The 250,116-nt window shown below is 51.8% G+C and overlaps 2 protein-coding genes across 3 annotated transcripts; both read right to left on the bottom strand.

Moving 5' to 3' along the window:
• Positions 1-67,251: 67,251 nt before the first annotated feature.
• Positions 67,252-72,866, bottom strand: EDN2 (endothelin 2). 2 transcript variants are annotated; one of them, XM_006215840.4, is made up of 5 exons: positions 72,721-72,866; positions 72,213-72,375; positions 70,557-70,679; positions 69,517-69,615; positions 67,252-67,982 (listed from the first exon to the last, which is right to left on the bottom strand). In XM_006215840.4, the coding sequence occupies exons 1-5, from the start codon at positions 72,782-72,784 to the stop codon at positions 67,889-67,891; spliced, it is 543 nt and encodes a 180-aa protein (XP_006215902.1). In that variant the 5' UTR covers positions 72,785-72,866; the 3' UTR covers positions 67,252-67,888. The 2 variants fall into 2 exon arrangements, with proteins under 2 accessions (XP_006215902.1, XP_072831910.1); XM_072975809.1 differs by lacking the exon at positions 69,517-69,615.
• A 22,091-nt stretch (positions 72,867-94,957) lies between these two features.
• On the bottom strand, positions 94,958-220,789 carry HIVEP3 (HIVEP zinc finger 3). The gene is made up of 8 exons (XM_072974653.1): positions 220,659-220,789; positions 191,272-191,469; positions 151,114-156,716; positions 147,012-147,157; positions 112,133-112,308; positions 106,043-106,129; positions 100,750-101,642; positions 94,958-99,784 (listed from the first exon to the last, which is right to left on the bottom strand). The coding sequence occupies exons 3-8, from the start codon at positions 156,184-156,186 to the stop codon at positions 98,981-98,983; spliced, it is 7,179 nt and encodes a 2,392-aa protein (XP_072830754.1). The 5' UTR covers positions 156,187-156,716; positions 191,272-191,469; positions 220,659-220,789; the 3' UTR covers positions 94,958-98,980.
• Between the last annotated feature and the right edge of the window lie 29,327 nt (positions 220,790-250,116).

Below are 250,116 nucleotides of genomic sequence, written 5' to 3'. Positions count from 1 at the left end.
TGCAGGGCTTCTGGCTTCCTCCTGGTTCCTTTCAGCCCAGCCCCTTGGAAGCTAGAACACACAGCCCCTCCTCTGCGGGCTCTGGGACTTCCCTTGTCTGTCTCTTCCCCCTGCCCACTATAGAGCCCATTCTGGCTTCTTGGAACTCAGTTCACCATTGGAGCTGAGTCCAGTATTCTCAAAAGGACCCATATATCCCCTGGTCCCATATTCTCTGTTACAGATAGAGAAACTGAGGTCCAAGAAAGCAAGGGAATTTGCCAAGGCCATATGGCAACCCTGGCAGAGCCAGGTTGGAATCTAGCCCTTCAGCTTCTTGGTCCTGGGCACAGTGGAGCCCCTGAGGCTCCCAGGGAGAGATGGCTGTGCCAGGCCTGTGACAGATCCCACTTGCCACCCCTCTCTGTCCTGTAAAAGCACATCTAGAGGGATCAGAGAGGATGGAGGGCTAGAAAGATCCCTTCCCAGAGGACCCTAGGTCCCATTCAGATTGGCAGAGATGTTACCACCTGGCAGCTACCCATCCCCCCACACCCAGCCCTGAGATTCAGTGGGCCACTGAGACCCTCTGGGAGTTAGTGGTCAGAGCTGCTTCTTCCAAGGGCATCTGCAGTGGTGACTACTGTAGCCTCCAGCAGGTGGGGTTGCAAAAGCACAGGTTCTGGAGTTAGACCCAAGTTCAAGTCCTGTCTCTATTAATTAGTCTTTGTGCATCTTTGGACAAGTCACATGACCTCTCGGGGGCTCATTCTCTTCTATGTAAAACGGGAACAAGACACCGGGATTCAGCGTGAGGATAATGAGCTAATGCACTCAAGGCACGTATCCCAGTGTCTGGCCTGCCAGGCTGTCCCCCCGCGGAGAGCACTGTCACCTCAGCCTTCCCTCTTCAACAGTGTGGTCAAGGCCAGGGCGGTGGCCCCATCCGTCCCCCCTGCTCGCCCTGCATGAGCCCCAGGGTCACTCCATCTATTTTTACACTTCTTTTCTTTCCTCCGGCCCACCGTCTCCATCCTTTTTATCCCCTACCCCCTTTTTCAGAAATCACATAATTAGAGGGATTTAATGTTCTGCTGCTGAAATCTTCATTTTCTTGGGTAATTTCCACTATTTCATCAAGGAATAATTAATTGCATTGTCTTTAATCAATTGTTTTACAAATCCAGCAGCGGGAGGAATTCTCCCACCATCTCTGCAGCTGCTCTCCCCTCCTGGGTGAGGTGCCAGCTTCTGCCTGTGAGAGAGCTTGGCTGCCAGAGCTGGGGTGGGGGGTGGAGTGACTAGGAGAAGGACCCCAGGGGTGGGGGAGGAGAGTGCAGGCAGCTAGGAATCCATCCAGCAGCCACGCGGGAGCACCCACCTGCTGCGGGGTGGAGGGAGAGGCTGTGCTCACCTGGGGGCTGGGGCTCCATCACCTAGACAGCTGGGAAGAATTGGTTCTGCCCAGGGGATATGGAGGAGAGCATCACCAGGATGGAGAGGTGGGGAGGGACTTGGGACTCAGGAGAGAAGAGAAAATCTAGAACCTACCTCTGAGAGACTGGTGCTGGGGATGACCAGAGGAGGGGGAGAACAGAAGGGAGAGACTTATCCAGGCTGAGGCGGAAAGTGATCGCAGTGGTCGCCAATGCTGCTACAGCACTCACAGTGCACTGGGCCCTGCTTTAAGCACTTTATCGTCATCATAACCCTGGGAGGTAGGCCCCTTTATTGCCCTCAGCTATTACAGAGAGGAAGCTGAGGCTCAGGGAGGTCAAGTCACTTACCCAGGGTCTTGTGGCTAGCAGGGGGTGGAGCTGGGCCTTGGCCTTGGGCATTCTGGCTGGAGGGACTGTTTGTTGTTTATCCACTAAGGGTACCGCTTGCTCCCAACTGCCTGTAACAACATCCTTTCTCACTCAGGAAAGGCCAAGGCACAGCAGAGGCAGGAAGACATCACAAAGCCCCAGCACTAGGGCTCCCACCATGCTCCCCAGGGGAGAGGGGCTCCCAGGTCTCAGGCCAGGACTGTAACTCTTCCTTTCCACATGGCTCCATCAAGCTTGGTTACCTGGTTTTCCTGCCGCCAATGGATCGAAATAAATTAGAAGGATAAGGTGGGGAACAGGTACACTGGCTCGGTAATGTGCTGAAATGGGAGGATTCTAAACACCATGCAAAAAACTCAAAGAACACTGACTTGGGAGCCATTTAGTGCAGGGGCAAGGCAAGGGCCCTAAATCTTTCAGCAAAGCAGGGAGGTCGCCGTCTTACAGCCCAGACATTCAGTAACGTATGTCACACTTGGTGCTTGGGCAAGTCACTTGATCTTTCCAGACCTGAAGTCTCTCCTCTACTGGATGATCTGCAAGCCTCCTTCTGAAAAACCCTGCATCATACAATCAACCAAGGTTCCATCATGTCCCATAAACCATTTTAAAAAGGCAGAGGAGTCTATAATACCTTTTAGAGATATTGCCATCCCAAGTGGGTTCTAAAGGCATTGACCTTAAAGGTCAACCTAAAGGTCTTCCATTTTAAGAACTTTTATAGATGCTGTATGCTGAGCACCAAGGAAGGCCCTGGGAATATAGAGATGAAAAAGACGTCCTACTTTTGAGGTTGTCACCTCATGGGAGACAAGACATGTAAATGGATTGTTGCAATCCAACAAGATGCACTGGGGCTGAGAGAGAGACCAGCTCTTCATGGAGGATCAGATGGCTGGGGCTTGACAGATTAGTAGGCGTTTTCCAGGTAAAGAAGCGGAGGGGAATCCAGGTGGAGAGAACAGAGTGAGCAAAGGCTCTCCCTCTCCACAACCCAGCTCTTCAGTCAGGCAGGCATGTAGGAGGTATACATCTTACCCATTCATTTCTCCACCCTTCATTTTTCTTTAAATTTTGGGGGGAAGTAGATTTATTTATTTATTGTTTTAATGGAGGTACTGGGGTTGAACCCAGGACCTTGTGCATGCTAAGCATGTATGCTACATCTGAGCTATATTCCACCTTTCATTTTTTCACCAAAAAAAGATTTACCCAAACTCTACTATGTGCCCGCCATCTCTACAACCTGTGTTGGACATACAGGGACATATGTGTCCCCTTGGCCTCAGGCAAGAAGCTTATGCTGTAGAAGGGGAGACTGATATGAAGCTGATAGACAGAAAGGGGTATATTCACGCAAACTATGAAATGTGCCTTGGAGGCAAATAACAGGGACATTGGCTTTAGACTGGGCAGTCAGGGAAGATTCTCTGAGGCGGAGACACTGATGTCCAGAACTGAGGGGTCAGGCAGGCAAAGAGCTTAGGGAGGGGCCATTCCAGGCTTAGGGAACTTCACACCGAGGGTGCAGATCTGCAAGCAGAGGAAAACCGTGGGAGTGATAAGAATTCAGAAAGAAACCAGGTGGTCTGAGTGGCATGAGTGAGGAGAAGGGAGAGGATGATGATGGGGATGACAGGGTGGGGACTGAGCAGGCCGGGTTGGGGTGCAGGCTCTCCCGTGCAAGACCAGACTCACGTTGGTCTGACTGCTGTGAACCAATGAGCCACTGTGGCTCTGGAAAGGCAACACAGGGGGACTGCATGCAGGCTGGACATATATGCGTGCACACACGCACATGTGCACAAAGCACATGCAAGGTGTGCATGTGACACACAAGCACATGTGCACACACACCTGTATATACACATGCACAGGTGCATACGTGTGTATACATGTGCACACGTGTGTGCACGCATGAGCAATGCACATGGCAGAAGCACACGGCACACATGTGCAAAGAGACACACATGTATGCACACATGCACAGTGTGCACACTCACATCCCCCCACCTCCGGGTGGTTCTGAGCAGGACCCATGGCCCCAAGGGATGGAATGGAGGCAAGGAGGGTCTGCCAGGAGGTGGCTGCCAGAACACTTGGGATGGTGGGTAGAGGCAGGAGTCAAGGAGAGGGGACCACCGGGGGAATTGGAGCCCCAGGAGCTGAGCAGAGCTCTGGTAGGAGAAGACCCCCAGGATGTCAGAGCCCTAGAATTTTGAGTGTCCACCAGGGAGCACACCAACGCACTTCCCTGAGACCTCAGGTGTGGGAGCAGCCTGAGCTGAGATAATTCTGCTACGACCTGCTATGTGACCTCGAGAGAGGCTCCCTCCCTCTCCAAGGCCTCAACACCCTTCACTGTGAAATGTGCAATTAAAATCTCCACCTCACAAGAGATTGTCAGGATCAAAAGGGATCATGGGTAGGAAAGGGACTTACTGATGGAGAAGTGTGCCTCTCAACTCCCAGTGAGGATCTGGGGTTCATTGTGACTAATGAACCCGCTGAGGGCTGGTTTGGGAGCCCATGAGCCTCTGCCAGGGTGCCCCCAGGCCAGTGTGGGCAGGGGCTGCTTCCACCAGGGGGCCTTGGGGTTAAGTGGGAGCTAAGAGGATTAGAGGGTCCTCGTGAGCGCACAGCGTGATCAGTGCTGCCGGGCCGCTCTCTGGATACCGGGTAGCTGGGCCTCAGGGTAGGAAGGAAGCAGGGAGCGGCGGAGGCTGATGAAGAGAGATGGAGGGAGGAGGTGAGGAATCAAAGAGGGGAGGGATTTCAGGGAGCCAGGAAGACCCGCCTGCGCACCCCCCACACGTTCGTGCACGCACACACCTATATGCATGTGCACACCCACTTGTATACAAAGCACACACATGGTGTACGCATGTGCCATGTACACAAGCACAAGGGCGCACACACTACTGTATATAAGCACGCACACACACATGCACAACATGCATATGTGTATACATGTGCTCATGTGTGTGCACAATGCACATGGCACAAGCACTTGGTGTGAGCACATGCCCACATGTGCAAGAGACACATGTGAGCACACATGCACAAGCGTGCATTCTCACCACACCCCCTTCCCCCCTACTGGCCTGGCCACACTCTCCTGCGCTTTCTTGCCATCATGCACAGTCAGACCCAAAGCCATTACCGCGTCTCAGATGCTCCTTGGTCTGACATCAGTCCCATGCATGACCCTGTGACTGGCACCACAGTGCACAGCTGGAAAGGGCCTGAGCCAGGATTTGAACTCATTTTGGAGAGTATGCCTGTAGAAGGGGATAGGGAGACAAAGAAGTGGAAGGTAAATCCAGGCGCCCCCAGAGGCTCACAATGCAGGGATGCTGGGAGAAATTTCACCGAGGGGACTGCACAGATATGTGGCTGTCATGTGTATCCCTCAGTCCTCATCCCACCCAATGCCCCCTCTGGTTCTCCTGCTTTTCAGCTCCCTGGACCCATCTCCTGAGGCCCAGGCAAGGCGCTTCTGGCCAAGGGCCTGGCATCCCTGGAAAAGTATCCAGAAGTCTCCTGACCAGCCTCAGTGCCTAGTACCTACTGGGGGGAAAGACGAGGGATGGAAGGGAGCTGGCATCTGTAGAGGGACTACTGCTGGGTGCCTGGCACCATGCTGGCCTGTTTCATCTCATTACATTTTTAAGTGAAAGGTTAAGGAGTTTGCAGGGTTCACGAGGCCAGAGTGGGAGAAGGCTGGACTTGGCCTTGGGCATTTGTCTCCACAAATCCATGGGCCTGGCTTGGAAGTCAGAGAGACTGGAGAGACAGCCCCCGCCACTCCACAACCCACACTACCTTGGGCTGACCCTGCAGAGGCCAGAGGCAATGAGGTGACCCAGACAGGGAACAGGCTTGGGCTGGATTCCTCTTGCGTGGCCAGAGGTCCTCAAACCCCAGAGTGCGCTGGCGAAGCCGGCCTTAGCCGGGGGAGGGGAATGCAGTTCTTAGCTCTCCCCCAAGAGCAGCTCCAGGGTAGGCTGGGGAAGGGACTCCTCTGGGTGGCATGCTCTAAAGCTTCCAGGAGCTGCCCCCTGCAGCCTGCCAGGGGCCTGGCCAGCGCTGCAGCCACAAATTTATGGCTGAGGTGAGCAGCTGCCTGAAGGCAGATGGTAAATCAAAGCCGGAAGGCCCGAGCTGCAGCCTGGCCTCGGGCAGGCCCTCCCCTGCCACTTTCAAGGCTTCCTCCCTGGCCTTGTCCAAGCCAGACCCCAGCACTGGGGTGGAGGACCAGGGAGGAGCCCTAGCCCTCTGCCCTCACTCTCCCTCCCTGTGGCGAGTCTCTAGTTTTACCTGATCCTGGGGCTGGAGGTTAAGAGCTGGGCTCCGGAAGGCGCCTGCCTGGTGCCAGCTCTCCCATACCTGGTTGTGGGAGTTTGTGCAAAGGCACACCTCTGTACCTCTGTTTCTTCACCTGTAAAATGGCTCAGGGCAGACCCTTCCCTGGAGGCTGCTGTGAATCAGACTTAACAGGGCACAAAATGAAGCCAGGGCCAGGCTAACTGGGGTGCTCCCACCTGCCCAGCCAGCTCAGGGATAGAGCTGGAAACCAGCCACCCATCCATTGCTCTGTGACCCCATTACAGCTCTTCCTCCTCAGGAGGACCCTATGAAATGAATACTATTATTATCCTTGTTTAAAGATGAGAGGCTGAGACTCAGCAGGGAGAGTGACTTGCCCAAGGGCACATCACTGTTAAAAGGCAGCTTGAGAGCTGAACAAGCCTCCCAGTAACTGGAGCCCAGCCCCACAAGTCCGTGTTTCTCCAGGGGCACAGCAGGCCCTACGGCAGGGGGAAGGCGTGGCAGGAGCCAGTGAGGCCTGGCAAACTGCGGGGTCACCGAGCGTGCATGCTCTCTGCCAATAGAATGCCCGGCAGAGGCCTGCCAGGGCTGGGCGGGGTGGGAGCTGGAGGGCCCCTGGCCCCAGGTGAGCCCCCAGGTGAGTGCCGAGCCTTGGGAGAGGCTCAGGAGACAGGCTGGGGCCTGGGGCTGTGTCTCCTAGCAACTCTGCCCCAGGGACCCTGCCTGTCTGCCTCAGGTACCCTAGGGAACCCGCCTCAACCACCACCCCCAAGAGGGGGTGTCTGGCTGACGAACCCTGCTGGGGTGGGACAGAAAGACGAGGGCAAAAGCTCAGGCTGAGAGCCCAGGAGGAGGGAAAAGGGGCTCCCCTTGCTCCAGCCCAGGGTGAAGCTGCTTTGGGTGGCCTTGGAGGACGATGAGCCGTCTGATTCCCTGCCCCCAGCTCTTTCTTTCTGGGTCTGTCTCTCATCTCTGTTTCCCTCCCTTGTCGCCATCTCTCTCTGCCTGCATCATTCTCTCTGCCCTTCTCGCCATCCTCTGCCTCTGCATCTCGCCTCCTTCTCCCTCAGGATTCTCTTCCTCTGTTTCTGTCCCTCTCCTTCCCATGTCTGTCTCTCACTTTCCATCCCATGCACCTTCTCTTAGGTCTCCTTCAAATGTCTCTCCCACATCTCTCTGTCATCCATGCCCGCCCTCCCATCCCCGCCTATAATTCTTTGTCTCTCTGTTCTCGTCCATCACTTTCTCCAACCACCATCCTTGAGATCTCCCCACCATTAGATACGCTTCTTCCCCTGGTGTCTCTCCCCTGGCCAGGGAGAGTCAGCGCTGGGCATGGGTCTGGCTCCACGCTTTGGCTGGGGGTGGGGGAGTGTCACACCCATGGTGTTTAGGAGGAAGTATAGAGAGGTCAGCCTGAGCACGGAGGCCAGAGTTCACCTGGAGATGTTTTCTCTCTCTGCCCTCGGTTTCCCTATCTGTTCAGTGGGTCAAACAGCCCTGGCGAGGTTTAAGTGGTCACAGACTGCTAGAAATGGACAGAATATCAAGCCAAGGTGGTGTGGGGCATCTTGTGGAGAAAGGACTGCACAGGTATTTGGGTCTCTGCCTTTGCCCTCCCAGCTGGCAGGCCTCTGGCTGGCACTGCCCTCTCTTGAGTGATCCTGCCCAGGAGGATGAGTCAGGGAGGCCTGGGCGCACCTGGGCTGCTTTGGCTGCATCATGGCGCCCTCTGGTGGTAGCAGATAGACACTGCGGCCACACTTGGCTCCACCCACAGGTAGCTGATGTGGACACCAGGGACTTGCTGAGCGACAGTGGGTGATTGGTAGTTTGAATAAGAGCTCTACTGAGCACTTGCTAAGTGCTCCTATGCACAATCTGACTTTATCCTCACCCTGCCCTACTATGATCTCCATCTTACAGATGAGAAATTTGACACCCGGGGTTTCAGACCCAGGGTTTCCAACCCAGGCATCCTGACTCCAGATTCGACCACCACACTTAGAATTCTGCCTCTAAATCACCTGCAGCAGGTGCCTACAATTCCACTATCCATGAGAACTCACCCTCTGGGGCTATTTATTTGTCTAACAAATATTTATTTATACCGACTGTGGGCGGTGATCTGCAGGAAATATCAGAGCCGAAAGAGCCTACTGAATCCACCCAGCCTGACTGGGCCATTTTACAGATGGGGAAACAGAGGCTGGAGAGGGAGCGTGCCTGTCCCAAGGTCACACGTGTGAGCATGTGGGCATGAGGGAGAGCTGAGCTTTGGTGAATGGCTCAGTGTGGTGGCTCCAGGTCGCTGGGGACAGAAGACAGCGCAGCCTTCCAGGAGGAGTGAGGCCACAGTGGGTAGGGGCTGGAGGCACTACAGAGAAAGTGCAGATCCTGGAATCCTGCACACGTGTGATTCCAGAATTCCGGGAGCCAGTGCATGGGGGTAGGGGAGGGACCCAGCAGGAAGGAGGTATCCGAATATTGATACAGGCATGGCTGGGGCAGTGAGGGTGTCTGTGCCTGTGTGCTCTCCCCATTAGGGTGTCCTGCAGGTCAGGTCCAAGGAGGGTGGGGACCGAGGGGGTGATAGATGGTGAAGGAAGCCTCAGTAATGGGCCCAGGAGCCTGGGCCTTATCATGGCCTTAGCTGGAGCAGGAGTACAACCTCCAGCCATCTTGCCATTGCTCCCATGGGTTTTCCCAAGCACCTGTTCTGCCGGGCATTGCCAGTGAATAGGACAGCCTAGCTGCTGTCCTCAGGGAGCTTTCAGTCCTGCCTAATGAGCACAAAAGTTCAGCTTAGAAAGAGGCTTCTTGCGGGGAGGGTACAGCTCAGTGGTAGAGCACGTGCTTAGTATGCAGGAGGTCCTAGGTTCAATCTCCAGTAACTTCATTTAAAAAAAAAAAGCAAGAATCCTCTCACTTCTAATCTGTGGTGCTAGGGGTCAGCAAAGTGGGGCAGGGGAGATGCAGGGGGTGAGGGGCTTGACTGGGAGCCCTCGGGGTGGGCGGTATGTTCTGGAGCTTCACAGGGTGGTAGTTACACAGAGCACACACAGGGAGTATGTATCAAGCTGTTCACTTAACACGAGTGCTCTCCACTGTAGGCAAACTTGAGAAGGAGAAAACAAGAAGTGGGCTCCCGCCGTGGGTGGGAGGGAAGGTTGGAAGGCCTCTCCTGGGTGAAGAAGACTGAGATGGAGAGAAACTGGTGGAGAATTCTATGGAGGAGTTGCTGATGGGAGTGCAGGGGGTCTGAGTAGACCCAGGGAATGAAGACTTAAAGATCTGGGGAGGCTCAAGGATCCCTGGGCATCCTGTCCCTGGAAGAACCCCCATCCCCAGCCTCCCAGAAGCCAGCAGTGGCAGGAGAGCGCGGACCCAGGGCCCTTGCTAAATCTGCAGTTGCCCCAGTTCCCTGATCTGCCAGGGATGGAAGGGAAGCCCCAGATCTACATTTTCACAGGTGCCCCAGGGGACCCTGACTTTGTCAGGCTGTAGACCAGGTTTAGGAAATCATAGCCTGGAGCTCTTTCCAACACTTGGCTTCTGTGATTCCAGATCCTGAGATTCTCTGGGTTGGAATTGTTCTTTCAGCTTGCAGCTCACCCCTCCTTGGACCGGGAGAAGCCGAGTCCCAGAGAAGGGAAGTCATTTGCCTTGGCCTCACAGCCAGCTTGCAGCCTGAGCTGTAACCCGAACCACGTCTGGGCTGTGGGGCCAGGTTCCCAGCCCCAAGAGGCTGACTCGGTCATGCGGCAGGAATTCCCAGCTGTCAGGGGCCTTGGGAGGGATGAGCAGGGCCAATGGGTGGTGCAAGGAGCCTGGCAGCTGTCCCCACCCATGTCCCCACCCATTGGCCCCACCCACCCTGCAGGTGCCCCAAGTCTTGGTGTTGGTTGGAGGCCACCTCAGGCTGTTGGCTGCTCAGGGCTCAGGTCTGCCTTCTGCCCCTGCAGAGCCTAGAATGGAGCCCCTGGTGGGCACGCCCAGCAGCCACCAGGGGAGGGGGCAGAACCCTGGCTCTGGCCCCAGAGGTGGGAGGCTCTACTGAGCGCTGTCATGTGGACATGCCACCCCCAAACCCCTGTCCTCAGGACCTTATTAGGATGTGAGTAATGCAGGCTGAGCTGTCAAGTTCACCAGCCACCTGCAAACAGAGTGAAGGCGAGGGTGTCCACTGCCAGCCTGGGCACTACCCCTACTGACCCTGTGCCCAAGGCCGCAGCTTGCATCTGGCCTCACCTCTGTCCTGGTGCCCTCCCCTTTTCTCTCCTCCTTCTCTTCCCTCCCCTCCCAATTCTTTCCTCTGCCCTGGTGGCTCTGACTTGGTGACCCCTCTTTCATCCCCCAGTGGGGACAAGCCAAACTGGTTCGAGCCCCAGCTCCTGCTCCCCTCACACCCTGTCCCTGCCAGCACAGCTCCTGAGCTCTGTGACCTTGGACAAGTTGCTAAACCTCTCTGAGTCTCTGTTTCCTTATCTGCAAAATGGGAGTCATAGATCCTGTTTTAGGAATCGATCTTTAAACTGTTTAACGTTGGTTGAGCACTTACTCCGTGTTTAGGCGTTGTGCGTGTGTTTTACATGAGTTATCTTACTTAAGTACCCTTGGCAGCTACTGTCATCATCTTTATTTTATAAAATGATAAGGAAACAGGCTCAGAGAGGGTACTTGCTTGTTCCTGATTGCCCAGCTGTACACACAGAGCTGAGCTGTGGGGCGCCAAGGTCTGTGTTCTTTGCCCGGCACTGGGGCACCGGGGAGGCAGGGTCATGGGCAGGGGTGTGACCTCACCAAGCAGGAAGGCACGAGAGGTTGGGGCCTGGGTCACATGTGTGTATACAAGTTCAAACGCTGGGTTTTGGAATCAGGCCTCAGTCTCCTCATCTGTAGAATGGGGAACCCTCCATAGGGGTGGCAGTGATTGCTAAAAGGGCAGAGCCTGGGATGGAATCCAGCCTCCCACGTGCTACCTTGCCCAAAGCAAGGACTTGTAGGTTGCTTCCACTGAGGTGGGGCAAGACCCTGCCTTATAGAGATGGTTACATTCACAGCAAATCTTGGTGAATTTAACCCCATTTTCCCTGCAACCCCTGTTACATCTCTGCCCAAGGAATGAGAATGGCTGCACACATCATTTGAAGTCCCCACCCCAGGACCTGAACTTCCCTCTTCAGAGTAATGCATAGTAACCCCATGGGAAGAAACCACAGCGCAGAGTGGGGCCTGGAGGGAGGGTGCGGCAGGCTTCCCCCACCCCCTGCAGCTGCCCTCATCAGCATTCCAAAGTGTACCCACCCAGGTTGCCGCTGGGTGGCTGGGGAGAGTCACACCTGCAGGTTCTAACTCACCCTAAATGACCTAGCAGAGAATTCTCCCAGCTCCTGGCTTTTTACAGCTTCTTGGAGTTTTATTTTGGCTTAAGAAAAATTGTGTGTTTGAGCCAGACAGGCAGTGTATAAATCGATGCTGCTCTGATTCAGTGCAAAAGGGCCTGAGTGCTGAGTGGCCAGGGCTGCAGCCCTCCCCCGCATGGTCAGGCCCCAGGTCTGGAAGTTGCTCAACAAACCCGTCTTATAGGTGAGGCAGCCGAGGTCCGGAGAGGGCCGTGGTGACCAGAGCAGCTGGCCTGTGTCTGCCACTCACTGTGCTTGAGCTCTGTGCTAAGTACATCACAGGCACTATATAAAGTTGCCTACGGTCCAGCCTCTAGGTAACTGTCTGGTCCAAAGGCCAGCTTGGTTGGAAGTGAGAAATTCGGGGCAGAGCCCAGGTGTCCATGCTGGTCATGGTGAGTTTGAGGTTGCTGTGGGATCTTCAGGAGGGAGAGCTTGGCTCAGAGGCTTAGCAGCTGTTTGTTCATCCTGAACAACTCACTTACCCTCTCTGTGCCTCAGTGCCCCATCTGCAAAATGGTGCCTCCTCATGGGGTTACCGTGTCAGGATTAAGTGAATTATGTGGGTGGGGTTGACCCACATCGAGGAGGCAATTGGAACCCCAGTGTGGAGACTGGTGATGGTGAGTTTGGTGAGGGGTGAACCAGTGGGGCTAGGAGAGAGCCCTATCCCCTGGGGACAGGGGGGCAGAGGGACCTATGAGGGAGTGAGGAGCAGCCAGGGGGCGCTGTGGAGTGTGGGGCGGTGGAGCTGAGAGGGGTGCAGGGAGGAGGATGGCCAGCCAGGCCGAGATGAGAACGGAATCCTCTGGATGCAGCATCTGTTACAAGTGACAGTAAGAAGAGTTTTGGTGGAATATGGTGTGGACAGCAGTGGGCTGAGGTGGCGGAGATGGGCACATAGATTACATTCGAAGAAATGCCACCAGGCAGGGGAGTAGAAAAATGGGGTCCAGTTGGAGCCATGCATGGGGCTAAGGAAGGGGTTTTAAAAGTCATTAACAAGAGGTGGGGGTGTTTGTTGATGGAAGGGAAGGAGTAGGGAAGAGGGTCAAGGCAGGGGAGAGGGGAGCCCTGGGTTCCTGGGAAGAGGGCCACTGCTTGGTCCCAAGCTGGGCCTTTGCAGATCGGGATGGGAGGTTTTTGAGGGCCAGGGTGCCCAAGACTCTGAATGCAGAAAGGCCCCTTGAGGTCTGGGCTGGACAGGGAGGGAACCCACAAGGGGGAAAAGGGTGGCAAGACAAGGTCACCAGAGAGAGGGGTCAGGAGAGGGCAGCCGGCCCGAGGGGGAAGGATGGAGGGTAATGGGCAGAGGCCAATCCTGGGTGGGAGGAAATATCTAGGGGGCAGTTCTGGGTGAGGACAGTGTCCAATGTGGGGCTGGCTAGGGGAGTGCAGAGGAGGAGAGGGTTGTTGGGGATGAGGGACCCCAGAACCAAGAGGCAGGGGTGGCTGGGTCAGCAGGGGGTCCTGGGAAATTCACTCAGGGGTACTTGATTGGGGAAGTCTGAGTCTTCTCATTGGGGTGGGGGAAGAGCCGATGGTCAGCTTGCCGGCATGCAGTGAGCCTCAGCAAAGGAGAATTCAGATCCAAAGTTCTCGGGACCACTCACCCAGCCTGTGGGCACGTTCCTGCCCCTGCGGGCCCTGCTGCTGGGGAGGAGCATCCCCAGGCCCCCAGGTCCCCTCCATGCCCCGCTCCTGGCGGCTGCTGGTGGAGACAGCTGGCTGCCTTGATCTGAGTCCAGCAGGGAGGGGAGCCCAGCCCAGGTTCTCTGAGGTCCTTCTAACTCTCTCCTCTGCAGATCATCCTCCTGAGGGTCCATTTGTTCAGGAAGAGGCCCAGCCCCCTGACGTGGCTCCTGGAGCCTGTGGGTCTGGCTGCCTCCTTCTCCCCACCCCACGACACACACAGGGCCTTTGCAGCGTGGGTTCCCTGCCTGGGATGCCCACCTCTCCTTCCTTCTCCTCTGCATTTTCCTCCTCCCCGCAGACACCCTTGACTGGTTAAGAGGCCCTCCTGCCTGGGAGGCCCAGCCTGGTGCTCAGTCACCTGCGCCCCAGCTGAGCAGGTGAGGAAAGGTGTTGGGCGAATGAGAGAGGGAGAGAGGTGGTCAGAAGATTCTTAGGGAAAAACTGTTTCCTGAGGCATAGCATGGTGAGGGAGGTGTGCATCCTGGCACCAAAGCACTGGAACTAAGCTGTGTGGCCTCAGGCAAGTTCTTAACCTCTCTTGTTCCTTCCACCATCTGTAAGTCAGAGGCAATGGTGCCTACTAGCGGCATGACTTAGGCAAATCATCGAACCACTCTAAGTCACTCTCCTCATCTATAAAATAAATAATAATAATAATAATACTTCATTCAATTAATGTATTCATGTGCTTACTCAGCAAACATTTACTGAAGCAGGTGGTGTTGCCATCAGAAGGAGTTCAAGTGAGGACCGGACCTTGCCTGGGGATAGACACAGGTAACTGCACCCCTCCACTCAAGGTTCAGCTCCAGTTCCCAGGCCCCCTCCCAGGGGAGAGCCCCACCTGGAGGTCTCAGGCCTTGGCACCCTGCGGGGTGAAGCTCGGGCGCCCTCTTGTGGCCACAGCCCTCCGCACACCACCCCTCACAGGTGTCCAGAATCCCCACGGGTGCTGGGTGGTTTGCGTGGAAGGAGCCCTGGGACCCCCCATCCTTGATTGTGTGGAAGAGGCATCTTAGGCCCTGAAAGTGCTGCAGCTTGTCCCAGGCCACACTGCAAGTTGAGGGTGGCCCTGGCCTCCAGCCTCACCTTGCCCTACCCCTCTCCGCCCCTCCCCTCCCTCCCAGGCCACCCTCTCAGAGACTGCCTCTTCCTGGCAGGACACCCCAGGGCAGCCTGGGCCCAGCATGCCCGCTAGCTAGTGGGCAGGCCCTGGAAACTAACGGCTGGTGCAAGGGGGCGTTTGGCGGCACTGCCAGGCCCTGGCGCTCGCCAGCTGGCAGCCTACAACTCCACCCCCCTGCTTAAGGCGGCCCTGCTGGAGGTGGTGGTGGGGGCTTCTTCGGCCTTCTGGGCCACCCCCTGCAGGCCATGTGTCTTAGGCTCAAATGCTCTGTCATAGAGGCAGGATGCACATCCCTTGGAGCCTCAGCTTCAAGAAAGCCTGAGCTTTCTTTTTAGGCTCAAGCTGAGCTGGGCTGTGCCAAAGGGGTGGGTGTGAGTAAAGATGGACCAACCTAAGGCCTCCTTTCTGACCTTCAGCCCGTGTGGGCCACCAGTGGCAAAGAAGGTGATGTCTCAGTGTGTGTGTGTGTGTGTGTGCGTCTGTGTGTTGTACACTTCTCCATGAGACCCTGTCCCTCCGTAGGAATTCATACTTCATGCATTCTTTCATCAAACATAATTTGAATCAGTCCCAGGCCCTATTCCTGCTCACAGGCAGTCAGGCCAGAGGATAGACAGGTGGAAAGCAGGGTGCTAAGGGGGCTGTTGGAGCCAGAGGGAGGACCAGCTGCAGGGTCAGGAAGGCCAGGGCATCCAAGGCAGATGTTAAGAGGCAGCTGGGAACTAGCCAGTGCCATCCAGTGCCATGAGGTGCGGCTGCTGCGAGCCAGATACCTGTCCCGGCCCCACCCTGGTACTTCGTTAAGTCTTTGTGATGAAGGACGTAGCAGCCTTGCTTCCCAGGTGAGGAAAGAGCTCAGGGAGGTGGTGTGACTCGTCCAAGGTCACACAGTCACCAGAAGGCCCACCCAGGATGCAGACCCTGATCTGGCTGATCTGGAGCCTGTGTTTTAAACTGCACTGCTCTGGTCTCAGTGAGGTGAGTGGGCAAGTCCCCATGGCCTTGAAGGCTAGGTTGTGGTGACCTGGTCAGACCTGAGTTCTGGAAAGATCCCCTTGACAGCTTATGGGGGCATATGCATGTGTGTACGTGTTTGCGGCGTGCAAAGCAGGGAACGGGTGACGAGGACTTGGCAGCAATCCAGAGGGACAGTGGTAGTGACTTGGATTGCGTGGGATGAGGGGCTTGAGGGATAGATGGATTCCAAGAGTTTGGGAGGTGGCTTGGGCAGGACCTAGGGGCTGAGCAGGCAGGAGACAGCAGGCGTCTGGCCTGGGGACCTGGGTGGGAGGGAGAAGCAGATGGGGAGGGGTGAGCTCCACCTTGGACCTGACATGCGGGGCAGAGCTCCTGCTCACTGGGTGTCCTGTGTTCCGCTCTGTGGTGACGCACACACGGGCACCGCCCCCACGGCCCCCACCACGTGCCCGGGGCAGTACCCAGCCTGGCACTGATGGAGAGGAGGCAGGGAGGGTCTGCAGGGTCATGGCTGTGTCTGCCTTAGCCTGAGCCCACTCTGATCACCCCAGCCCCGGATTGTCTCCAGGCCTGGGCTCCAGTGCCCCTGGGGGCTGTGGGGAGAAGGGAGATCCCAGACATCATCCTGTCAGAGACTTGGCTCAGCTCAAGGTTCCTGAGGACAAGGGTCCCTGGCGCTGGGCATGATGGTCCCAGCCTCTCGGCGTGGATAGGTGCCCACCTCCCTTTACGCCTCATGCCACCTGCTTTCCCTTTCCAGCTTTGGCTCAAGCCCCTTCCTGCATTCTAAAGTCCCTCCTAAAGTCAACCTGGGACCCATCTGGCTGGGTGGGAAGTTGCTGACACCTCAATTTTCCCTGCTGGGAGACCCCCACCAGCTTTTCCGAGGGCTCAGCTCTCACTGTCCTCAGCTGGCATCACCCCATGTTCAAAGCTCCCATCTCCCCTGCAGAGCATAGCCCACCTGAGACTGGGCCATCCCGGCCCCTTCTGAGCCTCAGTTTCCTCATCTGTCCAATGGGGTGAGTTGGCTGGCCCTGGCAGAGCCACGGTGGGTCAGGTCCCTCTGAGGAGGAAAGGGCCCATTCCTCAGAGTGGGGGGTGCTCTTGTCCTCCCATCAGGGTCCCTCCCTGAAGTGTGGGGGGCCGCTCCTCAGAAGGCTCTGAGGGCCCCTCCCTGGCAGGCTGCCAGCAGCTCTTTCAGGCTAATTAAGTTATTTTGGAGCAGCTGTGGAGGGTGGATTAACGAGCAATTGGCTGTGGGCTGTGCCGGGTGCCAGCCTTTGGCCCCCACCCTGGCCCCCGGCAGCTCCAAAATGCCAGGGAGCCCAGGCCTCCCTCTCAGGGCTGAGAGGGCCAGGCTGGGGCTGCCCTACGGGGCAACTGCTCATGCCAGGTGGGGGCCTGCTGGCCCGTCGCATGTCCTGGAGCCCATCCCACAGCTCTCCTGGTTGGGAAGGGGCAAGTGGCGGCCCTCCTCACAGGGTCAAAGCTGGGACCTCCCAGCAGGGACCCCAGGCCCTTCTGGGGCCACCCCAGCTCTCTGCTCTGGAGGATGGCTGGGTTCGTTTTCCAACATTCCCCTGAATTTGAAATGGCAATAGAAGTGCTGAGCCCTCGCTTGCCACAGCCAGCTCCACCCGAGAAGGACGTGAGTCTGGGGTCTTGTTCAGCCAGAGCCGCCAGCCTTACATGGTTGGGGGGGCGCACACCGACTCACAAGCTGGCCCACAACTGACATCGTGGGGGCCTCTGTGTCCCACACACAGATGGGGATGGAGGGCCAGCATCAGCTGGGAAGAATGGTTCTGTCACTTCTCCAGGCTGCAGCTTCCTCTTCTGTAAAACGGGGTGATGATGACACCCACCTTGGAAGGATGCTGCAAGGTTTCAGTTACAGTAGCTGCCAGGCCAGGAGGAGGAGCCCATGAATAACACCACCTAGCAGACTGGTCCCCGGGGTTTCACACTTTCTGGCATGTCTGCCTGCTCGGACCTTCCCTGGGGTCTCCCTGTGGCCCCTGGCCATGGGGTCGGGGGAGAGCTCCCTGGACCACACTCCCAGGGCCCTGCTGGGCTCTGGTGAGATGGTGGGGCAGGGGTCTGGAGGCAGGAACAGCCAAGGCTGCGTGCTAACGGCAAGTCTGGCTCCTTGCGAGGGAGCCCGGGCTGCTGTGAGGGCAGAGCCCTGCCCGCCCGTCTCTGGCTTCTGGCAGAGGCTGCATGGCTATAACCAAGGGGACTGTTGGGAAGTGGGCCCCTGGGGGTTCCAGGAAGACACTCACTTCCATAGACAGGAACCGCCTTCATCTGCACGGCAGCCCAGCCAGCACCCTCCTCCATAGACCCACCTCTACCTTCACACCCCGCCCCCCGAGGCAGCTGCCCCCACCTGTCACACCCAGCCCAGGGGGTGTCAGACCCCAACACCCCTGAACGTTCCCAATTGCACGTGGCTTTATAATCACACACTTACATGCATGCCCACAGTCATTCACACCTCCACACAGGCACAAACTTCACACCCCTGCCAGTCTAGTGCATCTACACACACGTGCCACCCCTCCACCACGAGAGCTCTTGTGCCTTCAACACTTTTCTGCTGTCTGACCCGCCACCCGCTTCTGAACATCAGTCCCGAGGGGATATTTCAGAATCTGGGAAACGCTTCTGGCACAGGGGTATTCATAGCAGCTGTGTTTAGAATAGCAGGAGATGGAGGCAACCTTAAGACTGTGAACCAGGGAGCAGCCTCTGGGCAGAAAGAGGACTCAGGGTGAAAGGAGCAATCTCACGAAGCCTTAACTGTGCAGCAGGAGACGGCAGAGAGCGGTCTAGAGCACGGGGACAAAAGGAAGTCACCAGAAGGCTGAAAGTGCCGGGGAGACAGGGCTGTGTGGTTTCCCATTGTTGTTGTTGGATTTTTCAAAGTATTTGATCAACCAGTATTAATTTTATAGCGGGGGGAAATACACAGACAGGGAGACCTTCGTTTTATGCAACTTAAACGGCTTCTGGATGCAAACAAGGATCAAGGGCACCACTCTGGCGACAGTGCAGGTTCCCTGCTGCCAGGAAGACATTTAATTCCCTAATGTTGCCCTTCTCTGAGGCGCACAGCATGTCTTGGTTAAACATAAGGTACCAGGCTTGCCAGGAATTCTTTCCACAGCACTTGCAGTCTTACCTCAGGCTTGGCCGTGGGGTATCTTGGCAGTTCTCTCTGCATGTGGCTCTTTCACGTTCTCTCCAAAGTGCAGAATCCTTTTTAATGGAAGTATGTTTCCCCTGCTGGACCTTCCATGCAGGCTGGGGAAGGGGCGCTGTGGGTGTGGCATTTTAGCTGGCTGATTCCATGCTCATGTGAAGCCAATGCAGTTTATTTGATAGCCTGATCAGGGAATTTAGTTCTAATTTGTGCTTCTCAGGTCTGGGGGCTCCTTCCAAGTCTGGCTGAGCCTCCAACCAATGGCCAGGGGAATCCGGAAATGCCAGGGACTAAGGCAGTAGCCCAGAGCAGGCCAGGGCAGCCCCCAGGCCACTGCTTCTGCCTGCCCAGACCCTGCTCCTGGGTGTCTTGTGCCTTCAGATGCAGAGTCTCCCCGTCTGGATTGTGTGCTCCAAGGACCTGCAGGAGATCCTCAGAAAAAACCCAGGTTATCAAGGTGGCATCTCAGCTGGGGTCCTGCAGCCCTAACCCCAGATGGGGACCATGCTTCTGAGAAGTTGGGGCACCCTTTGGCACAGCAGCTTCTGCCTTGTTTGTAGGGGCTAATCTTGGGGGTTCCCTGGTTCTCTAAGCCGGGGGTGTTAGTCCCTGGGATGGAACAGGTATAGGAGAGAAGCAAAGAAGGGCATAGGATGCTCCATGTCCTATGCTTAATTAACTTCTTCCCTTTTTAAGGAGGGAAGACTGAGGCTTGGTATAAGCCTTGGACCTTGACCTTGTCCAAGGTCATCCAGTCTGCAGCAGAGCCAGGATTTTATTACCCAAAACATTAAGCTTCTGTTGGAGAAGGTCAGGACCCCAGAAGGGCCCCTCGCCACTGGCAGCTTTCTATGAACTGTTCTTCCACAGAACTCTTTTGGTCTCAGACAGGTCCATTATAGAGAAGGGAAAATCAGTCTGCCCTGAGGTAGCATGTGCTCTAGAAAGAGCATAGGCTTTGGAGTCTGATGGACCAAATTTATACTGTGTGATATTGGGCAAGTCACTTAACCTCTCTGAGCCTTTCCTTTGCTGTAGCTAGGTACCAACACTAACCTTATGGGGTTAATCTGTAGCAGAAGAGCTTTCTTTATGAAAGGGAAAGAAAAATCATGTAATAGTTCGTTAAAAGTGTTCCTCATATTCTCCTAACAGGCCTGAGGAGTCCACTCAGTAAGTGAAGCGCCTGAGGCTGAGGGTGGGAACAACTTTCTCAAGGTCCTAGGTATTAAGAAGTAAAGCCCAGAGATGGACCCAACTCTTGTCAGCTGAGAGTCTTTGCAGGGGAGAGAGTCTGAGGACGGAAACTGGTCTTGCTCTGCCACCTGCCCACTCCCTGACCTCCAGCATTCCAGAGCCTTCCCTTGCTGAGTCAGAGGTCACCTTCCCTATGACTATAACGGGGCCTCGTGAGGCCAAGCGTCGGGCCTGGTAGCAGGAGGTGCCCACCAGTGTGGAGCCAGGACAGGCAGCACCCTGCCTCACCTGGCCGTGGTCGGCAGGAGGCGTCCCCGACCCGGTCTGGGGCACAAGACAGGCATGTTTTCTCTCCTGAAACTTCTGTGCCTGATACAGAGCCTGCCACGGGCAGGTGCTTGCTGAATCTGTTGAGGAAATGAAGTGGACCTGGCAGGTGCCCAAGGTCCTAGCCCCATCTGGGGTGCTTGGCCCAGGTCTCTATCCCTGTGGCCCTTTCTTCCTGTGCTGAAGCCCCCTCCTGCTCTGAAGGTGTCGGGTTCCCACCCTAACCTGTGTGAAAAGGTGAAGGACCCTGGGTCAGGGGCTGGGGTGGGGGTGGGGTGTGGACATCCACCTGCTGGTCCTGATGGCTGAATGCATTCTCTGTTCCTTATGAAGGACTTTACCTAGTGCTTTACTGCACACCAGATGCCGTGCCCCACCTGCGTTCTCATTGATGCCTCACAACAAGCCAATGGGGGAGGTTCTATGAGCATCTTTACTTCATAGAGGTGGAATCTGAAGGTCAGAGGAGAAAAGACTTGCCCAAGGCCACACAGCAGCAACCAGGATTCCAACCCATCCATCCTTGTGGATTCTGAAGTCTGGGCTCTTATTCGTGACACCATGACCATACTGGGTCCCTCGTGCTGGAGTCCTATATCAACCACCAGTTCTGGTGAGCAGGTGTCTCTTCCCCACTGCTCCAGGATCATGTTCTAGCCTTGGTGACCTCCACACCCATTTCAGGGCAGGCAAGCTCCTTGCAGGCCACCTGGATGGATTTCTGCTGCATCAGCGCCCTCTGCTGGCCAGGATGACTTCTACTTTTGTCTCTGCCCCTAGCACCCCCACACCCTCTTTAACCTTCCAAGGCAGCAGCTGCTTCTGCACAGCTGGAGCTTCCCACTGCACCCCCAAATTCAAGGATTCACAGGTCGGCCTTTCCCAGGGCTTGGCTTCTCCAGGCTGGGCCAGCCATCACCCTTCCCTGGACCTCGGGATTCCTGTCCCCTCCCTGCCTGAAAGAAGTAGGCAGCCCTGATAGGGGTGAAAGGGTTCTGTAAGCCTTCTCCCTTCCACTGCCTGGGTACAGGAGGCTGCCCTGGGCTCTGGGCCTGGGGGATGGGGGAGTGGGGCAGGCAGAGGAATAAAGAGATGCTAACTTGGACTCTCAGGTGACCGAAAAGACTCTCAGAAGCTTCTTAGCGGACTCACATCCCTCCCTTCTCCTCCTCCCCCTGGGCCTGCATCCCAGAGGCCCAGGGCCCATTGGGGGTTGATAGAGGGATAGGAGAGGTCGAGTAGTCCTCGAGCCCGGGACTTCTCCCTCGCTGCCTCCACCAGCTGCTCACTAACCCCTCCAGCCCTTAGAGAGAGTGAGCTGGGATTCTGAAGCCAGATATTCCTGGGTCTTTTTGGTCCTTTTTGCATTCTGCCACTAACTCACCTGCGACTGTTCTCTCTCGGGCTCTGTTTCCTTAACTGTAAAACTGGGGCAGTAGCATCCCTTCTTGGGTATGGAAAGCCCAGCAGAGGGCTTAGCACAGAGCTGGCACTGGTACACGTCTGTGCAATGCGTAGAAAGGCCATGAGGTCAGCGGCCTTGACTGTGAGGGTGGGGCCCCTGCTCACCTCCAGGCTGCCCTCCTCTCCCTTTTCTCCTCTACAAGGGTAACCCTGTGGGGTGCACTTTCCACCCATGTGCCCATCAGGTGCTAACAAGCTCCCAGCAGCCCCTTTTGTATATGTGGGTGGCCCTGCTTTCTCCTCTGGGCCAGGCTCAAGCCATGGAGGCATCTTGAGAGCAGCTTTAAGTGGGAAAAACTCAGGAAGGGCAAATCAGTTTCCACCAGATCCTCATGGTGGAACTCAGGGCAAAATGTTTTTCAGTCTGAACCTCGATTTCCTATTCTGGAAAATGGGAGCAAGGGCACCTGCCATGTTAAAGGAACTACAGAGAAGGTATGGCTCACAGTGGCTGCCTCCTGACTGCACACACCACACAATCTCGTGGCATCCCACTACCCCTCCACCTCCAGAGCTCCAGCTCCTCTGAGCCACAGTCTCTCAAAAGCATCTCCTGCTCAGCCTATTCCCCTCCCCCGACACTGCCTGCATCTTGGTGGCTAACCCCCACCTCATCGCTCAAACCAGAATCCTGGAGCGGGGCTACCTTGACTCCTTCCTCTCCCTTGACTCTTCCCCAGCTGCCCTGGAAGATTCCAGCCTCACACACCCTTTCTTGACACTCCTTCCTTGACTGCCGCTGGCTCTGTACTGGTCCAGGCCTCCATCACCTGGACTGTTCCGGAGCCTCTAGGCAGGCCCCTCCTTCACTGGCTCCCTTCTAACGCTTCCCCTGCACTGCAGCCAGTGACATTCCCCAACACACACAGTTCCTTTGATGAAAATTCTGCAGTGGCTTCCCGGTGCTTTGAGGATAAAGATCAAACATCTTAGCATCATCTAGGCCTTGTGACCTTCCTGCTGGATCTCAGACCACCTCCCCCTCACTCTGAGCTCCAGTCGTCCCCAACTTCCTGTGCTGGTCTGTGCACGTGCCATTCCCCCTGATGGGAGCCCTCTTCCCCATCCCACCTCATCACCTAGTCGTTGCTTTCCACCCTCCAGGTTGTAGCCCAAGCACAGCATCTTCAGAGAGGCCTGTCCTGGGCCCCGGGCTGGGCTAAATGCCTTTGTCTCAAAGTCCCGCCTGTGGCCTCTTCTTTGAAGCTTTTTCTTTCTTTCTATCTTTTTAAATTCTTATTTTTTTTATTGAGGTGTAGTTGACTTACAATGTTAGTTTCAGGTATACAGCAAAGTGATTCAGTTATACATATACCTACATACATATATGTATTTTCAATTTTCCTTCCATTACAAAAGTCTTTTCTTAGTTTATCATGGAACATAGTTCTGGGTGATCCCATGAAGGGATCATAGACTACAAGCTCCCTGAGGGCAGGGATGTGTCTGTGTCTGCTTGCCACAGCATCCCTAGTCCCCAGCACAGAATCCAGGAGGAAGTAGATGCTAGATAAATAATGATAATGGCACCCTGAACCCTCCGTGGCCCTCAGTCCGTGTCTTGGGTTTTGCACATGATGATTTCCTAGGCTGGTTTTTGGTTAATGAACTTACAGTGTGGTGAGGAAAAAAGATTAGTCCAAGATTCAAGAGTCTTAAGTTTTAGTCCTGGTTTTGCTGTGTAATGCCAGACAAATCATTGCCCTCTCTGAGTCTGTTTCCTCACCATAACACAAAGGGGCTGTGTTATGTGAGCTCAGAGCAGCCCTTTCCCACAGGACTGGTCCAAGAAAACTCCTGGGAGGAGATAGGGCCTGGATAGGGTCTGATGGAAGGGCAGGATTGAGTGAGGTGACTTGGAATGGGAAAGGCATTCCAGGTGGGAGGAACAGCATGTGCAAAGATGGGAATGTGCAGGGCCTGTGAATCACATGTGTGGCCAGCAGAGGGTGTGGGATGGGGTCCAGAAGAGACAGGAGAGGGAAGAGAAGGAAGTGTGGGAGGCAGGGCTGATTCCCTCTCCCAAGTCAGCCAGGGCCCCTAGTTGAGCTGCACCTTCACCCCTTCCCTGAGAACCCTAACCCAGCTTGAAGGCGCCATAAATGCTGGGCCCCTTAATTACCCACCCCGCCCAGGGCCCCCTGCTTCTGGCTGGTGGGTTAATTTCCTGCTCCCTGGAGCTGTCCTGTTAGCAGTCTTGCCTTCCTGTAACCGACAGCTCCCTCATCAGATAGCAGGGAGGACGGGTCCTCTGGTGGGAGTGGAGGCTCCTGCCTGCCGCCCTCCTTTGCTGAGGAGATGGCATCACCGCCCAAGAACGCTGAGCCCCGACCCCCTCCCTGCTCCCAGCAGCTCTATCTAGTCTGGGATCTTGTGTCTGGCTCTGCCATCTTCAGCCATGTGCCGCCCCCTGACGCCCTGGGTCCCATACACTGTCCCCAGAGCTGGTTCCTTGTGTGGTTTGGGTCCAAAGGGCTATCCAGCTTGGTGACTGGAGCTCCTTTCGACCAGGCTAGAACCCTGACTCCTGGGTTGAGATTGGAGTGGGTGCTGAGATCTCCCCTGGGGGATGAGCTGAGAGGCTGGGCTGCTTGTGCAGGAAGGAGCAGGCTGAGTTTGTAGAGCTGAGATTGAGATGGACTGGAACCTGCTGCCAGAAAGAACCAGGATCCTTGAAGCAGTGGGGTCTGGGGAGCAGGGACTGAGGGTCTCACTCTGAACACTCAGTCTGCCCAGGAGGCCCAGCATCCAAGCAGAGGAGAGAAACTGGGACAGGTGAGACCAGCCAAGTATGGGGTACTCTCCCCCTCCTCCCTACGCTTCAGCCACACTGGCCTCCTTGTGTTTTTTCATAATTCTGAGTCTGTTCCTGCCTCAAGGCCTTTGTACTTGCTGTGCCCGCTATCTGGAGCCCTCTTCACCCTGCTCTTTGCATGACTATTTCTTTGCTACTTTCAGATCTCAGTTCACAAGTCACTTCTTCAGAGAGGCACTCCCTGATCACCCCGCCCCTAGTCATTCTCCATTGTGTCACCTGGCTTTTTTTTTTTTTTATCACATGTGTAACCATCTGAAATGAATGCCATCACTCCTTTATTGTTTCCTATCTACTCTCCGACTATATGGTAAATTCCATGAGAGCAGGGACTGTGTGTGTCTTGTTTGCAGTGTCTCCCCAGGTCCTAGCCCAGTGTCAGGCACATAGTCTGTGTTCAGTAAATACTGGGACCCTATATCCTGGCCTTGAAAGTAGAGATACTTTGTCTTTTTTACAAACATGGAGGGTGTTTTCAGTCTCTACGCTTTTGCATGTGCCATTCCTTCTGCCTGGAATGCTGTTCCCTCAGCTTTTACTTGGGAAAATGGCTTCCACACCAGCTCAAACAGGCAGAGGAGAAGGTTCACCTAAGAGTCCTCCCGTAAGCACAACTGTGCTAGAACGACAAACTCTCCTGGCAGGTCTGTGCCTGTTTTCACCATCCAGGAGCTTATTACTTACTGAGTTAGCCTGCTGCGTTATTAGACCACTGCCACGAGAAAGCTCTGTCTTCTTTTGGGAGTGGTGGCATGCATCCGGACTGCCGGCTCTGGGAAGTCACAGCCTCCTGAGAGAGGGGATAGTGGGAGAGGTGAGGGGTGGGGATCAAAGACACGAGGACTGAGTGGATCCCAGTTGCAGCAGAAAGCTGGTAACAGAGGAGTGGGCCCTGAAGGCAGTGAGCTCCCTGTCAGTGGAGGTACGCTTTCTGAAGGGTCTCCCTTCCCCTGCCTAGTCCCCAGCTTCTCTAAAGGAAGCAGGAAAGCATACGTCCTCCCTCTGTCCCTCCCCTGCAGGGTTTAGTAGGTAACACAGCAGGGATATTTCCACTGGGGTCTAACTTCAGTGCATCTTTCTGCGAGTTTAGGTCATTTCTTTAGACTCTGTCCTTGGACAAAGACAGAGACTGGTTTTATAGTTTTGAAATCAGTAGTGATTCATTCATCCATTCATTCCTAAGCCCCCACTGTGTGCGGCGCCTTGGGTTGGGTCCTGAGGTTACAGACGAGGAGGCACAACCAGCCCTGGAGTAGGTCCCAGGGTAGTTGGCGGGGAGTCGACTCCCAGACGATTGTAGTGCTGTGGGCCAGTGCTAAGACCGGTGTGCAGGTGACAGTGGGGACTCACAGGGCACACTGGGTAGCCTCCCCTGAGTCGAATATAGAGGATAAGAGGACTTTGAACACACAGAGTGAGGGGAGAGAGAAAGGGAAGTGCTTCCCAAGCAGAGACAAAGAGAGGAGAATGGCATATTTATTGCATTAAAAATAGTTGTTTGTCTGAAAATATATAATTCAGGGGTTACAATAATAACAACAATACTAATAACAATAGTTGATATTTACTGAGAGCACACTTATGCACATGCCTCATACATTGATGTAATTTCCTGACAGTCTTAATATTACAAGTAGGGAAACTGAGGCCCAGAGAGAAGAAAGGCCCGCCCAGGGTCACGAGCGTCAGGGCCCAGTCTGCCCAGCTCCAGCACAGGCCAGACCTCCCTTTGTGGCTGCGGGGTGTGAGGCTGGGAGTCTGACCCTAGGCTTCCCTGTCCGCGTCATTGCACACATGACAGCCTCATTTTGCAGGATGCTTAGTGGTGGTATAAGAGAGACCCCAAGTGTCCCTTCTGGGAGGGACCTCATGATCACTGGCCACACCTTACCTACCCAGGGAGGAGATGGCAGAGCTGGGGTCAGAACCCAGGCTCCTGGCTGCCCACCAGGCCGGCTCCATGCCCGCCCAGGGCTGGGCCCTTCACACACTCTCTCTTTGAATACTCACCACAGCTTTACAGGGAACCTCAGCATCTATTTATAGCCTCAGAAACCAAAGCCCACATGAGATCACTCGGCGAGACCCTGGTATACAAAGACATGGGACTGAATGACATCTTTCTGGCTCCAAAGCACCTGACTTACATGTGCACAGCCCTCGACAGTTAGTCCTTCGTGATCTGTTAGCTTATTCAATCTCTCATTCAACAAATATTTGTTGGGTCCATAGTACATTTCATGCATTTTTCTAGGTGTTGGGAAAACAGCAGGTAGACGAAGTCCTTGACCTCACAGAGCCTACCATCTATTGGCGGGACAGACATCGTCAGTGTTGCTCACAAATCAATGTCTCATTACACATTAAGCCAAGTCCCACCCATGAAAAAAGGATGCTGTGGGGGCACAATAACTCAGCGAAGCTGGAATACTAGGTATGGTCCCCATTTTCCAGATGATGCAACTGAGGCCCATCCAGAAAAGGTCAGGAATTTGCTCAAGGTCATGCAGCTGGGTCAAGTCAATGGTAGAGCTGGGCTTCCAGCCTGATATAGGTCACTACTACTTTAGGGCTGGTTCTATTACCCCATGAGAAGGAGCAACTCATGGGACTTCCCCTCCTTCCTACCTGTACACACACACACACACACACACACACACACACACACACACACACACACACACACATAGATGTGACTTCACAACAGAAAGAGTGGCCTAAGGTGCAGGGGCAGCGAGGACAATGGCAGTGGAAGAGGGAGGCTGGTGGTGAGAGAACCAGAGCAGCTCCTGGGTCTCTCCATCCTGTGGCAGGTTCTTGTACGTGACACCTGGTGCCTGCCTGGTCCTCTGACTTCTGCAGAGTCGATGGACTCCCTGATGCCTTTCTGATGAATGTATTTTCAGTCTAAGTCATCCAGAGTTGTTTTTTTTTTCCCATTGTTTGCAAACAAGTACCCTGATTAGGACAGATATTGGTGCTATAATTGGGGTGCAGGCACAGACCCTGGGGGAATCCTGAGAATCTGGGGTTGGTTACTGCCCTAGTTAGGGCTGAAGGCAGGGAACTAACAGCCAGAGTAAAAGGATGAGACCCAGAAGCTCATGGTACCTGGTGCTGAAACAGCTAATTAAAGTGTCCCTTGTGGTCATCAAAAATGAAACATCCTTGGAAAGAAGGTATCAGGGGCTTGAATGACCATTGCCACAGAGCAGAATAAAGGGCAGAGGAATTCAAGGACTGTGGGGTGGGAAGTCTGCTTCTAACAGCACTGGATACCTTAAAGAAAGAAAATAATGAGCAAAAGTCCCTAGAGCCTTGGCTCAAGCATGAACTGAAAGTCAGGAATTTTCTATGACTAGGAAAAAAAGTCTCACCTCTTACGGAGGCAGAGCTGAAACAACCAAAAACCACATGCCTTGTTTATTCTGGTGGATTACTGAATTCTAATGGTTGAATCCTCAACCTTTGTAGGGCTTTTTCATAAAATTTAAGGAATTAATCCAGAAAGAAAATTGAGAATCAAAATGGGGTTATGCATGAGAATGGCAGACTCAACAATCCAAACTCCCAAACCCTATAGAATCTGCTATGTTGGCCAAATTGGTTCCGCTTCTCTTGGACAAGACTGTCTAGCCTTAGGTGAAGACTCCTTACATAAAGGTGTTACCTTACAAAAGGAAACCAACATTCCTTATTGTCTCCCAGGCTTATGACTAGATCAGATTCCAGCGTGTTCCTGGGGACCAATTATAAAGGCAAACCTTGGAGGAGAAAGTTGACTCACTGACGGAATTACAAGACTTTGCTCATTTATCTTGGCAAAATTCTAGGGAATACATTAGGGGATGAATTCTCAGAAGGAATATCATTTTAAATCTGGATGAATTTCCTGATGTTGATGAGCTCTGGAGTCAGTGCTCTGGTTTGAGGAGCTGAAAGAAATTTCTCTATGTAAGAAATTCAAAAGAAAGAAGTGTCCTCCCCCTCTAAACTCTGACCCCTAAGAGAGCCCAGAAGGACTTCCTTCACCAAGACCTTGGAAAAAGATCACTGATGAGGGAAGTGCCAACCCCTTTGAAAAACTCCTCCAATGACTGCACTCTGTGGGCCTGGCGTGCTGGTGGACATTGCCACAGTTGAATGGGCCCCTGGTTTTAATGGACAAGGGAAGATCCTGGTGTCACAGAGGCCATGTGGTAGCACTTAAAAGTCAGAGGCTGGGTATATGTGGTGACCATTATAGGAAGCAGAGCCTCGTGGTGATTAGAATGGTCCAAACTGCAGGATTTTTGTTTGTTTGTTTACTTGGTTTTTTTTTTTTTAGACATGGTTAATGATCATGGGTTTAAGGCCAGAAGAAATGGGAAGGCTGCCAAAGTCCTATATTGATTCATATAATAAAGTGGCTGTGCATCTTATGAACAGAAAATGACTTGAGCCATCACAACAAAAATTTTTTAGAACCTCACCTCGTCAATACGCAGAACCAGAGTCTGTTGAATGAAAGAGGAAGGGGCCACCTTGAGGAAACACTCTGCAATAACAATACATTAAATAAATTAATTCCTTAAAGCTTCTCTAGTCCTTCCCCAGAGGGATCTGTGGCCATATTGCAAGGTATGGTCTGGAAACAAGTAACAGTGTACTGGCTAAAGACCCTAGATCTTTTGAGAGTTATTAGACACTAGCCCTGACTTAATGTTAATTCCTAAAGATGGAGATCACCCCTGAGATTGACCAATTAGATTAGGGGTTTATAGGGATCAGATGATAGACAAAATGTTGATCTGAGTCTGCTCTGTGACACACAGCAGTACTAACTGTGGTCACTTATGCAGGTACTAATTATATTGTTAAAATAGATACCCTCAGGATTGGCAGATTTACTACCCTGGCTCCCTGACCCATGGAGCCTGGATAGACCAAGCGAAAGCCACTGTAGGTTTCCAAACCACATCAAAATAGTAAGTCAGGGCAATAACACTTCTTCCGTGCAACCGCAGAGATTGACACTATCAAAAAAAAGATGCAGGGATGGTGATTCCATTTAACTTTCTGGTTTGACCAGTGCATAAGACAGATGAGTCTTTAAAAATGAAAATGGATCATTGGAATTAATCAGGGAGTGATGCCAGTTATAGTTCTGTAACGTTCCAAGTGTAGTCTCGTGGCTGGAACAAATTAATGCATATCTGATATCTGACACCCTGTTCTATCCTAGTAATCAGACAACATCAGAAGTACTTAGAGTTCTCACGGCAGGGACAGCAGTATGCCTTCCATCTTGCCACTGTGCTGTATCAGCTCCAACTCTGTGTCTGGTTCTCTACCACATTAGTTCATAGGGACCTTGATGATTTCATCATTCCATAGGACATCACACTAGTCTAGCACATTGATGATATCTTGCTTGTAGGTCCTAGAGATCATAAAATGGCAAGTATCTTGAAATACAGTTGTGTTCTGGCGGGGAGAGGGTTGGTGGTGAAATAGCCTGGGAAAATGCAGGGAACCCAGTTAAGCTTCTGTGAAAGTATCAGCCTGGGAAATTTAGAACATTCTCTTCAAAGGGAAGAATAAGTTGTTCAGCTTTACACCCCTGGTCACTAAGAAAGGGGCACATCACTTGGCGGTCTACTTTGGATTTTAGAGGCAACGTCTACCACATTTGTGTATATTGCTTCAAGCCAGTTCCTGAGTGATCAAAAAAGTTGCTGGCTTTAAATGGGATCCAAGCTGGTTAAGACTTCAAGCCAAGTTCTTATGATAACATTAGATCCACGGTGCTTAAAGTGTCTGCAGTAGACTGACGCTGTATGGAGTCTTTTGGCAAGACCTGATGGGGCATCACAGTTAGAGACCCTTTGTTGTTGGAGCAAGGTGATGCCTTCTCTGGCAAATAACTCTTCACCTTTTGAGAAAAAGTTCTTGGCTTGCCCCTTGGCCCTGACAGAGGCTAAACACCTGGCCATAGGCTATGAGGTAATTATTAAGTCCAAGAGTCCTGCCATGTTATGGGGTCCACCTTGCCATTAAATTGAGCATGCCCAATAGTACTCCCTCATCAAGTGGAAATGGTATAAATGGGTCTGGACCCAGGTGGGTCCTGAGAGCACAAGCACATTGCGTAAGAGGGGGCTCCTCCTTGCCGTGGGCTGTATCTTTCTCAGCCTGCACTCATGATCTCACAGCCTTTCCTTATAGCCAGCTTATGGAGGAGAAAGCATTCTGAGCCTGGTTCACAATGACTCTGCATGGTGTGCTGACACCAGCTGGAAGGGGGATGCTATGCTGTGACAGTCCCATTGAGAGGCATCCCTGGAGGACAGAATAAGAAAATTCTCCCAGTAAGCTGCGCTCTTGGTGTGTCTCATTGTCTTGGTCTAGAAGAACAGAAGGCTTAAGTTCTACAGTGATTCACAGTAAGTGGCTAATGATTTGGTCAGACAGACAGGGACTTGGAAGAGACAAGCTTGAAGGATTGGTGAAAGAGGAGCTTGGGGAAGAGGCATGGGATTGTACCCTCAGAATGGACCCAGGGAAGTAAATGTAATTGCGTCCTGTGAGAGCACTCAAAAGTTCCTGAAGAAAGGGCCTTAAGAAACGTGGACAAGAAGATCTCCTCACAGATGCCAATTGGTCTCTTTTCCTGGCCACCCCAATGCTTGCTCAATGGGCTCAGTGACAAAGCAGCTATGGACACCCCCTGGTGGAGGTAGATGACATCAGATTCCTTCTTTCATGGGAGGAACAGCAATTTTTCTTCATTGGAACAGCAACTTATTCTGGCTTTGGATTTGCTTTCCCTGCCTACCATAATTCTGCCAGCAGAACCATCCGCAGGCTCACTGAATACCTCATCCACTGTCATGGTATCCCTATCGACACTGCTGTAGACCAAGAAGTTCATTTTACAGAGATGGGGTAAGCCGATAGACTGAAGCCAATTAGACCCATTAGTCATACCAGGTACCCCATGGCCAAGAAGTCGATGGACCTATAGAATTATGGAATGACCTAATGAAGACATTGGTTCAGGAGACAAATGGAATAAAAAATACTGTGGTGCCAGAGGAGCCAGCCTGTTGGTCCTGTATTGACACTTAACCAGCTACCTATACATGAATCAACTTCTCCCAGAGCTGGAATACATGGCCAGGGGACCAAGGAGCAGAAACAGGGGTGGCGGTGCTCACGATTCCACCTAGTGACCTTCTCCACAAACTTGGGGTTTAGAAGTTTAATAGCCAAGGTAGGGATCTTTCCACTAGAGAAGGTGAGAATATTCACATTCAAGTAGAAGTTCAGAATGCCAACTGGCCACTGAGAACTCCTCATGTCACTGGGCGAACAAGTAGAAAAAGGGGTTACGGTGTGACTGGGATTACTGATTCTATCATGAGCAAAGCAGCTTTCTGATACTCTGTGGGAGCAGGGAGTAACAGGGATGGACACTGTCTTAAGCTAAAAGGTAACTGAAGACCGCCACAGCCCCGGATGGGCAGGACCTCCAAGGTCTCAGATCCATAGGAATGACCGTTTGGATGACCTTCGTGGGTCAAGAATCCTGCCCAGGGAAGGAGGAAATTGATCCATCCCAGCTATTACCACGTGGAGAGCAGCAGGGAGAGATCTGCAGCATTTGCCTGTGTTCTCTTTGTCCCCCCATGTCATGTATATATTAATATATTTTAACCTAGTAGTTCTTAATCTCTGGTGTGCATGCAGATCATCCCAGAATCTCATTAAAATGCAGATTCTGAATTAGGCTGTCTGATTTGAGGCCTGAGATTCTGCATTTCTAAGCAGTCTTTCCTGACCTCTTTGTATCAAGTAATGCTTCCCAAGTCACTCTCTTTCTAATTATTCTGCTTTTGTTCCCCTTCATGGCAGTGATCACCACCTGAGATGATGTATTCATTTATTTATTCACTCATTTCTTGCCTGTCTCTTACATTACATGTAAACTGCATGTGGAAAGAGACCTTGAATTTCTTACTTCACCTCTGGATTCCCAGCACCTAGGACAACACGTGGATATAGAAGGCACTCTATGAATATTCATGGCATGAATTAATGTATATATAACTCATATAATCACTTGGGCTCCCATGTATACCGAGAAACACACACACAAGGGCACACACATATGCATAAGCACATATGAGATGGAATTAGACATGGTTAGAAACATACACACACAAGCAAGTGTAGAGATTCACATGCACAAACACACACACGTGGGTCACACAGACACACAAGAGCATAATATAAATGAACATAAACGAACACTTCCTCCAGGAAACTCAGGATCAGTGTCCCAGGTGCTGCTGGCCGGTCTTGCAGAGCCTCAGGCTAGAACTTTCTTGGCTGCCTTCCAATCCCCTCTAGGTGGTCAGAGTTTCCCCCAGTGAGGGCGGAAAAAGATCAGAGCACAGACCTCCACCTTCTTTCTGCAAGCGACCTGCTGTTCCCCCACTCCCCCCACCCCCGGGGTCTGAACTAGCGTGTGTCGGTTGGTACCACTGGATGCAGAGTGTGCAATCCTTCCTGGCTGCCTGGGAGGCAGCGTCGATGACTCCTTCTCCCCAGTGCTGGCCAGGTACAGAGTGGATGTTCAGTGGGTTCTCAGTCTGCAGGTGGGATGCCTGCGGCCAGAGAGAGGCCACCACCATCATCACAGAGAAAGGTTCTGAGGCCAGAATCATATCTGTTCTGAATGTGACTGGTTCCCTCTATGACTCAGGGCCCTGCTTGCCTGCTCCTGCGTGCCCCCTGCCCCAGGCTCCTCGCTATACAGAGGGCGGTAGCTGCTGCTCAGGTCTCAATCTATTTTGTTGGCAATTATCTGACCAGCAAGCCTGGAAGCTGCTGTGAGCAAGTTTCGGTAGACAGACCCACATCTCTGTCCAGAGATCCCTGCTCCTGATAATCCCCCAAGAAACCCTGCAGCTCACCTCCTCCTAGGAGCCCCCTCACCTGCTTTGCTTTGAGTCCCTGAGCAGCCATGACTCAGGCCTGACAAACCTCCTTTAGCCATGGCCATGGCCAGAATCCACTTTGAACCTGCCCACGGAGGGACAGGAAGGGGTAGTCAGGGCCTGCGTGTACCTGCAGGGCAGCAAGCTCACCACCTCCTGAGGGCCCAGGTCCCCCATGGAGAGTCCTGCTTTTAGGTGATCCCACTTCTGTGCCTCCCACCCCACCCACTCCTATTGCTCCGGGACAGCCCTTTAGAATCTGGAGATGGGGCTTGTGTCTACCCCGAACCTTCTCCTCTCCCTCGTGACCATCTCCAGACTTTTCACTCCATCCAAAGAGGACGTGCTTTCAAGTTCCCACATCCATCTATTCAACCACTCACTCAATCAGTATTTATTGGGTTCCCACTATGTCCTCGGCCCCTCACTGGGCCCTGGGCATCAGCATTGAGCCTGATCCAGAGTGTACTTCTGGTGGGGCAAATGTTCCCTGAGAGAGACAGACCAAAGGGAATTTTAAAGCCACAAATAAAAATGATGTTATGATCATTATGATAATGTTCTAAGAAGGAAAGAAATAGTGTCATGGTGTACAGATGTAGTGGGGCAAAACCCACGGTAGGTTCTGTGACTCAGAGGCCTCATTGAGGATGAGATGTTTAAGCTGTGATCTGAAGGATGAGAAAGAGCCACTGTGATAAGCACTGACCCTCGTGTGGCCTCAGGTTTCTGCTCCATTTCATGGCGCACCGAGAAGAGATCCTTCCAGTCCCAGGTCCAGCACCCACCAGCTGGGTGAACTTGCAGCTTTTGACTTCTTGGAGCCTCCATTTTCTCATATATCTAATGTGCACAATTATGCCTATTGAAAGGGCTGTTAGAAAGAACCAATGAGATAGTCAAGTTCTGTGTGTCACCCACCTTACTAGTTTGGGAGTGTGGGTCACAGGTCTCTCAGTTTTCCAGCTATTTGCCTGTATAATTTAGTAAGAATCTAATATCTCCTGATTGAAGCCATTGCCTGCCCAAATGGACCCAGGAGGTTTCTCTGTCCAAAGGGGAGAATCTTGCCTCCAGTGTCAGGTAGAGAGAAACTAGCTCTTATGAGACCATCAGTGTTACTGCCTCTGCTGCTACCACACAGGGGCGCGGCTGAAGACATGTTCTGCACAGCCTGGAGAACCCTTTTCCTCCCTTGCAATGGAGCCTGTGCTCCTGTGATCTCCACAATTTGGGGCCAAGGTTATCGCTTTCTTAGACTCACATCCACACACTTGGCCGTTGGCCCCAAAGCAAACCACCATGTCAGGCCAAGAGGGGCTTCTCACCTCAGCCACTTGGAAAACTGGAACCAGCCCTCCTACCAATATCCCAGACCCTGTGCTGAGCCAGGCCATCATTTCAGACCCTCCCCTCACTCATGGCGAGGGGCCAGGTACTCGGGGTCTTTTCTGGACAATAGGTTATCCCACCTTTCAGAAACAGCATGGAGGCTTTTTGGTCCCTCTATAGATTTGCCCACCAACACATCAGAGACCAGCTCTGCAAGCCAATGGGAGTGGGAGAAGCCTGTGTCAGGAAGTCCTGTCGCACCCTGCCCAGCACCACAGGGGCCTCCTGGCTTTGTGTTTGGAGAGCTAAAGGGGCACACTTCCTCCGTCCTGGCCAAGGGACACTTACTGAACAAGGAAGGTCTAGTCGAAGGGACACCTCTGTCTGTACTTCAACAGAGAACTAGCTGACAGCATCTCTTACTGCCCAACCGAACTCACACTTCTCCTTGCCAGGTACTCTGGGACAGATGTATCTTCCCATTTCCTCCTCACAAACCGCACATTGGAGAAGGAGATTTTGCCAGGATTGACTGGAAGGACGGAGGACTGGGCCCGGGAGAGGGGCTGCTTAACCGATAGCAGGACTTCTTGTTTTTGCTTTACTCCAAGTGTGGTTTGGGTTCCCCTTCAGCCCTCAGGCTCCTTGCTTCAAGATTGCTTGGGACCTGCCTTCTTGACCCAGTGCAGAGGGCTTTAACACCTCCCTGAGCCGTGGTTAAGAGGACCTGCCTACTGCCTCCTGCCCAGTGCTCACCTGGACCCCTCCAGATGGACCAGCCAGGTCTGCCCCAGCACCAGGGAAAGGGAGGGCAGTGGGCAAGATGCATCTGGGGTGGGTGGAAGCCAGCATTTCATCTGGCAGGCAGGTGGGTAGGCGGAGCCCCTGGGCCAAGCTATGGAGAGGCCAGATTGCTGAGCTCAGCTGGAGAAGGGGGAGCAGCCAGTGCCTTGCCTCCCAAGGTCCTTCCCCCTGAAAGATCTAGACTGTGTCCACAGTGAACCCAGCCACAGTCTCTTCCACATGGATAGACAGCAAGCAGAGGCCAGGATCTGCCCTGCAGCAGTAGGCAGGGCCACCTCCAACTGGAGGTGAAGAAATGGCCTTTCCATAACAAGTCCAATGTCGGCACGGACATCCCTGCATGTGCACATACCCCTTCAAGACTCCCAAATCTGTGCTCTTCTAATCAAGGTAGGGGAGCCTTCTCTGTGTCTGGGGGCAAGTGGGCAAACCCCTCCTGGTTCTCTGAAAGATGTCAGGAGAAGGGGGAGAGAGAAAAGCACCGATTTGCTCTATGTTTTAGCCAAGTGAGGGCACCTCTGCTGACTGCAGTGTCCTCTGCTCCCAAATGACCTTTGAGGTTCTTTCTGGATGACATTCAATGGTATAATAATAGTAATCATAATAACAGTAGCTAACCTTTTGAGCACTCCTATAATTATACCCTCCTGAGCTCGTACTAATATCTCTACTTTATAGACAAGGAATCTGAGCTCAGAAAAGGTAAGTCAATTGTGCAGCGTCGCCCAGTGGGTTGGGGGCAAAGCCTGGAATAAACCCAAGACTCTTCGAGCGCAGAGTCCAACACACTTAATCCTTCTACTGTGCCATTGGACCTGCCTTCTGGACAGGGCTGAGATGATCTGGCCACAGCTAGTCCACAGCTGGTCTTTTTGCTGATAAGAACCGATCTGTCCCTTGTTCTGATTTTGTGCTCTGTGGCTTTAAGAAAACTTTGCCTCTCTTTCTGTGTAGTTTCTGAAGAAACTGGCGGAGTTGGCTCAGAACCACGAGCCAGAAGAACTCCATGTGAGTAAGTCAAGCAGGCTCTTGCCTAAGAAAGCAGATGTGTGTGTGGAGGGGAGGGACCAGGCAGTAATTAGGGCAATATCTCATGGAGGGAACAGGCCTCCTTCTCGGGGAAGATGGCGGGCTCATCTGTCAACAAGGCCTTCTTGACTCCGTGCTCCGGGCTGGGCACTGTGTGGGGTAGAGGGATGTCAGGAACTCAGAGATCCCTCCCAGGTCTGGATACTCTGACATGAAGACACCCCAGCTCTCCTTCCCCCGTACCACCTCCTCCATACCCTGAAGCTCAAATTTTGTTGGGAGAGATAAGATTTATATACATGAAAGTGAAGAACAATAAGATGATATGTGCCAAGTGTGTGGTCTGTCTACTTATTAATAAGCATTTATTGAGTCTTCTTGGGACCAGGCATTGGATTAGGCAAGAAGAATACAGAGATGAAAGGGACTCAGCCTCCCCTCTTAACATAGGACCAGTGGGAAGGACCGGCTGGTTAACCAATCAGGGCCACGATAGAGGAAAGAAGCTCAGAGGCCCCTGGTAGCACACAAGGGTGCCAAGCACTAGGCTGAATACTTCCCGTGGCTTTCCTTATTTAATCCCTACGAAATATGATGAGGTGGGGGCTCTTATTGCTCCCATCTTATGAGTGAGGGAAGTGGGGCTTAGCGAAGGTTTGTAACTTGCCCAAGATCCTGAAACTTGTATGAAGAGGAGGCAGGACATGAATCCAGGAAACACAGCTCTATTTTTTTTTAATTTAAAAAGTTTTTAATTGATGTATAGTTGATTTACAATGTTAGTTACAGGTGTACAGCAAAGTGATTCAGTTATACATACACACATATATACATACTTTCTTTTCAGCTTCTTTTCCATTATATGTTATTACAAGAAATTGAATACAGTTCCCTGTGCTGTACAGTAGACCCTTGTTGTTTATCTATTTTATATACAGTAATGTGTATCCGTCAATCTCAAACTCCTAATTTATCCCTCCCTTGTCCATTCCCCTTTGGTAACCATAGTTTGTTTTCCAGGCCCATGAGTCTGTTTTTGGTTTGTAAATAGAATTGTTTTGTTTTTTTTAGATTCCACATACAAGTGATGTCATATGATATTTTTCTTTCCTTCTCTGTCTGACTTACTTCACTTAATATGATAAGATCTAGGTCCATCTATGTTGTGGCAAATGACATTATTTCATTCTTTTTTATGGCTGAGTAATATTCGTGTGTGTGTGTGTGTGTGTGTGTGTGTGTGATACACATCTTTATCTAGTCATTTGTTGATGGACAGTTAGGCTCAGGAAACATGACTTTAAAGGCTAAGCCCTCTTGTGCCAGACTGTAGGGTGTCAGGTGTGTGGGTGGTGAGGAGCTGAGAGTGTAGGCTGGGGCTAGCTTGTGAAGTGTCCCAAGTGCCTTGTGTTCATCCTGAAGCTAGTGAGGGATGGCTGTCCATCCAGAGGAAGATGGGCCATGTGATCAGGAGACAGAAGCATCGTTGAGGATGGTGGGCTTGAGCTGGCTATTGCTGGATGAATGTTATTAGAGAAAGATGGAGGAGGGGGAAATGGGGAGGGAAGAGGCTCCCCAGTGTGGATGGGGAAAGGTACGTGTGGGGAGTTGAGGACAGGGAGCATAGGAAAGGCGAGTCCTTGAATTCCAGACTGGAGTTTGTCTCTGGAGCAATTAGTGCTGGCTGTGTGGACGGGGTGGGAGGGTGGCCTGGGTGGGTGGGGCTCTGGGATGCTATGCGCCAGGCGCAGTGTGGCTGTAGGGTGAGCAAGACAGACATGGCCCCTGGCCTTCACAGATTTGCAGTCCAGGAGCCGAGACCCAGACATGAATCAAGCGACCACAGGCACTCATGGGTGTGGGCAAACAACCTGGCAGCTGCTGAATTCCCCGGGGCCCTGGGGAGAATGTGGGAATCAGCCCTTGGCCTGATCTCTTGAGGATGGGTTATTGGGGGTTGGGGGTAAAGGAAAAGCCATCTGGGCAGAGAAAACAGCAAGAGCAAAGCCTCAGAGGCAGGAAGAAATACAACGAATTGAAAGAAAAGCTGAAAAGCCAGTGTGGCCAGTGCTCAGAGAGCTGGAGGGGAGGCAGCATGAGATGCCAAACATTTGGGAGTTTTACTGGAGAAAAGTTGGCAGATGGTGACAAGTTTTAAGCAGGAAAATGACATAAAAAGACCTGTGTTCCAGAAAGACCCCTCTGGCTACTGTAAAGAGAATGGAAGGCAGGGTAAGTGTGGCTTTGGGAGACCAGTTAGGACTCCCCACCAGGACAGAGGTGGGCAGCCTGGATTGAGGTCGCGGAAGAGGGGATCAGGAGGCCCAGGTGCATTTGGAAGGTGGACTTTGCAGGACGTGGTGACAGACTGGGTGTGTAGGTGAGGAAGAGGAAGGACCAGCGACTCCCAATTGTTCAACTTGAATGACGGCGGGGGTGGTTGGGCTGCATAAAGAGATGGGGGCTCGGGAGGGGAAGCAGGTTTCAAAAGAGAGAATCATGAGATGGTTCTAGACGTGTTCAGTTGGCGTTGCCTTGGAGATACCCAGCGGCGGCCGTTGGGTGCCCAGGCCTGGGGCTCAGGAGACATGTCTGGACTGGAGATGGGGCTCTAGGAGTCGTTGGCTGAGAGGGAAATTCAACCCGGGGGAAATGCCAAGGAACAGAGCTTGGAAGAGGAGAGGGCCCAAGACAGAATGTCAAGATTTGGGTGGAGGCAGAGCTGACAAAGGAGACTGAGAAATTACTGGCCAAGCTATAGGGGGACAGTGTCAGACAGCCCCTAGGAGAGAGTGCTCAGTGGGGTAACTGATGCAGAAAGATCAGGCAGGTTGGACCACGGAGCCCAGTGGATGCAGGGAGATGAAGTCACCGGGGACTTGAACAGGAGTAGTCTGGGTAGAGGGTGGAGAGGCCACAGAGGCAGCCTCATGGTTAGGAGTCAGAGGTGAAGCCAAGGAGATGGGGCCTGGAGATGATAGGTGACCACAAAGAAATGGAACTGAAGGAGAAGGAGCGGGACCAGGTTGAAGGAGAAGAAAGTAGAAGGTTTGCTTTGTTTGCTTGTTTTTTTTTTTTTAATTATTGAAGTACAGTCAGTTTACAATATTGTGTCAACTTCTGGCATACAGCACAGCACTTCAGTCACACAGGAACATACACACAGTCGTTGTCATACTCTTCTTTACTACAGGTCACTACAAGACATTGAATATGGGCCCCTGTGCTGTACAGTAGAAACTTTTTGTTTATCGGTTGTTTTTCAAGATGGGAGGAACTAGGAATGTTTACAGGCTGGGGAGAGGGAGGTTCTGGTTTTCTTTCACAGAGTAGACCCTTGAGGTGAAGAACAACAACAGAAAATCCAGAAGGGCACTGAGAGAAAAGGAATTCAGTTTTTTGCTGAGTAGCAAAAAGGCAAGCCAGCATTTGTCCTTTGGCTCTGCCAGGGAAGGTCAGAGAAAGGCCTTCCCAGCGATGGAGAGGGGCAGGGAGTGGGGGAAGAGAGGCGGCTGGCGGAGCAAGCTTGGCCCAGGCGGAGGATGAAGAGGCGTTCTCTAAAGGTGCATAGGAGGGGGACGTTAGGAGTGAGAATAAATAATAGATCCTCTTATATGTAGCTAAGGTTTTCTCTACATTGACACTATCATATTTAAAGTTTGGTGCTTGAATTTGACTCTCAGCCATGGTGGCTTTTATGGGGAGAGTTCTGGCTTGGAAAACAGAAGATGTGACTTCTGGTCTGGCTCTTCCATTAACTGGCTTTGGGTCCCTGGATCCAAATTTATTTCCATATTTAAGTTGAGCTCGCAGTGAGTGTTTCTAAGATTTTCACATGAAATGGTTTGACAACCTTGCTCCCTGCTGGTGGCTTGGTGCTTAGTATGTTTGCTGTGTGGGACCACATGAAGTCATAACTGCACAGATGATGATAATTAACAGCTAAAGTGTCTTGAGTGCCTTCTGTGGGATCTTCACTGTGCCCAGAGCTTTGAATCCTGTGGTGGGATCACTGCCCCCATTTAGCAGATAAGAAAACTGAGGCTTACTTGTGTAATGTCACATTTCCAGGAAGTGACAGGTTTCCCTTATGCCATGGCTCTTCTGACTGGGACAGACAAACGGGTCACCTGCCCGTTCAGAGGAAAGGCATGCCCACTGGCTGGGATCCCTCCTTTGACCACAAGGCTGTGCATGGGCAAGGGCCAAACTGGGCTTGCCAGGCCAAATCCAGACTGGGATGAGCAAGTCCCATGGGGAGAACATCCCAAGACTGAGAGTCATTGCTGGAGCAAAGGGGAGTGGGGAGCAGTGAGGACTGAGATCAGAGACCAGATCATGGAGATGCTGAATGTCAAGTCAAGGGGTCTACACCTTGTAGACATGGGGAGCCATGGAAGGTTTGGGAGGAAGTGTCAACAAAACTGATAAGGAGAAAGCTGGGGTCCCACAAGGAGGGAGGGCAAGCAATAAACCCAGAGGGGATTTGTTGATGAGTTTGGTTGAGGAAGGAAAGAAGGCCTGGCCTGAAGGAGGCTCTGGCCTCTCCAGGTCCAAGACTGGGCTGATCCTTCCTTGGAAATGGGTGGGGAATCTGAGCAGGCCAACTCTGGCTCTGAGCCCATCAGAGAGAGAGGTTAGGACATGTCTGAGGGCATTTGCTTCTGTGTGATTTTGTTGTCTGTTTACAGACTGATCTCTTGCCTTTGGCTGTAGCTGGAAGCTTGTGGAAGCCCTTAACCTGGAGCTTGGCCTCCGTGAGTCTAAGCCTCACTGCCTCTGAGGTACCTCGATGGGTTACTTGGCTGCCACGCCCTGCCCCCAGGCCTCAGTTCCAAGGATACTGCCTACCTCCCTGCCCCTGGCCCTGCAGGGCCTGGGGGTCACTCAGAACTCAGTGGAGGCTTGAACTGGGCTCAGGCTCCCTGGAACCCCCCAGATGCTACCTCACCAGTGTGTTCTCTGCCACCACCTTCAGGAGTCAAAGCTGTGCATCACTGAGGCTTCATTTAATGTACCTCCAACCCAGGAAGTCCAGCAGCTGAGCCGTAGGCCCTGACGCAGTTCTGGTCGTAAAGCCAGACTAGAGGCAGGGGCTCCTCCTGCTGCTGCTCAGGATGGAGGGACCCTAAGTGTCGTGCTGGCAAGAGGTCTGAGATGCAGGACACCTGGGTTCCAATTCTGGCCCTGACATCATTCACCGTGTGACCCTGAGCAAGGCACTCCTCCTGCGGTGGGGCAGGTGAGGAGAGGTGGACCAGATGCTGTTTACATTCTTTCCAATTCAGAGCCTTTGGGAGACTGAACCAAATCCTTTATTCTGCAAACATCCCTTGGCCTTTCTGTGCGGCCAGCCTGTGGGGCTGGGGCCACTGTGGCAGGCCTGCCCTTAGGGCCAGTGTGACCTGTATGAGAGGCCTGGCCCGCAGGGTCCAGTCACTGAACACAAAGAGGGACATCCGAAGGCCCCCAGGGTTACTAAAGGGGATTCTGCCTTCAGTCTGGGCCTCTGAAAAATGTCACAGAGACCTCCAAGTCCCTCCTTGTGGCCTCCTTTCCTTCCTCCCCAGTTCTCACGCACCCCGCCCTGCCCCAAGTCCCTCTCTCACCCCCCACCCCCCATCACGTGAAACCCTGCTCTTCACCCCTCCTGCCCTGGGTGTTTTCTCACGCTTCCCCTGGCTCTTCCAGCCTTTCTTCCCCGACCATTCTCTGCTTTCTCTTCACCAAGTTTCAGTGTCTCCTCTGGGGGCTGGCCGAGAGGGGAGAGACTGAGGCTGAGGGGCAAAGGCACGCCCCCGGTGCCGAGGTATGAGGACCTATTGCAGACAGGCCAGGAGCCAGGGCTGTGTGTGGGGACACCGTGGAGAGCCTCCTGGCTTCACCCCCGTCTCCCTTGCCCAAGGGCCTCTTGTCCTCCTCCAGGGCACGCATCCGAGTAGCCTCAGGCCCAGACCCACCATGTCCCCCCTGAGCAGTGTGTGATGAGGGACCAGCAGGGAGAGCCCAAGGTTGCTTCCTGCAAGGGGAAAACCTGAGACAACAGGGTTCCTGGACCCAGAGACCATCAGAGCAGGAAATATCTTCCAGTCTGCCCTTCCCCCATTCTATAGGTGGAGAAGCTGAGGCCCAGAGAGGAGAAGGATATGTCTGAGCTGAGATTTGAAGCCAGTTCTTTTAACTTCCAGGCAAGGCTGCCTTCTGCAGCATAATGTCTCACTGGTATCAACAATTATTATTATTAGTACTACTGGTATTGTCACTGTGGTTATTGCTACCACTGCTTATGTAGTGACATTCTTTTTGGGCAGACAGTCATTTAATCCTGCCTACAGCCACCATATGCAACAGACAATCTTACTCCTATTTTATAGATGGGGAGCCCAGAAGTTCTGGAGAGGCTAAACGACTCCGCCACAGTTTCCCAGTCATTAGGTAGTAGTGTGGAGAAGTAGTCCCAGAGCCTGGAGTCCCAGTGCCTGAGATCAGAACCTAATTCTCTGCTCATCAGCTGTGTGATGTTGCACGGGTCACTTGCCCTCTCTGAGTTTTAGCTTCCTTTCTTGTAGAACAGAGCTGACGTTCCTCCCTGGAGCATGGCTGTGAATAGGCCTGGCAGCACTGCGGGGGCCCGTGCCCCTCACTAGCTGTGTGCCCCCAGCCAGTTCTTCATGCTCTGAACTTTGAGGCCTCATCCAGGGATGGGGAAAGTAACATCCACTTGGCGGGTTGGTGCTGGGGTTACACTAGAGTAACTGACAAGGGCTGGTGCTCAGGAAGCCACAATTTATCTGAAGCTGCCTAATTTCTAAAGTGAATAGGGCCCTGTCGTTGGCATGCAGTTGTCTTCCAATCATCCACCATATTGCCAATATGGCTGCAGTGAACATCTTTTTGGCTCTCCTGGGTAAGGTCCTGGGGGTTGACTGTTGCATGGGTCAAGGACACTCGGGCAAGTTAACAGCTTTTTGCTATGGGCGGAGCTCTGACGTCAGATAGACCTGCAGGTGACTCCCCAGTGGGCCATTTCTGAGTGTGGCCTTGGCCAAGTGACTTCACCTTTTTCAGCCTCTGATCTCTTATCTGTACATCAGGGATATACTATTACCTGTTTCAAGAGATGGCTGCCTGATGTGAAGCGCATGCTCATAAACTTTGCCTTTTATCGTGCTACCGACTTGCTCTGATCACCCTTCCCCAGTTAATCGATAGGAAAGGCCAAGGCAGGTGATCAGCTGCCTGATCAAGGTCACACTTTCTGTGCACAGATGGTGGTCCACATGCACTGGGGGCCTGTTTCAGCCCCTCCTCTGGGAGACTCTCCAGGACTCAAGCCAGGGCTGGAACTGAGAAGGGGTGGAGCTATAGTGGCCTAAGACCCTATGCAGGTGGCAGGGGTTGAGACTATGGGGAAGGGAGGGGACAGTTAGATAGATGAGAGTTCCAGATGGCTCTCCATGTCCTAAATGACACCTTCTAACCCCTGGCTATTTCCTTTTCCACCACTAGGCTTTTGCCCAAGAATTGACTCCCCCCAAGAATTCTCTCCCAGGCCTGTGGCCTGCGATCAGCAGAGCCACCTTCATTTTTGTTCCCCTGGGGCACCGCGCTCCTCGAGGAATGTCAGTTGAATAGAATGAACATGGGCATAGAAGAGCTGATCTGGGCCACTTTGTATTTGCTAATGGAGAAATGGAAGCTCCACCGGGAGATGAACTTTGTCCAAGGCCACACGGTCTGCCCATTCATCTGTTTCTTACAGGCCTTAGTAAAGAGCTGAGCACCGGGCAGGTGCTTGGCTGGGAAGGATCGAGGTGTGGCAGAAAGGACGCAGGTTTGGGGATCGAAAGACTCAGGTTCAAATCTCCTCTCTATCTCTCCTTCACAGGCCCCTGGGCTTGTTATGGCCCATCTCTGGGCCTCCGTTCACCACCTGTAAGGTGGAGGTGATAAGCCCACCTCCTTCTGGAGGCTGGTGTGAGGAAGGGGTGGAGACACTGTGCTGATGCGTCACACACAAGTGTAATGGGGGCGAAAGGCTCTGGTGGGGAGAGGCTCCAGGAGACAGGTGGCCAGGTCAAGTCTGGAGTCTTGGCCTGGGCCAAGTCCCAGTTCCTGTATTTTCCAGCTATGTGACCTTGGACAAGTCACCTCTCCCTTCTGAGCCTGCGTTTCTTCCCTGCGAAATGTCACCTCCTCAGAGAGGCCTTCCCTGACCCCTGGATCCCCAGTCCCCTCTCATTACCCCTTCACTTCCCCCACAATACTGATCACAAGTCGCAGTTACCTGGTTTGTTTCCTTTTGGTTGTCTGTCTCCTCCACCTTCCAGAATGTAAGGTCCGTGAGCTCAGGGATTTTTATCTGTCGTGCTCCCTGCTGCAGCTCCAGGATCTAGCACAGTGCTGGCATGGAGTAGGCACCCGATAAATGAATGAACAAATGGAAGGGTGACTAAGCGAATACAATGGAGTTAGCGATTCTAGCCTCCCAAGGGAATTTAAAGATGAAAGGAGACAAGATGTGGAATGTGCCCAGCCCAGCACATAGTAGGTTCAATCCATAAGGATGGAGCTGCTGTCACCATCCTGACAATAGACATGGCAGCCGCTCCCCAGGAAGCCCCCTGGGGAGGGCCCCCGGGGGAGGGCAGGGCAGCTCAGCAGCTCTTCCATGCAGGTACCACTTCCTGGCTTGAGCTGGGCCCTCTAATTGCTCTCATCTCCCTGGCAGCCTCAGCAGCTGTCTAATGAGTTTGCACTTAACTGGCCCCTGCCCATGTGCAGGCAGACAAAGGCTCTCTGTCCCTGGGATCTGCCTTCTGCCCACCCACTGCATCCCTGACCAACTAGGGTCCTGGCTGCCAAGCTCCATGTCTGTAGTGGAGAAGCCCAAGATCCCCACATGGACCAGGGACAAAGAGCAGAGTGGAAGGAGTGTTTGCCTGGAGAAGGGGGCCCTGAGTTCAAGTTCAAGCTCTGCCACAGCTACTGGGTGATGTGGGAAGCCATGGGATGTCACCAGCAGGAGCATGGCTTCTGGAGCTAGACTGCCTGGATTAGCATCCTACCTGCACCTCCACCAGCTGTGTGACCCTGGGCAAGTCACATACCTCCTGAATCCTTGCTTTCCTCATCCTTAGAGCAAGAAGAAAGAACAGAGGTAGATACTCAGCACAGCTCCGGGCACATATGAAGACTGCTACAATTATTAGGGACCCCCTTTTGATCCAGCCTCCTCATACCTTCAATCCTCCCACTTGTAAAAGCAGATTCGCTTAACCTCGGCACTATTGGCCTCTTGGACTGGATCATTCTTTGTTATGAAGGCCGTCCTGTGCATTGTAGAATGTGCAACAGCTGCCGTGACCTCCGCCAATTCATTTGGGAGGTTTCCTGTCAAACTTTGAAATTCCCTGATTTGCTTCAGGAACCTGAGAGCCTTCCACCTGATCTGAACTACTGTACTGACTTACAAACACCCACTTGTTAAGTGTTCCCCCTGAAAATAACCTCCCTAGCCTGGGGCCCCCAAATGCCTCAAGCTGCTGATGGTGAGTATTAGAGCTGAGAGGATGATACTGACTTCTTTGTGGAGAGAAGCTGGAAGCTAAATTATGCAGAAGTTGTAGCAGGACCCAGCTCTGAGAACCCTGGAAACTCCCTGAAATGTTTTCTGTTGCCTCCCATCTTCCTTCTGGAACACACAGGGCCGCCAGCCCATAATCCTTGTGCCCCACTCTGCTCCCCATCCAGTGATGTCCCCATCCCTGGTTCTACTAAGTCCAGCTTGTCAACTTCAGTGAAGCCCAGCATTCACTGCCATCCGCACCTCCCACCATGCCTTCCCTTCTCACTACTGCATCCTCAAGCTGCTTTGCCGGTGCGATCCCTCCTGCTCAGAGCATTCTTTCTCCACCAGGCCCAGCTCTGAGGTCCCTCTTCCTGAGACTTTCCCAGATCTCTCTGTCAGCCTCTGCCCTGCCTGCCCTGGGCTCCCCAGCCAATCCTGAGCTTACTGCTCTGCTGGAACACATGTCTGCCCAGTATGGCATCAAGTTTATTTATGAGGCTGTCTGTCTGCCCCCGTCCCAGGAGCCCGGGGGCAGGGCCCTGTCTGATTCACGGCCTGGTGCAGGGTCTGGCCAGCATCGCCAGTGAGCGTGTGCTCAGCAGCGCTGACGGGAGCTGGCTCTGGGAGGAGGCATCAGGAGGTCTGGCTGGCGCGGAGCTCGGGCCCAGGGGTGGCGGGGGTTGGCTGCTGCCAGGGCTGCTGGAGAAGCCTGGGAACCCTACCAGCTCTCCCTCCTTCACAGGCTCACCCCCCGTCCTCAGTCTCTGACTCATTCACTCAGTAACTTCTCTTCTGGTTCATTCACACATCTGACTGCTCCTTCACATACCTCTCGCTAACGAGGAGCTCATCCAATCATTTTTCCATTCACTCCTTTATTCGTCCAACAGACACTTCCTGAGCTCTGATATGACACCCAGTCCTGTCCTTTATAGACGCCTGGACACACAGAGACACTGGCCCTGGCCCAGCTCTGAAGACCTATTTGGCAGTGCCAGTGCAGGGATGGAGGGGGCTGGAGGCACAGACTTCCAAGCAAATTACTTTGGTGCAGAGTAGTAGGGGCCATGATCACGTGGTATGAAACATGACTGCTGGGGAGTTTGGAGCTGGCTTCACAGAGGAGGTGACATTTGAACCGGACCTTGGAGATTAAGAAATACCATGTAAGTCCTGACAAGGCTGGGCTTAGTTTGGGGACGGTGAGGAGCAAAGATGACAGAACAGGGGAGGAGACTTTTTCTATAGGACTTGGGGACTGCTTGGCTAGGTGACTGGTGAGGCAGAGGGAGGGACAAGAATTGTGTTCAACCCCATCCTTCATGAAGATATCCTGAATCCACAAATACAAAGTCTGTGCCCACTGGGTGCCAGACAGCGTCCCAGGGGCTGGGTATGTAGGCATGACACAGACATCCACTCTCAAAGAGCTTATGTTCCAGTGTGGGGAGGCAGACAACAGAAAAAAAAAAAAAACCCAACATGTAATGCTAGATGGTGATACTGTATGTGCTTTAAAGAACAGTGGAGCAGGGGTTGCTTTTTAAATTGTGTGCTCAGGGAGAACCTCCCTGAGGAGGTAACACTTGTAAGCAATGCTGTGTCTGGTGAGAATGTCTGAGCAGATCCCTGCTGGGAAATTGACCTACTAGTTGAGGACAAGGGCTGGCGTCACTTCAACATCATGTCCCCAGCTGGCACTGGGATAAGCAGCTGTGCAACCCGTGGCAGCCACTGTGGATGCTTTCATTGGGGCATCTGTCCATACACTGAACCTGCTGCTCTGTGGCAGGGATGGACCTTCATCTCTGAATCTGATGCCCAGCACAAAGCCTAGCCCATGGGCTCCTTTGGACCAGGAAGCCACATAGAAGTTAGACGGGCAAGACACTCTGGGGTAGCTGTTGCCCATCCAGGTGGGGGTCAGGGGCAGATGAGGAGGTTCCAGACATCTGGAGGGGACCCATGGGGAACAGGGTGCCTTCCAGTGGGAACCCAGCCCTTCATGGGGGAGATGATCATGAGGGAATTCCAGACCCATTTCCATTGCCAGGTTGGGGCAGCAGGGCAGGGAGTGTCGAGGTCCCCAGACTAGCCTTTCTGAAGGTTGGGATTCTAGAATTGGGGCCTCTGTGGTACCCTGTGAGAGGTTCACGCTGAAACTTCTTCTGATTCTGGAGCCAGAGGCTCCAGAGAGGGACAGAGTCTAGGGACCAAGCGTAGGGATTAAGTCCAGGGGAGAGAGGGTCGGGGGCAGGGGTGAGCAGATGCCGGCAATGGTCTTTTCTCCAGCGTTTTCACCTTTCTTCCTCCCCTCCCCAAGCTGGGAGCCCAGAGCCCAGCCTCTCCAGCCCTAACTGGTAGGTGTGGGTTCAGCCCTGGGGTTTCTGCCGGCCAGGTCAGAGGTTTCTTCCACTCACCCTGGGGCCCCTGGCTTCACCAGCCGGGGGGAATGCCAGAGGCAGGCTTGCTGGGCTTGAATGCTGCGTTAAGACTGATCCGGGAAGAGGATCCTCAGAGAGTGACGGGGGCCCTGGGACAGTGCAGGGTGCTCCAGAGGCACTGTGGTCTGGGCTGTGGCCTCTGGTCCCCAGAGCCTGGAGACCCCTCTGGAGATGCTAAAGGTCCTCAGCACTGTCCAGGAAGGATGAGGCACTCTTCCTGCAGGAGGAGCCTGAGCCTAGCTTGGGGGTTTGTGAGGAGAACATTCAGACTTCAGATAGGTGTGGGCGCTTTCTGTCCTGAGCCTCTGGGATGGAAGGGAGGGAGGGGCCAGGCCTTGGACAACTTAAAGAGCTACAGCCCCTCTCCTGACCCCAAAGATGCCAAAGTCCTGTCAACTACCATTTGGCAAAGCTTTGGCAGGGATTTCCTGTGACAGGGAACATTCACTCAGCTGGATCAGGCCAGTGTATTTTGCCAAAAATAAGAATCTAAATTTTGAAGAAATGTTGTTCCTACCATTTTTGAGTCATCGCTTTATCCTGCGAATAAACTTCCTGCATAATTGACAGTTGAGCCATAACAGGCACCTGGGGAATTCTGGATGCCTTTTTAACCCTCAGAATTTTAAATTACAAATGTAATTTATGCTTACTTTACAAATTCAAACATTACAGTAATACCAACCTAGAAAGGGAGATCTATTTCCCCCAAATTTCTTTTCTCCAGAGGTGACTACTGGTAACACTTTAGAAGTTCTTCTTCCAGATTTTTGTGTGAATGTTAGTCTACCGTGGATAATTTCTTTGAAATATAGTAATTGTAGTTTTTCCCGCATGCTTTCTTATGGGAGATTTTCCTCCTCTTCAGCCAGAGGCATCTATTTGCCTCAGGGAGCATTAAAATAACTAGAACATTAATATAAGAGGAATAAAGAACAATGCTTAGTAACTTAGCTTTTGACTCCTAAAACAGGATCTCAAAACTCATAACAAGACAATAGTCTTAAAAATGGGATTTGGTACATGACATATTGGTTAGGATGCTTTGGGCTGCAGGTAACAGTAAATCTAACACACACTGGCTTCAACAATGAGATGTATTGACTCAGGTAACCAGATTCCAGAAACAAGGTGGGCTTCAGGGCTGGCTTAATCCAGCAACTCTGACCCATCACCCTGCAGTCCCTTGGCTGTGCCCCTCTCTGTCCAATGGCTTCACCCATGGGTTGGCTTCCCTCAGAATTGCCAGATGGTTGGACCACACATTCACTATCAGGACATACCTTTTCCAGAAGCTCCCAGCACACTTTTCCTTGCATCTCAGCTAAAGTCACATGCCTATTCCTGTGGCTAGTGGTGCACCCTGCACAGCTACTTAGGCCTGGGTTTTTGGACCAAGTGGGATGGGATTCCATGACACCAGTTAGAGCTGCCCCTGGAGCTGAGGTTGGGGTCAGCTTCTCCTGAAGCACCTGGGTGATGTGAGGGCAAGATGGACTCCAGAATGAAAACTGGGGTATTTTCAAGAGGAGGTGCAGGGAAACAGAAGATGGGTAGAGAATCTGCACTACCTCCTTTAAGAGGGAGAAAGCAGAGTTCCTTGCTCCCAGAACTTTCCTGCAGATGTCAAGAGCAAACTTAGAGGACTGGACGTGGAGTTTTACTCTGAGGTACAGGTAGAAAGAGTTAAGAGTACAATGCAGGGAAACTCCTGCTCAGCTTGGGAGGAAGCGAGCAGCGCTTGCACTTTTCAGAGGAGCCACTAGAGAGTTGGAAAAGCAGATTTAGAGGAGGCAAGAGTGAGGTGAAGAGGCTGAGTGTGGGATCCTGTGCCCTACACTTTCCTCTGAGCCCCAGCCTGGGAGAGGTTGTGGAAAAGATAAAAACCCTGGGGGGGGGGGCTTCTGCCCACTTCTAGAACTCTAGAACGCTGAAGGATGCTGTCTGGAGGGATGTTTGGTTCATGCCCACAGTAGAGTAGAAAGGGCAACAGGAAATGTGTATTGGTTTCTTGGGCTGTCACAACAAATTATCACAAACTTGGTGGTTTAAAACAATGTAAATTTATTCTTCCACAGTTCTGGAGGCTAAAAGTCTGAAATCACATTATCAGCAGGGCTGCATTCCCTCTGAAGGCTCTAGGGGACAGTCTGTTCTTTGCCTCTTCTGGCTTCTGGTTGCTGTTGGCATTTCTTGTGGTCCCATCACTCTAATCGTTGCCTCTGCCTTCACACACCCTTCTCCATTTCTGGGTCATTTCCTCTACTGTATAGAATCTCCCTCTGACTTTCTCTTTAAAGGGCACTTGTCATTGGATTTAGGGCCCACCTAGGTAATCCAGGAGGATCTCCTTTTGAGACCCTTAACTTCACTGTATCTGCAAAGACTCTTTTGCCAAATCACATTCACAAGTTCCAGGGGTTAGGATGTGGACATATCTTTTGAGGGGTTAGCATTCAACTCACTACAGGGTGTCCAGGCAGAGAGGATACCAGGGCTAGGGCCCCTAGTCACACTTGTCTCCTGTGTGATATGGTAGGGATACTTCAACTTCCCATCACCCCAACAATGGGAAGACACAGAAAGCCATCTAGAGCTCTAGTGGGTCACTTGCCAGTCAGGACCCTGGACAAGGCCACAATATGCCACGTACTCCTACCTCCCCTGCCCCTGTGAAGTCCCAACCAGACCCCAGGGGTCCTGGTCAGCCCCTCTCCTCTGAAGCTTTCACCATTCCTTGCCAAGTCAAAACCAACCCTGGGCTCCAACTGCTGCACAGGTAATGGCAGCTGGGATGGAAACTGAAACTCAGAACCAACAAGATGAGACATTTTGAAAAGAGAGAGACATGAAGCCAGGGAGGGGACTCTTCTTTGATGCCCTGAGGACATCCAGGATTCTAGTTCTTAGACCCCCATCTTGGAAGGGAGACCCACTGTCAGGGAGAAATAGCTCCAATAGGAAACTGAAGTTTACATGGACTGAATCCCCCAAAGAAAGTGAATTACCTTTAATTGCAAATTGTTTATTTTTTTTCCTTTCCCTCCACATCTAGATGTGTAAATGACAAGCCTCCTGCAAGTGATAGGACTGCCGTGTATTATTTTTTTAAATGGGCATACACTGTACATATTATTCTGCAAATTGCTTTAAAAAAACACTTTACTGAGGTATGATTGTGCAAATTGCATTTGACCCTTCATACATTAGATGTATTTTTATGATGGTATATTTTAGAGCTACCTTACTTCTTTTAAATTCACGCACTATAATTTATTTAACCATAGGAGATGGTTTGTTGAGCTTAATTAAATTAACAAACAAATCAAGTTGAGTGATGTGCAATATTGCCCATTTAGGCTAGAGCTGCAAAAAAATGCAATGTTTTCTTCCCTTTCTCTGAAATCTACATAGCTCTGACCCCGACATTTCAGCCAATAAAAAAGTAAGTAATGAAATGGCCCCAGAATTGTTGGTCAGGAAAATGCACCTTCCAGAGCAGTCTGAGAAGTCGGCGGAGGGCAGCTTGCCAGGACACGGCCCTTCCAGTGGGAGTAACATTCTGAACCCTTGAACGTAAAGTGCTGGCAGCGTTTACTCTGCTGTGAGTTAGTTAATTGTCATTTGGCAGAAAAGGGCAGCAGGACAAGGATCTTTGCCTCCTTGCAACATTCCAATTGCAATGGCCCTTTTAAAAGTAACTGTCTACGTATCTCTGTGTATTTCTGATATACAAAGGCGCAGAAAGAGCATGGTTGTGTTTTCATCTAGTATTGTAATCAGAACCCTTTAGATGACAAGTGGCAAAAACCCTGATGAAACATAAGCAAGCAGGAAACGTGTTGGCTCATGCAAATGAGAAGTCCAGGAGCTTCAGACAGGTCGCATCCAAGTGTTTAACTGACACCATTAGGACTCTCTCTCTCTCCATCTTGCAGCTGCGCCTGCATGTCTTTTCTTTTCTTTTCTTTTTTTTTTTCTGGGCAGATTTTCTCTATGATGCAAAATGTCCAGCTGCTACAACTTCTTCTTTACAGCTCACAATCTCAGAAGATGAGAGACTTTCCAGGAAGCTCTAGCAAAAGTCTCAGGGAAGGGCATCAGGGAAATGCAAATTATTTCACATTCACTGGAATGGCTATTCCTATTGGCCTGCCTTGGATCATGTGTTTATCCTTGAGCCAATCATGGTGCTTGGAGGGTGGGGGCTCTGATTGGTCAGGCTTGGCTTGCGAGTCCACCTGCTTGGGTGTGGGGAGGCTGCCCTGCCCGAGTGACACAGGCAGAGCAGGATTAATGGAGGGGAGACACAACTTACCAAAGAAAGGCTGCTGACAAACAGACATCCATGATGCCTGGCCCCTGTCAGGGTTACACTTCTGTAGAGAAGATGCTTGTTATTTGGATACAGAATTGGATATGCCTGGACTCCAGATCGATAGCTTTGCAGGGCGGTCAGACCCTGCTTTAGGTTCCTACTTCCCAGTCCCCCTCAGGCCAAAACAGTGGTAGGGGTGTGCTCGTCCAAGCCCACACCTTTGGGCTCATCCTCTCCCTGAACCTCTGCCTTCCTCGTGCAGGCGCCATAGACAATGCAAACATACACAACTTTTCTGATCTGTGAGAAGACCCCCAGAGGGGCAGCCTGGCCTGAATTCAGGTGGCATGAGGCTAGGTACTAAGTGGGTCCTTCTCAGCATTTTAGCATCCTCTACCTTAGTTCAAAGTCCTTTGTTAAGGTCAACATTGGGGTCAGCCCTTGACTCCCCTGATTCCCACGCTGTGAACCAGGTCTGCCACCCTGGGACTGCTCTCTCCTTCATCCTTGCTCCGGCCCAGGCCAGGCTTGCAGTCTCTCTGCTGGGGTGGTATCTGTGTCTCCAACTATGGGAGGCATTGTTGGATTTGGGGGTGTTTCCTTTGCACAGTCAGGGTTAGGGACAGTCAGAGGAGTGGGGGGGCCCTGGAAGACAGCATTCTGGGATGGTCTTTGGGACATAGCCCAGCATGGGTGTCTGAACAGATGGGCATATGGATGGAATAACTTCCCACTTGACCTTCATGGTAGAGTCTCGGCTGACTCCCACCTCAATCTCCTATCCCTCCCCTCTCTAATATAACCCTGGGCTGGACAATATGATTCCTCTCTCTAGGCCTTTGTCCATGCTATTCCCTTTGCTGAAATGCCCTCTTCTGCCTGGTCAATCAATACACATCCTTCAAAATCCAGCTACACAAGAGTAACCACTTCACATGGATGAGAATTTAACTGTTACTAGCATGCGAAGACGTGCTGTAGTGTGTGCGCCTGCAGCTCTGAGCCTCAGGGCTTCTGTGGAGCCTGGGAGGTGCCAGGAAGTTGACACCCTCCTGTGGGATTAAACTCTAGATGCCCAAGGTGTAACTTGCTTGTGAACACACACCTCCGGAGCCTCCTCCCCAGCCCTCTGTCACTTCTTCACTTCCTAGGATCCTAGGAGTCTTCCTAGGATCACCTGCTGTGATGGACTGAGTTGTGTCCCCCTAACCTCCCATGTGACTGTATTTGGAGATAAGGCCTTTAGGGAGATAATTAAGATCAAATGAGGTCATAAGCTTGAGGCCCTAAGGTGATAGAACTGGTGTCCTTATAGGAAGAGGAGGAAATACCAGAGATTGTTCCCTCCCCTTCTACTCATGCGCAGAGAGGAGGACACAATGAGAAGGCAGCTGTCAGCAAGGCAGGAAGGGAGGCCTCTCCAGAAGCAAGCCCTGATGGCACCTTGATCTTGGATTTCCAGCCTCCAGAACTGTGGGAAAATAAATGTCTGTTGTTTTGACATCCAGTCTGTGGTGTTCTGTTACAGCAGCCCTAGGACGTGAACACATCTGCCAGGGAAACTATTTGCTCTCAGATGCTTGTTTCAGGGTCAGCTTCTAGGGAACCCAAGCTAAGCCAGGGGCTCAGCTGCACTAGGCATCAGGGAAGTGCAAATTATTTCACACCCACTGGAATGGCTAAAAGACAAAGCTTTTGTCCAAACGGGTGCTAGTAAGGATGGGAAGCTGTCGTATACAGCTGATGGAAGAGTGAAATGGTAAAACATTTTGGAAAACTATCAGCATCCAGTAAAGCTGCAGGTGTTCATATCCTATGACCCAGCCATACCACCCCTAGGTGTACACCCAGCAGAAATACATACATATGTTCACCTGAAGTCAGGTGCAAAAAATGCTCAAAGTAGCACTCTTTGTAATAGCTTCCAGACTGGAAACAGCCCAACTTCCATCAACAGTAGAATGGATAAACAAATTTCAGGCTATCCATGTAATGGAATACTACACAACAATGAAAAAGAAGAAACCCTATTATAAGTAACAACATGGATGAATGCCAAAAACACAGTGGTGCACAAAAGAGGTCAGACACAGAAGAGGGCATACTATAAGATTCAAACATAAAGTTCAAGGGCGTAATATTCATATAGAAAAGTGCACAAATCACCAATGTACTACTTGATGAATTTTCACAAATTGAGAACACCTATGCAACCTGCAGCTAGATCAAGAAACAGAACATGCTTACTACCTCAGAAGCCCCCTTCCTGTCCCCTTTCAGTCCCTGCAAACCCCCACCCCCAAGGGAAACCACCTTGCTAATTTCTAGCACCATTGAAACTGTATATGTGTGTGTGTGTATGTGTATGTATATGTGTATATATGTATATATACATACATATTTATATTTGTGTATGTGTGTGTGTATGGAATCTTATGGGGTGGACTACTTGTTTTGTACGTTTTGCTTGTGAGACCGTCCACATTATTCTGTGTAGTTGTAGTTCGGTTTACTCTTTCATTCTTCTATTGCTGCCTTTTGGGTAGTTTCCAGTTTGGGACTATCATGAATACTGCTGCTAAGACTATTCTAGTATACATCTTTTGATGACCCTATGTAGGCATCTCTTTGGGGTATATACCTAGAAGTGCAATTGCCAGTCCATTAGTCCCTTACTTGCTTTGACTTCATTTTTCAGCTTCTACTGTTCTGATCCTTAGGATAACCAAGGAGGCCTCCGGTTTCCCTTCCTGGATGAAGTCAGTGGCTCTCAGTTCCCCTCTGCAGCTGGGGCTTGCCTGCCTAGCCCAGGTGCTGGGAGGCTTTAAGGGCTTCTCAGGGGAGTAGGAACAGGTTGTGGGCCCTTTGACCTCCTGGCCCAGCTCCCAGCATTTCTGAGGCCAAAGGTTATCAGTCCCAGAGCCATGCCGATACTGAAGACCCAGCCCTAGCTGTCCTACAGGGCATGGGCTGGAATTGGGTGGTGGGTGAGCCTCGGGTGGGGGACGGACCAAGCAGAGGAAGGCTGGAAGGGACAGGGCACAGTCCCGGCCCAGGGGCCACTGAGCAGGGGGCAGGCAGGTCCCGGACCACTCTGGGCCCACGTGGGCAGGAGCTGCCTCCTTAGCCCCTGCCTGCTCTTCTCTGGGCCTCTGTTGCCTCTTTTGTCAACTGGGAATCAGGGTAACTCCCTCAACAGACTGAGGAGTGAAGGAGATTGAAGATGCTTCCCTGGGGCCAGTGGGCATGGTCAGTGCATTTCACAGCCAAGGAAACTGAAGCCCAGAGAAAGCAGAGGGGCTTCTCTGAATCACAAAGGATTTGAACCCAAGTCTGTCTGGCTCTAAAGCCTTTGTCCTCTCCACTCCGGAAGCTGCCTGCCGGGGGCATTGACATGGTGTGATTTGAGGGGTGTAAGGAAGGCCAGCCCCCAAAGTCAAGCTGTGTCTTCTCCAGTTAAGTTCCTCTAGGTTAAGTAATGCTGTCTTCTGAACACTGTAGGGATGCAAGACAGGGCACATCTTACGTTCTGTGTGCAAAGGATTCCCTGGCGGCACCCAAGAACAAGAGCCCTCCCAGGCGTGCTGTGAATCACTTTGTTCTCTTCCTTCGCCCCCTCCAGGCCCTGTGCCATTTGATGAATGGGACACTGAGGCCCAGAGAGGTACCGACTTGCTGAGGTCTAGGGCTTCCCCCAGGTAGTGCCCTCCTCTGCCAGGACCCAGGCCAGAAGGGCTGAGGGAGAGGGCTAGCCAGGGGCCCTGGGGTTTTCCAGCCAGGGTCTTCTTTGGGGACGGCCAGGGCACCGGTGTCCCAGGCCCATTTCTGCAGAAGGGAGGGAGGCATGGGTGTGGTCTTGAGCGCTGAGATAAACTCTGCTTGGTCAGCTGCTGCGCTCACATCCACACGCTCTCTCCCCCAGGGCACCTGCCGCCCCACGCCCCCACCTGACACTGTGCACAGCACTAGGGCTGCGGCTGGGTGGGTTCCCCATGTGCAGGGGCTCCTCTGATGGCCTCAGACCTCCGCTGACCTGCTTCTGACCCTGCGCATGTCTCAGGGCCTCTGAAGAAGGGCCCCTTTGGAATGAGGTCCTCTTGGCTGTCCGGGGAACCTACAGCTCTCACAGCTGCTGCCCCTCGGTCTTGGGTTGAAGCCCCTAGAAACCGATCTGAGCTAGGATTCGAGGGCATGGAGTTTATTTTCAAGGTAATTCCAGGAAGCCATAAAGGATGTAGGAAGTGAGACAGGAAAGGAAGCCTGTACAGGCAAGTTAATGAACAGCAGATGGGAAATGGGACTCAGCCCCTGGGGAGATGGTGTGGCCCAACCTCAGAATTGCTCCACCCATGACATGAAGGAGCTGGGGTATCTACCCACCACCCCTATTCTTTATGATCAAGGGCTGCTCCTGAGGGGTTGCTGAGGGCACATTCTGAAGCCCCTAGGACCAGAGTCCCAGACCCTTGCTAGGTGCTGGGGAATGTGGGTGGGGCTCGTAAAAGATAGGAGTTCTGGAGGAGGTGGAGGGGTTGTAGAGAGAGCCTGGGGAAAGCACTGGGATCAGGAGGGCTTGAGTCCCAGCTCCACTGCTGACTCATCTTCTCTGGGAGTCAGTTTCTGTATCTATAAAATCAGAATGAAAATACTGCTTACCTCCCAGGTGCGTGGTGAGGGTCAAGTGAATGGGTGATGCTGGCACCAGGTGGAGATTGATAAATGATGTTTTCACCTCCCTATGCCAGGGCAAGGGTCAGGCTGACTCACCCAGTCTCGGGGCACCCGATGACCTGCCATGTGTACCAAACATTGCTGCTCCCAGAGCCCTTCCTCTCCCTTCCTCTTCTCTCCAGTTTCTAAAATCAAATAATGACTTATACCTCAACCATGCCAGGTTGGGGTGGGCTCCGGGGACACAGGAATGCCCAAGCCTCCCTTACCCTGGAAGTTTACAGTCCAGCTGGGATGACAGACAAATACATGGCTGGGTGGTGACATGGGTATGGGTTTTGACAGGTGGGTAGAAGTTTGTGGGTCAGGCCTGGGGCAAGGAAGCAGTGCAGGCTGAGGGAGGAGTGGAGGAGCCAGGTGAGGGGAGAGACAGATAGCTGTTCTGAGGGCAGGAGGAAGGTGAGCAGATGTCAGAGCTTATATTTTGAGGTTCCCTGAGAAACCCCACGTAGGTAAGACTACCCCCGAGTTACAGATGAGGAAAGGGAGGCTGAGAGGGGGCACGGCTTGCCCAGTTGCTGTCAGAGCAGGGGCTGGTCTGACACCCTCACTCCTCGACCCCTACTCAAGCCAGAGCTGGAGGCCTCTGGGCCCAAGACAATAATCTCTCTGAGTGGGGCTGGGGCTGGAGCTCAGGGCTGGGCAGCCTTGGACAAGGAGACACCGGCCCCTCCCTCACCTGCCCTCCTCAGCCCCTTGTGAACCCACCCGCCACCACCATCCCAGATCCCATACAGCTCCCTGGAGGTGGGAGGTGAGACATCCTTCACTTTCATGTTTTTCGTTCAGATTCAACATGAATTTTGCATCTATGATACATCCATATTTGTTCTTAAAATCAGTATGGTTTATAATAACTTACTAATTACTAAAATAATTAATCTGCCTGTAATAAAAACAAGACATTCAGAGTTTACTCAGTGACAATGTTCCTCTGTTGGTTCCTCAGTGTGTGTAGAGGAGAGAGTCCAGGCCATGTAGGGATGGGCCCTGGAGGAGATGTCACAGTTTGCAGCCCCCAAGGTGGCACCTCTGGGGGTGCAGCCCAGCCAGGCAAAGGCTTACACACTCAGGGGCACTCAGGCACACATGCTTGCACATCTTGACATGTACAGGAACATGCACACATGTGGATTGTGTATGGATACCTGTCACATGAGACACAAATACGAGTGCCTGTATGCATGTAGAAGGATCCCCAAGGACACATTTCACACATGGGTGTATCCTGTGTGCATTTGCTCACACACGGCCTCACATTAGCCACGTGGGACTCAAGTGTGCCAAGTTCACCATGTGGCATCGAAGTCGAAAGGAGGGAGCCTCAGATGCCCCGCCCTTAGGCTCCCTGGGCGGGCTCCCCTCCTCTGTCCTCTGTGCCCCTCCCCTGCCCTCAGTCTGCCAACTCCCAGGAAGAGCCATCCTTCCACCTTAGGAGTGATTCATGTTCATGGCACACATGGTGTCTTTAGAGGGAGCAGCTTCTGCACCTACCCTGTAGCGGGGATCACCCTAGCCTGGATGCTGGGAGCCTAGAGCCCAGAAGGGACAGTAGCCTACCTGGGTCTACAAGGTAAGGCCTGGGCAGAGGCAGTAGGGTCCACCAGCCTTTTCCAAAAGGCTAGTTTGGATCACAGGCTGAGAGGGAAACAGGACACCCCAGGCTCCCCATCTTTGAAACATCTGCATGTTCAGGTGCCCAGAGTCTCCCATCATGCATGCTTTCTCATGACACCCCTGGGAAGGGCCCTACTCAAAGGCACATTTATTAGGGAAGTGTAGGATCAGCTGAGGAAGACTGACCAGCCCCTCCTCCATCCTTAAGCTCCCTCGGAGGCCAAAACGCTGGGCAGAACTGAGAGGCTGGGGGGGGGGGTCGAGCCAGACTTAGAGGGACCGGCCTGCAGCCAAATAGGATTCTAGAGAGCTGCACTGGAAGACCCTAGAGGGGTCCTCTGCACCAGAGGGGAAGGAGGGGGACATCTCAGGAGTGGGAGTGTCTCAGGCCCCTCACCCTCCTCAACCCATGTGGCGTCGGACATCTGATGTGTCTCTTGCACGTGTCTCTTTTGCCCAGAAGATTCCTTATGAAGAAATGGTTTCACTATCAGAGCAGCAAACAAAAAGAAATAGATAAAACCCAGTGCTGGAAGGCATGTGAAGAAAAGGGCACTTGTACCCCATGGGGATAGGAGTGCAAACCAGAACCTCATCTTGGCAGAATATTTTAAATGTGCTAGTCCTTTGACTCAGTAATTTCATGTCTACAAATCTCTTCTTTGTGGACAAAGATGTATAAACAAGGTGTTTACTGCAGCGTGTTTATGAAAACAATATACGGAGGCCTTCCAAAAGGCATTGGCCGGTGAATGGTAAAGTTACAATGGTCTGTCCATACCAGGGACCACATGGAGCTGTTGAAATTAAGGTGGAGTGGATCCTTGTGTGCTGGCCCCTGGAGTGAGGAAAGAAAGTTGCAGGATAGGGAGACATGTTGCCATTTATTATCTGAAACATTTCTAAAACATCAAGTAGAAAACTTACATCTGAATCCATAGAAAAAGTCTACACTGCCCACTCTCAGAGCAGGTGCCTTGGAGTGGGAGGTCGGGAGAAGACTCGCTTTTTATTTTTGATGCTCCTATGTTCTTCCCATTTTTTTTTAAAGCCACAAGCTTTTTTGTATATATTGTCCTATCTTTGTAATTAAAAAGAAAAAAGAAAACATTAAGATTTCTCATCTCATTATTTAGTAGATGGAGGCCTGAGGAGGCAGAGACCCATCCAAGGTCTCACATGGCCTCAACTGCAGCTCTGATCTTGACCTCGACCTCGTCCAAGGAGCCACCTCAGCTGTCCAGTGGCAGGGCATCAGAACCAGGAGAGGAGCCATGGCTTTGTAGGGGAGATGCATAGAGAAATGGGCTCTGGGGTGCAGGCCAGTGATGTGCAGCAGAGGGAGCAGCCCCTGACCCCACCCACGCCCGCCCTAGGTATGGACAGATGTTTCTGATCCTGGGAGAATCACCTGTGTGCTGAGATAGCAATTCTTTGTTATTGGGTGTCCTGAAGCCCTTATTCTAGCTTGGGGCCCTACCTGGCAGGCCCTGGCTCTGCCACCTTCAGAAATACTGCTGAGAAGTGCCACACTTTGCTAAGTGCCCAGTGGGGGTGCCACCTCTTTGCAGTCACTGAAGTGCTGAACTTTACTGCTTTGACTGAGGAGGCAGTAACGCTCAGGGGTTAAGGCCGTCTTCTCTGCCTCCAGACTCATGGGGCAGAGCCCAGCACTGCCACTCACTAGCTAAGTGACCTGGAGTGGGTTACGTAACCTCTCTGGACCTCAATCTTGGGTCTATGTGATGATAAAATAGGACCTCCCCCAGGGGTGCTGAGGACTAAAATAAAGTGCTCAAGCCAAAAAAGTGGAAGCAACGCAGACGAATGGATAAACAAAACGTGGTGTGTCTCTACAAGGGAATATTATTCAGTCATGGAAAGGCATGAAGTACTGATTCATGCTGCAACATAGATGAAGCTTGAAAACATTATGTAAGTGAAAGAAACCAGACACAAAAGACCACACATCGCATGATTCCACTGGTGTGAAATGTCCAGAACAGGTAAATCCATAGAGACAGAAAGTCAATTCATAATTTACAGAGGCCAGAGGGAGGGAGCGAGATATGAGAAGTGACTGCTAAAGGGTGAGGGATTTCTTTTTGGGGTGACGGAAATGTCCTAGAGTTAGAGAGTGGTGATGGTTGTATAACTTTGTGAATATATGAAAACCCACTGAATTGTATCCTTTTAAAGAGTGGATTTTGTGGTGTGTGAATTATGTCTCAATAAAAAACATGCAGCAAAAGACAATTAGGAATGAATATAAAATTTATGTATAAATGCAGCACATGGTGTTTATTGCACTGGTGAGAAATGGGACAAACTTAAATACACACCTACAGAGTAACAAATGCATATGGTACAGCCTTATGATGCTCTGTTATACAACCATGAATAAAATCTTGTTCTCAAAAAGTTTTTAAAAATTAAATTAAGTTCCTGGGATGGTGCCTGACACATGAGTTATCCTTAGGGTGAGATGTTATTATTAATGAACTCCAGGATAAAGTTGGTCCTCTCATCCCCGTATAGCAGATGAGAAACTGAGGCTCAGAAAGGGGCCATGGTGTGGCCACGCTGCCCTCCTTCTGGTTGGCTGGCAAAGAAAGGGCAGAGTCTTGGCTTTAGGCCAGTCTAGGTGCTCATCCTATTCCAGGTCTGCCACTGTCTAGCTGGAAGGCGCTGGTCCAGCCCATCTCTGCACAGCTCTGAGCCTCCCTTGGCCCCAGTGTCCCCCTTGTGGAGGGAGGGGTAGGGTGGCTAGGAAGAGTCTTTGAGAGTGTGCAGCCCAGCTGGCAATGGGAGAACTGGGACCAAATGCGTGGAGACAGCAGGAAGGCAGGACCGCTTCCTCCAGCCCCACCTGCCTGGAATAGTAAGCACACATCCCTGAGGGTGACCCACAGGCCAGGGGAGGAAGAGCCCTGTGGGAAATCTCAGGAGGACTCCATTCAAGCAGAGGACAGGGGTGTGGCCTTCTCCCCTGCACGTCCTGACCCCATTCAGTACCCTGGGGCCTTTTTGAGTCAACTGTCCTTGGGAAAGTCATCCCACTTCCTGGGCCTTGGTTTCCCTTGCTGAGCCAGCCCAGCGTGGTGGTTATGACAACATGCTCTCTGGGGCCCGGGGCTGCCTGGGTCCACATCCCAGTTTCCACTTATACTTTCTTTTTTTTCTTTTTTCTTTTTAATTTTTATTGAAGTGTAGTTGATTTACAACGTTAGTTTCAGATGTACAGCAAAGTGATTCAGTTATCCATGTACATCTGTGTATATATTCTCTTTTCAGATTCTTTTCCGTTATGTGCTTTCTGATGGCAAGATCCTGGCCAGGGAAATTCTGTCTGTACCTTAGTTTCCTCATCTGCAAAATGGACATCCTAATAGTATCCACCTCACTGGTTCTTGTAATGATTTGATGAGAAATGAGTTCAACATGTTTGGCACAGGGCCTGGAACACAGTAGGCCCTCAAGGCCTGTTGGCTATTATTGTATTACTATTATTGTATTATTTGCTATGAAGGGGCTGGAGGACACGTGCATGCCTGGAGGCAAGGGGCTGGCCCCCTGGGCCCCTGTCTCCAGGCTCCCAGCCTGCTGTCCCTGAGCACTGAATGACAGACGGGCTGGGCCGGTGGCGTCCTGGCAGGCCTGTCCTGACAGCTGCTCCCACAAGGCGAGGCCCTCTGAGCTTTGGAGAATTAATTAGGCCACATTCCTCTTCCAGGGTTCCTGGCGGGCCTGCACATGGCCCCCTTCCGAGCTCTTGGCTCAGGTTCCTGGCAGGCCGAGGCGAGGCCCACACTCTGCTCTCCCCTGTGAGGGGCTGGGAGGGGCCGCGGGAGCTGGAAGCACTGGTGGGGCCGGGTTGAGGGGTGCACAGCAGGAAAGGCCGTGGACAAGCCAGCCGCCCAAGGCCAGCTCCTGTCTTGGCTCTCTCCGGCCATGAGCCACCTTCGCTGGCTCCCCATCACTCAAGTTCAAATTCCTGGCCATGGATGTTGTTTCCAGCCTGGCCCTTGACGATGAGGCTGGCTGCCTCTCTCCAGATTCTTCCACGCTCCGGCCCTTTCCCTCGTCCCAGCCTGGGCAAACCTTACTCATTCTTTAAACCCTTCCTCCCCTCCCCCTCCCCTACACCTCACCATCTGAAAGGGCAGCCCATAAACTGTCCTACCTCCTGTCTCTTCACTTGGCCCTTGTCTGTCTTCCCTGCCAGCCTGTGAGACCCCTGAGGGCAGCAAGCGTGTCCTGATCCAAACGCTTGAAGCACTAACAGAGAGTGTTAACAGCGTGGTAACATTCTCCAGGGAGACATTGTCTGAGACTGTGGCGGGGGTGGGGGGGGTGACAGCTGCTGTAGATGTCCCTGCTCACAGCCCCTCCCACTGCTGGGCGCTCTGGAGGGCACTGCCCATTCCTGCCTGCCCCCTCCAGCCTTCCCCATGCCCCCTCCTTGTTTCACTCCCTGGAAAGGGCTAGAATATTTCCCTTCCCCACAGAGCCTTCACTTCTGCTGTTCCCTCTGCCTGGAACACTCTTGTCCACCCTCCTTCTTCACTTCACTGATCCCCTCCAGCTTGGCCTAGATGTCACCTCCTTCAGGAAGCCACCTGGGGCTCCCCCACTCCAGGGGTTCCGTCACACGGTGGCTATATCCTCTCAGAGCAGCAGGACAGCATACACATTGAGAGCTTAAGGTTTAAATTAAGCTCAGCCACATATCTCTGTGACTCTGGATGAATTACTTAACCTCTCTGTTCTCTTTTCTCTAAAATGGGAATAATCAGGGTAGAACCGGCTGTGTAAGGCTGCTGTAAGGAACCAAGGAATTCACGTGCAGTGAGCATTTAATGAGCACTCCATAAATGTTTGCTATTCCTTTTATTTTCGTATTTAACAGTGCTTTCTTGAAGGGCTCTCCTGTTGGCCTGTAAGAGCGGGGCTGTGTCTGTCTTGTTCACAAGAGTCTCTGAGTGGGTGATTGTTCATAACTGTTGAACGCATGGATGGCCACATTCCAATGGTTTATTGCCCTGATAGACAAATGACTTTTCTCAAGAAAGTTCTGAGATTCAGAGAGAGACAGAGAGTGAAACTGATTCCTTGGGATTCTTTCCCAAGTGAGGGGGTGGAGGGAGAGGAAGAGGCAGCCCAAGGCAGGAAAGGGCCTGGTCCATAGCCTGGTCTGCATGTTTCAGGCCGCATAGCCCTGAACATGGGATCGACCCGAATAAATCTGGGTCACTCTGTGTCCCCTTCTGGCCTATCTTTGCCTGTGGTTCCAGTCTAAAAGAATACACATTTAACTCAGAAATCCTTGATAAAATCTGTTAAGTATTTATGGAAAAGGCAGAAAAAGGGGGGGGTGGTGGTGGGATTTTGTCTCACAAAATCCAGACAAACTTCCCCAAATGTTGACCTCTTTCTTCCCAGGGTTCAATCTCACTTAGCAGTGGCTTTTCATAAATTTTCTTCTGCTTCTTCCAAACTTTATTGCACGTCCCCTGACAATTCTGGGACCCCAGCTACCAGAAATGTGGTCTAGAAGCAGGCTCAGACTTTGGGGGCACATGACCCTTGACCCTACAAACTTCTCATCTTGGGAGAGAGGCAGGACTGGAGGAGGGCTAGAGCAGGACCCCCTAAAGTACAGGGCCCAAGCCAGAGGCTCCCATTTCCTGGGACTAAGAATCAGGGGACTGTGGCATCGCCCTGCCTTTAGCTGCTTCCCTGGCCTCCTCTCCTCCCTTTAATCATCTCTGTCACTTAATCATTTGAGTCACCGATCTCTGAACTCTGGCCAGGGCAGTGAATGCCTAATTCTCTAAGCCTCTGACACACCCTCAACCTCCATTCCTCTGCCTGGCCTCCATCACACCTGCCATCCTTGGGTTTACCCACTCAGCTGCCTATCTTGGCCATTGGCTGTTGCTTTAGGATTTCCAAGAAGTCAGGGTCATTTTGGAAGGGTTGCTGGGCTGCCAGGGAGTGAGTTTCCCCTGGCCTCAGGCTCAGCTGAGATTTGAGAGGTGTGCTGTGGCTGGGGCTATGGGAGGAAGTAAGTGACTGGGCCAGCCCCATCATCCAACCCTCAAGGCCCAGGATGGACCCCTAAGAGCCTGCGGTGAACTTGCTTCCCTGCCTCCTGTCCCCTCATTCACTCTCGCACTGTGTGGCCCTCTGATTGCATTTTTCCAAAGCCCAGCTCTGACCAGGTCCTTACTGCTCCCAGACCTTTCGTGGGTTCAAGAGAAAAAGTCCATGCTCCTTACTTTGTTGTTGTTGTTTTTTTTTAATCTTTTCTGTTTTTGTTGTTTAATTAAAAAATGATTTGGGGTGATTAGATTTATTATTTATTTTTTAACAGAGGTACTGGGGATTGAGCCCAGGACCTCATGCATGCTAAGCATGGCTCTACCACCAAGCTATGCTCTCTTGCCAAGCTCCTTACTTCGGCCTCCAGGTGTTCTGACTTCATCTCCTGCCACTCTCCTCCCACCATGCTCCAGCCATCTGGGGTCCTCTGTGGGAAATGCCTTTGTCACCTCCACTGCCAAGCTTTTACCCTTCCTGTCTCCTCTGTCTGGAGCTCCCCTTTAACTTTCTTCCCATTTATTTGAGTCTTACTCCTCTTTGAGGCTGTGGGAGTAGCATCTTGTTCTTGAGTCTTTCTCTGACCAGTCCTCTCCACCCTGGCCCCAACTCAGGTCCCATAGCCTGTGCCCATCCCCCTCATGACATCATCACCACTGATGGCCTGACAGACAGCCTCTGCCTCTTTTCAGGCCCGGGACTGAGCCCAGCACCGTAACATCCATTTGGTGTTCACCCCAGCTCTACAAGGCGGGGACTATTGTTTTCCATTTTATAGATGAAAAAACCAAGGCTCAGAAAGAGGAAGAGATTTGCTCAATGTCATACTGCAGTGGTCATCCATGAATTCTATCAGCAAATAGTTATTAAATACATACATGCATGTGTACTATAGACTCTGATCCTGATGCTGCCACTTGCTTGCTGTGTGGCCTTAGGTAAGTCAGTTGCCTTCTCTGTGCATTAGTTCCCTCATCTGTAAAATGGGGATAATAAAAGTACCTGCAGCATAGGATTGTTGAGAGGATGAAATGAGTTAATCTGGGTAAAGTGCCATTATACAGTAGGGGTTTAATATGTGCCAACATGTTATTCTTCCATGAGGGAGTTAGGGCTGGCCTCATAGACAATGCAGGATTAAAGGAGGGTGTAAATAATTATTTTTTCAATAGTTGGCTCAGGCCACAGCTTGCCATTCTCAGCATAGCCCACGGGGGTCGGGGTGGGGGAAGGGAACAGCTTGCTTGCAGGGGGTTTGGCGGAAATGGAGGGTGTGGGTCTGGGCAAGCTGCCAGCAGGGGTGGTCTTGGTGTCTGGCTATCCTGGAACTCAGGTGGGCTGCTTCTTGGGCTTTGGTAGCATTGGCCAACCTGGTCCTAGAGCCCTGGGCTTCTTCAGTCAGAGAAGTATTGAGTCTCCCATCAGGGTCCTGTTCAAAGCCCAGGGTGCCGAGCCTCGAGCTGAGCCATGCTGGGGCCACCAGGGAGGCTGAGGGACAAAGGCCAAGCTGTGGCTTCACTACAATGCCCATCACTGGCTGCTAGGGCTGCACACAGCCTCAGAGTCCATTCAACCCTAGCCCTCACTGGATAGATTTGTTCCAGTCATCGTGGGTGGCCCCTGCTGGGACAGCACTACCAGAACAGAAGTGGGTAATGGCCCTCCCATGGGCTTGGCTCCTTCCAAACATGCTCTTAGGGAAGGCCTGGGCATTGGTTACTGGCCTGATGGAAACATAGTTCCCAGAACCCTGGATATCAAAGCTGCAAATATCTGTCCTGGCATGAGAGGCAAAAGCCCAGAGAGGGTGTTTTAGCAGCCAGAGATGCCCAGCAGGGGCACGGGGGAAAGGAACTCAGGCTCCAGCCACCTGCCCCCAGCCCTTTTCTCCCCCTTCCTGTGTTCTCTTAACTTCCAAGTAGTCCCTTTTGGAGAAGTGCCTCAGCCAAGACAAAATACCAGAGTACCATTTCACTGTTTATTACAAACACAAATTGGCAGGTAAGTAACTGAGAGTCTAAAAAAATACATTAAAATAAATAATCAAAATTTTCCAAGTTCTTAAAGCAAATAAGTTATATACAGACAAGTGAAGGAGAGCAGGCCCATCTCACCAGGAGTGTCCCCAGGGTAAAAGGGTACAAGGACTCTGGGGAGGGAGAGCTGGAGGGGACAGATGGGGGCCGACTGGAACATCAGCCCCGGGCAGACCCATCCAGCCTCCAGGGCGGGCGTAGGTGGGAGCAACCACTACTACACATCACTCCTGGTTTGCGGCCAACAGACACGACACCTCTCCGGACGTGGCCTCCAGGCTGGTGCACGCCCCACTCGTTTCTTTCAGCAGGGCTACGGGGCCAGGGTCAGCGTGAGAGGCCGCTCTGCAGCCTGGGGGCTGAAGGCTTTCCTGGGCAGTGTGAGGGCACTGAGCTGCCTTGAAGGAGGCTCCTTCTCCAGGGCGAGGAGGCCGGAGCTCGCACCAATCCCGGCAGGTGGGTTTTCTGGCCCAGGAAACAGATGGAGGGTCTCCAAGCACTGGGACGCCTCTCTCCTCCTGTCTCCACTCAGGCTTCCTTCCCAAAGTTCCTCCAGTTTCCAGAACTATCTCTTCCTCCACCTGGAGTGTGTAGGCCTGGGCTCCCTCATTCCCTCTGGCTGTTGCCTAGCAGAACGGATCTTGGCAGCAGAAATAACCCTGGAATTGAAGAGAGGTCAGTTTAGCATCTCAGGAGATATGGACCATCTGAGAGTTCCCTGTAAGAGGCGCAGTAATAAGGGCTGGATCCCTTCCTCGTGGCTGTAGGGTCAGAGGGTGGCCACAGCTGACCCTGAAAACAAGGTCAGGTCTACACATCAGGGATAGGCCACACCAGGCCTGGAAGCTTCTCTGCCCACAGGGGCTTTGACAAAATCGATGTTCAGCATCCAGTACCATCAAAGCAACCGGACGGCCCAGGGGGTCTCCCCTGACCTGCCTTCCCACTCCCATACCGCTGTCCAGACTTCCAGGCTGTTTACCTTCTCCCCACTCAAACTCCACCTCCCAAATTTCCCATTCTGCAAGGTCCAGCTCAAGGTGGTTCCACCTGGACATATATGGGTCCTAGCTGCCCTTTGACTCTGGCTGAGACCCTGGCTGGGACTCTGGGGTAATCTGGGTGGCCTCACCCTGGCTCAAGTTGTTTTAGCCTGCAAGCTGGGTGGCTGGCTTTGGTTCCCAGCAAGGGTCTCAACTTCTCTGAGCCCCTTTCTTGGTCCATATAATAAAACAGGCCTGAACTGGTGTGATGATGAGTCCAGGTTAGCAAAGCACTCTCTTTGCCTGCTATGAAGTGCCACGCACTTGCAAAGTCCTATCTTGAATATTTTTCATCCTAAGACAGTTCCTAAGTATATGGTGGGTCCTGCCTATCCCCCTCTCCTGCCTTTTCTCCTCTGCTTCTGCCTGCTCATGAAGATGGGAGTCCCTGAGGGGCCAGGCTGGGCCCCGGCACTGTCCAGTCCTGAGGAGCCCTCAGGGACAAAGGCGGGATGGCTAAGATCTCCCAATCTCTCATATGCCAGGCACATCATGTATGTCAACCCGTCTCACCTACGATAAACCCCTGAGATGGATGGCACTGTCGTCCCTGATTCACAAATAGGACCTGGAAGCCCAGAGAAGTCAAGTGACAAGACCAAGGTCACAAAGTTTGTTCGTGGCAGGGCTGGGGTTCAAATAAGGGAGTTCTGGCCCAGGAGCTGATCCTTTAGCCACTGTGCTGCATGGCTGGATGTGGGGTTTCTGGTGTTAAGTCAGTCGGGTTGGACAGATGTTCACAGGTACCTCCTATGTGTTGAGCCTCAAGCTGAGCCATGCTGGGGCCACCAGGGAGGCGTTCCATTCTGGGACACGAGGAGGGAGCAGGCCCGGTAGTCGGCCCCTCTGGACCCCATGTGTGGGAGATGCTTGATTCAGACACGGCCTGAATGAATGCCTGTGGACCTTCCACGGTCACAAGCTCTCACCCCCACCCCCCAGAAAAGTCTACTTCCAGGCCTGGTCATAACAAAGAGCATAGCAGTTAAGAACAAGGCTCTGGAGTCAACCAGGTGCCACACTGCCTGTGTGACCTCGGGCAAACACCTTCGCTCCTCTGAGGTTCTCATGGCTGCCCCATGGGGAACCGTGGAGGGGTCCCCATGGAGAAAAAGGGAAATGTGTGAGGTATACAGGAGGTGCCCCTCACCTCAGCTGCTGAAGAAGCTTGCCAGCTGGGGCCCATGTCTTGCTGGCCTGGAACACATCTGCAGGGGACCCACTGCCTGGGACTGCCATAGCTTTAGTCCTGAATGAACAGAATTAGGGCCCAAGTGAGGGGCTGTCCAGGGCTCCAAGGCCAGCTGGCTGCAGGCCCGGCCCAGCCCCCTCCCCACCCCTCCCTGCCCTCAGAAGCAGATCCATTTCCACCCTGTGCACCTGGCACCCCTCCTTTCCCAGATGGGGTGGGGACAGAGGAAACTGAGCTACCGGGAATGTGTTCTTAGCCTCAGAAAGAGGCAGCTGAGGGGCCAGTCTTCCCAGAATCCAGCCACCTGCAGCTGAGCCTAGCCCTTTTCAGGGGAAACTGAGGCAGGGGTGGAGCCATAACTGGAGTCCCGGGGAGGAGTTTCTCGTAAACCATCATGGGAACAGGAGGCTGGGGATTGTGAAGCCAGTTTCTGCTTTCGCATATGCTCCAAATGGAGGAGGGAAGGAACACTTCCCCACCCCTTTGACAGATGAGAAAACTGAGGCCCAGAAAGTTGAGAGACTTGGCAAAGGCCCCCAGCAGCTCTGTGACCACTCTGGGATGGTGCCGTGGACGTTACTTCACCAAGAAACCTCTCAAGTCCCCTGAGCCTCAGGTGCAAACTCAATGCCCCGTGGACAAGGCTGAAGGCCCAGCTCTCTGTCTGACTAGCTTTGTGGCCTGACAGGAGGAGTCTTGTCCCCTCTATGGGCCTGAGCTGCCTCAGCTGTCACCTGGGGAGAACTCTTCCTGCCCAAGAGTGAGGATGTAATGTTCTCAGAAGCCCCCAGGGCTGGGCAGAGTTGGGGACTCAGGGGGACCGGTTCCCTGCAGGACGGAATGGTGCCCAACGACACAGGGCAACCTAAGGCCCCTGGGACCCTGCCTTCCGCTATTTACCCACCCTGCCCTTCTGCTGGCCTCCCCACACCCTGCTGTGCAGGGCAGACCCAGGCCCGCAGCCACTTCTGACCCCTGCAGGCTGGGTGCCCACTCACCAGGGTCTTCGATGGCAGAAGGTGGCACAGGCGGGGTCCCTGGCACTGAAGCATTCACAGCGCCTTGGCAGAGAGCGGCGCCGGCGTCTTGGCGGGTTTCCCAGGCCGTAAGGAGCTGTCTGTCTGTGGGCGGGCAGCCAGCAAGGTAGTAGTGTAGGGTGGAGAGAGAGAGAGAGAGAAAGAGAGAGAGAGATTAGATAAACCAGGACCATCGGCAAGCTGGGACTGTCCACACTGCACACTGGGATGGCCACCCATGTCACCAGCATGACAGTAAAAGGTAACCAGCCCCTGACCTCAAGAAGACCCACCACAGCCTCCTCCTTAGGTGCCCGGCAGCCCAGGACAAGATCCTTCCCCTCTCTGGGCCTCTGCTTCCCCTCACCCACACCCCACCCCAACTCCCCCGGCACTACTCAGTAAGACTCCCAGCAAGGGGAAGAGGGTGTGGGAGCTATGCTCCCTCCCCATGTGGGGAGTCCTCCCTGCCCCTCCCCCCTCCAAGACAGGAACTTGGGCTGGTGGAGCCAGGCTAGTCCCCCTGTTCTCAGAGAAGACCCTCAGCTTGTCCTGGAGGAGGGGCAGAAATGCCATCTCACAGAAGTAAACACACAGGCTCACAGGCTCACTGTTAAGCTGCCCCTACCTGGTCACCACTTGCCTGGAAGGGTGACAAATGTTTCTTAGGGCTTTGACTTAAAAATGATGGGGGGTGTGTGTGTGTGTGCATGTGTGCATGTGTATGTGTGTGTGAAATCGGCTGAGACTGATTTCAGATTTAGTCTGGCCCAGGTGAGCCACGGGCAGGGCAGGGATCCTGTGGCCAGTTGGACCAGCACCTTCAGGTGCCAGAGCTAATTTTAGACGATGTGGTTGGAGCTGTAATGACTCCAGGTAGACCCAGCACGCAGGGACTGGCAGGGTTCCCGCCCCGAGCCAGTGTTTGGATGCGGATTAGCTCCACATACGCTTACGTGCCGGGCTTCTCTTGTCTCTTGCAATTTGGGGAAGGAAAAAAAAACACAAACACACAGAAACTTCAACTTAAAGTATGCAGTGGCCCGGAGGCAGTACGGGTGCAGACAGAACAGAAAGCACTGGGCCCCCACCCCAGCTCTGCCAGGTGACAGGGGGCAGATTTCTCATCTGTCATTTGGGGACAACAACAGTACCTGCCTCATGGGGAGGATGGGGGACACATGAGAGATGCCAACAGACAAGCAGTGCTTGGCATAAGGCCTGGTGCAGTCAAGACACGGGTGTTAAATTGTATTATTCTTGGAAGATCACGAAGAGGCAGCACGGGCAGAGCCGCCGTGAGCTCTGGCATACTCAGACTAGGATGGAGTCTTCATCTACCATTTACTCCTTCCTGTGTGATCTTGGGAAAGGCACCTAACCTCTCTGAGCCTCAGTACCCTGATCTGGGAAACAGAGTCAGCACATTCTAGCAGGCTACTGTGAGGATTCTCATGGGACAGCCCTCTCTATTGCTCAGGCGGCCACCACGTGGGTGTTGAAGCCATAACTGATAGCTATTGCTTTTAGTGCAATGCCTTCAGGGAGAGCTGCCTTGTGCCGGGGGCTCCCCGGCATGCCAGCAGCCCCCTACCCCCAGCCCCGGCAGCCCCACCTGGATCCCCACGGTACACTCACCCGGGAGTGTTCACCCAGATGATGTCCAGGTGGCAAAAGTAGACGCACTCCTTGTCGAGCCAGGAGCTGCAGGAGCAACGGCGAGGCCGTAGGTGGGAGCCTCGGGCACGGGGCGAGGGTGCTGGCTGCTCTGGAGTTGGGGTGGCAGCAACTCGGCTCTTGCCTGCATGCACAGGAGGGAGAGAGAGGTGGAGAGGTGGGTCAGGGCGCCTGGCACAGCTGGGATGGAGGACCCGCCGGGCTCCTCCTCTTGCATAATTGAGGAAGCTCAGGAGCTCCAGGCCAGCCCGGGGAAGCCCCAGCAGCTCTGGGTGGAAAGGACCAGCAGCTGCTCTGCGCCTGCAGCGCCTCTAATTGTACAGCCCCCTGCAGCTACGGCTGCCGCTGAGCTAGACTCCTGCCCCTGTGTGCCCCCAGCTGACTTGAGGGGCATGGCAGCCCCAGGGGAGAGAGAGATGGACAGACTCCGGGTCTGCTGCAGCAGAAGAAGCAAGGGTAGGGGGCTTACCTTCGTGCAGGGCCACGAGCAGGGCTAGAGCGATGGAGCACCAGGCGGTGGGCACGGCAACCATGGTGGTGGTGGAGCGTGCAGGCTGAACCGGAGCAGGGAGAGTGCCTGTTGCCAGCGTCTTGCTACCAAGCTGAGTTGATAGCTCATTGCCTCGGTGCCCTGGCTGACTCTTATAACACCAAATGCGCCCCGCCCCTGCCCGTCCAGCCCTGCTCCGCTGCACCGGTGGGTGGGCCGGGAGCCAGGGACACCGCCTTCTCCCAGGGCGCCTGGCCCGCCCTAGCCTCCGCGGTGGGGGGGATGAGGGGAGGGGAGAATGAGGCGGGGAGGGAAGGCCCCTGCTCCTCCCTCTGTGCCTAGAACACCTCCCGGAGTCCCCAGGCTCCTCTGCAGCCCCCAGGGATCCCTCCCAGTCCTGATGGACTACCTCAAGTCATCCCCCAAGTACCCCCCAGCCCCCTTCCCTCACTGGCTGAGCCACAGGTCTGAGAATTTAGAGGGAGAGGTTGCATGAGCAAAACCCTCCCTTTCCTTGGAGGAGACCCTGACTTCCTGCCTGCCTACAGCTAACCCGGTGGAGGGTGTCCCTTCTATTGTTTGGGAGGTAAAAGACCTGCTTAAGGCTGAGTAGCCTTGGGCAAGTCAGAGGCCTCTCTGGGCCTGTTTCCTTCAGTTAAAGAAACAGCTCTGACCAGCCTGCAGCTGCCTCCTCCCTGCTTACCCAGGAGGTGCTCCTCTTTCATTCTTGCCCTCCTCCCCACCTCCAAGGCCTGGAGACAGGAATTCTGGTCCCCTTTAGAACCTATTCAGCTGAGCAGCCAAGGCCAAGGACATCCCTCCTGGGCCTCAGTTTCCTTGTTTGCAAAACAAAGCCAAAATAGGGAGTTCTTAATCTGTTCAGCTCACAGGCTCCCTTGACACTAAGAACAGGGCTTCAGAGCTCTTTCCAGAAAGATGTCCCCGTGGACACACACACAAAGCGCCTAGGAAGGCCTCTCATCTTGGACATGACAGGATAACTTGGTTCACCTTTGTGACTACTTTCCGCAAAAAAAGGCAAGATGGTGAGGACGCTCTGGTGGCTAGCAGTCTGCTCCTGTCCTTCTACTGGCTCAGAGGTTGGGCCGTGCTGACACAAGAGCAGGGATGCTCTGGTGCTGAGCTCAGAAGCTCATGGAACAGGAAGTCGGTTTCTGCTCCTGCCCAAGCCTGGCTCAGAGTTCACCCTTCTCAAGGACCCTGTCTCCTGGCGCCCGAGGAAAGGCCCTCTCATTTCTCGGAACTCCCTGAACCCATGCTCTCATGCCTGACTCATGACATTGGGCTTATCTCCTCGACAATCCTGAAGTCCAGAACTCCAGAGAGGGCCAGCCCGGAGCCTGCCTGGCACCCGGTAGGGGTCTCTGATTGAGTGCTTCTCTGAGGGAGGGGGAATGAATGAATAAAGGCCTGGCTTTGAACCGTGGACATTAGATCCTCAGGAACCCAGGCTGCTCAAGTTTCAGTTTCTGTGTTCAGCAGTGCTTTTATCATTAGACATTGAGGGAAGGGGAAATAGATGATCATGAAGAAACAGGCAGTTTTGTTTCCTCCAAGGGTGTGTGCACGTGTGCGCACGTGTATACGTGCGATCCTGATCCCAGCAGAGCAGAACAGAACCGGACAAAGGAGGGAGACACCCCTCAGCGATCCCTTTGACCCCCAGGCTGCCTCAGGCTGCAGGGGAAGCAGGAACAAACCTACCCTGTGCTTAGAGCGCGTCAACTCCTCTCCTTCACAGCCCCAGGAGGCAGCTGCTCTCATCTGGGTATCAGCTCCACCTCTGCCCAGGAGAAGATGGAGACTCTGAGAGGTGCATTGCTGGGCCAAGGTCACACAGCTGGCATTGGAACGTCAATCTTGGTCTCTTCAGCAAACCAAACCACAGTGACTCCCCATCCAGTGCTCAAGCCCTCCCCCGCATGGTGCCTCTCTAAGAATTTAGAAGAGTATTTCTGGAACGAGGTGAGCAATGCTCCTCGTCATTTCTATGAGCCTCAGAGAGAATATAAATACGGAATTAAGCAGGGTTAGGGTGGGGGTGGGGGGAGAGGATTCAAGCTACTGAACCGTGAAGAGAAGACAGAGGGAAAGCAGGTCAGCGGGGAGAAGGAGGGGGTTGGGGAGGGGAGGGAAACAAACTGGGAGGCTGATAAAAGCAGGTAGGGAGAGAGAACGCACCAGGAAGCAGAGCGCAGCGAGAAAGAAAGAACTCGAATTTGAGAAAGTAAAAGAGAAAGACCATCGGAGTGAGAGCAAAGGTTCTAACATGTCTAATCTTTACACAAATGCAAAGAGCCTGGCCAGGACAATAGGCAACCAGAGGCTCCGAGTCTGCAAAACATAATAGAAGAATTAAAAGGGCCAGAAGACAAGATCCCTCCCTGGCGTGAAAAGAGGATGACGACAGGGCAGGGGCCACCGCCTGGCCCCGCAGGGTCAGCTCTGGAAGCTGCGCCCGACTCCAGTTTCCCCCCTTCCCTGCCTTCAGCTCGAGCAGGGCAAGCAGGGCTCCAGTGAAATGGAAAGGCCTGGCCTGGGAACCTGAACGAGCCCTGGTCTTGGCTGGTGGGGTTGGGGGGAGTGGGGTGGAAGGGAGGTAGGGAGGGAAAGCCTTCCCGAAACAGTTCCCCAACCCCCCTACTCTGGCAAGAGCTGGTTTCCAGGTAGAGAAAATTAAGCTGAGTTAAAAATAGCCAGCCCCAGCCCCCCTAGGTCCCTTAGCCTGGACCCTGACAGTCCCCTCTCTGTGTCCTGGCTGGGCTGGCTTGCATGGGCCTCCAACTCCACTGCTCTGGCTCCTACCAAATGCCCCAGCCAGCTGCTCTGCAGCCATGCCTCAACCTGACCTGGCCCTGCTACCTACCTCGGCAGCTAAAGGCTGAAGGTCGAGGGGCAAGGATTCATGGAAGGTCACCCCATCAGAAGTCAGAAGGAATGGTTTTGCACACAAAATAATTTACTCCACTTAATGCCTGGCACCAGCCCATTTCAAGAAGGAGAGATTTGTGGGGAGGGCAGGTTGGCAGGAGAGGGCAGTTAGGATTTCTAGGTGAGACATGGCGCTAGGAAGTGTCCTCTAGAAATTCTCTCTGGGCTTCACTCCTATTTGGTAGATGAGATAACTGAGGTCCAAGAGGAGAAACAACTTACTCAAGACACTGATGGTCTGGACACATTCTCTTGGCTACGAATCCAGCCCCACCCTTTCTGTACATCAGTGAGGCTCCCAGGGGTCCAAGCTGAGCCCAAGACCCTGGATCGCCTTGGGAAGAGCTGTCAGGGAGGACCCCACTGGCAGGAAGGCCAGGGCACTGGGAGGAAGCTAGGCTAGCTTCCTGTGGACTCGAAATCTCCCTTGATCACCCCTGCACTGAGAGTACACGTGGTTCCATCAAACAGCTGTCCTGCTGTGTGTGATGAAAGATGCATGGGAGTGAGGATGAAATGTCCTTGTGATGCTATCTGGCAGGGCAGAAACCGGTGCCTGGTGATGCAGGAGCAGTAAGTTTTGGTCCCAACTTTGCTGTTCATGCTGTGTGTCCTTGGGTAAGTCCTTTCCTTCCCCTGGTTCTCTGGACAGCTTGCCTGCCTTCCCATTGACAGCGAGGGGCACTCTCAGCTCTGAAAGACTGTGGTATGTAGAATCAATCTGCCCGGAGTTTCCAGCTCCCCAGACGCAAGCCCTGCAGACTCAGTGACAGCAGCACTATCGCTCTTGCTCCCAGCTTGGAACCCTCGGCTCTCTTACCTCTGGAAAACCAATCACTTCCCTGTTGCCACCGGACCCTACCAGGTTTCAGGAAGTTCTGTTTGCAGCCTCAGTGGAAGGGACACAGAGTCTTACTTGTGGGCACATACCGTGCAGGCAGCTTAGCAGAGCGAGCAGCTGGGCAGATGGGGCTGGCTGCGGAGATGTCTGGAGCCTGCAGGGAATGGGGGGCTGGGGAGGGTTCGGCCCTGGGGCTAGCCTGGGTGGACGATTTAGGGACTGAGGGGAAGGTTAGACATCCCCACTGTCACCTGTCCTCAAGTTATGTCCCCACGGCTGTGGGTCAGGATTGCCCCCAGTCGGGCCTGGGACCACTCAGCCTCAGGGCCTCTTTCTGGTGGGTGGTCTGGGCCTCCTGCCATGGGCCACAGCTCACCCTGAGCCAGCAGGGCCGGCCACCGCCCACGGAACTGTCCCCACGCTGGGTCTCTGCAAGGGCAGTCTCTGTCCTGCGGGACCAGCGCCCCTGGTCTCTGTGGCTTCCCTCGGAGGACGCTCCCTGCCTAGTTCTCCTCCTCCTTCCAGCTCAGCTCATTGGGAAGATTTATATCTCCCACATAAACTGTACTTTTAAAGGAATAATTAATGTGCCCTGTCTGTTGTTAATCTAAGGGTAGTCAGAACAGGGTCAGCCCATAGAACTGCTGGAATTTCAGCCAAAAGCAGACATCGTTAAGTCAAGGCACCCTTGTCGACAGGTACGTGAGTCCTGCTGGACTTTTGGAAATAACAAAAGAACCCAAGGACTAAGCAATCAAGATGGAAATCTCTGGACTCAAAGTTTTGGAGTTATCTCCAAGATGCTCAGGGCCCAATCCCCTAGTGGGGTAAATGTGCACATAGTGAGCACTTATTATATTCCAAGCTCTGTGTTAAGCGATAGACATAGATTACCTTCATTAACTGTCGTAACACACCAAAGGGTGGGCACTATAATTAGTCCCTATTTTATAAATGAGGAAACTGAGGCTCATGACTTGCCCAGTGTCAGACAGCTAGAAAGTGGCAGAGCCAAGACTGGAAGGCAGATCTGTGTAACTCCGAAGCCCTAACCCTGAGCCTTGTGTGCCTCCTCGCTGACCCTGTTCTGATTGCCCTTAGATTATTAACAGACAGGGCACATGAATTATTCCTTTAAAAGTACAGCCCATGAGGAGCCCCCTGGCAGCAACTCTTCTCCAGGGGTCACCTCTTTGCACCTAACCAGGCTGAGAACCCTGTGCAGCCTGGGCAGGTGGGAAGTCCAGGAACAGACCTGCATCCGTGAGAGGGCCTCACTCCCACAGCAAAAGCAGCACATTGCCTGTGCCTGTGAGGACAGGGCTGAGGCCTGGTCACGGCCCTTTTGTAGGTGTGGGCAGTTCATATTTACTTCACTGGATACCCTCTCACCAAAAGGCAGGGTGAGAACTTTTCCCTTATATGCATTTGCTATTGGGCCAACTGCCTGTATCACATATATCCAACAATCTCCCATCTATTCACCTACTCTTCCATCTATCCATCCATCCATCCCTTCATCTATTCCTCCATCCATCCATCCATCCATCCATCCATCAATCTGTTCAACCTCCCATGTCCCTACCCATCCATCCATCCTTCCTTCTATCTGTCCATCCATTCATCCATTATCTAAACTTTTATCCATCCTTCCATCCATACATCTACACAACCAGTCTCCTTCCTCCACATATCCATCCTCCTTCATGAAAGATGTGGTTAGAGAGATTAGAAAGGTCAAAAAAACAATGAAGGCATGTGACACTTGTCCTGGAAACATCTGGTTATTTCCTGGGGAGAGATATGTCTCCCCACTGAGACATAGTCTTCTCTGGAATCCCCAGCCCAGAACCCAGCACAAGCCTGGGCACATGGTCCATGGCCAACACTGGAGCGAACACACAAGATGGCTTTATCTCACCAGACAAAGCCTGCTTTGCAGAGACACCTCTTCTGATGAGGAAAGTTTAGGTCCCTTTTTCTTCCTGATACTATCTTCAAAATTCTCCAGTGATGAAGACTTGACATAATCTCTAAGAGAAAAGACAAGCAGCCAGAGAGGGAAAGGCCCTTGGCCTATACCAGGGAGGAGGAACAGCCCACCAGCGGTCACCCTGCCAGGCCTGGATCCTAGGAACCAAGAATGCCTGGACTCTCCTCTCGGAGGCCTAGGAACCCTGCACTTGGAGGGGCTGGAACCCCAGGCTTCTTCTCCATCTGCCACCACCAGCCAAGACATGCAGCTGGTAGTTTTTCAGAGTCACACCCACCCTGTTGCCTAGAACCCATATTTTCCAGGGCACACCCAGCACCCCACCAGAAGGCTGTCTTTCCCCTCTGGGAAGGGGTGAGCCACCAGGAGGCTGAGCCATGCAGAAGTACAGTGCTTCGTTCTTTGTTCAAGTGTCAGCTAAAAATAAGTGCCTGGTGCCTTTATCATCAGGCTGCTGAAGCCCAGGGTTCCCGCTGTGGTTCCAGGCCAATATTCCTGAGCAGAAGTGTGCCTGGGGTACCTCCTTGCCTAAAGGCCTTGGCCCTCCTTCCCGGCTCCTGGGAATCCCGAGCCATGAATGACCCAGGAGGGGCACTGCTGGCTGGCTGGCAGGAGGGCGGTCAGGAGCTGAAGCTGCTCAGGGTGTGGGGGTGAGTCAGGGGCCAGCCCACCCCGGGAACCTCTGAGGCTTGGTGGATCTGGCTCCCAGCTTCAAAGCCCCGTGACTCAAGCTTGAATTTCCCCCCTCCCCTCTGTGGACACGTGCCCAGCCCTGTGTCAGGGCAGAAGTAGTGCAGGGGAGGGGTGGCTGGTCTGGGTTCTGGTTTTGCTGTTCACGAACCACATGACCAAAGGGCACACCGCAGTTTGATCTTCCTGAGTGTCAGAGGCCCCATCCATCAGAGGCTCTAAGAGTAAAAATCCTACCTCACAGCAGCTGGGAGGCTTTGCGGCAGATCCCATGGAAGATTTGGCCTGTTGCCTGGCACAGGGGGTTTCTGTCGGCCAGCCTCTGTCCTCCCTTCCTCACCCCGGGCTGCAGGGTGTGTGTGGACATCCTCCTGGAAAGGAGTGTGTGTGTGTGTGTGTGTGTCTGTTGGGGGAGGTGGTAGTAGAAATTGTACATCTGCATGCCTTGGGCCAGATGCACCATGAGTAGGCTTTCCACTGCCCTGGGTCACATAGCCTCTCCACAGGTCACCCGCAGCCACCCTGCTGGCTCCACTCACCTATGTTTGCTTTGGCACGCCACACGAGGCCACACCAGATGAGAAGTGTGTTGAGATCAGAGCTGCCTTCCTATGAAAACCAGGCTTCAGCTGGAAGTCTGCAGCCAGGACCCGGCCTGGCGTTAGGGTGAAGCATCTTGTCGAGCCCAAATGCCCACCCTGGCATTGGGCCTGCCTAGGGTCTAACTTGGAGCTATCTTTCCTTCCTCATCCCACCAGTGCCAACCTAGGCGCCCATGGCTCTGGCCTCCCAGCCCCTGGTGCCTGTTACTCCTTGGATACGCTGCACATCTTTCTGGCCTCCCTGACTTTGTGTAAGCTGGGGCCTCCCCTTCTCCTTCCATTCTTACTTGACTTATTCTGCCCGTCCTCAAGGCCCACCACAAACGTTACCTCCCTCAGGAAGCCTTCCCAACGCCATCTGAGACACGATTTCTGACTCACCTCTGAACACCCGCATCATTCTCACTCATAGCCACCTCTGGCTAGGCCTAATCTTGTGTCTTCATGGGCTGACTAGTGTCTAAGGGCTCTGATTCTGGTGTCAGGCCCACCTCTCATCCCATCACCCTTTCCTTTTTCTTTGAGCCCCAATTTCCTCACCTATAAAATGGGTATGAATCACGGCAACAGGCTGTGTAAAGATTAAATGAGAGCTCAATAAGTGAGCCATTGTCATTATGGTTACATCTAATTACAGAGCATGGCCACACTCTTGCTCTCACTAAATCCTTACAGCATAACCCTTCGAGGTATGTCAGTGTGTCCATCTTCAGACTCGACTTTAGACTCTGAGAAGTTTGAGAGCTTGACCTGTGATGGTAGAGGTTCAGACCCAGGTCTGTCTGACCCTGGGGTCAGTGCCATTTCTACTCTCCCTGCCATTCATTTAGATGACCTCCTCCAGCCCCTGTCCCTGAGTTCAGATCACATGCTCAATTGAGACCATTGAATTGGAAATTCAGCCTCTGTCATTGGCCCCAGCCCAGGCTTTCCGGGTCCCTGGGGCTCGGGGAGCTGCCTCTTGAGCATAATGCAGAAGATAAAGACAAAGTCTTCCCGGTCTGATGGCTGCAGAGCTCAGTTTCCTGTCATATGTTCCAAAGAAAACACTGGTGGCATGTGGAACTCTGTTGCCAAATGTGTTTGGGAAACTGGGTGTTCAGCTGGGTCTCTAAGAGCCTCCAGCGTGCAGATGAGTGCTGTGAATCTCCCAGAGTGCTCCCTGAGACTGGAAGGTGAGGGCGGCCCCAGGCCCAGGGAGGCGGCTTCCAGGCTAGGAAAAGGGGCACACAGAGCTGCAGGCTTGGGCTCAGTTTCCAGCTGGGTGGATGCGGGCAAGCCCACTCTCTCGTCCAAGCGTGAGTTTCGTCTCCCTTGGGTGCCCTACAGACTGTAAAGTGTCAGGTCTGCTGCAGCCCAGAAAGACCTCCTCAGGGAGCCTTCTGGACCCACCGAGGGAAGCTGGGTGCTCAGACTGTGGAGGGTAGGTATTCTGGGGCTCCACAGCCTGGGGAGCCCTTCCTGGATGCTACTCCACATCAAAGGAGCAGCCAGACCATCTTCTCTCCACCTCCCTATAGTTCGCTGAAACCATCCTGAGATTACTAAGCAACTGGCACCTTAAGAATTAATTGTAGCTACTGTTTTCCCATGTAAACATTCCCCCACATGTGGTCCCCGGTGCCAGACTCTGCACAGCCCTTTACATGTCTTATCACACTTAGTCACCCCAGCAGGAGGGCACTCTTCTTTTTAGTCCCATTTTGCAGGTGAGGAGCCTGAGGCTGAGTGAGAAGTGAATCTGCATCTGAATTTAGATCTGTCTGCATTCTTACAACCATCCTGGCATCAGTTATTCCATATGGAATCTTTGTGGGATTCACCTTATTATTGTTACCCTCCTTCTTCAGATAGGGAAACTGAGGTATCTTGTCCATCTAACAAGAAAGGAGCTGGGATTTGAACCCAAGTCAGTCTGAGCCCTTGGCCTAAGCTCTCAACCTCAATTCTATATTTTCCTGGTCAGGGCCAGAGAGTCCTCCAAAGCAGGTCCTGGGGGGCCTGAGTCTGAGGGCAGTGGGAAAAGTGCCCCCATCCCTCAACCTGACTCCTGAGCCTTACCCAGTGGAACCCTGGGAGCTTGGTAGAGGGGAGTAGCCTGTTTACACGGTGAGCATCATGTTGAGTGGTGAGGCGAGCGGTGACTCAGGGTGGGAGGCCCTGAATTGGGGGGGCCGGCAGCCGACAGTGGGAGAGCCCAGGCCACGCCAGACCATTGCTGGAGTTCCCTGGAAGAGAAGGTTTGGGTAAGGCAGGGCTGAGTCACAGCAGCGAGATCAGACAGGGAGCTGGGATGTCCTAATGATCTCACACTTCCATCTCGGCCTGGCAAGGATCCTGGTCGGCCCACCCTGGTAGGACGGCATACCTCCTCTTTGGCCACCCGTAGCCAGAGGATATCTCTGAGACTAGAGGATCTCCCTGCAGACTCCTTGAAGCCTGGTGTCACTGAAACCCTGAAACCCTACCAGACTGAGGCAGTAGCTGGTAGAGGGCACAGAGCAGAGTTATGGGAGACCAAGTCCCTCCACCTCTCATGCTGTGTGACCTGGGTCAAGCAATTCCAGCTCTCTGAGCTTTGACTTCTTCCTTGTCTTATAGATTCATGTGAGGATATCATAAGCTGATGATTGTTGTCCAAGCCCTGGCACACAGCTGGTGTCCAAGGGTGTGGGGAGGGAGGGAGGCAGCCATCACCAGCCAGGAGCCTACAAAAGGATGGAAGGCTATGTTGGACTGGCCTTGATGACCCTGGCTGGAGGTCCACAAACCACTGTCCCAGTTATTGGCAGTGCGGCCTTGGGTGAGGGCCTTCTGATCCCTGGGCCTCAGTTTCCCCATATGTCAAATAAAAATAATAACCCGACTCTCAGAAGAATGCTATCATGGGGCTTCTGGAAGCTCCCCACCCCCCACCTCGGGCCAGGTATCAGGGAGGAAAGAGCAGGAACCATCCCACTGGGCTCAGAAGCAGTGGGGAAGTCCCCCCACCATGCCTGCCTGGAAGATATGCCTGGGAGCCTTGTGAGGGTACTGCCTGCCCCCAACTCAGCACTCCTCAAGGCTGGTCCAGAGAGGCTGAAGGTTACCAAGGTCACACAGAAGGCAGCTGAATGGACCCACCATCCAAGGGGAGGGGTCCTTTATCTCCCCAGATAAGAGGCTCTGAATGGGCCTGGAAGGCCTTACGGCCTGAGATTTGGGTGACTCTTGGGGGTGGGAGGGGGAGGGCCAGAGCTGGGCTGACTCAGGCTGACCATAAGAGACCACTTCCCCCTGCGCCTCCTCAGCCTGAGTCAGCTTGGGGCTGTGGCTGCTTCTGAGTTCATTGCCTGCCTGCCTGCCTCCTGCCCAGCCTTGAAACCCAGGCCCCAGGCACAAGGCAGGTCCGTAATAATGACTTGGTGATAATGACAGCTGTGTGGGGAGCTGTGCCCACGTGCGAAGCATTCTCTTTGCCTTCATTCATCTGATCCTCCAAATAGGCCTGGGAAGCAGGCAGGGCAGGGGTTCAGAGAAGCTGCAAAAGGTGCCCAAGGTCACAGAGCCAGGAGCAGAAGAGAAGGGTCTACAGGCCCCAAGGCCATGCTGTTTGCCATCACGCAGCGGACACACTGAGCTGGGTCTGTGTGAGACCTGGACTGGGTCTATGGGTCTCTGGCCCAGCTGGGATTTAGGGAAAGGGGCCCCAAATGTATTTCCCTGGAATAGGGACTTGGGAGGGTGGAAGGCCTGTGATAAAGGCCCTGGGCCTAAGGGCCAGTGTGTGCTCTGTTGTCCAAAATGGAAGGCTAGATAAGGAGTTACAGGACCCCAGAGAAGTAAGTGTCTGTCTCTGCCTGGAGGTCGGGATGGCTTTCCAGCACAAGAGACATTTGAGTGGAACTATGAAGATGGACAAAGCACTCCAGGGAAAGGGAATCGCCTGAAGAAAGACTGGGAGGCCTGAAAGAGCACAGAATGTCCTAGGAGCTGGAGGGAACGGTGTGAGGGACCCAGTGATGAGAGAGGAGCCTGGAGGCCAGGACCATAGGCCTTGCATGCCCAGCCGTAGCTGACCCCTTCCTGAGGTCAAAGTGCAGTCAACTCGTAGCTGTGCTGTGGAGGCCCTGGCCTGCTGGGACCCAAACCTGTCCTGGATTGGGGGGTATTTCTTTCTAGGGCCTTCTCTGGACTCTCAGATGAGCCACAGGCGGGGGACACCACAGTCTGGGGAAGAACTGCCCAGTCTGTTTCTGCACCTGAAAACAAAGCCACCCAGTGTCTACCTCATTCCTGCATACTCAGGGCAGGCCTCTGACCTGACACTTCACAGCTTCAAAGAGCTCCACATTCCCTGAGACTGGGTTGCAATGGGGCAAGAAGCCAGGCTGGCAGAGGGATCATGGCACCGACCTCCCCACTGCCTCACTTTCCTAAGGGGTACAGGCAACTCTGTACTCCCCGGCTTCCTGGCTGTCTTTATGAGACCCATCTCAGTATGGCCTGGCCTGGCTGGTGACCCCAGGCGTAGTCCAGCTCTTCTCTATATTTTGGTGTTGGCCCTGATGACCACAGGCACCAGCTGGAAGGCTGCTTGAACCAAATCTGCCTTTTCTCCTTCTTGGAGCCTCGTTTGTAATTTCCACGACAACCGCTTGAGGGCGCCCTTCCAAGGCACCCACTATATAGATGAGGGAACCGAGGTTTAGTAAGGTGAAGTGAGTGACCTGGTCTCAGCCACAGAAGGGCAGAGGCCAGGAGGACACCCGCTGCGCTCCAGACACTGCATCTGCGCTTTAGCATATAGCGGATACATGCAGATTCTGAAGCTTACAACCCGGGTTCAAATCCTAGCCTTGCTACTCACTAGTTCCCGATCTCAAGCAAATCAGTGTCTGTGCCCCAGTTACCCTATCCGCAAAATGGTGGTAATAATAGTACCTCCTTGTAGGGTTGGCGTAAGAATTCGGGGAGATGATAATTCATACCAAGTGCTTACAACTGTGCCTAGCACATCCCCATTTGGCAGATGGAAAAACTGAGACTCAAAGACAAGCAGTGCCCTCAGGCCAGGATTCACCCCCTAGTCCGCCACCAGACCCTCCTCGGCCATGGCGGGGACTAGCGGGCTCTCCCACTGGCTCTCGCTTTCCTGTCTGCTTAGGGAAATCCTGCGGCTGGGGCCCGGGGAGAGCGTGCAGCGGATGAGTGAGCGGAGGACCTGCTTCGGCAGCGACACTCGGCCCGCCCTCGCCTCCCGACCAATTTTGGGCAAAGCGGCGGCAGCGGCGGCGGCGGCGCGCTACGTGCAGGCAGTGAGTCAGCGCGCAAGAATCCGCAGGACGCTTTGTTCTCCGCTCCGCCAGGAACGTGCTGGGGCTGGGGCGCGGCGGGACCTGACATCACCGCGCCCTCAGCTCCGCCACGTGCCGCCCGGGACCCAAGTCTCAGCTTCCCCTCTGGGCACCCCAGGAGACCTCGGGAAGGCCAGTCCCCTCCCCAGGCCTCAGCGGCTCTGGCTCTCAAAGACCCTGGCGGCCTCAGCCTCCTGTGTGGATCACAGAGGGAAGGGCTGCCCAGGAGGAGGAAGACAGCTCCCTGCAAGGGCCAGTAGGTGGAACCAAGAGGTCGCTTAGCCACAGCAAGACCCTAAGGCTGCCCTGGGGACACTGAGGCTGGTGTAGGAGAAAGAAGGGCAGGAGGCCTCCCAGCCTTGCCTCCAGCTTGCTGTGTGTTTCCCCCAAGTCACTCCCCTTCTCTGGGCCTGAGTCTGTCCAGCTGACAATTGTGACATTGGCTGTCTTGCTTCTGCCCAGAGTCCTGTGCTGGGTAGATGTGCTTTGGAAAGGAGTGCAGGAGCCTTGAGAAGTCTTTGCAAACTACAGGTGGCCACGGTGAGGCCTTTGGTGTGACAGGTCATGCTTAGATCCTTCTAAATGTGATGCCATCTAATGATCAGAACCACCCTGAGTGGTGGCATTGCTGTTTGTAAGAAATTGAGACTCAGAGGGGCAAAGTTATCTGCCTCAGGCCACACTCTATTATTGCAGAGCTGATGGGAACCAGGGACAGTGTGGCCTGGCCCCCTTCTTCCTGAGAGTGTGGACCCTTCTCCTGGGCCCGAGGGCCACTTCTGGGGCCCCCTGACGTGGCCAGCCCTGGCAAGTGCAGCATGAAGCCTTGAGACTGCTCGTCTGGTCGTCCCCAGAAGGAGCAGTGGTAACTGGAAACAGAATCCTGCCCTGTGTGGCCCTGGACATGTCACTTGCCTCCTCCCATGACTGCATTGTCACTTCCCCATTTCAGCTCCCCCAGGAACTAAATGGCCAAGTCTGTGAATAGAACCTGCAGGGGCAGGCAGGGTGGCCAGTGGGGTGTAGGGAGGGGTCCCTGGATAGATGTTTTTTCATGCACTGACTCCCTTCTTCCCTCATGCATGAGGTCCTGGACACCAGGGGATAGCCGGCCCCTCCCCCACAGTCCCCCCCACCAAATAGAGGAAACTGGAGCCTGGGGCTCCTAGTTGGCCTGGGGGCCTTTTGCAGGAGGCTGCCAGCGTCCGTCCTAGCTTCAAAGACTCAGCAATTGGGCAGGTCCTCTCTGGGGTCCTTGCCAGCACCTCCCCCTGCTCAGTGTCTTCTAGAACTTTTGGCTACTGTCCCTCGCAGGACATGTGTTCTGTGTGGAGAAGAGGGAGGATGATCTCTCCCCAACCCAGGGCTGAACTTGCCAAGGCCATGTCCCCACCTTAGTTCCAGCCCTCTCTTGAAACCCCAACACAGCCCCCACCGAGCTTTAGCTGGTCCCCAGTGATGGGTGCTGGCAGAAGAGGCCAGAACCCCGATGGCTCTCAGCCTCCTCCCCACTGTTTGTCCCCATCATGGGTCATCTGATCCATAGGTAGCACAGCTGGGGAAGGCTGAGCTGCAGGGGCCCCAGAAGGCCTCTCTGTCCCCTGGGCCAGAGATCCCTGCAAGACCGCGGTATCTGGAGTCGGCCAGCTCTGGGACCTGGGTGGGTTACTCCACCTCTGCTCCTCAGACTCCACACCTGTGAATGGGAGCAGGGTCCCTTCTGCAGGCGTTCAGGGAGCTGGTGGACGTAAACCCCTTACTACACCTCCAGTGGCTGTTGGGTCAGCATCCACCCGACCTGAAGAGCTCTAGTGACTTCTGCATTGTCTCCGTCTTCTCTGACTTGAGTCAATGACAACACTCCTCCTCCTGTAGATTTCTCTGGTCATGGATTCTTCTGGGTCCCAGTGAAGAAGACCTCCCCAGTTTGGCCCCTCACAGCTCAAGCCAGGCCACTGCAGCCCAGAGACACAGTGCCCTGCTGTGCCCCAAGGCTGAGCAGGGAGAACGTGCTCACTGCCTCGGGTGGAGGATGATGGTCTGTGTGACCCTTTGGCCTCCAAGTCCCAGAGGCTGAGGACCTGGGGTGACAAGAGAGACTGGAGTGAGCAACTGTCTGCACACGCCCCCCTACCCCCCCCACAATTCCTGGCACCCTAGGGCCCCGCCTCAGCCTGGCACGTCTGCCCGGATTCCTGCCCGTGTGGTTTCCTCTGGGCCTCTCCCTCACGTCCGCTGGCAGAGCATCCCCAGCTGTCTGCATTCCTCTACTTTGAAGACGGCCACCTCAGGGCCGGGCCTGGCTGGGACACCCCTGACTGTGGGAGCGCGCGTGCTGGCGAAGATGTTCCGGGACATACCTGCGGTCAGCTGCCTCTCTGTGCTCATGCGTAAGTCAGCCCTGTGTGCCGTGTGTGCATGCCTGTGTGTGCAGGGATGCGGGGGAGGGGCATGGAAACCTGTGTGGACACACATGAGTGCATGAGGGGTGCAGGGAGAACTTATGGATCCTTGAGGGTCCCAGGGACCTGTGGGAAGGGACCTGTGCTCTTGCACACTGTGGAGGGTGGTGCATGTTTCTCGTAACAAAGAGTCCCTGTGTGTGTGAGGAACATGCTTTTAAGGGTGGCCTCTCTCCGTCTAAGCTCATAGCCACTGAAAAAAGCAGGGGGTCAGGATGAGCTCAAGCGTGGAGAGCCCATTTGCCTGGCTAAGCTGGGTGTAGCCCACATGTTCCCCTATTTAACCCTCACACCAATCCCAGGAAGGATACAAGTGGGATTTGAGGCTTGGAGAAGACGAGCCACTTGCCCAAGGTCACAGAGCCTGTAAGTGGTGGAGCCGGAGTTCAGATCCATGTCTCTGCCTGACTCGCGAAGCTCTCGGGCAGGGCAGGGAGGGCACAGAGCTGCTGCAGGGGCCACAGCACAGAGGAGACTGGTGCATCACACAGTTCATGGCTGGGCTGTTCCCTTGGAGGGTGGAAGACTTCGAGTCTCCCACCCAGGCCTCTGGTACCAGCACTGCACCTGCTCCTGCTGGGTAATCATAATACACGCGCGTGGAATAGTTGCTCTGTGCCAGGCCCTGGGTAAGTGCTTTGCATGCATCTAACCCTCACTAACACTCTAGGAGGCTGGTGCTATTATTATTATACTATATGTATATAATACTGCATATACATTTATATCATAATATAGACTAATGGGTATTATTATTCTCATATTAGACACAAGGACACTGAGTCACCAAAATGTTCAATAACTTTCTCCAAATCTTCTGGCTGATCATAGCAGGGCAGAAATTTGAGCCCATGCAGTCTGGCTGCAAAGTCCGAGTGCCCAAGCCCTGCAAGTACCAGCATCTCCTAGTGCCTGAGACCCCAGCCTCACCCTATTTCTGCTGAGTGGTCTCCACCTCCATCCTACTTGCAGACCCAAGGGAGTCAAGGGCTGGGTATACCAGGCCCCCATCTCACACATGGGGAAACTGAGACTGGACTGTATAGAGTCTGGGCCTGACAAGTTAACTCCAGAAGCCAGGTGCAGCCCTTGCTAACTTGCTGTGGGATTTGAGGCAAGCGCTCTGCGCTCTCTGGGCCTCAGTCTCTGCCTGCAGCCTCCCAGAGATCAGGTAGGAAGGGCTGTCTCCAAGTCTGCAGGCAGGGAGTCCTGGGAGGAGGCGGGGCAGCCTGGCAGCCAAGTGGGCAGGCAGGTGAAGGTGAGACCGGGCCAGGGCTGAAGCCGAGACTCGGAGCCGGTTTTCCCAGGCCGTCTGACTAATCTTGTGTCTATATTTATCTCCTCCTTTCTTGGGTGAGCAAACAGAGCCCGATGCCAGCCTGCCCTGCCACCCCCAAGGCCGGCACGTTTCCCTCACCTGCCGGGTGGCCCTGGGGAGCACTGTAGTCTTGGCCCAAAGCTCAGCTTGGCCTACGTAGGACACACAAGGATGCTTGAACCCGGTTGTCTTCTGTGATGAATCTAATTGTCAGAGGTGGCCTGGGAAGCTCCACAGGGGCCTCTGCACATGTGGGCAGCCGCGACCGTGGCCTGGGTGATGCTGGTGCGTCAGGGCCCTGTAAAGCCCTACCTCACTCAGGAACAAAGGGTCTTCTTATTCGGGACACTGACTTTTGTTCACACTTTGGTCTAAATGGCAGCCCCCTGTTCCTCCAGGATCTGAAATTCCTAGAGGAGGAAGTCTGCATGGTACAGAGGTGTAGAGTCAGATCACTCTGGGGTTGAATCCTGGCACCCTGACCTTAGGCAAATAACCTCAATGTGACTGAGTTTTTGCTTGTCAAATAGGACCAATAATTCCCACTCCCCAGGGGTCTTGTGAACGTGAAGTCAGAGGCAGTATGAGCTGACAGATGGGATGGGCTCCACTGGGGAGGGGCGGCCTGTCCCCACCTGCTTCCACCATCCCAGGCCCAGACCCACATCTGTGACAGTGGGCCCACAAAAGGCCCATGAGGGGACATATATGCACCTGACCCTCTCAACATGCACACAGCAATGGACGCCCCCAACTCTGAGAGGTGCATGCAGCCTTAGACCCAGGATGGGTTAGATGAGTTGGGGCTTGGACCCAGGGAAGACCTCAGAAGGGACCAGATACTCATTTTGCTGAGATCCTTCCCAGAGGTGAATGCGGAGGGACAAGTGGCCAGTCAGGCCAAAGGGGTGATGGGAACAGTAGGGCATCTTATCGAGAGATGGCTCAGCTGAGACCAGACCTGGGCTTCGTTGCCCCTGACCTCAGCTGGGATCCCCATGGCTGGCTAGGTCTTTGCCCCAATCCTGGCCTCTGCCCTGGCAGTGCTACCTTCCTGACCTTGGGGAACCCTGAGCCTGGTGCACGTGCAACACAGCCCTTCCAGGTTGGATTAGGCAGAGTCTGAGGACGTGCCAGGCTGGCAGGCTCGCAGGCGGGGCGGGTGCCGACGCTGGGGCTGCCCTGCGCTGGCTGGGGACCGGGCTGCAGCAAAGCCTTGTATGGCTCTGGCAGAGTAGCTCAGCAGCAGCACCCATTGGCTGGGCTGGCACTCCCAGCTGGGGCCACCCGGGCCCCAAACCACGGTAACCAGAGCCATCGGGAGCTGGTGGATTAGCGTGGCTTCCTGCCCGTCCACCTGTCCACCACCAGGGCTGCTCTTTTCCTTTCCTAAAAAGGGAGAGCCGGCAGGTGAACTCAGGCATGTGGTAGAGGAGGAATGGGTGGAGTGCTGCAGGTGGCTCTGCCGAGGGTTCAGGAATCCCAGCCCTGGCCTTAAGCCAAGCTCTTCCCTGCTCCAGACATCAGTTTTCTCATCTACAAACAGGGAAGGTCCCTAGAGTGGCTGAGGCTGTGATGGGATTGGGGGCTATGTCTGCTGAGGTTGACTCTAACCCTAACCCCAACCCCAACCTCAACACAGGTTCGAGGACTGCTAGGTAGCAAAGAGGCCCAGATTCTCTTTCCATAGGAAACCAACACTTCTTGAGTGTGGGGGCTTGATTTTAAATCCCTGCCCTGACCCTCACCACGTGACATCGGGAGCAGCATCACCTGTCTGAGCCCCAGTCTTCCTTCTCTGGAAGATGGTGAGCTGATAAATCTCTCTCTGGACCAGGTTCTCCTGAGCAGATGGCCGTGATGAGCCCCATGCCATGCAGCCCTGGTCTGCTCCCTCCTCAGTCGCCCCTTGTCCTCCCCTGACTCTTCCTCTTCCTGTTTCTCTCCACTCATGCTCATCTCTGACTGGTCTGCCTTTTGAGGCCATCCTGCCTTCAATGGTCTGTCCCTGAGAGTCTCTAGGACCGAGCCTGGGCTCCAGGTCCTGAGCCCTGGGGAGAGGATGGAACCCTGGATGGGGAGTAGCGAGGCTTGGGTCAGGCTTCAGTGGCAACAGACAGCAGCCCAAGCCCTCCTGAGGCTCTGGGTCAGATGTAACCGGGGTCGGTGGCCCTGCCACTTGCCAGGGTTGCTCTTGGGCTCTGCCCTTCGTCTGTGAAGGGCGGTGGGTGTCTGCCCCGTCCTGACTCTCTGCAAAAGCATAAATGCTCTGTGAACTCCAGAGCAGCTGTGGGAGGCCTGGTGGCGGTGATGTGTGAGTGACGGGTGGGCCTTGGGCCCTATGGCAGGCTGGGGAGGGCAGGTGGCTGGCCCTTCAGAGAATTCACGTATGCTTTCCATGCTATCGAGAACGGATTCTCCCTGGGGTGGAGGGCAGGCATGAGAGAGCTGGGGCAGAGTAGCTGGAGTGGGGCCTGGAGTCCAGGGAAGAAAGACTTGAGAACATGTAGGGGTGAGGGGGAGGCTCACAGGAAGGAGATGGTGAGCAGCAGTGGAACCATGCCAGCCTCTGTTTCCCCGGCCCGCTTTCTTCCGCTCCTCTCAAAGGGGGTTCACACCTTCTCACCTCTCCAATCTTTCCCCCCCCCCGCAACTTCCTCCTCTCCTCTCAGCAGGTGATCTCACTCCATTTCACAGAGAAAATGTGGAATCCAAGCCCTGGTGTCCACTGGTCTGTGCTTGCGCCTTCAGCCTCAGGCACAGGGACCTCATGTGGTGACTGGATGGCACTGCTGAGAAGCCAGGCAGCTTCTGGGAAGAAGCCCCGGCCCAGGCCTCCCTTGTCCCACTGGTGCCTGGGCAGGAGAGGGCGAGTGGTCTGAGGTCCAGGGCTCCACTGGGGCCTGAGTGCAGGGCGGAGAGGAGGGGGAGGAATTCGGGGTTCCCCGAGGCGCTGCAGTGGAGTCAGTCCTCACACTGCCTCTAACTTGCTGTGCACCTTTGACTGGTGGGGGCCCTTTGGAACTTGTGGTTTTTTTTCTCTAAAAATGAGGATGGGACTTTAACTCTCATCCCCCTGGGTTGTTGTGAGGACTACAAATAGGGCTTGTAAAACGCTGGAGGCAAGACCTGGCTCATACAGTCTTCTTCTGGGCCTCCACTGTACCGCTGGTCTCAACTGAGATCTGGGCTCTCCCCAGAGACTTACTCCTGGGCAGCTGCCCCTCATCCTTCCATATCCCATGACTCTAATGCCAGCTGCCATCTTCGCTGCCCAGGCCTCCTTCCATACCATTATTTTTTTTTCATTCCCTGTAAAAATCTAGCACTTTTGAGGCAGATCTATCTGGCCCCCCTCCCTCACCCCACTGCTGACATCTGCTCATCTCTTAGGCACTTCTGATACTGAGAAATCCTAGCCTCGTGTGATTGTCATTAGGGCTGTTCACATATATTCCTTGTCTTCCGCTAGGCATGGCCATGTCACTTGCTTTGGCTGATGAAATGTGAAAGAAGGGATGCTTGTTTCCAGGTAGAGCATTTTGTTGTCAATGCAACGTTTCATCCCTCTCTCCTTTTCTCTGCCTCTGAGGTCACGAGAGCACTGGATAGAGCCTCCATCAGCCTCGGTCTCCCTGTGATGAGGATGAGTACGGTTCCTCTGCTGACCCACATGGGACATGTGGCAGAAGGGAAAACATCAACTTTCATGGTTTTCAGCTCCTGAGTTTCTGGGTTGCTTGTTTCTGCAGCATGACACCTCCTATCCTGCCTGATACAGCCTGGCTCATAGCCTGGATCTCCAGCCCAGGCCTGCTGTCATCAGAGATGACCACACAGGCCACCTGTGCCACCCACTTGGCACTCTCGCCTCCCAGCCTCTTGATCTCCAGTTGTGTCTTCTGTCCCTCCAGCTCAGCACCCACATCTGTGGCCCTTCCTCCACAACAGTCCTGTATCTGGAATAATGAGCTAAGACAACTCCCAACCTTTTCTTCTCTGTGCCCATCCAAATCCCCAGTCACTTGACCACCGACCTTTCCCTGTATCAGTCCCCACTTTCTAGCCCATGAATTCAGGGGTCCAGAACCTCCTCTCTTTGTTGGCCAATACGCTCACCTCCCATACCTCACTCTCTTTCTGTCCCATGGCCAGGTGATACCACCACCTGGCCGCCTCGTCCATGCCCATGGCGTGGCCTGCTGGACCACCTGCACGGTGGAGCAGCAGTGGTACCATGCCAGCCTCTGTTTCCCAGCCGGCTTTCTCCCGCTCCCCTCAAAGGGGGTTCACACCTTCTCACCTCTCCAATCTTTCCCCCCTGCAACTTCCTCCTCTTCTCTCAGTGGGTGACCTCACTCCATTTCACAGAGAAAATTCCTGGGCAGGGATGTTGTCAGCTTCCTGTCCCTGATGTCACTGGCACCTCTACCCTTGGGTCACAGTGGGAGAGGTGACTGCATCTCCTCTTAATCAGGTAGGCTGGAATCTCACCAGCTCCTTCCTATGAGCCTCCCCCTCCTATGAGCACCCCTCTCACCCCCAAATGTACTCAAGTCTTTCTTCCCTAGACTCCAGGCCCTCCTCCAGCTACTGTGCCCCAGCTCTCTCATTCCGCCCTCCAGCCCAGGCCCTAGGGAAGGTGTCTGGATCTGGATCTGGATCCTCCTTCTCCTTACTCCCCCTGCTCACTCCGTTTCTCCTTCCACCATTTATACAGCAACAACCCCTCAGTGGCTGAAACAAGCAGACCCTCTTAGGTTCTTAGTGCTAAACTTCTGGGCAGTGTTCTGCCCTAAGGATCTCTTTTGATTGTCCATCTACCTCTTTGTCTGCTGCTTCTCACGGCTCCCCTCCACCTCTAGCCCCTGGGCCAGGGTTCTCTAGGAAAAATCTCCAGGTGACAGACTCACTCTGTACTAGAGCTTTGTTCTCTCCTGTAGCAGCAATTAAGGCCACTGCAACTGAATAATTAATGACATCATTATTTGCATAAGGACAGCCTCTCCTGTTAGAATGTCAGCTCTTTGAGGGCAGGACTGTCCGGTTTGCTCCCAGTTGTATCCGGTGATTGGCCCCCTCACTGGTGTTCAGCAAGTTATTGTTGAATACAAAAGGTGGGACCGGTTCTTGTCTTTTTCATCTTTGTAATCCCAGCAGTCCCAAGGCCTGTTCAGTGGATTCTGGTTGAAGGCTTACTATGCTCAAGTTCTGTTAGCCATGCTGTCTACTATCTCAGTTAATCCTCACAACAACCCTCCACTCTACAGATTAGGGAACAGAAGCCCAGAGAGGTTATGTGATTTGCCCAGTGCCACACAGGCAGTAAATCGCTGTGTCATGATTAGATTCTGGGTCTTAAGTCAGTTGAATGGTGGGCCCTCAAAATTAAGTCCATGTCCTAACCCTCGGAATCTGGGAGTGGGAATTTATTTGGAAAAAGGGATCTTTGCAGATACAATTAAGTCAAAGATCTCAAGATGAGATCATACTGGATTAAGATGGGCCCTGAATCCGATGACTGGTGTCCTTAGAAGAGAAGGCAGTAACATGAAGGCAGAGGCAGAGATGGGAGCAATGCAGCTATAAACCAAAGGTCAAGGATTGCCTGCAGCCGCCAGAAGCCAGGAGAGAGGCGTGGAACAGATTCTCCCTCAGAAGGCTCCAGAAGGAACAAACACCTTGATGTCAGACTTCTGGCCTTGAAAACTGAGAGAATACATTCTGTTGTTTTAAGCCACCTAGTTTGTTAATTTGTTCCAGTGGCCCTAGGAAACACATATAGACCCTGAACCACATGGCGATGTACTGGTGCCTCCTGTCAAGCCTGGAAGGGAGGGGCCTCTTGAATCCCAGGTTGTGTGACTGTGGCCTGGTCACTTGCCTTCTCGAGGCCTGATTTCTCTGTAGCCAAAGAAGCACTTGGATATTCCAAGTGTCGCTCCAGCTCTGACACTCTACAGCCCTAAGGAAAACCAGCAGACGGGCAAACAGGGTTATGTTGGGATTTTCAAATTTATTCCAACATGCTGTTTTTTTTAAAAAATATCCTCAGGCTGAACACTCAGCCAGAGCTGTAATAAAGGCAATTATTATACTTGTAAAAACTTCTCATTCACAGTACAGATGTAATTTACAACAAAGGTCACACACATCAATACTGAGCATTTTTTTCCTTTTGTACATCAGACTCTGTGCTTTAGACCTGCAAGATTTTTTGTTGATTTTTTTTCCCCTTTTGCACTGATAGATACCATACTGACATTGCAGGATGCAAGTGTAGAAACTGGAGTTTAAATAAAATGACAGGCAAAACTACCCCATCCCAGTGTGGTTGCTGTACATATATCTACAGTACGGTTTTTGGAATGTATTGCCATTTAAGAACATAGAAACTTTCTACAGACAATTTCACATACAGAATACATACACCTTTTAGAAAAAAAAGGCAAATATTTATCTTACAGAGAGTGTGTATCTTACATTTGCCTACACATTCTTTTTTCCTGCTTCATTCCTCTTCCTTTTTTTAACACTAGGTTTAGTAAAGTGATCGTAAGTGCCGAAGCGCTTTTCCGATGGAGAGCGGACTGGATTCACAACACAGAAGCAGAATTGGTGGAACGGGTCTTTGGGAATTTTCTCCCCTTGGTCAGTACTGCAGATCTGTCTCCAAGGATGGCTGCCCAGGCAGGACTTTTGCTTTAAAAAGATTTGTCTAGAGAAGGAACTAGAGAGCAGTTCAGCTCAGCTATATTGCTTGTTCCCATTCAAAAGGGCCCAGTGAGGATGGAGCAGGTGCTAGAGGGTTCTGGAAATGAATTCTTTCAGACTTTTTCCCATGGAGGGAGGTGGAGGGACTGCTGGATCTGGAAGTTGGAAGGGATGGAGGTGGGAGAGTGGGCAGTTTGCTGCTGTCAGCCTCCTGGAAGGGTCTCAGGGGACAGGGCCATGGGTGGGGGGCAGGGGGAGTGGGCTTGGTACAGGGTGCCTCGGAGAGGAACAGGGTTAGTACCCAGAATGACCCTGAGCTTGCCGAGGGTGAAGGACATCGTGGAGGGTGGGCCTGGGAGCCAAGTGTCTTGGAATCCCCAACAGAGGGCCAGGGCTGGTTTAGTTGGTCACCAACCCCCATCCCCACCAACATCCAAGGACCAGAGCGGGCTTGTACCAAGGAATGGCCAATCCCACACATTGCAACAGAGCACACGATAGGTGTCCATGCCAGCAAATCAGCACTGCCTTCTCTACTGCTTCACTGCTTCACAGGGACAACAGTGACACAGGCAAGCTGGAAATGCACAGGTGGTTGGGAACAGGGCAGGGGGCCTGGGGTGGGCGTGGAGTGAGAGTCTTTTTCCACTTTGTGAAGGTGTGCACGTGGGCTGGGGGGCTCTGTGCTTGGGGAAGCGGGAGTGGAGTCTGGCAGAGGGGATTAGAGCCAGGCCCAGTGACCTACCGCCCAGGCTGGCGGCACTGATGCTATTTCCCTGGGCACCTGTGCAGGCCAGCTTGCTTGCACACTGTGTCACTGTCATTGAGAGACTGTTCTCCAGTAACTCCTGGCGTCCATCCCCTCTGCCTGTGCCTGTGAGCCCGGGTGGCCCTGAGGACTCTCCCCTGCTGGCCACACCGTCCATGACTAGGCCTCCAGGAAGGAAACCTTGCTGGCTGGGCTGTCTCAGTACGGGGAGTGCGGAGGGGGAGTGATACCCAGGAGAGCTGGGGTGCAGGGCTGGGTGGAGGGGCGTGGCCACACCCAAGGTCAGGGTCTAGTCCAGCAGAGCCCCCAGTCTGCTGCTTTGTAGGTCTGGAGCTGGAAGATCTTGCCCAGGAAGATTTCAAACCTGGGCTGAAGCAATGCCCTTTAGCCAGCTCCCAGGCCTCAGCCCTTGAAGTCTCCAGTCCTTGGGCAGCCCCCGGGGGTAGGGTTGAAAGGTGAGGGTGAGGAAAGCCCCGACCTCTGGCCTAAGCTGTAACTGGGGCTGGACTCCTTCCCACCTCCTGCCAGGCCAAACCAGTGCCAGTGTGGCCAAGGCTGGGCTTGCTGGTCTTCTTCTAGGCGGCGAGGGGGAGGGGGAGGCAAGAGTCCCAGACTCTGGGGCAGGCAGCTGGGAACTGCTCCCCATCCCCCCGCACCCTGGAGCCCAGCAGATCTCCAGGGAGGCCCTTCCCTATTGTCCCCTTTTCGTCTTAGTGCTGAGAGAGGTCAAAGGGAAATGAACTAGGTGGTCTGAAGGCTGGACCTGTGGCTGATTTGTCCTCACAGCAGAAGTCAAGCAGGGAAAGGCCCTAAACTGGCAGAAGATGGAATTATGCCTGAGCTCACGGAAGTGCCTCAGCTCTCTGCACCTCACGGTGTCCTGCCTAAACAAGTTCAACCCAGGAGCCTCCTATGGCCACAGGACTCATACAGCCTGGCTGAGGAATGGGGACCGCCCAAGGAGGTCCCTGCTCTGTGGCATTAGCACCTAGCCTGGCTGGGCCGTGACCATGGCCTCTGTGCCTTCTCCTCCCAGCGGGGAACTAAAGAAAATAATTTCTGGAGGTTGGGGGAAAACTCACCAATCCCAGGATCGGGTCAGCATGCTAGAGTTCAAGTTCCACATTTCAATTTGGAATTTTAACTTATAATCACGTTATCTTTACATGTTTAAAAATTTTACAAGGCAGGTTTTTGTCCCAGGAAATACAGGGCAGCTTCTTGAAGGAGAAGACAGGGATGAAGAAGGAGTCACTAGCTATTGCTGATTGCTTTGGAGAAGAACTCAAATGACCTCAGACAACAGGAGGCCAGGGGAAGTATCAAACACCACGATCTTTGTGGAGATAGAGATATAATTTTATTTTTTAAAAGGAGATTTATGCCAACCAAGAGGAGGCTGGGCAGTTCTCACCAGTCCTGGATTTGGGTACTTCCTGGAGATATTGGAGGCCTGACAGTGTGTGGAGTGGGGACAGGAGGACCAGTCCTGCTGCAAAGAGGTCAAACTTCCAGCGCTGAGCACTGGAAAAGCCCAGCCACGGAGGAAACGGGCCCTTTGCACCCCAGGGACCAGACATGAGACGAAGCCCTAGCCTGGCCTCAGGAACGGCAAGGCAGTGCACCTTGGATCTTGACCCCCAGGGGTTGGGTCCTGTCACTTCAGCCTTGTGGGTAGTTTCTAGAACAAGGAAGGTAGCCAGTGGCCGGGGCCCTGAGAGCAAGGCCGAGGTCAGGTGCTCAGGAACCAGGAGACAGATGGTCAAGGCTCCTTTCCCAGCCCAGAGGGTGGGGTGGGGGTGCAGAGCAGAGGTGCTGGGGTGGGGGAGGGGCAGGAGGATTTGTCTACCCGTCAGCTGTCAGGATGGGATCTTGACTCAGACACCCAGGGGGGCTGGGAGCCCTGGAGAGCAAACCTGCTCCTACCTTCTACCCGCTCCATATATTTTGTGTTGAAATCCTAGGAAAAGTAACATTGTCTTTCTCTTGGGAAAAAAGAAAGTTGGAGTTTTCTGGGCCTGCCCGTGGAGTCTCCTGGCTTGTCCATCTGCTGGCAGCCAGGGGTGGCCACTACCTGGGGCGGGATAAAGCAGCAATAAATAAGAACCATAAACATCTGTACATAGAAGTGCTTGCTTTTACATTTAATTATATATTTTTAAAAGTTTCTCTCTTTTTTTTCCTTCTCTTCCTCAGTGCAACCCCTTTTTCTCAGCAAATGACCGCCTCTTGCCAGCCATAGGGGGGTGGCTGCTGACCACAGTGGCCCAGGGTGAGGCCCCACCTAAATATTCACAGCCTCAGACTCCTCGTGGTTTTTTTTTTTTTATGTTTGTGTGTGTGTGTGTTTGTTTCTTTTCAAGCAACAAAAGGTTATAGAAAAAGGCACAGGTAACTGCATACGTGATGGGAAGATAAGACGGATGGGGGCGAGCAGAAGCTGCTTGGACAGATCAACAGATGGGAAGGGGAGCCCGTGGCGGCATGATGATTCGAGGAAGTCGGCTGGAAACGTCTGTTGCCAAATACCGGAATCCAGATGCTGAAGCGGTCGGAGGGAGGCTAAGTGCTCCGGGGGCCCTGGTCCTCGGGCTGGTGTGGAGGTGCCCTGGGCCCCTCACTTCCTGAGGGCTCGGGGGAGCCCTGGCTGGTCCTGGGTTCCCCAGAGAGGTTCCTCCTCCGGGCTGGGAAGCGAGCAGAGGCCTCGGCCAGGCAGCCCACGGAACTGCTGCGGTCCAGCGGCGGGGTGGCAGGGGTGGGGTGGGCTGGCGCGCGCGGTGACTCCAGGCGGGGGTTCCGGGCCTCTGCCTTGCGGCCCTGGGGTGGCCAGGGTGAGGCCTCGTGCGGGGTGCGGGGGCTGGGGGTGGGCTCTGCGGGCACCTTGGCCACATGGGGCTCCCCGTCGGGAGGTCGGCCCAGGCCCCCGCTCGTCCTCCCCCTCTCCTTGGGGTAGTCCCCGGCCTCCAGCTCCGAGGAGAGTGTGAATTTGGAGACCTTAGCCACAGGGGACACGGAGGCCGAAGAGCTCTCGGTGGGACTCCAGCGACCTCGCTCCTGGGCCTCCCGGGCCCCTGTCAGGTCGCTGCCACCCCCCGAGAAGCCGCTGACCCAGGTGGCGCGGGGCCCCGGCAGCAGGGTGGAGTGGGCCCCGGGCCGGGCCTGCACCATCTGGATCCCGCCGATGGGAATCAGGGGGCACGGGGCGCGGGTCAAGTGCTGGGAGTGCAGAGGCAGGTGGCTGAAGATGTTTTCCTCTGTCCGGGCCGGGCTGTGGCTGTGGAATTCGTGGGAGGCGGAGAAGGGTCGGGAGAAGAGAGGACGAGCAGGGCCAGGTGAACAGGAGGGACTTGGCGACTCGGCCTTCTGCTGGGGTCAGAAAATAAGACCGAGTAAGGTGAGGGTTCCATGCTGGGCACGTGGTCCCCGTGCCTCTGGCCAGCATGTCTGTCTTCAGAGGATGGGGGTGTCCTGTGGCCCCCATGCGCCCGGCCCTCTATCTTGGTTCTGCTGCGTCTCTTGTTCCTTGAATGGTACTGACCCCACTTTACCCTTGGACGTGAATTCCCACTTAACGCTCTTGACCTTCTCCCACCACCAGGAATTTGAATGTGATCCCCACATTAAAAATCAAGTTTAGATGCCTAGGTCATGCTCCCCACCAGAGCTCGAATCTCTGAGTGGTGGTGTTGATGCGGCTGGTGGTGAGCGGCGGTGTTGGGTCCTGACAGTATGGTGCCTCGAAAGGTGTTGGGAGGGGAAAGGTAAGTTGGCGATGATACTGGTATCAGTGCTGGGGGGCATGGCAGCGGTGGTGACAGTGGTGGTGTTGGACGACGATGGTGACAACAGTGATCAAGCTGATGGGGTGGCAGTAATGGCCCCTGGAGTGTAATGACGGCAGATGGCACTGATGATGTGACAGGGATGGTGTTGGCTGCGGTGACTCTGAGGGTGCTGGTAGTAGTGATGTCGAGATGTGATGACTTTGGCTGCACTCTGCCCTGTGCTCAAAGAATACATGGGGATGGGGTGGGGGTGGGGTGAGAGGAAATGGCCACACCACTCTTAAGTGGTAGATCCTGGATTTAACCCTAGGAAGCCCAGCTCTAGAATCCCTGCTCGGCTGCTTCTGAGGCTAAGCTAACTGGTTTCAGGCACCCAGCCTGGTGCCCGGCATAGGCGATGCCCAGCACCCATCTGCTAGGTTATTAGTAATTGCTGGGCTGGCAGGGGTGCAGCTCCTCGTGTGATGCCTCACGGAGGTGTGAGCTCACAGCCCCCTACCCCCACCAGTGAGAAGTGGTCCAGCCACTCTGGGGGCAGGAACTCACCCACGTGGAGGCGCAGGTCTCCGCTGGGCTTCTGCCGAGAAGCTTGTGAGGTAGAGGCGCAGGCGGGTAGAGGGCCCGCGGGGCCAGCCCTGAGCCTGGGCCGCGCTCGCCCGCCGAGGGGCTGCCCGGCCCCGCCAAGGCCCACTTCCCTGGCAGCGCTGACCGAGGCGGTGACTCGGCCTGGCCTGGAGACCATCTCCTGGTGGGCGAGTGTCTGGGGGGGCCTGGGTCTACAGCGCCCTTGTGTTCAGGGGGCAGTTCCCTTCCCAGGGGGTGAGGGGTAAGAGGAGACAGCTCAAGTCTCGGAGACCTGCAGGGGAGAGGACTTGTTTGGGGGCCAGGTGGGCTTGTGGCTGAGGCCTGGGGCTCTCGGGCCGGTGAATGTCGTTGGGGAGACGAGTCACTTTTGGTTAGTGAGAGTTTTGGGGCGAGTGGTGGGCGGCTGCCTGCTTCTTTGCTCGGGGACCATGGCCTTCTCGGGGATACGGCCTTGGAGCTCAGGGCCGAGCCTGTGTCCTTCTCCACGGAGCCCAATGGTCCCAGCTGGGGGAGGCACAGGATGCTTTGGCTGGACATGGAGCTGCTGCCAGCTGCCAAGCGCTCGGCTTCTGGGACCGAGCTGCCCCACGTAGCTTGGTTGTCAGAGGTGGCATCTGGGGGCTGAGGGCCCCGAACAGGTGAGGAGTCTGCCGGCAGCGAGGCTGGCTGGCCAGGTGGGGGTGCCTCCGAGGACGGGCCTGATGGCTCGTCCTGGCTCTCCTCCTCGTCCTCATCCTCATCTTCGTCCAGGTCTGAGTCCGAGTCCGAGTCCTCCAGGTCTGAAAACTGGTGCTCTGCCACGGCCTCTGTGCCCTCTCGCCCTTCCGAGTCCTGGAATGGGTCATCACTGGTTCCTGAGGAGCAGACACAGGAGACCTGAGGTCACAGCCAGCCCCACACTGCTCTGCTCTAAGCCCCAGTGTCCTTGTCTGCAAACTGGGCCTGACAGCCAGAGCAATGGCACAAGACTGTGGAGAGGATGAGGGCTATGGCAGATATGGGAGCACTGTGTATCATCACAGTGAACAAGAATTACCTTGTATCTACCATGTACCAGGTCCTGTTCTAGGACCTGCATGTGTATTAGTTCACTGAGTCCTCAAATCAGCCTTCGGGGTTGGCCCTATTCTCACCTTCGTGTAACAGATGGGGAACCAAGGCAAGAGAGATTAATAAGTCACTCGCCCAAGTACGGTAAGTAGGAGGGCTGGGTTCAAACCATAGCAAACAAGACAAGACAAGCCTTTTTTTTTTTTTTTTTTAGTATTTCAGTGCGGGCTCTACCATGAGCAAGTCAAGTCGCTCTGCTGTGCCTCAGTCTCCTCCTTTGTCAAATGAATATAATCTCACCTCACAGGGTTTGCTCAGGGGAATAAACACACCCCTGGCACACAGCAAGGGCTCAAATAATTATGGTCACTCTTAATACCTTCCTAAAGAAATCTATTCTTCTCGGACGCAGCAGCTATGCTGGCTGGCCCAGCAGCACTGGACATGGTCAGTTTACACACGCATCTGCTACGGCGGCCAGGCTGCTGCCGGCTGGTACAACGGCATCTGGCAGGTGGCAAGCCCTGGCCTCTGTGGGGGTTTGGCTAAGCTGGCTCCAGGCTGCAGAGCAGGGTCTCATCCCAGCTGCTCTGGTCCAGAGAAGGTGTTGCCTTTTCAGAACCCCTGCTGCTCCCAGCTTGGTGGCGGGGTGGGGGGAGTGGAGCTCTAAAATACCAGCCTCCTGGTCTGGCTTCTGGTGGTGCAGTCCCCGCCAGCTGGGTCACCTAGAACGGAACACAGGTCTAGTTTGGCCAGCTCTGAAATAGGCAGCCATCAGGACTCCAGGGAGAGCTCTGCTAACATCTAGCCCACCTGGCAGGCTCCAGAGAGTTTGGGTCCTGCTGGCCCAACTCTAGGCTCAAGCCAGCACCCACTCGACTTGGACACACAAGCTGACTCAGGCCACTATTGCAACCTGGCTTCCAGACCCCACCACACTGAGCTTCCCCTGGGCCAGAAAGCCCAACATTTGTGCTTCCAAACAGCTCAACACACAGCAGTCAGATGGATGAAATGGATGACAGTCGGCATTCAGGAGGATGCAGGTCAAAAACTATGGGGTGGAGCTGGGGCTGGCAAGTGAATGGAGGGCCACGGGGCCAAGGACACGGCCTCCTGGCAGCTGGGAGCAGACTGATGAGAGAGGGGGATTGTGAAGGCAGTACGAATGAAGATGGGGGTGCCAAATATGCTTTGCAGTTTTGCCCCAGGCATTTACTTCCCTGCCTAAGACTTTAGAAGGGCCTGGTTCCGCCCCAGGATTTCACCTAGCCTGCCCTCTCATTGACGTGGGGAAATCCAGGCTCAGAGAGGGCAAATGCTTCCCCAAGACCACCCAGGGAGTAGTGGCTGAGTCAGGACTAAGGTTTACAAGCCTTGCATTATTACACTGCCAGTTAAAAAATGTTTTTATGCATTGAGAAGCAGGGAATGGTCTGGGTTTGAATCCCAGCTCCTTTCCTTGCTGCAGAAGGTTGAATAATTTACTTTTTCTCTCTGTGTTTGGTTTCCTTGTCTGTAAAATTGGGGTAAGAATAATAAAAATCACCTTATGAAGCTGTTGGGAGGATTGTGAGGGTCTGACATCTAGTAAGTACCCTGTAAACCTTAGCTATTATCATCCCAAGTAACCCCCATCCTCAGCACAAGGCAGCATTGCCAGTATCTCATCTTGCAGTTGAAGGTCAGAGGGGTAGTGCTACTAGTGAGGGAGTCTGCTCCTGATATTCAGCAGGAAGGATCCTCATTTTTACAGATGAGGAAGTTTTAAGGGGCAGAGGGCGGTATCCTGCCCTAGACACCCAGCTCAGGAATAATGAAAGCCAAGGGTCCCCTGCCCAACACAGTGTTTGCTGGGCCCCCCACATCATCTGGGCTTCTTCAGGGCTTCATGGGATGTCCCTGCCCACGGCCCAATGCCCTTCATGCTGGGGTTACTGTCAAGGTTCCACAAAGCTCCGCCTCTCTGGGGCCTGGGACCCACAGGTTTTAAAGACGGAATAAAGGGCTCTGGGGCACCGAAGGTGTTTGGCCACACGGTGGCGCTGATGTTCAACCTCCTCACCCTCAGGGGCGGGGCTGCAGCGCTGGCTCGGCCACCCGGAGGCAGTCGTTCCTAGGCTGTGCTCTCAGTCTCCACTTCATGTCTCACAGACAAGCGCCTCCCCGAATCTTCCTCGTCGCGGGAAGCGGCAACTCCATCCTTCCAGTTTCTTAGGCCATAAACCTCGGAGTCAGCTTTGGCTTTTTTTTTTTCATGCCTCCCTCCGTCCCCCAGGTGTCAGCAAAACCGGTTGGCTCTATTTGCAGACTGTATCCAGAATTCGATCATGTCTCCTCACCTCCTTGAGCCCAGCCAGTCTGACACGTGGTCAGTCTGGATCACTGCCTCCAGCTGCGCCCCCTAGCGGCCACACTCTGCATACACAGTCAAGGAGCGTCAGAAGGCGTTGCTCCACCAGGCGGCCAAGTCCATTCCTTGACCTTCACAGCCACAGCCCCCTGACTTCATCTCCTCTAACTCTGTCTGGCCTCTGCACTTGCTGTTCCCTCTGCTGGGAGATCCCCTCCCCCAGGCCCCACCTGGCTTCATGACCTCTCTCTCCCTTTCCATCCTCTGCTCACACCACCGCAACAGAGAGGCCACTCCTCACGCTTCCCAGCCCCTTCATACTCGTTGCCCTTGTCCTATTCCACATTTGTTCATTGCCTGGCTCCCCTCTAGAATGCAGGCTTCCTGAGGAAAGGAACTATGTTTTATTCATTGCCAAATCTCTAGCACCTAGAACAGGGCTTGGAACAGGGCTGGTGCTCAGTATTTCTGGAATGAATGCATTGATTTCATCCTCAAATAAGGTCGTCCTTTTTGGCCTCATTGGGAAAATGAAGCTGGGAGAGGGGCAGGGAAAACTCAGGGCCCCTCAGTGGATCCCTGGTGCAGTGCTAGTCAAAACCCCCTGACTCCCACCCTGGGAGGGCTCTGGGCTTGGGGGCAGCTCCCTGTCCAGCCCACCAGGCTCTGGAGTGGCATGGAGCCAGTGTTTTTGTCTGACGTCTGGCAACTGCCTTAACCTGTTCGAGCGTTACTAAATTTCCTCAACTCAAAACGGGGCAACACAAGTTTCTACCACAATTATGAGGACTCAAAGAGACACCTGTAAATGGCCTGATGCACTTTCTTGATCATCATGGTAACCCCACATACTCATTTTGGGTGGCACAGCCCCAAGTTCCTTGTGTTCTGTTCAATAAAGGTGATTTATTTCACCTAAAAGGAAATGTGATCCAGGTCTTTTGTCAGACTGCATGTGCATCCCCAAATCAGGAAAACAAGACTCACACACATCTCTCTTTGTCACACTCTGATTCTTGATTCCCATTTTAGGGAATCTGATCAAAGGTTTGCCTGGCGCAGGAGGAATGTCTCTTGCCTCCCTCTGCTGGGGTACTGCCCGCTCATCCACCCGCCAAGCTTCTTCCCTGGATGCTGGGAAGACACACTGCCTTGGACTCACCTTACCCTCTGCCCTGGCTTCTCAGGAACTGGTTCTAATATGCCTCTTGCTGGTGGGGGACTGAGGCCAGGGTGTGGTGCTGGGATGTGGATTGGGATTGGGAGGTGACATGGGGCTGTCAGGTCTGTCTGGCTTTGGGTCTCTTGAAAGCCTCTAGCTCTAAAAGGCCCGGGTGTCAGGCCTGTGCCAGAGTGTGTAGATGTGAGTATGGGTGTGGAGCATGTGTGTGGAGCTCAGAGTGTCATTGTGAGGGTTTGTCCAGATAATGCATGGCTCGTGTCTAGAACATACCTGACACAGAGTGGGCACCCAATCAGTGTTGACTATCATGATTCATGTATTAACTGATTCACCATCCCTATTCACCCAGCACCCATGGGTGTCAGGTGCTCCATCTGCACTGCAGACAAGTCATGCATAATTGCTCCAGCTCCCAGCATGTGCAGAAGTAAATGGAAGGTGGGGGCGATCATCCTGTGAACTTAACCTTTGTCTCCCCTTAGCTGGGAAAACTGGAGAAGAGGGCATGGAAAGGGGAGAGGAGGGAGAGGAGGACGAGGGAGGCAAGGAGATGAGGACAGAAAGGAAGGCAGGGCAAGGGCAAGTGGAGGAACAGACCAAGGAGGAGCAGGGGGAGGGGGAGATGGGGAGGAGGGAGGAGGAAGAGGAGGGGGTTGGCAGTTTCTTACCTTCTTCGGCTTCCAGCTCCTCCAGCACCCCCGTCTCTTGGCACTTTTTGCTGTGGGCCTTCGACTTCATATGCTTAGTCAGATTCCCTGGAAAGGAATGACAACAGACTCAGGCTTGGCTGGAGGCCAGGGGGCCAAGGTGGCAGGTGCCAGGACAGCCCTCCACTCAGGTGTGCAGGTGGGATGTGCAACCACAGCCATGCACGACGGTACCCAGAAGCTGAGGCAGCAGGGCGTGGGGCTGTGAGGGGACAGAGGGGATAATGAGGACGTGAGATGCTTTAGTTAAAAAACAAACAAACAAAAAAGAAATTAAAAGAGACGTCATATGCAATAGATTTTTCCTGCCGTTGATTTAACTCTGGGCCCAGGAGCTGGTGATGCTCCTCAGTCAGGATTACTGGCTGTCTCAAACGCCGGGGCGAGAGCAGGGCTCCCGTACACCAGCATGGTGGGTGGACACGAGAATGTCCTTCCGGCTGAGGACACTGGCAGGGCAGCCCACTGGGAGGAATCTTGGGGTTTGGGAAGAGGAACCAGGACAAAGTTACTGTTAGAAATGGAGAGAGGGCAGAAGGTGTAGAAAATCTGCTAGCTGGGGACCTGGGGGCCACAAGGCTGAGGCCCAAGCCCTGACTGCCCTAGAGAGTCACGTCCCCTTCCTGGTCTTCCAAGGTCACTGCCATGCAGACACAGGGTTGGAGGGTGTGTGCAGGGAAGGCCAAGCAAAGGCTCTGCCCTTCCCATGCCTACGAAGCCCTCAGCGGGGGAGACTGACTCTGCCCCCAGTGGTCAGTCCCACCCCACAGGCTGATGAGCAGAGGCAGCTGCTCTGTGGAACCAGGGGAAAGACAGCAACACCTTCAGTTCTCCCCCACATGTGCACAACACCTCACAGGCCACAGAGCCCTGCGGGCAGGAGTGCTCTGTGCAGGGGCAGCCAGGGATCCCCAGCCTGTCCCAGAAGGATGCAGGCTGATGCCTTAAGATGTTCCTTTGGGCCGAGCAGCCACCTCCAAACTGTGATGTGCTCACTGTTGCTCTGCGGATTGCTGTATTTCCATGTGGTTGTTCATCTGATAAATCATAAGGTCCTTGAGTCAAATGCTTGGTCACGTTAATCTTATTAGTTGGCAAGTTTGAACAGAGGGATGGACGAGAGAAGAACGGACTCCAGGAACAGATGCATAGAGAGATTGGTGGGTGGATGGATGGGTGGGTGGAGCACACATACATCCATGGAAGGACAGACAGGAGGGTAAAAGGATGGGCAGGTAGATGGAAGGATGGATTAGTGGGAGGACAAATGGGAGAAGAGGAGGAACAGACAAGATGAGAAAATAAATGGGAAGATAAATGGATAGGAAAACAAACTATTAGATGAGAGGATGGGAGAACTAGATAAATGGGAGGAGAGATGGGTGGTAGATGGCTGAATAGGGAGAGACAGACCAAGGATGGATGAAAGGGTGCTTCTTAATCATTCTGAGAATTCTCGAGAACCTTAGTGTTTTGCTGAGAGAGTGATGGGAACCTTCAGCTGAGACTCCCTGAGGTGAGTAGGTCAAGGGCAGCAGGGGTGGAGAGAAGCTGGCTCTTTCCCCCTTCCTCCCCTTAGTCCCACACTGTGACCTCATCCTTCCCAACTCAGGTTTTCCCCCTTCACCTGGTCAGAAGCCTGGATCTTCTAGTCCTGGCCAAATGGGGGGCAAAGCCATAACTTCCAGGGTCATCCCAGGGTCAAAGGGTCCCCAAAGGTCCCTGTCCAGCATCGTGGGCCTCTGCTCTCACTGTTGTGAGCAGGCCTCAAGCCTGAGCAGGATGTCTAGAGGTGGGAAAGGCAGTTGGGGTCTCCCATGGGCCAGAGGAGCCGAATGTCCCCTGATGTTCTGGGACCAGCCCATCATCCCCTGACTACCCCAGACCACAGGGGACTATGAACACTGCTCATTCTGGCTCTGATATTATTGCTGTACATGTTCTGCCTGGACGATTTAGGTCTCTAGTCAACCAAGTTAAATGCTGAGCACACAACGGGTGCATGAGATCCACGTGTGGGAAAGGCTCTTCTCGTTACAGAAGCAAAGTGTTGGAAGGAACCTCCCAGACCATGTGATCCACCCACGCCAGGCCCAGGAGCTTCCTGCTTCTGTTCTGACTCTGGGCCCTGATGCTGAGGATGCCATTGGACGAGATTATCAGCTGTCTCAGGGGACAGGATGGTCCCGCTCACCAACACGGTGAACCAACCAGCTGAAGCCACCCTGCCAGTTAGCGCAGAGCCCCATTTGGAACCAGGCCTGGGGGACTCCAGGGGTCTGGCCTGCTCCACACTGGCAGGATAGAACCAGGGTGTGTAGAAGAGCACAGCCTTGGGTGTGAGTTGGGCTCTGCCACTGGCTAGCTGTGTGCTCTTGGGCAAGTTTCTAAACCTTCTGAGCCCGAGTTTCTGCAACTATAAAGTAATACCTACCTCTCGGGGACGCGGGGAGGAGCTGATGAGGAAACACGTGAAGCGTGGCAGCAGAGCGTGCCTGGCAGGGAGCAGGTGCCCACTGTGTGCCCCTCCCCCCACAAACAGCCACTCTGGTGAGCACCCAGGAGGGCTCTGCCACAGCCGTGCTGCGTGTGGCGGGGAGAGATGCTGAGATGATGCTTGTGATGCAAATGGCTTTACCAGTCAGTCTGGGCTCAGGACCCCCAGGAGAAGGCACCAGGAGGCTCTGGAGCCAGCTTCTCCTCTGCCCCTGCCCCTGGAGGCTGCAGGGAGGAGTCGGGAGTCAGAGTGACTACCTGCACAGGCCGTGTGGTTGCAAGGGCAGACACCGGATGAGCAGCCCTGAGTGTCATCCAGTGCCTTCCCTGATCCCCCTTCCTTGGGCCCGTCCCCTCTTCTGTGAATTGAGAGAGGTGTACCAAATGGCCACAGGTGTCTTTTTCGGCCTGGAGACCCTTTTCCTGTCAAGGATCAGAGCACTGGCTGATCAAGTAGAGTCCACAGCTTCTCACCATCGTCCCAGCCCCTGACTAAAAGCACGACAGTCCCAGAATGAATGAGGAAAGGCAAGTGGATGGAAAATGATGGGCATCTGGAACAGAGGTGGGTTCTCTGCAGAGGTCATCAGCCAATGACCCTCTCTGCCCCCTTTGACCTTGAATTTGGCCACCTGCCCTCCCTTGGTCCCCGAGGCCGGCCCCAAACTGCCACCTCTGTCCGGAGGAGAACGGCGCAAGGGACTATGCCCGGCACAGCCACTCTGCTGGCCTCTGAGAACCTTCTGAGAAGAGGACACTAGACTCCTGGCCCCCAGGAACATTCCAGTGGGCCCTGCCCGGCCCCACCCACTGAGATGCCCACCTCCGGCTGGCAGCCGGGGGCCAGAGCTGCCGCCACAACGTCTAACACAGAGACGGAGACACAGACAGGCAGACAGAGACGGACAGTAAGGGCTCCCTGGCCAGGCACAGCCAGGTGGTGGTGACCGAGGGCCCTGAGGATCACAGGGCCCAGCCTCAGCTCTCACGCAGCCTGGCTGGGCCCAAATCTGAGACTGAAGGGAGGGAGAAGATGGGGGCAGCCGGATGTGGGCAGGAGCCCTGAGAGGTGAGTGCCAGTCCTGCTGCGTCCCTCACTCCTCATCCTGTGCAGAGAGAGCCAGGAGTGAGCTTGCGCCCCTTCCATCTGCCTCCTCCCCTCATTGGCCCCTCTCTGAGTCCCAGAGTTTGAGACTCCACTGTTTCAGATGCGCTCGCTGCTCTGGGTCTGGAAAGTGTCTTTCCAGAAAACTCCAGGAGCATTTGCAGAGAGCTTAGCACTCTCCCCATCCTAGGGTGAGTGCAAATTCCTGGGCGGGGCCATCAGGGCTCCACCCTAAGGCTCCACCCCCAAGGTTCCATCCTCAGGGCATGGGAAGGGCTTGCAGATCCTCCACTCAGGTTATGTGCTCTGGACCCTCCAGCGCACTGTCCTGGCTCAGAGGGACCCAGGAAGGTACTGCAGATATTGGCGTTGTGGCTTCCACTGCAGGAATTTCCAGGAAAATTTCCTGCCAGGGACCTAGGACCCTCTTAGACCTGGCAGAAAAAGACCAGGCCTGTTCTCTCAATAAAGTCAGAGGGAATTGAATTGGGGCCCCTTGGGGAGACTGTTCTGGCTAGGAACTCAGCCGGATGGGTTTTTGCCATCTCACGTGGCAGGATGGTGGCTCCCTGAGGCGGCGGGCCGCTCTGCCTGGCCCTGGGCTGGGAGCACTCTCAGGACTGGGCTCCTCATGTAGAGAACAGAACAGCGTGGTCCCCAGGACACACCCTGGGAATAGGGGCAGCAGTTGGGATCCATTCTGGAGGCTACCTGATTTTGCTCCTCCTTCCGGACAAGGGAGGAGCTCCTCACTGGGAGGAAGACGGTGAGGGTGCTGGCCAGGAGGCTGAGGTCTTGGCTTCTAGTTACAGCTCCAGCTTTAACAGTCATTTCTGATTTTGGGGACCCATTTTCTTCACCTTCAAGGGTGACTTGGACAAAAGGTTTTTCAGCATTCAGAATCAAAGTCTGTTAGTTACATTGCTGGTCAATTATTCCCATCTCTCTCCTGGCCACCTAAGGCCGGAGAAAGTGGGACAGCAGGGGGTGCATGGGGGACAGAGCCCACGCCCAGGGCCGAGGCATGCTCCAGGCCTATCTGTCCTCTCCGGACACCCTCTGGAACATTGTTTACGAGACATCTAGAGAGAAGAGGGTGAGGGTGAGGAAGGAGGATGGGTGCCTCTACACACCCACACCTTGGCAGGCAAGTTCAAGTTCCACTTGAGAATGATGGTGGGAGGACAGAGTAGGGCAGGCTAACAGGGTCAGCAGATCACAGCCGGGTACTCAGTCAGAGGGGGCCGTGAGTCAGGGAAGGGGATAAACCATCCCTCGACCTAGCACAGAGAGAACAGAAGGGGCTAGCAAGAGGAGGAGGAAGTGAGGAAAGCTGGAAGACTCCAAGGGGCCTCCTCAAGGCTGCTGCCCAAGCCTCTCTCCGGAGGCAGCTTTACTAACAGAAGGAAGGTCAACAGGCAGCAAAGTCGAATCTGCTCTCCAGTTCCATCCACTGAAAAACCACACGGCTCTGGTGGAGGCTGGTGTGGAGGCCCCCAACCTGCCAAAAGGAGAAAGCAGGACCCTCGTGCACAAATCCTGAGCCGGGAATCTGCAAAGCACAAGAGGCTGAAGCCACCAAGGGTGCCAAGAGCCCCGGGCCTCCCTCTGAAGCGCTCGCTCTGCTCAACTGCCAGGAAGTAAGAGGCTGCGATGCTTTCCTGCCTGTCCTGCAGGTGCAGCTAATGGAAGCAGCGGAGAAAAGCTCTGTCCGAGTCTCATGGACTCAGCCCCACTGGTCCACACCCGGGTCCTGGGTGGCTACAGCAGCCTAGGCCACCACCACTGCAGCTTTCTGGATGTGTACCCTCATCGGCCAGCCCTCCTGCCTGTCACAGGTGACTGCCGGAGCCTGAGTTGACCCTGCTGTGCAGTGTGGCGGGGGCGGGAGTGACAGGGCTGCCCGTCTGGGTGTGGGGAGGGCCCAGCCCTGTGCTGAGAGCTGCAAAGAAGCTGGACAGAGTGGGAACATGGTCTGAGTAGTGAGGCGGGGTGGAGGCAGGGGCAAACTCTGGCATGAGAAGTGACCATGCGAGTGTGTTAAGTGGCTCGTGGTGGAATGGATTTCCAAACTCAAGAGTGGCAGTGACCAGGGTGGATGCTGGAGCTTATCAAATCGATGGATAAAGGGCTAAGGGGACATGCAAAACTAAGGGGGATGGGATCGAATACAAAACCAGGCGCTGTGCGCTAGAGTGCCACCGCCTGGCGGCGGCGGGAATCGCGCAGGTTGGGTGGGGGGACCCCTTGGGATCCAAGACGATGGGCGGGGCAGCCACGGGGCGCCACCGCCCAGTCTGGAGCGGGTTGCTCTGCCACTAGGGAGCCCAGGAATCCGGCGGTGCCCAGGCCCCAGGCAGAGAGGTCCGGGCCCCGGGCTCTGTGCTGGGGCTCCCTGAGGGGAGCTCCCTGCAGCAGGCAGGGCCAGTGCCCCGCTGACCGTCTCTTACCTTTGGTTTTAAAAGCAAAGTGACAGTGCTTGCACACATAGGGCCGGACGTCAGTATGGGTGCGGATGTGTTTCTTCAGCATGCTGGGCTTCTTGCAGCGAATTCCACACTCCTCACAAACATATTTCCCTCGGCCGCGGCCTCGCACATATACATACTCTTCGTTTGATTTGTACCTATGAGCAACAGGCGTCATGGTAAAGGAACAAAAAAGGAGGAGAAGAGGCAGGTTCCCACCTCAGAAGATGCACGCGCTTCCTGGCCGCATCCAGCCCTTAGGGGCGTTGGGAGAGGAGGACGCGGAGCAGAGAGAACCACGGGTGGGGCGAGGGGATGCACCATGGACCCTGCACCTGCCCTGCCCTCAGACAGGTGGGGCCACCCCCTCCTCTTCCTCGAAGGCAGCAGACCCTGGTGCTCCCTGCTAAGAGGGAAGCCACAGATGCGCAGAGGGCCTCTCTTCCAGATCCAGCCTCGGCACCAGCTTATGCTCCCAAAGAACAGCCACTCTGGGTCACCGCGTAACCAAGAGAGTAGAACAGGTAACAACCACAGTGCTGGCAGCCACCACAGACCAAGTGCTCACCCTGGGCTGGGCCCTTGGCCCAAATTAAATCACAGTCATGAGAAAGAGCCCTTAAAAGCCTGAGGCTTCCGCAGCCAGAAAGGGACAGAAGTTGATCTGAACCTGTCTGCCCACCTCCCATGAGGGGCAGCAGGCACTAAACCAGTCTGCTAGGAGGCTGCCCAGACACGCATGGGAGGCGGGGGCCACCAACATTTCCCTGCCCTGAGCCTGGAAACTGGGAGTCCGGCGCTTGCTCCCAAACCCCATCTCCAGCAGAGCTGGAAGCTCTGGGGGACCCAGATTCCAGCCACCTGGCCTCTCACTGGGCCTCCAGGGATCACCTAAGGTCACAGTGGGAAGTGCTAACAGCTGTCAGGGCCTCTGGGGGCAGCCGGCACACCTGCTGGGCCTCAGGGCCACTGCTGCTCTCAGCCCTGGATCAGGGTGCTCTTACGTCCACTTAGACGGAAACCCACCAGTCCCACAAGGCTCACTCCATCCTCATCAAAACGCCATGTTGGTCTAGTGCTCTAGATGTTTTGACGGAGAGACGGCTGCGATGGGGCTGAGGGAGGGGATCCTGGCATTATTCCAGGAGGAAAGCTTTCTGACTCATGAGGCCTGGGGGTCCAATGGCCTGGGGGCCTGTGGGCCTGTGGGCCTGGGGAGAGGTGTGGCCTCTTGGTCTGCCAGTGTGCCTCCAACACCCAGCAAGAGGCCTGCCCGGGCCCCACATTCACCCTGCACATCACCCCCTGCCCAGGAGGTACGTCACCCAAACTTGGAGGAGGGGGGCTGTGCAGAGAGGCAGGGAGGGGCCTGGGGGAGGTGAGGAAGTGACAGTAGCTGGGGCTCAATCCTGGTCCTCTGGGGCCGTCAGCTTCCAGCTGAGAGGATGTCACAAGGATGGGCTTGCAAGAGGGGACACGAAGGGAGGGAGCCAGCAGGAGTGATCACCAACACAAACACATACCCGTCCACGCTCACACACACTCACCTGCACTCACACACATTCACCACCTCCCCACTCTCATACTCAAATGCATACACTCCCAGGTACTCACACACCACCAACACCCACACTGACACACCCCTATATTCCTCACTCTCTCACACAGGTACTCACACACACACGCACTCACACAGGGACCACTGGCTGAGAGTACAAGTGGATCCTGGTTTTGTTGCCTCGGCTTGGGCCAACCGACATCGCTCAAGTTGTCTAAAACTGCCCTTTCCTCCTTTTATGGGAGGCCAGTTTCAGGCACCCAGTCCTCAGGCTGGGGGCCAAACTTTCCCTGGGTCTAGGGCAAAGCAAGATGTCACTTTTAAGGGGAGAACAGAAGGCCCAGGGGGGCGGTGGGGAGAAGTGACCCACTTTGCTCTCGGGAAGAGCGCCCTGTGGGCAAACACAGGGCGTCTGTCTCCCGGTAGTGCGGGAGGTTCACCCTCACGCTCGCAGCAGGCCTCCGGGACCCCAACCAGCTACCACACCCTCGATTCGACTTCCTGGTTCCCTCTGTTCCCCGGGACCCAGGCTGAGCTGGGCACCCCTCTCCTAGCTGGAGAGAAAGAAACGAGAAGGGCTCGGTCTCCCTTTGGCACTGGACACCGACCTCCACTCGGCCCTGCTCGGCGGAGCCACTTCCAACCGTGACGGTACCTTCCCGGCCCCCTGCCTTCACCCCCTGCTGCGGCGGGCACTGTGAGGGCCTCCCGGAACACAAGCCCACGCTGCCCTGACTTCTGCCACATCTGGGCTTCCCTCTGTGCTCAAGCCAGCTCAGACGTAGGCATGGAGTTCATCTACCTGGGCTGCGCTCAGCCCCTTCATTCTCCCTCTGCAGCGAGCTTAAACCACACGTGGTTATCCAAATGGAGATGCACACACACACAGAAGAAGGACTCTGCTTGAGCCTTCAAGGGCAGTGCCCTGGCTCGGGTGTTGGGTGGGGAGGCACATACGCAACCCCGGGCACCACTTCGTCATGCTCCGTGAAAGGTGCACAACTCCTGGGCTGGGAGGGGCCGGAGAGGATGCTGAGGTACAGAGGCAGGAAGGGAGGACTCCAGGTAGGGACTCCAGGAGCAGAGGCATGAGTGTTAAGAGACCTGGAGCGTTTGGTGAGCAGGAAGGCTGGGTCACCATCAGCCTTGAATGCCATGCTAAGATGCTTAGGCTAGTCAAAGTTGTCTTAAAGAAAGCCTCAAGAGAGGACACTTCCCTGGCACCACAGGAAGTGGTCTGGAAGAGGAGGGACTCAGAGTCTGGTACAGGCACGCGTTCTAGCACAGGGATTCGAGGCCTTCTGGGTGTAGACTCCACAGCTTTGGCGGCCGTCTGGACGATGTAGGGGCCACCTCGAAGGAGTAACAAAGATGGCAAGTGTTCAACTTGGCCAGCTCAATGGCACCATCCACGGGCTTATAGAGAAATGGTACAGGACTCTAGTCTTTAACTGCTGAGTGTGAGATACTTGTGAGGGAGACGTGAAGAAGCATCCAGTACACAGCTGGGCATTCGCGGGACTCAGGCCGGGACATGCCGATTTGTGAGGAGGGAGGCGGCCCCTCAAGAGAGGTGAAAACAGGAAGAGGACGGGGAGAGGGACCAGGAGGCACCCAAATGTGAGGGTGGGTAGAAAGATGGCACCAAAACCCATCCCCGAGCAGAGGTCTCCTGGTAGGGAGACAGGAGAGAGGACGGGCGCCAGCAGCACCCAGCTCACGGAGATCTGGAGGAGGGTAGCCCCTGGGGGTCCCGGGACTTGAAGAGGGCAGTCCTGGTTGGCTGGCCTGGAGCCTGTGACTTCTCTGCTCCCTGGAGGCCAGTACTGGGGTTTACACAGCTTGGTGGTTCCCAAAGGGCCAGGTCCAGGGACAGGTATGGGGCAGCTGTCCAGCATGGGCTGGGCCCTCTTCCCTCTTCCTGCCCAGCTTGGGATCAGCCCCTCCCGCCAATGCAAGACCCCACCCTGGAAGGTCCTAGCCCTTCCCTGGTAGCTTCCAGCCTCCCCTTCTGATACATTTCTGATACCATCGACGCAAGCTCAGTTATCTCGGCACCAACCAACCAGCCTCGAAGCCTCCCTGGACCTCAGCCGGCTCCGGCTACCACTCCAGCTGCTTCTCTTCTCAGCCCAAGTCTGGAAAGGGCTGTCATGTTTGCAGTCACGCCTCCTCACCAGCTCCCCTGCTGACTGTTCCTGCCAAGGTGACAGGTTGCTAAATCCAAGTGACAGAGGCTTTATCATGTGGGCCCTGCCGCCTGGCCTCCAGAGGTACCTGTTGGCTTGGTGACCCCATTCCCTGCCTACAGGGTCTCCTGGGCGGCAAGCTCCTTCTTTGCCCAACCCCTCCCTGGCAGGTGCTCCCCAGGGGCCACCTGCATTCTTCCCTCACACCTTCCTCCAGGGGAGCTCCCCCTGCACATGCCTGACTTTCCACCTGGATGTTGGCTTCCCTGTCTCTCTCTCCAGCTCTGACCTCTCTGCTGTACATCCAACTGCCCCCTCGGCATCTCCCTGGTGGTCTTCAGGCACGTCACCCTCCACGTCCAGCACCACAGTTCCATGTCCTCTCACCCGTACCACTGCCTCCTGGGTCCCCCTTGTCAGTAAATGGCACAAACACCCCATCATTAGCCAGGCCAGCATCCTTGGTGCCTCAGTGTCCTTCACTCTTTCTTATTTATTTTTGCTTATTTTTGGGGATTAGGGGAAGGTAATTAGGTTTATTTATTTTAATGGAGGTACTGGGAATTGATCCCAGGACTTTGCGTATGCTAAGTGCACGCTTTACCACTGAGCTATACCCTTCCCCCTTCTCACTCTTCGTAGTCAATCCATCACCACCACCTGTCAATGCTACAGCCGACACAGGCTCCAGGAATGTCCACCTCCTTGCCCCCCCTCCACCCCACGGACATCCTTTCTTCACGAAACAGCAGGAGGGAGCTCTCCCCAAATAATTCTGGTCCTGCCACTCTTCCCAGCCTAGGGGCCCCATTCAATGCTCCTCGGCTGCTGTCAGGATAAAGGCTGGTGCAGAAGGCCCAGGGCACCACCCGGCCCAGCTACCTCCCCAGCTCTTCTCCTACCAGTTCTTGCCCACCCCCCACCCCCGCTGCACTTTCTTGCCAACCACACCCAACATCATCCAGTGCCCCTGAGTCCCTTTTTTCTGGCCTTCCTTCTGCCTGGCCCTCCATTGCCTGCTACTGCCTGAACAGCTCCTCTCTCCTTTAGGGCTTTGCCAAAAGGCCCCTTCCTTCAGAGCCCTCTCCCTCACCTCTGGGCCTGGGGTCCCACCCACTCCTTCACTGCACCTGTCGGGCTCTGTGTACTGTAGTGGCCTTTGGCTATGTGGTCCCAATCTGTCCCATGGTGGGGGGCCACATCCACCTCATTCACTAGTGCATCCCCAGGGCCTAGCATGGTGCCTGATACCCAGCAAGTGCTCAGTACTCATTGGCTGCCCGCGGGAAAGCCAAGCCAAGGCCTTCTTTCCTCACTTCTTCTAAAGCCTCTTGGCTGAGACGCTCCCATTCCACAAGTTTCTGAGAGCAAGTTCAACAAGATACTGTTGGCTCTCCACGGACATGGCACATGGTCAGTCCCTCCTAACCATGATGGACTGGCTGGCTGGAAACTCCCCACTTTCTGGCAGGAACTACTCTGCTCATAGGGTGAAGGTCAGCACAAGGCCTGGGTCTAAGTTCTGGCTCCTGTGTGAACTTGCTGGGTGACCTTGGGTAAGTCTCTTCCCCTCCCTTGGAAATAGTCAATCTTCCTTGCCCTTAGATACACCAGCCACTGCCACATGCCTGACATCATTCAGTCCTCCCATCAACCCCTCACCATTGCCCCCATTTTATAGAAAAGGTAGCCAAGACCCAAAGAGTTCAAGTAACATGGCCGAGATCACCCCATCAGTGATCTGTCCACTTAGCACCCTGTCCTCTCACAGATGCTGCACAGATGCTTTTAGGTGATGCTGACCAAGGAATTCTCTGCAATTCCTGGGGCCTGTAACAAGGCAGACAAAAGAGAATGGCATTGCTCTCCCCCTAGCTCTTCCTGAAAGGCCGCGAGCTCTAGGTGGGATCACAGGTGTTGACAGCCGCAGAAAAATGCCCTGCAAGGAGCCAGGAAAGGAAGCCAGAGAAGCATGATGGGGCCCTCAGGGGCCTGGTTCTGCCTCCCAGGTCTGCTGGCTCCCCACCCCCACTCTCCACCGGAGGCTGCTCTTCACTGGGGAGGAAGTGCCCACCCGACTCCCTGCCCGTTCCAAGCCTGCAAGACAGTTCATCGTTCACAGGCCTGGGTACACCTGACTCACCACTCTCTGAGCTCCACCTCCTGCCTGTCTTCTGCTGCCCCAACAAACCAGGGAGGGGTGTCAGCCAGTCTGGAAAATGTTTAGTTTTGTTCTTAAAGAAAAAGGGCTATTTCTGTGGATTCCAGAATGTCTTAGTTAGAGGGACCTTGAGCTTGACTGCCTGGGGCCCAAGGAGCAGCACTGAGGAGCAGTGCTGGAGCTTAGGTCTCCTGATTGTGACCATGGCACCAGAGGTCCCAGAGCCCCACCTGTAAGCGGCTTTCTGTTCTGCTGCCTTGGGTCCAGAGGTGAGTGAGGCTGCCAGGAGGGGTGTGGAGCGGCCAGAATCTTCTAGATCTGTTTTCATTCTTACGCTGCAGCTCTAAGACTCATGGACTCAAAGGAAAAGAAAAAGAATCTCACACAATCCTTTAATCAGGAGGATCTTATCATCTTTAACTAACAGAGAAGGAAACAGAAACAGAGAGGTTGTGCATCTTGCCCAAAGTCACAAGGCAGCTAAAAAGCGGCAAAGCAGGGACTGGACCCCAGATCTGACCTCAGTGCTCTTATGCACCACACAGTCTGGCTTCCTGCCTGGAGCAACTTCTTCTCCAATCCTGCAGCTGGAGATGCTGAGCTGCCTGTCACCATTCAGCACATGACCCTTTAGATTGTGGCTCTACAGTCTGCAGGCATTTCTGAAACCTGAGGCTTCCAACAAGCACTTGGGAACTCAGTGCACAGCTTCCAGGAGAGGGGACGTGGTGGGAATTAAATGGCATTTCTGTAAGGTGATGGGGGAGTTGCTGTTCTTGGGCTGTCCGTGTGATGAAGACTCAGCAATGAAGCTGCTCTATGAGGTAGTGAGCTCCCCATCACTAGTGCTGTTTGCCCAGAGGCCAGATGGATAGGCTGGGAGGCCGTGGAGCAGGAGGGAATGAATGGTTACTGCATGCCAATGACATGTCCAGCTCAGTGATGCAGGGGGCTTCCAGTAGATTAGCCTGTTAATTCCTGTAGCAATACTATAAAATGGGTATCTTTATCCACTAAATATGCCATATTTATTACAATAAACATAAATAGACATATTCATTCCTGACCAAATGGAGGCTCAGGGCACTAGATGGGGTTGGCTGGCCACACAACTGAGCCAGGCAGAGGTAGCGTAAGGAGTCGGGGGTGGTAGGGACTGAAGTGAGCTGGAAGGCAGGGCACAGTCCCGCTCTAAAGGGACAGTGGCTACACCTTTCCAGCCAAGTGTTGCATAAGGCTGTCAGATCTTCCTGGTTTTCAAGAAAACCATAAATCCAGATTAAAAAAAACAAAACAAAACTAATAATATTAGCATAACTTTACATAGCTCTTACTGGGTGCCAACCACTATTTTAAATGCTTTGCATGTGTTACCTCATTTAAACTGCAAGGCAGCAGCCCTGTGACACAGGGACTCTGATCATCCCCATTCACACAGAAGAAAATGGAGTCACAGAGAAGTTAAGTAACCTGCCCGAGGTCACACAGCCAGTAAGTTAACAGAGCCAGAATTTGAACCCAAGTCACCTGTTAACAAAGTCCAGGTGCTTAACTGCTGTAAAATTCTAAGTCTTAAAATCTCCTTTTTTATAAAACACAGTTAAAGGCAAATAAAATGGAAAGAGAGGCATATCTAGCCCAGAGCTAAACTTCTGGCTGAAAGTAATTTCCCCAAGGTCATGCGGCTAGCAGACATCTGTCTGATCTTCAAACCCATGACTTTCCTCTCCACCAGGCTTCATTTTTCTCTTAAATAAGGGGATAAACTCAATGACCTCCAGGTTACCTTCCTAATCTGGGCTCCTAGGAGGCTGTTCTGCCTGAATGTTGTTGACTTTTCCATATATTATTAATATTTTATCATAAAATGCTCACCTCTCCTCCAAATCTGGGTATTTTAAAGTCTTGTCAAATTTCTGATTTTATTATGATCTTGTTGCCAAATATGTTTTCTCCCAGGGGCATACAGCTTGGGTCTAATTGTGAAAAATGGGAGGGAGCTGTGATTAGAAATGCACACACCGTTGCTCGGAGGCCCACTTTTGCGGGCAGCCTGTGTCCCGTGAAGCAAGGCTCAGGTTCAGTTCCCAGTGGTCACTGTCCCCCAGGAGGTCTGGCCTCAGTAAGCCCTCCAGCTTGTCCACAGTGCCGTGCTGCTCTCTGGGTAAAGCTCAAAAAGGAAGGTCTAGGGGAAAAGGAGCCAGTGCCAGGTGGCACAGCCTCCTGAGTGGTGTATCTGCTAAAAATATTCAGTTGCCAAGAGGTAGGGAACACACCCCTTGGTGACAAATGTACTGGGGAGGCTGAGCTGTGGGTCCTGGGGGAAGTTCACACCAGGTTCTGGGCACATCCCAGCTTCTCTCTCCTTTTGTCCGGGTTCTGCCGAGATTATATCATGTCACCACACCAGGGGTGGAGGGTGGCATTTAATGTGCTGTCCAGGGACAGGCCTGCTGTGCCAGGAGTCCCAGGGCACATATGCAATATGAGCACAGGGACGGATCCCACCACTGCGGGGTCTATTTTAAGCAGTATTCCCTGTAGTTACTCAGCAACATTTACTAAGGCCTGGTCTGAGCCTAGTGCTCGGCCTGGCCCAGAAATGCAAAGCTACATAAGACTATGACCTTGGTCTCAAGTGTGAGTAACAGGTAGTTAAAAGATCCTAAAACAAAGAGGTAGAATGGGTAACACAGACAACACACAAAGTGCTGTGGGTGATCGGAGAAGGACCTGCAGGGTAGGTCTTAGGTGATTTTTGCAGAAGAAATGCTTTTCATCCAGCGCTTCATGAGTGAGTCAGGTCTGACCAGTGAGACTCCTGTTTTGTGAGCCCCTGTCTGGTGCAGGATGGAGGCTGGTGTGGGCCGGGAGTCCTGGAGGCTGGGAGAGGTGTTGTCATTGTGTGGAGTCCAAGCCAGGGCAGAGGCAAGGAGGAAAGAGAACAGAGTCAAGAAGTCAGGGCTGCCGGACAGAGGCAGGAGGGGAGAGCAGGTCAAGGTGAGACAGGAGGGAAGGGGGCAGAGCACAGCCATGAAAAGACTGACACAGCATTAGCACCAAGATGGGGGGAGATTCAACTCCCAATAGACTTTGAACTTAGCTATACGCTCACTGCAATATATGAGCATGGTAAATGGCCCTCCCACGGGCCCCGTGCCAGTTCTGGGGCTGACCATGAAAGGTCAGACAGTGGGTGGCGGCCCAGATCTTGAGAATCCCAGCCCTTTCCCCAAAGCAGTTAGAATAATCCCCCCACTTGTCAGCATGTGAAACAACCGAGCCCGCAAACCCCAGCAGCACGGCCCCTCGCTGCCGCCGGCTCCCTTGCCTTTGGAGACGACCCGCACTCTGCCTACGGGGACTGTATCTACTTTTACTTTAAACTAAGCACCCAAGCCTGCACCTCATGGTCTTTCTCTTGAGATCTGAGACAGCTTGCACTCTGTGGAGCGTGCATCTCTCTGAATAAATCTACTTTTACTCAACTATGGCTCGCTTTTGAATTCTTTCCTGAGCGAAGCCGAGGACCCTCCCCTGGCGGGGTGCGTCCCAGGGCCTCAGTCAAGACCTGGGATGCGTCCGTCCTCTTGTGCCCCATTTTCCTGTACCAAAGGAGCCTTCTCTTACACCTTCCGGAAGGACTCCCACCACAAGGCAAGACCTCGTCCATTCTGCAGGCTTGCATTTGCGCCATCTGGGCCATTTCCTCGCTTTTACTGCTGTGATTTTTCATTCTAGGGGGACATCAGCACACAGCATCAGGGGCCTGACGGCCAGCACAGGTCAAAGAAGAGGAGGTGCCTTTTATTCTAAAGAAATTGGTATGGTACGTAGAGATGCTGTGCAGTGAATGACCAAGTGCAGAAGCCTAAGAACCACCAAGCAGGCGCCCAGCCTGGGCTGAAGTCAGCTCAGTTCCAGACGAGGCAGCCAAGGCCCTGCTTCCGACCAGACGGCAAGATTAGGCAGGGAGGCAGGATGCCAGAAGCTGGGCCTCTCATGTTCAGAGAAGTGAAACTGCCAAGGAGAAGTGGACTTCTTAAATGTGCACTTTACGTGGAGATGCCCCAGCCTTCAGCAGGCCCTGACCTGCAGAGTCTAGAACAATGACTTTCACACTGTGCTCAGGACTCACGGAAGGGGAGGCTGAGCAGCGGGGTTCTGGGCCCCCACCTCCGCCACCACATGGTGCCGTTTTTCCGAAGAAGCATCTATATAAACTGAACTTGGCAAAGAAGTTTTATGAGTTATAAAAACAGTTTGAAAATTACTGTTAAAGCACATCCATGTTCGGAAGGTCCTTAAAACCTCTGACTCCCTGGGTGGGAGGGGCCTCGTGCATCCTCTGATGTGGTCATTTGCAGGCGCAGCCCACCTCTGGTACTTGGCTTCCCAGGCAGCACCTTCCACCTCTGGGCAGTTCTCCCTCATTAAGCTAAACTTCTTGCTGGCCTTCTGTAGTCTGAGCTCTGTTTAGCGCAACCCCTCCTGCACATGACGTTCTCCAAAGGATGCCGCTCTACCCAAGACTCCGCTCTTCCACGCCTGAGTGGAAGGACCATATCCTCAAAGAGTTTCTCTCTGGATGGATTCCAGATTCCTTCTCAGACTTTCCCAGCTAACCCCTCCAGGTTGTCCTTCTTAAGATGGAATGGCCCAGAGCACCCAGAGGCCCCTTGCTAGGGCTGGAGCCAGCCGTGGCAGGACCACGGTCGGCTAGTTCTCCCAGCACCATTTTCTTGCTTCCCAGACAGGAAACAGTCCCAGAATGGGGGAGTGACCAGATCTTGGAGATTGAATGCAGGTTCTATTCTTTACTAAAAAGTGCTAAAAAGAAAGTCAGCCGGGATCAGAGTTGTTTATCATGGAAAAAGAAACAGCTATATTGTGGAGTGCTTACTCCATAGGAGGTGTGTATTAGAGGAATTATATTGTGGAAGCCCTGGCATGATTCTATATGGCAAGTAGCAGGGATGGAGGCTGGCTTAGAAAAGCCTCCGATACCGACTTAAAAGCCTGGTCTGTGTCTTGCAGGCAGTAGAGGATGGGGAAGGTGTTCAGTTACAGCTGTGCTCTGGAAACACCCCTCTGGGGCTGCATGCGACAGCAGCTTGAGGGACGCTGACCAAGGCCATCTGTCGTGGCAGCTGATGAAATACCTGTAGACAGTAGGTGCCTGATTGATGCCCGTGGGCCAGTGGCTATGATGACAAGGCCACCATGACCTGGGAAACCTCAGTGTTTCCTGCAGCCCAGAGATAATGTGTGCATTGAGATGCAAATAAGATGAGAGAAGGTTGTGAAGGGGTAGCAAAATCCCACCATGAATGCAAAGTATCATCTCTGGGCTGGGGAATGGCTGTGAGATCAAGACTGTGGCAAGATTCCCTGAACATCTGAAGGCACTGGGGTAGCTACTGGGAGGAGGTATGTCTGAACTTTCTCATGATGGGGCTGGCTGTAATCACCGGCTGCTTCAACCTGCCCTAGACTGAACGGATTCAAATCTTCAGGTGAAGGAAAGACAGGCCATTCTAATTCTTCCACGACAGCAGGCACCTTCTTGGCACTTGCTCTGAGCCGATTTGCTGCCCACAAGCTGGGGGTAGAGGAGAAATCAGGCTCATGGAAAATGTGTCCAAAGATACCTCAGATCACAGGCACCACCAGTGCCAGCCTCCTGGGAGGCAGCTCAGTCCACAGGCAGAACCAGGACAGGGAAGAAAATCTGGGCTCATTTTAAAAAAGAATTTTCCAACCCCAGGCCTACAAACTTGGAGCAAAGCAAGCTTGAGTGGTAGTGAGCTCCTCGCCAAGGACAGTTGGTAAGCACAGACTAAATGATCTCTCAGGTTTGGGGCAAAATAGATTCCTATGCTGGGAGAGAGGCTGGACCTGAAGTGCAGTGGGTCTGGTTGGAATCTGAATGGACACAGCACCCACCCTGATGCTCCAGCCACAGACAGCCTGCAGGTGAGAGGGTGAGAAAACAGGGAGGAAGGATGTGGTCATGGCTCCGAGGGCGAAAAGACCTGTCTGAGGTCACACGGCTACTTCGTGGTGATGTTGGGACCCACCTGCTCTGTTTGGGATGCTGCAGAATGCGGTGGTTAGGCGTGGGGTAGAGGGGTGGGCGGGGCTCAGACTGCCGAGTTTAAATCCTGCCTCATTCCCACCAGCTGTGTGTGGCCCTGAGCGGACACCTGCCCCACAGCAGGGCGCTACCCAGAGCAGCTTACTGTGGCTGTGCTGTGGTGTGGTTTTATTATACCTTCTGGCTACTGTTCCAAGGCTGAGCTACCCCTCCCACAAAAGCCCTATTCCTCTAAGCCATTCTCTGGAAGTGGGATTTTTCCTACCTTCAAGTAGGTTTTAAGTGTGCACATGCTAGTTAGGGATGCCTGTAGTGAGCCCTTTCATGGGAGGAAGAATCTTTTTATGAGCTCAATGGCTGTCCCTCAGGTGAATGGGGAGCCTGTACCACACTGTCCCTGACAGGTGTTTATCCACATCTCCTCTCTCCTGAACACCCCCAGAGTTGCTGGATGTAAGGCCTTCTCAGCAGATCTCCCTGCTTGGAAGGTTCTCCTTCCTTCCCTCCTCTTTGATTAAGTCCTATCCTTCCCCAGGTGTCAGGTTCAGTTCCAGATCCTCCAAAGCTTTTCCTGGCCTTGAGATGGGTCATATCCTCAGTTATACTTTTCCTAGGAGCAGTGTGGTGCAGCAGCAAAGAGAATAGGAGCCAGACTTCCCAAGGCTGAAACCAGGCTCTGCCCCTTATTAGCTGTGTGACCTTGGGCAGGTTACTTAACTTCTCTGTGCCTCAGTTTATTCCTCTATAAAATGGGGCTAATGTCCTATTTGTTGACCTGGGGTAACTGGACATAATTATAGCTCATTTTGTAATAGCTCACAGACTGTTTTCTTATGACTTGGATTGATTTTTGTATGTATTGGTATGCTTCAATTTAAAAATCACTGAAAAATAATGGTATATCCTCACAGAGTTATTGTGAGGTTAACTGTGTTAGTCTAGGTTATGTGCTTAGAACAGTGCCTAGCACGTAGCAGGGCTCAATCAATATTTGCTCTCTGGCACTTTGCCTTGAGAGTACTCATCACGGTAAGACTTATTCTTCAACAATGTAAGGAAAATCAAATGCCCCAGTTTTTGATACATTGGGAAGCCTGGAGATGTTCCCCCTCACTCAAATCAAAAAGGAAGCCATGGTTTGGTGCCACAATGTTGGTGGAACAGTCTATCCCTGGCATATAGGGACCAGCCAATAGAGGAAGCAATGGGATGGAAGCTCCACCATCTCTTCCTCCTCTCCAGCCACGGCTGGGTTTGCAGAGGAATCCAGAACATGCTGACGAGGATGCGGAAGCCCTTGGAAGCCCTCTGAGACCACAATGGAGGGGACGAGGAGGAGGGACAAATTCCAGTGATGAAGATGGAATTGCTGACTTGGAACGTGAAGCAACCCAGCATCCAAACTTTGATATCAATTGAATACATGGCTGAAAGCAGCATCCTCTCCTCCTGCGACAAGTGATCCACAAGCACCACTCTTCTACTCCAGGGGTCCACGAGAGATGACTTTTGAAATGGAAATCAGTACGATGAAGGGATGAAAGATCAAGGCCCAGATAAAGAAAATGCAGGGGCAATAAAAGCTTCAGCGAAGTCAACCAAACTGTCAGATTCATATCGAGATGACAGAGGCGCAAATTGAGGAACAGCTTTAGAAGAAATTCCACGCTTAAGAATAAAGGGATTTGGTTATTTGCACTTGAAAAACAGGAAGCAAGACTCCCCTGGAGGGCTGGTAGGCTGGACCATACAAGCTTTATGTTTATAGGCAGCCTTTCACCAGCTCATCGCCTTTAATGTCTGACCAGAGCTGCAGCCAAATTTGTGTCCTCACCAGCAGAACGTGGGGTTGAGGGAGCGGCCCTTGGACGCCCTGAGCTCCTGCTTGTGGATCAGGTCTCATCTTCCTTTCAGTTAAAGGCTCTGAATGCTTTAGACAGTGAGCCCGAAAGGAGGGGTGGATGCTTCTCATAGAGGGAGGCAGGGTGAGAGATGCGGCGGTGGAAAGTTCTAGAGCTCATACGTTGAGATCAGATTGGGAAGCTGTCGCTACTGGCTGGGCTATTTCCTTCAGAAATGCCATCTCTATGAAATCTTGCAGAGATTAAAAGACGTGCTGACCAGTTAGCAGAGATCACTTCGTCTGTTCCCAGCACAGTGAGCCTGGCCCTGAACAGACACAGGGTGTGAGAAATCAAACCCAGAGTACGAAAATGAGGTGGTGGCCGCTGTGGACTTGGCCCCTTTGGTAATCCTCAAATGTAAGTGAAGAAGTAGAAGTTCTGAACCTCCTTGAAGACGTTTTTCATGGCCTGGGAACTACACCTCTCACAGCAGTCCATCTCCTGTGTGGCCTTTGCCACGCTCCAGTCCCCTCAAGCACCTCACAAACTTCACCTCAGGGAGCCAGTTCCCCGGCTTCTGTTAATTCCAGTGCTCATTCTGGGGCTGCAAGTCTCAGAAGATTATAGCTTCTGACATAGCCTTCAAAGATTCTTCTTTATTGTCTATGTGAGTATGAAGTGACGCCCTCCTTGGTCAGAGCTCCATGTCACCTTTATGAGGCAGGTCTCCAGCCTAACAGAGTGGCCGATGATGCCTCTGCCTGTGGCTACAGGACTCAACTGTTCAGCCCTTTTCTGCTCTGGACAGACACAGCGGCAACGCTAATACAAACCAAACGTCTGTGATCCTTCTGCACTTACCCGACATCTTCCTAACTACAGGATCTCATTTATGCCTTACTAGGAATCAGTGAGATGGGTAATGGCATGCCTCTTTTTCAGATGAGGAAATGGAGGCTCAGAGAGGTAAAGTAACTCATCCGAGGTCACACAGCCAGTGGGCAGCAGAGAAAGGCACCAACCCTGCAAGGCTCCTCTCTGGATTGCACGTCCTTCTGGCTCCCGTGGCTGGAGAAGATGCTGCTTCTTATGCATCAAAGGGGAATGTTCTCCAGCACGTGGAATGAGAGTGGGAGAGGGGAGAGGATGCCTTTCCCCTATAAATGCCATTCTTCACCTTGGGCCCTGGGGAAGCGCCATTATCATCACCATCTTTATCTACAAGCATTCGGGGGGGGGGTCCACTCAGAGCCTGGCCCTGGGCACGGAGAGGGGCAGGAACGGTTTCAGCTGGGGTTTGCCATGCAAGTGGCTGAGAGTCAGAGGATGCAGAAAGTAAGGGGCCCCGGTGGGTGGCAGTGGGCTGTAAAGGAAAGAACACAGGATTTGGAGCCACACAGGTCTGGGTTTGAATCCAGCTTTGTTCCTCACTACCTGAGTGACGGTAGTCAAGTTCCTTTGCCTCGGCCCCCTCGTGTGGAGAACAGGGGTCTCTGTGTGTATATGTATAAATATTGTTTAGCAGGGGCTGATGAGCATTAGGAATTAAATTTTTGCAGTGGTTTGTGCTGAGTTCTGCACCTGGGGCACAGCAGGCCTTCAGTATACAGCAGCTGCTGTTACTACAGAGCGGGGTCGGGAGGTCACTGGACGAGGAGGGATGTGGAGGGCCCAGCAGGGGAGGAGACCGTTAGATGGCTGGGACAGGGCTCAGTCCAGGGGATCACATGCTGCATCTCAACCAGTGGTCAGCAGAGGTAAGGAAGTTGCCTGAGGTCCTCCGTCAAACCTACACAGGCACTGACAGCAGAGTCAGGACTCCATCAGCCAGAGGCTCCTGTCCCCAGAGCAGGGCTGGAGCCCACAGGACAGAGCGTGACCTCTTCACAGAGGACGGCTCACTCCTCACGCACCTCCCTGCACCAGGCCCGGTGCCTGGTCATGAACTGAATCAGCACACAGTGTCTCCAGAAAGCCCAAGGGCAGCTCTCCAGCCGTGCTGGCCCTGCCTGGACGGAGTGTCACCTACAACGGCTATTTACAGCATGTCAAGTGCCCTTGAGAGCGGCCGTCGGCAAGAAGGCAACCTTGTGGCTAGAATTATGTCCAGATGAGATGCAGAATCAGCTTGAAGCAGCTGAACGAGAACAGACCCTGCTAACGCTTCCAGCGGATCTACTCGGTGCTGCCGAGAGTGGGGGCAGATGCCGAATGTGGCCTCCAGCCTCCTGACTTCACAACAGCCTGTGAGGTCGAGACAGTTGTCCCTGTTCCAGAGATGGAGAAACTGAGCCCAGAGGCTTGCCCTCAGCCACACAGCTAGTAAGTGGCACCATCCCATGCCAAAGATCATTCTCATCGGCCCACAGTCCACATTTTTAAGTTTCCATGCTGTAAACCATACATGGATGTTATTAAACAGGTTTCCCCTGCCTGTGGCCAGGGCCAGGTCAGCTCTAAGGCTGGCCATCAGGGGAAACATCCATTTGTCTGAACCAAACAAAAAATAGTTAACGTCAAGTTAAGGTGAGATAATAGGTCTTGGGGGTTTGGAAGGAGAGGCAATGTCTGGCAGGCAGTGGCAGGGTGTGGGAAGGGCAGGGAGGCTCCATGGAATGGGCTCTAAGGACAGTCAACGGTGGGGATTAGGAGCTGAAGAGGAGGACAGGTTCCTTCAGGTGGAGGGAATAGCAAAAGCAAAGGAACAGAGGTGAAGAAGCAAGGGATGAATGGAGAGGACAGTTGGGCTAGGGCAGAGGGGAGCCTAGGGAGGGGGTCTAGGACCTAATCAACCATGAGGTATTTTGGAAAGAACTGGGGAGTCAGTAAGGGCTCTTTCGGAGCCAGGCTTTAGGGCCAACTGTCTGGTGGAGTTATAGGAATACCACGCTCTGAGGACTTAAAAACTGCCCCAGATGCATAGAGTGTTTAAAACTTAGTTATTTTTATTTGTGCATTCCCACTTCCTGTTGAAAAAAATGAGATGAATGATATGGCCTCTTCCGTTTGATGGAAAAAGGACAGAGGTCCTCCCCACCCCGTACTGACACTTGTGATTCCATCACAGGCCCCTCCCCAGCCTACGCATCTCTCTCTCCTCTCTGGTTGACCCCGACTCACTCGCCACTTCCCTCCCCCTCCAGCCTCACCAGCACCCCATTGCTCCAGCCTTGGGCCAGTTCATCCATCTGGAACAGTCTTCCCTCCCCTGCCCCTTGTTAACTGTGCCTCGTCCTCAGACTGAGCTCACTGTGCATCCTCAGAGGTGCTTTCTGAGCGCTGCCCAGCCCACCTGGCCAGTGGCTGCACATGCAAAGCTGGCCAGGAGGTGTCAGAAGCGGAGCTGTGGGACTCACCAAGCTGTCGTTTTTGAGCGTTCAGTCCTCAGAACGGCACTTGGCAGTGTCACCAGTATTCTTCCCACTTTGCAGATGAGAAAAGGAGGCACAAGAGGGGCCGAGCAACCTGACTCAGGTCACACACCCAGCAGTGATGCAGTGAGGGCTCAACCCAGGTGGGCCACTTTTAGCAGCTGTGCTCCTGACCCCCACCCATTCCTACCTCTGTCCTGCCCTCTCAGCTGCCTTCCAGACACGCTAGATTCCACCTCTAATACAGGCCGGTTCCAAGCTGCTGGGGGCTGCGTGTTTGAGGCCATCTCCTCTTTTACTCCTCACCTCCGCCCTGGGAGGCTGCACTATTCCCGTCACCCTCCAGATGAGGAGAGGTGTGCACAGATGGGCTAGCAGCTTGACCCAAATCGCACAGCCCATCAGGGCGGAGCCAGGGCTGCTGCCAGGTCTCTTGGACTCCAGATGCAGTGATCTTCCCTGAGACCATAGAAAACAACTCAGACCAGTGTGCCAGCCTCCCTTCTGATTATTGCCACTCCTGACCCAGATCTTCCCAGGAACTGCATGAAGTCCTGTGGTGATGCTCCTGGGAGCTGTGTTTCAGAACCCTACCAGGGACCCACAACTCGGGCCCTCCAAGCATCTGAGCTCAGAGACAAGACTGCCTGAGCAGAAACCCAAGGTTCTGGCCTCACCAAAACCTCACTCCAAGGGCTCAGTCAAGAAATCTCAGATTTCCTTTGCTGGTTACAAGTTCCTAACATATATTCAAATAAGACGTGGCAAATGAAATAAGGAGCATTTGTCCAGTTGCTGCCTGAAATCACCCCAATGGTATGCATCACCACCGCAGGAGGCTCTCAACCAGGTAGCTGCACACACAAAGCACCTGCATGAAGCAGGCCTAGGTGGGTGGGAGCCAAGTTCCTAGGAGTCCAGGGAGGGGATGAGACATGTGAAGACTTTTTGGTGAGGATCTGAGCAAGCACGATGGATGCTCTGTCCTGCTGGGCCCCGGGCAAAGCCTCACTGTGTTCACAGCAGCCTTTCCCCTGCTTCAGTGAAGGGCTGGCAGACTAAAGGCACTTGGGCCCCTGGAAAGGAGAAGAGAGAGCCTGGCCAGTGTGGGGACATTCATGGGTCACTGCCCTGCCCTTTCCTGCAGCAACCAGAACCCACAGGCGCCCTGCTGGAGTCTGGAGTGGGGGACGCCCCTTTACTTGGTGCAAGTCCTTCCATGGCTGCCTCCTTCAGCCCCAGTGCAGCCCCTGGGTCACTGCTCAGGGACATTCTGTTCCTCTGGTCCAGACTCATTCAAGCCACCACCTCCACTCGGCCCCACAGGCTTTTCCCTTGTCATCCCTGACCATGGAGGAGGAGGAACACACAAGTCCCCAACTGCCCTCCTCATGGGAAGGGTTTACCCACATGGTGAAACCAGAGTCTATAGAGTGCAGCCACTGGGAGGCTACAAACCTCAGGAAAATCACAGCTGACAGCCTGGGCCCGAACGCCCAAGCTAAGCAGTCCCAGAAACTTCCGAGAGGCGGATCTGAGGCAACCCCGCTGCTAGATCTGCTGACACTTTGGACGCCTAAGGGACCTGGTCTCCCCCTCGTCACTGGGGGTTGGCTCCCCTTCCTTCTGAATCAGCCTGGGCCCCTGCCCTGGGTGAACACACTTTCCTCCCTAGCCTTTAAAAGTCCTGCCTCCAGGAGGAAGGTATGGGTATAGCTCAGTGCTCAGTGGTAGAGTGTTGGGGTCCTGGGTTCAATCACCAGTACCTCCATTAAAAAAAAGTCCTGCCTCTGGTTGAAGAGCACAACCCGCGGACAAGCCTCCCTGGCCCTCTGGGCCCCTGCCGGCTGCCACCATTCCTTGCCTCCGTCCCTGGGGAGGCACCTTGCCTGCTCCTGGCTCCAGCCCCCGGAAGCCCAGCCCACCCCTGGCTGGCCGCCTTCTGGCCCCGGCCTGCCAGCCGCACTCGCCAGTGGGTCATAAGGCCTCGCTCACAGCCTGGCTTCTCCCTGGCTGCCTTAGGCTCATTTTGGCTCCTGGGTCTGTCCCGTTTGCTGCCACCATGTTCCTGGGAGCCTGCCTGCCCGGCACGCCCGCCCCCTGCAGCCCAATCTGTTGTCTGCTGGCTGCTGTGTCCTGGGACACACCTCCCCCAGCTCTCCCGCCAGCTGGGCTGTCCTCCTTTGGTCTGCAAGCCACCCATGGTGACAGATGACACCCGTCCACAGCACAGATTCAAAATTCTGCTCTGAGCTTGGGCCCTGCTCCTTCTTTGGTCTGATGCCTTTAGCTCCCTCCCTCCCTCTCTGCCTTGCCCGACTTCACTTGTCCAGAAATCTGCCTGGTGGCCCCAGACAGTCTCTGCCCATCTAAACTCTTTCCTCAATTCCTGGCTTCCCTGGTCTCCCTTCTTCTGAGCCAACTGATCCTTTCTCTTTCTTATTTTAAGTTTTTATTTTGAAACAATCACAAACATACAGGAAAGTTGAAAGTATAGTGAAAAAAAATTCTTCTTCCCTGAACTGCTTAAGAGCAAATTGCCAGTCTCATAAACCATCACCCCTGAATTCTCCAGGTGTATTTATTTTTTTCCCTTGTTTTTTTCCTTGGTCAGGGGAGGTAATTAGTTTTATGTATTTACATATTTTTTAATGGAGATACTGGGGATTGAACACAGGACCTCATGTATGCTAAGCACGCACCCTCCCACTGCGCTATACTCTCCTCTCCAGGGTGTGCTTATTTCACCCAAGGCGATGCCAGGCCTCCCTGCCTGGCCAGGCTCTAACTCCCCATGCATGGTCCGCCCTCGGTGGAGAAGCCTTCCTTAACCTACTTGGGTGGTGGCCCTCCAACCAAGCCATCTGTAATTGTTTGAAGCAAAGGGATCTTCTGGTGTTCAACATCTCTTTTCATGGGAGCTGAAGGTGCCTCAGAACCCCAGCCCGATTCACCACAGTGCCACCTCCCAGTCATCACCACAGCCACAGCGAGATGGCACATGTCCTGTGCCCTCGTACACACTCACCACGCAGCCCTTCCTCCCTTCTTCCTGTTGGCATATTCTGAGGGAAGGTCAGAGGCTGGTTTCTGTCCTTCCCATGCTGGGTTAACGCCTCCCGGGGCCACTGCTTCCTCATTGGCAAAGTGGGGAATTTGGATCAAATGATTTCTAGGGACCATTTATAATAACAACGGTGGACTTTTACTGAGTGCTTATTATGCACCAAGCCCTATGGCTTCTTTACCTGTAGCATCATAGTTAAGCCCCATACAAACTCTTTGAGATGTAATTATTGCTGTCATCTCCACCCTGCAGATGAGGAAACTGAGGCACAGAGCAGTCACATAACTCACTTAAGATCAGCCTGTCACCCTGATAGAGCCAGGATCCCCAAGCGGGTGGTTTGTCTTCAGTGTTTACCCTCTGCCGCAATGTGCTGCAGAAGTGGGAGATACTAACTGACCCCTTACTAGGAGAGGCAATCATATAAGGAAACACGGATCATTCGTGGTGGAATAACAGGGCAAACACTGTGTGTACGTTAATCACAAACATCGTTTCCTTTCATTCTCAACAACTTTGATAAATAAGGTCTATTTATTATTCTCATTTTTCAGATGAGAAGCCTGAGCCATAGAGAGGTTAAATGACTTTCTAATCAGTGGCAGAGCCAGGATTTGAACCCAAGTTAGGCTGATGCCAAAGCCATGCTCTTGTCACCAAGTTTTGCTGCTCAACTGAGATACAGGCTCTGTTCAGAGGGCAGCAGAGAAGGATACCACTTATCTCCTCTGACTGGCAGTGCTGGGCCGTGGGCAGCTGTGTCATGCATCCGATTCTATTTAACAACAGCCCCAGGACGTCCCTCCGCCTCCAGAGAGGCACCAAAGAGCATGACTGAGGCCCCCCGGGCGGGCGGGTGCAGGTGGCAGGATGTGGCCGTTGGAGGGTATGTGTGTCTCTTGGGGCTGGGCCTTCACCCCGTGGGCAGCAAGGAGCAGCTGATGCTTGGTGGGACAGACCACAGCTGGGACCCCTCCTCCAAGAGACTCCAGACCATGCAGAGAGAGCAACTTTCTCCTCATTTTTCTAGCAGGTCCTGGTATGTCTTTGGCCCCCCTCCTCTCCTTACCTGTGTGTGTCCACTGCCCAACACCCAGCTCTGGGCTCTGAGAGGAAATTCTTCCCTACAGATGTCTTATCTCGGGCTGAGGCCCACTGCCAAAGGCTCCTGCCTGGGGGAGGGGTACCCTGCACATGAGCTTGGCTTAGATCCTCTGACCTTTAGGAAAAGTGGCTTTTCTGCGAGACAGACAAGGGTTTACAACAGCTTGCAGCCCCCTCGCCTAGACCTTCCCCTGCAGACTACCTTTCAGCGACAGCTTCCCCTAGTCTTGAGCGCAGAGCTGAAACAGCTTGTCACCTGACCAGAACTGGAAAGATCCCACACATCACATCATGAGAGCCACAGGTGTTTCGCCCAAGCCACATGGTGATCATTCACGCGACGGATGAGAAACCCAGGTTCACAAACAGCAAAGGCCTGCCCGAGACCTCAGAGCTAGCAACGCAGAGTCAGGGCTCAGCCCCCAGCCCTGGACTCCAAGACCCAAGCCTGTTCCCAAATCCTCCCATTACAAAAGGGAGACTGAGATCCAGAGAGGAAACATGATTTGTCCAAAGTCTCTAGCTCCAGGGCTCACACCACTTACCTCCCTCCTTGAGGAGGCCTCACTTCCAACAACGCCCAAAGATGGAAAAGGTGAACGCTTCTTGTGATTTGCAGCTAATAAAATGTGATGGACCCCTGCTCAACCCCAGGGTCAGACACTCCATCTGCCCAACCCATGTGTCAATATTCCTTTTTTGTTTTCAGTTTTATTATCCACAGATCAACCTCCAACTCTCACCCTCCTGGGGTGCTGTCCATACACGGATGAGAGAGACACAGACTGGCTTGCAACCTTCAGCAACTCGCTACTGGGGAAAAACACCACCTTAGCCCGGGGAAGATGACAACCACGCTGGCAGAGGGAATTGAGCAGGAAGAAAGAAAATTGGGAGGGAGGAAAGGATAGAGAAGGAGGAAGGAAGCAAGGAAGGAAGTGGCCACTTTGCAGAGCACTTCCTGTGTGCCAGGCCTGGGAAAATGGCCCATAGTATCTTACCATCCAGTTCTCACCAGGAGCCTGTAAACACCACTGTCCCTGCCTTTGGGGGCTGGCCAGTGATTGCTGGAGGCAGGCCTGGAATCTGATTCTATCTCAGTCCAACACCCAAAGGCTTTCCAGACTCTCTAGAACACCGGCAGTTTCTCGTGTGCTCCTCTGAGTCCTAGGAGTTCAGGAAGGTGCCCGAGGGCCCCCAAGGATCTATGGGGGAGGCTGAGAGGGTGACCTTCCCCAAAGAGTTCTTTGGAAGAATGAGTTCTGTGCCTAAAACATATGTCAAAACAACCCTACTAGTAGTAGGTTATTAAAGATGCTGGGAGGAACATTCTTTCTTAACCCATCCCTTCCCTTCTCTCTCTCTCTCTCTTTCACGCTCTCTTTCTCTCTTTTTTTTTTTTTGGCATTAAAAAAATCCCACAAAGAAGAGAAGAGTAGGAGAGAAGACTGACAATAAACTTGAAGAAGCTGGAAAGAGATGGAAGAGTGAAAAAGATTTTGTAGACTCAAGACAACAGAATTCAAAGTTGACAGCAGGGAATATGAGAACCAACCTGACATACACCACAGGACCCTTCGAGGACCCTGGAGGTGGGGATGGGAGGGGACTAAGATAAGGCTGCCGAATTGAAAGTCTCATAAGAAGCAGTCAGACTTCATCCCTTCCTCAACTCCAGCAGCCAGGAGACCACTCCTGAGACAGCCTGGAGGTTTATACTCTGCAAAGTGTGAGACGAAAGACCTTGGAGAGGGATGTCAGGCAAGGTGAGGGCAGGAGAACCACAAAGAAATGAAGGGGTGAAGTGACTGCATCACTGCAGGCGAAGACGCCTCCCCCTCCCACTTTTTCCCTCTCTGTGGCTCCCAGGCGATGGGACGTGAACTCTGCGTCCTTCAGGTGGGAGACTGGAGTCTTTGCCGAAGAAGAAAGACTTAAGACACTGTGATGGCAGCCTCCCGAGTGGAATAGCCCAGATGAGTTTTGGGGAAACCTCACTCTCTCATGCAGGTGCCCAGCATCTCTGAGCCTCTTAAGCGAAGAGACCAGAGGTTATCAGACACGTGAGAAAAGACACTGAGCGAACACAAGGGTGAAGGGAACCTGAGAGAAACAGAAACCATGTGGAAAAGAAAACAAAAACAACTAACCTTAATAGCCTCCAAGAGAAGTGGGAAGATACTGGAAAGGATCCAATAAAAGTAGGATACTATTAAAAGAAACATTCAGGGTGATAAAAGCCCTCTTGAAAATGAAAAATGTGATAGCGCAGATGGAAAAAAAAGAGTAGCTGGAAGACAAAATGGAGAGAAGTTCCCAGAAAGCCGGGCAAAAATACGGAGATGGGAATTCCGGCGGAGAGGTGTGAAAATCGGAGAAACAAGCCAGGAGATCCAGTGCCTGAGGAACAGGAGGTCCAGAGAGGAATGAGAAAAAAGAGGAGAGGAAATCATCAAGTAAGCAAGTCAAGAAGCTTCCTTAAAGCAGAAGTCCCTGAGCCACCAGACTGAAAGAGTCGCTGGGGGATTAAACCGCCCCGCGCCGGGATGCACGCCTGGGAAATGGCACAGCGCCCAGGATGCAGAGCAGCCCCTCCCACAGCCGCAGAGAGGGGAACGGGAATTAGAACGGAGCTGGAACTCTTGAGAGCAACTCGGAAACTTGAGGACAAGGGAGCAAAGCCTTCAAAACTGAAGGAAAGTGGTTTCCAACCTGAAATTCTACCGAGAAACAGAATGAAGACATGGCCAACATTCCCAGTCGGGGGAAGCATCGCCCAGCCCAGCCGCTCATGGGCTCTTTCTCAAGAAGACCAAGCTGATGGGTGGGCTCTGTGAAAACGAGCAAGTACACCGAGGAAAAGGAAGACAGAAGTGTCTAGAAAGAGGAGATCCAACATAGGAGGCCAGAGAATCTCCAGATCGAGGGTGAAGGGAGCCCTCTGGGGTGGGAGCTGTGCCCCAGGCAGAGGGAGCAACCCCTGCAGTCTGGAGCCGGCTGGACACCTCAGGGAGGGACTGCGTGGGCAAGAACCCATGCATCTCAATATTTTCAGGGGATATTTGGTGAGCTGAGAAATTTAGGGTTGAATTAGCAATAAATATTTAAAACACTAAGTAAACATATGCACACACACAATTTTTCATCCACAGAGAAAATAGAGAAGTTGTATAGGAAAGCACAGCTCATTATATGCCTTGGCAGTGAATTGTATATGGGACCATTCTAACGAGAGGATGTAGGACTAGGGCACATGTGGAACGGGGAAAGGATCTGGGCTCACTAGCTAATACCTATGGCTGTGGAAAGGCCGGAGTAGCAACCCAGGTCCATTATTTAGAGATACAGAGGTAAACCGAGATCGTCAGCTAAAAGAGATGAAAGTTACTGCTTCCAAGGGTGGGGGTGGGGCTGGGCGGGCCAGAAAATATGGGGGAGAAAAGGTAATGTTATTTTCCATAACAAAATGTATGAAAATATTTGCCTCTTTAAACTTTGTGCACATGCCACTCTGATCGATGTAAAACTCAAAGAAAGAAAGAGCGTGTGTGCCACTGTTTGCCAAGAGTCTGCTTCCCGCCTCCCTCCACTCCCAGGAGAGAAGGGGAGAAGCCAGCTTCCTCCTGGGCACTTGGCCTGATTCTCCAAACAAGGAGGCCAGGGACTCAGGCAGACGCTGTCCAGGCCCAGGGGATGCCTGGTCCTCGCTGCAGCTGTCAGGGCCACCGTGTGCTGGCGCGGGGACTCCACTCCCCACACTCCCTCCCGCTCAGGCTGAGTGCCTTGCAGGAACCAGAGACAGTGCCTGCTGGAGAAATGGATTCTCCTTTAAATTTTAATAGGATGCATTTAGGTCTTCCCTGATCGTCCTCAGGGCTCTGGGGACTCCGGCCTCAGCACACTCAGACACTCAGTCTGCCCCGTAATCAATGTCTTTTCTTTTCCATTTTGCATTTCATGTTGTCTTCTTCTTTTTTTTTTAAACTGTCAGTGACTTGGTTTCATAGTGACATAATCAGCTTTCTCTGCCTGGAGCCAGTGTTCCCTGGGAAGTCCTTTGAGCACCAGGAGAAAGAGGCTAGGCCAGTACAGAGGGTCGAACTAACTAGAGTGTAACATCTGATATATGTATTTGGAGGATAATCTTGACAAAGAAATAACTTTTCTAAGAATCTAAGTGATTTCCTAGAAACAGACATTTCCTGCTTTTGTTTTCAAAACAGCCGTTCATAAATCTCTCGCTGGTGAATGGAGGTGTTCCAGAAACAGAGAAGAGGTCTAGATCGGGGCGAGGGAACCCTCCCCACTTCCCACCCCAAACCACCAGCTCTGCTTGCTGCACAGGCATCGGCCTTTCCTCCTGTTACTGCGGGAGAAAAGCCCCCTCCTCACCAGCACTCGGCTCCACCCCTCGCACCTCCTCCAGGCCTCTGCCCCTCCTCTCCTGGCACCATCACCTGTCCCCGGCTGTAAATCACTCCCAGCAGCACACGCACGCCGAGGCTCTCTCTGTGCAAACACCCGCCTGCTCAGCCTCACACTCACCCAAGTCCTACCCTTCGCTCCCTCGTGTTTTCTGCTCCTCGCCACAGTCAGCCTCTTGGGACGGGTTTACACGCGCCGCCTCCACGTCTTATTTCAACCCACGCCCTCAGGACTCCATCTCCCGAAACAGCTCCCATCAAGGTCACCAGGGACGCCCATGTGGCCACGTCCCATGGACACTTGCCTGGCCTCCGCGTCCTGGGCCTCTACGCAGCACTCAGCACAGCTGGCCACTCCCTCCTTCTTGAACTCCCTCTGCCCTTGGCTTCCAGGACTTCTTTCTCTGCTGGGTCTCCTCCTAGTCCTCTGGCTTTTCCTTCTCGAACTCTTGCAGCCTCATCTCTCCCTGCCCTCTGACCGCTGGCATATCCCAGTGCACCATTCTTTCCTCTCTTCTCCATCTCCGCAAGTGACCCCATCCAGCCCCATCCCCCTAAAGAGCATCCCTGCCCTGACACATGCATATCCCAAACGTGTGCTTCCAGCTCAGGCCTGTCCTCTGAATGCCACGCTCACATTTCCAATTGCAAAACGCCTCCCTGCACGCTTGGATGTCTGGCATCTCAAAGTGAACGTGTCCACCAAGCTTAGCTCTCCCCTTCCTCAAACCTCCTTCTTACTCTCCTCCCCGACCCCTGCCCATCTCGGTGAACAGAAGTACCATCCATCCGGCTATTACTTGAGCCAGAATAGCGGCAATCATTCCTCATCCCCAGCTTCTCTTCCTCATCCTTTGTATTCAATTCACCAGAAGTCCTCTAGCCCCATCCCCTGTCTCCGTTGCTGTCTCCCTGGTCTAAGCTATTGACTGTCGCACCTGGACTCTGCAATATCCTGCCCTCCCCTGCCCCCACAACTCCCACCCTCTTCCTGAAATCCAGGCCAGATTCCCTAGGAGAGATAGAGCAATAGGATTCAAGGGAAACAGAGAACAAAACCCAGTGTGGGCACCTGTGATGAGGGTTGGACAATTCACTCCCAGCCCATTGGGGCCACAGTCAGAGCTGCAAGTCTACACTTGGGAGGAGAAGTCTGAGAATTAAAGAGATATCAAGGCACTGGGTCTCTCTGGAAGAAGACAGGGCCCTGGCAGCTAGAACTCACCCATGAAGGACAGCAGCCTCTCTCCAGAGGTGAGTGCCCAAGACCACTCCTCTCCAGCCCACAGGACACAAGGGATCTGCTCAATGCAGGACTGGCCTGGGAGCTGGCACCCCGTGAGCCAACCCTCTTTGGCATCACGTTTCATTTTTAGCTTCAACACTTACAGGGCAGGTCAGCAAGCAAACAACTTTGGCTCCCAGCCCCAGGTGCTTGCCCCATAGCTCAGGCCACCTGGCTTCACCTTTCCCAGACCCAGCCTAACTCCTGGTGGGTGGGTCCTGCGCAGCCTAGTGCAGCCCTGACTCTGTGTCCTTGCTCCTTCCTGAGACTCAGAGCCTCCACCCTGCTCACAGATTCTAAGAGCTGCTGAGTTCAGGGACCTGGCCCCTCACCTGAGTGCTCAGTTAAAGGGAGATTCCTTCATTTAATAAACATTCTCTAGCATGGCCTATATGTCAGGCACCCTTCTCCGCCCCAGGATACCACAAGGAGCAGAGCACCATTTCTGTCCCTCTCACAGGGTGAATGTTCTGGTGGAGGAAACAGAAACTAGTGACTACATGGGGAAAAATAAAGTAAGGAAGGGAAAGGGGATAAGAAATACTAGAGGAAGGTACATGTGGCAGGCGTGGGAAGGTTTCACAGCAGGGTGATTGAAAGAAGTGAGGGAGCTGTGGGACTCTCTGGAAGAAGTGTCCCAGACAGAGGGCAAAGCAAGTGCAAAGGCCCTGAGGCAGAAGTGCGTCTGACAAAGAGACTACTGGCTGGAGCACAGGGACTGAGGGGTAGAGTGGCAGGCAGAGGTCAGGGAGGACCTGGGACCAGCACACACAGGCCACTTGAGGGCCGTGGAGGGGACAGACAGGGAGTGACAGGGCCTGCAGATGTTCAGCAGGATCACATTGGTTGCTGGGTTGAGAATACACTGCAGTGAGTACGGGCGAAAGCAGGAGATTATATAATCCAGGTGGTTTGAGCTGGGAGGTGGGAAAAATGGGCAGATTCTGGATACGGTTTCACAGAGTGAGTTGATGGGATTTGTCAACAGAGGTGAGACAGAACAGTGTGGGGCCTGAACATGTAGGAAAATGAAGTTGCCTGTGCAGAGCTTGAACATGTGATTTTGCCTCCTTCCTTCAAAAGATATCCTTTTCTCCCCTGACCACTCACAAGACTTTTAAAGAGACACTCGGCAAAGGAGTGGTGCTGTGCGCGGGGTTTCTGCCTCCATTATACATTTTACAAACTTAACGTCACCGACCCTTCAGTAACGTGAATTTTTTTTTTGTTGTTGTTCTGGTTTGCATTTTTAGAGAGTGGTTTACCTGAGGGGTTTATTCTTTACACCTATCCCCAAAGCTCCAACTTACCATTACTAATTTAATTCACAATTTAGTCAATTTGTCCCCTAATAAATATACAGAGGTAACAAGTAGTCCCAAAGACCTAATTCAACAACATCCTTAGTCAGGAGTTCACAGTAGGATGGGGCTAGACAGCGTAGAAATTTAGAAATTTGGGATGGAAAATATGCTACACTTCTAGGTTTCAAAGTCCAAGAAGAAATGAAAAATTATTAGAAAAGAAAAACTTTAAATCAAAAAAATTTAAATTTATTTTTTAAAATTTAACCTTAAATTTTTAAAGTTTTTTTTTGGGGGGGAGGGATTAAGTTTGTTTGTTTGTTTATTTATTTATTTATTTAATTTTTTTTTTTTTTGGAATGGAGGTACTGGGGATTGAACCCAGGACCTCATGCCTGCTAAGCATTTATTCAACCACTGAGCTATACTCTTCCCCTCAAAAAAAACTTCAAATTTTTAAAAATTGAAACTATTCTTTCCAAGCTACTATTTTATAAATACACACACACACATTCTTTAAAAAATATAAGTACCCCATAAACAACATGTATTGGATATCTTACATAAACTCTTAGACGGCAATACAAATAAATTCAGCTATTAGACATTTATGAAAATACATGAGGTAGAAAAGCACACCTGTTAAAAATATAACTCCTTCAAGTGGAACAATACTAAATGAAGCAAACAATGTCTTTAAATGTATCAAGAGCCCCATGAGTCACAGTGGGTCTTCAATACCTGCCGTGCTACGTTCTAAGCATGGGCTCACTGGACGCCCAAGTGACCATCACACGGATGGCTGGAGACCCGACACGGAGCTCTGGGGAGAAGTCCAGCTGCAGATGCGAGTCTAGGAGACACTGGCCCATAGAAGGCGTATGGAGTCATCTTGAGAGTGAGTTTATACGAAGCAAAGGGGAGGCCCAGGGGCTGAGCCCTGGAGGCCCTAAGGTGTAGAGATCGGGAGATGATGGGAAATCACGAAGATGATGAGAAAGTGCTGCTGGCAGAGGAAGAGGAGGGTCAAGAAAGAGGTCTCCCCAGAATCCAGTGGACAAAGTGTTTCAAAGACTGGGGAGGGATCAACTGTGTCCAGTGCTGCCAGCAGGTCAGGAAAGAATGGAAGAGAACAGACCATGGAATTCTGCAAGGTCACTGTTGACCTTGATATGTGCAGCTTTTTTTCTTTTTAGGTCACATTGTGTCAGTTAGTTTCATTATCTCCCAACTTTACTTTTGGTTTAACTTAATTAAATATTGTAGTTTATTCTATAATTATAATGCAGAATATGCAGATTTATATGTATGTCTGTATATTCCTTATTAACATATCTATATCTATATACTTTCCTCTTTTTTTTTTCAGTAAGTGCAGTTTTTGAGGTGTGGTGAGTCCAAAGACACGCTGGCATGGGTCTGAGAGGCGGTGGGAGGAAAGATGGGAGGTGAGCATGTACAGTTGTCTCCTTCTGGAATTTTTCTTTTAAAGAAAAACAGAAAAATCTGGCGATCCAAGCCTTTTAGTTACAGGAGTATTTTTTAGGTGGGAAACTCTTAAATTCAGACGTGCTAAACTGAATGGGCCAGGGAGAGGCAGTGGCTGGAGTGATGAACTGGGGTGTACCGGGGGAGCTGGGAAGAGATGGGATTCAGTGCCCCCCCTTCCCCCCCACAGTGGGAGCACAGATGGTCTTGTCCCAGCTCAGCAGCTGAGTCCTGTTGTTTGCAAGTGGCGGGTCTGGCATGGACACCTTCTGTTAAAGGCCTAAAGGGCTCAGGGGGCAGCCCTGGGCTACCCCGTACTCGTGAGTCACCCTACCCACCCTCGCTGGCCCAGTGCACAGCTGGGCTTCTGTCCCCTGCCCGATATTCCAGTCCAGGCGGAGGCTGGGCTGCCTCTCTAAACCCAACCCATCCCTCGCCCCCTGCCTGCAGCCATCTTCTTAGGGCCTCCCACCCTGGCTGGGCCTGGAGGCCCACTTCCGGCAGCCAAGTATTTCCTACCCCTCCCAGTCTCTTCTTCCACACCTGCCCTTTGGGCTGAGTCCTCAGCTTTCCTTGCAGCAAGTGAACTTCAGCTAGGACGGTACAGGCATGACTCTCAGTGTAACATGTAACTTTGATAACTTTGTATGTGTGAAAACGACATTCTGTAACAAAAGAGCTCTTCTGAAGCAGCCGAGGCAAACGCAGAGGTGCTGGGTGAGAAGGCCAGGACGTCCTGATGGGCACTCCCAGAGGCTGGCTGGGAGGCAGGCCGTGCCCAGGTGCGAAGGCGACGGGGAGTGCAGGGAGGGGGCCGTGTGCCGGAAATCAGTGCCATAAACAGAAACTGGTGCATAATGAGGACAAAGCAGGGCCCTGGGACCCAAGCCAAGGCAGGACTTCATTCCAGGAGGAGAGAATTTCAGCGCCAGTGTTTTCCTAGAAGGGACGCAAAGAACTCAGGAGTGTGGAGGGACCCGAGAGATTAGGCAGAGGAGGGCTGAGTGCTGCCCTTTGGAGGTGGGTAGAATTCAGCGATGGCCAGGGCCCAGCAGGCACAGAAGGCGAAGCACAACAGGGGCGGGTGAGACTGTGGGACCAGGGAGATCGGGCTGTTTTGACTGGATCCTGCCAGCAAGGCGGCCACAGCAGGCTCTGGACTGAGGTGTGACACAGGCACAACCATGATCAAAGACACTCAGTGGCAGCAACATGGGGCCTGGAGAGAGCGAGACCAGAGCCTTGGCACAGGGAGTGAAGAGACATTACCTCTGAGTCATGGACCACTTGGTGCGGACACCAGAATTTGGGGGCTAATTGGAAGGGGGATGACGCTAAGTTCACGATGATGCTAAGGTTTTGAGTGTGAAGGGCTGGTGCATCATCTGGGCTCTGGATGTAGAGGGGGATGCTGCTGGTGACAGAGGGCTTGGTCAGCACACGCTGAGTTTGAGGTGCCCTAGTCTCGCAGGCGAAGGTGCCCAGGAGGCATGAGAAGCACTGGTCTGTAGTACAGGAGTGAGATCGTAGCTGGAGACCCAGATTTGGTGCCCTTGGCACAGTGATGAGGTTTGACGCCAAGGAGGTGGGTGACGTCAATGGGGAGAACACCCAAGACCAGAAGAAACCGGTCAGAATGACCAGGTGCACACGTCGCCTTTACACTCAGACTGCCGACCGACCCTCCTTTCCTCTCTGCCTGTCTTGGTCTCGCACACCCTCCAGCCCAGCCCGTCCCTTCCGGGAAGACCTCACCGGCTACTCCAGCCCCAGGGGTCCCCACCTGCTGTGAGCACCTCAGCACCAGCGGTCCACACCTCAGCACCGGGCCTGGTGCTGCACCTGAGCCAGCCTCCTTGACAGCAAAACCCTTGGTTCCAGGTATCTCCCGGCATAGAGCACCCATAAGGGTCTGAATAAACAGTTCCTCCTGGTTGGATTGATTAATTGATCAACTGCTCGGTTGGAGGCCAAGAAGAGTAAGGAGACTAGTGAAGAGAAGACTCATGAATGTTAGACTCATCCAGAATCTACTCTCCCTCTCTGGTCTACTGGCTCATGGCCGTGAATTAGATCTCTATGGATCGACGTGGATACAGTTCAAAATCCTTGGGGTGTCAAAACAGCAAGTTCCAGGCGTGTGCTGCATGTCTGGAGTATCCGGTGCTGTCTACCAAACAGCTCGGGTCCTCCCCGGTCCTCCCCGGTCCTCCCCGATCCTCCCGTGCACATGGCTGGGCTGTGCTTCCCCACTCTTGGGGAGCCCGGTGAGGCCATGCGGTTTGCTCTGGCCAATGAGATGGGAGCAGAAGCTTCCTGGTGGAAGCCTGAAGAGCCAGTGCACAATTCACCACCGCCCCTTCTCCCGCTCTCAGCCTCTTGTCAGCCCGGATCTCTGAGTCACTCCCAGGAACAGAACCCCATTGCACACCCCTGTCAAACAGGTACTGGAGTGAAATATAAATGCTTGCTGTGTTAAAAAAAAAAAAAAGAAATTAAAAAAGGAAGAAATGGGTCTAAGGCAAAATCCCGGTGACTTCAGGTGGGTGTGCTTGAAAGATGAATTCAGTATTTCCGGGGTGAGGGCAGCCTTGGCATTTTGGGTGGGACGAGTGGTTCTGTGGTTGGTTATAGGATGGTTGCAATTCTGACTCTGTCCATGAAGTACTGGTGGTGCCCCCACTTAGTCAACAACCCAAAATTATCAAGCCCACATTTCTAAATACTCCTCAGGGGGTGATACCAGCCCTAAGAGAACCAGGGATACTGAGGGGTCCCTAGAAGTGGGGGTGAAGATGCAGCGGGGGCTAGGTGGGACAGTAGGGCTGTGGGAGATGATCTGCCTCGTGGCACTACTTGACCCCCGAAGTGCTCAAATTAGACACGACAAGCAGAGAGAGTGAGGGTGATGTTCCTCATCCTCAGTGGACGGAAAAGAGTGGGACCATCCTGGAGGGAGATAACAGAGATGCGCATGACTGTGAAAAAACGCTCTGATGCCCATCTGTCAGCACCATGACCCACAGCCTTCACACAGGGCAGCAGAGGTACCCGGCATCCACCACGCGTGTAATTATCCCCTTTTACAGGTGGGAGGCAGAGCTGGAGAGGTGTGGGGAGAGTCTGAGCGAAACAGAGGTAAGTAAGTAGGAGAGATGTTCTGGGGCAGGGATGCCGAACCCTGAAAGAGAGGGGGATTCTGAAACAGAGCAGGGGGATTAAGTGACGACCTGAATGGCATGGAGGCGTGGGGTGAGGTGGGCTGGAGGAGGGACCGATGCCCAGGCTGTAGGAAGAAGAGAAGGGGGCTCAGGGGAAACCTTCACCTTTCACTTGAAGTAAGGCCGTGTGGCAGAGACTCTGGCCTGCAGCTGGAGCTGTGAACTAACCAGGATGGGGACAGGCTCCTGCCTGCTGCCTTTCTCGGGGCTCAGGCTTCCCCAGGGGAACGAGGGCAGCAGGGAGCCGTCTCAGGGAATCAGATCTGCAGTCTGGAAGCGGTTGCCTCTCAGGGCAGAAGCAAACCCCTTCCTGCACACCAGCTAACACTTAGCTGCCCCCGGGCCCCCCAGATGGTCCTTGAAGCCAGGGAGAAGAAGGAAAGTCACTGTGACCAGACGCACCAATCTTTGCATGAAGTCTCATGTGGCATGGGAGGACCCGATGATATGAGAACAGGAAGACACACGGGGGCGCTCTAACCAAGTAGCAGAAGAGGAAACCTGTCCATCTCCAGATGGAAAGTGGGTTAGTATTTCGAAAAGCCTCTGGTCTAGCATTTCTCAATGGAGTGGTTACTGGAACTCAGGGCAGGGTATTTCTCCCCTAGGGGGCCGTGTCTCTGACACGGCAGGATGTCATCTCTGACCCTCTCCCTATTAGTGTGACACCCCAAACCCCCAAGTTCCATTTCCAAATACCCCCTCTGTTGGTCAGTGCCACCTGAGGATGCCCACTGGTGGACTTGGGGAGTTTGGCAGCATCTGCTCTCCCAGCCCTACAGAGGGATCCGCCACCTTCCACGTTGACCTTGTGAGTTAGGCACCTGCAGGTGCCAGAGGGTCACAGGCCCCAGTGACATTCCCTGTTGGCTGGGGTTCTTGGGGACCGTCCTCCTGGGGAGGCAGGCTTTCCTCCATGATGTTGACCCTCAGGACTGAGTGGGACGAGAGCTGCACTGATCACACTGGGGACACAGACACAGGACCCTGAGACAGACACCACTGGACCTGCTTACAGACACCCACGTCCCAGGGATCACACATGTGGTCACACGGAACACAGCTCACATAACACATCCACAAAGCAGGTCTGAAACGAGGCAGCCTGCTGGAGTCCAGAGAGCCCCACAGTTGTGAGTCTTGAGATGTTTCAATCATTAGGTTTCCAAAGACAAGAACCAGAGGTGAAAAACCAGAGGTATTATTCTAAATATTTACCAACCAATGAATCCTGGACCCCCGGCACTCAAAACAGAGGCCGGTGTATGCAGCTGCAGTGAGCTATCAGCCCAGCAAAGAGCCCAGTTGGCAGGTCCAGAGTTCCCCCGTGGGACACCAGGCCTGCCATGGTGGTTCTTAGGCAGGACAGAGGACAGAGATGACTTTTGGGAAACATACACCAAGGTAAACAGCGGTCTGGACAGGAGACTCATTATCAACCCCAATGCAGTATCTGAGAAAAGAGGGGCTGGGGGAGGACCCAGATGGCTCTGGTCCCCAGCACACACCCAGCATCCTCCCCCTCCACCAAGGAATGGCATTCTTAAACAGAATTGGCTTGCAAGTCCCATAAAGACAGCATCTCCTTGATGGCACAGCTGGAAGCCCAGGACACCTGTGGGCATAGCCGTGGCCTTTGTGATGCTCACCGCCTCTGAACACAGATAGTACCACTCCGCAAGCCCGCAGGCAGGCGCGAGCTCTTCCTCCACACAAAGCAGACATTGCAAACCAAACATGATTCTTACCCTCCTTCGAAGATTTTGATCCTGGCCGGCTCCCCTCTCTTGGAGGCAGGAGCGTCCTCCTCCGGCTTCCCTCGCTTCTCCTCTTCCTTCTCCACTCTAGCTATCTCTTTCTGGGCTTCCGGGGAAACCAGCGAAGGGAGGTGAACCTGGCCCACCGCAGGAATGACAAAATCATGGCTGGTTAAACCGCTGTCATGGAAAGATGGCTTTGATGGCATTGCACACTGACACTCATCATGGCTCACTTTGTCTTCACTCTACCTAGTGAAGGGGTGCTATGAGCCCCACTTTACAGAAGGAGGGGCGCCAATCCCCAGAGAGGTGAATCTCTTATTCAAGGCCACATGGAGAGTCAGTGTCAGAACTGGGACTCTGACTGGTCTTACTCAGGGGAAGACCAGGCCTTTCCACAAGAGCTGAGCTTGCTCTTTCTTTCACACTTGTCTAGGGGCTTCTGGGGACAGGTCCTCATCTCAGTCTCCATCACATCAGCCTCAGAGAAGGCGTGTGAGGAACTGTCGAATAAATAAAGGAAGATTCTACCTTTGGAGATTAACTAGCCCAATTCTCTTTTACAGATCAGAAAGTCAAGGTCGTGCAGCAAGTTAAGGGCATTGCTGGGAGCAGAGTGCAGGACTCCTGAGGGAGGGCCCTGCCCCTCTAGAAGCCCCTAGAGCCGGGCACAGAGAGGTTGTGCTGCCCACCGAGGGGTGTGCATCTCAGGGAGCCCACTTACTTCAAGAGCTGCAGGCCTTGGTGGGGAGAGCTGGCTGGGTGAGAACATGTCCCCTAGATTCGCTAATGACAGCAGGGGGTGGGTGCTCCCTTGAATAGGGAGCAGCGATGCTGGGCTGGGGGCTGGGGCCAGCAGTGAAATTCTATCCTACTTCACGCCACTGTCATTAAGGTCATGAGGAACTGCACTGTTTACAGCTGGTGGGAGGAGAAAACATGTCTTCTGGCGCTGGACAATCTAAGAACCGCAGTCCCCATGCCAGCCACCACATCTGCCCCTATAAGGGGCAGAAAGGTAGCTGTCTGGGAATCAGAGAATCTGAGTTCTAGCACCACGTAAGACACTGCATGCTGAGCCTCCCCAGGGTGGGTTACTTCACCTCTCTGGGCTTCAGAGACTAAGGGGATTTAGACTATCTTGAAGATTCACTCCAGGGCCAGCTTTTATGACTCAGTGACCCCCACAGTCTCTTCAGATTTGGAGATGGGGATTGGAAACCAAATGAGGGTTTGGACTGCTGGTTTGGCAGAAGGCAGCTGACTTTATGTCATACCCATGAGTTCCAGAGCACACTATTTTCATTCCATCTTGACCTGCCATCTGAGCCAGCCATGGAATGACCAAGAGGCCTCCCCCAGGTTGAGGGATGACTTCTGTCTCACAACCAGGTGTGCTGTCTGGGCCAAGTTGGAGGACGCTAGTTTTAGAGGCAGGAGCCAGTCTACCAGGAAACGTTATTGGAACTGAGCAGGGGGACCAGGGATCCACTTTAGCTTTTAATGATAACAATGTGAATAACTACAGTAAATATGATTATTGAGCGCCAATGTGCCAACCACTATTCTAAACACACTTTGCATATTTTAACTCATTTAATTATCTCGACAGTCCTATGAACTAAGTATTATTATTATCTCTATTTTACAGATGAGGAAACCAAGGCCAGAGAGGTTAAGTAACTGGCCCAAGGTCACACAGCTAGTAAGTGAGGTCGTGGGATTCAAATCTGGGCAATTTGGCACCAGAGTCCTTGTTCTTAATCTCTTTGCAATAGTGCATGTTATCAAAATGATCCAAGGAGAAGAAAGGAAGGAGAGCAAAGGGGAAGGAAATGTGACTGCAAAGTGAACTCTTATATAAGATTGGGTTTCTCCTGGACTTAAACATAGAAAAAAAAACCTGTGATCACGCTTAAACCTGACTGGGTGACCTGGACTAGCACAAAGATGGTTAGGAAGAGCTCTAAAATGCTGATATAGCCCAAAGGGCCTTTTCAGAGCTGCTATGCTGATATAGCCCAAAGGGCCTTTTCAGAGCTGCTAACAGAGAATGGGAGCTGTGGGATGACAAATGCCAGCTCAGCATAATAGAGAACTTTCTTAAAGCACTGTCCAAAGATGGGTTGGGTTGTACTAATAGGTTGTGAGCTCCCCATCACTGGGGATATGCAAGCAGAGACTAGAGAGAGGTATAACTGTAGAAAGGCATCAAGCAGTGGACCATGCAGTTACATTAATGGATCAGACTGGTGTGCTTCTGGTAGGAAACATGCCAGTGAATCAAATGGAATATTCCAGGAAAAAGTTTCCAGGGTTCAGCTCATTTTAGGAAAGCAGCATTTTAAGCAAATGATTGCCAAAGTCACTTAAGCCAAATTAACTCTTCCTTCTTCTTATATGGTCTTCATCAAAACAGAGAGACAGTCCACACCATCCGAAAGAGCTTTGGAGTGAGATCCAGTTTTGAATACAGGCCATTTACTGTGTGTGGGGCCTTGTGCAAATTACCTGACTTCTTTGTGCTTTGATTTCTTCTTCCATAAAACAGCAATATAGTACCCTAACTGGCAGCATGGTTTTAGGGGATAAAAGTAATGTTGAGCACGGTACCTGGCACACAGTATGTGCACAATAAGTTCTAAGTATGACTATAATTGCAACAGCATCTTGGGAGTAGCCATAGCCAGTAAGAGACACTGGAGGGCAAATCACTCATGATGTTTATGGTAAGAGCGGAGACCTCATTTAAGGATGTCTGTAGACTGACAAGGACATTTAGAGAATAAATTTGGGAAACAATTTGGTGGAAAATATCCAGCTAAGCCAAGGACAAATTCAATGCACAAAAGTCACTCAATAAGAGAAGAGGATATGAATATAGGAGAAGTTACAGAACACAGTTTTGTTCATTTATCTACAATAGGAGTTTAGTTTAGGGGATTTACTTGGTCAAAGGATCTGGTCTGAAGACACATTAATGAACATCTTTAAATTTGCAGTCACTTTTAAGGTTTTCTTTCCTCAAATAATTGAAAGAAGAAGAAGAATTAAAAAGAAAAATAGACTGTGGAATCAGAGAGGTCTTGGTTCAGATTCTGGGTTTGCCAAATATTTGCCAGGTGACTTTGACCTCTCTCATCTTCTGACCCTCCGTTCCCTCATCCACAGAATGGAGATGGTACTGTAACCTCATAGGTGGAGATAAACATTGATTAATTCAAGGGCCCAGAACAGAGCCCAGCACAGTGGGGCTACTCAACCAATAAGACCAATTGTTATTCTACAAATGCCAAGTTAGCATAACACATCATGACCTGAATCTTAGGCTGGACTTGTCAGAGGATCAAAATGTCATTGGTCTGAAGCAAACTTGGAATTATCCAATTTCAAACTTCCTGAACTTGCAAGGATCAGTTCATTTTATGCCTCTTGATGCAGGCTCAAGTCAGAGGCAACGGAGGAGTAAACACGAGCCCTTTATCGGGGCTGTGCACTGCTACACAGCTCAGGTGAGTCGAGCAGTGACACTGCCACCTTCTGGTAAGAAGGAATACTGCAGCCAAGCTCTATTTGCTGTCCTACTCACAGAAAAGAAAGAGTATTTCAGGAGTCGTTTGTGTCAAATTCTAGACTCTCTGAAAATGGGGAGATTTCAAGTGGTACCAGAGAATGGAAATAGCAGATGTGGAGAATAAGAAAAGCAGTAAAGACTAACAGGACAAGGGGGAAATATATGATGGAGTGGCATTAAGTCCTGAAACTGCTATAGGCATTCCCATCAGCCAGATTTTCCAACTCAGTCTTTTGGCTGAGACGATAACTTTGATTTTACAATAGAAGCTAATGGGAAAGTGAGATCACTTTAAAGCTCCCTTTATTGAAATGTATGTAGTCTGATGATGTGAGGGACACTGATAAAGAAACCCAGTGTTTTCTTGTCAGGTTACCAGTCACAGCTGACAGAGAGGAAATCTGCCCACTCAACTGGCTCTCATTTTGCAAACGGAACTTGAGGAGACTATGGCTTTAAAAACTCAGCAAAGACATTTAAGCTCAGTGGGGAGAAGAAAAACAAGGCTGAACTCACCTCTGTCATGCGGGGCTTGCGGGAGCTGGATGGCACAAGCCTTCCTGTCTCAGGATGCGGAGCTGTGGCCATGGTGTATGTCTCTTTGCTCACCTTCTGCTTAGACCTCAGGAGGGACAAAGCAGCTTTAGTGGAAACTCCCGGAAGGTTGGGGTTGTACAAACTTATGCACCAACCAGCGTAAACAGAGGACCTCCTATCTGCATGCTGGATGTGATTTGGCTTAATGTAGTTTAAATAGCACCAACTGACATTAGTGGTCGTGTGGAGGCTGGGGAACTGCAGTACCTTCTTTGAGTCCGTACCTTCTTGTGACTTGGCTGGTCTGGGGGGCGTTTCTGACAGAGGCAGCGAGCTGGGAGGTGCCAGTGGAGGGAGGTCAGCTTGTTCCTTGGAATCTTCTTTCTTCACACTCAGTGGGAGCAACCCTCTTCGGTGAGGTTTACCAGATGGCTGGGCATATTCCTTCAAAGCCTCTGGGCCTGGGGCTGTCACATGGGGCGATGAGGGGTGGGGAAGGGGAGACATTTCCTTTGGGTCAGATGGATCCGAGGACAGGCTGGACAGTGTTTCTAGCTCCCTCCTGCCCTGGCCCTGGCTGCCCAAGTGGGACTTCTCTGGTCTCTTGCCATCCTCGGAGGTGGTAAGCACCACGCTGCACGGTTTTACCAGCTCAAGTTTTTCATCTGCCTTGGAAGCCTCCTCTTCCTTCACTCTTTTTTGCTGCTGGGTTTCCATGGTAAGTTCAAGGCTGCCAGCTGGTGAAAGGACGCGTTTGCTTCCCCCCACAGTTGATGAGCTCCCCTCCAGGCTCAAGACACTCTCTGATGACAGGGAAGTGCCTTTTCTTTCAGGTAATGTCACCGGCACTCTCAGGTATGGAGTCGGGAAACCTCTGCCCTGCTCTTCACTTACCCCGGCTGGTCTGGGCCCGACCTCGTACACATCTGCTCCGCATACAGACGTCCCTTTGCATGAGGGCTCCTCAAACTTAGGAAGAGCCACAGTTGCTGAGCTGCCCTGGGACTGGGTGACCAGGATCTGGGAGAGAGTGGTGTACATGGCGCTCCCGAAGGACGGCATGTTGGTCTGGATGCGGACGGGCACAACCAGAGACACCATGGTGTCTGGACAGGCAGGCAGGGCCAGCGGAGCGGCTGACGTGGGTGCTGAGCAGCTGGCTGGGGGAGCCACGGGGGGCAGCTGGATGTCACTGCTGTACTCTGTGCTGGGCGGGAGGCCAGGGGTTCCTGTTGCCAGCGGGGCCAGGCTGGTTTTGATCTGGGGCACATGGCCTTCCACATTGCCAGGGAGCTGGAGGGCGAACTGGGATTGCAGAGGCAGGAAAAACCCAGGAGAGAGTGCCGAGGATGCAGGGTATGGCATGGGGAGAAACGAAGGGGGCTGCCGGAAGGGGACGCTGGCTGGGTGAGGCATGAGCTGGGGGAGGTGGAGCTGGCCTGGGTGCAGAACAGTAGGTTGGAGAGGAAGTGGGGGTGCTTGAAATAAGGAGGGAGGAAGCGGGGGCATGGAGTATGGTGCGGAGAGCAGGCTGGACATGGCCTGGGTGGAAAAGAATTCTGAAGACTGTCCTGGCTCAGGCTGCAAGAGGTGCTGGAAGGAGAAAAGGGAGACAGGCGGGGGCAGGTACGGTTTCTCATGCAGGGGATGCTGAGCGACGGGATGGGGGAACACCTGCAGTGCTTCTGTGTAGGGCGGAGTGGCCTCCAGGGTGGGTCTGTCCGGCACCTGGCTCTTGCCTCCTGGGTGCCCGCTGTGAGAGGTGGCTGCCGAGGACATTGGGGGCAATGCGCTTTTGGCCGAAGATTTACTGGATGAGGGCTTTGGTTCCTCACTCTCCTGTCTTCCCTTGGGGGCAGCCTCCGGCTCAGTTTCAGGAGGCCTGCTCAGGGAGGCCTGTCTCACCAAAAAGCATTTTCTTCTCTCTGGTGGGGCGGCTGGGGCGGCTGGGGCGGCTGAGGCGGCTGGGGCTGGTGCAGGGGGGCCTGTCAAGGACAAGCTGCCATAGTCGAAGGATTTGCTGCGTGTCTCGGTCATGTGGGTGGCGTGGGAAACGTTGGGGCTCTGCTCTGAGGCTGACCTCCGCATCTCGCGGGCATGCGGGTGGTGGCTGGGGACAGTCAGCATGTGGGTACCCAAGGGTTTGGAGCGTGTGTCAGACGAGGGCCCAGCGGCCTCGGCTTTTCCGTGGTCATCCCTCTCAAAGGAGGCTGAGCGGCTGGACCCGCTCAGAGAGACACTGCTCTCCTGGCTCGGGCTGCGAGACAGAGGCACGGAGGACTCGAAGCTGGATTCCCCAGACGACTGGGCCATCTCTGCCAGGCGCAGTCTCTTCTTCTTGGGTGGCAGCTTCTCGGCTGGGAGCTGAGCAAGTGTCTGGCTACGCTGGGGCCACTGGAACTCCTCCGTCTTCTCGGGTTCCTTAGGGGGTGGCTCCGGCTCTGTGTCTGGCCGGTCAGGCTCCTCCGTCACCAGGATCTCAGGAACTTGAATGTTGGGCTGGCGGACCAACCTGGGCTGCAGGGAGTGAGCCGAGCGTCCGTGAGGGGCAGGCGGGGGGGATGAGAACGGGGCCGCAGACTTGTCTTCCCCTTCCAAGCCGCTGGGCTGCTCCAGAGAGTCGGACTTCTCAAAGGAGCTGGTGTGCTGGATGACAGAAATTTCTTTGGATGTGGTTCTCCTCTCCTTCCCTGATTCTGAGCCGGACCCTGGCTTGGGAGTCCTTGGCTGGAAGCCCGCAGATCCCTCCAGGGAGGGCACCGACTTGCTCGGTTCTGCTGGTGACTTGGTGGATTCCAAGGGAAGATTCCGAGCAGCCTCGGATGGCCCGGGGCTGCCAAACTGACTCTTTGTGGACTCAAGGGCAGGCGGCTCCTCCTCGTCCCCGAGGCTCTTCTCCTTCCTCCTCTTTCTCAGTGGAGTGAGCTCCAAGGTGGTCCCCAGTTTGTAATGCATCATCTGGGACCAGGGCTCATGCTCGGCCTGGCTCCTTTCGGCTTCCGGAGACGTGTGAGCACCTGCAGAGATGGGCTTTGCCATCTGAAGCTCTGAGCAGTAGTATTTTTTATGGGCTTCGTAGTTGTCCCTTTTCTTGTACCGAGCACCACATATGTTACATTCATAGATCACCCCTTTCGTTTTCAAACCCTTCTTGGTCTTTTTGGTGAGGTCGCTTTCCCTGGGTTCCGGTTCATCCGTGGGTTTGGAGGCTGCGTCTTTGCTGCTCGGCCCTGCCTCCTCGGAACTGTACTCCCCGCCCAAAGGTAGTTCGATGGCCGGCTGGCGCTTGAGCATCCGGGGGTGGGAGGTAAACAGTTGACTGCTGCGGCTCAGGGCTTCCGAGTCGGCGACGTGGTCGTCGAAGGAGTAGCTGCCTCGGAAGGTGTGGTGGGGGGTACTGAGGGTGCAGGTGGCAGAAGGCATTGAGTGGCTTCTCAGCAGAGGCACAGGGGGAGTGGTGCTGGGCGGGTGCTGGAGGCTCAGCAGTGATTGTTCGGGCTTCGTTTTCTCGCTGTGGGATGATGACAGGGGCTCTCGGTAGAGGCTGGATTTGGGTGACTCCATGCTGCTGCGCCGTGACAGTGAGCTCCTCCTGGGCTTCACGCTGTCTATCTCGCTGGTGTCCACCACGGCCTCGTTGATGGTGATGAGCTTGGTGATGTGCTCAATCACCTGTGTCCGGGGCACGGACAGAGGCACCAGGCTGGGCTTGTCTTCGGTGGACAGGGGCAGGAGGGGCTGGGTGGAAGTGGCAGTCAGCACGGCGGGCCGCTGCCCGATCCGCCCGCACTTGCCAAAGATGATCTCCGCATAGGACCTGGCGTTGGTGTTTGGGGGGCTGACCTGCTGCTCGGCGCTCTCGGAGCGTGAGAAGTACCCAGATTCGGTGCTCCCTTTGCTGCCCGGGCTCAAGAACGCCTGCTCGTCGATCACCTTTTTCCTCTCACTCAATCGGAGGGCCAGCTTCTGCTTTATGGTGTGGGTGTCTTCAGGTTTATGGCTCAGGGGGTGTTCGGATGAGGGTTCCACGAAGGGAGCGGGGTCCTCGAGTGACGGGGCTGAGCTGGACTGGGACAAGGAACAGCGCTCGTGGCTGGAACCCTGGCTCCCAGAGCTGTACAAACTGCTGGACAGGAGCGGGTGCTTAGGCCTTGGGGAGAGCTCTGCGGGGTGAGTGGATGTGGTGCCCGTTTCCTCTTCCGAATCGGTACTTTCTCCCTCGGTGGGCTCCTCAAACTCTTCCCCAGGGATCCTCTCCATCTCCAGCCCTGGGGGGTACATCTCACCGCCCATCCCCGAGGCCAGGCCAGCTTTGATGCGGTGGGCGTGGGACTTCCTGTGCTTGTAGAGGTTACTCTTGGTCTTGAAGGAGAAGCCGCAGGGGCCACAGGGGTAGGGCCTCTCGCCTGTGTGTGAGCGGATGTGTTTCTGGAGCACGCTGGGCTTGGCACAGGGGCGGCTGCAGTACTGGCATATGTACTTGCCCGGCTTCTGTGGTTTCCTCTCCTTCTTGGGTGCCTCTTCTGTGGGCTTCAAGGAGACCTGGGAGGGACGGGGCACGAAGACTTTGGGGATGCCAGGCAGGTCCTCGGTGGGAATGATGGAAGCGTGGGAAGGGAGGAGCTGGCTCTGAGGATGGAGCCCAGGGGTCACGAAGGAGCCTGAGGGCCCAGGTCTCATGGGGTCGACCAGCTGCCACGTGGACCCCTCCAGGAGATGCTCGGGTTTGCCAGGTGACATGAATGCTGGTGTCAGAGGGTGCTGCGGAAGCTGTGAGATGTGGACAGAGGCTTCGATGGAGGACCTCTTGGGGGGCTTCTGTGGCTGGCCCGTTTTCTCCTGAGAGCCTTCCCTAAGAACTGACGAGGGGCCTGGGAAGGGCTGCGGGGCTAGGAGCTCTGGGAGGGGGCCCCCTTGGGTGGCAGCTGTGCTGCTGCCAGGGTACGGGGCGCTGGATGGAACACTGGTCTGAATGGCCTCTCCTTTGGTCAGCCGCTTCCGGGGACTTCCCTCCGCCTTCTTGGTGCCCTTGACACTTTGTTCCGGATCCATGACCTTCACGGGGCTTCAGATGCTATTCAGGGAGAGTCAGGGCAGGCTGCATTTACGAATAATCCAAGTGTCCCAAGGAGGTGTCTGGCTTTGGCCGCATGGGTCCAGAGCTATGGAAGCCAAACCCAGGATGGTTTGGGGAGTTTTTTGCAAGTGTCACTGCCTGTAAGTGGACTCAGAGCAGGTCATCAGGGCCTGGACTATTCACATGAGTGAGGCATGGCCCTCTACTTTGCAGACAGAAAATGCGCCAGCACTTTCTGCCTGAATGTCTGTCGTGGGAACGTCGTGAAGGATGTCAATGTCGCCATCGTATTGTTTCAGTTGGCAGTGGCGAGTGGCCCCCTACAAGTCCCCTGTGTGCTATGCAAACCGCTGACGGCTGGAATCGGCTGTGTGCACGGCCCAGGCATCCCTGGTCCCCACACGAGAGAAGCCACGCTGGACGCCACAGGCAGCTCTGTCCTGCCTCTTGTCCCCTTTAATCCCGTGTTGGAGATGAACGGCTGCGGAGGGGAATTCACGATCTTCTATTTGACAAGAGCACACACACAGAAATACACATAAACAAGAGAAGAGAGCGTTACTGCAACTCATCCACAGCCCGGGCAGCTCCGACTCTGTGAGACCCAGTGAGATCCCTGAAAGTTAACTCAGGGAGACCCAACCCGAACCCACGTCCCCCAGCTCCATGCACTGGAGCACTGCCGATGCCTCCCTCACCCACATTCCCAGGGGTGCTGGTGACTCTAAATGCCCACTGTGGTTCTGAGGACGGTAGCTGTGTGGGGCATTGGGAACATGAGGCAGGGCGGGCTCTGGGAACCTCAGGGCACTTAGGGATGGGAGGCCTGGGCTCCAGTCTCTGCTCAGAGAATGACTCTGAGTGAGTTTTAGCTTCCTGAGCCTCAGTTGTCTCATCTACAAAATGGGATAACAGCAACTCAGGCTGTTGTGGGGTCCAACGTGAAAATGGGTGTGGATGCCACTGGATAAACGCCAGCCAGTCCTATGGCCACTGCAGGAATAAGCACCGGTGGGTTATTTGAGACAAGCTTTCTAAGGAGGACTGTTCTCAGGTTAGCATTACTCTTTCTCTTGCCTGGGGTTCTGAAGGTGCCCAGGAAGGACATCATTCATGGCTCTCATCCTCTTTGCTAACCCACCTCCCAAAGCAGTGTTTCATGGAGAAGCTAAAACCACCACCCCAGCCTGTGGGAGCTCAGAGTCTAACACAGCGTGACCACCAGATCAGGCAAGCAATAGCTGGAGGGCCATTCTGACAAGTTCCTCCAGCTTGGAAGCCTTTCCTTATCCAGTCAGTGCCCCAGAGATACCCTAGAAGTGGCTGAGAATGGGGGTCCTTGCCAAACTGAGGGCAAAGCTGGTCAGAGTAGAGCCCCAAGTGTGCATGTCCTCCTAGGATCAGCCAAAAGTCAGGCAGTCTAGGCTTCCTGGGCTCTGGGGACATCACAGGGCCCTTCTCCCCAGAAGCATGGTCAGAATTTCAAAGCTGGAAGTCACTGTGAACTCCATCTCATCAGCCACCTTACTTTCCAATGGACAGAAGCGAGGACCACAGAAGAAGGGTGGCCTGTCAAGGTTCTATATTTCTAAGAGGCAGGGCCAGCACATAAACCCATGCTCTCTATGGCCAGAATTCATTTCCCAGCCACCTCACAGGTATCCATCCCCTGGATGAGGGTCTAGGGGAGTGACCGGTATCTCTGAGGCCTTCTTCCCTCTCCTGTAAGCATGCTCTGCCCCTGGCATCCTGACCTCAGGGTCCCTTCATGCCCTCACCTTGATTTTCATTGGGTGTTTGCTGATGCAGTCTTGAGGAGTTACCTCTTCCTACTTTCACAGGTTTCTCAGAATGTTAACAAGTCTGAAAGACTCAAATAATTGTCTCTCAAATGGCGGGACCATGGGCATAGTGACATGCCATGGAGAGGCAGGTGGTTTGATAATTAGATAAAAACTATATTCTATAAATGTATTCCTTTGGTATTTCCTTTCCATATTGGTTCTTTAAAGAATTCAATGTAACTATATTATAATTTTATAAGTATTTTAAAAAGGATGGACTATAAAAAAATAGAAGAAAACTAAGTAAGAATAACAATTCAGAACAAAGGAAAATGTAAATATGGCAGGAGGTCAGGATTGGTGGGATGGAAAGAACATCAGTATAACAATCATAAGGGGTTATTGTGCTCCTATAGTTCAGCTATACATTTATCTCTGAGCTTCCTGGCAGCCAAGGAGAAAAGGGCAATATAGTTTATGACAGAGTCCTGATAGCCAGAGAGGAAGAAATATGTGAGTTCCTTACAGGAAGCAAAGGGTTGCTTGAATAGAACTTTTGAATGTGGTACTTCAGACAGGGGCAGTGAATGATGCATGAGACCACCTATGTCCTCAAATGACATCCCTCCAGCCAATGCAGTGATTGATTTTTGTCAGTGGAAGGTCACTCAGCAAAGGCTACTCTTTGAGTAGTCAAAGGCCTCCTTCGACTCAGGCAGAGAGCATCCTCCCAAAGCAGGACAAATGTGGGGAAAGCAGGGAAATCTCATTTCATCATATGACTGTCAGTGTAAGATATCATCCAAACTAGGGCACTTTGGAGACTGAAAGGGGCACACCTAATAACTGTGGAGGAGCCGCAGGAATAAACCAGGGCTGTCCCAGGTAAGCTGGAACAAATGGTGGGCATGGAGAGCCAACTAAGGTGGGGAGTCCATCCTGGTGGCATCATCCCAGGCCTCGTTTACCCAAGCAAAGTTGAATAGGAGTGCTGAGTCATGGAAAAGTCCACTGAAGCAGACGGCATCTGCAGTGTAGATGAAGAACTATGCACCAGGCTGGTCTGCGACTCCTGGGCCTGGCTGTACCTATGTGTGGGGAGGCCCTGGGGTGCTGGGTATGGATCATAAAAGGTTGGCTATACTCACTATTTCTATTGACCCTTTTGTGCAAGGATTTCAGAGTACTCCAAAATACTAGCTAGTGGTAAGCTTTGTTTCTTCCGCTAGATGGATGGGACCCTGCCACATGACTGGGTGGTGAGTGATCAGTCTGGGTGAGGGTCAGTTGGCCAAGGAGGACCCTACATTGTCGAGTCCTGTGGTTTTCCCTTCACTGAGCCATAGGCTCTCCAGGGGCAGGTTAGAAAGTGCCCAGTGGCTGGGGTGTGGAACAAATTCCAGGCCAGGTAGGAGGGGCGGGTGGATGAGGGAGGCAGGTGACTGCTGTAACATCAGGTGACTCACTGCGCTAGCATCCTCTGCCTGGGGTCAGCATCCACCTATACCTGTGAGCTGAGCCTGGTGCTCTTCTGGAGAGGGCCCTTCTGCCTGCACCCTCTCGGGCAGGAGGAGCCAGGACAGGTCAGCACCATCGTCCACCCATATTGTGGAGTCAGTGAGGCCTGAGAGCAGAAAGGCCCACCTCTTCATTCTGCATAGAGGGCACATGAGCTGTGGTGGGCAATGATCAGCCCAGGCCTCACAGATCCTCGGACTCCTGGGTCAGTGCTCTCTGCTGCCCTGCTCCACACCTCATAACGGGGGCAGCGGGAGGGGGCAGCCGGGACTGGGTGCAGACTCGGGTAAACCTACGAGAACTAAGAACGCCTCAGCCTTGGAATGGGTTACGTTCAGACTGGCATCAATGCTCTTTTATTTAACCCTTTAACTTCTTTAGAAGGACTGTTTCCAATCACTGTGACCAAGTGACACTAGGAAAATGGCTCTGTTCTACCATCTATGCTTCTGAGGGTATGCGGACAATTTTAACATAAACTTGAAGTATCAGGGAAAAAAGTTACTTTTGCCAACAACTGCTGAAGACACCTAACAAGGCACCAGTGACAGGAGGTCAGAGGGAGAGGATTTTCCTGACAGGGTGCAGGAGCTGGGCCAACCGGGGCCTGAGCCTCAGGCCAGAGGGAAGATGGATGTCCTCTGCTGATGGCGGCAGAATGGCCGTGGGGTCCACACTGCCCACTACGGAGGCCACAGTCCTCAAAGCTCTCGCTTAGAAACCAGCTTAGAACCATGAGGAGAACCTGAGCTTCAAGAGCTAGTTGGCTAACGTATCAGACAACCCAGTCCCCACTTCTGGAAGCTTCTAGGTCTAGGTATTAGGACATCGAGAAACAATGGCCATGACTGTTACCACGGTGAGTCTTTCTGTCTGAGCAGCTGCCACGGCCTTGTGGCAAGAGCGCCGGCCTGGGTGCCAATCCTGGCTCTGCTGCTTGTAGGCTGAGGACTGTTATGAGCATTGGATGTAGTTATCACGTATGGAGAGTACAGGCAGACCTCGTCTTCCTGTGCTTCTCTTTACTGCACTTTGCAGATAGTGCATTTTTTACAAACTGAAAGTTTCTGGCAACCCTGTGTCTAGCAAGTCTAACAGCACCATTTTTCCAATAGCATTTGCTCATTGAGTGTCTCTGTGTCATATTTTGATAATTCTTACAATATTTCCAACTTGTTCATTATTGTTCTATCTGTTACGGTGATTTGCAATCAGTGATCTTTGATGTTACTACTGTAATTGTTCTGGGGTCCCACAAACTGTGCCCATATAAGAAGGGAACTCAGTGGATACGTGTTGTGTGCTCTGACTGCTCCACAGACCAGCCAGTCCCCAGTCTCTCTCCCTCTCCTCCAACTTTCCTGAGACACAACAATATTGAAATTAGGCCAATTAATGACCCTACAATGATTTCTAAGTGTTCAAATGACAGGAATATTCATATGTCTTTCACTTTAAATAAAAAACTAGAAAAGATTAAGTTTAGTAAGGAAGGCGTGTGGAATGTTGAGATAGGCCAAAAGCTAGGCCTCTTCTGCTGAACCATTAGCCAAGTTGTGAATGAAAAGAAGTTCTCGAAAGAAATTGAAAGTGCTACTTCGTGAACACATGAATGATAAGCAGAGCAGCCTTACTGCCCATATGGAGGAAGTCTGCGTGGTCCACACAGAAGATCAAATTCGTCACAACATTCCCTTAAGCCAAAGCCTAATCCAGAGCAAGGCCCTAACTCTTCAAGTCTATGAAAGTGGAGAGAGGTGAGGAAGCTACAGAAGAAAAGTTTGCAGCTAGGAGAGGTTGGTTCATGAGGTTTAAGGAAAGAAGCCATCTCCATAACAGCAAAGTGCAAGGTGAAGCAGCCAGTGCAGATAGAGAAGCTGCCTCAAGTTATCCAGAAGACCTAGCTAAGATCATTGATGAAGATGGAAACACTAAACAACAGATTTTCAATGTAGACAAAACAGTCTTATGTTGGAAAAAGATGAAATCTAGGACTTTCATAGCTAGAGAGGAGAAGTCAATGCCTGGCTTTAAAGCTTTAAAAGAACAGGCTGACTCTCTTGTTAGAGGCTTATGTACCTGGTGACTTGAATCTGAAGCCAATGCTTATTTATCATCCTGAAAATCCTAGAACCCTTAAGAATGACGCTAAATTTACTCCACTTGTGTTCTATAAATGGAACAACAAATAATGGATAATAGCACATCTATTTATAGTATGGTTTACTGAATATTTTAAGCCTACTGTTAAGATTTAATGCTCAGAAAAAAAGATTCCTTTCAAAATATTACTGCTCACGGACAGTGCACAGGGTCACCCAAGAGCTCTAACGGAAGTGTACAATGAGATTATAATGTTGTTTTCATGCCTGCTAACACGACATCCGTTCTCTAGCCCATGGGTCAAGGAGTCACTTCAACTTTCAAGTCTTATTATTTAAGCAATACATTTCATAAGGCTACAGCTGCCATAGGCAGTGACTTCTCTGATGGATCTGGGCAAAGTCAATTGAAAACCTTTTGGAAAGAACTCACCCATCTAGATGCCATTAAGAACACTTGTGCTTCGTGGGAAGAGGTCAAAATAGAAACATTGAACTGGACTTTGGAAGAAGTTGATTCCAACCCTCCTGGATGGCTTTGAGCAGTTTTTTTCTGGGGGCAGCATAGTATTCCGTTTGGGGCTGTACTCAAATTCAGCCAGTCCTCTCTCGATGGATATGGAAGTTGTTTCCAGCTTTTTCTATTCCAAGAAATGCTACAGAGAATATCTTCTGCATACTCGAGTGAATATACCCATGGGATGAATTTGCAGAAGGGGAAATGCTTGGCCAAAGGGACTGTACCTTTGGGTACTGACAAATAGCTCTTCAAAAAGCACAGATTGACACTCCCACTGATTGTATGGAGACTGTTTCTCAAAACTCCTTCCTACCTGGATTGCTTCTTAATATTAACCAAGAGGAAAGGCAAACTGGGTTGCATTATTTTCCTACTGCAGCTATAACAAATTACCACAAACTTGGTGGTAAAAACATAATTTATTATCTTACAGTTCTGGAGGCTAGAAGTCTGAAACGAGTCTCACTGGGATGAAATCAAAGTAGGGCCGTTTTCCTTGCTGGAGGCTCTAGGGGAGCATCCAAGTTCCTGCTTTGTCCACCTTCTAGAGGTCACCTGCACTCCTTGGCTCCTGGTCCCTCCCGTCTTCATAGCTGGCAATGGCACCTCTCTCACACTGAATCACTCTTAACACTGCTTGCCCTGCCTCTCTTTCACCTGTAAGGGCTCTTGTGATCACATTGGGCCCCACTTGGATAATCTAGGATAATATTCCCACCTCCAGATCCTTAATTTAATCACATTAATAAAGTCCTTTTTGCCATGAAAGGCAACATATTCACAGGTTCCAGGGATTAGGATGTGAACATCACTGGGGACCATTACTCTGCCTACCACAAAGATATCACTTTTTTGGTGGGGGAGGTAATTAGGTTTTATTTATTTATTTAAACAGCAGTACTGGGGATTGAACCCAGGGCCTCATGTGTGCTAAGCACGTACTCTACCACTGAGCTCTACCCTCCCCTCTTATCATTTTTTAAAAATCTGTACTTCTTGGTCTCTTAATAAGGCTTAGAACTTTGCATACATTTATTAAACAATTATTTCATTCAGGGAACTATTTTTCATATCCTTTATGTTTCTACTGAATTATTTTGTTTATGCAAACTCTAGGGATAGTGGGGATATTAATCCTTTCTATGTGAATTGCAAATACTTCTCCCTATTTATATTAGTCTTTAACTTTGCTGAACAGAAAAATTTTGTTTCTATGTGGTCAAGTGCATCATCAGTCTTTCCTTTTACAACTTTTAGATTTCATATCTGAGATTATTTATTTAGAATGTCAGCCAATTTTCTTCTAGTCCTTTTGATTTTTTTTTTCCTTCTCTCTCTCTGTTCCTCTGTTCCTCCCTCCCTCCATCGTTGTCTCCCTCCCTTCCCTTCCATGGCTGTCTTGGGTCCATCTGGCACTAATTTTTGTGTAAGGAGTGAGGCAGAGATAAAGCTTAGCGCTTTTCCATATAAGCTAACCAGTTGATCTAACATCATTATTGAATAGTCTACCCCAAATTCACTGAAATGTCCTGGGGTATCTTCTAAAAGCAGAGGTTCTAGCCCCATCCAGATCTGCTGAAACAGACTCTCTGGGAAAAGAGCCCCAGGAGCTCTCTTTTTACAAAACTCCCTATGTAAATCTGACATGAACTTTTCTACAGCCCAGTATTTGGGGAAACTGATGAAACTCCTCTAACTGCTTGATATTTCTAACCACCTTGCCCCTAAGTTCCCAGCGTTCCTCCACCTGCCCCCACCGTTTATTGTGGAAAGTGAAATCTCTTCAACCTCACTAGGCCTCTCCCTCTTGCAAGAACTCTCAGTAGCTCCCCATTGCAGGGAGATGCAGCCAATGGCATTTCAGCCTCATCATAATTGGGCCCTGCCCAGCCTTTCTAGCCTCCTCTCTTCACCCTCAACTTTCACTTTGAACTCTAACCCACATGATCTTGACCTCCTTGCTTGAACACATCGCTGTTCCCCAGGGTATGGGCAGAGAAAGGAGTCTGGAGGCTAGTTCCACAGAGGAACCAGAGAATGCCTCCTGGATGAACATCTGTTTGAAATAGGCCTTGAGTGATGAGGAAATGTTGATAGTTAGACTTGAAAGAAAAGGATTTTAGTCTTGGGGGAAAGATACCACATATGTAGAGCTAGGAGGCTGGAATGTGGTCACAGGGAATGTTGAGTTTGCTGCCTCTCCCCCTGCCGGGGCTCTGGGGCTCACGAGATTAGAGCGTCCAGGTAGGGGCCCCACACTATGTTGGGGGGGTTCGGGGTGTGGGCAGGACTTTCTACATGTTTCCTACTAGGCCCTAGAATGATAAGAAAAATCCCCAAGCTGTGAAGGCTTGCTTGTGCCAAACAGATCTTCTAACTGAGCTGGGGCCAGTACTGACCCTCCAAAGCAGACAGAGGCACAATCTGGTCCCGTGGGGCCGCCAGGGGCATGTGACGGGGCAGGATCAGGCTTCCCAGGTGACCAGCCCCTCACACCCTCTGGCCTGGATTCACTCATGGAACACAGGCACCTTCTAGGGTCTGATGGATTGCCTGCGTTAGGAAGAAGTTTTCCACTAGTCTAGCACGCCAAATACAGGCTTTTCCTGAGAAGCCTGAGATGTCCACCTTGGGTCAGACCTGTGGCTTAACCAGTTCATCAGCATCTTCCTGGTAAACTTGTCTCCCCCCTGACTGGGCAGAGGCTGGGCCTTATTCACCTTTGTATTTCAGTGCCTGTCACTGGAACCAGAATGCAGTAAAAATTACAAATATTTTAAAAATACTTAAATGAGTATCTACTGTGTGCCCTAAACATTAATATATTAACCCTCACACGTGTCCCTTTTTGCAGATGAGCGGACTGAGGCTCAAAGAGGTGAAGCTGCTTCAGATGATATGAGAAAACGCAGAGGGAAGATTTGAACCCTGAGTTCAGGCCACCACCTAGAAAACCCCCAAGAGGGCTGACCTTGGTCTGAAGGGCCCAGATGGATTCTGCCTGCCTTCCCAGCACCCCAGCTCCTCCAGGAAGTCTTCCCAGTTAACCACAGCCATCTCCACTTGCACCAAAGTCTCCTCCCCATATGCAATCACTCTGCCTGACCCTGTTAATCTCAGAGCTGAGTTTCTTGATAAATGCTTTTTATCAACAGCAAGCGGGGGGTTAGTCACTGTCTGGGTAGTTCCCAAATCATGTCCCTTGGATGATTGTGTCCCTGTTCCTACTTTTCCTTCTTCTCCTTCCTCCCAACCCCAAGACCCAGACAAGGCTTGGAATTTCTACACACTGATTGAAAAGCAAATTCTCTTCATAGCAAAGAGAAACCTAGGCAATCCTGGGTGAGTTATGCTTGGCTGACGTTTGTCTTCCTGTTAGAAAGCCCAGGGATCAAGGTGGAATTGACATCACTGGGGAGGACGAAGTCTCCAGAGACATCCCAGGAGGGCAGAAACAGGTTTCACAGTCAAGCCCCAGCAACAATGCAGCCAGGACTCCCCTCTGCCAGACCCGTGGAAGTCCAGATTTAGTCCTGATTATTTGTGGTTGTGACAGGTCAGGCAAGATGGCCCTAACCAATGCTGTGTCTAGACTGAATGACTAAACTCTTAATATGTGTCAGGCTGTAGTTAGCGTTTTACACAATAACTCTGCCAGGCAGGGACTATTAACGTCTGCATTGTACAGATAAGGAACCTGAGGCACAAAATCACAAAGCTGTTATTGCCAGAGCTGGACCTGACAGTTGACACCTGGGCTGTCAGGTGACCTCTGCAGTGGAGACACTCAAGGCTGGGGCCATGGCAGCCTCGCAGACAGGACTCAGATTTGCATCACAGTCCTAGCATTTCATGTACTCGAACACTGTTCCTAGCAGTCTTCCTTCCCGTCACGTGGACGGCTCTTGTGAAGAGCCCTTTTGCCCCCTTTTACCTAGAAAAGTATCTGTTGTGTTTAAGTCTTGCTCCCACTGAGACTGAAAATGAACTGAGATCAGGGACTGTTGCCTGGATTTAACAAGGGCTTGGTGAAATGCACATACTTGTAGTTAATTAATCTACAAAGTTATCTGTTGTTATAAATCTAGTTATCTAGCCACCCACCTATCTCAGTATTTATTTATATCCGCCTTGTTCTGGTAAGGATTAAAAGAGGCTTCTGGACACCTGTGAGAACTTGGTGAGCATCTGAACTTAACGCGACCTGCTTATCTTAAATGGTCCAGGAAGTACTTGTGGGTGAAAGAGCTTAAGGAAGAACAAAGCCCACAATGAAAGTTGGGCAGGGTCAGACAGACTTGTCTTCTGGCCAATTGCATTCTGCCAGCCTCTCATCCATGCTGCCTAAGAAAGATCTGCACTCCACCTTTGTCTCAGTGGTCCGCTTTCTCATCAGTGTCCAGCAGTCTAGCTGTTCTTTTGATGGCATTTTGTTTCTACACAAATGACCATGGTACAAAGGCACACTTGCCTACAAGCTTCCTGGGTACTTAAGGCCCTTTGGTTTAATACAAAGGGTAATATATAGAACAAACTACAGCATTCACACACACACACACATTATAGAATAAACTCTATAAGGACAAATGACCAGAGAGACTGGGTGACCTACACAGTGTATTCCAAAGTGGACAAGGACAAGTGTAGAGACTACCTGTGGTTTCCACCATTCTCGCCCACGAGGCTCGATGGGTATAACTGTACCATGCTTGTAATGATACAGCATTTATAATGATCACTTTGCTACTCATTATTTATTCACTCAGTCTGCAAGCAATACATGGGCCTTCTCAACACCAGACCAGTAATATGAAAACAGACATAAACTATAGACCTTACTATAAAGCTACAGTCATCAAGGCAGTGTAGTATCAATGCAAGGAGAGAGAGAAAAAAAAAAACCAACAATGAAAACAATAGAGTAAGAAAACAGATCCCTGAATATACAGTCATCTGATTTATACCTAAGGTATGATTATATTTGGTGGGGGAAATGATAGTCTTTTCAATAAATGGTTCTGAAGCAATAGGCTATCCATAGGAATGAAAATAAAAATGAACCTTGGCTCCTACCTCACACCATACACAAACATTAATGTGAAAAGCATGACTGGTGTGAATACAAAGATTAAAGAATAAAGTTTGTAGAAGAAAACAGAAGAGTATATCTTCATGAACTTGGGGCCAGCAAAGGCTTCTTATACAGGTCACAAAAAAGCAAAAATTACATAATCATAAAGGAAAGAACTGATAAAACAGGCTTCATTAAAATGAAAAACTTTTGCTTATCAGAAGACACCAATAATAGTAAAAAGACAAACCACAAACTTAAAGATATTTGCAATAAGTATTTGACAAAGGACTCATCCAGAATATAAAAAATTCCTAAAAATGAATTTTAAAAAGGCACACAACCTGATTAAAAATGGCCAAAGTTAACTCAAGATAAATCAAAGATCTAAACATAAGCACTAAAGTGTAAAATTCCTAGAAGAAAACATAGGGAAAAACTTCATGACATTGGACTTAACAATGATTTCTTGGATATGAGAGCAAAGAACAGACAACCAATGAAAAAACAGCAAAATTTAAAACTTTTGTGTACCAAAGGGCACAATCCACAGAGTGAAAAGTCTATAGAATGGGAGAAAGTATTTGCAAATCATGTATGTGATAAGGGGTTATATCCAGAATTATATAAAGAACTCCTACAACTCAAGAATAAAAAACAACCAACCAGATTAAAAAATGAGCAAAAGACTTGAATAAACATTTCTCCAAAGAAGATACACAAATGGCTAACAAGCACATGATAAGATACTGAACATCATTAATCATTAGTGAAATGCAAATCAAAACTATGAGATACAATGCTTCATACATATTAGAGTGGCTACTATTAAAAAAAAACCCAGAAAAATAATAAATATTGGCAAGAATGGAGAGAAACTATAATCCTTGTGCACTGTTGGTGGGAATAAAAAAATGTTGCAGCCTCTATGGGAAACGGTATGGCAGTTCCTCAAAAAAAATTTAAAATCGAATTATCATATGATCCAACAATTCCACTTCTGGGTATATACCCCAAAGAATTGAAAGCAGAGTCTCAAAGAGATATTTGTATACCCATGTTCAAAGCAGCATTACTCACAATAGCCCAAAGGTGGAAATAATGTATGTCCATGGAGAGATGAATAGATAAACAAAATGTGGTATATGCATGCAATGGAATATTATCCAGTCTTAAAAAGGAAGGAAATTCTGACATATGTTACAATATGGATGAACCCCGAGGACATTATTCTAAGTGAAATAAACTAGACACAGAAAGACAAATACTGTATCATTGCTCTTATACGAAGTACCTAGAAGAGTCAAATTCATAGAGACAGAAAGAATGGTGGTTACCAGGGCTGGCAGGGAAAGGGAAATGGAGATTTGTTGTTTAATGAGTATAGAGTTTCAGTTCTGCAAGATGAAAAGAATTCTGGAGATTCACTGATACTGTACAACCATGTGAAAATACTTAATACTACTGAACTTAAGATGATAAATTTTATATCAGGTGTATTTTACCACAATTTTTAAAAATGGCAAAAGATTTGAACAGGTATTTTAAAAAAGAGGTTATCTAAGTGGTCAATAAGCATATGGAAAGGTGCTCAACATCATTATTTGTTAAGGAAATATAAATTAAGTCCACCACACATTCACCAAAATGGCTAACATGAAACAAGCAAAATGATACCAAATGTTGGCAAGAACGTGGAGCAACTGGAACTTTTCTTGTACATTGTTGGTGGGAAGGTGAAGAGACACAACCATGTGGACAATTGATCAGCAAAATCTTCAAAGCCAAACACACACCTACCCCATGACCTAAAAATTCCACTCCTAGAAATATTTCCTACACATGTATATGTCTGCCAAAAACACAAACAAGAATGTTCAAAGTAGCTTTATTCATAACAGCAAAAAACTGGAAATAACTCAAATGTCAACAACAAGTAGAATGGATAAATAAATTGTGGTATATTCATACGAGGATTATTACATGGTAATTAAAAGAACAAAGTACTGCCACCAACAAAAATACAGATGGATCTCACAGATAAAATAATAAGCAAAGGAGTTCAGATATAGTAGATGATATACTGTATGATTCCATTTAACTGAAGTTTAAGAACAGATATCATTTAATTTTGTGGTATTAGAAATCAGAATAATGGTTAGCTCTGGTGGGGCAGGTAGGTATTGACTAGGAAAGAGCATATGGGAGCTTATTATGTGATAGAAATGTTCTATATCTTGATTTGGTTTGACATGTATTACAGGAGTGTTTATATATATATACACATACATATATACATATAAACACACACAATTTGAGTTGTAACTTTATGATATGTATGCAGAATTGTATGCATGTTATGCCTCAATTTTTAAAAAGACATGGATTTTGCACTTGAAAAATACAAAGCCTATGAGAAGACAGACACAAACAAAAACAGATAATAAGGTGTGGTAGATGCTATGATAGAGGTTCTGAGCACAGGTTGGGGTTGGGGTTGGGGAGGGAAGGCTCAGTGGGAGGCTTTAGAGAAGGTACAGTGGGCTCTGAGGACACATGGGATCTCCCCAAGCAGAAAAGTGGACTAGTGTGAGCAAAAGCAGGATGACGCTGGAGGAAATCCTGAGTGAGCGAGAAGGCAGGCAGCTCAGTATGGTTAGAGGATTGGGTGTGCAGAGCGTAGCGGTGGGAGATGAAGCTGAGGACATGAATCAAGTCAGTCTTCAGATCTGTTTACTTAGATGAGTTCCCCGTAAACACTTGTCGAGTGAATGAAGGAGCCTTCCCACAGACACGGCCCATCTCACACCTGGAGTTGCAGGCGTGGCAGCACATGCTGATGAGATGCAGCCTCAGTGTGGTTTTGGAGCCTGTTTCTTCTAAAATTGTTAACTTCCTCCAAGTCCAATGTCTACCAGTCCCCAGGATTAGAAACCATCCTCATTCAGTTACAGTACTGACTCCCTGCTATGAATGCTGAGGGATTTTTTTTTTTGTATTTACTCTCTCTCCCAACTTCCTTCCATACCATCTCACCATTTTTGATAATTACATATTTTTGGTTGTTCTGACAGTTGCCTTTAACATCTTCCAATAATATACTTAAATTTCTATTTCCTGGTCTGTCAACCTTAGAGAGTATCTATTCACTTCCTGCTAGGAACGATGAAGAAATTCTACCTCCCGTCCTCTGTCCACCTTTGAATTCCTGTTAGTTATATATTTATTATTATTACATTGTCAAGTTTCATAACATTTGCATTCTCATGTATATTACAATTAAGTCTAGTCTATAGGTAAATTCTAAAAGTTGAAGCTAATAAACAATATGATTATAAAGACATCCTTTCCTGGAGAACCACTTGGTATGAATGGACCTAGAGAAAAGAAATGTAATTCCACATGACAAAAACTTTGTCACAAGAAGAAAAGTCTCTCACAGTTAAGAGCCAATCAAGTAAAGGAAGTATTTATGGCTTCCTTTACTTCTTGAATCCCATGTCAGCATCTTTTTGGATTCCTTTTTTGACTGATAGAAAAAACTCCACAGGGTTTTTTTTTCTTTTTCCTTCCAAAAATATGGATGACTGAGTGATAAAGTTTTTGAACATTTATACGTGAAAAGTCTTTATTTTGCTTTCAAAGTTTGAAAAGATAGAATTCTTAGTTCAAAATCATTGTTCTCCAGAATTTTGAAAACACTTTTCCACTGTCCTTGGGCATCTTGCATTACTGATGAGAAATTCTGATGTAAGTTTTGATTCTCTCTGGAAGCTTTTTGTTTTTTATACTTGACGTTCTGAAATTTCAACAACATTGGATGTCTAAATGTTCCTTCTCACTAATTCCTGTCCTGAATTCAGTGAAATTTTTTAATTTTAAAATCTGTACATGTTTCTTCAACCCAGGGAAGTTTTCTTCTGTTACATCTTTCACTGTTTCTACCCCTCCCTGTCCCTCTGCCATTGTTGTCATCTCTGCTTCTAGATATCCTATATATTTTGCTCTGGATTCTGGGATATTTTCTTAGTTTTAACTTCTATATCACCAATCTGATCTTCCTCCTTATCCATGGTGTCATTCAGTTCATCTGATGAATTATTTTTCAGGAGTCATAATTTTAATTTGTGATAATTCTTTCCTTTTCTCTGATCACTCCATCTTCATAGCAACTGGTTTTTTCTACTAAATGAGATAATCTCTCAAGTATCGCCACGGATGCAAATAATAATTTATTTTAGGGTTCTCTTACATTTTAACTGTTTCCTTTGGAGTGAACTCTTCTCTTTCTTTCTTTCTTTCTTTCTTTCTTTCTTTCTTTCTTTCTTTCTTTCTCTCTCTCTCTCTTTCTTTCTTTCTTTCTTTCTTTCTTTCTTTCTTTCTTTCTTTCTTTCTTTCTTTCTTTCTTTCTTTCTTTCTTTCTTATCTTTTTTTTTGATTTTAGGCCTTCTTTTTCTGCTCTTGGTTCTCTTCTAATGTTTAGTGCCCCTGGTTGTCCATACATATTTATGAATGAAGGAGTATGTTGTGAAATTAGTATATGTGTCAGGATACAGGCTCTAGCGCCTGTAACAAGGACTCAACTGTAAGAGTGGTTTAAACAGGACAGAAGTTTATTTGTCTTATGTAACAATCTGAATGTAAGTGGCTGTGGGCTCATGTGGTGGCTTCACAGTGTGGGTATCTTTGATCTTGCTTTTCTGTCACCCACGGCATTCATCTTCCATCTCCTACTACCATGTCCACACCTTAGTCAGCAGGAAGAGACAGGGGAGGGCAAGGCTGGGAGTCACACTTATGATTTCAGTTCACACCAGCCACGGGGCCACAGCTAGCTGCCAGGAAGCCTAGGAAACATAGTCTTTAGCTGGGTGGCCATGTGCCTTGCTAAAATTTCCACCACTACGGAAGAAGAAAAAAAAGGATACTGGCGAAACAATGAACTGGATAGCACTTCCTATGAGGTCTTCAGTCTATTTATCTGATAGGTTTGCCCTTGAATGTGATGTTGGAATCATAAACCCATCCTATTTAGGGTTCTTTATAAAAGAGTAAAGCATTGTGATGGCAAATTTCTCTATAAGGACTGTGCAGAGGAAGCTGGCCAGTGGACTCCTGCAGTTGCTAAAAGAAGTATAGTGATACTTCACCCTGAGACAAAGCTGCCACACTCCCCGCTTGTCCCCAGCTCCAACACTGAGTTGGCTGGGGATGTCTGGAGCTCCCTCTGCTGGGCTTCTCTCTCAGATCCTGGCCCCGTTACTTAGAGAGCATTTCTTAGGATTTGGACTGTCACTGGCTGCCTGTTTCTGCTTGCAGAAAGTGAGAGGGGTTGGACTGGACTTGTTCCTCTGAAAAGTTCTTCAAGGGACTCTGTAACCCTGACAGCCCACTCCCGATTTTTGTTTTGTTGGTTCTTGGCTTGAACTATGTTTGGGTTTTCTGGGATAAAAATCACTCAGGCCTCTGGGGTCTTGGCTGTAGTGTCTTCTGCTCTGATTTCTCCCTCTATGAAATCTCATGGGCTTCCTATCTTCCTAAGACTTTATCAACATTTTTGGCTCATGGCTGGCATTTTATATTGTTTTCCAATGTCATGATGTCAGCCTTTCCAAAATGTCTTTCTCTGTCATCTAAAAATGCCTAGGGAACACACGGAAGTGGACACTTACGCTCCAGCTATTAAGAAATCCAGCTGCTGGATCGTGACTCATGGGCAGAGATGCCAATGGCCATTCTAGGATACTGCATATCAGGAGGGGAGATGGGCCCTTCCAGGTGAAGGCCATCATCTTAGAACCCCGCAGTGTCCACTCTTGTGGAGAGCACATTCAGTGCTCCGACTGAGATGGCAAAGGCCACCCAGTTCCATGAAGGGTAGGAACAGCTGGTCCTGCTCACCTGGGCAGCCTGGTGGTCCACCAGGCAGCAGCCAATGACTGGACTGCCTGAGGGGCCTGCAAGCCACTGCATGGGCACCCAGCATGCTCTTTTGCCCTCTCTCAGATTCTGGGGAGAGCCTTTGGAGGGAGCTGATTGGCCAGCCCTCTGTATCCTGCCACCCACTGTCACACAGGAGCTGAGAGGCATGGAGCTGTGTGCACTAAGTGTGCCGGGAGAAGGGGATCCAGGGGCTGTTTCTAGTCCACGACTAGTCTTCTTCCCCAGATCCACTAGCCTCCTGACAGTTTCAGCTCCAAGGTGTGGTTCTGAAGGTCTCTTCCGTGGGCTCCTGCTTGTATCTCCAGCCTCCTCTTTCCCTTCTCCCTCTGATCTGTGTTTTCTGGCTAAAGAATTCTCAGAACACATGCCTTTCCCAATACCCCAAACACCCTGTCCCTCTTAGTCACATAGCAGACTTCTCAATGTCCTTCAAGGTCACCTGGGACAGTTAATTTTATGTGCCAGCTTGGCTGGGCCATGGTCCCCAGACGTATGGTCAAACCTGATTCTAGGTGTAGGTATTCTTTAGCTGAGATGAACAGTTAAAGCTGTAGACTTTGAGTAAGCAGATTACTCTCCATAATGTGGGTGAGCCTCGGCCAATCAGCTGAAGGCCTAACAGAACAAAGACTAACCACCTCCACCCCCCCAATACCCAAGCAAGAAGGAACTCCGCCAGCAGATGGCCTTAGGGCTCCAATTGCAGCTCCCCTGGGTCTGCAGCCTCCCAGCTCACCCTGTAGATTTGGGACTTGCCAGCTTCTACAAGCATGTGAGCTGATTTCTTAAAATAAATCTCTCTCTCTCCCATACACACACACACACACACTTTTATATATATTTAAATATATATATTTAAGTCCTATTGGTCCTGTTTCTTTGGAGAGGCCTGACTAATATACCACCCCAAACATCAAATCCTCCAAGCTTTCTGTGACCTTCTTGCATTCAGTCAGACACCTCTGTACATCTTACACCGTGGTGTAATTTATTTGTTGTAATTTACTTGTTTACAGTCTGTCTCCCCCTAAGAGACAGACTTCTTTTAGGCCAAGGGGCCTCTCTCATTTGCAGTTATACCCCAGCACCTAGCACAGCGGCAGGCACACAAACAAATGGTGCTTAATAACTGATGTTTAGCCAAAGGGTGGGTGAACTAATGAGAACAAGAGAAGGCCACGGCAGGCGGGCTGGGGAGTCTTATCGGGTAGAGGGATCAGGTCAGACTCTTGAAAGGGACCCTGTAAGATGGGCCAGGGAGGGGCAAGGTAACTAGTTCCTGAAAACCAGGCTCACAACCCCACTCTTAAATAGAGAGGGGACCCCTGTGAGTTTAACCTACGGGGAGATCCTGTGCGCTAGTGTACAACCAGCCCCACGCAGGGAGCTGGGTTTAATTCATTTCTCACTGAATTCTAACCTCCATTTCTTGTCAGGAATTCTCACTCTGGGTCCTGATCTGTGTCTTCCGTTTTTGATGACAATGGAGCGCTACAAGCACGTGGGAAAGGCACTGTTATATCCTTGAGGGGAGCAATTCTCAGCTTTCTCTAACCCCCACCCCCCAGATCTCTTGTGCTCTGTCCTCACCAAGCAAGAAGACATAGTCAGGTATAATTTTCTGAAACTGCACTACAGAAAAGAAAAAAGGCTCTTACAATCCACACATCCTTTTCTCCATCCAAACCAGATGATTTTGAAAATTCCACCCTGGTAGTAGACTCCGGGCTGGGGGGTGTAGGGCAGGAAGTGGACCCTTTGATCTGTGTTTCCCAAAGGTCCAAGCACAGGTTGCTGGTTGCCTAGTGGGTTACGAACAAATGAATGAGTGAATAAATAGAAGAGACAAACACTAAATTGAATAGGTTGTAACGTGCCCCAAGTACCTCCCTATAGAACAAGTTCAGGCCCAGAGCATGTAAGTCAGGAAACAGGAAAAGAGCCAGAAGCTAGAGACTGACGCAGCGACTGGTGGTTTAAGAAAGATGAATCAGATGTTGTGACAAGAATAATCAACTCAGATCACCTCAAGGAGTGCTCACATTACTGAGCCCTGACTCCGTGCCGGGTATTCTGCTCAGCACGTGAAACGCACTGAATCCTCAGCAGAGCCCCATGAGGTCGGTAATGTCTTTAAGTCCATTTCACAGGTGAGGCAAGTGAGGCACAGAAGGTCACATGACTTGCCCAGGGTCCCACATTCCGTAACGAGTGGTGTTGGGAGCCCAGGCAGGCAGGTGCCTCCTGAGCATGTGCTCTGCTTGTAACCACCTCCTCATATCACCTCCATGGGTGGTGCTGGCACACTTAATAGAGGAAATAAGGAAAAACTGGATTTTTTGCTCAAGGTGTGAATTTTGCTCAGTCCTGGAGAATCTAAAGACATGGCTTTGCACCTCCCTTCATGGGGCTACCTGAGCAAGTCATCTCCCAGCTGTGCTGCCTGTATCCATATTTAAAAGAGAGTATTGACCATAGGTAGTCACTGCAGACCTTACATCCCGATATTCTGGAAGGTTCTGCTCCCTAGCCTGGGTCTACCAGCTGCCCCGAGGCCCACTCCCCCAGAAGGCCTGAGTCTGGCCCTCGCTGAGGCTTCTGACTGGGCCTGTGTGGATGCGGACCCCCTCTTGTGGTCTTGGACATTCCAAGCTTCTTCTCTAGCTCCTGACCTCACCTCACCCTCCTGCTGGTTGTGATACTCCACCTTTTGCCCCATGCCGCCCACCCCTCCAGCACCTCAACCCCCCTGCTCCCACTCCCCGCTCCAATAGGGCCCCAGCTCCTCCGACCCTTACTGCCTCCTGGCCAGGGTTCAATCCCCTCCCTCAGCCCTGCAGCCCGGTTCCCCTGCTTCCCTTTTTGTCCAGCCAAATCCTGCTTGTCACTGCTGCCAGCCTCTCCCTGGGGCCTCCAGTGTCCCAGACAGGACCAATTTCCCTCTTCCTCTGGGTTTCGCTTACCCTTCTATTTCAGATTATCATAATAATGCTAATAATGCCACCTCGTATGGGTGCCAAGATTACAGCTCACGAAAGGCTTTCATGGTAGCCCTCTCATCTAATTTTACCAGATTCTTCCCTGCAGAGATTACTTCCTGTTTCTGCACCCTTCCCCACCTTAGGCTGTAAACACAAGGTCTGAGCATCAATTCACAACAGCAAAGTTCCTCAAGACTGCCCTCTAGTTAGGACCTTATCTCATCTTGCAGAGGAGGGGGCAGAGGTCCAACGAGGTTGTAGGACTCCGCAGACCACCAGGCTAGAGAGTAACCAGGCAGGATCCACAACCCAGGCCTCTCGTTCTCAGTCCAGTGCTTCTGAGGGTACCTTACTCCCTGGTCTGCACCCAGGATCGGACGCATTTCTATATTCCCGCCCCATCTTTAGCACTGACAAATACGGTGTCCTGAGCTCATGAACCAGGAGGGGTGTGTTGATGTGAAAAATTAACTCACCAGGGCTTAGAATCCCCTTCTTAAGTGCCTCCCTCCAGAGCCCCAGGATGCCAGCCCCACCCCCACCCTTTACCTTCGCACCTGAGAAGATGGGCAGAGGTGGGACTTTGAGAGCCTGAAATCCTGGCTGCTTTTTCCTTCACCCAGAACCTCAGGAGACCCAATTTCATTTCCTGTTTGTCACGCAGACAGACGTGGGGCGGCCTCTGCCCATTGTCTGCACCAGTCTGGCAGGGATCATACACTGCCCCCTCCCAGGATGCGGGCTGGGAGGCTCTGGGGCACCTAGAAGGGGGAACTACAGAGATGCCCCGGGAGGGAGTGGTGGAGGGAAGCCAGGGATGCTGGTGCTGAGTCACCTCCCTGGATGCCAGGCAAGGCAGAGCGCTGCTCACTCGCCTGCAGGGACTCCCCACTCACTCCCTCCCCAAGAACTCCAAATCCTTCTAACATGCCACAAACCTCTCCAAATGGGTTTCCTAATAAGTTTTGGCCCAAGTGAGTGATTTTTCTTTCCCAAACAGGATCACACCCCTGTCTTCCTGCCCAGGTCTCTCATAGCTCCCCTCTCCTGTGGCCAAGACTGCTGCCAATTCTTGATTGCTTACTCTGTGCACAGGGCTGGCTCAAGACAGTTTATACTGCACCCCTCACTGTACAGAGCGTTTCACATGTCATATCTCCAGCAACAGATTTTAGAGAGCAGAGCTATGCTTTAATCCCCTTTATGTTCTCTGTGCTGGCCCCACAGCAGGCACTCATGGGTGTTTGTGAGTGAAAGAAAAAGCAAACGAATGAAGTTATAATTGTGGAAAGCTTCAGATAACGGACAGTTTACAGAGGTCATCTTGAGTCTTTTCTGGAGAAGGAAGTGTATTTATTTCCAAGACTAGAGAGTATATCAATCTATTAAAAAATAGAATTTTCTAAATTTTGAGTGTCTCATAAACATAACTTTTTGGAACTTGCTCTATTAGGTGGTGTCTAGTATAATTCACATGCCATAAATTTCACCCTTTTAAATGTACAATTAAGTAGTTTTTAGTACATTCACAAGATTGTGCAACTCTCATTATGTAATTCCAGAACATTTTCATCATTCCAGAAAGAAATCCCCAACCCATTAGCAGTCACTGCACATTCCCCTCCCTCCCAGCCGCTGGCAACCACTAATTTGTCTACTTTCTGTCTCTACAAATTTGCCTCTTCTGGACATTTCATATAAATGGAACCATACAATAAGTGGTCTTTTGTGTCTGGATTCTTTCGCTTAGCATAATGTTTTTAATCATTTGCTTTAAAAATATTAGTATTTCAATGATACTTCTTGGAGCACCTTGGCCCCCAGAGGTTCTGAGGCTATAATGCCGGGGAGCGGAGACAGTTTGGAGCTGAGGCTATGAGCCATCAGGACATCGTGGGGTCTGGCAGCAGATATACGGGACCGGGCGGTGTGGGCGTCAGACAGGCAACGGTCTTCACAGCCTGGACAGTCTGGGGCCAGTGGCAGAACCAGGGGTTAGGAAACAATCACACAGTGGGACTGGGCGCCCTGCCGTGCACTCGGGAATGCCCAAAGGAACAGCTGCCTGCAAACCCAGTTCTCTATGGAGCAGAGAGGGGTGCCCAGCCCTGATTCTAGAGGGAGAGTCCCATTTCTGAGATGGCTTCAAAGCTCAGCAGGAGATGTGGACTCCCAGGGCTGGGCTGGTTCAGGTCGAGGGGTGCAGAACCAGCAGTGGCCCCCCTCTCTGTCCAACCTAGGCATTTACTGGGAAGCAGCACCTCCTGGCAGGAAACCCCAACAGGCCCAGTAGAGCCAAGAGTGCTTTGGGTCTTGGGCAGTTTGTACAGGAATTGATTAATTACTTAGTTAATTCCACCATCCCCCCCCCTTTTTTTTTTTCAGTTTTAACTTGCTTTATTCCACAGAGGTGGTTTACCAAAACAAAACAGGAGCTCGAATTAAAAATGACAAATTGATGCAGGTGAAATGAAAGACATCAGATCTAGAGCAGAAGGGGTAGAAGAATCCGGAGAAGTAGCCTAGGAGTTCCCCAGGGTGGCTCTGTTTGGGCCCCAGGGTCAGGGCAGGCCTTCCTGGCAGGAAAAGGAGGAAGGATAACATGGTGAGCTGCACCTTCTTGGTTGTCCTGACCAGAAGCACAGCAGTTATTCAGAAAAAGTGCAGCTCTTCTTGGCAGTAAGATCTGAAGGGCATTTCTTTCATGCTGTTTCAAACAGGGAGCCATTCATTAAGTCATTCCTCCAGCACTTCTTGGGCCGCAACTTGCCAGCTCCCGGCTGGCTCTGCCGGCCTCTAAAGATGCCAGGTGGGCCCCACCCTTCACATCGTTAGCTCTTGTTTGGGAAACGCTGTGCCATTTGGTGACCACCATGCCACGTTTCGCCAGAAACACATACCATCTGTACTGTTATTTATATAAAACTTTAATTTACATTGACTTGAATTTGATTTGTTAAAACATAGCCTTGTCTTAGCAATCGGGATCATGGGTGTAACTGCCAACTCTAGGTTTTTATTGAATTGTTTTAGAAGAAAGAAATTACTATTAAATAAGGGACTTCTCTCACGTTCCCCTGAAATCACCTCATGTTCTATTAGTGGTTTCTGTCCTGCTCAAAACTCCCCCACCATTTCACTTCTGATGCACTGGGGAGCGCCCCGCTTCATGAACAGCAAAGGTCCCCCTCGCCCCCTCCACCTGCTAGAGTGATGGAGCTGATCCCCGGGTAGATCTGGTGTAAGGTCCCCCATCACCCTCCAAAACTCCTAGAGCTGTCTGTTTCGTTTATCAGGGTAAATCAGCACCCAGCATTCTGCCTGGCACACAGTAGGTGCTCAGAGAACAACCCTGAGATGTTCACAGTACGTTCCGGACGACGGGAACCTGTGGTGGGGAGGGAAGCGCCTGTGATTGTGGAGGGCTGTGCAACAGCTTCCGCTGTATTTGCTGAGGTCTTTTTTAAGTGGGGTGGTGGGTTTACTGCTGTTTTCTATGATTGTGTATTTTGTTGTTTTTGTTGTTTGGTTGACATTTTAAAAAATTTAAATGTATTTGTTAAATACGTGAATAAATCTAGTAGTAGTCCTTTAACCAGTGTGCTTTCTATCTGCTAACAACATATATAATGTCCATCTCAACTGGCTTTAACTGGAGTAAAAGACATGGCTCTGATTTGCACAGCAGGTACATCCCAGCTGGGGGTCTTCTCAGCCTGTCACGTCTCCCTTCACTCCCAAAGCCTATAGCATTGAGACGGGGGAGGATACTGAATCTGAGTGTGACTGAGGCCGACAGAGGCAGAGTTCATCTCAAGTCAGGCCATGGAATCCTTGGGGTGGCTCACGCAAGCTGAGCGGGATCTGGGCCCCACTTGGAGAGTCCCAGCTGGATCCATCTGGGCCCCACTGATGAGCCCCACATCGTGGCAATGAGGATTTTTATAAAACCAGGCCACCGACAATGTCCTTATTCCCCAGGCGTGACAATGACAAGTCTTGACAACAGACTATTAGGCTAGGTCGAATGCCAGGCTAGGAGGTCCACTGAGATCACCAAGATGGGCCCACAAATCTCAGAGTCTCAGAGCTGGAAGGGACCTTCGAGGGCACTGGTGCATGCTCCCATCCACGACTCAAGCCTGCCGTAGGCACTGCTCTCAGGAGGCCACTCACAATCTGGGGCAGCAGCAATTGCTCTTTTTGTTTTGTTTTGTTTTGCAAGGGAGTGGGGGAGGCATTCTTTGTTTCTGTAAAAATGGAATCACCCTAGGTACAATTCTCTGCGCCTTGCTTTTCTCATGGAAAATCTTTTTAGGTTGAAGGCCAACATTTTGGAGCAGTTCCCATATACCAGGCACAGTTAAAAGCACCTCCCCTGCATCAAGCTTACAGGGAAGGCACTATTCTAATCCGTACTTTACCAAAGAGGAGACTGATGGTCAGAGAATCATGTAATATAGTTTGCAGGGCCCGGATCTGAACCCTGGCAGTCTGCCTCCAGCTCACGTTCCTAACCACTGCACTTTACTGTCTTTCTAAACAGAGACAGGTTCTGTCTCATTCTTTTTAATCACTGAGTGATGGACCACAGTTTGAATACAACAAACTTCAAACTTTCCCTACTGTTGAGTTTTGTAATTTTTCTTTTCTTTTTCTTTTTTTTGCCACTAGAATTTTACAATAAACATCCTTTGTACACATATCTTCACAGACCGGTGCTATTGTTCCATAGGCCAGATTCCCAGAAGTGGGACCATAGGTCAAAGAGTGTGTGTGTTTTGGGTTGCAATAGCCATGGGGCCTATTGTTCAAGGTGTCTTCCTAAGGATGAGCCATGCAATTTTCACTCACTGGTTTTGGTTCTGTCCCGCGGACCTCATAGGATACCCCTGGCCCCTCTTCTCCAGGAAAACCTCTGGGATGGTCGAGGACAACCTTCTATACCCCAGTTTCCCCAAACTTTCCTCTGACAACACGGTTGGGTGTCCCCTCGGTTGGTCCAGACACCTCTTAAAGCACGGCATCCTCCAGGGTGAACTCCCCCACTCTGAACCCCCCCCCCCACACACACACAGAGGGGAGGTATCTTTGCTGATGTCGGTGGTGCAGTTGGAGAGATCCAAGTTGGGAGGTTCAGAGTTCTTATCTTCAGCTCCCCTCAAATCACACATATGCCTTCCTGAGAAAGAGGCCCTTTGTGAAATACTCAAGGACAGACAAATTCTACACACCCTCCATGAGAAAATAGAGCTCTTTCTTCCCTTAGAGAACATGCCAATAATTTGGGAGCATGACAGACCTCACATACTCCAGCTCAAGGTCTTATTTTACAAGAGTCCTGGAGGGCAGTGACCAACCCAAGTTCACACACTGGGTGTGCGACTACGTTTATCTGAGCTGGGAGCAGGGTCGCTGGGGGGCACTTTTCTCTAGCTTCTCCGCCTGTTGGTTCCTAGGAACCGTCTTTCTAGAAAGGCATAGTGTAAATATTTTGCTAAGCAGCCAAGAGAGGAAACTTACCCAGGCTGAGCTGCCCCGCGCTGGGCGCTGGCCATGGACACAATGCTCAATGAGGGCCATTATCTACGGAGGGAGGGCTGTTTGTTCCGCTGCGGGACGGTGCCAGAGCCCGGAGCCACCAGGCTTGCCACTCTGGCTGCCACACAGAAGAGTCTCCTTGCGCTCAGCAGACTCTGTGGTTATGCAATGCTGGGCCAGGAGGTTAACTCTCCCCGGACAGGAGCCAAGCCTTGTTCCTTCCTGCCTGAGTGTATCCATCTGAAAATGCTCAAACTTGAGGGCCTCAGTGTTTGCAAAAATACTCGGGCCCTGAACCTGCTGGATGATTCCAAAGGGCGTAGTAGTGCCCATCCCTGTAGCTCCTGGCACCTTCCTCCTGAGGCCCTGGGCTCCAGCCACAGCGTCTGCCCTCTCCTCCTCAGCATCGCTTGGGGGCCTCACAACCCTGCCTCCTAGCCTGTGCTCCTGCCGTTCCCTCTGCTTGGAATGCTCCTCTCCCTTGTCTTTCTCTGTCAGTTGTATCTGGTCTAAGGCTCCCTTTTTAAAAGTGTAAGTTCCACCCCACGTCCTCAGAGCCTTCCCTGTCCACCCCAGCCACCAGTGACCTACGCTGAAGTAGTGAGTTTTCAAGCCAGAAGAGATCTGGGAAGTCATTGACCCAACTGCCCCATTTTCCAGATGAGGAAACTGAGGCTTAGAGAGGTTGGCTAGCCTGAAAGCAGAGTGAGCAAATGTGAGAGCATCAGCAGGGCTCTCCTCCCTAAACTGCTGCTCCGACACTACACATCCCATCTGTCAGCAGATCTCATTGGCTCTGCCTTCAGATTATACCCAGAATCCAACCACTTTCCATGGCTGCCTCTTTGGTCTGAGACACTATCACCTCCTGGTGACGGCACCAGCCTCCCACGCCGCCCTGGCTTCCCGCAGTGTGGTCTCCACACACAGCCAGGGGAGCTTTTTAGAACATTCTGCAAATCAGGCCACTCCAGGGCTTGGGCCTCCAATGGCTTCTCAATTATCCATACAGACTCCACCTCTCCAGCCTCCTTTCCTCCTCTACCCTGACCCCGTTCTCCAGTCCTCCAGCCACACTGGCCTCCTGGCTGCTCCCACCTGGCAGGATCCCGGCTCTGCCCAGAACACTATTTCCCAGATACACCAGCGCTCCCTTCCACACCCCTCAGGTCTTGGCTCAAATGCCACTTTCGCAGGCAGGCCTGTCCTGACCACCTGATTTCTTTCCTCTCCTGAGGTCATCTTGTCACCTACAACAATACTTGACATAAGTGAAATACTTATAGGTGATATGTTCATATCTTTAATATCACACAAAATAGTATGCGCTAAGTTGACAATATATTCATCTATTTCCCCCTTCTAGAATGTAACTGCAAGAGGCAGGAATCTATCTGTGTGTCTGTCATGTAAATGGTGCCTGGCACCTTCTGTCCAGGCAGGGCTGGTCTTAAAGATGATCTACCTCTTTGAGGATGGATGGCGGTGATGGAGGTCCTGGTGTCACGGTGACATAGTGGGTGTGAGCGTGTGTGTGTGTGTTAGGAGTGAGGGGGAGGGGACGAGTTTGGTGGCACACGCAGGATCAATGGAAGGAGAGAATCTGAAGGCCCCAGAGAGGCCAGCTTGGAGGCTGCCCAGATGCTATGTATTTAGGGCCTTATGGGGGAAACACCCAGACACCTGGGCCCCAGTGCCTCCCCACCCGGCCCAGGCAGAGTTGATCCAGAAAGGCTCATTCAGAGCCACAGAGAGGCTGCTCAGATGGGGCTGTGAGGACCTAGGCGGGGCTGGCCCCTCCCTGCTTTTAGGCAACTTGAATTTGCAAGTCCAGGAATCTCTCTTTATTTTTCAAAGCTCTCCAGTGGGTGACTTGTAGACTCCACCGGGTTCGGGGGCCTCGGTTGAGCTCCTCTACACAGAGCTTTATTCCCAATAACAAATAGCTGTTGAATGAGTACAGAAGAGATGGAAGGCAAGGGGGAAAGTTAGGCACAAGACAGGAAGGCAAAGGCTCCCAGCAACAAAGCGGTCTCCAGGGAGCATACCAACCAGCACCGAGCAGGGACAAGATGGCAGGGCCTGTCCCGACAGGCGGGACGGGCTGCTCCAGTCTTCACTTGCTCTCCACACCTGCAGCTCCGCTGGCCGGGGACGCAAAGCCCAAGCAAACAGAAAGCGTGATTTCAGTTTTATTTGGATTGCCATTTTTATTTACCCATGGCGCAATTTCTTTGAGGTTGGCTGGCTTTATTCTAAAGAGGGGCCCAAGCTGAATTACCTGGGCAAATGGCTGTTCAAATCTCCCTTTCCTCCGTCTGTCCCAGCCCACCTCGCCTCTGCCCTCACCCCGCTGAGCGCTTCTTCTCTGACTCTTTCACCCGAGTCTTTTCTTCCTGGAGGCCTGTGCTCATTCCTCGGGCTCTGGTCCTTAATCCTCTGCTTGTTTCTCCCTGCATTTCTCACCTTGTCTTTACTAGCAGCTTCCACGGCTGCACACATCACCTGCCCTGCCTCAGAACTCCCCAGTCCTGCCTTCCAGCCGCCATCCCACTGCCTATCACAGTCAATACGCTTAGCACCAAACTCATCTTTTCTCTTCTTCTGCCTCTGATATCATCATTCTCCTAAATCCCCAGGCTGGTAACATCAGAACTACCTCAGCATTTCACTCTCCTCTGCCACCGTATCATCCGTCCATCCACCCCTGCCCCCCTACCCATTCCCTCATCTGTTCATCACTTGCTGACCAGGCACCAGTGTGCACCAGGCTGTGCTGGGCACTGGAGACATTCACCATGCCTGTCTCTTCTCCTTCTGTGGAACCTCCAGGACCACCCAGGCCCTGGGATTGTGAGAGAAAGCCTGCTCCAGAACCAGTCAGTCCTATATCTGCTGGTAATTCACAGTGTGACCTTGGGCAAGTCACTTGCCATGTCTGAGCTTGGTGTCCCTGCCTGCTTTTGGAGAGGATTAAGCATCCCTGCCTCACCTCTCTGTAGCCTGGCTGTGATGCCTGCAGGTGAGCTCAAACTGAAGAATACTTACGAGCATCACCCCCAGCCATGTCGCAGCCTTCTTCCTCCTACAGACCACGGCCTTAAACCCCTGTAGCTCCTAGCCTCCAATCTGAGACAGAGCCCCAGAAGCTGCCTTTTAAAGAAATACCCCAGGCAATTCTGCTGGAACGGAGAGTGATGGATCATACCTAGAGAGAAATTCTGGCTCGCAGGATGAAGTCCAAACTCCCTCACCATCCCCCCAGCCCTTGATCAGACTCTCACCCTGCTGGTCTGTCCATTCATCACTCTGAACCAGGACCAAGCCTGCTCTTCTCCTGCCATTTCTCCAACACAGAAAGCCTTCCTGACCCCTCTCTCTGGTAGTCTTTTCCCCATGCTCTAAAGCCTTCTCCTTCCTCCAGAAAGCTCAGCAACACGACTTGTCATGGGTACCCCAACAAACCCATGCGCTCTTGTTTCCTGCCTGGCTTTTCACCAGCTCACATCCTAGTTTCCTAACCAGACTGGAAGCTCCTTGAGGGCAACCATCTGTCTCGTAGATTTTCGTGTTCGATCACAAATGCTTACTGAGCATTTACAAAAACCTAAATACGCATCACGGTGGCATGAAAGGAGGAGTGGCAGAATTCCTGCCTAGGGGTGCTCTCTCTGACAGCAAAGACTGACTAGAAATGCAGATGGGGATCCCAGAATCCCAGAGCGAAGTTTCCTAGTGCCACGGGGGTGGGGCACACTGGAGGCAGAGGAGGAAAATCCAGAAAGAGTGAGCAAAGGATTAAAGCATGAGGAGTTCCACGGGAGTAGAGGAGGAGGAGGAAGAGGGACAGAGACAAGGGGATGGCTGGACTGGGAATGCAGAGCCAAGGAGTTAGGCTCATCCTGTAGGTCAGAGGTTGGCCAGTCCAGCCGACTGCCTGTTTTTGTCCACGAAGTTTTCCTGGAATACAGGCACGGCCCAGTTCTCTCACACATTGTCCACGGCTGTAACAACAGCAGAGGTGAGGAGTTAGAAGAGACTGCATGGCCAACAAAGCTTAAAACACTTATATCTGGTCATTTTGAGAAAAAGTTTGTGGATCCCTGCCGCAGGGATCCGAAAGCTATGGGTGGGTTTTAAGCAAGGGACAGCATGGTCAGATTGGTGTTTTATCTGTCCATTATTCTGGGACAACAAAGGGATGGGCTGAGCAGACAAGCTAGCAGGAAAGGAAGGTGGTCGGGAGGCTGGTATAACCAACTGTCCAGGTGAGGGGGTAGGTATCACAACATTGCTATTGATTCTTTAAGAGTTGCTGTGTGCCCGCCTTGGGCTAAGCCCTTTATATGCCTTTTATAAGCCCAATCATATGACATATTCCCTCATTTAAGCTGCACGGCAACGGCAGTTAGTGCCTTTACCCCCACCTTACAGATGAGGCACAGAGGGGAAGCGGCTCGCCCAAGGGCACACAGCTGGTGAGCAGCAGAGCAAGGATGCAAAGTGTCCAGCTCAAGGTCTTCAGGGTCGAGTCTGTTTTCATGTTGATGGATCCCTTCAAGCTTCTCTGAGAAGCCACAGAACACCAGTCCTCTACAGGAGAAAATCTCCCCTGAGTGGAGTCAGGCAGGAAGTGGGAGGCAGGAGTGTGGCTATTTTGGAAAAGCGACATGAAAAACCACGAAACTTCCTACCTGTCCCGTTTTACTCCCATCTGTCCTCCGAAACAAGGCTGCCCCTCTCCTAGATGAAAAGGTGTTTCTCCCCACACAGTGGCTCTGCCGCTGGTGGTGGGAGAGGGCACTAAGCTTAGCACACGTTTGCTATTTTTAAAGGACTATATAAACAAACAGGGCTATGTAAATAAGAAAAAAAAATGAGGTCATCCTTTTAAAATCTAAAAATGTTCCTTTTCTATGGGGTGAGCAGCAAAACCTCAGAAAGAACTTGTGCTTTTTTATCCCCGAGAGGCCTTCTCCAGCCCACAGCCTCCCGAGGCCACCAGCCTGCCCCTCCCTTGCTTACATCTACTGGGGGGAAGGCAGGCGGCCTGGGAGCCGGGACTCCTGGGTTTTATTCCTGGCTGTGTGGGCTTTGCCTCGAATGCCCAAAGCCACTGCCCAACCCCAGTCACCACCTCCTTGGGGCCTTGACATCCATCCCCATGCAGGTCACTTGCAAGCACTGCCCATACTCACGTGCCCTCCTCCTGCATAAACCCGCTTGGCACGCTGACCCCAAGGACCCCTCTGCTGTCCCTCTGCCGTCCCTCTCTCCTCCCTCCTCCCCTGCCATGATCTGCAGAGGGTCCTCAGAGGTCCTCGGCATGATGATTAGAAGCGATCTGCATACTTCCCCTAGCGCCCTCCCCCGCCATTTCTCTGTCCATATTTTAATCTTTCCCTGCGTGCTTCTGGACCTCTTCTTCCAAGCCTATGGCTGGAATTCATTACAGCAGTCCCGGAGAGCTGCGTTTAGGTCACCAACAATTGTTAGGAGACACCCCAAGCTTCAACAGGTGCTCCTGGGGCTTCTCTGTTTTCCGAGTACTTTTTCCCTTACTGACCCTCCCTTACTGACCCACATACTCCCGGCCATGTGACCCTCTCTGCCAGGGACAGCATCACCTCCCTCCTCTCCTCCGCCACCCCAGCACCAACTCTCGGCATCTTTGGCTCCTCCGTATCCTTCTGCAGAGAAATGAGAACCACCAATATGCGCCGAAGGGGCGGTTTCCAGATTGTGTTCTGCAGAGGTGTTTCATAGGTTCCTCAAATGTCATGTGAGAATTTTACTCTAAAAACAGAGTTTGACTCCAATTAGAACTGTTATGGAAGCGGACCTGCACATTCAAACCTGTTCTACGGCACCTTGTAACACTGAGTACAGCCAAGAGGTGCAGCCAGCTTAAGGCGGTTTGTGCAGAGCTCGGACCGAGAGGCCTGGGAGGATCTTGAACTTTAGTACTGAAATGTGTCTTCAGTTAGAAAGACTGAAGCTCTTTACTGGACATCTTTATGTTTTTAAAATTCAGGGCTCTACACACATATAAAACCGCACAAACAAGTACACGCTAAAGCTTTCAGTGATACGAGAATGGATGACATGAAGTATCATGAAAATGTCACAAATGACTGTGTGCTTCCTGCGTGCTGTAATAAGAAGGAATCCAAGCAGTTGTTTGATACTGTCAGTGATGCAAACCAGAATCCCCTTCCCCTCCTCCCCAAATGTCCCCATAACATTGGACAGAAGACCCCCCTGGGCTGAAAGTTCAGCTGTGAGAAATCTGTTAGCAATTCACATCATCTTATTGATATGATCTAGAATTTTCTAAATACCGTGCAACCAAGCCAAACAAAACAAAAATGACAAAGCAGTGCTGGATGTTACAGCTGATACACCGATACAATGATCATCTAGAACTGAGGCCAACAAACTTCTATAAAGGGCCAAATAGTAAATATTTTTGGCTTTGTGGGACAGACAGTCTCTGTCACAACTACTTAACGCTGCCATTAGAGTGGGAACGCAGCCATGGATAATGTTTAAACGAATGGCATGGCGGTATTCCAACAAAATTTCATTTGCAAAAATCCGGCGGCAGTCTGGGGTCAGGCCCACGGGCTGCAGCTTGCCGACCCCTGATCTAGTCCCTGAGCTTTCACTGTTTTTATGCATTGAAGCTGAGTCATTGTTCTGTTAATGGATTTTCATGATAAATAGATGTTAAAATTTTGAACTTAAAAAATAAATGAGTGTTAATAAACTACCGCTTTAACTTGGCATTCCATGCAGGATTTGACTTTTAGAAATGGTTTCTAAAACTATCAAAGTTTCAAAACTACTAGCAGAAGGCTTTGCTGCTGAGAAGATGCTTTCATACCCGTTTTCAAATTAGATTCATCCCCTAGTTACTTATTCAGAAATCACATTTTTTCTGGAGAGAGCCCCAGCCTGGGCCTGTACTAAAGGTGGGGGACTATGACTCCACGCCTCCTGATCCCAGTCCTCAAATGGTGTTAACGAGCCTCCCTGGTCTGGGGGATTCTGCAAGGCCACTGAAGGCTGGCGTGTGGCTGGCTCCTACCTGGCACACCTGCCTGCCTGGGCTCGAGCCCTCCACCTCGTGCAGATGCCATGTATTCCAGCCTCCCCGCTGGTGGCTGGGTGAAGCTGTGCCAGCAGTGAGTCCTAAGTGCCTGGACACTCCAGAAGCACTGAGTCAGCACCCCATTAATCACATATGCCTCTATCCCCAGAGGGCGCGTGGGAAGGGGTGGGAACCAGATTTCTCGCTGGAACCAACAGCTTATTTCCCTCTAGGCTAGTCCTACAGATTCTTCCATGTAGCTGGCAGGAGTCACATGGACCAAAAGAGAGTCTGAGAGTGAAGAAGGGAAGAGTAAGTGCCAGGTCTGGGGAGGACCGCCATCTGCCTGCCCCATGACAGTTTCCCCACATCTCTGCTTGTAACCCTCAGAGGCTTCTAGTTCCAGCCTAGTTCAGTTACCTACTCTACACCTAGCTGAATAAATCCAGACCCTGCCCTGAGATAGCTAGTGGAGGAGCCCACAAACAGCTCACTGTGATATGCACAGAAGGAGCTAAATGCTACATTGTGGTATCGTGAGGTGTCCCGGGATGCCAAGGAAGGGGGACCCGTTAGTTCGTATTATGGTGCTACTGATTTCTATTAAAATCGAGATATTCTTGGGGGAGTGGTCATCCTTGAAGCTGTTACTGCCTTTCTTCAGGAAGCATCTTGGTGGAGAAGAACGTACTGGGTCTTTTGTAGCCAGAGGTTCTGCTCCTTACTAGCTGTGTGACTGTCTTTAAATTACTGGACCTCTCCGTGCGCAGTTTCCTTATCTGTACAAAAGAGGCAAGAGAATAGGCTTCACTGGGATTACCGCAGGACTCAGGCTTGTCTGCAAAGCGCAGGGCTCCATAGGCAGCATCAGCCCCTTAACTTCACCCTGACTCTCCCTCAGGGACTCACGTGCCGGGACCAGATGGCAGAGCATGGCAGACAAGTCACAGTGCTGCAGGGAGCAGGGTGGGGTGCAGCCTACCTGCCTGCCTGAGTCAGAGGGCTGCTCACTTTGGGGAGCCCATGCTAGATGTCCAGCAAAATCCTAGGGCCTCACCTGTATCTCCCTAGCAGCCCTATGAGGCAGGTGCCATGACTCTCCCATTTTACAAGCAAGAGAGACAAGGGGGAGAGACTAAGCAACCTGCTTCCCAAACCAGTAAATGCTGGAGCTGGGATTTGAACTTGGGAAGATCAGAGTCTCCATCATTAAGGACCACATCGAACTTCCCCTCAAAAGGAGGCTCCAGTGCCCAGTTGTTCATCCTCAGAGGCCAGGGGGTGATTCCTCTACCTCCGCTGAAGAACTCTGGTCATGGCCTGGGTCTACAGTGGGCCCATGCGGTGCAGCCCCGCCGTGGGCAGACGCCCAGGCCCAGCCCCACTACAGCGCAGGCAGCTACAATGGTATCGTCTCTGAGGGCTGCCTGAGGTCCTGTCCTCCTCTCTGTGAGAGAGAAAACTTCCGCTTGGAGGAAAGAGAATGGGCACTGCTCACGGCACAGCTGGCTAGGAAGCACCTGCTGGGACTCACAGCTGAGCCCACAGCCCGAAACACAGGACAAGCATCTCCAGAGGCCCCAGAAAGAGGCCCCAGAGCACCCAAACCTTAGCTGTATCAGAATCAAAATACAGATTCCCGTATCCCGACATCCGAGAGTCTGATTCAGAGAGCAAGGGTGGGCTAAGGAATCTGTTTTTTTAACCAGGCACTCTCCCCTAGCCCCTCCCACTCCCTGGGTGATTCTGATGCACTCCACAGCCAGACAAACATCCAAAGACATAGTCCTGATCCAAAGAGCTTCTAACATCACACACCTGACCTGAACCACAGCCTGAACTTCTAACCTGAAACTACAACTCATACCTGAAGAGCTAAAAACAAACTACATATACATATTTATAAGCCATGCTGGGGCGCCTTCCCTGGCCAATTCAGTCAGTCTCTCTGGAAGGTGGGGCTTTGCTACTGGAATTTAAAAGATCTCTCCAGGTGATTCTAGTATGCAGTCTGGGCTGAGAATCCAACATCCTTTCATTTCTTCACATCCAGGAGGCCCCTGAAGATGCTGCTCTGTCTTCAACAGCCCCTGTGCTCCTCTGACCCTTTAAGCAAGAGCCATCACTGAGGGGGGTGGGGGTAGGCGAGCAGAGAAGAGGGTAGAGCTCTGGATAGCAGGGGGACATGGTGGGGCTGGCGTGTAGGGAGGCTGTGGTCCCTTCAGAGGAGCTATTGCCAGGAACAGAATGGGAACTAGGAACTGGGGAGACAGGACTCCATTTGAGGGGAGGCAGTGTGGTTCGCAGTGAAAAAATGCTGGCCCTTAAGGTCTCTATTCCCAACCAAGGAAGCCTTGAGGGCATCCAGCTTTCACAGAGGCTCAAGAAAAGCAGTCATCACCACTACCACCACCACCACCATCATCATTATCACCATTTTTAAAGAGGAAAGACTCTAGCAAGCTCAGGCCAGAATGCCCAGATGAAGTTCCCAGCCTGTTTCCTACCTGTGTTGAAGGCACCACTTTCGATGACCAAAACTAAAACGCTGTTCTCTTTGAAAACCAGTGTTCATGTCCACTCCTGCGGCAGCTGCCTCCTCTCATGTTCTGCTCTTCCCTCTGGAAGGGAGAGCTCACCTGGCCCGTGTCTCTTGAGGCTCCTCCATGAACTAGTTTGAGGCTGCCAGGTCTGTGCCTCGAATCCTGCAGGGGACGGTTGAAAGACATGGTCAGAGAGTTTGCCTGGTCAACTTCTTTAGACCTAGAATAATGTCTGCCTGGTCCCAGGAGGCCCAGGCCCCCAACGCCTCCTAGGTGGCTTGTCTTTGTGCTGGGCCAGATCCCTGTTTTCCCCTGGGGAGACCGTGTGGCATGGTGGCCCTGGTGCCTAGTATGTTCTCTCTTGCACCTGGCACCTAACTTCTCTGAGCCTCTATTTCTTCACCAGTAAGTAGGCAGAATTCTAAGATGGCCCTTAGGTTTCCTGTCCCCCTGGCACATGCATCTTGAATGATTCCCAGAGCTGTGAATATGATGGATTTTACTCTTGCAGTTAGACTATATGATAGGGCACACATGACCTTAAAGTAGGGAGATTATTCCATGGGCTTGACCTAACTGAAAAAGTCCTTCAGAAGCAGAGTTTTCTCTGGTTGGTCACAGAAGAGGAAGTAGTTGGGATTAAAACCAGGAGCAACAATTTGACATGCACTTGCTGACTTGAAGGTGGAGGGGGCTGGGTGGAAAGGACCTGTGGGCAGCCTCTTGGAGCTGAGAGCAACCCCCTGCTAACCCACAATCCTAGGACCTGAGTTCCAGTAACCAGATGGGCCTGGAAAAACAGAATTTCCCCTAAAGGCTCCAGATGAGAATTCAACCTCTGGATACCTCGATTTAAGCTCTGAGCAGAGAACCCAGCCACTCTGTGCCAGACTTCTGACCTACAGGGCTGCGAGCTAACAAAGGAGGGTTGTTTTAAGATGTTGTGTTGGAAATGATTTGTTACACAGCAAGAGAAAACCAAGACAACCTGCAAAAGTGACTCATATTGGGGCCTGGGTGAGAATTAAATACAATAATAGACATAAGAGCACATTGTATTCCTCAAATCACCAAACAAAACAGAGCATTCAGGGCCAAGGGAGGCACCAAGGATTACTGCATCAGTTTTTAATTATCAACTTACCAGGCTGGTGGAAGAATCAAATGAGGAAATATAAAGGAACATGTTTCATGACGTAAAAAGCCTAAAGTGTTCTAGTTGAATATAGTGCGGTGTGTCACATCCATGCTGCCCCCTTGAGATTACACTCTGGTTTATCTGCTGGAGGCAGTGTGGAGTGACGGCTGAGAATGAGGCTCCCAGGGCCAGGATAACTGGGTTCCATTCTGAGCCTTCTACTCATTACCTCTGCTTTGGAACGCTACTTAGCCTTGCTGTGCCTGGTAAGGGTGCCTAAAAATGGCAAGTATCTCCCAGGGTTTCAGTGATTTGGTCCATGTAAAGGGTCTGCACCAACGCCTAGCATGCAGTGCAGCCCATGTAGTACTATGGCTACTACTCCAGTGCACCAGTAATCCAGGTCTGGAGTAACTGCATGCAGGCCTGGGGCATCATCACCTTCCTTCTCTTGGGTACCATGCTTTTCATTGACACAGCCTTGGAATAGTTACTGTTTTGGCAACTACATCCCACTACTAGTTCCTACGAATGTACAGGTAACCAAAGCCCCTCACTGTTCCCTCCCTGCCGCACCTGTTGCTCTCAAGTGCAGCCAGCCCAGTGCCACACCCCAGGGCAGCCTCACACCACCACACAGCCATGTGGTTGGACTTGCCCTCTGGTGCCCATCTGTCATTTCCTGATTCTATTTTCCAAACCATCCAAACTTTTCACACTGTGTATTTCCATTATCCCCAGATCTGACCTCACGCCCTCCAGCAGATCTCAATTATTAATAAAAACAGCTGGTTCTATCCCTCCCAGCATAGAAACACTGATGTCTCAGAACACGTTATTCTATAAACACAGTCCCACAATTTCTCACCTCTGAGCCTTTGCTCACACGCTGCTCCGCTCTCCTGGTAACCATGTCTACCTGCCAACTTCTACCCATCCTCCTTCAGAAGGCTCAGCCAGCTTCCCCCAAACTGGACCTAAGTCCTGCCTCCCCAGAAAACCCAGAGCACATTTTCTGGCCTCTGAGGATAAGTAGCAGTGCGCATCCTGCACAGAGACTCCAGGAGTCTTAAAGCCTTGGTAGACGGCACACATCTGGGGAGGGGCAGTCTGACTTTCCCTGGAGCCAGGTGTGGTGTGTCACACAGTGAGTGCAGAACAATTCTCTTTAGAACTTTACTTGGTTGTTCATTCATTTAACAGATGTGCATTCAGTGCCTATTTTGAGCCAGTCTGGGTAGTGGATCCTGGAGATAAAAGAGCAGAGTTTCAGTCCCTCCTTTCCAAGGGCTCACAGTTGGGGTGGAGGTGGGGATGGGGGAGGGGCCAGGAGTCAAAGGACTGCATTACAGGGTCTCGCATGTTCTAAGCTGCTGCATGGTGAAGATACAGAGAGAGGAGCAGTCAGTTCTGATGGCGTCTGCATGTGTGTGTGTGTGTGAGAGAGAGGGCATTTCAAACAAAGGAAGCAGTGTAAGTAGACAGGAGACCCCAAACTGGCAGAAGCTTCGAGAAATTGCCTGCTGTCCATATGTCTGGAGGTCAGGGGCAGGGACAGCTCATGAGGGAAGAGCTGGGCAGGGAAAGCGCTTGATAGATGAGATAGTCTGGACTTGATCTTGTAGTGGAGTGAGGTCACCGAATGGTTCTGATGAGTGAGGTAATGTGGTCAGGCCCAGGGGTGCGGCTGGAGGGAAAGATGCCATCAGGGATGTGGGGAGGAGGTGAGCCACTCTCTTCCTCTCCCTTAGCATCACCTCAGTGCCACTCTGGCCACGGATGGCAGGTGGGAGAGCATGGCGGACACACCTCCACCGGGATCACCGGGAAGTGTCACACAACCTGAGGGTCTACATGGTGAACTGAGCCCATTTATCTACCTCTGCTCCCCCAAACACCACCCGCTGAAATGAAGAGAAACATACAAATAAGAATAGGTCCATGGTAGCCCTGGCTGGCCAGCAAGTCTGAGGAAAAGCAGACGAGTAGGGGAGGAGGGACAGAGAATCAAATCAGAGCTAAGCCAGCTTCACTCAACGTGAGCAGGGAGCAGCCCACTGGCCAAACCCCCAGGAAACTGGTGCCAAGGCAGCAGAGCTGGGCAGGGCAAGAGGGATGGAATTCTTGAAATCGAAGGATAATGAGTAAATCCTTCAGTTTGCCAAAGAGACCAAAGTGGGGGTGGGGGGGCAGAGACCACCTGCCCGGGCACCCTACTATCTTAATGCATGACCTACTTCATCCACGACACTCTAGCCCTGGCAAATGGCTTAACTGCTGATTACAGAAACTTACTGAAGGATCCATCAGCTCTTCTTTGAATCTTTTGCCTTGCCTCAAAATTCCTCCCTGCTGTTTCCACCAGTCCCAGACTGTTGTACTGTTTTTCTTATACAACCCTAATCAAGCGCCACACTGACACTGAGGGACTTCCAGTCCTCGGCAAGTCCCAACTTCACCCCGCTCCTCCAGACGTGCCAAGGCTCTGTGGAGGGGACGCTTCCCCTTACCCAGGTGAGCAATGAACTCAGCTTCCTCTCTGACAGTCTCAAGACAAATTTTCAGAATCAAATTGGCTTTAGACCTGACATCTGCATCATGAACTGCTAGAGGGCAACAGAGCCGAGACTACAGGGCTCTGAGGGAAAACGGTTAAAACCCTGAGATCGGTTACTCAGCCGAGTCTCAAAGCCAAAAAGAGAAGCACTAAAAATAGCCTGCCACACACTTATCTTTTCTTAAAAAAATTACTCAAGGAATTACTCCAACAAAATAAAAACTGTATCAAAATAAGTAACTCAAGAAAGGTCAAGACAGGATACACAGGAAACAGTGATGAACGATAAAAGTAGAATATTGTACAGTCAAATCTAAATAGATGTTGATAATAATGGTCTCATCTTGTTGGAAGTTAGATACCATTTAATTCATGACATTAATAGGGAAGTATGGGTTCCAATTTTTTATTTAAGGGTAACCATTTCTAGAAGAAAAATAAGATACAGACCTTTCAAGTCACTGTGTTGGGGGGCAGGGCAAAGAAATTCAATTAATTCAGCCAGAGTTAGGGAAGGGAAAACAAAACAAGAAAGGAAAAATTATTTTAAAAAAAAGGCATAAAATAAGATGACAAAAGTAAGACCAAACATAAGTGCAAGAATGTGAATAGATGAAATTACTCTATTTTAAAATAACAGATTAGGTGGAGGGGGAGTCCACACTAATTGTGACACACTAATTGATGAAGGTTGAAATCAAAGAAATGGCAAAAAGACATCAATAGGCAAATTGGCAACAAAAAGAATGCAGGAAAGTCAATATTAGTATCAGACAAAATGCCAAAATGTTAAAACAATAAAACGGGGCATTTTATATTGCTAACGGGTCTATTTCTCCAAGAAGACACCAAAATCATGAACCTTTATCTTCACCCTGAACAAAAGAACCATAAAGTATCCGAAATAATATATTTTTAGAATCACAGGAGAAGGCAAAACAGAACAAAACAAAAGCCGAGGAAACATCTTGAGATCTTGAGCTCAAGTAATGATGGTACAAGAAACTTCCAAAGACGAATAAAGAGGATTTGAAGATCATGAGCTTAACTTCTTATATACTCAAGAAACAGAGAAGCCACCTTTTCCCCAAGTGTCTCTGTACTAGATGTACTACACTACAAGAAAATCTCAGATCCTAACACGACATCACAGTCTGAGTTCTCAACGCAACAGAATGAGAAACTAACAAACAGCAATACACAAACAAATAAAAGTAAACCGTGCACATGACAATTTAAAACGGTTTTTCTAAATTACCTGAGTCGAAGAGGATAGCAAAACTGAAACTGGACAATATACATGTACAGCATTGAGAAGCTTACTTTAAAAAATCTGTGGAATGTAGCCAAAGCTGCATTTAGAGGAAAATACAAACCTTAAATGCTTTTATATTGTAAGAAGAAAGTTAGAAACTAAATGAATTAAGCCTCTAACCCAAGAAACTGGAAAAGAATAAAATAAACCATGATAATCTAGAAGGAAAAAAAAATGAATAAACTTGAAAATAAAAATGAATGAATGAGAAAAGTACAGCAACCACAACAAAAGAAACTGGTTCTTAGAGACAAACTAAACGGACAAACCACTGGCTAATCTGATGAGCAGAGAAGAGCAAAATCACAAATAAGCATTAAGGAAGGCAGTGTAAACATGTAAATAAACATTGTTTTAAATTTAAGAGAATCTGATACACAACCCGATGTCAATGAATTAGAAAATTGGTGATTTTCTAGAAAATTATAAATTGTAAAACTAAAGAAGGGGGAGAAAATCTGACTAGACCGGTAACAACAGAAGAAACAGAAAAGGCTGCTAAAGATAGGATTCCAAATTAGTGAGAAAGAATGGATTATTTAAATAAGAGAGCTGTGACAATTGGCTGGATGTATATTCATTTGACAAGTATTTGCCAAGTACCTCCTATTTGTCAGGCATGATTCTAGGCACTGGATATTCAACAGTGAACAAAACAGAAAAGGTCCCTGCCTTTGAAGAGCTGAGGATCTAGCCAGAGGAGATGAATAGAAACAAACAAGCAGGTAAAATAAATGGTATGACAATAAAACAGGATTCAGAGTGAGGGAGAGTGGAGAATTCTATTTTAAATAGAGCACATGCACCACATTGACAACGAAATTTATTTGCATTAAAGAGATAAACAAAACACGTAAGCAAATCCATAAAAACATGAAAACTGTTAGAACATTTGTATAATCTAGTGTTGGAAATTAACTTGCAAAGCCTGAATTAGATCTCAGTGCTCTTAAAAGATTAATAAAACTGACAACATAAAAACATTAAGCATTACATATAACAAAAGACCCTATTTACAGTTACAGAGTCAATGACAGACTAGATACATATATTGGCAACATATATAAAACAGGGTCAATATCCATCACATGTAAAAAGCCCCCGTAAAACAATAAGAAAAGACACACAGCTAATGAAGTGGAGAGAGGAAATAAAGAGATCATTATTCAAGAAATTAAAATGTCTAATAAAGACAGAAAAAGATTCTTGGACTCATTAATAATTAAAGGATATATGTTCAAAGTCAGTTTCACCTTTTCCCCATTTGATTGGCAGAGAGGAAAAGGATTGCTACTAGCCAGTGTTGGAGAGAAGGAGTGACCAAAGTTTATGTTGACCCAGCAGTTTCACAAGGGCACATACACAAATACACACACATCATCTTACACAAACATACACACAGATGCACACACACACGATGGCTGCAGCACCGTTTTAAACACTGAACATGGAAACAACCCTCTTATACATCAGCAGGGAATTGATCTAATAAGTCAACATGATAAATCCACCCAATGGTATAATAATGGGATGATAACTTTTCTTAATTAAAAACAAATATATATTCCCACCAATAACAGAGATTGACTGTGACTTTATTCATGGGTTGAATATTAGGTTCAATAATTCTCATGGGTGACCGCCCTTACTCCTCACAGCCTGCTGGATGGACAGCACTGTTTCTGGTTCTATTTTTCACTTGAGACTTAGCGAGGCGAGGAGACCCGACTGGTGATGAACTTTGGTCTCTGTCTGACTCCTGAGCCTACGCACTTAGCTGCTACACACACTTCCTCAATGGGATGGTATGAAAAAAAGAGGGGAAGCAACCTCACAGACACACTGTGTCACTGTGAATGCCACAAAGGACCTGCCAGGTGAAGCAGTCAGCTCATCCTAGGGTGGGATTGTGCAGTGAGTGGGGTTCAGAGCATGCATTTTCTTCTTCATACATTTCTATATTGTTCTTTTTTTATATATATAATAAGCATCACTTTTAGAATTCAAAAACTGTAATTTTAACATTATATAAAAATATCTTCTTTTTAGAAAACAGCTGAATAGGGAAGGCCTACAAGGACAAGAGGGACACATCTACAAGGTGGCACCCAACCAGGGCAGGAAGGACCAGGGCCAGCTCCTCTACAGGCCCCACCCAAAACCACCAGGAGGGAGGCCTGTCCTCTCGCCTCCCCACCCTCCTTGTGGAACCAAAGTATCACAGCACAGCCTCCACTGGCAGGTGGAGGGCACCCTACATCCGGCCTGGGCACTGGGGGTTGGCATCACTGCAGGGGAAGTTCAGCTAATGAAGGATTAAACAAAAACTCCAGATGCTCTTAGGGGCCACCCTCATTTGGGTCACATCACAGCCACTTTCTAAGTTCCGGCAGGGAAGCCTAGGGGCTTGGAATTCCAGCAGTGGGCCTACCGTCCTGATCCCAGGCAAAGAGGACAAAGCCAGCTCTGAGGCCATGGCTGCTCTCCTAACACATACAGCCTGTCCCTCCACTGTGAGTGGGACATCTGCAGATGGGACCGGCATGTGGATGAGCTGAGTTTGAGCTGCTTGGGGCAGGGAACCACATGTGGGACGGATCTTTTTAATTTTAATTTTTATTTCTGTTATGGTGGTCTGTAAATCAACAAAAAAAATCACACAAAAATCCAAGACACTGGGACACAGAGAGCAGACTCACATGGAATAATCTTAGGGGACCGTGCTGGACTGCTTAGCAACTGGGAGGGGAATGAGGAGAGTTACTGCTGTGCCTCATCTATGGAACACCAGGGAAGCAGCATAGGATAGCTCAGAGTCAGCTCTGATATCAGAAGAACTTGGTTTCAGAAACTGGTTTCATCCATTAATAGCTGTGTGACCTCAGCTAAATTACTTAACCTCTCTGAGCCTCTTTTCTCATGAGTAAAAGGTGAAGAACGTCACGCCTCCCTGGGTTTGTTGGGTGGGCTGGATGAAACAAAGCGTGTGAGAGATCTAGCGTGGACCCAGCATACAAGAGGCAATCAATTAATGCCCATGCCCTTCATCAGTTACAGTGGGAGGTCATCCCAGTTGCCCCCCAACCCCCTGCTTCTGTCAATCTCTCCTCTTTCTGGCTCCTGTTTTGGGGTTGGCTCTGCAAGGTTTCCTGCCTTCTTCCTTGTGGTCAGGCTTCGGGCTCTCCCTTTACTGTGATGCTCTCCTTTGCTTCAGAGTTTTATATTTCAGTCTGAGAATGCTGCCATGTGCACTGGGCAGCCCAGACGCTGCTTCTGGATCCCTCCTCATTCCTGACCCCCCTTCTCCAGACAAGAAGCTGCTCCCTCCCATGGAGCAGCAGGGTGTCCCAAACAGAAAGAAAGGCAGCAGAGCTCAGAGCCTTTGATATGGACAGGACATGCTTTGAGAAGACCTGGGGGGTGTTTTCCAGTAAAAGCAGAGTTTTTAAAAATAGAAGATGGGGATGCACTTCCATTTGTACTGAGGATAGAAAAAGAGGAACTTCAGGTGCAGGGTAATGGATTCCGTTTCATGATAGGTGAGAATACGTGGTCCCACAAACTCCATATGGGGATTAGGCAGGAGAAATACATTCATGGTTTCAGGCACTGAAGTGAAGGGGGATGGAAGCACTGAATGCACGTGGAGGGCACCCAGCCCAGGAGTCTAGGAGAGAAAAGAGTGGCAGGAAGAGGAGGTACAGCTGAAACCCCAGGGGCGCACGTGAGGTTGATGTGCTGAGAGCTGCCGGGGCTCAGACAAGGGTAGAGGAGTCGTTTCCTGCCATACCGGGCCACACCTAGCAGCGGCCCTCTCTCACCGGAAGTCTCCTGCCGCTGGGTACAATAGACAGCCCACTGGACTGGCCCACCCCTGAGGTCCAGCTGCATCCAGCTGAGTGACCTTGGACAAGACACTCCCTGTCACTGGGCGAGACCCCAGGGTGCAAAGGTGAAGAGCTGACCCCTGTTGAAGGGTGTTCTAGATCTAGCAGGGAGGATGGGCCAGAAAGCTGGTGATTGCTGTCCTTCTTCCAAGGAGCCCCAAACTCGGGCTATTTCCCCCCAAGAAGGCTCATCACACCTTCCCAGGTTGTAGAGACCGACGGGAGGGGCAGGGAAGGAAACCCACTTTTGTTGAGTGCCTACCATGTGTTAATGTTGTCCCTCTACTATCTCATTGTCACACTGATGCTACCATCTGACAGCTGAGTAAACAGAGATGTGGACAGCCTTGCATAGCAGGAGGCGAGCCTTAGGTTTTGGTGTTAGACAAAACCTGGCACCACTGGTTCCTGTTGCTGTGTGGCCTCAGGCAAGTCACTTAACACTTCAAGTCTCAGTCTTCTCATCTCTAAATTGGGAGCAACAGTGCATAGCCTGAATTAGTAAAAAATTATGTAATACAGAGTCAACTTTTCAAAAAATGACCTTCTCGTTCTTCCTCTTTTGGTTATTTCTGATCTTTTAGCTTTACTTACATTTACAATGATTTTTGTCTGCTAAAATAAGAAGATTCTAGGTCCCATAACAAGACTGCCACAACTTACTGACAGGGAGGACACAGAGGGAAAAAAAGAGCAGGTTGAGGCCCTGGGAGATCCCAGGGACTGCAGAAGCTCAACCACTGGACCACAACAGGGAGGGGTCATCATCCACATCCTCGGAGGGGACTGAGGACCAGGGTACGTGCTTGGAGGAAAAATCTCTTTCTGTACCCACAAGGCTGCCTCCTTAGCTCAGAGGGGAAGCTTGGTGACCCCAGGCTCTCCAGGGATCCAGCCAAGCTTCTGGTCTAGATCCCATCCTGCCCAGTGCCGCCATCCCCCTGCCCCACACTAGCTCCGACCCTCAGGCAGACACAGAGGCTGTGCCAGAGGAAACTGTGCTACAGAGCCCTCCAGGTCTGCTCTGCTGTTCTTCCTTTTTTTGGACTTTGTGGCTGTTTGAGTGGGTACCTTTTTCCATAGAAAGTTTCCATTGCATCAGTTATTTTCATCGTCACCACCTATATGTAGGCTGTTTCGAATCGGTGAACCAAATCAGGCCCGGAGGGGCCCTTCACAATATATTGGGTGAACAGCGCCAGGGTCAGCCCTCAGAGCCAGACAGCCCCGCCAGTCTGGGCGGTCTGCCAGGTGGGAGGAATGGTTTCAGCTCTGGCAAGACCACCTTTCCTCTGCTCAGTCCCTAGGGGAAGCCATTTTTAGGGTGGAAATCAAGAGCACAGGCCCCTGGGTTCGAATCCCTGACTCCTCCACTTCCTAGCTCTGTGACCTGCCTAGGGGCAGGTTACCTAACATCTCTGGGTCTCAGTGAAATAATCTGTAAAGTGGGAATAATAGTAGCATCCACTGGCTGGATTGTGGGGGAGACTCAGTTCATCCACATAAAGTGCTTAGAAAAGTGCCTGGCCTAAAGCCTCAATAAACATCAATGAACACGGAGAGAGTTCTCTTTTTCCATCACCCTTGCTGAGGTCTCAGTGCTCATCCCCTCCTCTGGACCAATACACAGCAGCATCTGAACTGTCACCCTCTCCAAAAGGCTGGATAAACTGACACTCAGCTCTCGCCATGTCTTTCCCTGTCCCAAATTCTTCAGTGGTTCCTCCTAGAGAGTGAAAGTCTACACTTGGGATTTCCTCCACTAATATGTCAGGCTGTCCCTCACATCAGTGCTCCCCTATAAAACCCCTGCTTCTGCCAAACTATCATGCTCACAGTTTCCTTGCTTCTGTGCAGTTCTCTCTGTCTAGAATGCTCTTCTCCACTTTGTGGCCAAATCCAACCACATCTGCCCACGTGAACCCAGCTCATATGCCACCTCCTCCATGAAGCCCTCATGCCCTACCCTCTGGCCAGAAATGATCTCTTATTTACAGCACTTGGTCTCTTTATTGTGGCCTTTCTCTGTTCTCCCCTGTTTATGTGGAATATGATATTTATACAAATGCTTGTCAGCATCACAGACAAACCACACGATCTTTGAGGACAGGACTAGGATGTGTATGATTCATCTCTGTATCACTCACAGAGCTTTGAGCATAATTCATGACAATGAATGAGGGGATAAACCCTGAGCTCTCTCAGGTGACCATCCCTGGGTAGCGGGGAAATATCAGTAGGTGTGTTGGTGAGGATGAATCAACAGCCTGACAGTATCCGCATGTTCTTCTCGGTTTTTCTTGAGGGAACCAGCAGTCAGGACCTCAAGGATCTCCCAACCCCAGCCCAGCCCTAGCTCCACTGCTGAGTCCTGCTTGGTAGGCAGCTCACCACCCAGGGCTGGACTCTGAACCTCAGCAGGGAAGCCTTGCAAGGCATCTGAGATATCCTGAGAAGTCCAGGAGCTGTGGCTGACCTCTCCCCCTCCCTCATCCCCCACCCTCCACATGTCACCAGGTTCCCAGTGAATTGGCTCCGTAAGAGTCTCTCCAACTCCTGGGTTCCTCTCCACCCACTGACACTTGGTCCAGTGTCCACACTGCACAGAGCGATGTTTCTGCACCACAGAATAAGCGAGTATCACAGTGTGCCATAACCACTTCCGACCCTTGCTGACCACCTTTAGAAATCCAGATTCCTTAAGGGGGTACCAGAGCCTCTTCCCCACACGTCCACCCATCACCTGACACTCTCCCTCACTCCTTGTACTTCAGTTACCTAATACCTGGACATGCTGCCTTTTTCCTAGGTTCCAAACCCTTGTTCAGGAAGGTCTCCTCCCCTCTCTGCCAGGCAAACTCCCACCCATCCTTTGAAAGCTCAGCCCTGGCAATGCCTCCTTCTCCCCTGGCCCCTCCACCATCCACGGACCAGGTTGGAACTCCCTTCTCTCAAGCTCCTGACCCTCCACCCAGAGCTTTGCTGCAACATCGACCCCATGACACTGTGATAGCTGTTATCTTCCTCTGTGTCCATCTTCCCTGCAGACAGTGAGCGCCTTTAGGGCAAGAACAGCGTGTACCGTCTGTGTACCTCCTGTGCTTGTTAGCACAGCGACTGGCATGCGGAATGGATGAGTGGTGAATAACAGTGAGTAACACACTGCTGCTGGCCTGCCTTCCAAGATGTTGCCCCTGACATCACCACGTTCAGGACCTCACTTTCCAGGACCAGCAACAGGTGAATCTGCCAAACCGGGAGGTCCACGGTCCACCTAGACCAAAGGGTTTTCCCAGGATACCCAACATCTCTCTGTGTTGCGGCCCCAGACCCCGCCCGAACAGCCCGAGGCTCGCCTTCCTGGCAGCTGCGCCACCTGGAAACCTGGAGATTGAGGCTTCAGGGCAGTTCCAGGAGTAGGGGAATCTGAAGGGCGCTCCACCTCTGGCCACGCAGAACCAAGACCTTCCATGCTGCTCCCTCCCTCCTGCCCACCCTGATCACCCTTGTCCAGACTGTACCCGCCTTCCTACCCTCTCACCCCTCACCGGGGCCACCTTCCTGTTTCCCCACCTGGCTGTCCCTACCTACCGTTCTGTAAATAGCTACATTCCCAGAACTATAGGGCAGGATGTGGGATGGCACAGGAGGTGGGCAGGACTTGGGGTCTGACCCCAGCTCTACAATTAACCTGCCATGTGACCGAAGGCAAATCGGGTTGCCTTCTAGGCCTCAGTTTCCCCTTCTGTCAAACCAAAGACTGGAACAAGCCCATCTCTAGAGACTCCTTCTGTTTTAACTCCTTGTCCAAGAGTTGATTTATTTACCAGCCAGAATAATTCTTCCCAAGTAAAGAAAAGCAAACAGAGAGCACCACGTGTCTATCTCTGCTCCTCCTGAAAGCCAGGGTGGGTCTCTAACTCTGGAAATTGTTAGATGCCTTTCTGATCCTTGAAGGAATGCCCTCATTTTGGTGGCAATTTCTGTGTCCTTATAAACCAGGAATTTAAAACACCCCTGCGAAGACTGGTTCTTATTTTGAATTTAACAACTGGGTGAGATAGGTCTTTCTCACTCTTGTTTTACAGATAAAGTGAGGCTTAGGGAGGGGAGCAGCTTGTTAAGGTCCCCCACCTAGTGTGTGGGAGGCTGGAGCTGGCCCCCAGTATAACACATCATGGCTATTCAGGAGCTCGTCTCACCCGACAGGCAGGACACTGAGTAAAGTAACACACATCTCCCTGTACTTTTCCACGTGCCTTCCTTATGCAGGTGGAAACACTCGGAGAAATATGAGGCACAAAACCACACACTGCACTGGTGGGAAGGAGGTGCCTAATTCCTAGAAGCCAGGCTCCTTCCAGGCCCATCATCCTAGAGAACAGACAATGCTGAGAGCTGGAGTTTGACAAGGCAGAGAAGCCTTTATTTCTGAAGATTCCAGCCCCTTCCGCCATAACAGGCCTCCATGCCTTTGAACCCAGTCCAAGACAACAGAAACTCTGCCCGCAAGACAGGGTAATGCCTCATTCCTCCAGGTCTCCCAGGCCGTTCTGGCTGCAGGCCTCATTCTCTGAGACTCCCAATGAGGGTTGATTACATGTGATCTGACTATCAAACAGGGAGGAAAAGAAGGTGAGGGCCTTGAGCCCTGGAAGAGAAGGAATGAGGGCTGCAATTCTGGGCCCTTCCTCCAGCCTGTTACCCATGATTTTGTACCGCTACTTTAAGGATATATACTGGTCCTGTCTTCCAAATCACACTGTAAACTCCTTAACAGAGGTCCCACGGTAGGACTACATGCATTTGTGCGGTGCACAACCTACACAACCATTCACAATCTGTGACTTCTGACCGTCCCCTGCATAGCATTCATTATCATTGTAATTAAAGAGCTAACTGCCTAATTACTTATTCTTTCCTGACAGAACATAAACTCTCAGGGGAGGACCAGGCCCTGTTTGTCCCTGGCATACTATTAACACAGCATAAGCACTCCACAAATATGTGTTGGAGTAATAAAGTCATTCAGCCACTCACTCGTGCATTTAATTGGAAGAGCAGACCTACTGGAGCTGAAGGTGAGAGACCTGTGTTCTGGCCCCAGCTCTACCACCAGCTCCCCACGTGCCCTGGAGCAAGGCATTTCCACTCTCAAGGCCTCAGTTTCCTCATCTATTAAGGGAGTGTGGGGTTAGACTTCCCTACCACATTTTCGGTATGCTGAGGGTGAGGACCTCCTTAAATTTTGTGCCCCGGGCACCTCATTCGCCTCACCCACATTTTCTCTAGGTTTCCCCAGGTTTGGGCATATGGGAAGTACCTAAAGGGGAAAAGGGCTTCAGGCAGGGTGGTGACATGCACCACAGTGGGGAGAGGAGCGATCACTGGTTTACCTCCAGCCTGTGCCTGAGGAAGGAGGAAAGTGACCTACCCAGGGCTGGAGTTACCCGGTGCCGCAGCCAGGACCGAGTCCCGGGCACCCTGCGTTCAAGTCCAGGCCCTTTGAGCACACAGCACGGAACATGGTTCCTACAAGTCAGGGGCACACTGGTTTCAACTGTCAGATGTCACCCACTCTTCCCCTAGGTTCTGGCGATGCCCTGGTATGTGGCGGGGGGGTGGGTGGTTGTGGGAAGAGGGGTGGCAGCAGGCTCGTGGCTACAACACAGTGCAAGGTTCCCGAGTGTCAGAGAAAGGAGAGGTTACTTACAGGGGACAGGACAGGGGGTGCTGAGGAACCAGAGGGCTTATGAAGGGAGATGGGGTGGCATTCCAGACTGAGGAGATGGGCATCTGCATGGGGTATCTGCAGGAGACCCTGCTCTGGGGTCTAAAGAGCTGGTTGCATACTAAGGGGATGATCCCTTTCCCACTGAGCATGCTGGGCAGAGGGGACCCGTGTCCAGAGTGAGGCAACAAGCAATGAATGACCAGACCTTAGGAAAACAAAAGAACATGTCTGCAACTTTCCTCTCTGAGGACCTCTCCCCAAGGAGTCTCAGCCTCTCCGGTGTACTGCCTGCTGCTGCCATAACATGGGACCATCAAACTCTGTGGCTTAAAACACACAAATGTATGATCTCATGGTTCTGGAGGCCAGAAGTCTGAGATGGGTCACTGGGCTATAGTCAAGGTGCTGGCAGGGCTGTTTCTCCCGGAGGCTGCAGGGAGAACTCATTTCCTCACCATTTCCAGCTCTGATAGGCTGCCAGCATTCCTGGGATCACGGCCCCCTACTCCACCTTCAAAGCCAACAGTGGCAGTGGAAACTTCCTCACATCACACCCTTGACACCGACCCTCCTGCTTCCCCTTGTACATTTAAAGGCCCTTGTGAAGACTAAAAATCATCAAACTGTACACTTTAAATAGATGAATTTGTATTGTATATAATTTATATCTTAATAAAGTGATGCTCAATCTTAAAAAAAAGGGGCCCTCGTGATTGCAGTGGGCTCAAATGGCTAATCCAGGATAATCTCCCTATTTTAAAGTCAGCTGATTAGCAACCATAGTTCCATCTGCAATCTTAATTCTTCTCTGCCATGTCAAGTGATAGATCCACAGGTTCTAGGAATGAGGATGTGAACAGTTTTCAGAGGCCATTATTCTGCCTACTTACCACGCTGTGTGGAACACACCTCCCCTAAATATCGCTCCAGGAGAAAGGCAGCCCAGGCAGAGAGAGGAGACGGGGCTGTGGGGGTGCATGGGGAGGGAGAGGCGGGCAGACACACACTCACACCCTGCCAGCAGCAGCAGCGGCAGCTTCCTGGCTGCCTACTTAGTGTACATCACCCTTGAAAAACTCGTCATGTTTCCATGCTGGAACAGGCACGTGCAGTTTCCACAGTGACTGCAGGAGCCGGAGCAGAGCCAGAAATAGCCCCACTGGGATGGAAAACATCCCTTCCTCGGTGCCACTTTCTCTCACACTTACTGTCCGCGTCCCTGTGGCACTATGGGCATGGGAGTTTCCAGTGGGTCCCTGCAGGTCCCAACCTTTCCTTCTCTGACCTCTGGCTACCAGCACTGGGATCCACGGGGCACCTCCTTGGGCTTGAAGCCCATGATGCTATGATCTTGTCCCATCCTCGAGCGTCCGAGATGTGACTGGGCCCTTTTCCGTGGCAGCCAGGCCCACAGCGGGAAGCGACCACAGGCCCACTCGCACAAGCCCAGCTGTTCCCTACCCTGCCTCTGCTCTGGGCGAGCCCTGCCAGCCTGCTCGACATTCCTGCCCTGGGACTCTCATTTTGGAAGCTTGGTCCAATCCCCACCCCTCACCTCCCAGAGTTTTCTTCTTCAAAGTTCTCACCCTCTACAGGGGCTGAAACATACAGACCTACAAATGCCCAGGCCTCACTGTCCACACCACTCACTCATATGACATGGTTTCCCTGGGAAATCTCTGCCGTGACTGTTAATTTCTCATGCTTTACAACCTATCCTGTCAGAGGAAAACAAGGGTCACCATGCCTTCTACATGTGAGGTGCTGTGCTAAGGATTTTGGATGCACTAGTTCATTCATCCTAACTTCACCTTAACTGCTGTTATCTCCATCTTACAGAGAAGAAACTGACACTCAGAGAAGGGAAACAACTGGTCAAGGCCACAGCCAGAAAGAGGTAGGGCCCAGACTGGAGCCCGGTGTTCCAGACCCCAAAGCTAGGCTACAGCCACCTGTCACGTTGGGGAGGGGGCGGGCGGGGGAGGCAACAGATGACCCATGCTAATGCTGAATGAGATGTTCCAAGTTGCCCCCTGGAAAGCTCTGAGCCGCTCCAGTTTTGTCTCTTTGTACATACTGTGATTCTGTGTAAGATTTTATTGGGGCCACAGAAAACTGAGAAGTGGGGTGGGGGGGTGCCACTATTTAAAAGGTTTGGAAATCACCGTCTGTGGCCAAGCCTATCCTGTACTGATGACAAGCCCAAGGCTCGGGAACAGACGTGAGTTGCTGCGTGACAGGGCAGACCTTCATGCTGAAGCCAGAGAGCTCCGCCTGTTTTCCTGGTCCTCGAGGGAATATCCATTTATCCTCCAACCAGACCTTTGCACCACTTGGCACAGAATTTAGAATCAGATGTGGTGTGGGTCCCGGCCCCTGCTTTCACAGCCCTGCAGACTTGACAGCTTGGCAGGGAGAACGCGGAGTCCCCATTTCCCTGACTGTGAAGCGGGGCGTGTGCGGATGCTCTAAAGCAGGCACAGGCACGCTGCGTCTCCGTCAGGAGCAGCGGATCGGGATCTCAGACAACAGCTCTCGGCCCTGAGCCACTGTGATGAGAGATGGCAAGAGCCCCACTCTAAGAACAGAAAGCCTCAAGCCAAGTCTCAGCTTTGAAACCCCGCGTATCTCGAGCCACCCACTTGACTTCTCTGATCTTACTCTTGGAGACAAAAAAATGTTTCCATAAGGGGTCTGTATGAGTTTGAACTGAGGTCACATGTAGAAATGCTGGAGGTACAAGCATCCCCTGGCTGGTGGAATCTCAGGCGCCACCCTGTCCCACAGTCCGATGCTACAGCTGTGGGGAGGGCCCAAGAATATGCATTTCCCCTACTCTCCATCCGGGCTGTAATTCCACTGCAGTCATCAATGGATCATATTTCGAGAAATCACTCTAGAAAGTGCTCAATATGTATTTGCAAAATAAACGAATCCTGAACATCTGTTGAGATGCACATGGCTGCTGGGAGACATGGGCTGGAGGAAATAAGTAATTATCTCCAAATACACTTCCTGTGAAGTCCAAATGATGGGAACTGGGTTGAGGCTTCTAGGACTGGGAGGATGATGCAAGAACTGCTCACGTCCCTGAGGAGCAGACGTGAGCTCTTCCGGTCAGACAGAGACCTGGCTGGAGGGTCCTGCTCTGGGGCTCAGGGTCAAACATAGGGAGGGGTGTTCCAGGGAGCCCCTGGGGACTAGTTCCAGATCCTGTTCTCTTCAGTATCTTCATGCAGACAGGAAAGAAAGAACTGAAAATATGCTCATTAAATCTGCATCTGGCACCCAATTTGGCAGGGTTGCCAAAATTCTGTAAGACTAGAATTAAATTAGCAAATTGGAAGTAAAATGATTTTAAGCAGACATGATGGAATTCATCAGAGCCAGGTGGAAACTAGTGGGGGGAAGGGACCCAGGAAAGACCACACGCCCAGGGGTGGGAAAGCCTGGCCGCCAGCGGAAATGGAAAAGAAACAAACCATTGAGCAGACCTGACCCAAAGGATAAGATTCACCCCCGGAATGTGCGGGTGACAAAGCCAGCCCCACGCTGCGAGGTGGCGAGAGGCTCTTTCTGGGAGACAGGAGCTGTGGCTGGCAACAACCGGTGAAGGATGGCAGCCATTTACAAGGGGACCAAGAAGAAAGGACCCAGGGAACTGTTGGGAAATGAGGCAGGGTGGGTTCTCCGGACCAAGGACCTCTTGAGAGCAGGCACTGCGGTGGTGCTTACAGTGCCCGGTGTGCTGTCCGGGCTGTGATCACCATTGCATGTCCACTGAGTTCGTGGTCTGGGGAAGACACTGGGATGGACTCGGAGGGGCAGGGGTAGCACAGAGCCTATAGAGGGAGGGGCAAGAGGACTGAAGCATTTACTGGGTACTTCCTAAGCATCACGCACCCTGTTAGATGTGTGCCAAGCATGACCTCATCTCATCTTCTCAGTAACCCTGGGCTTGAGAGATTAGTCTTTGCTCTTCATTTTCTTGGGCTTTCTTTCTTGTTTTCTTTGTTTAAAAATAATTTTTTAGCAAATATAGGAGTATATAAAGTAAAATGTGGCCCAGTCCCCCTTCACCCTCTTACCCACCCAATGTCTACTCCCCAGATGAAACTACCACTAACAGTTCCCTGGTATGTTCCCATGCTGTTGCCATGAACACAGAAACATATCTACACGTGCACACACGTATGTAATTGTTTAGCTGTCTCGGTATAAAAATGGGATCAGATGAAACATTGCACAGAAACCTTTTTCCAGTTAAGAATATGTTATAAATGTCCTCCCACGTCAGGACCTATAGATTCATTTGTTTGATTTTAAATGGCTGTAAAGTATTCCCTGGTATGAATTTACATAATTTTCTTAAGAATTGCCACTGCTGGACATTGAGGTCATTTCCAAGTTTTTTCTACTGCAAACAACGCTACAAGGGGACATCTACATATATGTATATATTTAAGTGTGTGTGTATATGCGTGTATGTATACGTATGTGTGTATATATATATATGTATCTTTGTGTTATTTGTGTTTCCATAGCTGATGAATTCAGGATCAGGGCAGGTCTGTGCCTGTATCATTTTCATTGATGCCAATTTAAGCTCACAAGTCCCCTTGACCCTTGCCAGCATTAGGTTGTCTTTATTTTTTCCCATGTTTGCCATCTATAAGCATTTTTAATTCTAACCCTTTGTTTTTAGTAGCTAGAGCATTAGTCATATGTTTATGAGCCATTTTCACTTCTCTGAACTACCTGTTTACATATTTGCTCATTTTTTTCAATTGGCTGTTTTTGCAGTTGGTTCATGGAATTCTCATAATAACAACTAACACGAAGCTGTCTATGCACCGGGCACTGTTCTTTCTAGGCTCCCTGCAAGCTTCACAGCACTGAATCAAAACCCCAAGAGGGGAGTGGTAGCGCCAGTCCATGTTTACGACCAAGGAAAGGGAGGCTCGGAGACGTCAAATGATGTCTGAGGTCACGAACGTCTGAGGGGGGACAGGCCAGAGTCTGAGGGACTACTTGAACCAACCATTTTATCCTCAAATGAGATATTTGAAAAGTACCCCCCCATCTAACTCATAGAGAAAAAAATTTTCCTTCTTAAATTTTCCCTCTTTCTGTTATTTATGCTTTGCTTTCTTTGTGGAGTCTTTAAGTGCATATTGATTTACTATGCCAGGTAAGGACACTGAAGTTCAGTTTCTGAGAGAGGCAATTACAAAATGGAATTGGACCCTCTACCTGAGATGGGACATGGAAACATGCCTGAGAAATGAGGAGCAGGATTTGGGTGGGCGCAGGATTTACTCATGAGGGTAAAAGTCAGGGGACATGAAGGCTGAGGTGGGCCCCAGGCTGTGAAGGGCTCCAAAGGCAGGTGGGCAGGTTCCAGGACTCTCCCCTGGAGGCAACATAGGGTGAGAAAGTCTGGCACCAGGGAGTGGGTGACAATCAGCCTACCTAGAAATCATCATCTGATCACCTATAAATCATCACCTAATCACAGTGATCTCACCAGGGGGTCACGTCCACCAGCCCGGCACTGGGAGCAGTGAAGGTGCTCGTCTTTCAGGGTGATAAACACACCTGTGTATCTGGAAGTGCCGGGGATCCCTCGTGTGAAAGCCACACCTGACAGAGGCATAACTGGGGGCTTCAGTGGCACCTTTAATGAGGTTCTTTTTCAGCTCCCCAAACACCAATGTCGCGTGTGGGTTTCTGGGTTGGAGACCCCCCCGAGTTGTCACATGGCTTGGTTATCCTCACCTCAGCAAACACACGCAACACTTCTGTCTCCCATGGACACAACACACAGTGGAGGGGGAAGGGTCATTTGCATGCCATTTGCCACTTTTCTTCTGAGAAGAGAGAAACTGAGTTAACAAAATAGGAAAAATGTGGGAAACAGACTTGCTAAAACTAACATGCAGAAACAAGTCTCAGAGTCACAATTTAGCATTCGTTATGTTTTTTTCCAGCTTTGACCTCAGATAACTTTAGTGTCTTCCAGAATGTTTTTGTATAGAACTCCAGTTCAGCTATTCCTTACACACAGACACTCACACACAAAACCTATTGCTAATACATATATATATTATATATATATATATTATATATATATGAGTTCTCTGATCAATCAAGCTTGGAAAACTGTACACAATGTCCACCTCTACACACACACACACACACACACTTCCACACAGTTTGGGGAGATTTCCAATGCTCTTTCACATACTAAAGACTCAGAAGTCCTGCAGTATAAGGGCCTATGTACTTTGCTATTGCACTTTTATTTTCTCCTTGTATCATGTCTTTCCATCCCGCAGCACTTGTGTTCTAGAGAACACACCAGGGAATGCCAGACTTCTTTATTTCACAAGATCAGAGCCTGCTTAAAATAAAGAGTCTATGAGGGAGCAGCTGCCCTACTCTTTTAAACATTAAATGCTTTCTAAGAGACTCATGGTGATGGTGCCCTGTCCATTTGAGCATCTTTTGCCAATCCTACATTTCAGGGCGACACTAAATGTCCACGTGCCAAGGTGACGTGCGGAGTGGCACAAGCCCTCTGGACACCGTTAGGAGACCAGGTCACCCAGACAGGCTAAACTTTAACTCTCAGGCATTTGCACAGTGAGCCTGGGTTAATCCCTTGCTCTGGACTCAGAGGTATTCAGCGAGAGGGTCCCAGGAGACTCACCTAAGCCAGCCCACTTGCTTTGTGAATGCGGAATCACACCAAGGAAGCCCTCGACCCTCGTCTCTTTCCTTTACTCCAGGAGACCCCGTCCCCTGGCCCTGGTGTTTTCTACCATGAGAAAAAAACCAGATCACCGTTACACCTCCCTCTCTGCTTCTGTTCTCACTAGCTCACACGACTCCTTCACAGCCATTTGTCACTACGATTCCGAGTCACATGATGCAGCCCTACAAATAAAACTGGTTTCCATCTGTCTGCTATAGCATCAAGTTGAGTTACAGCGTGAGGTGGTGAGTTTGCATCACATGTAAAGGGCATACTTGGTATAGCCTACAATATAGGGCATACGATCTATGAGAAGTTCACTTAGGGGCAGCCTCCAGGGGAGACACCGCCCAGAGTACACTTCTCCTCCAGTGTGGTTACCAGCGTTGGTTTATAATCTTGTTTCTTCTCACACGGGCAACTCTAGGCAGCATGCTTGGGGTGCCTTGTAGCAGGTGGGATTCAATCACTTGATGACCTTTATGGCTCTTATCAGTGACCTTGAAGAGGCCAGTGAGTCAGAGTGTATTTGATTTATTCACTTATTTTTAGATAAATTTTTCACTTTGGAATAGTCTTACACTGACAGAGAAATTGAAAACATAGAAGAGAGTTCCCATATACCCTTCACCCAGCCTCCTTTAAAGTTAACATCTTACAAAACTAAGGTACACGGGGCAAATGGAAATTGATACCCATACATTATTATTAACTAAACCTACAAACATTATTCATATTTTACCAGTTTTTCTAGTAATGTCCATTTTCTGTTCCAGGATCCAATGCAGAATCCCATATTGCATTCAGTCGTCATACCTCTTAGTCTATGGGTTTATTTTTGTTTTAAAAAAATAAACATCATCCTCTCCTGCATGGAGGGTGCTATGCTGGGTGCCCCACTGTCCTGCAAGGAGAAAGGCAGATCTGATGGACAGCAGAGTCTGGCTTTGAGTGTCCACTCTGCCCCTCACTTGGGATCTGGTCCTGGGCTAGTCACTCCATGCATAGAGTTCTCAGATTCCACATCTGCATCATGGAGATGATACCTTCTACCTTGTGAGCGGGCTGAATAAGACCATCTATGTGGACAGGCGTTTTGAAGGTTCAAAGTCCAATTCACCGCTAACCCTACCCTGCTCACTATTATTACCATTAATGCTGGTGTAATGCCCATCATAAATTAGACTTGGTATCCTGTATCAAAAGCAGGATAGCCCAGAGTCTGAGCTGCCTGGCTGAGCTGACAGTTTCAGCCTCAAATGAAATCTTTCCATAGGCGCTCAGGTACCACAGAAAGGAAATTCTGCCTCAGTCAGCCTGTTCACTTCTGCACTTCCTTCAGGGCTCTGCCCAAATGTCGCCTGATTAGTGATAATTTCCCTGACCATGTGACATACACAAGCTCCCTGAACCCTCCCCCTGGCATTCTCTAACTTCTTACCCTCCTTTTTTCTCCTCTGCGGCACTTACCCCATTTGACATATTACATTTACGTGCGCCTCTGTTCACAGGATGTCTCCCTCAGCTAGTCTATAAGCTCCAGGGGAGCACCGCCTGTTGTCTGGTTTGGTCACTGCTGCATCCCTGTGCCTAGAACAGTGACTGATACTTAGGAAATGTTCAACAGGTATTTGGTAGATGGCTGGATGTTCAGTGTCACTCTGCAACCTCATGCCTCCATCCTGATCATCTGTAAACAAACACTTCCTATCCAAACATACTGTTGAATTCAAATGAGAGAAAAGCTATTCGGGAAGCAGGTGGCTTTGAGCCTTCTGGGTCTTCTTTAAGGAAAAAAAAAGAGTAATGCTCTTCTTTTAATTTAATACCATGCCATTAACGTCTCTTCACCTGCCTCCTCTCCCATGAGCAGCTCTGCCAATTAGAAACCACAGTCTCTTCCTCATCCACAGTCTGTCTGCTGGCTTCTCCACAACAATCAATTCCAGCAGAGCCCAGGCTAGAAAAAGCCGGTGAAACCCCCACACCCCACTTGGGGCCCACTCCATTACTGAGGCTACTCAGCACTTGCACATCAAAGGCCCACAGGCTTCTCCGGGCAGGAAGATGCCAGGAGGTCTGGCAGACTGGCCTCATTGAGGATACTGAAATGCAGAGAGGGGAGGGAACTAGCAAATGATATACAGTGACCTAGTAGCAGGTCCAGGACAGAACCCACAGCTCTTGGCTCGGCATGCTGGTCCTGATTCCTCTTGGGCTGGAACCACATCCCCGTGCCCATGCTTCACCAAGGGGCATGTGCTTATTTCCTTGAGCACCAAGCTGGCAGTCTGCCTCCACACCCCCTGCCCATTCCTGGGGACCTGATGAACTTGGGCAGCGATGGGTGGAGGTCACTTTCCAAAAGCAGCAAAGCACAGGACAGGACAGGAGAGCCAGAACAGAAAGGAAATGGGGGCCACACTGATTAACAGCCAGGTAGGTACTCTTTACCCTCATCTCATCTCATCTCACACTCATAGTGCCCTGCAACAAAGGTGTCAGAACCACATTAGATAAGTGAGGAAAAGGAAACACAGAGAAGTTGAAAACTGCAGCAAATCACACAGCAAGTATACGGCAAAGCCAGCTGCAGAGTGGGTCCCTCCTGGTTCCGAAGCCTTGTTCTCTGCTCACCCACTCTAATAAAGACCTTAAAACCTCACCAGCACTCCAGAGAGGAGTGGGTCCTTCAAACACCAAGATATTCCTCTGGTAAAGTAGCCAGAACACACCCATTCTGGAGATGGGGAAACTGAGATCTGGCGAGGAAACGCAACTTGTCTATGGCCACTTGGCTAGGGAGAGGCTGGATCTGTTAGACTCAGAGCTTCGTGAGGAGGCAGGTGCTCTCCTAGTGCTTAGCTCCATGCTGAGCCCATGGAAGGACTCAACAGGCTGTTAATGAATAAGTGAATGAATGACAAAGTAGGTTAGAAGCATAACTTCCTATGACTCCCACAAGCCATGTGCTTGCCCCAGAACTGCCCCACACAGTGGCCTCAGGAACATGAGACCAGGCTGGTGCAGGTGAGCACGGCTTGAAATTAACACTGGCCTCCCTCCAAGCCTCACGTCCCCCTCGCTGAGCCCATGGATCTGTGAGGTGTGGGTAGTGATGCTGGCCGCGGTCCCCATTCAGCCCTCAGCTCCCTACCAGAGCTGGAACTGTGCAATGAAGAGGCGCGGGAAGGCTGTGGAACTGGTCATTCTTTGGCCCAAGAACTGATGTTTACAACATGATATGTATCCTCTTCTTAAAAGTCCGGTGTTTGGTGCAAATTGGTCCAATTGGTTTTATTGAACCCTTTAGTAGCAACCAATTCAAAAATACTACAGTTGTTTTTATTATTATAATTCATTTTTTATAATAACTGAAACTGTTTTTACTATTCCTCTGCTACATGTCAGGCTCAGCTATCTCATAAGATATCTGACATAGATGGTCTTCTGTAATCCATCCAGCCACTCTGTAAGGAAGGGTGAGCATTCCCATAATACAGACGAGGAAACTGAGGCTTGCGAGAGGTAAAGGAACTTGGCCAAGGTACATGTTAGAAAGCAGGAGATACAAACTCAGGTCTGGGGGCCCCAGAGCTCATGTTCTGCCCATGTGGCTTGTGTGCGCTCAGGACAAGGAGGTTAGAGCCACAGCTAAGGATACATTGAAACTGGAGGCAGACGGAGGGCCTGCCAGACTTCTCTGGCATCCAGCTAGCTGGGCTTCTCACCCCCAGGCTGAACTTCTAGCACCAGGGGCTTCTCCACATACCCAGATGCCACTCCTAGAAGCTCTGAATCAGACAGTTGGGGTTGAACTTGAAGCTCTTCTGTTAAAAGCCCTCAGGAGACAGCAAAGGACACCCTTGGTTAAACCACTGCTCTCAATTTTCAGGAGGTCATTCTCTCACACCTACACCTTCTTCCAGAAGGTTCCAACATGTTTCTTAAGATATTCATTTGATGGTTTACCAAGGATACCATGCCTCAGAACCTGAGACCTTACAATCCTAGGATTCTCAACAAAGCAACAGTAATTCTGATCGTCCACAGACAGGGAGATGGGCTGTGAAGGTCTGTCTTTATTAACCATGACAGTTATTCCCACACAGCATGATGTTTATGAAAAGGACTTGAGAGCCCAAAGTCCTGGGTTTGAGTCCTAGCTCTGTCCTTGACTAGCTGTGCAACCTTAGGCAAATCAGTTCAACAAAACAGTTACTCAGAGCTCTGGGGTGGGAAGACAAGACACAGGAGTGGACCAGCAAAGCCACAGAGCTCTTAGCGCTGAGTTCCTCATCTGTAAAATGGGAACCAACAGCTACTAAGTGCCGACAATGACGTGTCAGGCCCTGACATGCTGGTTCTCACTTCACACCCCCAGGGCCTCAGGAGGTAGGCTCTCCCATGTCCTGCCCTGCACCTGAGAAAGCAAGGATTCAGGGGTGAAGCAGCTTGGATGAGCCTGCAGCAGCATGTGCTGGTGTCTGAGGTCTCTCCACTGACTGCCACCATCCCCTCTTCTTAACCCTCCCCCACTTGGCAGACCAGTCCACAGAGTGAACGGATAATAGGAGAGAGTGCTCTGCAGCCCATCAGGAACCGCACAGAGGTATGACATCATGGTTATTAATAATGGAAGCGGTGCAACTAATTCACGATCCCTCCAGATGGACCACCTGAATGGTTGTGGACCTCCTTCACACAGAGCATCAGATCCTATTATGGCACAGCGAGGAGGGGCCCTAGGAGCCCAATCCTCTCCTCATTTATATGTGGGGGATTGACCAGAAGGGAGGCAGCCCTCTGAGGTAGTAGAGGCAGCCTCACACCCCAGAGCCCAGGATGCACTCAGTTTGGCTCTTGTGATTGAACCACAAAGACAGTCAGGTCCCATACCAGATACCAGCAGTTGCCCTCTTCAAAGGGCACTGGTAAGAGAATCAGCAGTGGCTGCAAGTGTCACCTCTCCACCGACCCTCGGTCTAGCTCCTTCACCCTGTGGGGACTTTGTACCTGCTGTCTTCTGCATGGAATACTCTTTTCCCAAATCTTGGCATGGCTATCACTTTTCCACTATTCAAGTCTCAGGATAAATTTTCAGCTCCTCTGAGAGGATGCCTGGGGCCCCATCTTTACCATTCCCCATTCCTCTCTGACACTCTCCATCCCGCTGTCTTGTTCAAGTTTCTTCACAGTGTGCATCACCATTGAGCATTATCTTATCCATTACTATTCATTCTCTCTCCCTTCCCACTGGAATGCAAACTCCGTGATCAGAGAATTAAGTCATTTTCATTGCCTTAATCCCCAGAAAGGTGCCTAGGTCCCAGTAGACACTTCAGCAAACATGTTGAGTGAATCCCTCTGGATGCTGGCCTGGGTCACGGCCATTCTAGCAGTCAGGAGTCACTCGCTCACTCACTCATTCAATAAATGCTTATTGAACGGCTCCTCTGCGCCAGGCATTCTGCTAGAAGCTGGGGATTCCAATCCAACTAATGAGACAAAGTCCTTGCCCTAACAGAGCTTTGACAGTTGATGAAAACAAATGACACAATAGAAGCCAGGGCTGTTTCAGCCACATCATGTGTGACCGAACAAAAGCTGGACCAAAAGAAAAAGAAGAAAAAGGTGGGGTGGGGGGGTAAGTATGGCAGAAAATGGGAGAATTAGGAAAACACTGGGGAAATGTAAACATCATACTGGCCCCGCCAGGGCTTCCCACATGTTCAATACTCATCTTGGGGAGCTGGGGCCAGGTACCCCACCCCCTTCAGCTCTGGGGACATGGGGACAAGGGGACATGCCTATTGCCATGAGTGCCTCCTGGCTGCAGCCTATAGTACAACAGGATGGATATGTGTGTGAGAGTTGTACAGGAGTGGGCATATACACATATAGAAGCAGGTGACTGCGTGTGTGTGAGCAGATGTAGGAGTGTGTGTGCGTGTGTAGGGGCATATATGTGAATGAGTATAGAGGGTCGAGTGTGTGAGCGTGGGAGAGAGCGGAGGGAGAGAAGGGTTTGTGTTTGGAAGTGGATGTGTGAGTGTGTAGGAGTGCTTGTGTGTGTGTATGTGTGTGTGTGAGATGACACTGGTACCATTACCACAGTGCCCATGTCTGGTAGAATTGTACATGTTAAAGCCCCTCAAACAACTGACACCTAGTAGGTACCTGATGATTACTGAACTCACTTAAGTCTTTATGTTTGTCAAATATATCCTGCATAGTGTCCACATAAAGCAGCAAGACTGGTTCCAGAAGAGAGCTGTCAACTTCTGAATGTAACTGACTGGGACCAAAACACTGCATGAAGACTTTGGGTTCTGGTCCCTGTTTTACCACTAACTACTGGGTGATGTTGGGCTATTGTTTAGCTGTGATCTCAGATAAGGCATTCACCTCCTCTGGGCTTCTACTTACTCTTCACCCAAGAAGGCAACTAGAACTTAGATGAGTGGACAACGCCACATCATGTCTATCAGAAGCTCCAGAGGCACTGTTTCCTTGGGGAGCAAGCATGTGTAACTTGAAAAGGGCTACAGGGAAGGGAAGAGCTGGGTCTGACAAAGTTAAACAGATTCTTTTATTGCAGTACTTCTCAGAGACTTTAATTTGCCAGTATGGATTGATTGGCCAGAAGGGTTATAGAGAGCTTGCAGAATGTGCTAGACTTACTAGGAAAGCAAAGCTTACTTGTAGCACAGCTTTCAGAACTAATGTTCCACAGAACCCACTTTGGGGACTCTGCTAGCAGGCACATGGGACACTTATTAATGCCCCCTTTCTTGCAGACGACAGAAGAGAAATGGCGTTCAGTCTCCCTAGGTCACAGAGCAGAGCCCTGGCAAATACTAGACCAAAATCATCCAAACCACAGTAACTGGCACGTGCACAGGGCTTTATATTTACAGAACATTTTCACTTATAAGATCTTAATTCTCCCTGACAACATTCCTCTGAGGACATTCAGCCCCATTTTTCAGATGATAAAATGCAGCCTGAAAGAAATCAAGGATCTGCTCCCAGCCATTAAGTGATGGACCCATAACTTGCCTTTATCATTCTCTCCTATGTCCTCGATCAGACCGTCAATAAATACATTCTATATTTTATAGAAAAACAACTGTAGCCACTTCACAGAGCCGCCTGCCAGATGCCGCGGCTTACACACCTGCACCTGTTCTGCAGTCGCCACCACTGCTGTCTGGAACCTAGGCACCATGCATCGATCGATAGGGAAGGGGAGAGTGCTCAGAGAAATGCCCAAGGATGGGCACCACTCTGGAAAAGGCTGTGAGGCCAGGATAGCTTCCTGCCAGTCGACACGCCCTCTTGACCATGCCAGGTACAGCCCCCTCGGCTGTACCACCTTACCAGGTACCACTCTTCAAGAAGGGTGGGAAGAGCCAGAGCAACGCTAGTTTAACTCCCTCCCAGTAAGCCCAAGGAGCCCATGGCTGGTCGGCTGGGACAGTCAAACCACCACTGCCTCCAGGGGTAAGCGTGGCCAGGGCTGCCAAAGCCATTCAGCAGTTCCCACCGGGGTGCTGTGACCCACCGTGTCCGCCAGGATGCGGCTCGAGAGGCGGGGCGGGGTGCGGGTCTGTTCCAGGCCCGGAGGGCCGAGTAGGGCTGTGCCAGGCGTCAGTGTGCGGGAGAAGTGTGAACGCGGGAACGCTGGTGTCACCCCAGGGTGGTGACAGAAGTAGCGTCTGGGAAACGCGGGCGGAGAACGCGTGCACCAGGCAACCCCGGGCTGTGGAGGAGTCCCGGAGGTCCCGGAGTTGGCCCGACGCGCTCCTGCACGCGCTCTCGCGCCCAACCCTCTCTCACGGGCCCCGCTCCCGCTGGTGCCCTGGCCGCCGGCCAGCCGGGCTGCCGGTGCGCTTGGCGGTGCGGGACTCCGGGCTGCCAGGCCGCGGCGGGGCGCAGGGCGCGGGCGCTCACTGCTTACCTGCGGGCTGCTGTGGCTCCGCGGCTCCGGGCTGGGCTGCGCCGGGCTGGTCTGGGCTGCGCTGGGCTGTGCGCCCGGCCTCCGCGCGGCTCGGCAGCGCCCGCTCACTCGGCTCCGCCCGGCTCGGCTCCGCCCGGCGGTGCCCGGGGCTCTCGCTGACGGCCCACGCGGCGCGGGGTGGGCGCGGGGCGGGCTGGCGGGCGGGCGCCGGCGGCGGGTGCGGCTCCGGGCCGCCCCGCGGCCGCTTGGAAGCTCCTTATTTGGGCAGTGATGTCAGGGGAAGTCGCAGGGGCCGGACCACCCACTTCTTTCCATTCACTCCCCAGAGTTTCCTGTCGCCGAGCCCGGGGGACCCCGGCGGCCGCCCGGGCCGCCTCTCCAGCCAGCTCGGCCCCGCGTGCCCGACCTCGCTGCCCGCCGCTTGGGGTCCCCGCGCAGCCGAGTCCCGGCGGGTAGGAAGGCGGGCTGCCCCCGGGGAGGGTCTGCGTCTGGGGAATCCCCGGCTCCCGGCGGCCGCGGGGAGGGTCTGCGCGGCGGCCTCTGCGGTGACAGGCTGTGTCACTCCGGGCGCCGCCCCTCCCTCGGCGCCCGCCCCGGCTCCCGCGCTGTCATTTCCTCCCGGGCCCTCCGGGAAGGGCAGTCAGGGAAGCCCCGGTCGCCGCCGCCGGGGCTCTGCCGCTCGGGGCCCCGCCTCGGGGGCACCCGGCCAGGCGGGAGTCCATCGTCGCCCTCAAAGGGCACGCACCCCGCCTTGCTCCCGAGTGCCAGCCCCGCTCCGGGAAGTCCGCGCCTCCTAAGGCGGGAATACGCCTTAATGGGCGCTGGGCGGGGCGGGCCTGGCCCGGGTTCCCTGGGCTCCAGCCTCGGGGTGGGGGTGGGGGCACCCCGGGGCTTCCCAATGGCCTGACTTTCCCAGAAGCTACCAAATCCCAGGGTTTGGGACCTGAGTCACATTGGTTCACCTTTTGGTCAGTCCCCAGCGCAAGTGGGCCAGTTCCCCACTCAGCCCTGCTGCCTGCTTCCCGAGGGAGCAGAATGGCCAAGGCCTGGAGACCTCACCAGGATCGGTAGCTCACAGACACAGGCACCCTGTGGCTCAGACTTGTCAGGTGACGCCCTCGAGGTCAACTCTCTGCTGAACCAGGGCTGACCGTGGGTTTGGCTGACTTCAGGCCTGGCCTCTGCTGGCCAGGAACAGTCTCAGGAGGTTATGGGGACCGGGGCCAAAGTCAGGACTAGAGTGAGGCAAGCTAAGTGTCCAGGGTGCCAACTGCAGGAGGCACTCCCTCTCCAGGTCACAGATGTTCAAGGACTCACAGAGTGACTGACCATTCAGCTGACCAGGGCTGCCAAAAAGGCCTTGGAGGCCCCAGGCTTCCTCTGGTTCCAAAGTGATGACCTCAAGTTCAAGGCCCTGCCTGTCACAGGGAGTGGGCTCCCTCTGACTAGAGGCCATCTAGGCCCAGGGCACGGGGCTAGTGGCCCTGGGGATTTCTGTGCCTTCTCCATGCAACAGTTTCTGGCAGAGCCTCCACCCTCCCTCAAAAGCCAGGGCAAACCAACCCTTCCCAGACCACCAGCTTCAATGGAGGAGCCCCAACTTCCAAAGGGGAGCCACATTCCTAGGTGCCTGGGGGAGGAAACCACCGCTCCAGGGCTTGCAGGGAGTGAAGGGAGGTGTGGTTACAGCTGGACACCCACTGGGCCTGCACACTCACCTACACAATTGCACACCCACTGGCCAGTTGCCAAGGCTCCCGGCTGTTCTGCTGATCGCCACTGCCCCAGTCTCCCTCATCTTCCATCAGCTCCCAGAGCTCAATCCCAGCTCTAATTGGGTCATTCCCTTTCTGACAAAGCCCCAAAGAGAAGGACCGCCCTCCCTGATCTGGCACGCCAGGCCACTGACCAGCTTCATCTCCGGCAGCTCAGCCCACTGCCAGCACTCCCCCCAGCCTTCCATCAGCTTTCACTTCTTGGGGTCTTTGCAAAGACTCTCCTTTTCTGAAATACCCTCTCTACCCCTCCTGCTGTCCTTCACACCCTAAATCAAGCCTGCCCTTGACATAGGTCTGTCTCTTGATTAGGGCAACCAAGATAGGCCCTTGCCCCTTACTCCACTCCTGTCCAGCCGTCTCTGCTCTGCTTACTGTTCCTGTCTGGGGGCAGCTCCAAGTGGGAGCAAGTAGGTGTCTAGTTATAACTGATAAGCCCAGAAGGGTGACATTTTGTCATTTGCACAAAAGCTCAGATGACAGCCTGGTTCCTGTCCCAGGATGAGTGCCCTCCCCTGGTTTTGAGGGGTGGTCCTGCCCCACTGGGAACCTCCCAATGGATTTAGTCACTCTTCTGTGAGGCCACAGGCAGCTCAATGCATTCTGCCTTTAGAGATGCACCCATCACCCCAAGTTGTAGTCAGCTGGGAGAAACCTCCCCTCTTTTCAGATTGGGAGCTGCCAGGAACTTTCCATCTTAGTTCTACTTCTGCCAGGACTAAGAAGTTTACAAATGTTTGTTAAGTTTGAATGATCCTGGGAGGCAAACGGAAAGACAAACTAGCCATAGGAGGGTCAGAACGATCCAACTGAGAGCTGTAGCTTCAGTTCCAGAGGCCCTGGCCAGGGGCTGGGGTGGAAGACAGGTTCTCAGTGAGACTGGACTGGATGCTCGGGAAGCTGGGCCAAGGTGCCTGCCTGTGATGGCTGCCCTGCCAGGGCTCTTTCCTTCGACTGCTCGTTTGCTCCAACTTTCTGTGGTTTGGGATTCGTCTTCCCCCTCCTTTCTCTTGGCAAACTCTCATGCAGCCCCATCTAGGCGGCCTGAGATATTCCCAGCCCAGCCCCCAAACACACAGTCTCAACTGGCCAGAGACAAGGGAAAGGGAAGGGATGGGAAAAGGGCATTTTATCAAGTGCCTTCATTGTGCCAGATACAGTCACCCTGGGTTCCCCAGAATCTTCCAATATCCTGCTTTTTACCCCTCAAGCCATATGCTCCATCCAGCTGTGGCCAGCCTCCCGGTCAGGAGTGTTGGCCAGAAAGCCTCCACTCTGCTCCTCCTACAACCAAAGCTACCTGTCCCCACCTTGAGACTCAGCCCCCACCCCAATTCTGGTGCCATTTCTCACCAGAGGCTGGAAAGTCTTCAGGACTCAGTCTCAGAGCTCAGGGACACAGGATGGGGGCAGGCAGCCCTGCTTCAAGGCTAGTGGCCTGAGCCCAACTCCACTCTGTGAGCCACCACCCTTATCCTGGGGTCCCGAGCACCTTTCCCACCCTGCAGCTGGATGGGCCCCAGGTGAGAAGGCAAGTGGTGCCAGGTGCTTCAGCTCTTCCCCTGCGTATAACTGGGCCAGGTCTTGAGAAATTCCCAGAGCTTGGCCCTGGGGGCTTTCCCACATTCCTTCGTTCCTCAAACATGAATCAGGCTCCTTCCCTGTTCTGGGAACGTGCAACACACAAACCTGTGTTCTAGGAGCTCTGTCCAAGGATGGAGACTGGCAGGTAAACATCATCCCAGTGCAACTTGCTAAATGCTACGGCACTGTTTGCCAAGCTTGGGGCAGGGTGACGGGCGGGGGTGCGAGGGCACACGAGGTGAGAGATAAGATTCATGCTACTTCTGGGGCTACAATTCAGGGAGAATGTGGTCCAGGTGTCCCAGGCTAGATTGCTGAATGCTTGTTTCCATGGAAACACCACACACACACACACACACACACACACACACACACACTGGGCTTGGTTCTGCTATGAAGCCAACATCACGCTGTAGAGGCTTCGCAGGCTAAAAGAGATTGGAACAGGGGAGATGCTTGGCATCTGATCTGTCATCTAGGAGGCTGTCTCTGTGAAATTTCGTTTCCAACTCCTAACAACCAAATTACAGATACAGTTTTGGAACACATCACGGTTCCTAAGGAACTGGGGACTGCCATAGCATTCTTGGGAGAGCTTTCAATGTGGGGCTGAGCAATCCAGCCTGTAGGCCCTCCAGGTAATTTATGTTTGGGTCTTGTGCTTACTTACCAGCCACCCCCTCTCCACCTTCCTGTCCCCCATGGCTATGATTTCCTGGACTCAGATGCTTTGTGTTGTTTTACCATTTGTGTGTATGTGTGTGTGTGTGGCAGGTACTCTCTCGATAGATCTGTTATATCAGTCTTCCCTTCTCACAGAGGCAGCCATCTTTCTTGAGGGACAGAGACCGAGGGATGCTCTCAGTTTATAGAGATCACCTTCTGGGATCCCAGTGGATTTAGCCCCAGACTCGCTCCTCAGCCTGAGGGCTGTGTTTCTGGCTTCCTAACTCAGCCAGGCACTCCCTTCATCCTTAATCTGTTGCTGTGGGTAACAGCATGGGCCTTGGAGTCACACGGACCTGGCTTCGGATCTCAGCTCCACTTATTATGTGACCTTGAGCATGTTTACATGATGTCACTGACTGTGACTTCTTCATCTCAAAGGGCTGCTGTGAAGATTTGACGAGAAACTACATAGAGCCCTTGATAGAGTACCCAGCACCTAGTAGGTGCTCAGTCGACAGTAGCAACTGTTACTTAGTTCCCATATTGTGACCCAGAATCCTGCTCCCCCCATATTGTTTACCTTCACTAATGGGGGCACCCATCATCCCAAGCCTGAGCCAGAACCCCTTCCCCATCTCTGCTCTCCCAGTCCAGGCCACCATCATCTCCCAGTAACAGCAGCCTTCTCCCTGGTCCCCCTGCCCTTCCCCTTCTCCAGTCCATTCCCCAAGCTTGGCAAAGAACACTGCAGGTGGAACTCTAAGACAAGTTCAAGTGGGTCCCTGCCCTGTTAAATTGCCCTGTCTATTAGTGCCTCTTTCAACAGCCTCGGTTCACCTACCCAAGCCTCCCCATCTCTGCACCATCCCCATGCTCCCACCATACAGAACTGCTCACTGTTTCCGAACCTGCTGAGTGCATTTTGCACATGCAATTCCCTGTACTGTTCCCCTCACTCCTATTGCTCAGTCGGCTGCCGATTCAGCATTCCAGGTCAGCTCAGAGGCCACTTCCCTTGTGAAAGCCCCCTTGGTCCCCCAGGTGACATTGGCTGCTTCCTTCTCTGTGAACCTCCAGCATTTGGTACAGACTATCCCGGCTTGTGCCCCACTACATGCAGTCATTTCATTCATGCATCCGTGGGCCCTTTAGCTTCCGCAGCTCTGTGTACAACCATGTCTTACTCAGTGCCAGGAACGTCACAGTATTCAGAGCATACCAAGGACAGGCCTCTGCCCCTCTGGCCATCCTGTCCAACAAACGACTTCAAGAGGCCGCACAGCCTCAAGCGCACTGACTCATTTTCCCCCAGTGACAAAAGCCTCTGCTTTTCCTATACTTCAGAGTGAGGCTTTGGCTCAGCCTAGCCCCGTGTCTGCCTCATTCTGACTTTTCAGCAGTGCTTCTGGGGACTCCCGCAGGGCCCAGCGAGGCCCAGGTGGGGAGGGTGTGGCCTGTGGTTCCAGGAAGTCAGGAGATCAGTCAAGCCACACACTCCCCTGGCAGCTGTGAGAACAGGTTTTCCCCAAGCCAAGGAGCCGACCTGCTAGGGCATCAGTAACAACCACCATCTACCCTGCGTATGGCTCCGTGCTTGCCACGGTGGGGGGGGGGTGACAGCAGGAGAGCATCAGCTCCTAAGGCCTGGATCAAGACAGTCTGCATGTGGGTCCTGCCTCTGACACTTACTAACCACTTAACTCCCCTGAGCCTCAGTTTTCACAGCTGTAAAATGGGGAGGAGAATGCATCTCGGAAAGGATTATGAAGCTTAAATGAGAACTGATGAAAATAAAGAAGTACATTGCCAATGTCAAGAAACTGGCATACAGTAGATGCTCAATAAAGGAAGCCCCTCTCCCCATATTCACTCAAGCTCTGTCAGGGAGACGCTGGTGCATGAGAGTCTGTCTTTGACAGAGACTCATCAAGTGAGGGAAGGGAGGAAATGAGCATTTAATCATTCCCATAAACATCAAGACGAGACAAACAGTTACGGGTATGACAAGAAAAAGTTTCAGGAGCAACAGGGAGAAAAGATGGCTTTCAAACCTGCACCCTTCTGTGACTTATGCAACAGTGATGGCTAACACCTGTGTGGCCAGCCCAGGACAAGAGGCTGGAACTGGGCAGGCGGCAGTCAGGAAGGAGTCCCAGGGCAAGAGCAATGAGACATGATGTGCATCTGACAGACTGGTCCCAGAGAGAGCTTGTACACTCAGAAAATAACTGATAATAGTGAGTAAAAGCAACAGATGATGCAGGCAATGTGGAAAGAGAGATGAAAATGGGAAGGAGCATGGACTGGTTTGAAAGCTAATATTTGGAGCCTCCTTCTAACAATAACAAGGAAATCTAGAAATGGTCCCCCGTTCTACACCTGCTCAGGCTCCCTCCCACTGCGGACTTTCTGAGCTCTCAGGGAAAGTGGTGAGAACCCCAGTCCTCCATCCTTCGGCCTTGGCGTCCTCCTGCAGGGAGGGTCTGGCCTGGGCAAGATCGCTCACTAGTTCCCTAAACACAATATGAATTTTCACTTCCATGCCTTGGCTCATGCTGTTCCTTCCACCTAGAATGCCCTTCCTTCTCCTTATCCTCCCATCCACCCTTCCCTTCCCTTCAGCTCCTATTAACCCTCCTTGCCAATTTAGAGACCTCATCCTATAATGTCCTTCAAATATCCTGTTTTTCTTATTTTTTCCTGATCAACCCCCACCCTCAGTAGAATTACAAAACCCCTTCTCATGTTCCTGTGTCTTGCTTTGCATGTACCACCAGAGCATTTATCACATTACAGTAAAGTCTCTGTGTCTGAGGCCCCCACTAGGTTGGAAGAGCTCTGAGGGTCTATGCCTGGCACCTAGTAGGAGCTCAACATACAGAGCACTGGATGGCTTCCTCCCATCCTTCCCATAGCTGGGGAATATGGCCGTATCTGTCACTTTGCCTGGAGGTGCAGCTGGACCCCGATTAATCCCTCAGGAGCTCCAGCACTTAGCCAGACATGCTCCTTCTAGCCTGAAAATCAGCCCTCTGAAGGTTGTCTCTCAACCCCCCACCCCCACCTTACTGCTGATTTTGTGCAGCCCACCCCTCAACCCTGCCTTGAATCTGATTGGATGAGAATCCCAGCAAGCATCTTGGGGTACATAGTGGGTACCACTCAGAAGGAGCTGGATCAGGGGAGCTTGGGAGCCGAGGCAATGTCCCCAAAGGTAGCAGGCTGGAAGAGCAGGGGAACTGAGGAGGGAAAAGTGGGCACATGGATTTGGTCACTGGATCTGGGCTTGGAGGTCAAGAGTCAACCGCAGTCTGGGAGTGAGGAGGAGGGCATGACAGTTAATTTTACACAGCAGATTGACTGGGTCATGGGATGACCAGAATTTGGCCAAACATTATTCTGGGTGTGTCTCTGAGGGTATTTCTGGATGAGATTAAGAGTCAAATGGATAGGCCAAGTGAAGCAGATGACCCTGTCCCATGTCAGGGACCTGGTCCAAGCCATCGAAGATTGGAATAGAACAAAAAGGCTGAGTGAGAGGGGACTCCTCAGCCTGGAGGACTGAGCTAGGACATTGGCTTTTTTCAGCCTTTGGACTCAGACAGAAACATCAGCTCTTATTGAGTCTCCAGATTGCTGGCTTTCATACTGGAACTCACGCCACTGGCTCTCCTGGGACTCCAGCTTGCCACCTGCAGGTCTTGGGACTCCTCAGCCTCCAAAGTCACAAGAGCCAATTCCTTACAATGGGTCTCAGTCTCTCACTCTCTCGTGTGCATGTGCACAATATACATATATATCCTATTTGTACTATATATAGATGTAGGGGTGTGTGTGTGTGTGTGTGTGTGTGTGTGTATCTTATTTTCTGATTCTCTAGAGAACCTTGACTAATACAGAGGACAAATGTATAAACTCCCCGGATCTCAGGAGGGTCCCTCATTCCTTATTTGGAGTCCCTTTTGTCCAACAGCTCTCCAAAATGAGTAGGCATTTCCTACCTCCTCACATCTGGAGTTGGTCCCGCTCGCCTGAGAGAGGCTCTCTGCAGATGGACGCAAGCTGTCACTCCTCTGGGAACTCCCAGCACTCAGTATGGGCCTAGCACCGCATGGGTGCTCAGTGTGTTAACTGAAAAGACAGATGCCTCGCCCTGATTTGAGCAGCCCTTGATCGTTTAGGGCACAATTGCACCCAGACTCTCATGTCATCTCCAAGACTCTGTGAGAGGCAGGACAGGGACCATCAGTCCCAGTGACCAGATGAGCAGACCCTCCCCTGCCCAAAGAGGACCTAGAGGTAGTCCTGACAGCAGAGGGGCCAAGGAAGGATGCAGTCCCAGGTCCAGGTGCCTCTGCCTCACCTGAACACATGCATTCTCTAACAAATGTTCAGTGAACACCTGCCACAGGCTGGGCCCTGTTCAGGGGACTCACAGCAAGTACCTCAGTGAACAAAATGGACAAAAAGCTCTGCCCCCATGGAGCTTGCATTCTAGAAGGAAGAACCAGACAATAAAGAAATGAATTAAGTAAGTAACTTATACCACATGCTAGTGGGAAGTACTTACTACGGAAAGTATATGGTAGAGCAGAGCACAGGAATTAGGAGTGCAGGGGTAGAGGATTAGTCACAAATTGAAATAGGGTAGTTAGAGTGAGCCTCATTGAGAAGGTGGTGTTGGAGCATGACCTGAAGCAGGTGAAGACTGGGTCCTGTAGATATTGGGGGAAGAACTCGGCAGTGCAAAGGCCCTGTGGTGAGTGTGTTAGGCATATTACTTGGGGCCTTGTAGGCCATTGTAAGAACTGCAGCTTTAGGAGAAATAAATAAGGGCTACTGCCGTTGGCTTAGCCCCCACAGCAGGCCTCCAATGGGTACCACTCTTCCCAGAGAGCAAGACCCAGCTTGGGCAGGCAGTGAAAGAGTCTGAGAAAGTTTGAACGGAGGAGGAATAGCAGACCAAGAAGAGGCAAGAAGAGATTTTTCATGATTACCATCTTCCTGAGCTTCAGCCAGACACCTCCTGGCTTTTACCTGCATCATTTCTAAAGGCCTGAATTCTTGCCGCTGAAATTTGGTATTGGGTTTCAGATCGGGACCCTCACCAGTGGCGGTGATACTGGACAAGTTCTTTAACCTCCTAGGGGACGCATTCAGTGCCAAAGTAAGATAGATCCAGCTCCTAAGGGCCATTTGGAGCAGGGAGCGGGGCTCTCAGGGGACATGCCCCTCTCAGGGTATTTGTGAGGAGTCAACCAGATACGGGGCAGGACAGCACTACAGGTAGCCCATAGCGTGCTGGACCCCTGCTGGCTGTCACAATGCCACTCAGCCTCCACAGGGAGACCAGGGCCCCGCTTTGCCTCCACTACACAATGACAGATGTAAGAAGTAGATCAGCTCCCGCAGCCTAGATGAAGTTGCAGTCAGCAGCCTAATTTTAGACTGAGCATCTGTTCTTCCTTCCCAGAGACTCAGCTCTGTCTGGGATTCGCTCCGTCTGGAATTGCCAGAGAAACAAATTCTGTTCTATGGGTACAGAGGCTGGTGGTGTCCAGATCAGAGCTGGCCCATGGGCCCTCGCCACGGGGAGGCCCCCAGGAGCTGTGCCACACCAGGATGTCTGAGTCATCTCTACTAGTCTCCCATCTCACACCTGTGGTCACGGATTCCCATGGGTGCCATCTTTGATTTCCATTCTGCTTTCCCAGCTGGTGAGTCAAATGTGGATCTGCCTCAACTGGGACAGGAGGGCCTCCTGATGACTCTCAGCCATCCCCGCACCCCCAGCTCCCAGCACAAGTCCTGAAGAGCTCATCCCAAGTAAATGCAGCCAAGGAAGACCAAGACTAGGAAAGCACAAAGGAAGGGTCCATTGTTGGCAAATCTTCCTAGGAAGGCTTCTCAGAGGAGGTGACTTTTGAGTTAGACTTTGAAGGGTGAGTAGCTATTTATCACTAGAAAAGGCCACCAAGGCAGGGGAAACAGATGAAGGAACAAGAGCTTGAGAAAGCACTGAATGTATGGGAATGGTTCAAGGGAGGAAGAGGGGGAGAGAGGAGAAAGTGGGGATTCTAGGTGCACTGGGGACATGGGGCCATACCTCCAGGCTAAGGAACTGGGCTGGTGCCTGCAGGTGGGCAGCCTGGGAAGGGGCCTTTGGAGCCTGGGCTCTGACAGGTGAGTGTGGGTGGTTTCCAGGGCCCTCGAATCCAGGAGGGCTGCCTTCCTTGTCACTTCCTTCCATGGCCTGTCTGGTCTTGTAGGGCCTTCCCCATCACTGCTTCACCACCAAATGCAGGGTGTGCTGGGGGTGCCCACTCCCCTCCTAGACGCCCACCTGAGTCCTGGGCTGAGCATTTCCAGGCATCAAGCCATTCTTCTCCCACCCCCTGACCACTGCTCCATCCTTGCCTCAATCCTCAGTTCCCATGGGCAGATCCCCGTCGGCCTCTCTGGACACATTTCTCCACCTGGTGCCCCAGAAGGACCCTGCAGTCCAACATGGCCTGTTCTGACCTCAGCACTGCCCTGTGGCACAGAGGAAGGCAAATTGCACTCTCCAGACTACGGGCATCCTACCTTTCCTTGTCTAATTCTTCTAACACCCTTTTCAGATGCTCATTATTTATCCCATTTTATAGGTAGGGAAAAAAGGGCGTGACAAGGTGAACTAGAGGCAGATCACACAGCCAGAAAAAGTGATGGAGGTGGGGGATGGAACCAAGTCCATCCTTTTCCTTTCCCACCAGCCTCCCCTCAGCCCTGAGGATGGGGCCTGAGCTGGTGCCAGGACCACGGGCAGTCAGACTTCTGGCCAGCTTGGGTGGCAAGCAGAAAACTGGCAGAGAAGGAGGCCTCGCCCAGAGACCCTGCCTTGATGCCCTTGAGAAAGAAGGAGTTAAAAGCTTATGTAAAGACATTTGCAAATAGATCCTATAAAACAACATTTGGATGATTTAAGTGTTAAGGAATCAGAACCATATGGATTAAATGTCCCTGACGTTACGTATGGTCTTAAAAATTAGAAGGAGATGTACCGAGAACACACACACATATAAAATATGGAAGGCCAGACCACATTTTGAGCTTCATGGACATGGACTTTTTGGAAAAACACGACCCAGCATTCACCTAACTTCTCCCGGGCTGGCCCTCCCCCAACCCACCCCTCCTCCCCACCAAACTGGGCTCAGCTCCCGCCCTAGGGACCCAGCCTGAGAAAGAGACTTCCCAGCCCGGCAGGCCTGATGCTCTAACCACAAAACAGTTAGAGCCAAACAGCTGCATCAGGAACGGCTGGGGTCTCCCAGAGGCCAGATGGGTGGTCACAGGTGGAAGGAGGCAGTGGAGACACCAGTTTCCCAGGAGGGCCTGCAAGTACTTTAAGGGAAGACGTTGCAAAGCTCTGGGGAGGCAGACACTTTGAGGCACCACACTTTCTGTTCATCACTGCTTCCGTACCTCTCTCAATCCTCCCAGCAGCCTGGGGAGGAAAGCGTCATCACCCCCACTTCACAGGAGGGGAAACTGAGGCTCAGAAGGGTTGGGCGCTCTGCACAGCTAGCAGGCAGGAAACCAGACCGCAGCCTGGATTTCCTGGTCACACACCCAGGGCTTGTCCCACTATACCTTGAAGCAAACCTAAAACGTGAGCCTGTGTCCACCTGAACTTGGAAAGTTAAAGAAAAGAAAACAAAACAAAACAAAAAACACACCTGATCGTGTCAGTTGCTCAAAATTGAAGGTTTATCTGACAGGGTGTTTTCAGGGACTAGCCGAATACAAATAAACCAGATTTGGTTGTGACTCTAAATTGTACGTGGTGTTGAGCTGGGGGGAGAGGATCTGTGATGCTCAGTTTGGGGGAAAATTAGACCACAGAAATTGCCTGGGCTGGTCCTGAGGGGGACGAGAGAGGATGAGAGGAAAAAACCACTGGTGCCAGGTGTCATGTTGGAAACCAGGAGTATGGCAGCTCCCTGCACCCTCACCCAGCCTGTGCGGAAGGTAGGGTTGCCTTTCTTCTGCATAGAAGGACACACAGGTGCAGACAGCCTAGGTCGCGAGAGCACACAGCTGCATTTCTACCCCCAGCCTCTCTGCCACCAGGCCAGTGCACTTGTCCTGAGCCCAGCCGACTGGGGTTAAGCCTCCCCAAAGAAGGCCAGGGCTTAACCAGAAGCAGGTTTGTTGGGAGAATTAAGTGCCGCACAAACATAAGCCCAGCCCAGAGTCAGGAGGGCTGGCATCAAGTCTGTCTCAAGCACGGACAGGTCCCCTGCGTCCAGTCTCAGGCCTGATGCTTGTGAAATGATCATTGAACAGATCAATGGGTGGAAAGGAAAGATGCATTCCTGCCCCTTCTCTTTTCTCCATTCCTCACTTGAGCTGTTGTTTTGTGGACACAAGGGAAGGCCTTCACAGTGATGTATTTATCCTGGTGACACTGTTCCGATCAATGGGACGCATGCTTACAGCCTGTCCAGAGCTCTCAGGGTGCCGATTTTAACCTGGGATATTCTGAGGACATGGGAATAAATTCCCAGGGCCGGAACCAGGGAGAAAAGGAGAAAGGGCACAGGGATGGGGCAGAGAAGGTGAGACTCCATCCCCAAGGCACTGAGCCTTCCTCCCTGTCCTTCACCTGTCCAAAAAGTCTGTAGCAGATCTGTTTGTTCATTGATGGGCATCTTATAATGGCCTATTACCAGGTAGCCTTATATCTTTCTCATCCCAGCCTAACCTGACCATGGGCCACCAGGATAGCGTCCTCATATTGGGATTAGAACCAGTCACTTTTCAAGGCCCTCTTGGGAAGGCTTTTGCCCTTGCCTTTCTCCTGGTCAGATGTATTGGAAAAACACTGATTATTACCCAGACCTGCTGGAGATTCCCAATGCACACCTGCAGATGAAAACCCAGAAAGGAGCTGGTAAAGAGAAAAGCTTACCTTTAATCCACATTAGTGGGAAAGAACAAAGAGTCCCTCCTCTACCCACCAGTGTGCCCATCCCTGGCACCCAACTTTCAAGCACTCAGAAATCTTGCAATTCTGAGCACAAGTAGCCTAGAAGATCCCTCTGAGGGCTTCTGCTGGCTTCTCATTTACAGAACCCATCCTCCCACAGGCATCCCTGTTCTCCCACTGATGCCCCAAATATTCTCCACTCCAGGCCTGAATCCACACTCCCATGGGCCCCAGGCCTGTTCTGCTTAAATCTTCTCAATGGCTTCCTCCTGCTCTTGAGACAAAGACCAGATTTCTTTGTGTGGTCTCCAAGGCCCTGCCTGCCTCTCCCGACTGACCTCCTCTTCCTTCCACAGGAGGCAGAGGGGTATGCTTTCAGTCTCTTTCACCTCAGGGCCTTTGCACATGCTGCACCTGTGCCTGAAGTGTTCTTCCTGTACGTCCCTTCCTTACCCAGTTAACTCCTCTCCAGATTTTCAGTTTCACCTCCCACATCAGCACTTCAAGGACCCCTGTATACAGGTTTATACCCTCTCTGCATACTCTCTATATACCTGTATAGTCTCATATCCTGGATATGCTTGCTCAACAAAACATGCTTTGTCTTTAGAGCCCAGCAACTGTTAACATTTGTAACTTCTTTTTCTTTGTGTGAGTTTTCTGTCTAACGACCAGCTCCCTCACTGAAATATAAGCCCCAGGTGACAAGCATCCTCTGCTCACTACTGAATCCCCAGAACCTGCCACAGGAACGGCTGGCCCACAGGTTTTCCCAGCGCTTCGTGAGAGGCCTTGAGTGAGGCAGGAGATGGTAGGAGGGTCACTGTGACCTCAATCTCCTCCTTGAGCTGAGTGAGACAGAAGAACAGGGGACCCAGACCCCAGCCTCAGGTGTCTCAGAAAGTCTGTGATAGGGTGACAAGGTCAAATAATGCTTCTGAACCTCAGTTTCCTAATCTGCAGCATTAAAAAGATGTGCCAGTACAGAATGACTTCTATTTTTATATTACATCATCAACTCAGCTCTTTCTTCCAGTCCCAGGGAAGGCAGCATTGTTTTTTGTCTGTCCAGTATCCTCTGTCCAGTATCCTCTTTTTCCCTTTCTTCTGGTAAGAGCTCCTCAGGGAACTGTCTTCCCCAACTCCAATCATGATTCTGGCAGGACTTTTCATCAATAGGACCCTACTACCTGCACCCGGTCCATGGTAGGGGGCAGGCTACCGATTTGGTCAAATACTGTAGTCTCCTGGGACAGGAGTAGTCACGTGACCCAAGCTGGGCCCATTGGATCACCTTCTTGGGATTCTTCCCACTGTCACAGCTGGGAGGAAAGGTTGTTTCCTATCCAGGGTCACCAGCTGGGGTGGTGAAGGTTAGGAGCCCTCAGGGGCCTATAGCCCTTCCCTGCTTCACACACTTTCCATGCTGTGTAGCAGAAGAAGCCTCAAGACAGCAGATGAGACTATGGCCGACACAGAAAGGAGTAAAGATGAAAAATGTAGTGAAAATAAGAGTCTGATGACCTGATGACCTTGTATTACTTCCTGGATCTAGCCATGCCTGATATCCACCCACTCATCCATCCCAGTCAAATGAGACCATGAGACAACAGCGATCTCTCTCTCCTCTTCTCCCCCAACTCCTTCTTTTCTTAAGTCAGGTGGAATTCAGTTTCTGTTCGTGCATTTGAAAGAGTGCTGCCTAATACATCCAGGTCCAAAGTCATCCCATAGTACTGAAAAAACAATTTCTGGGAAGAACAATAGCAATGAGGATGGGCATGCATTAGAGCCTTGCACTACTCTAACATGTCTCACATGGGTCATCCTTCTAATCCTCATGACAATAACAGAGAAATACCGTGGTGGGATGGATGATAAGGAACCCTATATTAGGGTGTTAGAGACCTCAGCTCTAATCTTGGCTTTGGCACGCACTAGCTGTGTGATGTTGAGCTGGTTTCTTAACTGCTCTGGGCTTACCTTTCTTCTTTTATAGGCAGTGATGCCCACATCAAAAACTGCTGTGAGGAGAAATGAAATGAAACAAACAAAAGGGCCTAGTAGGGTTCTTGGTTGGGAGAGCCTTAATAAACATTAGCTGAGCCTGTCAAATCGAGAAGTCCTTTCTAGAAAGATAGACCTTTATGCCTTGTTTCTGAGAATTAGTGTTGGCCATGGGTAAAAGAGGAAAGGAATGGGTAAGAAGCTAGAGTTCAGTACCCAGCTGATATCTGACACTGGCCATCGGCTGCTGACTGCGGTGACACGACTTCCTCACATGTTGGGCAGTCAGGTGTGTCCACAGGGGCGGCAGCTCCAGCTGAGTGGTGACGGGTCGCCAAGGCAAGAAGCCTGTTTATAGTTTCCAGATAGGTCTAAGCTGCTTCCAGCCTCCCTGGACAGTGTGAAAGGATGGGCCGGGACTCCGCAGAGGCTGACCTTGACCCCAAGTCCCCATCTAATGGGTCTCAGGCTTTACTGGAGTGAGGGCAGGGTGTGCCCCCCTGCGATGCCCTGTCTGGGAAGTCGGACATTCGGTGCCGCCTTCCAAAGAGCAATTCTGAAAACTGCTGCTCAGAATAAATGTTTTGGTTGCATTTTGCAACGTGGCTGTCCGGGAGATTTCCACCGAGGGTGGTTTGCAAGGCGATTCTCCTTGGCTGTTTACTCCCTGAGATCCCCGCAGCCGGTTCCTGGCAGGCATCTGTGTCTGCTGCACTCCTCGGCCGCTGGGACCCGGACGCTCCTCCCTAGAGGGAGGCTGAACTGGCTGGCCCCTCGTGGGGGCCTGACTGTGATGATGCACCAGGCAGCCGGCCACCGGTCCCTCCCCACTGTCCAGCTCAACCTTGCCCTCCTTCGCCAGTGCTGGCCAAGGCTGGTGCCCTCTTAGGAGCCTTGTTCCCACCAACAAAGGGGAAACTGTAATTAGCTGAGCTGCGCTGGGCCAGGGGCCTGGAATTCCTGCGGGCCCAGAGATGAGGCCTTGTCCATTTCCTCTTCCCAGGGTGGCCTCCTGCTCCTGGTCCTCTCCACCCACTCACCTCTTCCCTGGAGCCACAACCACACAGTGGGCATATGTAGTCTGAGCAACACCACTGTCTCCCACCCATCCCCCACCCATCCGAGCCCTCTTGAGAGAAACCTCATCCCCAAGGAGCCTGCGAGCATACCATGTCTGCTGGCGACTGTCCTACTCCCCCTGAGGCCAGGACCCTAGGGCTGCTGATGCCCTGCCTGCCCGCTGTTTGGGCCTGCTCAAATAGCAAAGCCCTCCAGCCAAAAGGTCACTCCTAATCTCCAAGAGGAGGTAGGCAGGAGTAGGGGCAGCAGGCCTGCTTCTGAGCCAGCGCATCTTAGAGTCAGCTCCCTGGTCCCTACTGCCATGGCCAGGTTTCCAGGGAAAGATGGATTTGTGGGATCAGGGTCTGGTAATCAAGACAGTGAAACAACAAAAATGGGTGGAGGGAGTGATGTTTCTGAAGAACACAGAGTTAGGTGTTTGCTCTATGGGACCCGGGGCCCAGGGAGAAGGTGCCTCACCAGGGACGGGCCACAAGGATCCTGGTTAGGGGAGCTCACATCATGAGCCGGCATTTGGAATGTTAAAGACCTTTGCCTTAAAGGCACCCTTGAGGATAAGTGAATATTGTTCTTTCTCTCATTTCTTTTCACTTCCCCAAAGCCACTCCCCAATTCCTTTGACATGCACCCAATTCTGGAGGGTCCTAGAGTTACCACGATGTGGGCCTTCTGGAACTCCACCCCATTTTGTGGGTGAGGGAGCTGAAGCTTCTGGAGGCCAAAGTCCACGCCCAGGGTCCCAGGGCAGAATGAGGCAGAACCTGGACTGGGACTCAGGTGGCAGAACCCAAGTCCAGGACGCCCTCCACAGCACCATGGCTGCTGTGGATCAGAGACCACAGCCCATCTTCCCAGCCGGGTGCCTAGGGACTCTTTTTGACCTGTGCTAGCAGTGAAAGTTGCTGGTCTCTCCCAACCCACTCCCAGTAGTCCAAAGACCACTGCATGCATTTGGGAAGAGGGCTGGAGGCAGGGCTGGGAGGACAGTCCACACCCCTGGAATGGAAGGGAGCTGACCAGCCTGCACAGCATTGATGTCCAGCTGTGGGCATTGAGCAGACCAGGAGGGTCACTCCATGCCCCAGCTCCACTCAGCCTTAGACTCTGGGCTCAGCACCTGAAGGTCCAGCCCCGCCCATGGTTGAGCTCATCCGACTCAAGCCTGGGAGGATGTGGGCAACCCAGTTCCATCTAGGGCTAGAATTAATTTTCCCACCATAAGCCACATGCCTCGTGGTTGCCCTGGGCTTGCCTCTGCTTACCTGCCACTGTCTTATTTTAGTGCCTTGAGGGGAGGGGCGAGGTGTCTGTCTGGGGGTTCTGACCTGGTTCCCTCATAACAACTTGAGTCCACTCATTTCACCCAGAGTCTGGCACCTGTCCAACAACACAGCCCTTCCCTCCATGGGCAGGGCCCTGTGCCTCAGCCTCATGGCAACCAGCTCTGGACCCTGCCATGAAGGGAGAGGGGCCAGAACTGCTGGAATCCCTTCTAAGAGACACTGATCGTTACACCCAAAGCACACATGAAGGCCTGGACAGCCAGGCTGGGACACCAGCAGTTCTCTGTGGGCTAGCTTGGGGAGCAGGCTGGAGAGGGGGGCCAAGCTGCTGAGACCCAGGTCTCCCCCAGGTCTCCTTGGTGTTGAACATGTCCACAGTGACAAGGGCTCACTCTGGCCTTAGCCCCGGCCTTGCACTCTAATTCCCATCTTCCAAACTCCAATTCCAAGATAAGAGGGTGTCACTCAGAGTGCCGAAACAGTGGGAAGGTTGGGGGCACTGACCTTAACCTACAACTTCTCAGCCTAGTCATGGAGCCCACCTGGCCTGGCTGGGCCCGTAGATAAAGTCCATGTTCCATCCCACTTCTCTTTGAACTGACTTCCAGGCTTTCTCCATCCCAGCCTGCAGAGAAGAGTTGTCTTTTCTGCTGGTGCTGGAGGTACAACTCACCCTTCTGCCAGGAAATGGCTTTATGCCACCTCATTCTTATCCTGGTTCCTTATCCGCTGGATGGCATCCCACATCTTTTAAACCAGAGTGCAGGGTACGTGCCCAAAAGGACCAACCCCTTGTGGACATTTGCCTTTTACACAAATAACCACTGCACCAATTACTGAACACTTACAACAGCCACGCTCCATGCTAAACATTTTATATGTTGAACCCTGTCAATAATAATCCCAGGAGGTAGTACTAACATTATTCCCACTTTACAGGTGAGGAAAACGAGGCTCAACATCCACCTAAGTCTAAAGCCCTTCTACCCCAGAAGCTGAGACCCAATCTGTGTGCTTTCTCAACAGGCTTCAAGAGCTGTTTCTTGGGGACCCAGGGGCGACTCCAGGTGATGCTGCTGGAACGTGATGTCCTCCCTCCTCAGTAAGCAATGCAAGAATGCTCAGTCGGCGCTCACCTGCTTCAGGCCTCCTGCCTACCTGACCCTGGGGTCAGTTTACAAGTCACAGGAGACAAAGGACCCTTTCATTGCATTCTTTCAGGGACACAGTTTACCCAGCACACATCTTGTGGGCCAGCATGGCACAGAGCTGGCCTGTCCTCACCCACCATTCCCAGAGACCACCCTGACGGGATGAGCAGGTGCTCCAGCTGGCTAGGGGGTAAAGGGGTGGGGGGGACTTGAGGGAGGGAGGCCTGGAGGAGCCTGGGAAAGAGACACTGTGTCTGGCTGCATGCATATCCCATTGCTAAGGCCTTGCGGCTGATGCATCCATTCCTCCTGCCGTGGACTGGCTGTCCAGACTTGGATGTTCCCTCAATCTGCGAAACCGATTCATTGACAGATCTGCTCCCAGCTCACCTCCAGGAATGGTAAAGCTCCGCTCAGACACATCTGTCTTCCCTCTACTGCTTCCCTGGAGGATAGTTCCCCAGCTATTACATAATCAAGGGGGCCCAGCCCTCACCAGCAAGGCCTTTCATTGGAAAGCTCTTTCCCAAGGGTGTTGGGGATCTAACTTGTGCCAGCCCAGGCCTCCCTACCTCTCACCCCCTCTGTCATCTCTCTCTTTCTCTCTCACACACAGACACACCCAGGCATACATATTTACATAACACTGGAGCAGCTGAGGTCACATCTGTCCATGCCATTGGCCACGCCCCTTGGCTTCCATGCTTTCTGCTCACTGTGAACTATGCTGCCCTGGGTCATTCAGGCCTGTCTGCACCAGGAAGTCCTCCCTGACTACCACAACAGGCCGGGGCTGGCCTCCTCTTGGCTCCTATAATACTGCGTGCTCACTGTGCCACTGTGGATATCTCCCTAACTAGGCTATGACCTCTCCAGGGAAGGGACCAAGCCTGAGTCCTCCCTGTGCCCTCAGCATCTGAGATGCGCTGGCTGTGAGTGGATGAAAGGGGTCAGTGAATTAAAGGAAGGATGCCTTACAGTTGGTGGCTTGGGGAGCTTTGCAAAAGCAGCCTTACAGACCACAGAATGTTAGCTCTAGAAAGACTGAGAAATTAATCCACTTTTCAGAGGGGAAACGGAAGCCCAGCTGGGGACAGGGGGTGGCTAAGAGTGCCACCTGTTAATGGCAGATCCAGGGACTCGACCCAGCTCCCCCAGCCCTCTCCTCACCATCATGCTGCCTCTGAACCTCAGGCCCTGGGGTCTTCATTTTCTCAGAAATGAATCCACCACCCTGGGCTCAGCCTGGGACACAAATGCCACCAAGACACAGTCTGGTGCTCAAGGAGCTAGGCATACACAAACCCAGAGAGCAGTCGAGTGGGGTAAAAAGGATTAAGAGAAATGTGGACTGAAGTGTCAATGGGAGATGGGAGAGGTCAGGGGAGACATCTTGGAAGCAGTGACATCCAAAGTGGGTCTTAAAGGAGAGTTTACGAGGAAGACTAAAGTTGGAGATGGGGGAGGAGGGGAGAGGAAGTGGTGGTCCAGTGAAACAGAAATGTGCAAAGATACAGAAACACGAAATGATACAAGATGGGGGACCACACAAGCCCGTGGTGAGGGTGAAGCCCTCAGGACAAGAGGGAATGTGCACTTTGAGGTTGGGGCAAGGGGCAAGGCCACGTCAGGAGGGGCTTCAAAGTCACGCTAATCCAACTGGACTCCAGCTTGGAGGTGAAGAACCCATATGCCCCATAATCCCACTGCCTCTGTCCTCCCCCAATCTCCAGAGCAGTAGGAAACACAGAAGAGGCCGTAATCTCTCTACGATTGACCAGGTAAATGATACTGGAACAAACTCCTCTCAACTCACAGGTACTCCTCTTAGCCACCGACAGCCTTGCATCTTAGAGCTGGAGGAGCTGTGCAGCTAAGAACTGCCACTTGCAGAAATGCGCAGACCTCAGAATATGATGTCCAAGAGATACGTCTTATAAACAGGTTTGGAACTTTATACAGTCAGAGCAGCTTCTCTTGGGTCTGAGTAAGTGCAAGGGTGATTGCATGGCCCAGGGCTCCAAGGGGGCACTGCTCGGAGCTGAGAGAAGGCCCACGTTGGCTCTGCGTTCTCCCACATGATTGTACCTGCACTGAGAACCCTGGAGGATCTGCGTGGACCTTCACCAGGGCTCAGGACTCGGTAAAAATTCAGAAACATGAATCATGGGAGGCTGGCAAGGGCTGGAGCTAAGTTAGAAGAGGCTCAGGTAGCCTCGTGGCTGTTACCCCTGCGGCTGCTGCCATTCCAGCATTTGGAGGGTCTGCCCTCTGCCTTCCTCCTGGGCCCAGCACCTGCTGGGAAAACTCAGGACCCAGGGCAGAACCCAGCAAGTCGTCTGGAAGCACAGGGCTGTTTCTCTGAAGCCCGATGACTACTAAATCCCTAACTGATTACCAGCTGAGTGGGCCTTTGTCCTAAACCGTCTTCCAGGAGGCACTGCCCTTTGAAAAAGCCCTTGGCCTGACTTCGGAGTTCTAGCCAGGCCTCCTGTGTGACAGATGTGCAAACTGAGCCCCGGCCAGGGGAAGCGGGTGCCTGACGGTCACGTGGCGAGGCAACGGCCAGGGTGAGGGAGGACCCAGGGCTCCTCGCTCACTCTCCCCTTCACCGCCCCGACTTCCTGGAGGTGACTCAGCGAGACAGTCGGCACAGGAAGGAAGTGGGAGAGGGAAGCCCAGCCCGCTGGGTTCCAGGTCACCACTGTGCTGTCCAAAGCCACCAACCACCTTGGCCAGGCAGCTCTGCCTGGTGCCCGTGACCTCCTTGCCCTTCCCTCCCAAGGCCACAGCTGCTGACCATTTCCTCCAGGGTCAAGCTCACTTGACCTCTCTGGGGTCTCCAGGGACTCCCATCGTGCTTCCCTCCTGCTGGTCAGGGGGTCACTTCCACAGACTCGGCGAGTGGCTGAGCCTGTGTGGGTCAAAGTCTCACGAACGAAACGAGACAAGGAGAAATTCCAGCCTTGTGTCTAATAACAGGGGATCTGGAGCCAGTTCAGAGCTCGTCATCTGCTGCCAGGGGAAGTGGGTGCCCGGGGGTCACGTGGCGAGGCAACAGCCAGGGTGAGGGAGGCTTTGGTAACTCAGTTTCCTTGTGAATCTGTAAAAAGAGGTGATCGTATCTACTTTGTCAGTTGCCTGGAGGATTAGCTGAGCCAATACATGTAAAGCCTGCCACAAACTAAGCCATACATGATGGCCCTGGTCCTTGCCGACTCCGCTAGACGATGCACGGGCATCACCTCATTTAATTCTCACAGCAAGCTCTCGAAGGAGGTAAAATTATTCTCATTTAATTGGTGAGACGCCCTAAGCTCAGGGAGGCGAGGGCACCAGGCTCATAGCTTGGGAGGCAGGATCTGAACCTGGTTCAATCTGATTCCAGAGCCGGAGCACTTCCCCAGCAGTTACCGCACCTTCTGTTGCTGTTAGGAGGTCCTCTGCCAGTGTACCGGCTGTACCCTTGGGTGGGCAGGGTCCCTGCCCTCTTCCCTGGGATTCCATTCCTGGCTCTGCCACTTCCTCCTGGGACTGAGACCTGGAGTCTCAGAGCCTCAGTGGTCCCATCCAGTCCCGGGAAATTGGCCCTCCCCCGGCCTTCTTCGCGGAGGAACAAACAAGATGATGGGTCCAGCGGCGCTTTGCAAGCTGCTGTGCGGTCTGAACGCGAGGGTTACTCCTGTGACCGGAACTACTCTTGCAACTGATCCGTGCAGCATGAAGCTGGGGGTCCAAGAGGACCAAGCCCATAGGAGCGTCTGTCTCGGCCACCACAGGAAATGCCACAGCCCCTGTACCCCGGGGCTTTCCATATGCTGAGAACAGGCCTCCGAGAGCATGGAGGGAGGGGCTGTAGATACATCAAAAGTCTTTGCTTCACTGGACTAGAAGTTCCCCAAGGGGCGGGACCGGCTCTCAGCACATAGCTTGCATAGAGGGTGGCCTGCTCCGCACTCCAGCTGCACGGGCCACCTGCTGGGTCACCAAGTGGGGTCAAGCTGCTTCTCCTGCATGCAGCAGCTCCAGAGGGTCCTGGGGACCCCCTGACTCCCCAGGGAGAAGAGAGCATCTCCTCCTTTGTGAGCCCACGCCCCCACCTCCACGGCAGTGTATTGCTGTTTCATATTTCTGATTTCTACCTAGAATACTTGCTGGAGCAAGGGGAGGATTTGAATAAATAAACACATTTAAGCTTAATTGTTTTCCATCTGTTTCTCCTGCTGGATTGCAAGTTCCCTGAAGGCATGTTCGGTGTCGTATCTGTCTTTGTAATTCTCAGTAACCAGCACAGGGCACCTGTGGGGTTTGTGGTGTGGTTCTCTCTTCATCTGGGCAGCCCGGGTCCCGTCTCACTGTCTTCCTGTATCCCCCACTCCCACAGGCTGAGTGTGTTAGAACTGTGTGTAACAGTGAGGAAAACGGGCACTCACGGATTCTACTACAAGCAAAAGAACGGCCTTATATATGTGTAAGTTGCCTCATGTGTGGACATCTTGATGCTTTCTGGGCTTACTTTTGGGTTCTGCGCTATATTGTCAAAGAGCAAAATTCTCTTTTAAGTATTCTCTTGTAGAAAAGTGAGCTGATGTTTAGGATATATTAGAGGATAGCGATAAGGAGTAGGAATCCATCAAAAGCCCTATAAAGTTGTTTTCTTTTCTCCTTTACATTGCTTCTGATAAGAGTGACTGGCCTCTTCCAGGACATATCAAACACTGTCTGACCTGAACACAGCCGGATCATGAGAGTTTGCCGTAGACGTTTAACTACTGACTACACCATGTACACAACCTGCCTCTTGTCTGGCTCAAGGAGCCCTGGGGAAGGCAGTACCACAGGCTTCCAGGAGTGGGGGCGGGGAACAAACAGAAAGCAGGAGCTTCTTAGACTCCAGAACCAGGAAGTGGTTCCAAGCTGCTCTGAGTCTCTGGTCCTTCTCTATGAAGATGGAGACTCAAACTGTCCCTGCAGAGTATGAGATTATAATATGTTAGAACAACTAGTTCAGAGCATGATAAGAATCAATTCATTCATCCCACAAATATTAATTTAGCATCTACTCTGGGCCAGGTGCTGTTCCAGGCACTGGGAATAATACATGGACAATAGCATGTGAGTGCTAGCAGGAAAATCAAAGCAGGGAAGTGGGTAGTGGCAGTAGGAGGCATTGCCATTTCAAATAAGGACCAGAGAAGGCTTCATCAAGGACACATTCCACTAAAGAACTGAAGGAAGTGAGGGAGTGAACCATGTGCTTATTTTCCCCAGGAGAGGAAACAGAAAGTGCAAAGGCCCTGAGGCCAGAGTTTGAGGAACAGTATAGAGGATATGGAATGTGAGAAGTTATTGGTGGCAGCCACATCATCATGAAGGCATTTATAAGACCTGTGGCTTTTACTCAGAGACAGGAAGCCACTGGAGGCTTTCCAGACAAGAGTTGACATGACCTGACTTTTACAAGATCAATAAACTTCAGAAGCCCCTTACGTTCAAAGCCTTATTCAATACCCAGGCTCCTGCAACTCCAGCTCATATGCTTCCTCCTTTCCCAGATTTCTTCCAGCTTTCTAAATCTCCCTAACACAGAAGGACCTCCTTACTTTCTGCCAAGCACAAGCTGGAAAGGGGCCCTGAAGAGAGACTGTGCTTGGGAAGAGAAAGAAACAGAGAGGGGCCTTCAGTTGGAGATCTTGCCCTCCCTCAGTGCCAGGAAGGCCTCTGGGCCAGGCTCAGCTGCAGGGTATGCACACAAATTGGGTGAACAGAGATGCCGGGGACACCTCACAGAGACCCCGGGGCCACCTCATTACCTGAGACACCTCGACGCAGAACTGGGAATTTCACTGGGCACTTCCTGGCCCTGCTTGTCTACCAAAAGGTGAAATTATTTGTTTTAAAATAAAACAATTCCCATCTCTATCTGTGGTTCTTAACCTTTTTTGGGTCACCTGCCCCTTTGAGAATCTGTTGAAAGCTACGTGCCATGTCTTCAGAAAAAAGAACATGGGATATACATTCATTCTCTTATAACTTCAAGGGTTTCACAGTTCCCTGAAAATTCAGTCAGGAAACCGTTACCCATGCCAACAAGAGAACAGTAATCTCCCAGTTTGTAGCTCCAACGGCATGAGTGAATGAATGAATGAATCAACGAACAAGAGAAGAATAAAGAAGTGACGTGCAGATGGAGGAACTCACGGCAGGAAAAGGACAGACATGCAGCACCTCTGGGCACCGGGATTCTTGCTGATGGTTCCTGAAGCCTTCAAAGAAGCCATCTGAGATGTAATGTGTGGTCAGGCCTCGCTAGACTGATGTCCTCTAGAGAGGATGCCTTCCCTGCTTAAGCTTCATTTATTGCTCTTGTCCAATCCCTCTGAGTGACCATCTTTCTAAAAGGTATCACACACTCTCCTGCCATTCCCATGGTGCCCTGAACAAAGCAGAACCTTTTCTGGGTGACTCTGGGGCAACAGTATAAGCATAAATTCAGACATATAAAAGTAAGCAATCTCTTCTTGGCATACAGCTGAGCTGACTGAGGCCCGGGGCCCCTATGTCAGTCCCTCCCCATCACAGCCCTCCTGCCAGGACCCGGGCTTCCAGCTTCCCTGATCACTTTATATTTCTGATCCACGTCCTGAGAAGCTGGAATGAACTTTCAACTCATTCTTAAGAGTCACACCTCTCACCGTGAAGCGTTTAACATAATCTCACTTTCTCCCCATCACTTTTCTATGTTATGACACAGGGAGATGTTCAGAGGTGACCTAAGTGGGTAGGGAGCTCTGCCTAAACGTGCAATCGCTCCAGAGAGCTATTCTGGAGGTTCCTCTGACACGGCAGGGCCTCCAAAGCCCCAGAGGTGTGGCTCTGAGGCCTCTCCCACCTCTTCTCTTGTCATCTACCTCTCTTCCTCCTCCTCCCCCTCCCTCCCTCTCACTCTAGCCGCCCTCAGCTGGGAAGTCCCCAAACAGACCCACTGTTTCCCACCTCTGATCCTTGTAGGTGCTGTGCCCGCCATCTCGAACAGAGGCCACCACCTGCTTATCTTCCTAGAGTTCTTATCCCTCTCCCCAAGCCTCACCTTCCCAACCGCCCCAGAGAGATCTCTTTGCTTCCTGATTAATCCACTGTCCTTACCTCAACCACTTATGACATTGCATTTCTGAGTTCAGCACTTAGAACACCGTATTCCCAATTTCTTTTTTTTTTAATCTTTTTTTTAGGGGGGTGGGGTAACAAAGTTAGAGCCCAGATAAATACATGTACCATTGTTTATTTCCATGTTCATGCCATGACCCGTGTCTTACTTATCTTTATTTTCCCAGCAAATGGCACTGGTACCTACTGATGCTTCGGAGCCTATTTGTTAATAAATGTTTCCTTTGGAGAGTTGTTCCTTCTTTACCCTAACAGCTGGGTTGTCTGCTGTAACCTCAGTCTCCTGACGTTAGGGTCCTAACTCTCACTGCCTTCCCACAGCCTGCACTTCCGATCTGCTGGGGACTTGTTAGAATTGTGTGCAAACCATAAGGAAACAGGCACTCAGGGATACTCTCAGGAGTAAACTAACCGACTTATGTTACGGACTTAACATTATTGTGCCTTAAGTTAATGGCCGCCCGGGTGTAGTTGTGCCTTCAGAGATCCGGGCCGGTGAGGTCACTGGCTGGGAAAACTCCTCCAGTGAGTTGTCATAGTAACCATGACTTTCAATTTCATGCAAGAGAGTCCCGGAGAGGAAAACACACCAAGGGGTGGGGGAGGAGTGGCAGGCATCCATCCCAAGCCTCCTATCATTGTCCTCTCGTACTCTTCTCTTTGCTTCTTGCTGGTTTACATGCTCAAGGTAGATGCCATTATGTGTGGGCATCTGAGTAGAAGCTGCTTAAAATAGCCACCCGACTATTTCAGGGAGCAGTTGAATATGCATGAAGCTATTTTAGAAAAGATGTCCCTGGCCCAGCCAATCCAAACCCCATCCTTTCCCTTGGAAAAGCCAAGAGAAGCTGAATGGGACCTTTCTTAGTCTTTCCCACTGGGGTGGGGGTTTTTCAGAAGCCACAGAAACAACACCCTGGCTAATGTTGGTCTTGCAGCCCTGTCAACTCTGCCTCCCGATTCTGTGGCCAGACAGCTCAGCCCTCCAGAGTCCTCCAGAGCCTTGGCAGCCTTCAACAACAACTGTGCTACCATCTAGCTGGCCGACATCTTTGGGGGCCTTAGAATCTTAGGTATTTCCTTTTGTTTGTTCGTGTATTCATTTAACACACTTTTATTGATAGAGGGAATGAGTGAGGGGTATGTTGGGTGCTAGGGATTCGAAGGTTTCCCAGACAAGATCATTAGCAGGGACAGATGGACAGGTGAGTAGAGATAATGGCCATATAGTTTCAAATTAGAGAGGCGATCAGGAGAAGGAGCCCTCGCTTCTCACTGATGGCTTGAGAAAAGAGCTAAGTTTTGAGCCAAGTCTTGGGGGATGGGCAGAAGGACCATATGTATGAGAAGGCTTAAGGAGAGGGGGATGGTTGGATAAGGCTGGGGGTGGGATGCCCTGGTGGGAGGGAAGGTGTGCCTGTAAGGAGGTAAGAAAGGAAGGGTATAGCCAGACTGTGGGGGCCTGGAGTGCTGGGCTATAAAGTGCCACCTTCTCTGAGCCCTCAGGCTGGGCTGGGAAGGCCCCTCTCCAGGAGCCCACAATGCTGGTGCACCCTGTCGCTGCCCTCATTCTAGACAGGAAGTCCCTTGGTCAGATTCTGCTGGGTGTCTCTGCAACCCAGCCTCAGGCTAGGCACTGAGCAGGCTCTCATAGAATTTTGGTTGAAAGCATGGATTCTGGAACCAGACAGCCTGGGTGCCACTCTGGACTTTGCTTCTTACTAGCTCTGACCTTGGGCAAATTATCTGACCTCGCTTTGTCTCAGTTTTCTCATCTGTAAAATGAGAATAATTAGTACTTATCTCTTGGGGTGAGAAGTACATGAATTAATATATGTAAAGGGCTTAGAAGCCTATGTGGCTTGTGGTAGCAATATCTAACAGTATTAGCTGTTTTTATCGTTCTATTGAGCTTGACTTTTATCTTGACAATGTAAGGCCATCAATGACAAGTTTTTCTTTCTGAAATAAAAATAACTATTGCTTTGCCTGATTTTGCTTACATATGTCTGCCATAAAAAGTTAAAGCATTGTAAGTACAAGGAAGAAAGAGGGGGAAATTAACTTTTATGTTGACCCTCAGATGACTAACAGTAACACAACCATCTTTTTTAGATACAGTCGATTGTCATTATTCAAGGATTCTGTATTTGCAAATTCACTTACTCACTAAAATTGGTTTGTAACTCCAAAATCAATGCTCATGGTGCTTTGGTGGTCATTTGCAGACGTGCGCAGAGCAAAAGACTTGAGTTTCCCCATGTGTGTGTTCCCAGTTGAGGTCAGAAAGATGACACTGCTTCTTATTTCAGCTCCCATATGTAAACCAGTATCCTTTTTACAGTCTCTTTAGTGTTATGATCATTGCATTTTTGTCAGTGATTTCACTGTGATGTGCCTTACAGAGAAAACACGTATGTTAGGTAAGCTTCCTTCAGGCAAGAGTTACAGGGCTGTTTGCCATGAGTTCGATGCTAATGAATCAACAATATAAATTAAACAAGGTGTTTTTGACAGAAGCACACATAAAACAAGGTTATGTTTTGATAGGTTGACAAGAATGTTGTGACCAGAGGCTCACAGGAACCTAACCTCGTATTTCCCCTAGGAACAATGGGTCAGTGTTCACTAATTCAGTGTTTGTGGAACTTTGTAGAACTTAACTACTGTGAATAACAAGAATCAATGGTACTTTTCTAGATACACAGATGTATACCATCTGGAATCCACTTTCTACATTCTTTTGACATCTTTCAAAAAAATAACCTTACACTATAATGTGAAAAGCTTCTTTCTGACCCATAAACACAGTTCTCTAGATGGCTACATCTCCATGAGCATTTGTTTACTGAGTAACCTAGTGATGGACAGTTTGGTTGTTTCCAAATTCACTATTATAAACAACACTATGGTAAACAGCCTTATTGGTAATAACAAAATAGCCAACATTTATTGAGTTCTTACTGTGGGCCCAGCCCTGCTAAGAGTTTTATAAAGTATAATCTCATTGAATTTTATGTATAAGTATATGTGTAAATTTACACATATTTATTTACATATATACATGAGTTTTATAAGTATCATCTCATTGAATATTATCTCAGAACAAAATCTCGTATCTCATATCTTACCTATGAAGGTGGTATTATTATTATGCCCACTTTACAGATAAGGACTCATGCTCAGAGATGTTAAGTAACTTTTCCAGGGTCACACAGCTTAAAACCAGGTCTCTGTGACCTCTGCTGCTTCTCTCTTAATCAGTGTGCTTGTTGCCTTCTTCTACATACAATTCCAGGCACTTTTTGATTGTTTCCTTAGGATACCTGTTTGGAAGTGGACTGCTGAGTTGAAAGGGATGCACATTTGAAGATGCTGGTGCATATCGCTAAATCTCCCCTCTAGAAAATGTATCAATTCCCAATCCACTAACAGTGCTCGAGTGCCCCTAGGCCCCATTCCTTCCCTATCTCCCCAAGTATTCTCAGTCTTGGAAATGGGCCACCTACAAAGTACATCTTGATTCTTTAACGATTATCCTCTGACTACTGGTGACCACCCTTTATATGCTTACTAGGCCCTGTATTTTATCATTTGCAAATTGCTTGTTCATATTCTCTGCCCATTTTTCTACCGATGATTTGTCTTCATTTACAAGCTCTTTCAATTTTAGTGCTATGAACCTTTTACCCATCATATACGTGTTGAAATACTCTTCTTAGTTTGTTATCATTCTTTAACTTTGATTTTCCCATAGAGGTTTTAATT

The sequence above is a fragment of the Vicugna pacos genome, chromosome 13 (assembly GCF_048564905.1).
Source record: "Vicugna pacos chromosome 13, VicPac4, whole genome shotgun sequence".
Lineage (NCBI taxonomy): Eukaryota > Metazoa > Chordata > Mammalia > Artiodactyla > Camelidae > Vicugna > Vicugna pacos.
The sequence above is the reverse complement of the archived record's forward strand: the minus strand, read 5'-3'. Positions and strand labels throughout refer to the sequence as shown.

Coding starts and splice junctions, on each gene's coding strand:
- EDN2 (XM_006215840.4), bottom strand. CDS start 72,784: ATGGTTGCCGTGCCCACCGCCTGGTGCTCCATCGCTCTAGCCCTGCTC. Junction 70,680..72,212: donor ATCTGGGTGAACACTCCCGG/GTGAGTGTACCG, acceptor GCCCGCCCACAG/ACAGACAGCTCCTTACGGCC. Junction 69,616..70,556: donor TTCTGCCATCGAAGACCCTG/GTGAGTGGGCAC, acceptor CTGTTCATTCAG/GACTAAAGCTATGGCAGTCC.
- HIVEP3 (XM_072974653.1), bottom strand. CDS start 156,186: ATGGATCCGGAACAAAGTGTCAAGGGCACCAAGAAGGCGGAGGGAAGT. Junction 112,309..147,011: donor ATCAAAATCTTCGAAGGAGG/GTAAGAATCATG, acceptor TGTTGCTCATAG/GTACAAATCAAACGAAGAGT. Junction 106,130..112,132: donor CTTTGCTTTTAAAACCAAAG/GTAAGAGACGGT, acceptor ATTCCTTTCCAG/GGAATCTGACTAAGCATATG.